The sequence below is a fragment of the Zeugodacus cucurbitae genome, chromosome 2 (assembly GCF_028554725.1).
Source record: "Zeugodacus cucurbitae isolate PBARC_wt_2022May chromosome 2, idZeuCucr1.2, whole genome shotgun sequence".
NCBI classification, from domain to species: domain Eukaryota; kingdom Metazoa; phylum Arthropoda; class Insecta; order Diptera; family Tephritidae; genus Zeugodacus; species Zeugodacus cucurbitae.
The window spans coordinates 80506551-80737141 of record NC_071667.1 but is presented as its reverse complement, the minus strand read 5'-3'; the positions used below and the strand labels follow the sequence as shown (position 1 = coordinate 80737141).

General features: G+C 35.3%; 11 protein-coding genes across 37 annotated transcripts; 2 read left to right on the top strand and 9 right to left on the bottom strand.

Annotated features, from left to right (window-relative positions):
- Positions 1–38782: 38782 nt before the first annotated feature.
- Positions 38783–163503, bottom strand: LOC105220499 (protein lap4). 26 transcript variants are annotated; one of them, XM_054225329.1, is made up of 35 exons: positions 162908–163482; positions 161607–162064; positions 151417–151534; positions 129930–130098; positions 129268–129513; positions 129016–129183; positions 128259–128625; positions 127676–127727; positions 126402–126476; positions 118436–118653; positions 118006–118311; positions 117791–117873; positions 117373–117638; positions 99464–99819; positions 98870–99184; positions 98185–98385; positions 97736–97922; positions 97072–97574; positions 93763–94050; positions 88019–88129; positions 86664–86843; positions 86327–86353; positions 83886–84044; positions 83340–83538; positions 83081–83169; positions 82527–82811; positions 82127–82420; positions 72675–74417; positions 72042–72482; positions 66415–66526; positions 62682–63033; positions 52092–53156; positions 50606–50738; positions 49375–49560; positions 38783–43619 (listed from the first exon to the last, which is right to left on the bottom strand). In XM_054225329.1, exons 2-35 carry the CDS (start codon positions 161766–161768, stop codon positions 41451–41453), a joined length of 11625 nt encoding a protein of 3874 aa, XP_054081304.1. In that variant the 5' UTR covers positions 161769–162064; positions 162908–163482; the 3' UTR covers positions 38783–41450. The 26 variants fall into 26 exon arrangements, with proteins under 26 accessions (XP_054081304.1, XP_054081294.1, XP_054081286.1 ...); XM_054225319.1 differs by having other exon boundaries at positions 72042–74417; positions 163399–163503; XM_054225311.1 differs by having other exon boundaries at positions 72042–74417.
- Positions 163504–163849: 346 nt separating this feature from the next.
- Positions 163850–164889, top strand: LOC105220569 (synaptosomal-associated protein 25). Its single transcript, XM_011197018.3, has 2 exons — positions 163850–164069; positions 164131–164889. The coding sequence occupies exon 2, from the start codon at positions 164184–164186 to the stop codon at positions 164811–164813; it is 630 nt and encodes a 209-aa protein (XP_011195320.1). The 5' UTR covers positions 163850–164069; positions 164131–164183; the 3' UTR covers positions 164814–164889.
- A 1090-nt stretch (positions 164890–165979) lies between these two features.
- LOC105220579 (mannose-6-phosphate isomerase) lies at positions 165980–167525 on the bottom strand. The gene is made up of 3 exons (XM_011197028.3): positions 167178–167525; positions 166796–167102; positions 165980–166735 (listed from the first exon to the last, which is right to left on the bottom strand). Exons 1-3 carry the CDS (start codon positions 167436–167438, stop codon positions 166119–166121), a joined length of 1185 nt encoding a protein of 394 aa, XP_011195330.2. The 5' UTR covers positions 167439–167525; the 3' UTR covers positions 165980–166118.
- A 2962-nt stretch (positions 167526–170487) lies between these two features.
- On the bottom strand, positions 170488–199936 carry LOC105220590 (homeotic protein labial). The gene is made up of 3 exons (XM_011197038.3): positions 198050–199936; positions 173759–174078; positions 170488–173671 (listed from the first exon to the last, which is right to left on the bottom strand). Exons 1-3 carry the CDS (start codon positions 199323–199325, stop codon positions 173258–173260), a joined length of 2010 nt encoding a protein of 669 aa, XP_011195340.2. The 5' UTR covers positions 199326–199936; the 3' UTR covers positions 170488–173257.
- An 11774-nt stretch (positions 199937–211710) lies between these two features.
- On the top strand, positions 211711–212718 carry LOC105220740 (pupal cuticle protein Edg-84A-like). Its single transcript, XM_011197204.2, has one exon. It carries the CDS (start codon positions 211939–211941, stop codon positions 212662–212664), a length of 726 nt encoding a protein of 241 aa, XP_011195506.2. The 5' UTR covers positions 211711–211938; the 3' UTR covers positions 212665–212718.
- A 258-nt stretch (positions 212719–212976) lies between these two features.
- LOC128922469 (larval cuticle protein A2B-like) lies at positions 212977–213808 on the bottom strand. Its single transcript, XM_054233013.1, has 2 exons — positions 213648–213808; positions 212977–213582 (listed from the first exon to the last, which is right to left on the bottom strand). The coding sequence occupies exons 1-2, from the start codon at positions 213657–213659 to the stop codon at positions 213052–213054; spliced, it is 543 nt and encodes a 180-aa protein (XP_054088988.1). The 5' UTR covers positions 213660–213808; the 3' UTR covers positions 212977–213051.
- Positions 213809–215932: 2124 nt separating this feature from the next.
- LOC128919748 (larval cuticle protein A2B-like) lies at positions 215933–216728 on the bottom strand. The gene is made up of 2 exons (XM_011197082.3): positions 216605–216728; positions 215933–216536 (listed from the first exon to the last, which is right to left on the bottom strand). The coding sequence occupies exons 1-2, from the start codon at positions 216614–216616 to the stop codon at positions 216006–216008; spliced, it is 543 nt and encodes a 180-aa protein (XP_011195384.1). The 5' UTR covers positions 216617–216728; the 3' UTR covers positions 215933–216005.
- Positions 216729–219800: 3072 nt separating this feature from the next.
- On the bottom strand, positions 219801–220732 carry LOC105220627 (larval cuticle protein A2B-like). Its single transcript, XM_011197068.2, has 2 exons — positions 220590–220732; positions 219801–220448 (listed from the first exon to the last, which is right to left on the bottom strand). The coding sequence occupies exons 1-2, from the start codon at positions 220599–220601 to the stop codon at positions 219888–219890; spliced, it is 573 nt and encodes a 190-aa protein (XP_011195370.1). The 5' UTR covers positions 220602–220732; the 3' UTR covers positions 219801–219887.
- A 2087-nt stretch (positions 220733–222819) lies between these two features.
- On the bottom strand, positions 222820–223704 carry LOC105220641 (larval cuticle protein A2B). Its single transcript, XM_011197057.3, has 2 exons — positions 223544–223704; positions 222820–223477 (listed from the first exon to the last, which is right to left on the bottom strand). The coding sequence occupies exons 1-2, from the start codon at positions 223553–223555 to the stop codon at positions 222896–222898; spliced, it is 594 nt and encodes a 197-aa protein (XP_011195359.2). The 5' UTR covers positions 223556–223704; the 3' UTR covers positions 222820–222895.
- Positions 223705–225355: 1651 nt separating this feature from the next.
- Positions 225356–226319, bottom strand: LOC114804916 (larval cuticle protein A2B-like). Of its 2 annotated transcripts, XM_054235977.1 has the most exons (3): positions 226167–226319; positions 225651–226025; positions 225356–225599 (listed from the first exon to the last, which is right to left on the bottom strand). In XM_054235977.1, the coding sequence occupies exons 1-3, from the start codon at positions 226176–226178 to the stop codon at positions 225441–225443; spliced, it is 546 nt and encodes a 181-aa protein (XP_054091952.1). In that variant the 5' UTR covers positions 226179–226319; the 3' UTR covers positions 225356–225440. The 2 variants fall into 2 exon arrangements, with proteins under 2 accessions (XP_054091952.1, XP_028900884.2); XM_029045051.2 differs by having other exon boundaries at positions 225356–226025.
- A 3108-nt stretch (positions 226320–229427) lies between these two features.
- LOC105220601 (larval cuticle protein A2B) lies at positions 229428–230338 on the bottom strand. Its single transcript, XM_011197048.3, has 2 exons — positions 230178–230338; positions 229428–230000 (listed from the first exon to the last, which is right to left on the bottom strand). Exons 1-2 carry the CDS (start codon positions 230187–230189, stop codon positions 229503–229505), a joined length of 510 nt encoding a protein of 169 aa, XP_011195350.1. The 5' UTR covers positions 230190–230338; the 3' UTR covers positions 229428–229502.
- Positions 230339–230591: the final 253 nt, after the last annotated feature.

Sequence of the window (230591 nt, the reverse complement as noted above, 5' to 3'; positions counted from 1 at the left end):
CTCTCTCGTAGCGAGTAGTTGCAAATATATTTTGCCGACATTGAGTTCTCGAGCATACTAATTTTTATTTTTCAGTCACGTAGCAAACGTGTTTGACAAAATATCATCTATTTAACATTGCAATGTGTCAAGACAGATGGCGCTGCCGTTGCCATTTAAAACGTGCACTTACCGCCGCCATTGAACACGAATACCAAGTGTTTGTTGGGGGAGGCGGGGATGTCGTGGGGGAATGAATGCATGTTACTAAACGCCAGCATTAACCAACGAAAGTACCGTAATTACACAAAGCAAATGTTAAATAGAAAATATGTTGTTGCTTCACTCGAAAAAGCATGCTGCATGGCAAGGGCTTTTAAATATTACAAGGATGTGTGTATCTATTGTAGTAATTGCTGCAAAGCTGTATGTGTTCTTAAAGCTCTGGAGTGCATATAAAACATTCGTAGAACAATATGTAAGACCTGTAATTGAATACAATAGTTTAATCAATTTTTATTTATTGATGTAAATATTTTTCTAAATTAGAAACTATAATCAGTGATGTCTAGCATGTAGGGTGATGTTTGGAACTTTTCATATCTAAAAAGCTTATATGTACGACATAACTCATCAATGTAAGTGTTGTTTCGGAATTTATTTATTTAATATCAATAAATCTATGGAATATTTACTTGAACTCTGATAATTCAAGCTGTGTGTCTACATATAAATTTTATAAATATTTCTACAGTATAAATGTTTTTCTACATACAAGGACAGGATAGAAATTGCATGATCTTGAAATCTGACGATGAACAATGCATTCAATAAGACACCGATTAAAAAAATTGGAATCGGAGTAGAACTGTGTAATATAATATCCAACACGACGAAGAACCGATTCCCCAAATAGCCATAACGACCAACGATCTCATATTCCTTTACTTGAACTGTTGTCTGAGTTGAAAATTCAATTGAGCTGAAAGAGTATAAAACATTAAAGTAAATTCTATATATTTTCAATCACCAACTATTCTAAATCAACTCACAAGAATCTTACAAAAATTATATTTTTTGCTTAATTCTGTATATGAAGAGTCGGCGGAGATTCTTCGGGATTCATTACATCCAGAAAACTTACTGTGTAGTCTAGTGTAGTCCGATTAAGCTGACAGTGTTACCCTCGAAAGCAAAAATGTAAAACAAGACGGTTAGGCCCTAGAATTATCACTTTATTATGACAAAGGTTTGTGTAGTATTGAATTCTAACGTTAAGTCAATATTTCTCTACTCTCTTCCATCAACGTCTCTAACACAAACTTATGGTCACGCACAAACCTTACACTCCTGTGGGACGAAATTCTCAAAAGATAATAAGGCTGGCTCGTGCATGTTCTGAGACGAGATCCAGATACAGTCACCCGGAACGCTAACGACTCAAATCCACTAAGTAGTCGACAGAAAGTCTGGCCCACTCTGATTTGAAAAAAAAAAAAAAATTTAGACATCAAATTATTTAAGGTCCAAACAAGTTGGAGTCAAATCAATAAGCTAGCACAAGTGTGAAATAAATAGAGGAATCTCATTGTGGCCCTTTACTCCCCCGCGGAGCCACAGGATCGATTTTAATATTTTAAAAGAAAAGGAAACGTCAAATGTATATATATTAGTCTCCTACCTACTCAGCCTAAGACTGAGATTTTGATCTCATCTAAACATAAACTAATAAACTAAGGAATTCAAAATATTACCAATTTCCCAAGTTATACATTTCTAAAAAAACATTATTTAGTCTCGTAAATATTGTTATTCATACGCATCCATCTTCAGATTATCACTAACACTTTTGGAAGAACAATGAACTGAAAATACACATGAATACACAGACCCCTTTAAAGACTACAGTTATAACTCAAATAACTGAATACAATTGAACCTCCGTAACTCAAATCACCATAATCCACAAAAAAACTTCGTGGTAGAGAGACTTCGAGTTATGGAAGGTAATTCGTATGAAACTTGACTTCTATTGCCAATTCAGGAGTTCTAATTATAGAGAACTTCGAGTTATATGAGTTGGTGCTATGGAAGTTCAACTATATATAAATTCGAAATTCAAGCGAGTAAATTGCGTTGTATTGTACTATTTTCTGCCAACCCATCAACACTGACCAACACATAAATATACATACGGACCATTTTTTTCATTTGCTTATGCTTCCTTCCAAACTATCTGTCTGTAATGGGTATTTGTTGTTGTTTTTTCTTTAACTGTCACTTAACTGCAAGTGTTGCGGGCGTTATGTGAGTGCTTTATTGCGCGATGCGCCGTTATGGCCGAGTTATAAATTCGGCATTATTGTTGTTTTTGTTATTGTTGCTGTAGCCCGTTATCTACTACGGCGCTACTCAACAACAAACGGCGAACGACAAACGACAAAAATGGCCTAGGACAAGTGCAAAACACATTAAAATGTGCCAGTGAACTAGCCTAGAGAGAGATCAGTAACCAGCCATAATGGAGGCAGACGTGGTGCGAAAGATATGTAGATATATAGATGTTGCAAGAGATACATACAAACACATAACAACATTAAAACTGTTATACGCCGAAAATATTTAAAATTCTGGAATTGTGGAACTATAGCGACTTTAATGTGGTACAGCAAAAACCGTTTTTTATTTACATTCCAATATTATTATATACATATGTGATGTGTTATCGAAAAATAACGGGAATTTTAATTTTTTGAACAAAAAAATATTTTTTTATTTGACTGCAGTAATGTTGTCGCCTTTAAAATAGTCCCCATTCGTTATTATGCACTTCTGTTAACGATTCTTCCAATCGTCGAAACACTTCTCAAACTCGATTTTTGGGATAGCCTTGGCTCTTTCACTGATTTCTCGTATACTTGACAATACGAACGACTCCCCATTAAGGTTCTCTATATGTTTGGAAAAAGAAAAAGTCACACGGAGCCATGTCTAGCGAATGTGGAGGCAAGTCCATGAAAACAGAACTTTTTGAATTCCCATTATTTTTTGAACACACCACGTATTGTCTCTGACAACAGTCATGCGTAAAAGTTTATTTGAAAGAAAAGTGGGTTTTAATTCAGCTTTCAAGATTTCTTAATAGGTTCCTTGTTAGGGTTCAGAAATCCATACTGAAGACATGTTTTTATTTTTTTAATTTTACTCTATCCGATTTTTTTTTTTTTTTGCTAAAAATATCAAACTTCCACGAAAACTCAGCTCACGCACCGAAGGTGTGCTATCAATGTAGTTGCTCTGCTTAAAGACTTAAGCCATTACAGATTTCTAATTATTAATTACCTTTGGAACAGCAATATTGGAGCTTGAGACTATGGATTTAAGTTTAAAATACTTCGTTTTAACCCGCGCTGTGACCTTCTGTATCCAAATATATATCTAATAACAACACAACCACAGTGGAGGCACCAACAAAACAGCAAAATTAATTAAATTCTTTCCTTAAAGCAAAAATTGGCGCTGCGGAATCCTTTAAACCCACTTCTTCCGTTGTGCTCATTACTTGCGTTTGCTGCGCTCCAATGCCGCCGACGCTTATCAAGTTACACAGCGAAGTGGTCGTGCCATGAATTATTATTTAAAGCCTAAATAAAGTTGAAGCTATAAAGAAAAACTCATAATAACCGTAAAAACGGCATATCTTACTGCTGCAAAGTTTTTATTTGCACTCGCACTCGCAAGCGGGAGCAGACAACAGCTGTGTGGCAGGACAAAGCGCGCAACAGCATAATGCTTGCATGCTTTTAGGATGAGTTATAAGTGAAGTATGAGTTATATATTTATATATATATGTATGTGAGTGTGTGTGTGGCAGAGCTTTGTGCTCGGTTATGGCACTAAACACAGTTATGACAATAATCAACAACATGACACCGTTTCGCTAGCGCGCACTGCCTTCCATGCAAGTGTCTGTGTGTTTGTTGTTGTTGATTGTTGCTGTGTGTCCTTTAAAAATCATAATCATGTTGTAAAATAATTTGGCCGTTATGAGCGCGTATTTTCCTTTCTTTTATTTTTTTTCGTATCAAAAGTCAACTTTACGAAAAGATATTAAAGCGCAATAACAGCCAGCACGAATACGCGAAACTATATAATAACACATTGTTGTTGTTGTTGTACGCAAAGGACACAGTAGGCGACAGACAGAGAGACACATTGCCATTTACAGTAGCATTGAAAGCCCATCAGAGCGCGTACACACTCATCATATATTAAATATTATGTATAGACATACATACATATATCCTCTATTATATATATATTTTATATATTAAATGTATCTATATGTAAATGTATGCGAACGCCTTTAATAAATGCAGCCGAATACAATGGCATAACGCTGCATTACTTTCTATTCGCACACAAATATTATTTTTAACCCTTGAGTGCTCACTTGTAGTGTGGTACGAGTTACCCTTGCTGTACTGTTTATAAGAGAAGACTTATTTTGAAGGTAAAAATCTAGTCAGACTCAAGATTGCTTTCCAAAAATGTCGAACAATCTTCTTTAGAAAATTAAAAGTTTGAAAAAATTATTTAAAAATATTTTAAATTGTTTGCGGTGCTTGTCGTAACTTAATAAATATTTTTTGATTGAATATACTAAATCAAATCAATTCAAAGATTACTGTCTGCTAGAATTATCTATTGTTGTTGTTGTTGTCGAAGAAAACCATCTACAACTAATTTTGAGGAACGCTGCCGAGATGACAGTTCTTCACCGTATAAATAACTAGGTTCGTGCGGCTACTTGATCCGTCTGACATAGTAACGGATAAGTATAGGTCGGTGTGTACTAAACCTTTATTTCTCTCTCCTCTTATTCAAAATACATTCAAAAAACAATTTGATGTCTTCCAAAGCCCCCACACAGTCACAAGGATTAAGACGTGACTCTAGTTGTCATTCTTTATAAGCCATAGCAATTTTCTAAATAATTTTTCTTTATTTTATATGTATAAATTTCTGATTAAAATGTTACCAAAAATGTTTTCTCCCAGCTCTCACAAGGGTAAGGTTAGGTTAGATAGGCCAGGTAGGCCAATACGCCACACATAGACCATTTTGGTCCTTTGCGATACCAGATGGAGTGCCGTCGCGTTGTCCACGAGGAGTAGTCATCCTTTAGGATGCCTGCGCTTGACGCGAATTTTAAAAGTTTTTGTGTCTTCACTTTCGATACCTCTTCCAGATTCTCATATTGTGAGGCCTCCAAGAAGCGAAATCGTTGCCTTGACAATGCTGGGCAGATGCACAGGAGATGCTTCGCCGTTTCTATTGCACCTTGCTCCTGACATTTTCTGCAGTCATATCGATCCGTAAGTCCCATTTTGTAGGCATGTGCCGCCACCAGACAATGGCCTGTGAGTATTCCCACCAAACTCCTACAGTCCCTTCTATCGAGTGACAGTAGGAGTTTGGTGTACTTCTGGTCTACCGCTTTACACATGGCTTTAGCGGTTTTACACCCCGGTATATTTGTCCAACGTCTTAGGATGTTTCTTGCCATGCCCCTGTCCAGACCTGCTGTATTGAGGGTTAGCTCTGCGGCTTTCCCAATAGCAAACACCTCCGCTTGAAAAATACTGCAGCGGTTCGGAAGTTTAAAAGGCTGCCTTACACCTTACTCCGGACGGTATATTCCCGCACCTGTCCCATCCTCCATTTTCAAACCATCCGTACAGATATTCAGTCAATGTGCTGCGTGAGGTTATCAATCCCTTACGCCAGCCGTCTTTTTCCAGGTTCACAAGTGTTAAGACATGACCATAATTATCCTTCGATTTCTAAATATGTTTTTATAGTTATGTAAAACCTTAATCAAAATACTGCCAAAAAGCCATTCGTATCTTCCACACCCTGCTTGCACTCACAAGGGTTAAGATGTGCCCACAGTAATTGAACACAACACTAATTTTGAACATTATTTTCTATAGCACAAAAAAAAATATTGAGCAATATATCTCCAATCCCATTGTCTACCAAAACCCCCACCTGCACTCACAAGGGTTAACACATCGCACGCTGTCACAACAGTTCGAGCCGCAAAAGAACAACGCAACTTGCGGCCACAGCCTTGCCGCGGCGTGTCAGCAGTTGTGACAATGAGTTTTTGATTACATTGCAATTTCTTATTTAGTTTCTCTTTTTTCAACAGCGTCATTGTGTCTTCCTTCGCACATGTAACACACACACACCCATTTCGATGGCATAATACTGACAGCGCTATATGTAAACTATATGTATGTACGCACTTGTATATATTTTTTGCATTTAAATTTTTGCTCTTTGTTGTTGTTCTTAGTTATAAGAAGCTTCATTGGTTTGTCGAAATGAAAATATTTGCCTTAAAATGACAGCAATCTCAACGCAAAAAAAGAAGCGATAAGCAACTGCTGAAATATTGATAAGCAGCAATTTGTGTGTGTGTGTGAGTGGTGGAAGTAGAAGTGAAGGTGGAAGTGTCAGTGAAAGTGCAAACGCTGCCTGTGATGCTGGTGAGGCGGTGTTTGACACGCGTGGCAGTCAACTAGAGGTTAAAAGAATACATTGTCGCCGCTGTTAAGGCACTCCGCTCGTCGTTTGACGTCTGTCATTCGACTAACAGCAGCAGTCGTGCCGCAGTCAGCCTCATTTCTTTTGATGAGTATGTAATTTTTGGCAAAGCGCAATTTTTACTCAAAAGCCTCTTTGACACATATGTATAAGCGGATATATTTATGTGTGTTGTGTGCGGGAATCACTCTGACCTCAGATGTGTGTGCGTGTGTGTGGAAGTTTGCTGAGTAAACAGACACGTGTCGGTTTGCCGTAAAGAACATGTGCGTGAGTTCTAGAAGGACTAGTTTAGAAATGTTGTTTGCACATATCAAGATCTTGTTCAGAGCTTTAAACCCTTATTAAACCCCTTTCTCAGTACAGTAGAACCTGTCGTCTGTTTTTTATCTTTCATAGTTAGTCTTAAATAGAGTCTAATAAGTATTCACTTCAAGTCCTAGGCCTAAGGTGGATCTATAGGAGTCCTACATGCCGTGAGGCTAAATGTCCGGCTACATGCCGTGAGGCTAAATGTCCTGACGGATGCAAATTGCTAAAGTTGCAGGGAAGAAGAGGAGATTGAGACATCGAGAAACTTTCTTCTTCATGGTCGAGCTTTCGCTATACTGCGGCTGGCAGAACGAGCTTTGCAGAACCAATTGAACTGTACCGTTTATAAATTAGTAGACTGTACAAATTCCTAAAATGCTCAAAGCGCTATGTCATCACTTGAGTGTTTCGGGCATCCATTTTGAGTAGTTGGCGGCCCTTTAACCTAACCTAAGTCTTAGGCAATAATTAGAGCAAAATAACCTTTCAAAATTTCATCAAATCCTGACAGCTGGAGAGTTGTGTAATAATATCGAAACTAAAATACTTCTGAAAGCATATTCACGGTACTTTATTTGGTTCTATATAAGAATTAAAGACTAGTTCTCAACTAGTTTGTTTAAAGAAAGTCCCATTTACTGCAAGGAATATGTGTATCCACCTACTCATACATACACCTTTTATGAAGTGTGTGTGAGTGATTACTTACACATTCAGTGTATCACATACTCACACCTCCAAGTGTATCCTTTTTTGTTAAAAACCTCGCACTAAAGAAAATTTCATTTTACATTTAGTTACAAACGTCACTCTTGTTCATAAAGCTGTTTCTTCACTCTTTTGCAACTTGCTTACACAATGTTCACTCTTTTTATTTACACTTCCGCTTTTCGTTTTTGCTTCCCGGAATTGTGAACAAATTAAATATTCACTTAGAAATTTTTCCGTAAACCAATTGCTCTTGAATTGTTGCTGCTGCTTATATTTTGCATATACAAAAATATATTTTTTTTTATAAATATATTTTTGCGCTTGGTAACTCTGACCTCCATCGAATATTTTTGTTAAGTGAGTAAAATCCAGCATTTTACCCCTTTTTTAGATTATGATTTAATAAAATGTGAATTATGCATAAGAATTTTGTTATCTTAATGTTGTTGTTGTTGTAAAATGAATTTTTTTTATTTGTTTGCAGAATTTTATTTTTCTGGGAATTTAATTTTTTCTACTTAAGGAAACTTGACAATTTAATGGTTTATTCAGAATTTGGCTTCAACCTTCCTTGCTTTTTATTTTCTTATTTTCAATTTACACAGGATATTTAACACTTTGGTCTGAGTTACTGAAGAGATCTTCATCATAAGATTTGGCTACATTTCTCTAGTGGTGATCTTTGACCATAAAGCATATATTACGAATTTATGTCGAGGTTTACATGAGAAAATATAAACTTGTCCTTTGGAAGTCACATATAATAGAACCAGCCCAATACTTGTTATTCAGTATATATGCATTTTTCATTAATTGTATAAAAATCCTAACCTTATGAGTCTTAAAAGATTTAAAGAAACATAAGCTTTATTTATCAAATAATTATTTGATAAGCATTAATCGAGCTTGTGGTTCCAAGAAAAATATAAAAGTTTCCAATTTTTGAAATATATTTTTATACTCTCGCGACATGTTGCAAAGAGAGTACAATAGTTTTGTTCAAATAAGTCATAAAATAAACGAGTGAGATATAGTTTTATATATATCGAAATGTTCAGGATGACATGAGGATGGATGAGACGATTTGAAATCCGGATGTGAAACTTGATACGCATTTTCCCTGGAAATGTGGGAGAGTTGCTATTAAAAATGGGCGAAATCGGACTATTACCCCGCCCACAATTTCAATGAAATTCGGTACATAATATTTTTTGACATTGTGATATTACCGATAGAAAATAGGCGAAATCGATTGACAACCACGACTACTTTCCACATAACTAAATTTGGAACTCCAACTGATTACTTCACTTTACATCATGAACCAAAGAAGATAGCGGAATAAAAATTAACACAAACGCTGTGTTTGAGGTGTGGCTTACGGGAAAATTGTTGAAACCGGACTATAACTGTTCGAGACACCATATATCGAATATGAAGAATTCAGTGCCTAAGTGTAATTTTAACCGAAAATATCGGCAAATCGCTCAGATATTTTAGTGTAATTCATAAGATGTTGTTTCTTCTAATAGTGTTTGTCTGTTCCAAAAATTATTAAAATCGGGTCATAGCTTCTCCTAGCTCCCATATACCTAATTACAGATTTTTCGTACAATGGGTTTCATACCTTATAGATCGGTTAATATGTGAAATATCTTATATCCAAATTAAGTGAACGTATAGTCTTGGATATAATGTCACATGGTGGCGAAAATGGCTAATACTATAACCCATATACTATATAAGATGATTTTCGTTATTCTTGTGCATTTTATGCCGAATATATGGCTCAAATTGTGTATTATTTTAATAAAATTACATAAATAAGTTGCAAGAGTATAGAATTTTCACCTAAATCCTAACTTAGCCCTTCCTTACTTGTTTCTTTATAATTCTTTTATTTTTATATCAAAGTAATTTCGAACAAACTGTCGAAATCGAAATTGTAGTAGTTTCTCAAAGTCAGAAAAAGAGGTGTACCTAATAGCTCACCAATTCAGCAGAATCACCTTCATAATGACAGATTTCCGTTACAATTACAGTCATAGACGCAAGCATTTCTTTACACAGCTTCACACTATGTACGTATGTATGTGTTTTTCCGGCTAATGGAGATGAATAGGGCTTATGCCAACTTTTGCTTTGCTTGCTCCCTTTTATGTATGCTAACATTTGCTGCCGAGTGTATCCACATAAATGTCAAAAACATGGCATAGGCATACAGAGCAGAAACAACAACAAAAAGAGAAACAGAAATGGCAATGGAAGTACAAAGCTAAGAAAAAACAAAAAAACAGCAAAGAATTACAAAATAATCTATTTAACGTGTCACAGTCACCAAATCGTTTTAAGCCATTTTGCACATGACATTTATCTTGCATTGCTGCCGCTTTGCCGCCGCCACACACATACAAGCGAAAACATGTGAGCGCAGAGAGTGCTCAATGTGTTGACAAATAATTACATAAACGAGTACATAGACACAAACAAATAATGGAGAAAGTAATCAAGTGGCCGCCTAACCACTTCGCTGGCAACCGCAGTGCTGCGCGGCTTTATGGAACATTACCAAACCGTATAATGGATACATAGATACACATATGTATGCTTGAAACATTTAATATGAACTCACGCATGTAAATCGGTATATATGTATGTATATGTAGAAGTGAAGCGCTGTAATTGTTTAGCGCCGCCCAGTTACACTTTATTGTTGCATTATATTGTCGAATTGTGGCGCTGCCGGTTTGACACAGTGGTGCACATTAATGCTGTAGCACACAAGGACTTAATTTTTACCACAATGAAATCAGCACAAAATAACGACTGCCATACGGAAAATGAAGCCACAAGCACAGTCGTTAAACAGTTTCGGCAAGCGGCGAGTGGCGAGCGGACGATGCGGCAGGCAGTCGCACTGTTAAGCTGAATAGAGGCGTTTCGACGCCTGAAAGTGTGCTACTTAGTATTTATTTGTTGAGTATTTTATGTGTGTATGTGTGTTTGTCGGGAATTAATACGGATTAAAACACAAACACACAAACACAAATACATATAAATGAAATAATTAACTACATAGTACTCAATACAAATACACAAGCGTAGCATATAACAAAGCAAGCGTTTGTTTCTGTTGTGTGTGCCGCCAAATCTTTAAGGCTTCCCCACTTTTTACGAGCCTTCATTGAAATTATTTATTTAATCAATTAGTCTCAATTTCCCAACAATCAGCGCTAGTAATTGGTGGTAAAGCGGGAAATTGGAGATTAAATACACACACATTTTAAATCCTAATGGCATCGAGCACGAGGCCACTTACTGTGGTTTGACTTGATGGTCTAAAGGAGCTTATTATATGTAGTACTCTAAAGTATACCAACAAATGTATATGGCATGTAAGAGCCGTAGAGTTGAGACGGGAAAGGGTTTAATCTTTAAGTTCAAAGTAGAGAATAGACTTTTTAAATATATAGCTTGATTATTTTATAGATTTTTTTTATAAAAATTAAAAATATTATTTAATTATCATTTAAGAAGGTATTCTGGTATTGAGGTATGAATTTCCAGTAATTTTGTCGCAAAAAAGCAATCCATATTTTTACTACCAATTTTTTTATAACATATTTAATAGCCAATAAAATAACACAGAAAAAAAGTTTATATTAATTAAAAATTATTAAAAAATAGCAGCTGAATTGGGGGGATTCAAAAATTATAACGCGACCATACCCACTATTTCAAGCCTCTTAGCAAACTGAAAAAAATAAATATGTCTAGAGTAATGGCTGAAATTACGTAAAAGTTTCATTTTTTTTTCAACAAAGTTGTCAAAGGGGCATTTTTGGATGTAATTTTTTTGGGGAAGTGGGCGTAGCCCCACCCCCTATTAAGTTTTTTGTACATATCTCGTAAACTATTAAGGCTATATCAAGGAAACTTTCTAGAGTCGTTTCTTTTAGGTAATAGATAGAAAAGCTGCGCTCAAATTGGTGTACAAAATTTTATATGAACGTGGCTCCGCCCATTAATGGGCCAAAAACCATATCTCCGAAACTACTCGACAAATTTTAATAAAATTCGATTCGTAGTATTTTCCTAGCATCCCAATGATATGTTAAGAAAATAGGCCAAATCGGTTCACAACCTACTTTTTATATACCAGAACTGTGAAACCGAACTGAATCGTTTACTTTACATAGTAAATAAGTAAGTAAGCACTAGTGAAGATATCGAAACAGAACTTTGCACAAAATCTGCATTTATACTGTGACATCGCCCTTCTAAAAATCGCCGAAATCTAAACTTAAGTATTCAAGGCCCCATATATCGAACATGAGGACCTCAGCTGAGCTTAAAATTAATTTCTTACTGAAAATATAAGTAAGTCCCTCAGATAGTTTGAAGAAATTCAGAGTGAATATTTTTCTTCTAATAATATGTATCCCTGCCTAAAATACGTGAAATCGGGTCATAACTTCCTCTAGCTCCCATATACCTAATATTAGAGTTTTCAAACTATCAATGGGCTTTACACCATTTACATATATGACGAATATTTGTTTGGTGTATTAATAAAATTAAATAAATAAATTGCGCGAGTATAAAATGTTTGGTTAACCCGAACTTAGCCCTTCCCTACTTGTTATTTTTCGAATTAAAAATCGTAAAAATCAATATATAATAGAGACTAGTTCCAGCGAGAGAAACGTCTATAAAAAGTCTCTCAGATAAATCGGTCGGGTAAAACTTGACAAATTGTGGGTATCATTTTGAAGTGGGAGGTTTCGAGAAAAACGGGTTTGACTGCCGCGACTGCCGTTGCCGTTAAATACCTGTATCTGCCCAAAATTATTTGAATTTTGCAAAATCCTCTTGTAGACATATTCTAAAATAAATTGTATGAATAAATATTAAACTTTGAAAATATAAAAAAAAAACCCGTTACCCGTTAAAGAAAGAACTAAACAAATTAAATAATCTTAAAGCTGAGACAATAAACTATTATTTACTCATAAATCAATTTCTCAATAATAAATTGAGCACTTCAGCCTATAAAACCCATCTTATTAAATCAAAGAACGAAAATTAATAATAAATGGGACAATAAAGGCAAGGAAATATATAAAAGCTTCAAGGAAGTAATGAAATTAGAAAAAAAAATAATTATTTGTTTTTTTTTTTTCAATTAATGTTGATGTGAGACTGACTTTTATCTCAGTTAAAACAATATTTTTTTGGTCTTTTTGGTTTTTAAACGATTTTGGTAGAGAGGTCATTTTGCAATAATATTTTTTTAGTACCAAGCTATAATAGAAAGAAATTCAAACAATTTTAAACTAACCGGCAAGTCCAAACCAATTTTTGATAATTCCCACAATTCCAATTTAATTATTTTTGATAACTAGAACAGCTGGCACACCACACTTAAACCATTTTCGAGCGCCAAGCTGAAAATTTATTTTTTATTTAAACTAAATGTAAGAGCGCGCAAAAAACTTCAATATTTATGTGTTTCACTTTTTAAGCCGCAATGACAACTGTGAACGACAACGGTTTGGAGTGCGCCTGTTTGCAATAAACACACAGCCACGTGGATTTACTACAACAACAGCAACAACATTTAGTTGTTGGTAATAAATGAAAAAACTTTTCGCTTCTGTTTATGAGCTTTTAAAAGTTCAACTGAAAACGTATAGCTTTTTGCAGGCGCTGCCGTTATTAATATAAAGCATGCGGTAAGCCAAACACCGTTACATGGAGCGCAATGAGCGTATGTGTGTTTTGAATAAAACTCTTTGCATTTGAGATGCGCCGACCTGCTGTTGCTGTTGTTTGCATAAAAATTAACCTTTGGCAAAGCAAAAAATTCAGCCAAGCGAAAATTGAATGCACATGTAAAAACATATATACAAACATAGATACATATCTATGTAGATATTTTATACATATTTATGAACATTTGAATGCATGTTGCGGGTTGCTTGCACCTGTAATGCCACGCCAGCGCTCCAAATGTGGCATCACAAACAGTTCGGCTGTCGGCGGTGAATAATAATTGTAATAATAAAAACAAACTAAAAATGTTGTTGTTGTTGTAAAAAATCAAAGTAGCAATAATGCATGCGATTGCAGCGCAATAAACACACACACACACAAATGCAACTTCAATGCAAAATGCAAAAATATTGCGTATACGCACCGGTGCCCACCGCGCGACCGACCAACCGCGCTTTCTGGTTGACTTGCGACGCCGCGCGTCACTCTGTTGCATGCTGCATGCGCTATGTAATGTCTCACAGCTGCATATTTAAAAAATGCGCCTGCATAAATAACACGCCGCTCCCCACCAACGCGTGCCTAGCTGCGCCACGGGCAACACCTGGAGCTGGCTATATGCAAATTATTGCGCATGCCGCAGCCGTGCAGGACGGAGTATGAGCAACGCTTGTGAAACATAAACAAGTTAACAGTTGTGTGCAGCCGAAATTGTTGACGGTTCGATGTCGCGCGTAGAGAGCGTTGCAAAGAGTTGAAGGGTATCTCTCACCCATCCTCGCGCACAATATACAAATGAATTTTATGAATTTTACAGTCATTAATTGCACTTTGACCGCATTCACGGCAATGTGATTGAGTTAATTAACTGTTATAAAGGGCCGGAAAATAAAAAACGCGAAATGTGCTGCATATAACGAGAGAATGGAATGTCTATGTAGCAAGAAAGAGTGACAGCGGAAAATGCTTGAAATAAAGGAAAAAATATTGACTTTAATTATACTTCTAATGATGTGATATAAAATGTGAGCAAATGAGCTCGGACTTATTATTTGATATTTAAAAAAATCTTTATAAAGCTGCACTTTGAAGAGCCTGAACAATTTTTTCTGAGATTAAATTATTTCTATGAACAATAACTCACACCAAATTTCGTGAAGATATGTAGTAAAATGCGGAAGTTTTCCATACAAGCCCTTGATTCCGATCGTTCAGTTTGTATGGCAGCTATATGATATAGTGGTCAAAACGATATCTTCAAAACTGAAGGACTAGTTCGTATATATACAGATAGACGGACAGACAGACGGACATGGCTAAATCGACTCAGTTCAACATACTGATCATTTATATATATACTTTATAGGGCCTCCGACGCTTCCTTCTGGGTGTTACAAACTTCGTGACAAACTTAATATACCCTGTTCAGGGTATAAAAATCATAATTCATTTTTTTTTTCAAAATTCACAACAATATTTTTTAAATATATTTAATAAAAAAATAAAATAATTCAAAAATTTAAAATTTTTTATTTTATTTTCCAGAAAGTTAACTTTTCTATGCAACACACTCACTAAAATATTTCGGTATACTTTTGATTAAAATAAATATTTTTTCTTATGATTAGTTTTATTTCTTAACTTTCATTGCTAAAAAAATAGCAAAAACCCTTGTACATCTCAAAAGTTAAAGCAATTAATTTATATCTGACCGTAAGCCATTCTGCGGAGTTCAATAAACTTTGTGCGGTCCATACACTTGACTCCTACGGAAAATTTCGTCAATAATATAAAGTTGCTAAAAAATAATTAAATAGAAGAGGAAAAGCAGCTGTTTCTGTAAATAAAATAACAGGGTAAAGAATTATGCAAACCAGTAAAGTGAAATTGAAAACCAGATTACAAATACATACAAACATATACGGGCAGTAAATGCTGGGATTTTATATAAGCAAGCATACATATACACATACATACAAAAAACTCACCAGGCAGCTTGATTTACCCACAAGCAACACAGCATGAGCCTGAATATTACAACTAAACCTCTACAGATCACACACACATAAAAAACGGTAATCTAATTATATACAAACGCACAAACACACACACATATACACACATGCCTGTGCTTACATATGCCTATATTAAGCTGCCTGTATTTAAAATACATTCAACTTTTCCTTAATATCCTACAACAAATTTCAAATTTCCCTCCAGCAGCCTACAAAGGGTAATGGCGGCGGTGTAAATGTAGCATACTTTTGGGAGCGCACAGCTTCTTAATGGCAAGTCAATGATAGCAAAAGGTTAAGTTTAATGAGGCGTACAAAACGCAGAATGCAAATAGCAAAGCAAAAAAGAAAACAATTATTTTTAATAACCGGCTCATTCAAGTTGCTGGCAAACCTTGAAATCTGACACAAAAGTATTTTTTTAATGGATAAAAGAGGAAAGATTTTTTAGGATGAGCTGAAATGAAGCTCACAAAGTATTTGTGAACATGACAGTACAATGGTGCAATATGACTTTGAGAAAATGAAAGTTACTACAGTACGATTATCGGCGCATGCAGAGGGAGAGGGAGATTGAAAAACGTAATTAACTACACGGAAGTGGTTGTAATTTCCAGACTTACCCTTGAAGTCCAAACGGTTCAGTGTTGATAAAAAAGGTAATTTATCTTATCCTCAATCAATCTTATTGATATAGATCAATCAAGTTTATATATAAAATCTATGATTATCGAAAACACCTTCAAAAAGTGTTTACATTCAAAGTGTAAGTACATTTTCATACTCACCTACCATATATAAGTACACCCACTGTACTCTGAGACCAATAATGAACCGCCGCATTCACTTTCAGCTGCCATATTTTCAAACGAGATTTACTTTTTTTCTTACATATTAAAGCCACAATTTTGTCAGTTTTTTTAATTTATTCTTTTGTTTAAAGATAATCGCAATCTCAATGCGTTTCATCGCCCAGACATGTGGCTGACAATTACCAACACCAAAGAACAATGAAAAATCCGTTACATTTTCACTTTACTCAACGATAACATTTTATCATTATATATAGATAAAGCACTATGGTCGAAAATGGAATTTACTTTGGATAAAAAAATATTATTCCGAGAGGCACTCTATATGTAGTTAGTTGACATGAGCGCTCTCAAAGATTTATATTTCGAATCCGAGGTCTTTGAGACACTGACTTTATATAAGTTCTTCTCCTTTACTTCTTTCGTGGATCCACATAGGATTCTATTAGTTTTGAGCCAACTGTTTTTAATGGGATTCCAAATTTCGGTAGGTTATTTCACTTTCGTCTTCTCTGTTATAGTCTTCTGATGCTGAACCCAGACTAAGAAGTTTCCATATCAAGATAACACCTAGTTTAGCTGTTTGTTGAATCTCTTAACATTTTTTAATGGGTCTCTTGTAGAGTATAGATATATAATATTATTATTATTGGGTTTTTGGTGCTCAAAGTTCGTTTAAAAACTCTCCTCTTTTACTTCTTGAAACTGAGAGAAAAGGGTTTACCTATATCTTGCTGACTTCCTCAACACATTCTTTCAAACTGAATGAGGAATCATAAGCCTAGATATCTTGAATCATCCTTATATTCACGGAAACCTCATCAAAATATATTTCATATGAAATCTTTTGAAATTTTTAACCAGTTGAACCAATTTGACCATGACTTTGACACAATTTGCATTGAATTAGCACTTAACCAAAGAATTTAACCGATAGGCCACAGTGCATTTGGAGCGACAGGCCACACGTCAGTATTCCTCTGCACAACCGCGACTTGACGCTCGTCAGGCCACAACCACCGCACAGTGCACTTCATTGAGCGCTACGGCATCATCGTGCTGCCATCATTTTCTTTAAATATTAAAATAAAAGGAACAATGCACGCTGTTCGCTTCCTCGTTTCCAATGGCAATGATTTATTCGGGCGTTGCAATCATGTTGCAAATTGCGGGATTTCCAGCCCGACCCGCGCAACCCGCCGCCGCAGCCATCGGTGCGCCAAGCATCAAGCATTGGCATCGTCAGTGACGCTCTTGAGCTTAAGAACACACTTAAGGATCTGCGTTTGACTGCCGTTGCCGTTGCCAATGTCGCTGCTGCCTGCCACTGTTACAGCGCCGTCCGGATAGACGTGGATGCAACGGTGCGCGTGCGAGTGCAAGACGGTGGTGCAATGATGCGGGCCCAGGCAAGCACTGGCAGCAATCTTGCTAAATCAAGTGGGCGTCGAGTAAATGACGCACGAAAAGCATAAAAAAGAATGCAAACGCAGTGTTGGTGAATGCGGAAAGAGAGCGCAGAAGAAAAGGTGGCAGGCAAATCGTAGGAATTTCAATAAATGTTTTTCACACCCACACACAGAGCCATGAGCTGTTGCGGGCTCATGCCTAGTGAAAGGAAATGAGAAACGCTGACGCGTAATGCAAAACTACGCAATGCAACCAAATGAAAAGTAAACTGGCGAATTTTAATATCAAAGATTGTTGAAATTTCTTTCACTCGCCTCCATTTTTTTCTTTGCGCTCTCGAATTTTAAATGCGCATTATACATACGCGCGCTGTCTTTGCAGCTGTGTGTGCTCGAATTCTTTTTACTCTTTGCTCTTGCTTTTGATATTTAAGTAGCTCACAAGTGTGAAGAAATTGCATTCGGGGAAGCGTTAACCACCGTTAATTCTGCTTAAAATGCCATATGCTTTCAAGCTCGTCAATTCAACTCCTTTAAATTCTTCGACAGATTGAAAATCAATCACTCTCTTACCTGGGTTTTATTTCAACTTTACTATGAGTAGTGGGTTAGGCAAGCTTGACCTCTAGACTGTCACACCTTACCAGCTCCTGACAAAGAAATCCCAGCTGCTTTCTATATGCCACGTATCTGTTAAGGTAGCTTCAGTTATCTAACCTGGATAGATGAAGATATAAGACCCACACGTTCCTGTAAAGACGAGAAGCAAAGAGTTTTGAAAAGACCAACTACCATTCGATATAAATTTTATCCTTCACGCCTGGATACCGATTGGTCAATAACCGGTTAAAACTTCTACAACTATGGGTATGCGAACATAGCTGAGGATGAATAGCGCATTAATCGTTTTCGGTTTTACTTCGTGGCAACAAGTCTATGTATTTCTACAAGCGCTGTAGAACTGCCAGATATCCAGTAGTAAACAGAAAGGAGATTGCAAAACACAGACTTGCGCTAATTTTTCTTATATTGAAAGAATTGTTGTTTTGTCTTGTCTTGTTTTGTCATGTCTTTCATTGGAAGTTCAGCAGTTTTCGAATATCCTCTGACACCGCTATGGCTAGGCATCCTTACTACTGCTGTCATGAAATACCGCGACATCATGGGCAATAATGTTAGAACTTACTTCAATGTCTCGAGTACAGAGCCCGCGAGCTCTAAGGCAGAGACTGGAGATACTTTAAAGCAAGTCTTCAAATTATAGAGCTCTAAGTCAAATCAGTGCCTTTCTATTGTGGTCGTTAAGCTGCCTTAAAGGAGTTGACGGAATGATTACGACAATTTGGATAACTTTGTTACACCTCCAAACTGAGACTATTGAAGTTTAGCTGTTCACTGACAATTGCATTCAATTTCTCGGCGACATTCGAAGATTTTGCCAAACATACAAATGGGATGAAGAAATGATTTCGAATGTTGCGCTTGTCAAATCGTCTAGAGTCTAGACCAGCAAATGGACCATGCCGTCACGCCGCTGGCTGCCTTTGTCAGTGCTTTGATGGCGAATTTCTGTGGTTTTGTTGAAGTTTTTCTAGCTGACGCTTTTCCCTTTTCCATTATTCCTACAAAACTATAATGATGTCACATTGTGTTGGGGTGAGCCACCGCACAAGCAAATCCCTGCCGCGGTTTACACAAATACCACCAGACCATTGCTTGCCTTACATTGCTGCTAACGGTTCGTTAGCTTTGTATGGGTTCAACTTAAACCGCAGTGCCAAAGTGTCACAAAGTTGTCAACATTGCAAGTGAATTGTTGGAATTGTTGGAATTGTTGTAATTGTTGCATCGCACATTGCAATTGTACAAATTCGCCGCAGTTCCGAGACTCTCCGGCACTCTCCAGCACTCATTTCTTGCAATTTGTTTGCCAAACTTCAACTTTTCGTAATTCTTTCCGTTCCTTTTGTGCATATTTAAAAGCCATCAATTAAATTACACTTGTTGCACTTGTTGCATCACAGCGGTGAATATGTGCCAACGCCAACTGCCAACTTGCTCACAAGCATATTAACAGCGAAATATGCGCTGGTGTTGGAATAATTCATTTACCACAGCAACAGGCCAAACTGTCACTTTTTGACTGCCAACCGCACGGCGTGCCGAGCGCCGCTCGATGGCAGTTGAAAATGGGCGAGTGGCCAAGCTAACTGTTGATTCTTTGCAATTTCTGATACTGTTGCATGCCCGGAAATGACACACACATAAATATTTATATTATTACTTGTATTTCTGGCAGAATGCCAAGGTGTTGCAAACAGTACGAACGCCAATCACATACATACATTGCCAACGCCACCAACAACAACAACAACAACAACTTGCACAATTTTTTATTTTGTTTGGTTCGCACCAAATCCCTGTTGTAACAAACGAACTCTAATGACACTTTAAACGGCGCACAGTGAATAAGCTATAAAACTATATTAGTTAAGTGAATTCGAGGGTAAACTTACATGACCATTGCTTGTGGCATTCCAAAGTTTTTATTTGATCAACAAAGCATGGCAGGATAATGCGATTAAAATTTGACTGCATGAATGTCACTTTAATGCAAGTTTCGTTGCTCAATTTTGTCAAATACTTTTACGTAAGTATAAGCATGGCGATTTTGGTCTCTGTTCCATCAATGATAGAACATTTAATGAGTTTTCGGGGTATAAGGCATTGATTAGTGAATTTTTGTCCAAAAGTTTTGATCCAGAAGGAATTTGACTATCAGTTGCTTTTCTTAAGTCAGCTCATTGTATTCTCTAAATATATAAAAACAGCTTTGAATACCCTCGACTGAACACTTGGCTCAAACAAAAGTAGTACAATATGTAAAACTCTATTTATCTGTCCTCTATCGGTAGAAGTCCACTTGGCGCTCTCTTCAGTGGTAGCAAATAATTGCTTTCATGAAAATTGATGGAAGAACTGACTTGAAGTAAATATCTTTTTATTTGGTCTCGTAGCTATTCCAGTCAGAATCTGCTATCAAACCAAATAATGTATTCAGACCGTTATTAATTCTTGACCCAACAGTTAGGGTTTTAATATGAAGATGAGATATCGAGAAACCCTTCTAGTTACTACATAGGAAAAAAAGACACTTTTAGAAGACAAATAATATTTTTCAACATATTCTTTAACATCAATTTAATTGACTCGACGATGCTTCAACTGCTTCGAAAAATAGGTTTTTTGAATGTCTACGATTCGGTATCGACCAAATAATTGACATACCGAAATTTGACACCATGCCTTTCTCTTAATAGTCGATTTGGAGCACATTTGAGAAAGTTGTGTTTCAATTTACCAGCCGATTGTATTGGCCTTCCTCAGAGTAGTTTAGTCGGTAAGCTGTTTGGACTGTTTCTTGTGCTCTGGTGTATACCAGTATATCAATGTTTCGTCGAAGGTCACAATTCGATACAGAAATGTCTTCAGATTGTGCTTAAACAGCATAAAACATCGCAGTTAAATCATTTCACGACTACACTTACTGTCTAGAATGAGCAATCACTACGTCAATAGCTTTCTCATACCCAGTATTTCATGAAGGATATGATCTACACGGTCATTTGAGATGCCTACTGGAATTGTTACGGCACCGTCAATCTGTGGTTTGTCAATACGACATATGCAGCCATCGGTAGCTGTTCTCGAACACTTAGGCATCCTGAGACTCCGTTTAAAATCACTAAAAAAAAAAACTAAACTCGAAATCTTGTGGTGTTCAAAAAATAAGGGGAATTGTTTGGCGGCTTTGGAGAGTTTAAAAATGTTGACTTTTTATTTTTTTTTTTGTTGATATACATGCCCCTGAAATAGGAAAAAATGTCAGGTGCTTTCATTGCCTGTAAGACTAGACGTATTTTTATGATCTTAGCGATTTGCGTTTGTTATACGTTTGATTGTTCGGGAATTCTTGGCCAAAAACATTGAGCGGAAGCCTTACTTCTTAACATTAGTAATATTAGGTCTTCAACTTTGCTTCCGCCGTTTTCCAATAGATGTCTCTGGCGTCAAGCACTGTTCGATTAAATCTATTTATATCGCTCGTGGACATTCGTGCCAACATCAAACCAACAAAATTTTTGTAGAGATCTGTTTGCATCCCAAACTCATTCTCAACTGTCAAAATGTCACTTTTTGAGCCGAATTCTCGACATTTGCACGGAAAACGCATGCTGCCAGAAAGATGGTCAAAAGTAGTAGATAGCAACGGCCTATATTTTGAATAACATTTTTGTAACCGTTTTAATACAAAAAAAAGCCTTAAATTTACAAAAAAAAAAAACGGCGGAAGCAAAGTTGTTGACCTAATCCTATATATCCAACGGACGTAAATTCAAAATATTTTTTGAAGACTTTTTTCAGAACAAAAGTGCTATTAAAAAGCTAAATAAAATCAAAATAACTGCGTAGCCTTTTGTAATCCCGTAACTCTATTTGACACAGCTAATAAGTATGTCAGCCAAAACAGAGTCACTCATGTAATTGTATCAAACCTGCTACTCTTCAATTATACCAACTGGCGTTCATTGCTGCTACTCTTCTTTTGATGGGTACACTCTTTTTTCGTTGGAGCCTTTTCATCAAGACTTCATATTTGAAAATCCATAAAAGCTACTACTAACTGGAAAAAAAGCTTAGCTGCAGCCGAAAATGTAGCAAAAAACTAAGCTGAAAAATATGGAAAGAGCACACGTTATCAAACCATTTTTTGTTATGAACATATGTAGCCACATATGTATGTAAATTTGTAACTGAATAAACAGAGATGCTTGAAAGTTGATCACCAGCGTCAAGAAACATTCCATTGTGAGTAGAAATGGCATATTTTCAGTTCTGAAATGTATATTTTGACATTTTTATGATGAAAAATAATTTTAAAAATATTTTAAAAAATTAATTAAACCAGAAATTAGGAACCATCCATTTTATGAGTCTCACTTAACATGTTTTTAATAATAATCATGATACTTATGGATATTAATAAGTTCCTTACTGACCTAATTAACTCCATTAAAATTCGATTTCATGAACTCATCTAATATAAAACAATAACCAAATTGATATTCTCTCAAATTACGCATTTTCAAAAAAGTAACGCTTTTAAAGCATCCATTAACCATGGAATGTACCCCCAATATACGCATATACGAGTACCCCTTAGAGTAGCGCAGCTACACAAAGTGATTGCAGCAACGATTTGTTTGCTTTTCGGCACTTCCATGCACTCACATTTCACTCATTCAAGTTAACAACATCAACTACGACAACAACGCCAACAACACATGCGGCATGTTTGGCAGTAACTGCAATTCCTTGAAAGTTGAAGTTGTCAACATTGCAACACACTTTATTGCAGCGCCATGCTATCTGGAGCAGTCTAAGCCACGACACGACCATAATAAGCAATTGCCATGCAACAACAGCAATGCTGCAAAGCAACAATAATGTTGAAAGCAACAAATATGCGTAAGTATATAGCGGTGTGTGGCAAGAAGGTTTGTGCAACCAGTGGATGTTGCAACTAAAATACACTTGCATATAAGCAAATGTGTGGCGAGTCGATACAAAGAAACACGCAGCGAATGGCAAGAGGCAAATCGCCCACCCTCCGACATGCTACATACTACATGCTGCTGCTGCGTGCAACATGCGTTGCAATACTTGAAATATGCGAAAATGTCGGTTGCGAGTATACATTTTGTACGTACTTAATGCCAGTGAATATGCAACTGCAACGCAGCGCTGCCACTTGTGCGTAACGGTGCTGTGGGCGGGCGTGCAACACTCTCGGTAACCCATAGTCAAGTCAACAACAGCAAGACTACACACTGGACTCGCTGGCACCATTGGCATGCCACATGGCGTCTGCCACGTGTTGCACGCCTCATTGCCGCACGCTGCATGCCACACGCCACACTGACCTCAACTCGACTGTCCGGACATGCGATAGCAGCAGTAGAGGCGACTGGCAAACTCGTCCGAACTCAAACGGTCAGTCGTTGCATTGTTGCAACTGCACTACGTTGTTGGTTTGTTGCCGTTGCTGCACATAAAATCCATCAATGCAGTGAAGTTGCTACCGATTTCTCGGCCGTCGCTCCGTCTCCTTCTCCACCGCAGCTGCTGCTGCTGCTTTCAATTTTGCCATCTGTCATCGCTTCTATTTATTGACGCTGTTAGTGTTGCAAGTTGGAGTTGTTGTTGCTGTTGTTGTTTGACTTGCCACACAGTGGCTTGTTGCTGTTGTATTGGCAAGCGTGTGTTGCATTGAATGGCGTTGTGACTGCTGTATATTGCCGAAATGAACCGCAGCAAGTACACAGAGAGGAATGTCTATTGTTGTTGCCATGATTTACGGCTAGCCCCGACATCGCTCAAGCAACCGAATTTGTCACAAAATTTAAATAACTAGATTTCATTCAATCTCCTTGTGGAATGCGCACGCACACAGCCAACCCACACAAGTGCAACGACAAGAGATCATTCAGCAGAAGAGCTCAAATTGAATTTTTTCCCTCAGCCACAGGCATGCCAAACCCTGATAAGCCAGTGGAGAGTACGCAAGCTCTTCAGGTGCTTTTGCTTTCAAAGTGGATATGTCACATACATACATACATTCATACATATATACGAGTACGTATGTACCTTAGAATTGTTAAATTAATTTTTCTTTGAAATGACTCAAATGAATCTTGTTTGCACTTACAACAAAGCGTCGTATTTCAATGTTTATTGTGCATGTCAACTACTACTCCTCTGCATTTAAGCAATTCATATGTGGCATCTGCTTGTCAAAATTGGCATGCTGCAACTGAAATATTGCACTGCACTTTACCGCAGTACTCGTCTCGAGTACACACACACATACATACATACAAGCACACTTAGTTAAATGCAAAATTGCTGTGCAACAACAAGTAAACAACTTCTTTGTTGCCACAGAATGACCATAAAGACAAGGAATTTTAGCACGTAATTCAGCATTGGCAGCAAAGTCACTCAGTTACGTAGATACATACTTACATACTCGCATGCGATAAAAAGGAAATAATTTTAACTAACTGAAAAAGTCGGTTTTGTAATCTGGAAAATTCTGTGGAAATGAGAAAGTATAGATGTCTCTTTGGTTTTTATTATTTTTTAGCCCAATTCAAGTTGATGTGAATATCAAGTTGATTCATTTCTTTAAGGGTTTAGTGCTAGAAATCACACTTCTTCTGCCGTAAATATATTTTATCATTAATTTCAAATTATCTCTCCGGTTGTTGTTGTTGTTTCCATAATTTTAGGTTTAGCCACCATCAGTCTTGAATCGAAATCAGAAGTCATATAAACGAAACTTCTGTTTCAAAGTAAACAAAATTTCATAGAGAATAATTTTGACCCAGAATAAAGAATGATTATACTTACTATAAGAGCCCTGGGTAATTCATGGACCGAATTCTCAGAACCTCTAACTTGGTCTCAAGGAACCCTTAACTAGATCCCCATTGACTTTTGCCACTCAGCTTTCGAGGTTACCTACTCTACTACTCAAATTTGACCTATCGTACCCCACCAAATATAAAAACTTCTACTTTGACCGGGAGCAATCAATTAACTTTGGTCGAAATAAATGAACTCAGACTCAGTTTTTTCGAACTTCCACTTCAGATATACTTCCTTTCTTCCCAGATGAAGGATAAACATAGCCTCATTCATATACCTGGATTAAAACAAAATTTAATCTAAAGGGTTTTTGTGACATGTGGATTTCAAGAAGAAATAAGAATGCATTTAATTTAATGATATGGCCAAGAATTTAACTCGATTAATGATTTGCCCTAACAACATTGAGGGCGGAATGGGAGCGGGTCCATTATGGTTCATAAGTTAGTTTACCTGCGCAAGAGCGCTGGACATGCAGACTACGCATAAGCTCGCCAAGCGCAGATCAAGCGTAAAAGGTCATTTGAACTGCTTTCTCTGGGTAAGGTTCATCTCAGCGCGATCATTGGTGGACTTACTGGACATTGTCCAATGGGTACCCATGCGTTGATCGTGGTAGGTGCAAGTTGTCAAAGCTGTATGGAGGAAGGCGAGGTGGAATCATCTAAGCATTGGCTAGAATCGACATTAGCCGACTAAAGAAATTCGTAACAGATTCCAAGCGTTTTGCTGAATCTTAAGAGTCTTTGACCCCCCGGGAGTTTACTGTTATCACAATGGACAGCGCTCTAAGCTGTCTATGTGAGATCTTCTGTATTTGCAGAGATCTGCCTACAAACCTAATGGTTTGCCATTATGTTTCAAAAATTATTTCGAATAAATTCCAGCCGAGAGGACCAAATTTCGACCACTTATTGTAGTAGTATAAACGGCCCAGCAACAAACGTTGACCCCTAGCTAGTCTCTCAGTCCTTCAGCTTCTCCACACTTGACCCTATGCAAACAAATTTTACCTATCGTGTCCCCTCAAAATGTAAACAAACTTTATCTTTGGTCATGATAAATTAACTTAGGCCGGTTGATGAACTTTCGCGGCAATTATTACGGCTACAAAGTCCCTCAGAAATATTTTAAATTCTTTGACAGTTCTGAGAGTTTCCACTTTAGAAACCTAGATATAAATTAATAGATACCTCTACCACGTTTGCTGTGACAAATAAGGTCGGTGCCACAATAGCTGCCTTTGTTTTGCCATCATACTGCTCAATATTCACAGCTGAAACAGCTGCCATATTAGAAGCTGTACTCTTTGCTTTGAATAGTGGAAATAAAACCATTATCTGCAGTGATAGTAAATCTGCCATAGATGCCATTTTCAACCAATTAAACGATTGCCCTATGGTCACTAAAATTCGAAACCTCATAAATAAATGTAATAACAAAATCAAAATTATGTGGGTTCCTGGACACGTTGGAATCAAAGGAAATGAAATGGCCGACATATGTGCAAAAGCAGCTAGCAAAGAACCACTACATACGTCACCTTATTTTACCATGAAAGATATTAAGCAGTATGTCAAACAACACATCAACGACTGTTTTCAAAACGATTGGATAAGCTACAACCATCATTACAAACTTGCAAATCCATTAGGGAAAACACCACATTATTCAAATAACAACACGTGCAAGAATATAAAAACATTCATTCGCATCAGGATTGGACATACACTTGCCACACATGGACACCTTTTGAATGGTACAAACAAACCTAATTGCCCTTTATGTGGCTTTGGAGATTTCACAATAAACCATATCCTCGACAGATGCTCACCTCTACAACAGCACAGAGTTCTGATTTTTGGCAACATGAAACCCTCGGACTTACTTAATCGTACAGACGACAATAACGTTAACCTTTTTGTAAAATTCTTAAAGTCTAGCAAGTTAAACATTTAAATTTTAAGTAATCGTATATATAATTCTTAACACACTATTAACTATTTGAATTGTAATCGTATTAATTTTATACCTTAGATTTATGGTTATTCAAGCCGAAGGCCTTGGCAGCCAGTGCTTTGTATATATAAGTGGAGTAATTATTTATAATTATTTCTCTTCTAAATAAATAAAAATAAATAAATAAATTAATAGATAATTAGTGTATTTTTTTAATATTGCATTTCCCTGTATTTTCAACAAGGCTTTATCAATGAAATTCCAACAAACACCCAAACTACCCAATCCATATTTATTCATGTATATTGAACCAAGGAAAGTGTCTAATAACGTCACTAAATTAGCATACACCACGGCGTACATACATATATGTCTAACATGAAATACATTTGCCTGCTATTGATGCAGTGACATCTGGTGGTGGCACTAAATCTTCTTGCATCCTTTATTTAGCGCTGTTTCGAATTGTTTTTGTTATTTTTTTGTTTTACATAAATTGCATTCCAACCAGCTACTGCTGCTGTGTTGTACTCGTACTCGTATTGCATAGTGCGACGCGAAACTCGCGACTAGTGTCTTCAATTACAATGGGGAATACGCAAAAAGAATATAGGGGAGTTGTAGACTTGCAACAGTAACGCCGAGCGGGCTGAAATGTAAAGTAAACGTCAAATCCATGGATATGTGCAATATATATGCAGAAACTCAGGAGTATGGAAAAATTATATTGCATAGTTGTATATCAGGGATGCATGTTTGAATGCCCTGTAGGGAAGCACTAGATGGTGGAAGGACTTCGAAATCCATGATATTATTCCTGCAGGCACACCCTCAGTTTATTACAGATTCTCAGAGGGGTATTGACCACTCTGACTGTTCTTTAAGATCGACAGATCCATGTTTCGTACACAGTTCTGTAATAATGGAGATCTGTACCTTCTACACTGAATGATCCATCAAAACTCCAGTCAAAAGAGCTTGATGTATTTTCATTGGAAGAACAAATTTTCTTACAAAAATTTTATATTGATCAGAAAGTGTTACCTGATTTGAAGATTTCTTGCTTAAACTATACAAACTTCTTTCCAACATTTATGTAAAGCTTCAAGTATTTCAAACTTCCTTTTTCCATCAGGGAGCGAGGCTACTACTTTGCGTATGCAAAACTATATGGATATTTACGCAAACTTATATGAATATTTGTTCAGAGCTGCTATATGGCCGTAAGGAGGGAACACCACGCGCATCAGGGTGCAAAGCCCAACATATGCGAATGCACGTCTGCAACGTTTTTCATAGAAATTTTATTACAAAGATGTGAAATTACAATAGCAAACTAGCAGAAGAAGAAGAATGATGAAAGAAGTGCAAACAAAAAGAAAAGAGAGGGAACGCATAAAAAATGCGAGCTAAAATGCAAGGGACAGGCAGCCGTACAGGCAGTGAGTGGTCCCACGTTGGCAAGCGGCGGTTGCAGCAGCAGCAGCTGGCAGCCCGTAGCTCATGTATCCAATTCATATTAGCCCATTGTTCGCTAAGCAATTGCATGACATGATGCTGTAGCTGTCACTGGCCTCTCACTCGCTTTATACGCATTTGGAGCGCTTAGCTGGCTTTAGACCCCCGCCCGCACTCGGTACTTTCCACGCAACAGCGGTTTCATTACTGCACTTGTCAGCGCCAGGCTGTGTGCCCTCATAACCTAGCGAATGTAAAGTGCATGTTCGCCCAAAATTAAGTTGACTGCATTTGGGCAAATGCAAATATGAGTGCAACTGAATAAAGACTGTCATTTGTCTGCCGGATATGCTCATTCACCATTCGCTGAAGGACTTCCATGTGGCGTCACATCATCATGTACTCTCGTACTGCTCTGACCAACTTAAGTCAAGTGAATTTGTTGCAACTCAAGTTGTCGCCTCAGCAGAGGGCTGAGTTGTCAGCACAAACACACGACTGTTCTAGAAGTTAATGTTGAGCTTATTAAGGCGCTTAGTTAAGGCGCTGAAATAAAAATGAGGGTCTGAAGAAATGAAGAAGGAATTAAAAATTAACAAGAAGTCATGGGTTCAGAAAAGCTAGAAGAGATTGTTCGATTCGGTACTGTCCAACGCTTGGCGAACTGAAGAGATCAGTTATGAGCTTCATTAAATTTACTTTCCACAAATTTTATGAAATCAAAATTCATTATTGGCATTTAATAAGATTTGAAAAGCTTCGATAAGCTTTCACTCCCTCGTCGCTTTTTATTCGATTATATTTGTCTACTCTATAACTATTTTGAAAACACTTGACTCACTTTGCAACCCATTCGCCTGCGATTTCCATACAATCGCACCATAGTAGCTTTCGAATATAATTGCAGCTTTGTGCAAGCTCACAATCGTTTATAATTGCAAAAGTTCCAAAATATATGAAATTCAAATGTCTACATGAGCACACTTTCCCAAGTGGAGTAAATTTCGCCTAGTCCCATTTGACAAATTCAACTTCCGCACAAACTCCACTTTCTCATTCGGGTATTAATAAAAGGCTTATTGCCACAAATAACGTACTTGTTGGAAACTTTCAAAGTCGCACAAATATTTCAGCGTTTCCACCTGTGGGTGTGCGTGTGCTTGTGTTTATCGATTTCGGAGTTTCATTTGAATTTACGCAAAGGTCAAGCCATAAATTCCGGCCCTCACACGTGCTGGCATCTGAATGCCGTTCAAAATAAAAAATGTCATTTGCGCAAAACTTTACATTGAAAATTTAGGCAAATGGTGGATGACGGCCCATTCTCACAAAGGTGGCGTGGCACATTGATTAATGACGCTAGAAATTCGTACCTGCAGCAGGATGATTATTAGTTTTCCAGCATGTTTATTGCGGCATGGCAAAGTTGAGTAAGGTTCTGCATATTGAATTACTCGTGTGCATGGTTTCATCTACATATATATACATACATGAGTGTCTGTATAGAATAGAAAATATAACTATATTCATATTAAAATTCGGTTTAGAAATACACTTTAAATTATAAACGAAAAAGAAGACAAACCCAATATAAGGCACTACAAGAGTCTTGTAAATATATTTTATTTGAAGTATTTAAAATGAAACGCTTGATATACGAAAATTTAACTTTAGCACGGTCTACTTGTGATTTGGATCATGGTCGTTAACGACCTGCTAGAGAAACTTGCAGAGACGGGCTGCCTGGTGGTAGCCTAAGCTGACGACGTAGCTGTCATGGTCGAGGGGAAATTCCTAGGTACTGTGTATGAACTTACACAAAGTTATTTTGGCAAAGCAAAACTGAAATGGTTCTGTTCACAAGACGGTACAAAATACCGGAAGCGCCATTGTCATTGATGGGCGGAACTTCCCTTCGTCCAACGGATAGAGTCAAGTATCAGAGAGAGCCTAACCTAAAGTCTTCGATTTGACATTTTTTCAGTCGATATCTTTGCATTCAAACTAGCCCTGTATAGAACCGTAGTACGACCAGTTTTATGCTTTGATGCTGAAACATGGACCATAAGCGAAGAATACAAAAATAAAGTTGATGACCGACTGGAAAATTGGAGAGAGACCGCAAAAGATAGAGAGAGAGTAGCTTGAAGGCGTATTGTTCAGCAGGCCAAAGCTCACAAAGAGCTGTAGAGCGAAATGAGGATGCTGATCTTTGCGCGCTGTTACCTTGTAAAAAGTTTACTAGTAAGAACAACAACAAACTTATAGAGTTGAATTCATACAAGAGAGTATGCCAAATTTTGTTTTAAATATTTTAGACCAGTTTTACAGCTGTTAGTGGCTCAAATGACTCATTACATCTGGTATAGCTTCTTCGATTCGATATTACTCGCTGCAACGCATAGCGAATAAAAGACCACTACTCTTAATTTAACACCTTTGATGGTCGTTTCATTTTTTGAAAATAAATTTTGATCCATTTTGAGCAAATTAGGTTCATCATTAACACTACCACTTAGGTGCACGTTTCATACCGAAACAGCTATAAAATTTGTTTAACACTAACTGGTTGATACTAGTTGAGATACTTACAAAGGACATCAGTTATTTCTCCAGCGATGGTTCGACGTTTCCTTTATCATATAGTGCCTTGATCTTTCTATGTATTTAATAAACATTTATCAACCCTCTAGATGCCAAATTTACCGATTAAATATTTTAAAAACACTCTTTCGAACCCCCAATTAAAATAAATTAATACATTTATGGATTTCTAAATAAACACTCTGGTTTTGATTTAAAATTAAAATTTCATATATTTGTATATCTTCCAAAACGTGAGAATTTACTAAGGTATAAGACCATTTATAAAATTATATTATTCAAAATACTTACCTTTGAACTTGACTTAAGAATACGGCTCTTGCATGTGGCTATCTGTCTTCAAGAAACCCGTTTTCCAAAACTCAGACCCATATTCAACCAACATCACACATATCAAGCAGACCAAATGAAATTTCGAAATCATTTAACAGAATCGTGAAGAAATGATTTAATTCGTCAATTTTATATTCATGTCTACGAAAATGTACTTTACGAAATTGCAGTGCTTCTTTAAAATATTAATGAATTTAAATGCAATCAAGTGCGCTGATAACAGTACTATATATTCGCATACCGTTGACCAATAGCCAAATGCTGCGTTCAATAACTGTATGGAGGTATGTATGTCTCTATGTGTATGCTCGAATGCCGTGTTATTCAATTGAAATGCCATTCACGTACTTTGCTTCGTATAAATCTGCTTAAAGCATATCCTTGAAAACTGCATTAGGTACTAATAAAAATGCGCCTCAATCCCCGAATATATGATGGAGCGTCTTAAAGAACCAGCGGCGCACCACGAAGCAGCAACCAGCGAATGTGTCCCAAAAAGCTCACAACAGCCCCAGCCAAAATGGCAATGCATAGTACCAACAAGCAAACGCCGGTTGGCACTGTTAGCAGACAAGCAAGCAAGCAAGAACAACAACAGTGTGAGATTGTTGTCCCAAAACCAATACAAATACCGTTACACAAAAAGCAAAGCAAAGTTTCTTAGCTGCACAGCTGATGTTGCACAATGCGTAGTTTAAGAGCAAGCGAGGTCCCAGTTTGGTTTTCCAGTAAGAGCGCGGCGGCACAGAGAATTCAGTGTGATTTTGGCGCCTGCGCATTCACTTGCATTGGTTTTTCATTAAAAATCTCCTGTCAACTTCCAGCTGAAACAAAAACAAAGTGCACGCGTTTGTGCCGCATTCTTGGCAGGGCGCAGCAACAGGCTATTGGAGGATTAAAGTATCAAGCTGCAGTCCAACGGATAGCAGAGCTGGGATATGCGTGGCGTTATTAGGGCTGTGCAGCAGGCAATAAAGTAGTTGTCATTTCGAAAAAATATTTTTTCAGCGCGTTGACCCAATTTTAATACGGTGAATGGGGTCTGGTTCCTCACACATACACACACACACCTTCACATATAGTAGGGAGAAAAGCGCGGCCATAAAACCGTCCGTTTGCCAATATAATGAAGCATTTACAGTGCAATTCCTTAACAATTTCTGCATTGCCATTTAAATACACAGTTTATTGGTCACATTTTGAGATTTTTTATGCGCGTGTTTATTGTTGTTGTTTTTCGTTTACTTGCATTACTGCCGATTTGCATTTGCTTTTGCACTGGCACTGCACTGTGAGCACTTCGATTTGCAAATTTCATTGTGAAGGCAGAGCAAAGCAAAGCGTAAAGTTTTGCAAGCATAACAAGCGCCCATTACAAGTTCAATGCTTGCTAATGCAGCATTTGGCATTATCCCTTCGGCCCACGCACGCTCCACCCTCCACCAACCAACGCTCAGTTCCTGGTCAACCTGCCCGGCCGCGTCACGTGCTGCTGCTGCTGCCTCTACTGCCGTCTGCCTCACATTGCTATACAAAGTTATTTACGATTTACGTTTGAGCGCACTAATGTCCAGAAATTCACTTCAAAATGTAAAGTTTTTCTCTTCGCATTCGCTTTGCAAGTCTTTTGAAGAAGAAAATTGCATTTCGAATAAATTTGATTTCAACAGATAAATCCTGAAAGTAGGAACGACTGACTGCAGCATGCCCGTTGGCAGTGTAGCGTGCTAGAGAGGATGGGGGGCGGTAATTTTCCATTTTTTACTTTACATTTCTACTGGCGACTGCCAGGAGTTTATGTTGACAAGTGCATGCAGTTCCGAAATCTCTTCAAATCTTGCCGCAAATTTGTTACATCAATTTGTGTATCAAAGTCAATAGAAAGTTTTTTTGCAACTTTCTTGAAAGGGAGTCTGTATGTATATGTAATTGTTTTTAGTTCTTCGTTTAAAACGTTTGTCATTAAATTCTTCATTATAAATGATTATATGGACGCATTTGTTAACCGCTGCTTAAGAAGTATAATGAATATCTGTTGGCCAAGACAAATATCCAACGAGCACTTATGGGAAACAGGTCAGCGCAGCATTGAAAAGAAAAAGAGAAAAGAAGAACGTGCATGTATCGGTGACTAGATCACAAGTTGAGGAACAACATCAGCGATATTACTGACTTTGTATTAGAATCGACCGAAATCGAGGAAGACAGGCAAATCATTTAATGATTTAATGCCAACAGACAAAATTTGAAAAATTTTGTGGTCAGACTAAGTTCCCAATTCATATTTTCTGTTTTTTTAAGAATATGTCTTCATAATATTAGATTGGCAAATATCTCCTTTCCGCCTTTTTGTCTTTTGAATTTCGCGGCTATGCATAAAGCGCTACTGAGCTCGTATCTGGCAATACTATACATCTTTAAAAGGTCTTGAAAGGCATGGTATTCCATCACTTTGAACTGCGCAGGAATGGTTTCGACGATTCAGAGCGGGTCAAAGCGGATAAGCCAACATGTGGCAACTCGTGACTTCGCCCAGGAGATAGCTGTTAGTCACCAAACCATTTTAAACCATCTGCAGAAGGTTGCATACACAAAAAAGCTTGATGATTCGGTGCCGCATGATTTGAATGATTTGAAGCAAAAACAACCACCTTCTAGACCGAATCAACGCCTGCGATATGCTGCTGAAACGGAACGAACTCTACCCATATTTGAAGCGGATGGTGACTGGCGACGAAAAATATCACATACGACAATATCAAGCGAAAACGGTCGTGGTTGCAGGCCGGTGAATTGATGATCCCAAATAGTGCCCAAGCCGGGATTGACGGCCAGGAAGGTTTTGCTGGGTGTTTGGTGGGATTGGAAGGGATTGGAAGAGAATCATCCATTATGAGCTGCTCCCATATGGCCAGACGCTTAATTCTACCATCTAGATCGACCAGAAGCGTCCAGAATTGGCCAACAGGAAGAGTGTGGTGTTCCACCAGGAATGCCCTTGGTGGTGTAAAGTTGAACTCAAAAGAAGCTTGTGAAAAGTGGCTGTCCGAGTTCTTCGCAAATAAGGAGAGGAGCTTCAAAGGGGATCAAAATGTTGATAAATCATTAAAATCGGTTGAACACTGCACATGATAACTATATTCACTAATAAGAATTAATAATTCAGAGTTAGGAGGAGGCTATTAAACACCGTTACAATAATTTTTAAACACCAAAATACCATTTCGCACAGCTATTACCGGGAAATGGGGTGTTTCTGAACAATTTCTTAATTAAATTAATTTAAACTCAATTACACTACCAATTTAATGCCCTCCTGTGTGCCCAGAGCTCTGAATAATACACCCTGAGTATGCGAATTTACATAAGTATTTACGCAAGCCAAAAATGTGCGAAACAGTTGTTGCTATGGTACAAAAACTAAACGAGCCATACTTAGCAAACTCAGCAAACAGCAACAAAATACAAAAAGTAGCAAACTCATACACTGCAGCAACAACAAAGCGTTCTCGGTACTTATGAAAGTATGAAGGTAGCCAGCCAGCCATCAGCAAGCTGGTAACTGATGACCTCTCTGCTGGCATACTTACCATGTATAAGAGAATGTTAATGTATACATTTTGCTGCAAATCATTTACGTAATCAAGTTAAAGCCAACATTTTGGGCGAGTTGATAAGGTCATTGGTGGCGCTTTGTAGGTTAGCAGCTGCTGGTGCCTGTGATGATGCTGCTGGTGCATTATGCTCATTTACAAAGCTTACATTGCAATGCCGTCAGTGCCAGCGCAATCATAAGCATTATAACGGCTATTGCTGCTGCAGCAGCACTGCACCGCTGTCATCGGAAGACAAATAGCAACCGAATTTCCTGCAACACTTAGTGTATTTATTTGCATTTGTTCCGGGATTGTTGCTCCCTTCAGTTGCAGCTATTATGCAGCAGCATTGCGGTTAATATTTGCGCATACATACGCTTGTACCGTTAACACCGTGATCGCCGCCATCACCGACAAAGCCAACACCAGCAAAACATTGTCATCCGCGTGTCGGCCCCAAACCGCGCACCACAGCTCACCGCAGCGCATTACGCTCTTCCGGCACATTAATCAAAAACTCATTTTTGGTATTGCCAAAACAGTTGTGATGAAAGCCGACTCGCACGTCCTCCACCCAGACCCATCCCCGACTTCAACAGCCACTGCCGGTGCGCATCATCGTCGAATCGTTGCGACATTCCACAAACAACATTCTCCGCGCTTCTAATGGGAATGACATGGCTTAAACCTGCTGGCGCCGTCCCGCATCTTGTTTGCACCACAATTGCTGTTGTTGTTGCGCGTCACATTGTTAGCTTCCATGTTAGTGATGCGCCCGTGAGCGTTTCGCGTTCATTGTGATTACTCACTCACCCCTGCGCGAGGAGCTGCATACTCCTGTCTGCCCGCCTGCTTATTTGGTGCCCCGGCGGCTGTCGCTGGGGTACGTTTAAGTGGCCTGACATTGAGTCATATTTGTCATTCGCGGTTATCATTTTGTATGTTTTGCTCGTTTATTTTGCTCATTTTTGTTTCGACGCAGTCAAGCGGAAATTCGTCCCCCTCAACACAAAACATATGCAAATACACCTACACACCATACACGCGGGTCCATGGTACATACGAGTATAAAGTAACATATTTGCAGCGAGGCGTATGATTTTCGGCGCACACAATGAAATTTTCGAATCGCCAAAATTAAAAACGAAATCTACAATTTCGCCGGCAGCGACTGACTGACTGCCTATTTAAATTGTTTTGCAACGCACAATGAAGTGTGGATGGCTTTGGTGAATGCGTGTTCATTATCATACATACATTTGTATAGCAGAACACCGCTGGGATGGCGCAAACAAATTTTCAGCGCGTATTGAAGTGGCTAATTTTGGTTGGAAATTCGATAAGGTTCTTACTCTTAGGTCAGTGGGTGAATGGAATGCAGCGCAGTGCAAAAAAGGTTGGCAATTTTTTTTTTAAAGAAAGACAGATTGAAATGTTGTTTTTTTTTTGTGGTTTTCTAACCCGGTAAGTATCAAAATCTTCCACCAGTTTAGTTAGGCTAAATGTATATAATATTGGTGGAACAATCGTTTGTCTCGGTGGTTAGTTTAAATTGTCAAAAGAGCCCTTTCACAACCTAATTTATCCCATAATTCGGTGTAAACGTATCCTCCTTAAGATTTCTCATCCTGAACGCTTTAATATTTATATAAATATAACTCCATCACAAGTTAGAATTATACCAACTCAGTTTACTGGGATGATTCTTTGCGATACATATCCTTATATGTATGTATACGAGTATATTTGTGTTACCGACTCCTGGCGAAGTAAATACATACCTTCATATGTCTATCACGGAAATAAATGATTCATGTCCATACAATGTTCCACTTTCATTGTTCATTCCACTGCAGAGACCTTGAAAAACTTCAACTCACTAGTAACTGACGTCTGTGAGTTTGCACTGTCAGCCGTGGAATGCTTTGCAACAATTCCCGTTAACCATGAAAATTTCATATTTGTACATTCTCAGGAATTATTTATATATGATACATGTAAATATGAAAACATGAATAATAGCAAACTAAATATGAGGAAAAGTTTTCTTTTTTCACATCCAAGTTTTCTTTCAAGACATGGAATGGAGAAATTTATACATAAACAAATAAATAATTTCCAATATGTACATATATTTACTTTAGGAAATTTGAAGTACAGATGTTTTTTTCCAAAAGAGATTTTAAATTTAATTTATGGAAGCTGCGGTTTTTACAATCCAATCATTTATTCCACGAGATTACGTTTAAAGACCTTCTTATTAAGTAGCCGCAAACAAAAATATGATATTTCTTTTTAAATCATTTATATATTCCACCAGCACTCTATATTCAAGTCCATTCAAGCATTATTCTAGAATTAGGTTAGACAGATCTCTACATATGCAGAAGATCTCACTTGGATAGTTATGAACATTGTCCTTTACGGTGCCAAAAAACTTCTTATGAATCAGAAAGACCCTCAAGATTCGACAAAGCGCTTGGAATCTATTATAAATTTATTGAGTCGGCTAATGAAAATTCCACCTAATTCGATAGGTTCTCCGCAGTTGTGCCTACCAAAGGGCAAATGCTTGGTAAAGGAAATGCTTAGATGATTCCATCTCGCCTTCTTCCACACAACTTTGGCAGCTTGCATCTGCCAGGTACCCCATTCTTACCACATTTGCACCTATGGGACAGTGTCCAGTAAGAACACCTATAATAGCGTCGAGATAGATCTTGCTAAGAGAAAGTAGTTTGAAGGACCTTTTACGTTCCACATTGGCTCAAAAAGGTCCTCGCAACTGCAAAGGTGTTGTTTGTTGTCTATTTTATAGTCGAGCGCTTGGCGAGCTTATGCGATATCTGTAAGTTCATGGACTGCTAACTCGCTCCCATTCCGCTGTTAATGTTGCAAGGGCACCTTCTTTTACAAGCCTATCCACTTGGCAGCTTTCAACGAATTCTGCAGTGACCGGTTCCCACACAAGTCAGATAGCAAAGAAGCTAGAAGCTATTGATAAGGAAGCACACTGTCATCGATTTCAAAGCTAGCATTGCAGCTCTGCCGTCGGAGTGAATACATACCTCTCTGAATGAGGCCACAGTACGGAGCAGCATGTCCACTGCTATCTTGCAGCCACTTCTGCCTGGAAGACACAGCAATATTCAAGAGTAAAAAGAGTAGAATTGAATGCTTCAGCTTAGAATTCGTGTTATAGGCATTGATAGATATTGGTGTTCTGACCACATTCAGAGTTAGGTGCTTAAGGACAGACTATTTTTCTATACATTTTCGACAAATATTGAGGGATTTTGTTCTTATTTGAGCAGAGAATATTCCTGAAATATTTTCAAAACTGCGGCTTAGTCTTTATACGGGGTCATTCCAGTTATATAAAATCGTAGTAAACCTCGAATTCATAGTACTCACATATGATTATTCTGTTACTATTCCACTATTCCGCCATAAGTGGACTTTTTGCCACTCTGTAAGGTTTATCACTTTAATAATCATTATATGGCCTTCATATATTTGATGTGGATATCTCTGAACGTAATTGTTTCAGAAAAGCTATAGAAATGAAACTGTAATTTTATTAAAAATGTAATGAAGACATACAAAACCACAAAAACCTCTCCATATAGTATATATGTAAATAAAATATTTTACCTTGCAATTGTGTAATATTACAGCTGACTTACCGTTTTTCCAATAAAAATAAATAACAATTTCATTTAATAAAAGTAATTCAAATTTTATTACATTTAAATTCAGTTATCTACTATAAAATATATGCAATAATTTGTTTTCAATATTTTCAACTTTTTTCTTTTGCACAAAGTTCTTATAAAATTGTCACTTTACAAATATGCATATTTCACATATGCGGGTTTAATATGCTTAGTACAAGGTATACGCACACATACAAACACAATAATGTGAAGATGTGTGTTCCACATTTCTGTTATAGTTTCATATGTATACCTTCATGTTTGTTTGTATTTTAACTGCAGCGTCACATACACTACTTAATTTATTACTTGTGCATTGCATTTACACCTGTATGAATATTTGTGTGTCTGCATGTACGAGTACATATGTATGTATGTATTTATGTATATTTGCATACATCTAATATTATAATACCGTAAAATTGAATTACAATTTGCATTACAAATAAGTTTAACTGTAGATTAACACACACATTTCTATAGAGACGTTCATCATTTGTGTGTGTGTATAAATGTAACTTAAATCTATTGCAAAATACATTCAGTTTGCTATTTTATTATTAAATTAGTGTAAAGAAATCAAATTACATACGGAATGATGAAAAAAAAAGAAATACATAAAATAACTTACGATAAAATACTCATAAATTTTTAAAGTTGTTTTAAACGAAATCATCAAATTGAGAATCTTTTATATTTTTGTAAGATTTTTCTTTTGAATTTTCAAAATTTTTTGTTAAAATAATATTTTTTTCTTTCATAAAAATTTTTAGAATAATTTTTTTTAATAAAAATATTTTTTTTTTAATGTTTTTCTTATAATAAAATTTGTTTCACATTCGTTAATTAAAATTTTTTGGACACATCGTTTTACATACTAAAAGGACGAATTTTTTTTGTCTGATTTCATTTCGTTAATATTTTCGTTTATTTTTCTGCTTTAAAATATTTTCAAATTTATTATTTTAATTTTAATTTTTTTTTTTTAATTTTTCGCGAGCACATTCTCGCTCAAATCTACGCACATCATATTGGAAGCAAACAAGCTTATGCTTAGCTATAAGGTCATTTCAGCTGTCACTTTTTCGCCTAAAAGCAAAACAAACCACATAAACGTTTGGGGAAGCATAAAAAATAAAGTAAAAATACAGCAAAAATAAATGTAAAAATTAGTGCGTTAGCAATAAGCAAACAAAAATTTTATTTAAATCAATTAAATGAAATCTTTCGCTTAGAAAATTATATAAAAAAAAATAAAGAAAATTATGGATCTTAGCATCATCTTGAGAATTGGTGTGGGATTACTAAAACTAATGTCGTTTGGGTATCGTCATTGTAAATGCATATAAACACAAAAAAGATTACATTATGAACTTTGTAATTAGTTACAAATGATAAATGCAAAATGGTGGTTAATTAAAAATAAAGTACAATAATTCATAATTATTATTAATTAAATAATATATGCTGTTGTAAATGTATAAAATTATAATTAACATAAATTGTTTTATGATAAAAATTATATAGAGTAAGGATTCATATGCTGGGGCTCAGGGGGGCGTAAAATAACATTCAGCATGCAAATCAAGAAAAATAACGGTACATTTTTTGATATTTCGAAATAATTACTTTTCATTCCATTTTCATATGATTTGATCATTATTAAAAAATTTTAAATTAAAATATTCAAAAAAATGTATTCAAAAAAAGTTTTTAAAAATTTTATTCAAAAAAATTCAAATTTTATTAAAAAAATGTAATGAACTTAAATTGAATTTAAAAAAAAAAAATATTAAAAAAATTATTTTATTAAAAGAAAAATGTTCAAATTAATTTTACTCTTCTCCTTTTTTCATTTCCATTGATTAATATTAAAAAAGTTAAAAAATAATTCCAAAAAATTTTTATAAAAAAAATGTAATGAAATTATTTTTAAAAAATTTTATTAAAAACAAATTAAAAAATTAAAAAAAAAATTATTTTATTAAAAAAAATATTCTAATTAATTTTACACTTCTCCTTTTCTCATTTCCATTTATTAATAATAAAAAATTCACAAAATTTTTATTTTAATTTAAAATATTCAAAAAAGTATTCATAAAAAGTTTTTAAAAATTTTATTACAAAAAAAAATTTTTATTTAAAAAAATATTTTATTTAAAAAAAATTTCAAATTAATTTTACACTTCTCCTTCCATCCTTCATTTCCATTGATTATTCATCATTTTCCAGTATCTTTTACTGTACATACTTCACACATCTATACAGATACTCGTGTGTATGTATGCTGCCGCTTGTTTATTTTACGACCCCGAGCAATTGCTGATCCCATCCTTAACTCTCCGCTATTGGACACTTATACTCGTATACATTTCTAGTATTTTCTAGTATATAGTACTTTATACCCCGTTTTCTGTTGCATAATCCTACACAATATATTTATGCATATTGTTATATATACACACCCACTTCTCTTCTCTTAACAAAATGCAACTGGTTGCAGAAACGGTAAATATGTTTCTCGCATATTTATCATTCTTGGCCCCACACTTTCCCCCAACACATAGCCACATATATACGCCTCTGTATACACATGCAACGTGCAGTGCTGCCGGGCTGTTGTTAGATTTAGTGCAATATCTTGCCATTTATTTTGTGTCATATTTTACTTCTTGCCATTCTTCCCTTTTCGTTTTTGTTTGCTGTGTTGCTTGTCTTGTTTCGTTGGCGCACTCTGGCTGCCGCTGCTGCTGCCTGCTGCGTTGTTGGCTTCTGATTTCAACACAACCGCTCTGGGGATGCCACTTTTAATCACATTCGATATTGTTGTTGTTGTAGTGGTGACAGTGCCATCAGCATCGGTGGTGGTGGTTGTAATTACACTCTCGCCCGTCTGCTGATCGAATATCTGCTTGAGATCGCCACCGGCATGTAGTAGTTTATTGAAAAGTGCCTCGCCGGACTCGGCACTTTGTTGTTCGTGGTGCGTTTGTTTGCTCTCGGGTTTGCGTATCGTCTCGGTGATAATGGTTTTCTTGCCACCATCATCGCCGATGACAGTCTTCGTTTCGACGGTGTGGTAGACATTTTGTTTCGGTTTTTTAATTACTACATCGTCGTCTATAACTGTTTGGCTAATTGCGGTGGCGATTTCATCGTCGTCGGCTAGCAAGTTTTCAACCGATTTGCGCAGTTGTTTCGTGATCTCTTCGAGCTTGCGTTGTTCGGCTTGCAGTTTTTCGACAGTATGTTCGATGTCTTTATCTACGTCCTCTACCTGTACAACGCCACTTTGCTTGTCTTCGGTCTGATCCGCCTCTTTCATGGAAGTAAACGTTTGTGATTTTTGTAGTTTTAGCGTTGACTCCGCATTGGGGTTCTCAATCACCTGACAACCATCCTCAAATGTTAAATTTACAGCCTCATCATCATCTTCTGCCTCGCCATCTTCTTCCTCTGAATCACTAGAGTCCAAAGATTCTTCCTCTTCCTCTTCATCTTCATCCTCTTCATCATCCTCATCGCTTTCGTCATCGTCGTAACCAACTGCTAGCTTTTTGATTGTATTCCTATTACTGTCTCTTATTAGTTCTTGCAGCAGACGCTCATTACCATTATCATCACTAACAGCTCTGGCTGCCGAACGACTAATCCCACTGAGGTGCGCACCATGTAATACCGCATAGTCAACCATGTCATCGTCATCGTCAGGATCCCCGTAGGCGAGTTCGTGCTGTACCTTCTCATCATCCTCTTCCAGACTCTTCTGTAAATTCAATTTAACACGTTCGTTCTCCAATAGCTCCATCAACACATTCTTCATTTTTGCATTCAATGATAGCTCCTCTTGTGGTCGCTGCTGCTGTTGCTGTTGTTGTTGGCCCACTGTTGGCATGACAAACGTGTCGCTACGTAGCACGCCTGTCGGCGCAGCTGAAAATTTATCAGCCTCATCGTCATCGTCATCAACGTTGTACTCCTCTGCTACTACATCGTCATAGCCCGTTTTCCGCCTGGCAATATCGTCTATATCGTCATCATATGGCTTCGACCGCAATCTCTTCTCGGTTTCATTGTCGAAAATTGGATATTCCATTATTCCCTTACATTCAGCTGTGCCACCCACCGCAAGACTTTTAACCTGCCCCTCACCGGTTATCAGTGGATTAACCACCTCCACAATAGTACTGGCTGCGGTTATACTGTGGGCGGGATATTCGAGCTTCGTTATTGTGCGTACTCCAGCTGGCACTACAGGCGCTGTAACAACGACTTCCTTAGCCAATGTCTGGTGTATTGTTATCGGTACGGGTTGTATACGCAACTTGGATATGGATGACACGCTATCAATGGACGAAGGACCAAACATACCAATACTGTCGAAATCATCAGATGGACCGGAATCGTCATCGGTGCGCAGGAAGAGTTTTTCATTATTTGCATGAACAGTTACTATGGAGGCGGCATCCTCTTCATCTTCGTCATCCTCATCCTCTTCTTCGTCGCTGTCGTCATCGTCGTCCTCATCATCATCATCATCCTCTTCATCGTCCTCCTCATCGTCATCCTCGTCGACAGTGTCCAGCAGCGCAGTTTCACGCAACAACTCCGGTGGTTCCTCATCCTCCAATGTCTCATCCGCAAGCGTTGTGATTGCTTGTGTTGCTGTCGCTGTCAGCACTGTAGCCGTACCTTGTTTTGCACTTGCTGCATGTTGCAATGATGCAAATGGATTGCTAATTTTGTCCTTTCCGCCGTCGTCCCATCTGTCGTTATCATCGTTTTCTGGATCTTGCAACTCTAATGAGATTATCTTCTCCTGGCAAGTTTCCACCTGAATGGCGTGGTAAGTAGATGGAAATATTCAGATTCGCTTTAAGTAATTTTTCATTTCAGATTGCATTTCTTGTTTTTTTTTTTTCGTTTACACCCGTTAAAATTTTGCAAAGTACGGGCATACTAGTAGTAGGTAGTTAGTTCGGTAAATTAATAATGTAACAGTAGTTTTGAGCAATATGGAGTGTACATAGTAATAAACGTGGTGAAAAGCAGCTCAGGTATATGCTACCCTTATATACAAGTATTGATAAAAGACAGCAATAAATGAAGCGTAAATTGTTCTTTAACTAAATATAAGCATTTAGGTGAAATTGTTAATATATTAAAGCATAACATAGGGTTACTTTTACTTCCATAATTAGAGGTTAGTACATAAATATGCTCCGAAAAACACAAAATTATAAATTACATGCATTTGAAATAGATTTTAAATTACATATACATATATTAAGGCCACACTCAGAACACAAAAAAGTATTATATCTAGTATAAAAATGGTATAGATGGTATGAGTTATATGTGTGGTGGTAATAAAAATCTGATCCAAAACCAACTAACAATATTTAGTTTCAACGGAACTTCAATTTTTTCGTACAACAACCAAAACTACCTCCTTAACGCTCAAAATATCATTATTATCTCGCTTAGATGAGAAGAGAAAATTGTCACAAACCCCTTTAATTAAAAAGACCTACACATTTTTTTCTTACCAGCCTTCGAAACTCCAAGTTCGAGAACCCACAATTCATTTGCATTAACTTTTTTCCTCGACACACTCTAAAACATTAATAATAGAACGCCACATGCTTACTAAAGATTCTCACTGTATAATCAACAGAGATACCTCCTATTTCTCTATAAGCTAATCTTCACCTTAATCTCTTTCGGTTTCTTTGATTGTAGGCTAAGTTAGGTTAAGTTAATGAGCTGATCATATGGATACCACTCGCTAGTCCTTTGAGATGCCGTGAACTCCTATATATGGACACCATAGGTCTTCATTCGTCGGCAAAGCGCTTTGTGCCTTGTTACAAATTTGTTAAGGCAGTTAATATCTAAACGTGCTAGTTCCTCTGGTTCGCTGAAACTGCTGCTGTCTTTCAGCTGATGTTTCAGCCGCAGTCTTACTAAAGTCGTCTTCCTCTATGCAACATCGGCAACTAGCTTCCTGAAGAATGTTTAGTCTCACAGCATGTGAACCAGTAGGCCAGTAAGGACCTTGCCATGCTTAAAGCAAGTAGTTCATTGGAACTCCTACGATGCATTCTGGGCCAAAAGGAACTCGCGGAACCGCAGGTGCTGCTCCTCAGCCACCGCCTATCGAATTTGTGCGAAGTCTACGGATCCAGGGACAGAACGTAGGAGGACAATGGAGCATCAGCTCGTTCGCAAACTGAGCTGAGATTTCGGCTGAAGTGCCGATATTGACATTCTTCTGTATTTTCTTCTTCTCATAACCTCAAAATCTTGAAAAACTTATATTGAAAACGAAAAACCTTACAACATAACCTCAAAATCTTGCAATTTTTACCAGAAATTTAAGAATCCATTACAAACGACGCCTAAGATTTAAAGATTTCTCATCTCTTCTAAACTCACCATAGAAAATTCGCTTGAATTTGCTTTTAATTAAAAATCCATGCCTTACTAATCAGTTTTAATTTCATTATCAGCAACAACAAGACACATTTTGAACTTTCTGATTTTGGCATTTTTATTTTTTTTTTTTTTTTTCATTTTTTACATTATAACACGTTCTGCAAACTTTGTATTATTCCGTTTTGTGGCGCCGTACTTAATTAGTTGCTTTTTCACAGTAATTGCTGCTTAGTAGCAAAACTGCTGCTGAGCTAATCTAAAACATAAGATTTGCACTTTAAAAGGCACAAATTCTGGGAACTACAATTTCAACGCGCTGCCGAGCAACAAACACGCTTCTGCACACTCCACCAGTTGTTGTTGTATGCCCTTGAAAGAGTTGAAGCGAAGATGTGCACTTTGTACGCATTACGCCCGAGTGCATTCGGCGAAAATTTTCTTCACATCGCGCACTCACTTCACTCAGCGGGTAAAGAAAGCAAAGTATGCGAAGGCAAACTATGGTAAAAAATCTAAAATCACCACCTGCCATAAGCATGCATGGCGCTCGGGCGCAGAGTGCGAGTAAAAAAGCGAATTAAATAAATTTCGTTCACTTGTCTCCGGTCTATTTAATGTGCTTACATAACGTTGGAGCCACATATAAAATGTAAAAGTTCATGTGTTTGTAGAATTCTAAGGTACATTTTTGTCATTCTCATTATTCGGAAGCATAAACGTTCAAGCTGTTGACGGAGTATTTGCAATGTTGCGTGGTTCCCGGGATGCATGCGGCGACCTGCAAACGTTGGTGTGAGCCATTGAAATTGTAAGACGTCTTCAACCATATACGCACGCACCTGTCGCCCAGCACAGGGAGATTGCAGTAAAAATATAATGACACGTGCGTATATATGTTAGGTGAGCGTCAGTGTACTCGATCGGATTGCTTAAAATTTTATATGGATTTTTAATGGGAGTATAAATGCCAGTGCAGTTAAGAACCTAGTTGTATAACTCCGATAACTCTTATGATTTTTATCGAATCAAAATTAACCTTTAGATAGGTACAAAAGTAGAACAACCGCCAATAAGAACAGGTCATTTCGAAAATAATTCGGTTTTTCTTATAGGCTATGACATTTTTCTTCTCTCATCGAGAACTGCCAAAAATTAACTGAAATCTTTGAAAAACTCCGCTGTAACAATCATTTCATTTTGACAGCTATTTGCCGATTTTTGACATTTCTTTTCTACGTTTTCTCATGGCAAATCTGACAGCTGTCAAATCACCGGTTGTGACATAAAAAATTCAAAGAAAAACAAAGCAAAATAAGGAAAGCAAGGACAGCTTTCATCGGTATAGCACCTTTATTAATTAATTTGGCAGATGGTGAGAATCGAATATGATCAATTACGTACCTAGCCTTACTGTCATTTTAAACTTCAAAATATAGGAATAACTTTATCAAATGTAAGACAACATCCAATATTTTCAATCTGTCTTGTGCACATTTAGATTGGAACTTAATATCTTAAAGTTTCGATATCTATTTTTAGTAACATTGAAAGTGTTTGACTCAAGGTTTTCGAGTTTTTTTCCAACTTTTGTCTTACAACATTTTTGTTGTACACATTTGCAGACATTTTGTATCTAGGTATAGCTGCTGTGTGCCACAGATTGCTAGCTACGCATTGTGGTATTCTTTGACCGGATAACGGAAGTGTACGACTTTTCCGTACCGTTATTTCCGTTTGCAACTTTCTAGAACGCAGCTGCGAATCTGCTTCTTCGCCTACACTGTGCTCCAACTATTTCGTTTTTCTTTTATCATCTTTGCTGATTACATTTCCGCTTTGCTTGTCTCGAAATATGTGAGCTTATTTGTTAGTACAGAAGAACGCAGAAGAAAGGCCTATGAGGAACTTGATTTTAAAGAATCTTAAGTAAAAGTATGTGTAAGGTGCGGCATACGTTTCCAAAAATACTGTTGACTTGACATTTAACATGTCTTTTCAAAATCGCCTCAGAAATTCACAATGAACAAAATATAAAAATGCGTCGCAATAAGTCCGCCTGGGTCATTTAGTTGTGCGTTAGTTAGTCTGTGACTTTCTTTATAATTTGTGGCGTGTGCGTGCTTGCGAAGACATTCTTCCATGTTTTACATTTTTTTATTTTCACTTCCGCAATTTCTGTGTTTACTTTACATTGCCATTTGCTTGGGTTTTGTCCCGATTTAGCTAAGTTTATTCAATTTTCATGCAGCTGTGAAATTCCATTAAGAAATTTAAAATTATGCCAAGGACAGGGAAAAGGACGCATGTTTGTGTAGGTGGAAGTATATGTTTGTGCTATACTAGCCATTCAAGTGATATTCTTTCAAGGTGAACAAAGAGACTTTAGTGAGCAAACAAAGTAATAGTCGTCAAATGTGGTGACAAAATGTTGAAACAGTTTTGTCACAAGCTAATGGTGATTTTACTCGTTAGTGCTACACTAATAACAACGGAAAAGGAAAAACCTTCGAAAACGGTTCTGTAATGTCTTGACTAGCCTAATGTTCGTATGCAATAGTAAAACCGTCTAAGTCCAACCAATATACTATTCACAATATAATTAAGACTCTAAGAGTGTAGTTTTCTGGAACCACCTAACTGAGAATACTAATATTCAAGACTTGTTTAATAATCACTGAACGGCGTTGCCACCTTAATAAAAATAAGATCTGATCTATCGATCGGTTGGTTTCTTGGAAACTTTTTAAGCATTTTAAGCCAAAACATTTATTTTCTTAAGCATTTCCAGATTAAGGTCTCCTTTAGAGAGGTGTGTATTCACTCCGACAGCAGCACAGCAATACCGGCCTTGAATACGATGACAGTACCCTCTAAGCTAGTTAGGGAGTGTCTAACACCTTTATTAGTAGATTCGAACTGACGTCGGAGTGGAAGTGGTTGGGTAGTGCGTGGTCAACTTGCTCTAGAGCGCTGGATGCACTGACTTCGAGTGAGCTCGTCAAACGTTGGACAACAACCTGCTCATGTGCAGTAGCGAGGTCTTTCTAGTCCGCGATGGACCGAAAACGATCCTTCCAACTGCAGTCGCTTAGAAAGGCTCATCGAGCCGCAATCATTGGTGTGCTTACTGGTCACTAGGCACACATGCGGTGAGATTAGGGATCAAGCCAGTCGCTAGTTGACAAAGCTGTTTGGAGGAAGGCGAAGATGAATCATCCCAGCACTTCGTCCTTTAATGTCCCAGCGAAGTGACTGGAATCGACATTAGCCAACTTAAGTACTTTATAACAGAGTCCAAGCGCTTTGTCGCATTATAAGGGTCTTGGCGATCCGTCAGGAGTATTTGAGTGTCACAAAGCGCAGTCGATGCTATCTAACTGATATTCTCAGTAGATACAGAGATCTAGCTCTTGACCTAACCTAACCTAAGCATTTCAGGAGAAAAATCGATAGTCAAGTTCCTCTCAGCAGGACTGTCGTACAAATTTCTTTGGTATTAAACCGTTTATGAGAGTTCGTTTAAATCTTTTATATATATTATATGTCTATGAAACCTTTAAATGAATAAACCGAAGGAATAAATCTTCAATAATTTAAGTATTATCTAAAAGGTGTAACTATATAAAATTATGGTGTGAATATTTTAAGAAAGTGCTGGTGCATAAGCTAATCCTTTTACTACAGCAATTTTTTATATTATCACGCCCTGTAGCTCAAATTGTTTCTACAAAAATACAGTTAGTACAAAATGTGTACAAATACAAACAAAATGTGTATGAATTTACAAATAAATTGTGCAGAAATGCAATTCAATATACGAGTACTGTATTAAGACTAAGCCAACAAAATATTATACAAACAATACTACAAATGCGCCTTCCCTCTGAGTATACGAGTACGAGTTATATATGAAAATGGCAACTGTTTATTTGCGCTATTACAACAAAACACGCGAAAATAACGGTTACAAATGTCAATTAACGTAGAAGTGTCAAAATAAAAAAGCTAACGTATCTAACGTGTGAATATATTATAAGAAGTAAGAACGTGATGCGTGTTTTCTTCACTAAATACTATCGTTTAAGTAAAATCGCCACCAATTTTATTTCAATTTATACAAATCCAATAGACTGGATATTTGCTAGGCTAACCTCGGTTTCGATGGTTTTCTCAATGTACTCAACAGTACGCAATTGCGGACGCCCCGTTAGCGGACACGGCACCTCTTCGGTACGCCGCACAATTTTTTCATCGAGTATCTTTTCACGTTCACGTACTATAACCGGACCATCGCTCGATTTAATTGCGATTTTTGGAAAAACAATCTTTTTAGTCTGCTACAAGTAGATATTTGAGAGAAAAAATAATGATAATGGAAATTTTGATTAGCAAATGAATTTCACCGTATGTGTGCCAAAATGTATGGGTTTAAGTTGGCGAAGAAATGAAGTGGTTAAATGTGATATATATTTTATGGAGACGTCTTTGCGTCGCCACTTAAAGGCATACACTAAATTATTCAGTTAAATTCAGTATAAGACTGGGGATAATCGCTAGTTATTCTATCTCCACTTGATTATTATAGTCAGTTTGAGTAATATAAGTTGTTTGTTCGATTCGCTAGTCTCCTAAGCTTATCTACTAAAATTTAAGAACTGAAGAACATATGCATATACGAGTATAAATTTGAAACGATCTCCTATACCTAATCCATTTCGTCTTTATGGAGCTTTTCCAAGTAATCTATAGATTTAGGTTTTACCTGAAATATTGAAAGGACGTTACAAAAAGCACTTATTGAGTAGATGAGATTATATTTAATGCAAGAAATCTACTGACCAGCTATATATTAAGCATTCCAATGAAGCTCAAAAGGGTGTAAATGTTTCTTCAGGCAATCATTAGGCCATAGAACAATACCATAGACCTATTTTAGAAGTATTTATAACTTCACTGTTGATTACAACAATTATTTCTATATATTGATTTAGTGAAATTTCAAAACATATTCGAATTTAGGTTTGAATTAGTCTTCAGTTTGAGAGAGAGAGAGAGTTAGTCATTAAACAATTAAAGTATATATATTTAATATGCAGTTATATTAGGCAAGTAGTAATGCAAAAAACACAAGCACCGTAATTTTAAGTCACTTGGCGTATATGTATGTATGTATTTTATGCATTTTAGGTTACGACAATTGGTAACAAACCGTTATGTAATTAGTTCAAGCAAAACTGTTACGAGATGTATATTAGCTTTCCATTAGACTGCGGGTGGTGGGGAACTTTTAAGTAGCTTTTATTCAATTCAGTAATGATTATTATGCGGTAATTCTGGATTATAATGTTTAAAATTTAACAAATCGAAACTGTGCATACAAACCTCTGTGGTCGCGGGTGTCGTCAGCAGATCATCCGCTATTTTATTCATATTCTTGATGACGCTTTGAGCCTCCTGAGCGCCCTGTTCCAAGGAGCGCAAGCGAGCAGCACGCCAAGACGCGCGTTTCTCAGCACTAGAGAGGGAAAAATTTATAACAAATTAATATTTTCAAAAAAAGAGGATGTGAAAGTAAAAGGTTTTGAAAAATACTTGTCGAGGAAATAAAAAAGGGAAGCGGTGGAAAAAACCAAACCTTGCTACACAAAAGGAAGGGAAAAGTAAGATCCCTAAATACGAAGGAGTTACGTAAAGAAATTAACCTAAATTTGTAAAAATATAAAAATAATTAAGGCTATTTAGCTTATAAATACAAAACACCGCAACCAAATATTTACTTACAAGTGGATAAAGTATTTAAAATTACTAAAATAATATTTGCGTTCAGGGTATATTTAACAAAAGTATAGGGAACGCTTTACAACAGAGCTTGATATTGGTGTTTGTCGGTGAGACGCGTGCGTTATTTAAGAACTGATAAAACATATAATTATGTATGTAGTTGTATTTACCTGCGCTGAAGTTGTACAATATGTGAAAAATGTGTGGTTTGAATCATTATGATCTATGGCAACGGCTTAAACTCTAAGTGTTGACTCGTAAAATTATATACATATACAACAAAAAATATCGTGCATGAAATGATATTGCTCTCGAGAGATTCACACAATTTTGATACATATTTACATACTTCACCGTATAGATATCTTAATTTTTTCAACAACACCTTAATTAAGTCAATTAACAAATTGCCTATAAATGTAATTTTATAATATAAAATTTAAACCAACTTTTATAAGTTCTATATTTTTGAAACCATATATTAAGATTCATCTAGCGAATGTTTTTCGGGCCGTTGAATCTGAATCCGAAGTCCTTGCAACCCCATAAGATCAGGGATTTAACAAAACCCTAAAAACCTATACGACGAATATCGGATTCGCTTGAAACTCTTTACTTGGTTACTGGTTTTCGGAATCGCTGACTACTAATTCGACTTTACTTTTCAAAAACCCAAAATGGCGAACCAATATGGTGGAGACATTTTCAAAATATATTCATATTGGTCCGCCATTTTGAATTTTCTCTTCTACTTAGGAGTCTTCGTTACGATAAATACTCAGAAGACTTTTAGCATTACAATGGACCGACTCCTTTAGCACTCCAAGTGGGATTCATCGCGACATATTTGAACCTAACCACACTTAACGATTATCAGCTACAAGAATGATAAAATATCTACTTCACTAAGAGGAACAATCAGACTTCTCATAAACCCGTCATTAACTCACATAATTCACTTTGGTGTTCGGCCAAAGTGTCGTATTACTTCACAAAAAAACCTATCCTCGATCAATAATATCGTTATTCACAAAAACACCTTCCTTTGCATACCTGATTTGTACCCACAAATCGGACCCAAACTTACTTAATCATTGCTTTGCTCATCGGCACATTAGACGGCGGTGACTGCTCGCGTTGAACCACATCAGATGACAGCGCCTCAACCACAACGGAAGTAGCAGTTTCAGCCAACTGAGCGCCACCAAGAGCAGCGGCAGCCGCTTTCAAAGCGCGCCGCTCCGCATTTGCCGTGCGTATGGGTATGCGACTGGATGGTGTGGTCGGTGATGTGTCGTGGTGAGACTCTTCTTCATCTTGTTGTTGCTGTTGTTGTAATAACAATGCAGGTGGCAACACAACTTTCACTTTAGGTTTCGGCAACAGTGACGGCTTCTGTTGGTTGGCTGTGCGACTCGGCGTCGTGCTCGTCGATAAAGTGGCTAATGGTGGCGCAGCAATAACACTCTCAATGCTACTCGCCGTATCTTCGGCTTCATTGTAATCGCTTGGGACATCAGCGTGCTGGCGTTCGATATCCACAAATTGCGCTACAGTGCTACTTAGTTGTTGCTGTTGTTGTGATGTGACGCGTGGTGCGGGGGCGGGTGCTATTGTTGTTGTTGCTACAGACAGTGCAAGTGCGGTATCTACTTGAGGTTTAAACGACTGCGCTATTGTTACTGTTGGTGTTACTATTTTTGTTGTTTTTGTTGCTTTTGTAGTTGTTATAACACTAGGTGCCGACTCTGTCAAGGACTTAACTAGTGCCGGCGATTTGAATGCGGCCAACTGCGTCGTTTGTGTGCTCCCCCACTCGGCGGCTAACTGTGTGGGCGGCTGTGCGTTGGCTGGTGTCGGTGTCGTCGGCGGTGGTGGCGCTTTTCGGTGTGCGACAAGCCCAGTAGCTACATCTTCATCTGTAGGCGTTGTGCTCACACTTCGTGCTGCCGCCTTCGATTTCGATTTTGCATTTGTCTTTTTCGATTTCTTCGGTTTTTCGAACTTGATTCGTAGTGCTTGCGGTGCTGTCGCTTCGTCGAGCTCCGCTAATGCCTCCGCTTGTGACTGTGGTGCCGTTGATGGTGTTGTTGGTGTTGGTGTCGATGATTCTATCCTTGTTGTCGTTGTTATTGTGGTGCAATCGGCATTACTTTTTAATTTGGAATTTTATTGAATTCGTGTGAGAATGTTTGCAAGAAATTAGAACAAATTTTACGAAATTTACGTACAGTTACATACAGACATACAGAGATATTGTATTATTTGCATTTGCTTGCGTTTGCGTTTGCAGTGCACATTAATTTGGCATGGATGAATGGAATGCAAGTAATTGATGGGAACACTGTGTTATTTTTTGATTGCATTTCTTAGTTTAAATTATTACAAATGCAGTCAGCTAAAGCATATGCTATTAATGCTAGTTGTTTTTGTTATTTTTATTTTTTTTTTTTTTTTTAGTTTTAATTTTCAGCTAAGTGTATGAATTCATGTTGTTAGTCACAATCAATGATGGTTGGGTGAGTTTTTCGATGAGTGTGAGTTTGTTGTTTTTATTATTATATTTTTATGCAATCGCGTGTATTTTGGGGATTTTAGGGTCGCATTCCTTACATTTAATCATACACTAACACAATTTAGTTACATAATTACAACAAAAAAATAAAACACTATTTTTCTTAAGCTTAACACGCTTAATTGCTTCAACTCACTTCACTTCCAGCAATATGACACCATATTTATTAAACGCATATGCTGCTCAACTCTTAATATTACTAACCCTTTGAGCAGAGACAAGTTTTCTAATTTTGTCGCTGACACGGCAAGCGCTTACTATACACCCTCTGCTCATACAATTTTATTGCACAGCATTTGCTTTTGTTAACATAGCTCCCTGTGACACCCACACTTGGCGCTACTGTACTACAACAACTCTACAAAATATATCGCTAATATACTTCATACGCGCTTTCCGACATTTCTACTTGGTACAAGTACACTAAAGTGTGAAATTTTATTTAAAAAGCGCCTTTGGCGTTTTTCGTTTTTCCTCCCATTGCAACTCTGTTATGTGTCGTTTTTCTTCAGCATACGCACATTTCACGTCTATGTAAAATTAATTTTTAATGCTCTGCATAAACTTTTGACTAACTTTTGCCACTTTCGCGCTTACTCGCTTTCTCACTCGCTCTCGTTCACTCTCTCGTGGGTGCACAGCAGTCAGAAGTCAATTGCAAATGCACTGCGTTGCTGTGTTTCGAAGTTTATTACGAATAGTAGCATGAAATGGGAGCACTGTAGTAAAAATTCTTGTAATTGCTGTCATGTCATGTGTCATGGAAAATTTGTAAGTTTAATTTGTGCGCGCGTGGAATGCAGTAAATATGTGCATACAGTATATGTATAGTATATATGTATTTCAATAAATATTAAATGTCATAACAGTGTGGAGCAAAAATAGAAAGAATTTAACTCAAATAAATTGTTAACTAATGTCGCGAAAAGTTTTTTAAAGAAAGTATTAAATTCTTAATTTGGCTTAAGAAAACGAAACGTATTATATAGAGCACTTGAGTAAAATGCTCCAAAACTAGTATAGGATGAAAACAATGAAAGACGAATCGACAATATGTCGTGAGAACCAGCTTTAAGGGTAGATTACTTTCTGGTATATCTTTTTTTTTGTAAAATTTGTTATGCAATTTTTTCGAAAACTGTCCCAATTACTTTTCTGTGATTTTAATGGCAATTTTTGGTTAACAAATATAAAGCCTTTTCTGTGAACTTTACTTATAAATTGTTCTCTAGTTTCCTTGACGTTTGTCCGTAATTTGAAAGACATAACATTTAATCGAATAGCCTTTTCGCACAGCCAAATTAATTTAATACATTAATATTGTAATTGAGAAACCAGTTTTTGCCTTTCGCACAGCCGGTCACTCGATTAATCAACAGCTGTTAAATATTTTTGTTTTTGTTGTTCATAAGGAGTTAGGAAATTTCATCTGCTGGTTGCTATTAAATCAATAACATTAAAAAAGTATATAAAATTTCCTCCTGTGCGAAAATACTACTCGTATAAGATTGAAAGCTATTTATTTACATATAAAAAATTTGGTCACGATTAAAAATGTTGCGCAAATGCTTTCTAGGGGTCTAACTTACAGATAGCACAAATATTTAAATACTAGGCATTCATTGAGAATATTGAAATTGTGAAACAGACTTTATGTCGCTCCCTCTTATGGACGTAAACGTGAATTTGCACGTAAAGGTCGGAGAAGAGAACGGAAATTGATATTTGTTCCAAGTGTCTAAAAGTAAGGGATAGTCACCTAACTGTTTTATTTTCTTAATTGTCCGATAATGTCCGAAGAGACCACAACAGAAAATTTGCTGAAGGAACTAAAGCACCTTGACCGAGGACTATAACATTTTTATAGATAATCTGAAAGAATGATTTTATTTACATAAAGGGACCTCCCCCATTCTCGGTTTCAAAATGTTTTATTTTATTTAACTTTTTTTGGTTTTTAATTTTTTTTTTTTTAATTTAATTCGAAACTATTCAAGAATGTCTCTTTCAAATTTCAAGTGAAAATTTCAAAAACTCTTGACGAAATAGCCGATTTATGGTGGAAACGTCAGGCGAAGGCGAGAGCGCGCACGTATGGCCACCACGCATGTACCTAGCTCTCATTAGTACCTGTCCCTTCATGGGTTCCCCTTCGGCAATTTTGTGACGAGACCAACGAGCCGAAAAAATTCAAGCCTATGAAGAAACAGAAGGAATTTTATATGGATATGGCATAGCTGTTTGAACGTAGGTCGATTTTATACCAAAGAATTTGCTTCTCAAAACTTTAAACGTTTTAAAGACTGGCGCATGAGGTTACTCAAAACCTATTAATCCAATCGGTTCCAAATTTTAATACGTTATTCTATACATATATAGCTATGGTTTGAACTAGGTTAAATCAAATCGGTGAAGATCTTCTTTACTTTTCAACTTGATTTGTGGCTGAAAAAAGGCGATTTTCAAACAAAAAATTTCAAAGGTCCGTCATTTTGTTAATTTTTGTGCGAAATTAATAATCCTAGTTCAAACCACGGCCAAACATGTACTATTTCTAATCCCATTCGACGAATTCCCATTCGAATTTTTTTTTGTATGTTCCAGTAATCACATAGCCCGCGAAAAAGAAGGGCTTTTGTTTGATCACAAAAAAACAACAACAAAAATTAAAATTTTTTCTTCTTTTTTAAGTCTTCAAATAAATGTATGGAAAGTTACAAACCTAAAAAAAAAAGTTATGTTAATTTATCAGCCCATTGAAAATCGTCAGACTTTGAAATCGAGAATGGGGGGTCCTCTTAAAATAATCTTAATTGTGAGCAGGTAATGAAACAAGTTAATCTTTCCAATGGTAGATAAATAAATTAAATTTTCTTTTAATTCATTTCCATGGAATTTCTAATTTGACAGTGTCAGCAGTCAAAACTTTAATATATAAAGACTCAATACTTTTAATAAGTGCAAAAATTGTTTTTTCACGAGTGAACCTAACCTAATTTTACTTATGCTGCGCTATTTTTTTTCAAATAATTACTATTTACATAGAAACAGACCAAAAAAATCCCATTTTCAATTTACATAACGCCTACATAAATGATTCAACATAACCTTCACCAAATCCATAAAAAAATATTTGTTATTAAATTATTTAAAGAATCCTTCACCAAAAAAAATACGAAATACCCTAAAATGAACTAAAGCGCATGAAATAGTTTGTAATCATTTATTTATTCCTTTTTTTCCAACAAATTAGTTACGTTTTATAATATAATAATAATAATAAGCTTAATGTGTAGGACAATGCATAATTTTAGATGTGTAATATAATGAAATAAATTAACTTAAAGCTAAACAATTTATGATGTATGGACTGTGTGTTGTTAACATTTCGCACGCGTTTTAAAATTATTAACTGTGCAAGTGCATTTAAACTTATCAAACAATTGGCGGATTTGCAAAAAAACACGCGGAGCGTAAGTGAATGCAAGGCGAAATGCAAAAACTCAAATGCGAATTTGACAATCAATCAAACAGTTAATCAATCAAATGAGCGGCGATCAATCAACAGCGTGGAACTCTCAGCAGCCATAAATATATCCGTATATATAAATAAGTATATATATGTATAATGTATGTATAACTGTGAATTTAGTACGCTGCTCACCTCCTCCGCGCTACAAATAACTAGTGTCGCGTGCTTAAAATCTAATTTAACAGTTACATATAAATAAAATGAATCGAAACGTACAAATACATATACATATGTGTATGGGTACGTGTGTCAGTACAATACAATACAATATTATTATTATTATTATTATTAATATTTTTTTTTTTTTTTGTAATTATTATTAAAGTGTGATAACAGTAAATTTAACATTCCTTAACCATTCCATTTGCGTACATTTAAATACAATACATGTGTGTGTGTGTGCTGTGATTATTAGCTGCATTTTAGAATACTCTCAAGTAGTCGCTAAGTATTTTTTTTTATAAGTTAGTAATTATAATATCTTCACAAGTGTATATAAAAATAGATAAAGGTCTAAAAAAGATAAAATTTTCGAATTAATAATATTCGAATTTAGTTTCATATTTTATAAATAAATTTAGATATTTTTTTTTGTTTTTGTTTTTTTTTTTTTGTATAAAAAAGTTTTACATCTCCTCCTCCCGCCACATCTTCGTCTTAGTCGTATTAGCATTAGTGACTTTAGTTATTATAAAACATTATAGTTGTATGTGTGTGTGTGTGTGTTGGTGTCTATTAGTTATAAAACAAGTGTTTGTAATAATAATAATATAAACGTAATATAGGATTAGCTTTTAAATACTGCTTCAATTTCTTCAAGTGGATTCCTGGAAAACGGGAAGGAAATAAAGTGTGGTAAGAGTTAAAATGCCGTGGGAATAAGGTGTGCAAATAAGTGTTTGTAAAACAGAAAGAGTTTATACCAGTAAAGTGTAAGTAAGTGTAAACAAGAGTGGAGTTATACAACAAAAATAAAAAAAAAATACAAAAAAAGAAAAAGAAAGGAAAAAGAAAATACAAAATGCAAAGAAATTGATTTTCTTCCAAATTTCAATTTAACTCGAATTTAATTGTGCCTTTGGGAAAGGAAACGTGGCTTCAGTTTTCTATAGAGTGTATTAAATTGCAAACATTTAGCTTCCGCGTGCTTTTACGGCGGCGAAGATTAATTCACTGCCGTGTAGTAAATAAGAAAAGTAGCGTTGGCGCTTTCATCATATCTGTAGAAGTAGAATTTCAAAGTATTAAGTGTAGCGCAAGGTAACTGAGCAGCTTAGGTTGAATGACCGTCGTTGTTTAAATCCATAGAATTTATAAGGATACATTTGCATTAGGAAAGCAATTATGCTGACATCCAAAATGCAAAATTAAAGTGTTTGTAAATTGTGGGTTTATCGGAAGTTTACCCTTGAGCTTACCCTTGACTTAATCGTGGTTGAGTATTCGATGAATTATGAATAACAGCCATACTTTCTCGAAATCATCTTCCTTACAATTGTGTATACTATAGAACCTCCAACTCCTCTTAAAAAAATATTGATATATTTATAAGATCCCAGAAGCAGGGTAATTTTATTTTGATAGGAAAAATTTAATAAAGGTGTGGTTCATTTCATTGTCAAAGGGTTTTTCGGCTTTTGAAATATTGATTTTTCCATTGGTTCAATACCTTTGTCAAAAAGTGACTCATACGCCATGCCGTCTAGTTTCAATTTGAAGGGAGCCTCAATACTAATATTATTGTGGTATACAATATACCAATTTTTCGCAAAATTATAGTGATTTAGGTACCCTATTCTGTTTTTAGTGTTTTTTTATAAATGAAACAAAAAAACAGTTTTCCATAGGTACTTCGCCTCTAAAAAGTATACTACTTTTGTTAGAAGATTACCAGAAAAGTGATTGTAATTTCATAAGCAGCATAACAAAATGAGAATTCATTGGGAAAATAAATTAAGAAACTTTAAATTTTAGTACAACAGGATATTGGAAGATTTTTAGGGTTTTTGAATATGATTTTGAAACCAAATTTGAGATTTGAAAATTTTATTTTATTTTATTAAATTTTTTTCAGAAATTATGAGTAAATGTGTCTTATAAAAGTATCGTATTGAATTTTTTTGGAAATATTTATTTTATTATTTTTGCGTTTATCAAAGGAATTCAACTGTTACTCATACGCCATGTCACAAATTATTAAATTACTATATGGAGCTATGGTACCAATATTCTTGAATACAAGTGATTTACTATTTAGCATGGTAGCAAAATACCAATAATTTGAGAACTGTTTTGTGGTCTTTAGTGAGTTATCCTAAATACAAATATCGGTTTTCCATATATACCTGTCTGAAAAAGTAGTATATTGGCTGAAGATTACAAGAGAAGCGATTGGAATTTCAAAAGCAGCATAAAAAATATAAAAATTCAATAATGCGAAAGTAAACTAAGGAATTTTAGTAGAAAAGGATATTCTTAGGGAAATTTTATTACGATTATTTTCCGAAATTATATATAAATGTGTCTCATTCAATTATGTCATCAAGAATTTCAGCTGTTAAAATATTGATTTTATCTAATTTTTTGCGTTGGTTTTATATCTTTATCAAAAAATATAAAAAAGTTACTCATACGCCATGTGGCACAGTTTTAACTTTAGCGAGTTAGCTATTGTACATGCATATTGCATACTAAATTCCAATGTTTCGAAAAAACAAAGTAATTTCGAAACTCTATTTTAGTTTTTAATAAATTATAAAAATTTTAATTTATTAAATTAAAAAAGAGTTTTCTAAAAAGTAGTATATTGACACAGAAGTGATTGGATTTTCAAAAGCAGCATAACAAAATGAGAATGCAATAATGCGTAAATAATCAAAGAAACTTTAAATTTAATTATAAAAGGATATTGAAGGACTTTTAGGGTTGTTGAATATGATTTTGAAACCAAATTTGGGAACTTGAAATGTCATTACGACTTTTTCAGAAATAATGTTCAGAATTATGTTTAAAAGCCGCAATATCAAATCAACTCACAATATAGTTTAATATTTAAATTAGCACTTCAAGAGACCACGCGTTACATTCCGCCAGTAATTTTTCATATCCACTGTTAGGAGAATATCTTACATTCAACAATTTATTGTTAGCAGTATTCGAACGCATGTATGTGAGTTCAAGCCAGCTCTTTACTCAAGTATTGCGTAACCCACGCCACCTCTGAGCGACGTACCATAATATAAATGCGCACCAGCTAAGGATAAGACAGCATAATGAAATTCTTGTTTATGCTGATTGTTGAGGGCGAGCGATGCTTGGTAGTGGTGGTGGTGTATGCTACGTGTGCGCTGCGAGTGCGAGTGCGTTTGGCCAACGGCAAAATATTAAATTACTTTGTCTCTTATGGCATAAAGTTACCTTTGTAAACAACAACAGCAGCAGCAGCAACCGGCGGTGTTAGCAACGGTGAAAACATGCGAGAGCTGCAGCGTGTGCACAACAAGCTCAAAACAAAAGCGCGCATTGAGTACATTTAGCGAAAAAAAATGACTTGTTTACAACGATGCTATAGTCAGCTTTCTTCGTATTTGTTGCTTACTTTTCTTTTTGTTTTTTTTTTTTTGCGAGCAACAATTGAAAGGATGGTCATGCAGCTGACTGCTGCTATTTGATGCGAGTATGCAGTGGTCAAGCTGTAGCCAAAAGCAGTTTACGGTAAATAGTCGTAATTTGTATACTTGAAGTACTCGTTGTTACACATGTTTATTTGGATTTTACAATTGATTTTTGTTTTTCGATAAATCGTCAAATATTCGTCGTCTCTCAGTCTACCAAAATGTATAATTTTTTTATTGGATTGTCTATATTAATGCTGTTGCTTTTAAAATAGTTTCCACTTCCATACTCTTCTTAAACACGATTTTGGGGATAGCCTTTAGCTTTTTCAGCGATTTCTCGTTTGCTTGTAAAACGACGACCCTTTAAGGTTTTTGGAAATAGGAAAGAGTTACATGGAGTCTTGTTTGACGAATATGGCGGCTTGGAGTATCGTTACAGTATTCTTTTTGGCCAAGAATTCATGAACAAGCAACGAAATGTGAGCTTTTAAAAAACGAAAATCCCCAAGCTCATAAAAACAGTTGAAACAACAGCTGCTTAGTGAAATTTTAAATTTTACAATTCCCGTTATTTTTTGAACACACCGTGTATTACAAAAAATGCATGATTTTGCCAATAGATGGCTTTACTATAAAGATCTACCGCGCTCTAGAAGACCAGTTGTCGAAAATATCGATAAAATAATGAATTTCTTTTTACTAGTCCTTATATAAACAATATTCGGGAACTACATATATAGGTTTTCGTAACGACCTTCTAGGATATTCTAATCGCCATACGTAGTCGAAAAAACCTGGTTTTATATTATATCAAGCAGTGCCTTTACAACCTCTTCTTCGAAATTTTTTCATGAACCGTTTTAGAAGAGATTTCAAGCTTAGATTTTAAGCAAACAAAAAATTTTAATATAAAAAAATTTAAAATTTAAAGTAGATGATAGATAGATAGTTAAAATTTAAAATTTTTTTCAATATTTTTTGGGACTTATTACGGAGTACTAATAAATTTGTAATAAAATCTACTTTATAACTTCATTATATATATGTAATTATTTAGTTAATTGCTATAAGTTCAGACTTTTCATTTAATGTTTATATATGTAATACAAACAAAATTTCAAAAACTTGAAGTCTTACATTTCTAAAATTATATAAAGTTCGTCCATACTGCTTTCAATTTATTTTAAATATGTTTATATATGTAATATATATTTATATGTGATGATTTGTGTAGTAGTAGTAGGTAGCATGAACCAAAAGAAATGAGGGTAAAAGAGAACAATCCACAGTTAATTAATATCGAAGCAAAATTGAATTGAGAAAATATGTGAATAGTGATAGAGGTAAGTATATATTATATATTGAAGAGCCAATACCCAATCAAAAAGCACAATTAAATTCGAGTTGATAGCAAATCATAATAATTGACCTTAGTAACCGCAAAGACATACCGTTATCAGTAAATAGTAAATAGAATACTAGTACATAACATAAATGACATCACATAAAACTTGAAGATGTTGGCACTGCTGGTGTGCGTGAAATGCATTTAAATTACAACAATCTATTGAATTATTTATAATTAGATTGCATTTAATTCTATTGTAATTATGTGCATTTATATTTATGATACAAGTATTGTATGCATGTGTGTGTGTATGTTGATGTTGATGTCTTTGTGTGTACACAAACGAAGCGTTAAAGCTAAACACTTTCACCAAAAAAGCATTAATAACAATTGAATAAAACAAAAGATGTACAAAACGATAAATATGCAAATGAGCACATAACTCATGAGGCACCACACAGACACACACACACATACAACTTACATAAGACATACTTAATTGTAAGTGTGTGTGTGTGTGGGCAATCCATGAGCTATGTACTCAATTCACTAGACGCTATTTGAACTGATTTGGTATTGCATATGGCATATGCTCGTGCACTCACCTCATGTCATCCGCATCACAATTATCCCGCTCGACAATGGTATCGCGCAGTACGTGACGATGGTCAACTACAACAAGTCGTCGTTGTCTATCGTCGTCCTCATAATCATAATTATCCTCGTCATTCGCTTGTAGTTTTCGATTTGGTTCGCCAGCAAGGCACGATATGGTGGCGGCAGCGCTGTTAGCCGTGGCAGCAGCAGCATTATCATACTCATCATTGCCATTTGCTGCAGCGGCGGGTCCATCCAATAATCCAGATTTCTTATCACGACGTAGTGTTGCGATTTTCCTTTCTTCTTCTTGCTTCAACTTCTCAACTTCATCCTTTGACAGGAATGAAAAAACTTTTTCTATTTATTTGCGCAGCAGCAGACATGAAATGAAAAGAAATAAACGAAAATCATAAGTAAACTTAAATAAATGAACAATACGCTCGGAATCTTAAGCGCATATAGAAAAGCCATGAAAATAGCTCAAGGAAAAAAACAAAAAAAAAACTGCAGAAACTGCTAAACAAATGCCCCGGCAAAAGGCGAAAGTCAAGTTGCTTGGCTTCAGTCACAGCAAGATTAATGCCTTTTATCAAATTTACTATGAGTGCTGCGAAATCGAAATTGTAAGCCTGAGAAGGAAAATAAAGGGTGACTTTGCTGTTTTCAATCAAATGATGTGAAGTAAGTGTCAAGCACCAATATCTCTGGTTTTAAAATATTAATGAAGGTTTTCCTCAAGCTTTGACAATTCCATTTAAATATATGGGTCCGTAGAAATTTGTATCAAACGGCCTGGGATTCTCTGACCGCCGCTAGATTTAATACATATGTTTTGTGGTCAGACCTAACCTACAATGCTGTTTCAAGGAAGGCGAAGAAGAATCATCCAAACGCTTCCTTGCTTCCTCCTTCAATATCCAGCATTCGCCATACTTTGGTTAAAACACCGCGGTAGGTACACCTTCGTCGAATTTTTCGAATTGACATAAACCGACTTAAGAACCATGTAATAAAGACCAAGCTCTTGGTCGAATCGTAAGGGTCTTTGGAACCGTTAGGCGTATTTAAGTGCCACAAAGGACAGTTGAAGCTCTTTAAGTGAGATTCTTTGCGAACCCCCTCACCAAACCTAACCTAACCTCTGAATGGCATGTTTACAACTTTCAGTGCTGGACAATTGGCTCGTAAGATAACGACGGTGCGGGCGAAAACCTTACAAAATGATTATGGATGCTCATAAAATGAGGGTACAGGATATCTCACACTCTAAAAATATCAATGGAATATGTTGGTAATATTGGCCTTGAAAATTGATACGCGAATGCTCTGCGAGAGGTTTCTGAGATACCTTATGATCTCACAATCGAGATAAGGAAGGAAATTATGTCGTATGTTCAGGATTTGACCTTCAATGAGCTTTTTCTGTTCACAAATCTTAAAAAAATGGTCGAAAGAAAGAAATCTGAATGTGGCCTATTTTGAAACAAGTTTGAATTTTATCACAAAAAAGCATCATTGTTCACAGCTGTCCAAGTGAGATCCCCTACATTAACGCGCGAAAATATCTGTCTTCTAACCGAACCTAACCTAACTTTTACCACAAATATCATAAATATTCTCCCATAGCTTCAAACTTCTTCAATGCTATATTAATAATATGACTTATATGGCATTAAAGTGGAATATCCTAAATAAAGTTCAGTCAACTCTCGCATATATATTATGTATATCTATTCATATTGAAATCAGTATATGGTAATTTTAGAATTTTAGCTCCCCTTCGGAATAAAACAAATACCATAACAATAGTTTCACTATTAATTTTCATGATGGGTATAAGCAGCTGCAGCGCTCTGCAGCCAATTTGCGCACTCACTCAGTCACTCAACGGGTTGTTAAGACGTACGCTCATCTCATCTGTCGGCTGCCACAGTTTGAAAACTTTATGCCAGACTGTTGAACAAATAGTTGTTATGCGTGGTGGAATAAGCAGCAACAAATCAGCGCACCACTTCCATAATATAAACATTAAATAACAACAACAAACATTTCAGACTGACAGACAAACATTGGCGTTATGAAGCTGTAAGGGGTCCCGGGACACGTCCAACCATCTTCCTTGTGCACCACATTCTAATACTGCATGCATAAATAACTGTATAACATATGTATTTACATACATGCCTCCCACACACACACCCACACATAGACAAGCGTAAATATACATATTAGAAAGAAATAACTGTTGGTTAGCCATCTCCACGGTGGTGTCCTTAACCCACACAATTCTCGTTGCTGCTGTATGGTTGGTCATAAATCAAGATAGCAGGGAAATTATTTCGTTATCCACAGTTACAGCATACTGCTGCTGCTGTGTTGCATATAACAACAACAACAACTAAGATTGTATATCTTCACTTTGAACTTATTTTGCTCTTTTGACTTGTTGGTTGTTCTGGGTGTGCGCGATTTATTTTCTTTTGATCGTTTGTTTTAGCACAATAAAGTATTGTTGTGTTGAAAACATTGCAGAAATAATAAGAAAAAATAATAATGGAAACTTGTGCAGCAACGGAAGGACACACAACTTTCTTTCATCTGAGCGGGGAAGATTTGATAAGTAGCATTGCTTTTGTGTTATTGTGTGTTGCTGAGGGCGGACTTCTGTTTTCTGATGCTCTTGATGATACTCGATAAAGGTAGTCTAGACTATAATTACTATTTGGGTGGCATCGAATGTCTGACTGGTGGTCTATTATAAGTTGATTTTTGAAATTAGGAGCACAAATTTAGATCTGAATTTAACTACTGTGGGTTGACCAATTTTGGCATTTAACGAACCCCTTTGTTCACTTTTGCAAAAGAAATGAAGAAAGAAAAAGAATGTGGAAGAGAATTGTTTTATGGAATTATCGAGGAACAATTTCTTTATGAATGGACCATTTCGAAATGATAAAAATTTTTCAAAAAAAACTCTCAAAAATTAAAAGCCAACTTGGTTTTTATTTTGTTAGGAAAAACTAACCTAACGCTTAGAATCTGTTAATCATGATATCGATGTTATTTTCAAGTAACTATTTTTTTTTTATTTATTTAATACCTTTTTCAAATAAATTAAAAAAGTTACTCATACGCCATGGCGTATAGTGTTATTTTTTGAAGATTCTACGTTTGATACTAATATTATTTATAAAAAAACGTTATAATTTATGCATAAACTCTTCTAAATTATATTCTTTCAAGTCATTAAAAAAAAAAAAAATTAATCTAATGTCTCTATAGTTGAAACTATGGAAATGTTGAAAAAAAATTTTAAAAATTGTGACAGATTAAAAAAATTGTACTTTCTTGATTTTTTGAATAAAAATTAAATGTTGGAGATGAGGTTAGTTCCAGCGATAGAAACATCTATAAAAAAGATTATCAAAAATTTCAGGTAAATCGAACTTGAGAAATCGTGGGTATCGCTTTGGAAAATACAGTTTCGGGAAAATGATTTTAAAGTTCCACGGCAAGTCGAGCGAGTTATGCATGCCGTGTATTTTCGAAAATAATCTGAATTTTTGTTTAAATCTCCTGTAAACGTATTCTTAAATAGTTAAATTAAAAAAAAAAAAATATTTTTATTTCCACACCAGAAAGTCCGTTTAGGGCAACTACATGTGTGTTTTTCTATCTTTAGTAAATCTCTTTGAATTCTAGTACCACGTACTATATGTATATTTTATCTTATCTCACCTGTTTTTTGTGATGGTTTATGTTGATCTTCCATGGCTGACTCAAAGAAACGTTTCTTATCAGAAACCGATTTAGGCACTTTTGTTGTTGTAATGGGTTCCGATGTTGGTGACTGTTAGAAAAAATTTAAATGCAATTAATTAAAATAGTTTTAAAAATGTATTATTTTTATATATTTTTAAAAAGAGGAAAGCAAATATGGTTTAAAAAATTTCATAATTACAAATTTACAATTTTACAAATAACTCGCTCTTCTAATAAAAGACTGTCATAAATCAATGAACTCTGAAAATAGTAAAATCTCTTGAATCAAATGACTGATTGCAGAATATCCAGGGCTTTATAGTTAAAAACCAGTATAATTTTAAAATTTTTGTGTTGATAAATCAATCAATTAATATCATCAATTTAAACATTATTTTTTCCAGAATCTGACAGTCTTTCATTAAATAAGCCATATATGTACATACATATAGTGTGGTATATTCAAGATTTAATACTTTGGTATTTTTCGACAATGTGAAGAGTAGTGCAGGGTAGTGCAGTTATTTGTATGTCTTGTTTACAACCCGTTGTGGAAACTCTTCAAGGCTAAGTAAAGCAGAAATTTCTTTTCAAATAACACACAGCTAATAAAACAAATCCCTGAAAGACTTTCAAGCGCTTCAAATAGCAACAAGCAATCCACGCTGCAGCTCAACCTTGCTTCTTTTACAAATTACTCTTCAAATTTTTGCATTTCCGACAAATTTCTGTACAACACACACCCATGTACTCTTCCGAACACACACTCATACCCAAACAACCTCTAAAAGCCCGAGTGAATATGTTTTATCAGTCAAGCGAACTGCTGTCTGTTTAATGGATCGAATGCATTTTTTCATACTCATAGTACTCGAAGAAGCATCAGCACTCATTTCCTTTTTTTTACAGGTAATGAATTTACTGCAAACAACAAAAATAACAACAACAATAATTGAAACTGAAAAAGTGCACGCTTTCTTTCCCTCGGCAGAGCTTCATTTTTATTGTAGCTCATCACAAATGTACACGGATATGGGGAGAGCATCGACAATTTTTTGGTTTGTGCAGCTCTAGGTGGTGGCGCGGATGATGCGCTCGGTTCGGTTGTACTATACGAGTACATTTATGTATTGTGTACGAGCAGCAGCATGACATCATTAATTCTAAATCTAGTAGAATAACGGTGTAATGCCGCAACTGCAACAACACACTACACATGCTAACCCGAAGTAAAAGTAGTCGGTTGAAAGTAAAGAAATATAGGTAACGGTACATGATAGTAGTATTATAGCGGTGGTTGGCAACTTCGTGTCTTCGCTGTGTGCTTTTGTTTGTGTGGCTGTGCTGGGGGTATTGTGTAATTAATATTACGTCAAATTCTTCATTACCAATTAAAGTCGAGTCAAAGTACTGCTTTATGCTTCAAACAAGCGAGTTAATTAAAATTTATTGAGTTTCAATGTGTAAAGAGGAGATGCACATGTAATGAGGATAGTAGTGGATAAGATAAAGAAATAAAATGAAATGTAATTAAAAGACTACAACAAAATAATTCGCACACGCGAAAAAAACTTAGGTAAACATTTGTAGATATATATAAAAGTGTATGTCAGTATGTATGACTATTAGCAAATATTTTTTTTTTCACTTGCGAGCGCGCTGTATTAACTGTTTAAACAGCCGCTAAGAACAATGCTGGTTATTCTCACAGCATTTTTAAACGCAACGCCGCTAAACAAACAACAAAAAAATATTTAAAAAAAAATATAAAAAGTATTCAAAAATACATTAACAAATTTTCCTACCGAGCAGCAAGCACTCGAAAAGCTTTTCAACTATAATCGTATAGATGGCGCTGACAATATACTTTTTACAACTAAAATCTATTACAATTTGTTAAAAAAAAAAATAAACAAAAAACACAAAACTAGACACATAAATATATGCGTAATAATTAAGCGGGCGGAAGTAGACAAAAAAATCAGTGCCATATCAGCAGAGCGATAAGATAGCTGAAACAATAACGCCTGCCTTAATTAGCCAGTTCAGATAAGAGCAGCACAAAAGATAACGAATTCATACATGCATAAAATAACTGACTGATAACTGGAATAATTAAGTTTTGTTGCCCTAAATGCACTATGGACGCTAATGAGTCAAGTGTAGTCTCGCAGTCGGTTAAAGCTCACTACTTGGCTATTTAGTTATACTCAGAGCGTTTTGAAATTATAAAGAATGAAATTGTGAATAATTTTAAGCAGCACAAGAGGTCAATAAAGGCGCTGAAAGATATACATTTTTTTTTCGAAAAAAAATAATAACAATTTCTGCGAGCTGAACGAAAATATTTTTTTCCCAACACTCGTTCCAGTACTTTTTTTTAATTACGTTTGACAGCTAAATGTATAGCTTTGTGATGTCATCAACGAGTGACTGGAAAGACTTCAATTACAATTACTGTCAAAGTTGACAGTTCGTGTCGTTGATGACGTAGCGTTGTCGCAATTTTGTTTCTATTATTTTTGTTTTATGTCATATGTATATCTTTCTGAATCGAACTTTAGTTAAAATTTCAGAATACGCACTAATGCTAAATTGAAGTTAGCAAAATTTGAGGTTAATACTTGAGATGAATGGTTTAAATTTTGACTTTTGAGCTTAAGAAGAAGTTAATTATTGCTAAACTTGGCTTAATCGATGGAGAACATGCTGTCACAGTGAGCATAAAAGATCGAATCCAAGCTTAGCGACTACGATCTAGAAAATCTAGAAATTTTTATTTTCATTTTATATTAGTAAACTGGGATCTAGCTCAAGCAATTCACAACTTCAAAGCGACAAAATATTTTTCAGCCACAATTGTTATTATAATTATAGCTTTGCTTTTAGTACTATACAATTTCCTAGCGATCAACGAAGCATGAAATGAAAAAATATATTACACAAAAATAAAATTTGAGACAACACAAAATAAAACAAATCCGAATAACGATTATAATTATTGATTTTTATTACAATATAATTATTAATTAAATGTGTATTGGTTTTCGAAACTTACGGCTACTTTTTGTGATGTCGATAGAATTAAATAGAAAAGTTTTGTCAACAACTAATAGTAGAGGTTAGTATTAGTACGTACTAAAGTAATGCCGACCACTATGCTAAAAATGTTATGTATGTTTATACAGACACTCACTGTAGTTAGAAGACAAAAAATATTATTTTATTGAAAAGAAAAGTTCACCATTTGCTTTTTTAATTTTATTTTAAGAAATTTATGCTTTTAAGTTTTCAAGATTTTAGAGAATTTTTAAGAGCAACTATCTGCATACTGTGGTGAGTGACTGTATGTCGATATATGCTTATGTATTTACTTTTATAAAGATCTAGTGTCTTGGAAATGTGCTACTATTGTTATTGTTGTATGAAAAGTTAAATATTATAATTCGATTTCATGACTATTTTGGCCAACTTGTAGAGATGACAGCAATATTTTTCGGCTATGGTAAGGGGTGTTGCAAAAGAAAGCGATTATCCTTAATTTTTGTTCAAATTTTCGTTTAATATTCAATCATTATTTTTTGAAAAATAGCATTATAAGAAAAAAAAATAAATAAAAAATTAAAATTAGTTTTGCGCGCTTATTGAAACACCCTTTATATTGAATTAATTGCGTGCTTTTAGAACCAACTATTTTTAAATGCCAGCAAATGACAAGGAATCAACTAATTTGTTGTAATTTAAGCAGTAATAGCTAAATATTTTAAAGTGTCTTAGACGATTCCTTTCGAAGCAGTAAACCTTAAAGACTTGCCAACATCGCCATGCATTGTTTTTTTAATCAATTTAAGCATACAGCATATACAGTATAATAAGGAAAGGGTCGACGACGAAATCGGCATGGTTTGTTATTGCGGTTATTGCGTTGGTATGAGAATGAATCGAATGGAAAGTGTTAGTTTTCAATTTAAATGCAAATATTTTTATTTTATGCCACACAATTTAGTATGCAACCTTCATGCGACGAATAGATGTCCAATTTATTGTTCGAATTGAGAGCGAAAGTGTGTGTGCGTCCATCCCTAAGGGACGATTTTGATTAGATAGACAGACAGCAGGGAGCCAAGTTCGAAATTTGCATACATACAGCCGAATAGTATTTGAAATGATTTATTTCCAAAAGAATGCATTCGAAACTCAAAGCAAATTGAAAGCATAAACACAAAATAACCCACGAACTCGCTGCTTTGCGCCAACTAGTAGCGAGCGCAACGAACTATAGCTAAACAATTTTGGTTTGACGGAATATTACACGACCTACAAATAAGCACAACAACAATGTAAGAACGCAGTTTCGATTTGTAGCAGGCAAGGAGAGTTCAAGCGTCACTGTAGACGTGAAGGCAAGCGCTGTTGAAGCGGCTGTGGCAAATGAACGAACGACAAACAGCAAGCAGGACTTCCTTTCATTTAAGCAATTAAAATGCCCGACACCTTCGCGCCGTCACCGCACGAAGCACCCACACGCACACACACAAGAAGGAAAGGAAAATAAAAACTTTTGGATGACTTGCAAATCGGGAACACAACACAACTAATGGAGAATACGCCTCGACGTCGTCGCCTTACAACACTGCCATGCCCCCACCTCAACGAGCGAACAAGCGAACAAGCGACGTCTGTAATCACACTGTGGTTTCTTTCCCTGTGGGCGGCGACATCGCACCCGAGAGCACAACACCTGCAAACTTTGGCCGCGACAGGGGCGATGTTGTCAAGTCCAATTGCGGTTGGGATTGTGAACGCAACTTGAGGGGACGCGCACTTGTCGGCGGCGGTGGCGGGGCGGTGCGCAATATTAAATGTGTTGGCTTAAGCGGACGCTTGGGAGGCAACGGCGGCGGTGGTGGGGACGTTGATGACCGACAATTCAGTGAGGTATCGCTACTGCGTCGCGAATCAAAGAACGATGTGTTGCTGTAGATGACCTCTTCCTCGATGGTGGAGTAGATTTCTTCCGCCGTCTCGTAATAGGAGGCCGCATTCATGGTGCGCTGTAAGGATGATGTCGACTCGGACTCAACCGACGCTAGGGTGGAGGTGGAAAGGTCTAATGAGTGAACTGTGTTTTGATAATCGCCGGCGCTGATGTGTACGGGACGGCCGGCAGAGGATATGGGCACAGTTGAGTTCTGTGCGACTATTTCGGATATTGTGGGAAATTGCATTGATGTGTACGACGGTGTGGGGGAGGCAAGATTAGCAACTGGTGGTGTTTCTGTTGTTGACCCGGCTGCTTTTGTTGCGGTACCGTTGCCGGTGGTTTTAATAGTGTACGCCGCTGTGCTGCTTGTGCTGTTGGTGGAATGGGTTAGAGAGGAAAATGTGGCCGTCGTTGATGAAGTGGTATACGAGTTGGTAGCTGTGGTGATGGATGTTGTAGTTGATGTTGGTTTCGTACTAGTATAACTGTTGGTGGCGCTATTTGTGGCAGTGGCTTTAGCCGCTGTTGTAGCAGTGTTAGGTGTGTTTCTGTTGCTGCTTGTGGTGGTGTGCGCAGCAACATTTGGTACTTGTGTTGGTTGGGTTGTCGATTCACTCACCAAAACGGTACGCTGATGCAGATGAAGTTGTGGCGGCCGCTGTTGTAGTGCTTGTGGTTTCATGTATACACCAGTGGTGACCGGCGTCGTACCACCACTGGCGGCCAAGAAAATGGGAGTCGTAACCAATGGTGATGACGCCGATGACGATGACACCTGCGACGTTGCTGCAGTGAATTGAGCTTGTGGCAGCAGTACGAGACCACCTACTGTGAATAGCGACTGGTTCTGTGGGGAATTAGAGAAGTGGTGGCTCGCGCTAGTTGGGACCAATTGGCCGGTTAGGATGTGAGTGGTATTTGGCTGCTGGGGTTGTGGTAGGTTGCTATATTGAACGGGTAATATTTGCGCTGTGGGGAAAATTTGTGTGGGCGAGAGTGGGTTATTGGATGGAATGCCTGCCTGTAATGTTGCTGCTGATGTTAAGAATTCCAACCTCGGCTGCATGTTTGCATTGGAAGAAGTAATAGAAGAAATAGGTGAAGCAATGTTAATAGTTGAAGATTCACTATCGCAATGGGAGCTACTATCACAACTGGGATTCAGAGCCGCAGAGGAAATCAGGTGTTCGGGCGGTGGTGGGAGGGGTAACGAATCAAAATTGTCATCTGAACTATCTATAAATGGATTTACCGAGTGTTTGATGCTTGCGTAATGTGGAACTGGTGGCGCTTCTTCGTGTGGTGCGCCAAGTTCTGGTATTTGTGACTTTCTGCTCACACCACGCAGCTGGTTCCGCACTTCATTTTCATGCAGCATAATTGTGCGGTGCTCTTCTTCGGTAACCAGTATGTGATCCGGTGAATTTTCGTGTATAAACTCACCGGGACGACGTTGTGAAGGCGGTATTTCGTCATCGGAGAGCGGAGGCGGTGGTGGTGGGAGCACCTCTAAGTAGAAGGTCTCTTCGCTTTTTCTCACATTTGCAGCTGCCGCAGACGGCTTTGGCATCGTTGAGTAGTTGATGGGTGGAGGAGGTGGACTTTCACGCGGCCGAGATGGACTACGTGGCGCCTTAACGCGCACTGGAAGCTTTGCACTACTACCGGCAGGCGGTGGTGTTAGTGGTACGGTTGGTGTTGTGGGCGGTGGCGGCGAACGGATTTCGTGTATAGTATTCGTGGTAGGATCATGTTCGAAGACTGTGAAATCACCATAACCTACGTCGGCTTTTTGGAAGGCATCAAGCGCAATATTGTGCACCAGCTCAGCTTTCTTCGTTTTCGGTTTCGGCAATATGGGTGGTGGTATGCGCTTCGGTTTGGCACCAGTTGAGCTTGAAAACAGATCTTCTGTTGATTTGGACTGTGCACTAACCACTGTACTAGGTGTGCTACGACCACTTGACGCTGAACGCTCTGTCGTTAACAAATTCTCCGTCGACTTCGAGCCAAAGAAAAATTGCTCACGCGGTGATTTGAGCGCCGAAGGTGATTTCGACATAGCCTTCGCCAGCTCAGTGTACTCATCGCTTTTGGTTTTATCTAGGAAAGCTTCGCGGAATGGATTCTCTCTTTCGATTTCGGTAGACACCGTCACCTTTTCGGGTTGCGGTGGTGGACTGCGATAGCCACTACTACTACCACCTCTACTGGACATGGGTGAAGCTGAGCGCACATGTTGCAGTGTAGGTGAATCAATTTCCTTGATGCGCGCTACTGTAGGCACAATTGGAGGGAGTTTTTCGGGGCGTTTACAACGCTCCAGTGTCGAGTTATTCGACGACGAAGGACTGGCCGAACGCAGTATACCTTTACGTGGTAAACGCGGACGTGCGCAACCATACTCTTGCTCAGAATCGTAATAACGCGAATAACCCTCAGGAGTACGTGAACGTTCGTAGTCAGATTTTGATCTTTCATCGCCGCTGAGATCGAAACTAACCGATTTGCGGTGACCACCATATGCGGAACCTGAAAGATCTGGCGTGCTGCGACCAGAAATATTTCCCAATCTTTCGTGTTGCGGCCGATGTGGGCGATAGTCATTCTCCGAATCGCTGGTGTAACGCGGCGAAGGACGTGGACGGTCAAAGTAGTCCGAATCGGTATCACCTTGATCTGCAGAGACATTTGGTGAATAGGTATCATCGAAGGCATCGTCATCAGCATCAGCTTTGGCATCGTCTTCACAGTGCGCATCCACCTGCTCGTCGTCTTCTTCTTCTTCCTCCTCCTCCTCATCGTCAATTATATAAATTGGTTCGGCTTTCTTGACTTTATTTGTCGTTGGTGGTGTAGTATCCTCCTGCCGTGTAATCGACTGATTTTTCACCATTTCTTTATACTCATAACGGGTGTCTGTAGGCTGTGCTACGGTTTCAGCCCTCGTTTTATGTACTGTTGTTGGAGTTGGTGTGCGCCGCTGCTGAATGTTCTTTTGACCAAAAATGTTTGTTCATTGTTAGAAAAATATGTATGTATTGTTTTTAGTTTAAGTTTCCAACAATTAGTTTAAGCGATAAAACATTTACACTGAAGCGCGTTTGAAAAGTGGTGATATGAGTACTAAGTGCTAATTGTGGTTTTTGGTGCTTGGTGGTGCTGGTGGAACTTGGTGGAGTGAGCGAGTATGTTGGAAATAAGACTGAGTAGTGCGCCAGATAAATACAAAACAATTTGAGAGAGTCTCTTTTTTTGTTTTTTGAGTGTGTGCGTGAAATTGAGTGAGTGAATTACTTACAAATGTATTAAACTCTGAGTGAATTTGAGTTTGATTTTTTTTTTTTTGTAATTATTGACAAATACTTTCGATTAGCACATTTGAGACCAAATAGTAAACAATTTGATGGGTTTTTGACTGAACTGCGTATGATATCGAACACTTGTTGATGTATGGACAAATTCCGAAAAACGAATAAATGATTTTTCCAAAGTGTATATGGTAAAAAGAAGCAGTTGGTTCAGCGTTAAATGTGGGACAAAACAAATGCTGATAAAACGCGTACACAAATACAGAGAAAAATTTAAGCGGAAACAAAGCTAAGCGTACAAAGCATAAACACTACTTCCTGAGTCATATATATATATATATAATATACACCCCCTAATACTCGTACACCTGCCGTCATAGAAATAAAACCAATTTCATTTTGGTTTACAGAATTTTTACAAAATTTTTTTTGTTCATTTAATTTTTCAATTTTTTGTATTCGAGAAGACATTGAGTTTTTATTTGTTATATTATTTTGTTTTTTACTTTTCTGATTTACATAAAAAATTTCACGGTTTTTTATTTTTGTTTTTTATAAAGTTGTTAATCAATATGCATTCATGCTTCAATGGCATAATTCGACTTATATTTGTATATTTTCATTATTTTTTGTATGTATAGTGCATATAGTATACGTGTTTTAGAGGAAAAGTCACCTTTATACACATATTCAAAACATTTAATTTAATTTAATATATATATTTGTTTAATTTAATTTAATTTTGCTATAAACTACACATTGGACAATCGATATAAGTTTATAGTTCACTTGTTTGTTTTGTTAGTTGTATTATCATTGGATTAGGTACACAAATCTTCAGGAATTCAATACGTTCAACAACAGTTTGTAATTATTGCATCAAAGGAGGGATTTCAGCGAATTTTCTTCAATACATAACCTCAAAACATACATTTCTGTAAATTTTTATTTAAATTCGAATTTGAACTGCTGGAACTCCCAGATGTGGTATTAAAGAAAAAAAAATATTGTCGTGAAATTAAATAAAAAATATAAGGTACTTTCTCGGTTAATTTTCTTCCTCATAGGAACCTAGAAGCTAACTGCTTAGCAGTTGAAGAATTTGTAATGTTAAACATGTCTATGGAAGTTCTTTCAAAATTATCCAAGGATTTTAATAGTAAATTCAACATAATTAATTTAAAAGGAAGTAGAAAAGCAACGGTAAAATAAGAATGGTCGGTATCATAACGTTAGATGTCTTGAATTGAGTTGCAAATAAGAAAGTACCGCGGTGACGATACCGAGTACTATCGCGTGATCCAAGTAGAGGTACCATTTTCAATAGCATTTTTTTTGACAGATCACGCGTGAGTCGTATCAAGCTGTCATGTTATTCTTGTTCAATATTGTTTGGCATTTCATTATGGAAATACTTACGCCTGAGCAACGTTTACAAATTGTTCAATTTTATTACGAAAATTCACGTTCTGTAACGAATCTGTTTCGCGCGCTTCGCTAAACTTATGGTCAACGTAATCGGCATACTATTCGCAACACCATCACCATCTTGAGGCCTAGCATTAGATCATTATTGGATAACATTCGATTGTGGTAAATTCGGTCGAGCACGCATTAAGAAAATATAGCAGCCGTAGCAGAGAGTGTACACGAAGACCGTCGAGAGTCGATTCGGCGGCGTTCACGGCAACTCGGAATGACGTATGGAATGACTTAGCGCATTTTACGTCGAGATCTTATATTGATCTAAATATATCATGTGCAAGAACTGATACCGCTCGACCTTCTCAAGCGACATCAGTTCGTTCTATGAGCTCTTGAAAACAAAGCCAATTTCTTCTGAAATTGAAGCTTGTGATCTCGACGATATTTGGTTTGAACAAGACGGCTCCACTTCCCACACATCGCATCAATCAATGGATTTATTGAGAGAACACTTTGGTGAGCAGATAATTTCACGTTTTGGGCCGGTCGATAGGCCACCAAGATCGTGTGATCACACCGTTAGACTTTTTCCAGTAGGGATATGTAAAGTCTAAAGTCAATGCAGACAATCCCGCTTCGATTCAGGCCTTGGAGCAAAACATGACGCGTGTCATTCGCCAGTTACCAGTCGAAATGCTCGAACGAGTGACCGAAAATTGGACTCAACGAATGAACCAACTGAGACGTAGCCGCGACCAACATTTAAAAGATAAGAAGGGATCACCCTTTAGTATCACGATTACCGGTTACTACTAGGAGTCATATTAGAATCGTTATTATGGCTGAATGAGTAGATCGTAACAATAAACATAAGAGAAGCTTGTCTATGGGAGGAAGTTTCTATAATGCTGTGATGGGTTAGAAGAAGCCCAATTTCTCACCAAATATGGCAATAAAATAGTTCCACGATGCCGATTACAAATAAAAGATGAAATTTTTAAAACAAAAAAAAACGGGATATTTAGTACAAAATTATTGCGGTATTTTTTCCCAATAAACCCTGATCCCAAATTTTAATTAACATGAATTTTTTCAGAATTTTCAACTGTAACATTTTTTAACACCAATTTCATCGGTAATTTTTTCCTACTCAAACTTAACGCTACATTTTCAACACAATAATTAAGAATATGTCACAAGCAGTATGTAGTAAAATGGTATTCCTTCACTATAGTATATAACAAATCTGTGAAACTAGCTGTTGTGGTTAAATTTGGAATTTAAATAAAGTTAGTTACACACATTGTTAATAGAAAATGTCTAAGCATATAACGTATGTGAACAAGACATTTGTTGGTTTTACCAGCAGCAAATTGCATTGGAAGCTACTCGGGACTTTGAGTATAACATATGGCTGACAATATATTGGACATGTTAAATTGCGGTAAATATTTATACTTTTTATAGTACATATGTATGTTGTAAGTTTTTGTTTATGGAAACCATTGTTGAGACTGACTGTACGGTCACATTAAAAGTAGAAAAATATGTATCGTTATACAAATAGAGTGTTAGTGCAGTAGAAGTTGGAAAATCACTCACTACACTTATTTTTGTTTTTGTTATTTTTTGTTATTATTTGCATGTATTGGGACACATTAAATGTGGCTGCAGCAGTATCTGTTTTCAATATATTTAACTACAACTGTATGTAATAATCCTCTCTGTATATATATATATATTATTTATAAATGCATTTGCATAGTAACACTGTTATCATTTGATAAACATTCATTTTGTTTTAGTTTACATTTTCCAAAAACAAAAACGAAAAACATTAATAATAATAATACAAACAACAATTTACGCTACATATAACAAAATTTCAATCTTAACATTGACATACATACATACAAACATAGAGTTTGATAAATTTGTCCAAAAACAAATGCGCTTCAATTCAACGCTAAATTCATGAAAACGCATGGTTGCATTTTTTTGCGTGTTTGTTTGTTGTTTTTTCTTATTTTGTTTGCTTTGTTTTATGCAAATTTATAATAATTATTAGTTTTTGTTTTTGTTTTTACAATAACACGTTGATTTACGCAATAATCTTCCAAATAACGTTAGCTGCACATGATCTGGCAACGCTTCAACTCATTATTGACGCTTCCAGCAGCCAATGGAAGCTACGAGTGCATACATACATACATATAATTATGTACATATTTTTACATAATTTTTATTATTATTTTTTAAATTATTTTTTTATAATTTTTTTATAATTTTTTTATAATATTTTTTTTAAATCTTTTTTTTTCAATTTTATTGCAACTAATTATTTTTTTTTTTTTAATTTCCTGCTGTTGCGCACGCGCTTTATGTACTGTTTCCTGTGCGGCCTTTACGCGACCGTTAAACTAAATATTCAGTCTTATAGTTATAATCATCCACTTGTTAAGCATTACTATGCTCTGTGCTCTGCAATGAGAAACCAAATTCGGAAAAACGAAACAGAAAAGAGATTTTTTTTGTTTAATTTCAAGTCGAATTAGAGTAAGTAGTTGGTTTTATTGTTAAGAGAGTTTTATTTTTTTTTTTTGAGATTTTACAACAAATAACCACAGTTTGATGCAGTGTCAATAGAGCGGAATACACCAATAGTTGTTGGAATCGAAAAAAAAAAAATTATAATAATAATAAGTAAACTGTTTTAGGTTGATAGGGTTAGAATGAGATTAACACCAATATTGTACATATGTATTTAATAGTCGAGCAGCATTGCAAAAGTAGGTACATAAGTACATAAGTGTGTAACGGCATCTAAATTTATATAAATTTCTGCCTTATATTTTGGTAATATTTTAAGAAAATTAAGTAATCAATTAAATATTTATTTTTTATATTTTTTTTTTTTCATTTCAAATACACATATGTATGTATGTCTGTTTGTGTGTTTTCACAAAAACCAAATTAAAACCAATTCATAAGAAATATATATACAAAGCGGAGGGTTACAACTGCTTCAGCATGCACATAACTAGTTTTCATTCGTTACTTAAACTAATTGATTGAGTATTTGAAAAGAAAAATTATACAAAATTAAGAATTCACATTTCATTAAATTTTATACAATTCGAAGTTTCAATTAAAAGAAATTTAAACAGTTCGAAATTTCACTTTGTTCGAAATTTCACTTTAAAAACATTTTAACAGTTCGAAGTTTCATTTTCGAAAAAAAAAAATATTTTTCGAAGTTTCATTTTCGAAAAAAAAAATATTTTTCGAAATTTCATTTTAAAAACATTTTAACAGTTCGAAGTTTCATTTTCGAAAAAAAGAAAGAAAAAATATTTTAGTATAGAAATCACCTCATCCTCCGTAGCAGCTTCGTACTGCATATTTTACACAAATTTCTTATTGTACCATTACTCAATTCCACATTTTTCTTTACAGTTACAAATAGTATTCACTATTATTTAACTTAAAATTACTTAAATAATTCCTTAAAATTACCTGCCGTAAGTATTTTATATTAATTACAACCGTGTATATGCCCCAATATTAGTCCGGAAAGCAAGAGATATAACCAAAAGTACTGAAAATTGTTTAGTACCAATATTCGAAAACGATTTATTATTTCGAAAATAGTAGCGTTATCTACTGTACTAACGCTGATGCAATTGGAATTATTTACTTGATTCTTTCCTAAATGAGCTAATGGTAGCGAAATATGATATTGAAGAAAAAAGCTCGAAAATCGTGTTTCGAAAATGTTTTTTAAATTTTTTTCAAATTCAAATCTAATTATTTTTTTGAATGAGTAAGATGCTATGTGACAAAGATACATGTTAAGGAACATGTTTTCATTTTATTTTTGTCTTATCTGATTAGATTCAAATTCTTTTGAAATTAAAAAATTGAAGAAAAAGTTCAAAATTGTGTTTCGAAAATGTTTTTGAATTTTTTTCAAATCTGGTTGTTTTATTAAATGAATATATCATATTACGAAAATATGTTTTAATTCGAAACTATTCAGATTTTTTTGACTTGTCTTATTAGATTCGAATTCTTTCAAAATTGATTTCATTGATTAAGGGGTTAGGGGTAGTCAGGATTTTCAAAAAATCCAATCAGAGTAAAATCTTAAAAATATTCTCTGAAAATTCGAAGTTGATCCGATAATTACTTTTCGAGTTATTCGACAAATAACAAAGAGCGCTCAGGCACTCCAACACACTAGTGTCAAACTTTAAATGCGTTTATCTCAAAATTATGTTTTTTTGAACTGGTGACAACTGTAACTCGATAACCGCTCAGTAGATTTTAATGAAATTCATACAGCTTTTAGAATACATAATAAACTCAGGCCTGATCAATTTCAATTTTTTAAGACCAATTAACTGTTGAGTTTTTCCTGAAAATCTAAACAAAAATTTCCTGAGGCCGCCATTAAAACAATACACCAAAGCGTCTTTTTGAATACTCCTGTTAAAGAAATTGTTTTCATGTCTTGTCTTATTAGATCCGAATTTTATCGAAATTAAAGAATTGAAAGCTGGAAATTGTGTTTCGAAAATATTTTTTTTTTAATCTATTTGTGTTTCGAAAATGTTTTTAAAACTTTTTTTCAAATGTAATTATTTGATTATTTATGTCTTATTACGAAAATAAGTTTTAGTTAAAAGTTCTTCATATTTACTTTTGTCTTGTCTTATTTGATTCGAATCATTTCGAAATTGATTTAAGCATTTTGAAATGAATTAGAAATATAAACCAAGAAGTGTTTTTGATTAAAAAGGTATTCTAGACGGTACTTTTAACATAATTATTGCATTTAAAGCCCTTAAGAGAGTGGTGTACAAAATATATAGTATTTTAGAACAAACATCTAAATCAAAAATCTTCAATATATTCCAAAAATTTAGTTGAGAATATATTGTTCATTAACTTTATAACGAAATTTTAATTTCTGACGCGCACTTGAGACATTATTCTTTCTTATTATCACTATATGAAGCTCAAGAAAAACGAAACGCTTCTTCCATTTTATAGCCCAAACAACCTTACTTCCACTTATTTAAACCAAGTTCTTTTAAGGCAGAAATCAACATTAAGTCTAACAGTAATCACAAGAAGTCCCCAGTGAAGTGAAAAAACACAAATTTTGCAATGAGAATGAAGTGATAACATCATGAAATGGCAAGTAACCTAAAACACAAAAAGTATGAGTGAACCCTCGGTTTAAAAACGGCACGAGCGTGGCTCATAGTATCAGAAACTAAATATTTTTTGTTAAATTTATTTTTAGACGAGTCTTTTATGCAAACAACAGTTGCATAGTTTGATAAAAATATGCGAAACGTATGCACTTTGTATACAAAACTTAAAATTATACATACGCATGCGTGTACATACATGCGCACATACATATGTAAGTATGCAATATTTTCCCACAACTAGGCACTATTTATAGTTTCCACTTATTTTATTTACACATTTATATTAACATATTTGCAACTGGGCAACTTTTCCGCTGCACAAAAAAACAACAACAATCCTCACTGCCAAACAAAAAATTAGCAACGCAAACAACGGGTAAATAACATACCAATGCAACGAAAGAGAAATTATGAAAATTCTTTGGAGAACATGTGAAAAATATATTCGTTTTAACACAATTTAACGGTTGTTAGCAATGTTTCAGTATGAGTACATATATGTTTGTATGTCTATGTGTGTGGTGTTGGTGATTTAAATTTTTTTTATTTTTTGAGTTTTTTTCAACATTGGTAGTGGGGGGTACATGAACACAACACAAAGAACAAAGAAACTGAGAGCAAATGTTATTTTGTTCGACACGCACATGACAACAACACAAGGATAACAATGGTACAGGGATGCATGTTAAGCCTAATAACAAACACAAAATGCAAAATGTCGCTATAAAATGATCATCAAAACATACCTGTTGCTGAGTTGGTGGCGTTGTCACGGCTTTGCCTCTAGCTGGCGCTGCAGCATCTCTGTTGCTGGACGCCGGTGACACAGGTGGTGATGTTGTGGTGGTGCTTGTGGTAGTTGTTGTCGGTGTGGCGGAGGAGGGGGCCGCCGCCAACGCAGGCGACGGATTCGTGTCGAGTGTGTGTTTCGAAATGACAACTGTTGTGGTCTTTTGGATTTTATCCTGATCGTGATGTTCGGCTGGTGATTTAGGTGGTACTGTGGTGAATGCATCGGCAGCACGCACGATTTCAAGCACCTGTGGGAAAAAATTGAAAAAAAAAAATTCAAAATGAGAAAAGAAAATAAAGAAAATTAAGCGTGAGTCAACATAGGCTCTCAGGGAATTAAACGCTTGTGTTTACCTTCTCTGGTGTACTCTTTTCCTTGGACTGCACCAGCGCTTTGTCCGACAGTGTGGCGAGTGCATCTTGAGGAGTTGGTGTTGTTGCTGTTGCTGCTGCTGCTGCTGGTTGTGCTTGTGGAGCAGCTGTGGTGTGTGTCTTGGATGTTTCGCTTTCAGCTGCATGCTGTTGTGGCAAAACGCCAACGCTCGGCGGTGTGATGGGCGAGTGGGCCAATGCCGCCACAGATGCCAATACTGATGGTTCGTTATTCGATTCGGTTTTTGGGGTAAAAACTTCAAAATCCTTGGGAGAGGGAGAAATGATTTAAAAATATTATTTTATAAAATAAACAATTAAATAAAAATTAAATATAGCAGTGTTGCCATACTATTTTTTTATTATTTATTATTATTTTATTAAATTTATAAAAAAAAATTAATTAATTAAAACGTTCGGAACTCTAAATTTTCTTAATTATGAAATAACACATTTTATATTCAGTGTAGCCATATTATTTTATTTATTATTATTATATTAAATTTATTGAAATTAAAACATTAGTTCACACTTACTTGTCGTATGCGCTCATCTTCGTCGCGATCTAAACTCGACATGCTCTGACTTTGGCTCAATTCCGAACCAGTTTCGGAAGCACGCGAACCTAACACAAATACAAATCAAATAAAATTAAATTTTGACATTTTGGAGTAAAAATTCGAGGTATGTGTGGTAACGGTGCAGCCGAATTCAATTTAATGCAACTCAAACTAGGCTCGATATGCGCGCAATACCACACATAAAATGCATATTGCATAGTATAACTGTACATACCGTGTCGGCTGCCAGTTGTGTTGAAGCCTGTGCTCATGCCGCCAGCAGCCCCAATGGAATGAATTAAATTGGATTTGTCGTATCCCTTACACGCGATCAAATGTATTTCATTGCCAGCATTGCGCAGCACATTCACAGCATCCTGATGTGAGATGCCCAACAGCGAGTGGCCATTGACCTCCAGCAGGCGCATGCCAACCTGAAAATATACATAGAAAAAATTAATAAATTCAAGAATTTACAAAATTTTAAAATAGAAAAAATTAACTTTCGAAAATATTAAATTAATTTTGGAGAAAATTTTAAAATTTTGGAAAATAAATATAGAAATACAAAAAAAAAACAAAAACATTTTGAAAATATAAAAATTAATTTTTGAAAATTTTGGAGAAAAATTTTAAAATTTTGAAAAATAAATATAAAATAAATATAAAATAAAAAAAAATTCTTCAAAAATTTATTTAAATTTAAATTTAAACACATTTTACTTACTTCTATAGTAAATACAGTTATTATTTATATACATATATGTGTATATGAGCATACCTTAAGTCTTCCATCGCGTCTGGCCGCGCCAACGGAATTAATTTTCGACACAAACACACCCTCATCGGTGGCATCGCATGGATTGCCGCGTTGACCATTAAGTCCGCCCTTAATGTGCATACCCAGACGTTCGCCCTCCGCCTTACTAATGGTGATTTCCTGTGTGATTTACAATAAGAAGCACAGGTATAAATATGAAAGTGCAAAACCATAACTTAAAAGAGGCACTGCCACTTGCAACAGCACAAACACTATGTGGTATGTATTTACTTATAGAGTATAAAATAAAAACTTAATTACGCATATTTTCATTTATGACATACACATACATATACATATGTAGCTATGTAACACATGTAAGGATGCATATTGGTAACAGTAGAAGAATAATAATAATAATAAAAATAAAATAACAAGTGAAATAAGTGAACAAAATAAACAAACAGACATAAATATGTTGTTGTAAAAGTGAAAAGCGTAAATATATTTTATATAAAATAACCCTGAGTTCTATTTTTTTAATTTTTGGCGTGAATCCCAGTTTCATACGCGACAGTGAATATATGCATTATATATAGTATACATGTGGGTCAAATGTAAAAATAGTAATAATAATAAAACTATATAAGTATTGTATATAAAACTGAAGTGCGTGATAAAATTGTGCACTGACTGCTGCGCGACCATTAAGGGAGTGATTTAAAAATGCGCTGGAAATATGTGCCAAAATAAGTGTTTTTTTGCTGAGTAACGCTTTGAGAAATTTTTTAATTTTTTTTTTTTAAATATTCTGTGCGGCCTTTGTAGTTACCCAAATACTTAATATAAATATATACGCCCAATAATAAAAACATGCTACTATATCAATGAAAATGTTCATCGAGTCAAGGAAGGAATTTCGAAAAAATGAAAAATTAAAAAAAAAATTTTGTTGTTGTGAAATTTATATAAACAATCTTTTAAAATACTTTACATGCAGCTGTGAGCTATATACACCGAAAATATGTAATATATTTTATCGTAAGGAAGTGAAAACTATATATGAGTTGTGTTCCAAAAATAACGGGAATTTTCGTTTTTGGGAAAAAAAATTCATTCATTTATGTGTGATACTTTAAAAAACGATTTTTTTTTACTTTCTAGTTTATACTTTCGAAAATTGCTCAAATTGAAACTGAGTATTTTTGAATATATTTACTATACAATGACCCCCGATCTTTTGACTGGTTAAAAATTGTCAATTTGGCATTAAAAAAGACCATTCGTTCCAGAACTACGCCATTTTGTTAATATTTGATATGTGTTAATGATATATGACAAAAATCGTAGGTCATTGTATAGGAAATACATTCAACTTTAATAACCATTTTGAATTTTTTTGTTTCAACTACTCATACGGCCGGAATAATGTGAGCAGTTAGGGAACTTTTTTTATATAAAAAATTCTAAAATATAGCTGAAAATATATCTTATTTTGTCCAAAAAGCTTCGAAACATTCGATCGAGTACTTTCTTTAAAAAAAAAAAACACGAAAATCGCCTAATTTTTCATGGGCAACACTGGTATAGTCCCCTAATGTTGTCGCCTTTAAAATAATCTCCATGCGATATTATTCACTTATGCCAGCGCTTCTTCCAATCGTCGAAAATTTCTCAAATTCGATTTTTGGGATAGCATTTGGCTCTTTCCGCGATATCTCGGATGCTTGTAAAACGACGGACGTTTAAGGATTACGTTACACGAAGCCATATCTGCCAGATATGGAGGCTAGTGCATCTTTTTTTTTACAATTGGACACTCCAAACCCGCGAAATTCCCGTTATTTTTTGAACACACCTTGTAGCTGTGACAATATATGAAAGCAGGCTAAGTTGGAGCGCTTAATTTGAAGCTAATTTTATTAATAATCCACTCAAGCTAATTTTACAAATCTTCACAAATATATACATAATTATAAAATACCACCTTCGTGCAAAATTTCGCCTACACCCGAAATGCCAAAGAGAGCTTTTGCTATATAATGATTTCCCATAATGAGTTTCTTGTTTTCTTTTACTTATTGATCTTTGCATATAACTAATAAAATTAAATCAACCAAATGACTTAAGTACTACTAAACGAAACTTAACTGTTTATGTGAACGAAAACGCATTAAAATCAAACTTAATATTTAAAACTAATTTAGGTTAGGTCTTTGATTAAGTTTAGTCCGCGAAATGAACAATGCAATTTAGAAAAAAAACCCTTTGAATATGTTAAAGAAAAAGCAGTTGTATTAAATGTTTGTGTATTAAAAAGAAATTTCGAACTGCGAAAGCGAAAGCTTCTCGCACTTAAACTGAACTCATTCATAAACTCAACGAGAAAAAAAATCAATAAGAATTTTTAGAAACATTTAGAAGAAACACTTAGTGAATAATCCAAACAAAAAGCGGCTTACCTCAGTTTGTAAAATTTCTACCTCAATCTTGGATATATTGCAATTAAAAAAGGAAAAAGGTGTAAATATATTTTGCAATAGTGAGAGAGAAAAAACAACAAGCTATGTATAAGCTAATATTTTTTGCAGTTTTAGCGAAATTGCTTACATAAATAATACTTTGGCTTAATGAGATGATATTTGCTACTACTTGTTATGTATTATTATAACTGTACGTATGTATTGATTTATTTATTTATTTATACTACAAGCACAAAATGAAGCTTAAACTAAGCAATTTTCGAAAAACATCGAAAAATATTTGTGTTTTCTTTTTGCGACGACATTAGAAGCTTACCTGGAAGCCGGGTGGCAACGGATCATGCTGTATGGTCAGCTTGATGTCATCGCCGGGTTTCAGTAATTCCATAACAGCATCCTGATGCGTGGCACGCGATATATCCACATCGTTCACTTTCAGTATACGGTCGCCCATACGCAGTTTGCCGCATTTGTGTGCGATGCCATCGGGCACGACCTGCAATTTGCATTTGAGAAGCGTTTAAAAATAACAGTTAATGTAGGAAAATTTAATAAACGAAAATTCCATTAGCTATAATTATGATAAAATTGGGGGCTTTCTGTGTAAGTTCAACTGCAAGACGCTTAGCGCAACATTAGCAGCCTGCTTCGTCCTGCATTTGCGTCCGAAGCCATAAGCCGAAGAAAGACGCAGGCAACAAATGCAAACTTTAGTAAACACTTGTGTAATTTATGTAAAAGTTCTGCTCAAAACACTGCGGCAGTGGGAGCTACTCTCCATTTGGCTCATTCGGCGATTATTTATGCCATGACAATGAAAAATTACCGCTTATTAAAACAAAAAAAAAAACATAAAATTTGTGAAAAATACAGCCTTTCAACACATATTTTTCACTGGCAAATGTAAATGAAGTGAAAAATTTTAGAAAGAAGGTGTAAGTATTAACACTGTTCAAGGTGGAAGATTTGTAGATATTCGAATTGTGTTCAAAAAGTAACGGGAATTTTCGTTTTTTTAAAAAATATTTTTTCATTAATCTACATTAATGTTGTCGCCTTCAAAATAGTCCCCATTCGATATTATGTTTTTGTGCCAGCGCTTTTTCCAATCGTCGAAACACTTATCAAACACGATTTTTGGGATAGCGACAGCCATTTATGGTAATTTTTATGTTTTGAAATCGGTAAAGGTCTCACGGTTACATGTCTGGTGAATATGGAAGCTGTTGCATCATTACAGTATTGTTTTTGGCCAAGAATTCACGAAGAAGCAACGAAGTGTGAGCTTTTAAGAAACGAAAATCCCGAAGCTCTTAAAAACTCATCTCACATTAGCGGCTGCCACAGCAATGAATACAGCTGAAAATTGTATCGTATCTTCAGGGGCGGACTTCTGATAATTGGACTATCCAAACACGTAAAATATTAATTTTAGAATTCCCGTTATTTTTTGAACACACTCGGTATAATTTAAAGCAAAAAAGTGGCATAAAATTGTAAAAATTTTCAACTAGAAAACTTAAATGTTTATTCGAACAAGTTTTCCATAAATGTTTACTATCTATTTAGTCCTCAAGTAGAGGTCTTTGTATGAAAAAAAACAATATTGATGTCAACTTTCTATATAAAATTATGAAAAAAATTATTTAATAAATATTCCCATATACTTACATGCGATATAAATATGCCCGGCTCATGTGAACCGAACGGCACACACGAATGATCTGTACCGCCAATGATGCTGAAGCCCAGCGATCCCTGATTCTTCGGCAAGATAACTTCCTATAATTTGAATAAAAACGAAAAATATTGAACTAATGTGCTGTCTACAAATAGTTACCAATGTGAAATAATATTTACAATAAATTTGTATTTTTTATTTTAAGAAAACGTTTGCAATTTACAGAAATTTGAAATTTTGATAGATTGACCCTCAAAAAGCGCAATGAGTGTTGTTGATGATGTGTGCGATAATTGTTGGTGATATTTACAGATAATAGACAAAATGTACGAGTATAAACTTATTGAATAGAAAATGGTTTTTAAACGCCATGTTAATGAAAGCATAAATGAGGCATATATACAGATAAACATAACTGTGGGCTCTTGACAAAAGAACTTATTGGACATTAAAGAACAAGTAAGATATTTTAAACTGATTTAAAGAGGTTTTCTATAATTTAAAGGTCGCAAATTCTATAGTACCAAGTACAGTTTGAGCGAATAAATAAGTCGAGTTAAGTTTTTTGTCAAATTTCCACAGTTATGTATAAAACAATGTTCTTTCAATGGATTATTTCCTAAGCGATTTCGTGCTCTTGGCGATTTTATTTATATATTTTTTAATTTTTATTTTCATTATGTGCATGATATTATTATTATTATTATATATGAGTGTTTTAGATGGCATGCAATTAGTTAGTAATGTTTACATAAATAATGACAGCGTTGATTAAATTTAACTGAAGCGATAAGAAAACTTTAGGAAATACCTGTGCGGAGTGATTTTCGATACCAAGACACAAAACAGAACAAAACGTATGAGATAACACAACAAGTGCGAATTCTTTATGTTATCGTTATTTTTTTTTTTGTTGCTTACTTATTAGATTTGTTGTATAAATATGAATTAAATTAGAAATATAATTTATTTATATTATTATTACGTAATATCTACACTTAATTTTTTCTACTTCAAAATTTTTATTGGGCATGAATATGAGAAATTTCTTCATACGATTTGCTATTCATCTCAATTAATATGCGACATAACAAATGAAGACATATTTTAGAGAAAAACATTATTTTTATTTCGAAATAACACTATTAGTTCTATCTCAAAAAAATGTCAAGCCTTTTACGTATACACACGTCAAATGTCTTAGCTAAAGTTAACCTAAAATACCATGGAGTTCTTCGGCCTTCTGGCAGTTAATATATCATCTGAATCTTCAGTTAATTTAACGTACGAATATTTCGTTTTTGCTCTGAATTTCTTCAGGAAAATACGAGTAGTTTTTTGCTTAAAGGTAGAGAATATAGCCTAAGAGAACCTAAAGGTCGAGAAGTACTATACTGACGGGTAGTGTTAGGAGTTACCCAAACTTCAACCAAAGTTTTTCTATAAAGAAGAATGCAAGAAATTCCGCTTTCATTTATATATATATTTCAACATTTTGTAATACAAAATTTTGATTCTTTTTCGAAGATCTAACATTGAACCCTTATAGCTGTATCGAAACATGGTATACATAATTGAAATAAAAGGAAAACGTGGATGAATCCCATAATTTTACTTTATTTGTAGGTGACATTTTATATTTCGAAATTCCAAAGCAAACAGTAACTTCGAAAAAGGAAGAAACTACTTTTTTACCTATCACTCAATCCCTCGAAAATATGTCTATGGTCTAATACCCAAAAAAGTCGATTTACTAATTGGATCATTGTTGCTCTTTAAATGATACTTTTCGTGTCTTTTGAGGTTAAGATTTGGAGCTATTCGCTTTCATGAAGAACCTTGAAATTTTTACTTCAGAGTTAAAGGATTGAATATTTCACAATTAAATCCTTTTTTAAAATGATGCAAAGAAATGCACCAACTCAGTTTGGAAACCCACTATTTGAAAACTTATAATAAAGATTCCAGTGGCACCAGCAAAGCAACTGCAAAGCTACCAGAGCACCTAACTTACTTTCTCGACACCTGCAATTTCTCTCCGTTAAAAATATACATATACATATGTATATGGAGAGGAAAAACAAACAAGACGCTCTTGTTAGTTTAGAATTTGCATATGAAATGCAAAAATATGATATAATTTCCTTGGCTGATGAAATTCGCTCGTCTGCTCCCCATATGACGCATATATCGCGTTTGTAATATCAACAGCTGTGCGCCAAGATGCGTCACTTTAGTCATAAGACAGGGTAAATATTAAATATTAATAAAACGAGCATTGCTCTGAATAATTCTTTGCAAAGAGAGCAGCGCAACTAGCAAAACAGCAACCACAAAGCAAGTAGCGAGGAGTTTGGTTAAACTTTTTTCTTAAGAAATAATATTAACAAAGTGCAAATCCTAAAATAAGCAAAGGCGCAACGGAAACTGCTCCAAACGCAACCGAAGACAAGCGTGCAGTTGTGTTAGTAAGCTAGTACAAGCCGCGACAAGTCGTTTGCACTTTGCTTGAGAGAAGGGAATTATGTTGGTATAACACTTGGAAGCTGCGGAGCTCACAAATACAAACCACAATTTTAAGAAAGTTTTTGTTTTACTTTCACTAACTTTGGAGATAATAATTCTTAAAAGCCACCCAGCCAATATGATATCATCCCGTGTGGTAAGTGAAGCAGGAAAAATATTTACAAATGAAATTAATTCCAAGAGTTTAGTGACTTTGTCGAAAATTGTAAGAATGCGCTTACTGCTTGCCAATTTAGGAAGTCAACCTCGATGCGAAGCATGTGCTTGTAAATGATGTTAATAGAAATGTCGGAAGTTTTATGAGCATCTTTAGCTGAATCTTACGAATTATTCTAACGATATCTTGAGAACTATTTTAATAAAAATTTATGTTATAGGGTTGTCATAATCTCGAACTAACTTCCCTCTTTATTTAGTGACGTGTTTCGAACGTTTATAATAAAAAAGTACTCCCATGAAAAATTAGTAACAGTGTTTAAATAAATCGTGAAATCAAATACTTCACGATACAGTCAACATATGTTTTTTTTAATTATACTTTCGTGACTGTGGTGGATCCTATATACTAAACAATGGCCCTCGAACATATATTTTTTAGCCAATACCTCTTTGTTCTTAAGCGATATTTCGTAATATACAATAGATCTGTCTCACTTCGTCTAATTCTTATTTCAATATATTATTTTTTTAGAGCATTATTCTAGACTAGTGTGCTTTATATATTGACCAACCAAATTAGACTGGTAAGAATAAAAAATCTAAGCAACACAACGAGAATTTCCTTTTCAGTTACATATGGACTTTAAAAAGGCATATTTAAGAATATTCAGTAATTCGATTTTAATTAAATGTCCATCCTCCAAATAATTTACTAATTTATTTGAATACTTATACATAAATTATTTTTGTCAATTGGATAAATAAAAAAAAAATAATTATATGAATCGTTTTTTGTACTAAAACTTAAAAATTTAAAATTTTTCCAATAATCTTCTAAACTCTCCTAATATGAGGGTATTTTTTAGGAAAAAGTGCAAAGTTATCATAACATGTATAACACACATACCTATAAGTTTATAAGAAAATTATTTACTTCGGTTTATGTCTTACTGGTGTAAACGATCATTCAGATCAAATTGAAGATGAATATATATAGAAGTTCGAATAAAGTTCGGCTTGAATTGCATGTCTCTTATAGTTTTTATGAGAGCAAGTCCTATTTGTTATACCATCGGATTAAAATAGTATCTAAATTCTTTATTAGAAATATATATTAAAACTTAAAATTATTTATTCGGGTCTGAATCGAATTTTTTTAATAGCAATAATTTTTTAATAGCATAGCTAAAACCGCACCCGATTAAAGGATGATATTAAGAGATGAGATAAGGAATGAGATAAGGAATGAGCTCCGCCCTGCCACTTTTCTGACTTTTAACTAGGTTTGGAATTGAAAACGTACTCGGAAAACACTAAAGTTTCAAACCGATATCTCAAATAGTTTTTGAGTTATAGCAATTTAAAGAGCAGCCGCTCTGTAACAGTGAAAACGATCATTTTATCTTGAAACGCGTTTTTCTCGAAACAGCATTTTCCGAATTTGCTGCAGTAATTACTCAAAAACAAATGATCCGATCACTATCGAATTTTTTTACATGTTCTATATATAGTTCTCCGTACAATGACCTATCGATTTTTGATCTGATCAAAAAATCGAATTTTGGCAGGCCAAAAACGACCAAAATTTTGCGTGAAATTCGACTATTTTTTTTAAAACGCCGCCATATTGTCAATTTTTGATTTTTTTTTTTATCGTAGGTCATTGTACAGACATCTAGTTTAACGAGAATTTTTTTTTTAGATTTCATCCACCGGCCGGAATCACTGCAGCAGTGAAGGACCTTTTTTTTCGCGCCGTTGGAGATCGACTATAACTTAAAAAATATTTAATTTTTTTCTTCAAAAATTTCGCTGTATATTCTTGCAACATGTATATATTATATATTCTTAAAATTTTGAAATAATTGATAAAGTATTTTTTTTAATAAAAATTCCCAAAAATCACCTTTTTTTTAGGCCATTACACTAGGTGTGCCCCTTAAGTCGGTTTCTTTCACATATGTATATTTTAACTAAAAAATTGACATTCAGGATATTTTATAAATAAATCAAAATCCATTAAAACCTAGTAGTGCATCTTAAATTTAGTTTAAAACTTTGATGACCCACCACAGTCTGACAGCTTGATAACACTCCATTGGTGTATATATTGTATGTATACTTGCAGTTACTTACAAAGACATTTCAATGTAGATAACAAACGTCATTCATTGTCAAATTGAAGAATTCTTTGCATACATACTACTACTACATGCATACAGTTATCTATCAATAACAATTTCAAGCGTTCAAAGCATGAAAACAGACTTCGCTTACTAAATTAATAATTTTATAATGCTTTTAGTGATTTTAAATGAAATTTTTCACACCGGAAAGTTCGGAAAATAATAAAATTGTCATTGAGTTTTTCCATACAATACAAATGACAAATACTACTCCAAACATATTTATAATAAATTTCATATATAAAGATTTCATCTGTTTTTACACTTTTACGCTTCATTCATACCGGCTTTTAACGTAGATAATCATAAGCGCCCATTTCAATAACCTTTACAACTACCGTTAAAGTGAAACTGTGAAAATTTTAGTTGCACTAACTACTCGAAAAGTAATTGATAACCATTGACCATTAAGAGTTTGTTTGTGTGTATACATATGAGTTAGTTATACTATATGGGTGCGCCTAAAGCATCCGGTAAGCATTCGCCGTTGAAACTTCTTAATTATTTACAAAAAAAAATAAACTATATATATGTATATATGAAGATTATGTAATTAATTTGAAGAAAACCATGAATAATGCCAGTAGTCAATCATAAGTCATAATAGCGAAGGCATGGATGCATGGATAAGTGTGCAATCAATAACTATTGTAAATGTTCAAAACAGCTTCCCGCAACTGGCGAATATACCGTGTGATTTTAAAGTGTAGCGCTGCAACTGTTTTTTATTACTTTTACTTTTACTGTTGTAATTTTGTAATTGTTTTTGTTTTTGCATTTGTGGTGCACACTTGTGAAAAGAAGTTTATTTTGTGTGTTTTTTTTACTTCATTTGTCTATATTTTTGTTTGTTTGATAGTCACCTCACTGATCAGTGGCTCCGCTAACTGGTTATCGGTGACACGCGTCATAACGGTTTCCGTAAATGTGGATTTCGTTATTGTTTCGGTAACGCGACCCAGCTCCGTGGGTGCTGCCGGGAACATGGGCAAATCGGGTACAGCTTTATTCACCGTTACGGTGACCGAGGGTCCAACGCCCACCTCATTGCCACGCGCCACATTCACCTGATGTTGACTGCCACCGCTGAGAAAGTGCGCCGGTATCATTGCTTGGAAATCCTCACTGGTCAGCGGTCGAAGTGGCGGCATCTGCATTGAGCGCATTGCAGGGTTGCATTTTTTACACAAGATTTTCACATAATTTTTGTTGTTGTTGTTTTTTGAGATAACAATTGTCATTTTATCGGTGATTTTTTTCATTGACAATGCATTCGTGCGTTTGTTTGATTGTTTGGTCGGATTGCGTTTTGGTTAAATAGTTTCAAAAATTTGTATTAAATCAAAAGAAAGAAAAGAGAAAATAATGCTTGTTTAGGTTTTTTGGGTTATAAATTCTGCTTAAATAACTAGATTTTAGTGTCGGATGTGTGAAAGCAATTTTGCGCTCATATACATACTATTTATATAAGGATGTTTATAATTAGCCAAAGTGATGCCTAGTATACTAATTTCAAATATGCACTAAGTAAATAAAAATAATAACTAAAAATTAAAAAAAAAATATGACTAACAACGGTTCTATGTCCTAGTTAATTAAAATGCATAAACTAAAAAATAATTTAAAAAAATACCTACGTATATAATCTAGTACAAAACCCGATAATACATGAAGTATAATTTTGCAGTGAATTGTTACAAATATATATATAACGAGTATCAATATATGTCTATATGTTTATGCAGGTGTAATAAAGGATGTTTATATATAAGTATATATTTATTAATATTTATACCATATGGGGTGCAGTAGTTTACACTGGGCTCTGCAAAATTGTACATACAAAATAGTAAATTCATCCAAATACACATTTAAACTCTATGTATTCATGCAATATACGTACAAACACAAACACAATATTGCGGTTAATTGGAAATAAATTGATTATTTATTTATTTTAGATTAGCACACAATAAACTAGTAAATAATCATTAAAAATATAAACTTCCGCATGAAAGGCGGAAATTATTATACAAAAAAAATATCATCAACAATTGTTTATTAACCGGTGAAAGAGTTAAAATATTAAGCATGTGTCGGCGTGCCACACGCAAATCCAATGTGAAATACATAATTTACCGCAAAAATTTTGCAAACCACTCATAAATGTGTACTCACCTTTGAGGAGAAATTCTATAACATAAATTGATTTAAAAAATAATAATGAAAGATATAATAATTATTTGATTTTCTAAATCTAATTCAATTATAAAAACTTATTTTAATTGGGATCCTGAAATTTTTTTATATACTTGTAAGTCTACTTAATAATATTCCGTCAATTTCCTATACAAAATATTATGAAAATGTTATAATGACTTATGATCTTAATTTCAAGAGAATTCAAAATTAATTTTTACAGTAAAAAAAAAATTACTCCGCACAGCTGCTAATCTAGCCTATTCTAACTAAAAGATCTTAATTTCAAGGGATTACTAAATTATTTTTTAGAAACAAAACAATTTCTTACGTTTTCTAACCTAAAAATTCCAAGCAAGGCACAGCTGTTATATTCATTTAAACTTAATACTAAATTATTCAATTTATTTATTATATAGTCAAAACAAGTCTTTTTTCTAACCTAAAAATTCTCAAATTGACCCAGCACAAATGTCACTCTAGTCTAAATGATCTCAACTCCACGTGAATACTTAATTACAGTTCAGAATAAAAAAATTTCGAATTTTATCTAACCTAAAATTTCTAAATTTTACCCAGCACGGCTACTAATCTACCTTTTCTAACCTTGACGATCTTCATTTTATGTGAAAACTAAATTATTTTTCAAAATCAACACTATTACATATTTTTTCTAACCTAAACATTCGAAATTTGACCAGAAGAGATGCCTATCAAATATTCTAACCTAATCTTCATTTCAAGTGAATACTGAAATATTTGTAGTATCAAAACAATTTTGAATTTTTTCTAACCTAAAAGTTGTAAATTGAACCAAATTTTCTGACAGTCTAGCCTATTCTAACCTAAATAATCTTCATTTCAAGTGATTATTATTTTATTTTTTAGAATCAAAACAATTTTATAGATTTTCTAACTTAAAAGTTCTCAAGTTTATCCTACACAGCTGCTAATCTAGCCTATTTTAACCTAAATAATCTCCATTTCAAGTGAATATTAAATTATTTTTTTGAATCAAAACTACGTATTTTTTCTAACCTAAATTATCTAAATCATTTCAAGTGATTACTAATTATTTTTCAGAAACCAAAAAATTTCTCTAACTAAAATGCTCTTAATTTCAAGTAAAATCTATCCAAACTATTTCATATTTTTTCTAACCTAAAAGAAATAAATTTGACTCAGCGAAGACCAGATTGGTGGCTTATTCTAACCTAAATTATCTTCATTTCAAGTCAACACTAAATTATTTTATAGCATCAAAATAATTTCGTATTTTTTAACCGAAAAGTTTCAATTTGACCAAGCACGGATATGAATCTAACCTTACTATAAAGAATTATTACTTTTTTTTAGATTTAAATTTTTTATCCTTATAGTACTTGAAAATGATGTTATAGTCCTTAAAAATACCCTGTTATACTTACCTTATGGAGTAATTTGTAATTTTACGAGTAAATTATGATTTCACATTGACAATTATTTCTCGAAAACCTTTAACTCAAAATTAGTGTTTGGTACAAATACAATGGCACTTAAACGACTCGTAAGCATGTGTGTGAATACAAAGGTGCAAGGTGCTCTGAATAATGCACGCGTCTGTATGAATGGCAGCAAAAGTACACAAATTACTTTAAAACGATTATTAAAGGATTTAAATGCAAGCAATTTAGCGCGTGAAATATGTATAATTTGAAAGCGATCAACAACTGTCAGCGACAAGAGGTAAGGAATATTGGACCTTTTTTTCAAATTTTTTTGCGCGCTGAAAATGAGTAGATACATTGAATGGCGGTGGGTGGGTATGTGTGTGTATTGATGACTGACAAAACAATAATTATGTTTAACTAAAGACCAATGCGTATTATATGCGCTAACGTATTGAATACAAATCAGTTACAGACACACACAATTAATATAGTTTAATGTGGAGTTTACGAAAAAGAAAAAGTCAAACCTTCGCTACTACATACCTGTGATTCAGCAGAAGCATCTGTGGCTATGTTCGGTGTCGCTGTTGGCTTATTCGACGCATCTGGCGGCTGTGTGGCATTACCGTTGGCTGGTGTGGCTTCCGCTGGCGCATCTCCCAAAGGTATGGAATTTGCGCGCCTGGGCGCTGGCACAGGTTGACCTGTGACCTTATCGATTTGTTGCTGCTGCTGCTGCTGTGGCTGTTGGTATGCCGCAGTTGTTGCTGGCGCAGTCGTAAAACCATTTGTTTTCGGGGCGTTGTTAGCACCTACAGTGGCGTTTGTTAATGTTGCTGCTGCTGCTGCCGCTGTAGTGTTGGGTAACGTAACAGTTTTGTTTATTTCATAAGCTGCCGGCTGTGTCGTATAGTTAAATTGTTGTTGTGCCGGGTATTGCTGTTGCTGCTGCTGCTGCGCCAAGAGTGGTGCCGCTGTGGGCGCCTGTTGCAGATTAGTTTGTGCTTGTTCGGATATCATGTCGCCGATGGAGCGATTGAAGTTCGCTGTTGGAATAAAGAAAGTGCGAAGAAAAAAAAAGGTGTAAATATGCAAGAAACGATATTAAATTTGAATAAAAAAAATTTTAACAGAATTTGAAAAAAATGTTAAGAGGATTTTAAAGAATTTAAGAGAATTTTTAGAGAATTTTAAATTTTTTACATACCTGGCCGATTGGCAAGATAACCGGAAGGACTAAGCGAATTCAAAACAGCTGGACTGCGTGGACTCAGTGGTGCCTCCAAGGGACCACGGTACTCACGCTGCAACACCAGACGCACAAAACGTTGCGGCTCTGTGAGACATTGCACCGCAGCGTCATGACAAGCGTTCGTCATGTCATTGCCATTAATCTGTAAATACAAATCACACAATGCTGGATTAAGCAGAGTACACAAACAACGCAGCACAACAACACAAACAGTTTGATATTGCAATGACAACCGCGACAAATTGCAAATGTTAATGTATAATTGCAGAACTGGCTTTGTGAATGTATATAAATGCGATACAAATATATATTTATATGCACATATATAACTGTCATTATAGCATATCCAACTGCTGCATATTGTTGTTTTTGTTGTTGTTGCCGTATAGGTTTAATGCACTTACAGCCATGACGCGGTCGCCAACCATTATTTTGCCGTCACGATGCGCTAAACCGCCTTCAGTTATGCGTGAAATGAAAATTCCATCGCAGCCATCCTTAAATGGTGGCGAGCCTTTGCCCCCAGCAATGCTGAAGCCCAAGCCCTGTCCGATTTGATCACGAATTAAAGTCGTGTGCAACTGTAAATAGCTCAAGGGGGCATCCTGCAATGAGTGAGATGAATGTACATATGTGAAAAGGCGAAAGGCAAATTGAAATTGTGTAAATATGGGTATATAGTTTACAGCGGATAACCTCACTTTTTCAACTACAATTGAAAAAAGAGAGAACTGCTCATGTGTTAAGTACTCATATCAATATAATATGAAGACAGTAGCATATTGGCTAACAGCAATGCTTGCAAATAACACTAATTTGATTAAAAAAGAGCAGTTCAATATTCATTAAAACATTTCACACGTGGAACTGCATGCTTCATGCTATTATTTGTTATTATTTACCGAATATCTACCATTTTGCAAATTACATTTTTCTACAAAGCTTTCTGCAACAGTTTTTTCTGCATGAGAGCAAAATTTTGAAAACTACTTTCATTTAATTTACGTTTGCAAAACCATTTTTCATGAATTTTACACTGGAAATTCAACAGCATTGCTGACCGAGACACAAGCTACAACCAAAACCAACCTTGCCATTTTCCAAAACGCCATTTGTTGCACCCACACCAACATGTTGCGGTTGCAGCTGTTGTTGTTGTTGCTGTTGTGATAAATTTGCTGCATTTGTTGATACGGCTGCTGCTGTTGTTGGTGTTGTAAATACATTCGCTTGATAGCTGTTGAAGTTGGCAGGCGCTTGTTGCACTAGTTGTTGTTGTTGGAGTGGCTGTTGTTGTAGTAGTTGTAGCGGCTGCTGTTCTGGTATAATTTCAATCGGTGCCGGAATGAATTTTTCATGCTGCTGCTGCGCTGCGGCGGCCAATGGACGCGTTTCCACCGATATCTGCAAGTGAAGAAAATTTAATTTGCAAATATTGTATTTGTTGTATTTGTTGTATGTGGCATTTCATTGCAGTAAATAAAAATCAATTTGCCAACATGTATTTAAGCGACAATTCGCACTTACGCAACGCTAATTGCATGTTTAACGACACAATTTACCGCAGCAAGCATTTAATTAAGCGACATATCAACAAATGGCTCGACTTGTTCATACATATACATATATTATATATACATACATACATATATACAAAAATATCCACAAGTAAATTGCACCCACCTGTGAGACGGAGCCATCTTCGCTAAACACCGGATGACCTATTAGACGCGTGACTTCGCGTTCCACCACCAACACCAACACCGCACCGCAGGCCTTCAACACCTGCACAGCTTGATAGTGATCGGCATCGACCACATTAATGCCATTCACTTTTAGTACTTTATCGCCAACTTTCAAGCCGGCCAAATCGGCGGGGCCACCTTCGGTAACGCGTGATATGAAAATGCCTTCGTCATCGCCTTTGAACGGTGTGGAACCTCTGCCGCCCGCTATACTCAAGCCCAGACCGGCAGTGGTGCGCTCAATGTGGATTTCGTACTGTTCGAGTCGGAGTTCGGTGAGACCGTCCACGGCATCTGGAAGAGAGGAAGATAAAAGAGAGTGCACATGAAATAATGTTATAGGTTATGGCGAAGGAGTATGGGTACAGCAGTAAATACGAGTTGAAAGTAACATTTATATAAAAATTTATGACATTTTCGCTTTCATCATCACATGCTCCGAGAAGTTTTCAGTGCAGCCAAGTTTCATTGGTCTAGACTGTGTTATTTTACTTTTACATTCACAAAGTCCTCGAAGCCAAAAGGTTTGTTTGCTATGCCCGTCACGTTTTGTTATTACCATGTAGCAAGTCGCTGCGGCCACAAAAATGTAGGGCACTTAAATTCCTCGAGCTCCGTAGCTCTACTTGAAATATACATGTGAGTCCAGTTGTGGGTGCGTATTCTTCTTGCTTTTTACTGGTATTTAGTTATGATTTCACCTGCCGACACTTCAGCCGCTGCACAGCAACATCATTACCGTTACCATTTACTGTTACCACAAATATAAGTTCTTACCATATTGTCTGTTGCGCTCCAAATCCCCAGTGTACGTCGTTACGATGCGCACACGTTTGTCCTTGCGTTTCAGCGAATTGTTGGGGCTGCGATTCGAGGAGGCGAGCGAACTGCGTAAGCTCATATTGGCCGGACTGCTGCGACCGCTGGTGTTGGCCAGCGAACCGGCACGCCTTGAGCGTGGAAATGTGTTATCGCCCTCTTTAATTTTTAGCTTAATGTTGAACATATTAGTGTTTTATGGGTGTTTTCTTCGTTTTCTACACACTCGCCTATTCAATAATGCATTCGCATGAATGTTTTTTCTACTCGTATGATTGTATATATGTCGGTTGTATAAATCAAAAATCGGCTTATACGCTTCACGTATTCGTTATAAACAATAATAATATTGCTGCTTTCTTTATATTTATATATTTATGTATTCTATATGCGTAAGTGTAACAGATTTTGTGTAAACGGATCACATATCCGCCTCGCCGTCTTTGTACTTTTGTAAGCACACATACACATACACATATATATGTACTCTATACATGTACAACTAATGCATCCTCATTCTGTAAAGAGCTTTTATCAATTTTATTATTTTTGTGCAATTTCATCGAATCGTCCTCTCGGCAGCAGTTGCAGCGGAGGTAGCTGAACGGGTAGCTGAAGCAAAGTAGCTTGGCATCTATGCGTACGTAATTTTATACAAAAAAATCGCAAGAGAAATATTTCAGCAGCAGCTGCAGTGCAGTGGAAGCGCTGAGGCAGTCAGCGAAGAGCCAATAAAAGTAATATAAGTAACTAAAGTAAAAAGCATATGCATATATGCATGAGCCTTTATGTGAGTGTGCAACATGCAGCAAGCAGTAAAGAAATCGCAGGCACTTTACAAAATATATATTTGCTTATTGGATTTTAATGCGTTGAACTGCATCGATAATAGCTTTGGAAAGTGACTAGTGACTACACAATTCATCGCTTAAATCGTGCGACTAAGCGGAGTGCAATAATAGTATATCGCTTTTTGGTGCTTTGTAGATTTATTGCAAGTATTCTTAGATGTTTCTTTTGAACTTAAATTCAAATTGCATTTAACTGATTTTCGGTAGTAAAATTAAAGATAAACGGGGATTATGGAAATTCTTTAGTCTTCTAAGGCGACTTTTCTTCATTTTGCTGAGTATAGTTGGACTCTATACCAAATTATTTGATTTAATAAAACTATTATATATAGAGACCATTCTCTATAGAAATCCTAATCATTGTACAGGGACTGAGCCTCAAAACGGATCCGAACGGAATACAATCCTAACAACCACATCCTTAGTCCTTGCCGTGACTTAAGGGGGAGGTATGTACAAAATTTGAACAAAATCGCTTCATATCTTTACGAGTATTCGTGTCCACCGACTTCAAAAATAGAGTTTAGAGATAAACGCGTTAAATTTTTTTAATTGAAACTAACTTGGCCATATGGACGGAACTCCCAAAGAGTCTATCACTTAGAATTGTAGTCGGATCTAAACATATTATACTATTTAAAAAAAAAAAAAACAAAAAAAATATTTTCTAATTGAGTTGAAAGTTTGAAATCCACCTAACCCCTTAAAATATGGACGTGGTGGACCAATCGAGAAACTCTTCATATTAACAATTAGGGAAACGCCAACTACTATTTTATGATTCTATAGAGGTGTGGATACCGGTACTTTAGTGAAAATGAGCGTTAAAATTCATTTAATGGGCCGAAATACCGCTACATGAGGAACATGACATGGACAACGGGAAATCGAGAAGCCAGAAGCCAGAAGAGGCTAATAATTAACTCAGATGACAAGCAATACTGCAGTAAGTCGATTCGCAATTGGAACCAGCAAATTATCAATAAATTAATTTATATATTTCTATAAGTTATGATTTAACGTAAAAAATAATTTAAAAAAGAAGCAGAAGGGCTTTTAAGATAATTTATTAAAATAAATTATGTACAAAAATACTAGTTCTAAGAAATTAAAAAAAGTTTCCTATTTACCCGACCACCACCGTATGCAATTATTTAACATTATAGCAAAATCTGGCAAATTTTTTTATTTTAGCTTGCTTTCCTCTCCTCTAAGTCTCTTAGACGATAACATTTAATATTCGCAATAAAAAAAATCGATCCTATTTATATGACCATCACTGTACATAGACAAATATTAAACATCAATGCAAAATCCACGAGATTTTATGTATATTTCTTCTGCTCTTTATAAAAATATAAGCAAGTAACAAATTTTACGATTTCTAACATTTGATTGTACAACAAAGGAAATCAATAAAAATTTACAACAAAAATATACAAGTAGCAACAAATATGCGCGAACAACAACAAAGTGCAGACATTGAGATGCAGATTAGACGTCGAATCCATATAAAAGACATAAAATTGTGACTCTTCAAGGAATAAATGAAATGGTTTATAACTTTGGCTGAAGGGAAATTCAGCGCTGCCACAACTTTCGCAACAACAAACAGCAACAACAAATGTTTGCCAAACAAACAAACCAAACCGCATTGAACACAATAAATCCCAAACAATTTTTTACGCCAGCCATGTCACTCATTCTGCAATTGTGCAGAGTGAATGGCATTGAAGCGTGAACGAAGAAGATGATCATAAATTTCAAATCGAACGACTAAACAAAGCAGCAGGAGCAGCAGCATATTGGCACGAAAATCCGATTGACTTTTACAGCAACCAAGCGCACAGTACACAACACAATAGTATGCACAACAGGCCGCAGCAGCCCAACGCCACCCAACAGCCAGGCAACCGATGCGCCAAATAAACGACACAGAGCTGGAGGGAGATACCACGGAGCTCACTGGCAGCGCAACAATCAAGAGCATCGTAATAAGTAATGGCAGCAAATATGATGAGGAGCAAATTGGTATGCTTTATTTATACGGCATTACTGCCCAGTCAAGCATTGAATGGGTCGAACAGCCAGCCGGTCAGCATCTTGAGATGCTGAGATGCTGACGCACCAAAGACACCGACCGAGACCATTCGACCATGGCCAGAGTTCCAGAGTTCAATGCTTGGTAAAGTACTACGGTGGAGAAAAACAGCTGGCCAGCTGTTCAATTAATCGGCGTGGTAATAGTCGCACTGAATGAATTTGTATGGTAGTAATGGCATGGGAATATTACATATGGAATTACAATATTCTTTTATTTAATTTAACAAATGCAAGCGCGAAGAATATTAATTTATAATGCAGCTTTCGTTATTACAAGAAAATCAATGAAAAATAGCTAATTATTGGAAATGCAAATTCAATTAGTGGCATTGCTCCTGCTTTCTTAACATCATTGCCCTTGAGTTTACGCTTAGCGCTAGAGAGTAGAAATTCCTAAAAGGTTAATTACCTGCTACTTATGAACTAAACGATAACTAATTGTACTCTAGCTTAATTAAATGCAAAAAAATTATTATCAGCCAGCAATTGAACTTCAATTAGTCACATACCAATGGCAATAAAATCGATAAAAGAAAGTAGAGGGGAAATAAAGATCAAAACAGCTAATTTGAAAGTCATTAATGTCGTATAACAGTTTCTTGTAATAATAACCGATTTAATGTTGAACATATAATCTTTGAATAACGATTAGAAAAAATTATGGTATTTTACAAAAAATAACCCAAAAATAATAAATACTCCATTTATGGTCACACAATTATAAAAATAACAATTAAGAAATCTAAATTTTGAGCAAGTACTTTCATTGGAAGAATTTCATACAATACCGTATGTTTAAAAAATAACGAGAGTTGTACAGTTTCACGAGTTGATTGTCTTCGCCAAAAAAAAAAAAAACAATTTTGTAACGATGCCCCAGACTCCATATTCGTCAGCCACTTTTCCCTATTTCCAGAGAACTATAACCATAACGAGAACCGTAAAGGGCCATCGTTTTACAGGCATACGAGAAATCGCTGAAAGACCCAGAGGCTAACCCAAAAATCGAGTTTGAGAAGTGTTTCGACGACTGGAAAAAGCGCTTAATATAGAATTGAGACTATTTTGAAGGCGACAACATTAATGTAGACGAATGATTAAATATTTTTCAAAAAAAGGAAAAATCCCGGAAATTATTTTTGGAACAGATCTCATATATGAATTATCGGACCTCGGAAATTTTGATTGATATATTAAATAGGTTAGGCTAAAATATTACACTAAGTTTTGATATCAAGAATTCAAAGATTTCCCTTATTTTTGGAACACACTTCGTTAATATAACATTTCTGTTTAAATTAAAATAGTAATAACAATAAACAATAAAAGTTTCCAATTGTAATAATTATTCTTAAGGGGGTATTCTGGTCTAGGATTTTGAAAACATCGATTTTTTTTTGCATATTTTGAAAGTTTATACTTAGGATTTTTCAAAATTCTACTTATTTTCGGAGATACAGCCGATTTTGTGACGTGGCGTCCGAGCCAGCCGAGCGGTCTCCTAAACTTTAAACGCGTTTTTCTCGAAACTTTTTTTAAGGTGGTTGACATAATATCTTTCTACTGAACCGATTCCTTTGAAATTTGGTATATATCTTCTTTATACAATGCTCTATCGTGTCTGCCTTGGATTTCCAAAAATTTTGATTTGAAGTATTTCTAAAAAACTCGAAAACGTCGAAAATCGGGTCAAAAAAAAATTTTTTTTTTTCAAGTCGACGCCATTTTGTTATTAATTATTAGTTATTATGAAAACCAATACGACATCCTTACTAATGAAGAACCTTCTTGTTTTTTATGTTTTAGGGTTGAAATCACGTCAACCAGGACGCACCGTTTTTTTTGAAGCCCCCACTCCACCGGCCCGTATCTCGACGAATTTTGTTTTTTTCTTGCAATTTTTTTATATCATTAAAATGTCAATAAAAAAATGGATAGTAAAAATTTCATTTTTTTATCTTAGTTTAAAAAATGCCTAAAATTCATGCGTCTAGACCAGTATACCCCCGTTAAATATTCACTATTTATGTGGTAACTGCTGTTTAAAGAGCCTCGTTGATAGGCGAGCTGGGGCAAAAGAACACTCGCTAAGATAAAAAATCACTTTTAAAGGAACAACAAAAACATAGAAATATTTTCGGAAATTAATTTTGATGAAATGAAAAAAAAAATTTAAATAATTACATTCCCACAAGCTAAACACCTGTAAATCTGTCATAATTTAATTGCTACATCCAGCGCACACTTTCAATTTCTCTAAATTAACTAAAATGCGCTCGATTTTGTTTTAAGTCAAACCAAATTAGTACAAATTAGGTCAAGAGTAAGTAGCTATGACTATGAAATGCATTAAAGATAAATGCAAATGACAGGCCTGTAGGATTAGCAAAAATAATAAAACTTTCAAAATGAACATGACAGTAGAACACAAGTGAACTACTAAATGAATTTCAGTTAACATAATTAATGGCAGATATTTAAGAGGAAATTTGAACATGACCTTGCTTGTTGTAGGCAGCATATTTTGATAAAACTTTAATGGGAAATGTTTACGCAAATGAAGTGTGACTAGCACAATTAAATGAGAAAGTTAAAATGAATATTAAATGCAAGAGAATAGCTTCTGTGAGTAGATTTTATGACACATGCCAATTTTATGAAATCAAAATTTCAAATTTATTTTTAATATTTTGCTGAAATTTGTTTTAAAAAATAGTAAATTTGAATTTAATTTTTAATTTATAAAAAAAATAAATTTTAATTAAAAAAATGTATTTTTTATTTACAAATTTCCAACACATTTTCACTCTCATGCTCCGAATGTTCAAAGGTTCCATGCAACGCCGCGCATAAAATGATTAATCGTCACAAATCTTCGCGCATTTTATTTGACAAATTACACAATAAACCGTTGAAAAGTGTCAAACAAATAAAAACACACTTTCAGACATACAAACTGCTGAAGTAGTGCCGTTAAAAATTAATGAAGAAAGTTTTACTATAGAAAACAAAGAAACAACAAAATAAAGAATCACAAAAAAAAGTGAAAAAGAAAATTGCAAAAGAGTGAGCAAAACAGACAGTAGCTGCAAGGTGGCAAAGCATGAAACGAGTTGATGAAATTCGAACAGCCGAAAATGATAGTGTATCAGTGATGAAAACAGTTAAAAGTCAAAATACGAATGGCGCGGAGACAAAACCAAAAACAAGACAAAACAACAGAAAGTGTTACACTTAATAAATTGAAATAGCCAAACAGCGAAGCGAAAACTTGTGTAGCTGAGTCAGTGCATCAAAAGTTGGAAGTAAAACAACAAAAGCAAACAAACATCAGTCAACGGAAATGTTTCGTCATCAGAGTTCGCTGTGCTGTGCCCTGCTCTGACTGGGTCGCGCAGCCAATTGGGCTGGTTGGCACACCAAGGAAAAGCATAACAAATAAATAACTTTTTCTGTTATCTTGCAACTACAAAAATTCCATAGATAGCATAGAACAAAAACAACAACAAAGAAGTCATATATAACTAGGCACCTGTACGTAATTATGTAGATGACAAATTAGTATTGAGTAAAACACACTATCGAATCCAAAATTAGAGCGCTTTTACTGTTACATTTATAGCAGCGAAATCAATGAGTTGGCTTAATGGCTGAGAGTGTGGAAAAAAAAGAATATTCTGCAAAAGAATATAAGCACAAACACACAAGCATATGCCATAATCAAAGGCAGATAAGCAAAACGCTTCGCTGAATGATAAACATACTTTGTATGTATGCATGTGTGTGTGTGTATCTATAAAATGGTGTAATAAACTTCCAACAGGTATAAGGTATATTAAGCGCTAATCACAAAGTGTAAACAAAAGATTGCGATAAATGAATGAGCGAATATAATAAAGGGGAGAGAGCAGGTGTAGCTTGCAGCAGAAAAAAATGCGGCGACATGAAATAAGTTTGAGTGTGTGTGGACTTGAAAAGAATGGCATTAGGGTGGCATAAAAATAATTTAGGAAAAAGAAAAAAATAAAATAAAGTAAAATAAAATAAAATAAAATAAAATAAAATAAAATAAAATAAAAAAATAAAAATTAAATTAAATTAAATTAATTAAATAAAATAGAATACAAAAATAAAATTCAAAAATAAAATAAAATAAAATAAAAAAATAAAAATTAAATTAAATTAAATTAATTAAATTAAATAAACTAAAACAAAATAAAATAAAATAAAATAAAATAAAATAAAATAAAATAAAATAAAATAAAATAAAAAAAAATAAAATAATATAAAAAAATTAAATTAAATTAAATTAAATAAAAATTAATTAATTAAATAAAATGAAATAAAATGGAATAAAATTAAATTAAAATAAAAAAAATAAATATTCTAAAAATTTAATTAAAATTTGTAATAAAAGCAAAATGTGCTAATAATAAAAATTTGGAATACTAAAAATTTAACAGATTTTGCACCAAACAATTACTTAAATTTTTTTCTTAAATTTAGAAATTTTCTCACATGTATTATATGTATATTTTCAAAACCAAAAAAAAATTAAGTATTCAAACACATGCATTACTCACACACAAACACTTCTCTTTATGCAAGTCTACAGCGAACCCACGATTGCCAAACCTGATAACGCGATAAAAAAATCAGTAATACAATGCAATAACATTAAATAGAGCACATTTGATTCGAATATGACTAAGCCTACAAATGAATGACAGGTGTATTACAAAACTTCGCTGTTTGATAACAAAGCACACTTCAATTGGGTTGCATCACAATTTAGTATTGACCTTGTTAGTTCAACTGTCCACAACGAAAATGTAAAAATATTTGGACTTATGCCACTGGTATACTTTTGGAAGAGTGTGTATGCAAGGTTTCCATGTATGTATGTAAGTAGAACTCCATATCAATTTTGACTTATCAGAAAACAAAAACAAAAAAATAATAATATTAATCACTTAATCTGCAGCGGTAAATTGATATTGAAAATGTGGTAAACTTGACGATATGATTTTGTTTATTATACATACAAAATTAATATTTGTTTAGCAAAGTGACATCATTACCTTGAAAAGTGAGTAGTGAAGTAAATGAGGGTTTGAAAAGTGTTGATAAATTTTATTTTCATGAAATTTACTAACAAATTGTGGTAGCTCAACATTTATATGTATGTATAAGTTTAAGTTACATATATACATGAATATGTATGTATTCGCTTATAGTATATCTACGTGCCTGTAACCACGTGAAGAACTTTCTATTTTAGCGCGTATGTTTGCATTCCTGCTAATTAAATTATATATTTTCTCCGACAAAAACAAAGGAAATTGTTAATTAAAAAGTGATGTGTTAAAAAGTTTGTTGGCAAAACATAATCATGTTTCTGCACGCTAATGGCGTATGTTGCAGTAATTTCTATTTTATTTTATTTTTATTATTTGCAAACAATGTCAGCACTAGAGTATAAAAAAAATATAAACAACTAACTGCTTAGAACTGAAAAACTAGGCCTGCAGCCGCATAATCCTACAACAAAACACTGTAAAAAAAATAAATAAAAACTTGCCATTTGGTGTCAATAAAACGGCATATAAATGCTAAAGCATTTTTCTACGCTTAAACCGAGGCAAAAAAGTGCTCTAAAAAAGACCCTCAAATAAGCACAAGCCTGAAGCCTTTTTATGCCAACATTTTTACGTGTGTGTGTATATGTATATAAAAAAGCCGACAAACAGCAGTCACGTTTAATTTATTTAACGCACTTTTACAGCATATTTCCACAAAACACACACACACTCACACACAAATGTGCGTCCCACAAGCTTCCGCACATTTACAGCCGTTTAAGGCAAATCAATAATTCAGCAAAGAGGAAAATTGCTGAGAGCATAAAAAAAGAATATCATTTCCCATGCATGCAGGCATAAATAGATATTTTTCATTGGAAATGCATTAAAATTAAGTGAATGAAAGTTGAAAAAAAAAAAATTTCAAAAATAAAAAAAATATTTTAAGAATTAAAAAAATATAAAAAAAAAATATTTTTCAAATAAAAATTAAAAAAAAAATAAATTTATAAAAAAATTCAAAAAAATTTAAAAAAAAATTTTTTTAATATTTTTTTAATAAAAAAAAATGTCTAATAAAAAAAATTAAAAAAAAATTGTTTTAATTTGGAAAAAAAATTGCAAAATTATATTAACAGCACTTCGAGTGTTATTTTAAAGCTTTTACGCGCGCTATCAATTTTAGCTGCCGCCTTTCAACGCTTGTAATATGAGTGCTGAAAAAATACTAGTGTAACGGTACTTTGTAAAAGTGTTGCGCACAAAGTGAAGAGGAGTACAGACCAACAAATTGGCTGACAAAAGCAGAGAAGTAAATATTTTAGCGAGCGGAAAATAAAGGTCATCGATTGGGTTAAAAATATGACACCACTACACAGACACACACACACACACACACACACATATACAAGCATATACACATTTCTATATATATATATATGTGTGGGTGTAAATATCTTTGTGCGAGACATGCCAAGCAATTGCTGTTTAAATAAGTTCAGCGCAAATATGCTTTATGTGCTTTTTAACAACACTACACTCTCTGCTCTTCTTCTTTTCGATTTTTTTTTCGGATTTTTGTTGAAGGATGCAATCTACTTGTATTGTGCGTTTCCTTCAGCAATAACTCTGCTATTTCCTTCCGCTTAAAACCCAAAGCTATAGCAATAAAATCAGAAGCACATATCCCACTCCTCCGCCTTTCAATTTCAGCTTTCCTGTGCGTGTGTGCGTATGTGTTGGCATAAAAATCTACAGCAAGACGTTGCCGAAATAGCGAAAACCTTGAGGTTATCAAAAATTGTTAAATCCACAAGATCAACAAAAATGAGCTTGATATGTACTGTAGACACACACACACACATATACATGTGTGTTGCAATCAAGTGTGTAATGCAACAGCCAGCATCGATATGCGGGCGGAAGATGCTAGTTCTCACATATCTATGCATGAAAGTAGTATAAATAGAGAAAATATTTGATACGAAATAAACACAAATCCTAACCTAAATCAACGTCTCCAGTAGCCTAAAGGGTTTTGCCACAAAAATACAAGGGTGTATGTGTGTGATGTATTAACTCTTCAGTCACAGCTGCTAGTTAGTAGAGGGGAAATATTTTTAATTGCAACTAGTGCTGTTGTCAGTTAGGTGATTCTAGTGAATTAAGTGCATTTTTTAAATTTTTTTTAAACAGAAATCGATAATTTTTCGATTTGGACAGAAAAAAATTAGAGGTATCCAGACTCAATTCTGTTGTCAGTTAGGTGATCTTGATTATTTTCGTAATTTTTCTTTTTTTTTTAATTAAAAAATTATTTCAATATTCTTTCCAAATTTTTTTAAACAAAAATCGATAATTTTCCAATTCCGATTTTGACAAAAAAAAATTTGATATTTTCGGACTTAGTTCTGATGTCATTTAGGTGATTTTGGAGAGATTTTTGCAATCAAACTATGAGGAACAAAAACCGATAACTTTTCGATGTCGTTTTAGACAGAAGAAAATTTGAGGTTTTTGGGCTCAGCGCACATAGTTCTGTTGCCAATTAGGTGATTTTGGTGAGGTGAAAAATTTTTGCATTCAAAAATTTCTTAAATAAAAAAATGATAAATATATCGATTTCGATTATATTCGAAGATAATTGGAGATTTTATAACTCAGCGCACTTAATTCTGATGTCAGTTACATGATTTTGAAGATGCGAAAGATTTATAAGATCAAAGTGTTTCGAATAAAGAATCGATAAATATATCGATTTCGATTTCGAAGAGAAAAAAGTTGAAATTTTCGAACTCAGCGCACTTATTTTTAATAACAATTAGTTGATTTCATCAATATTATTTCTCAATAGAGATATGAGAAGTTTTTGCAATCCAAAAATTTTAATCAAGAACCGATATATATCGATTTCGATATATGTATATTTCAAAAATTTGAGATTTTCAAAAAATTTTGAAAAATTGTGACGTAATATAAGATCGTCTCATTATATTCCACATCTGATATTAAATACATAACTATTGCTTTCTAAATCTCTCCAGCTTCACAATATACTCTGATTAGCACAATTCTACACATCACCACCCACTAGTTTGAGCTACTAAATGCAAATACACTATGCACTAGAACACTCTCACACATTTTCTTTTGATTTTTTTGGATTTATTACAACAGGGGCAAGCGCGTATGGGAACATATCGAAATGCAATAGCAAACGCATATTGTTTGCTTTTCCAGTGCAACCAACCAATAAGGCAGCGCACGTATGCACTATGCATGCAAATAAAATTTGCGAATAAGAAAATAATCCAAAGCAAAAAATAAGCAAGAAAAAAGCGAAAAAACGCGGGAGTTGAAAAACGTAAGGGCACTTGCGGAGCAACAGTCGTCGCCCTCGCAGAAAGCATGAAAAACTCCAAAAAATGTAAAAAAAAATCAAAAATGAGGAAAATAAATAAATAAGCAGGAAGTACTGCTCAACAAGATGGAAACGGAGAATAAAATACAAATCGCTATTGGCTCCTTGCCACAAATGCGTGGAATAACGAAGTGAGTTCCGAGTTCGCATTGTTGTTGCTTATTGTTGTATTTTGTTAAAGTTAAACAAGTGAATCCACTTTTGTGCTAAGAATTCGGATTTTTACACCGACGCGCCAATGCCAGCGTCAGCGCCAGCGCCGTTTCGCCCCCGGTGCTTTTGTAAGTAACTAAATGCTTACTTGCTGTATGCTGCTGCTTGCCGGTTTGCTTTCTTTCTTTGCTATAAATTGCAAATGCAAATAAAATGCAACAAATTACGGCAAACGAACGAAAAAAAGCAGCAAAGCCAACAACAGCAGCAGCAGGGAAGTCAGTGCAGGCAGCGGCCGCGGGACGTAGCGCGCAAATGGAATACAAATTGACGTGAAGGAACTGCAAGTGAAGAATGCGAACTGCTTAAAATTTGCACAATAAACTGTAATGCAGTCGATGGATAAGAGATAATACAAACACTCAAACACACACACATGCAGGAGCAAATATTGCAATATGCTGCGAAAGTTGGACGCAAGGGGCGCGCAGTGTGTGAGATGTGTTGTTGTTGTTGTTGGAAAAATAAAAAGAAAAAATGCTCAAATTAGCACCAGCAAATGAACGCGTAATTCAACTGCAGCGCGTGCTAAGTGTTCTTCATGCGAAAAACCCCGGATGCGCGCGCGGTGCTACAGGGAGTATGAGTAATGCGCGCTGTTGCTTGTTGTTGTTGTATTTCTTGCTTTATTTTTTTTGTATTCCTGCCTAAGCTTAATGTGGGCGCTACTTCTTTAGCCACGACTTTAAGTAGCGTAAATTTGTTTTCATTTCAACACAACACAACAACAACACTGCCAAAACAAATGTCTGCTACCAACAACTTCAGCTTCAGCTTCAACCGTCAGCTCTCCGGCTTTTTGTTTGTGTATTAAATTCGTACTTGTTTCAGTTCAATTTTTGTTGTTTGTTTTGTTTTATTTTTTATTCTTGTTTTTGTTCTCAACTCGCTTTATGGCTTTCTTCTACTTTTAACCGAATTATTTTTGTGTAGGACTGTCACACGTAGTCAAAGGTGTCACAACGAAATTATTAAGTCTGCGACGTAAATGACTGTCGTCGTTGAATTGCCGTTACAGCGTGTGCAGCACCTCTTTGTACCGACAAGTGAAAATACTGAATAACTGAGCAATGAGCCAGCGTATGTAGCTAGAGCACTTGCACCTCAAATCGCCTCAAAGCACACACCGCCGGCGCCGCCGACCCTACAAGCGCACAAGTGCCAATCGGTTGCTATTGCTCTTTTAGCGGCGCGCTCAGCGCACTCAGTTATAAATATAGGTGTATGAGTGTCTTCACCCGCGCTGCTGACCCCACCGCTATCGATATATTTTCATACACAAACACACATATATGCATATGGTCCTAGGCCTACGATAAATTCTGCATATGGATCGAAATAACGGGCCTCTCAACAACACCGTGTTACCAATCCGCGCCTACCGCGCCGTTATAAGCCTATATATGTGTATGTGTGTTTGCACTTGTTATTGTTGGCAGCGGCCGCAGTGCGCTGGAGAGTAAATAATTTTTACTGCTCCACTTGTGCAGCGCAAAAGTCCAAAAATAGCAACAACACACACAGAGTATGCTCAAAACAAAAACGCTCATAGACAGTGGGCGGACGGCGGCCTGCGGCGGGTGCTAGGCAAAAATAAGATTGCCTCAAACAGGTGTAGTGTACAATTATACAAATTGATGTTGAAGCTCGTGAGCGTAAGTACGAGGTGTGTTCAAAAAATAACGGGACTTTTTGGATTTTGAAAATAAAATTATTTATTTATTCTTCTACATCAATGTAGTCCTCCTTCAATATTATGCACTTTAGCCAAAGCTTTTTTCAAACGTCCAAAAACTTCTCATACTCGATTTTTGGGAGTGCCAGCATTTTCTCTTTCAGTTATTTCTCTTGTAGTTCTTGTTGAAGGGGGACATGCATGTATGTACACAAAAAAATAATTTAAAAAAAATATTAAAAAAACTATTTAAAAAAAAAAATAAAAATAAAATTATTTAAATAAAAAAATAATAAAAAATTATTAATTAAAAATATAAAAAAAATTAATTATAAATATAAAAAATTAATTAAAAAAATATAAAAAATTAATTAAAAGAAATATAAAAAAAAATAATTAAAAAAAAAATAAAAATATTAATTAAAAAATAAAAAAAAAAATTAATTAAAGGAAAAAAAAATTAAAAAGTAAAAATAAATAAAAAATTTAAAAAATAAAAATTTGAAAATTGTAAATTTCAAAATTCAAAATTCCCGTTATTTTTTGAACACACCTACTCAAATTAAAACTGTTGCTAATATTAAAAATATATGAATTGGCATGCACGTAGATAAATATATTATAACCAAACAGATATGAGGAGCAACAAGCCTTATCACTACATCTTATGTGCGAATACTTGTGCGAGTATGTAGTGTGTATTTATGTGCTCATTTGCTCATTTAACGTAATAACAGTTTCGAGAATATTTTCCAAACTAGGTGAGAGTTAAAGTGCTGTCGCTATTTCGAGTGTGTCTACCTCGCCTCTCCACCTCCCCCTGCAACGTTCTATTCTGCCAATGTGTGTGTGCTGTGTACGACAAACTCTACGTGATATCCATATTTTCGTGGCACAGCTAATGAAATCGAAAGCGCCGACTATATCAAGCTGCCACTGCACGTTTTCCAAATAAAAATTACTTCATTCTTCTAGTTTTTGTTTGATTTTCCTTTACTGTTTTCTGTTTTCGTTTCGTTTTTTCTGTGTCAAACAGCGCGCGATTTCAATGTCACAAAAAATACCGTAAATGTAATCAAAAGTCGGTAGGCTTTTTATTTTGCCTGGCTTATCATTATGCGATTACGAGAGCCAGTAGCTCGCTAGCTAGCTGCATATAGTTGTCCAGGGCATCGTTTCATTGTGTCGGGAGTAAAGTAAAATTCGCTTTATAATGCATTGTCAACATTATTTCGGCTCGTACGTGAGAAGATTAATTTTCTCAATAGTTGGCAAATCCAACAAACAGAGAGCTCGCTCGAGCTCAAGCACACCACCTCGTACTCGTAATTATGGCTTTTGTTTGTTTTACCAATTAGACGAAAGTTGTGAAGTAACATACATACATACACACATCTATTGACACACACTAAATAAATGAGCAACAACAAAAACATATCAACAAAATATATTAATGTCATTTCGTTGTTGTTTTGGTATGCTTGCATGCATTGCATCAATATGACGCAATAAATTTAGACTCCGAAAAAATTTATAATTTAAATAACTGCAAAGAGTGACGCAGTGAAAAAATTATTATATTCACTTGCGGAAAAAGTTCACTTTCAGTTCACCTACACACAAACTGTTTGGCAAATATTTTTCGCATTTAACGAATCAATAAAAGTTGCAGGCAAATGATTGACTTTGTAATGCTGCTCTTGTGCGGTTAAGCTTCATATTATTTATGCAAATGCGTTGCTGAAAAATCGGTTTTCTGTTTTGAGAATAATTTTACAATATTTTTTGTGTTTTTGGTATTGTAATGTTATTTAAGGTCAAGGTCAAATTAATTTCATTTAAAATATTAAGTAATCAGTACCGTAGTAGCACACATTTTAGTTGTAAATAATGTTAAGTAAGTAAAATTTTCAGAACTGTAACCCAAAATTTTATAATGGAAGTAGAATTATTATAACTTTACAAATTGCATAATTTATGCATTTTTATGTATTACATAATGTATTGTATAATCTAGAAATCATTAGCTCAAAGATATTTTCAAATAACTATCACGTTTGTGGAGAAGTTAGGAAGAACATAATTTATTATTCAGACAATAATGGGCCTAATCATTGAATCTGTTTCGATCAAAAAATGGTTCGATTCGATCGAAAAAATTTTCGTCGGAATCATTGAAACCGTATCGAAAATAAAATTTACGATCACATTGAACTTACTTACCGACTCGAGAAAATACATTCCGCGACTAATAGATGTCGCTAATTACGAAATCATTGAATTCGTAAAAACGAAAATTTTGGTCGAAATCTATTCGTTAGTGAATGATTTGCATAAATTTAAAAGAAAACCATTTGGAAGTTTTGATGTAAATAATTACTGATGACGGACTAAATTATTTTTTAAATGGGTATTTTAGAGATAAGAGACAAAAACAGACTAAAAAAATAAATTAAAAATGTTTAAAAGCGATATAAAGCCCCGCGAAATAGCGAAAGATTTTTTTTTTAATATTTTTTTGTAAGAAATCTCAGAATAGTTAAAGGTACACTTTGTCAAATTTGTAGATAAAAGTCCATAAAACAGCTCTACGTTCTCACTTTCTGTTAAAGCAGTTTATCGTATCGAAATCGAATTCAATATTTATTTGCGGCGAAAACACTAATAATCTAATATTTCAAAAATATTCTTTCTATAAATCTCAGTTATTGTAACGTCTTTTGGTTCATACAGCGGTAAATTTCTCAATATGTATTCGATCCGAGTTAAACTTACATTTATCAGAGAATTTAATATACATTTGAGCGATCAGAAAAATTTAGATGGAAGTTGTAAGCACCTTTGACCACTGTAAGATTTATAACGATGTTTCGTAGTAAAGTTATTTGCAGTAGGAAGAATGAGCTGTTCGAAACCTTGAGTTGGCAGCTGGAAACTTTGAATGATTTTTTTTCTCAAAACTGTGTTTTACAAACTTTCGTCCATCGTATCTCAAAAACGGCTTTACCGGATGACTTGAAATTTGTAGGGTACACTCAGATCTTCTCGATCTATTTACTGATCGTAGAAAAAAATTCTAAAACATCCATAACAAACAGGCCATCACATGGGATGACCAAAGGGGTCAATGGAATAAATTAAAGAAATTTTTAGGAAATGTTATTTTAACTACAGTACAATTTATTTGATATCTATATTTTTTCCTGGATTTTTTTATCTCGAAAGCAGTTTTAACTAATTTGAATTAAAATTTTAATATTTTTAACAATTATCATAGACTGGCTTTAAACTAGTCAACATTATATGAAATGGGAGAACTAATATGTATATAATATATGAGAATAATCTCTACAAATATTCTGAAGAATACATTCCTATTGAAAGGCACTTGCAGCTTTAGAATTTACCCAATGACTTAACGTGTAACAAACGTCATAAGTACATTTCGCAACCTAAGCTATTGATTTATCGATTGTTTTGCGCTGAGGAATGTGCCGATTCGTCACTAATTAGCGGCAGAAGCTTAAGTACAGACTCGCATATAACTATAAAATGTGTACAATATATTGCAGAACTGATTAAGGTTTATGGAGGGGCTTCAAAGGTCAAGTTGAAAAAAATGCTTAATTTTAAATTTTAGCGATGGAAAAGTGTTAAAAAAAAGTGTTTGAAAAAAAGACTCACCATCAAGTAATTGTCCTGCTGGCAGTGAACCAGGCACCGTTGGCGGTGGTATAGGTGAAATTGGTGCAGTAAATGGTTGTTGCTGCTGCAATTGTAGTAGTTGTTCACTCTGCTCGGCAGCCTCATTCTCTTGTATGGGCGATTGTACAGGAGCCAGTGTTGCCGATTTCTTTTCTTGATTCAAAGCGTTGGCGAGAATTTCATTAGATTTTTTATCGGTGAGATTATGTTGTACACGTTTGTTTTTCAAGTGGTGCGGGGTGTCACTGCGGTAAATATAAAAAAAGAAAATATAATATTAAGAAGTTTATATTAAGTTATAATTGTACTATAATGAGCACTTCAACTAATTACAGCAATTAATTACAACAAAAGTGTCATTGGAAACACATATTATAAAAACAAGGCACCCCCTTACCGTCTGTGCAATTTCATTGGCCGCTTGTAGAAGTCATCATCTTCGCCTTCAACTTGAAAGCCTACACGCCTTTCCGCATCATCCTGTAAATTAACAGCAGAAATGTTAAAATATAAAATGTTATTGGTATGCGATTTCGAAATGTTATTTTATCAGCATGAAACGGTTAACAGTTAATAAAAAAATAAATTCGAATGGTTTATGTCCACACTTACAAAGTCTTCCTCTTCTTCATCGCCGGTAACGCTGCCCGCTGCTGCAGCCACCCCTACAGCGGCATTGCCATGTTCGGGCGCAACACTCGCAATCGGTTCATGTACTGTTACGGCATTAACAGCGGACTGTTGTTGCTGTCCGCCCGCTGTCTGTGGAGCGAATGAAATCGCTGTTGTTGGCGTTTTCGGCGAAACCGGCTGTTGTTGATGATTCTCATAGATGGGTTTTGTCTCGGCTATATTCTCAACTATGGTGGAATTAGCGCCGATTCTGGCTGTGCCGCTAACAGCGAACTTTGCTGAAGCCTGTAAATACAAATGGTGAATGTTCAAAAGTTTAGCTGTGTTGAAAGTTTAGCGATTGAGTTGAAAACCAAAAGCACAAAGCACAAAACTTAACTTAATCTGGTAGTAAAAACAGTTAACTCACTTCTTCAGAGACTGTATCCAAATTGCCTTCATCCGGTCGACTGCGATCTTTGGCAAATAGTTTGTGCGCCTTTGCCTTCAACTCCTTGGGATGTGGTGTATTTTGTCGGACAAACGGTGTGTCCTTCTCCTGTGTGGATTCTTCGGAGAATTTAACGGAATGTGTACGTGAAGCTTCACGCTCCTCCCAGCCATCGGAGTCGGTTTCAAGTTCGCGTGCTAGGATTATAAGAGAGAATGTTAGTAAACGAGATATTTCAATAGGAACTTCTATATATGCAGATAATAACGGGTGATTTTTTTGAGGTTAGGATTTTCATGCATTAGTATTTGACAGATCACGTGGGATTTCAGACATGGTGTCAAAGAGAAAGATGCTCAGTATGCTTTGACATTTCATCATGAATAGACTTACTAACGAGCAACGCTTGCAAATCATTGAATTTTATTACCAAAATCAGTGTTCGGTTCGAAATGTGAAATCCGCTTTTTTATCGACAAATTTTGTTCAGCGATGAGGCTCATTTCTGGTTGAATGGCTACGTAAATAAGCAAAATTGCCGCATTTGGGGTGAAGAGCAACCAGAAGCCGTTCAAGAACTGCCCATGCATCCCGAAAAATGCACTGTTTGGTGTGGTTTGTACGCTGGTGGAATCATTGGACCGTATTTTTTCAAAGATGCTGTTGGACGCAACGTTACGGTGAATGGCGATCGCTATCGTTCGATGCTAACAAACTTTTTGTTGCCAAAAATGGAAGAACTGAACTTGGTTGACATGTGGTTTCAACAAGATGGCGCTACATGCCACACAGCTCGCGATTCTATGGCCATTTTGAGGGAAAACTTCGGAGAACAATTCATCTCAAGAAATGGACCCGTAAGTTGGCCACCAAGATCATGCGATTTAACGCCTTTAGACTATTTTTTGTGGGGCTACGTCAAGTCTAAAGTCTACAGAAATAAGCCAGCAACTATTCCAGCTTTGGAAGACAACATTTCCGAAGAAATTCGGGCTATTCCGGCCGAAATGCTCGAAAAAGTTGCCCAAAATTGGACTTTCCGAATGGACCACCTAAGACGCAGCCGCGGTCAACATTTAAATGAAATTATCTTCAAAAAGTAAATGTCATGAACCAATCTAACGTTTCAAATAAAGAACCGATGAGATTTTGCAAATTTTATGCGTTTTTTTTTTTTTTTTAAAGTTATCAAGCTCTTAAAAAATCACCCTTTAGTTATGGGAATTCGAATTTATCTTTTCTTGGTTAAATACAATAATAATATTAATTTTTTTTTATATGCAGAGCATGCGTAAGCTGCGCTATTGTACAGCTTAAACACTCTATATGTTATATATATTTATGTGAAATCTATTTTAAGCGGAGTATATACTACTTTGTTAGCATTAATTCTTAGTCTTGCAATACATGTAGCAACTTTCGTTAACGGCATTCTATTTGAATATGTGATTGGTTATTGTTATGGGTCATATAGTGTTATAAAATAGTTATTCTATATAATATATATTTGTTATTTAATAAATTCCGTTATTCGCATATTTTCACAAGCATTGCTAATTATGGATATTATAGGTTATGTATATAATATATGTATATAACTATTTAATATATGACATTATTAAATTGTGAATAATCAAAGGCTACACTATCAGCGCTTTCAGCACGTTCCAAAAACTTTTAAGCTATTTTTAATAGTGGAAAAACGGAAACTTAATTAATGAAAAAAATATAAAAAATAACTACAGTTAAAGTAAAAAATTAAGCAGTTGATTAAATTACTGGGAGAAGCCGTCAAACAAAAACTTCGAAATCAAAGCCGAATCATTCTTAATTCAATACACTAAGAATATAGCCAGATTTAATAAAATCTTAATATATTTACTGCTATTTTTGCGATTAAATGAGCGAAATGCCGAAGATTATACTTCGTGCAAGTATTTGTCAGGACAACGAACAGAAACGAAAATTTAACGTTCTCGAACAAAACGTTGTACTAACCGGAACCTCTTTTTCAATAGCCTTTTTTGACATATCACGCGTTCATTCACGTTCTGGAAAGAATGTGTTTCGCGCGCTTCGCTCAAGTTATGGTCAACATAATCGGCCTACTGGGCGTACTATTCGCAACACCATCACCCGGCTTGAGACCCAGTATTCATTATTGGATAATATTCGACCGAAAAGACCACGCCCAATCCGCAGTGAAGAAAATATAGCAACCGCAGCGTAATCGGTCCATGTTTCTTCAAAAATGATGCCGGTGAGAACATATCCGTCGATGGCTGCCGTTATCGCGCCATAATAACCGACTTTTTGATGCCTGAAATTGAAGCTCGTGATCTCGACGACTTTTGGTTTCAACAAGACGACGCCACTTCCCACACATAGCATCAATCAACGGATTTATTGAGCTAACACTTCGGTGAGCAGATAATTTTAAGTTTTGGGCCACCAAGATCATGTGATATCACACCGTTAGACACCAGGCCTTGAAGCAAAACATCACGCGTGTCATTCGCCAATTACCAGTCGAAATGCTCGAACGAGTCATCGAAAAATGGACTCAACAGTTGGACCATCTGCGACTTAGGCGCAGCCAAAATTTTAAAGAGATAATCTTTAAAAAATAAATTCTAAATAATGTTATTTCGAATGATAATAAACATTTCCTACTAAATTTGAATTTTCTGTGTTTTTATTTTTCTTTAAAAAAGTAGGGAACCTCGAAATGGATCACCCTTTAATATGTTCGTATTAAAAATTAAAAATTCATAATAATTTGTTTGTTGCCTTATTGACATCCACGAAGCAACTTCGCCATTGCAACATACAAAATTCTTCAAAAATAGTAACTTCAAACCAGCATTTGCATAAATTAATACAATTTTGATAAACACTGCGAGATAAACACACATTCTTTCGAAAAAACCGTAACACTTGTACGAGTAAATTCCAAAGTAACACTTGTGCTAACTAAAGAAAATCGCGTTCGGCTATATAATAGATATACTAGATGGATGTATGAAAATTGTTGTGACCTATTGTTCTACTTCTAAATTTTTTTTTTATTATTCAATTAAATTATGCGTTACTCACGGCACTCTCTTGGTGCTTGAATGAAGATTTATGTAAATATTATTATTATGCATAGCGTGAATAAACTGTTACCACCGCCCATATAATATGTATTAATATGAACGCACATACCTAAGCAATGACAACAAAAATTAACACACACATACATACATACATATGTATATAGGTGTACACGTATGTAGATCGAAGGTTGACGGTGTTTCGGTTAAGACAGCGCATATGTATTTAGTTGGTATATAAGTGCCTAAGTATGCATGTGTAAGTACATAGACTAAATAGCTACTATGTAATAACAACAATTGTAATAGCATACGAGACCTAACTTAACGTAGATAATTTGAGCTTAAAAAAATATTATTACTTATATATTATATATGTACATATGTATCTATAAGATATGACCGCTTGTCATTTGCACAATAGCACCAAGTCTAGACTCTAAATACGAATAGCTGTGCAAAGTAAAACCGTCTAAACAAAAATTCATAATTTACACAGTAAGAAGAGTGTAAGGGATAATCGTGATAATTGAAAAATTAAATAGTAGGCAAATGTATGCTAAAAATCTTAGCACGACTAGGTTACAATGTATTCAGAAAATACAGAAAATTCTTGAAATTGCACCCCTCTTAAGTGCACGCCACTGCTTGAACTAGAACTAGACGTGTAGAAAATAATAGAAAGAAGAGCGCACGTAAAATGTCGCTGTATATAATTTATTATCAATTAACAACTGGGGAAAATGTTTTGGATAAATATTTATTAGGTGAAGCCAGAGTCTATACTATATGCACTGCCTTTGGCATGACACTGCTTGGTGTGCCACTAAGTCGTTGCAACTAACTACCTTCTTAATTCATGTATAAGCGCATTTAATAACAGTTGCGAAGCGCTGAATACATATATATATTTGTTTAAATATCACTAAAAATTGTTTTTGCTGCTGTTAATTTGCTTCAGATAGATACACAAACGAGAACAAGTTTAAACTACGTTTTGTAAAATGTATTTTATATAATTAAATATATTAGAACTGAATTAAATACATTAGATTGCTCCGGAAATCCCACCTTAAAATTTAAACTTGAAATATAGAACTGAATATGCATGTAGCCCGATCTACAATGAGATTTGCTCCTTAAAACCTAACTTGATATTTTTACAAAACGGTGGGTTGTACCAAGAACGAAGGCAATTACTTCATACTAGTACTTATACTAAGTCGTACTCGATCCGAACTGTGAAAAACAATGCAAATGCAGTCGATTTAAACCTTTTTAGAGTAAGATCCCTAAAACCTATGCAAAATGGAATCAAAAATGTCGAAAGGAGATGGTAGCACATTTTAGAAAATGATTCGATGATAATGAAGTAGATTCCATACTCAGTAAAGATATAGTTTTCAACTTTTATATGAAGCTAATTTACTAAAATAGAGAATGATTTTCAAGTCAGTCACTCCTCATTTACTTATTTTTAACCCAAACATTGGTTCGTTCACTAGATTATTTCGTTTGATGCCAACAGCTGATCTTTTTGAATTTTTTCGCAGCCAACTTCACACATAACCGCTTTACCGTTATATATTAGAACAGCTGATATAGTAAGAAAGAATTTTTTGTAAAGTTTTGGAATATATTTTGTTCGGTACGCTATCTATAGAAGCTTTTATTTTAATAATTTTAATTTTAATAAAAACTGTTATAAAAAATATCCGAGAGCACAAAATTCATAGCAACATAAATCTAACCTCAAAATTGCTGTGGAATGCACCGTCATGCAGGTTCATTTAATCTATGTACATATGTACAAAGTAGAATTCATGTGAGCAGTGAGTAAATTTTCGAAGCTTATCGCTCTTCCATCATTTTTGGTAATCCCTCGAGTGTTACGACTCACTACAATTCAATGGTAAAGATAAGAAATGTTCAACTAGACCTTCAGCCATCGATGATAACCTATTTTGGTGACCAATATTTTGAATGATTAATTTCATATCTAATAATTTTTACTATGAAATTCCATTCAGAAAATAAATGTCCATACCATATTCATTATCATTTATATAAGTACTACATACATATATACATACATGGTATTTCAGTAGTGATATTTTTAAAGCAAGTGACCACCACCTAACAGGTGCTAACTGAATCTAAAAAACTGATTAGCCTGCAAAAACGTGCTTAGTTGAAGATTATTTACTTTTCATAAATTTAAATTATAGATTTCTAAGAAAGAAAGTTTTCAAACAAAATATAATACAAATTACACGCTTCAAAAACTGAACGGAAGTACTAAACAAGGTCGGTGACAGAGCAACGAAGAAAATGAAAAAAGGTTTTTGCCTTGACAAAAGCTACAAAAGAACAAGTTTCCAGCTTAAGACAACACATTCATGATGGTTAAGTTTCTTCTGTTGTTTTCTTTTTTTGCTTTGATTTACATAAAAACATAATTAACGTCATTAATCTGTGTTACATGATGTTTCCGCTTTTGAGTTGATTTTGCGTCGTCTCTATTCTGATATTCTTTTTGAACACCGTCTAACGAACAACCTCAAACTATTTTATGATCTGAAAATTTTTAATGAAATCACACAATTTGCGCTAGGCAACGCCCTTTTTTTCCAACAAAACTTACGTCACTCACGCAAAACGAGTTCGGTTGTCTAAAACACCGCTCTGTAGTCTAAGCACCGCTCGCAACGATCAGCTGTTGGTTCTAAATATCTAGAGTCGCTGGCGAATTTATGGTCACTAATTCTACACAGCAAAAGACTGAAGCAGCAAATCATAACGCAGCCGCTTAATTGGCACGACATTATCATAAATAACTGTGGTAGCCGAGTTCATAACATAAATGTACGCTTTCAGACATATTTGTTATAAATTATCGTTATAAGCGTCTTTATATGGCACAAAACCGAGTGAGAATTCAAATTAGCTTATGGCGCGCGTATGCAAAGTCATTTACTCGTATAAGACCAGTAGGAACCCATTTCCGGTAAATTGTCTATACATACATAGCACATACACTGCTGGATATGTAGGTCAAATAGGTGAATTAATTGTATAAAAGAATAATAAATTGATGTACTGGCATGATTCAAGCATATACTCGATAAATATGAGTAAATTTGAGACCTAAATACCCCGAGATAATATGTGTGTAGTGAACGTGGAGAGACCGTCTACAACTATCACTTCTCAATGATACAATTACCAAGCTGTTAATTTGATGGCCAAGCGTATAGTTAAACATACTCGTATGTGTACCATATGCATATGTGTATATATAAATATGTAAAAATATTATTAATTACTTTATTATGTATGCATATCGAAATTGCCTGAAACTGTTAATTTTTATAACTGAAAATTAAACTAATGTGTCTGACTTAATTGTACACCTATAAAAAAGTATATAAACTATACGTGTGGCTATTAGTTGCGGTAAATTTATATAAATATATTACAAAAAATATTTCTTATTAGTAGTAGTAAGCATTTCAGACAGCCTATTAATTTAGACAATTAGCTAATTGTCTCAAAATGTTTATGCAATTAGCTAATTTAAAAAAAATGTATAGTAAAAATTTTAATTATTCGTTTCAGACAGCCTATTAATTTAGTCAATTAGCTAATGTTCACTAAATTAGTATGCAATTAGCTAATTAAAAAAAAATATATAGTAAAAATTGTTATTATTCGATTTAGACTTAATATGCTGTCTATTAATTGCGGTAAATTTATATAAATATATTACAAAAAATTTTTCTTATTAGTAGTAGTAAGCATTTCAGACAGCCTATTAATTTAGACAATTAGCTAATTGTCTCAAAATGTTTATGCAATTAGCTAATTTAAAAAATATGTATAGTAAAAATTTTAATTATTCGTTTCAGACAGCCTATTAATTTAGTCAATTAGCTAATTTTCACTAAATTAGTATGCAATTAGCTAATTAAAAAATATATAGTAAAAATTGTTATTATTCGTTTCAGACAGTCTATTAATTGAGTCTATTAGCTAATGTTCACTAAATTAGTATGCAATCAGCTAATTTAAAAAAATATATAGTAAAAATTGTTATTATTCGCTTCAGACAGCCTATTAATTGAGTCAATTAGCTAATTTTCACTAAATTAGTATGCAATTAGCTAATTGAAAAAAAATAAAAGTTTTTATTATTATTCATTTCAATTGAATGATTGATTATCATCTTTTTTATAATTTTTATATCTCCAATTAATAAAACGAAGTGATTTATGTGCGAAAATAAATCTTATATAAGCAAAAATAATACAAAATCTATAAAATAATAAATTAGATTATAAAAAAGATTAAAATAATGCAAAATAAAAGCACAAGCGGTAAAAATATATATTTTTTAATTACTTCATTAGCATTTAATTGTTATTAGTTGCTATTCAATCAGAGAAAAATATTTTTCAATCATGAAATTATGGTTTAGTCTCTCTACTATTCAAGCTATTTATTTTTTATAAAATTCGATTTGGTATTCAACTAGCTTTGTTAAGGGTTCGGCTATGCATTAATACTACTTTTATTAATTTTATTGTTTATTATACGCATACAATAAATATATGTTTGTAAAGTTATTGGAAAGCGTTACTCAAACATTAAATGATTTATCTGCATATAGTATATGTATACAATATATATTGTAAGTTCAATTTTATAATGCAAATGCGGTTAATTGATATACAACTTCACAACTTTTAATTTTTTTTTAATTTTAATTGATATTATGGCTATGTGGTTCGAGCAACAAAGATCAACAAATAATAAAAATAAACAAATTACGCAATCACATGGCGGCAAACCTTTTTGTTGGTAAATGTGGAACTCCGACGAATCGAATTTTTCGCTCGATCTATACAGTAGACCCGGTGGGTAGTCTTTAAACACACAAATGAATATTATTAACAAAGGTGCGTGTGTGAATACTTAAGAGGTTTAAATGTTTATATTGTTTAGTTTAATAAATTAATATTTTTTTAATATGTATTGAAAATAATGTTTTATTTGCGATTTTCTTTAAGTGTTCGGCACGCTGAACCTTTCCATTAAAATTTAAATTTTTTTTTTTTTGAGTTTTATAAAGAAATTTTTAATAATTGTTTTAAACTTTTTGAAAAAAAAACTTAAAAATTTCAAAAACAATAATTTTGAAAATATTGCATTTACTACTAAATAACCAAAAATTGCTCGAATCAACTTTTTATAAGAATTTAACTACAAAAACAACTTTATTAAGTTATGTTTGTAAGCTGTGGCATGGCCGCGTGCATATACTTTTCATTTAAGGCCGCCAAAATACAAAAGAAAAACCCAAAACCAACCAACTACACGACCGCCAATTTATAAAACCTTACATAATGACTCTAGTTAAAAGCGCTGCATGTTTGTTTGTGTAAATTTACAAATTATATTATTAACTTATTTTAATAAGCATTCCAATGTTTGTACATAAATTCCGTGCGTTTGTGCTTATACGAAAATTTTTCGCTTATTTCATATCTTTAGTGAGGCGCAAATAATTAGATTTCTTAACTTTACTTTATGTTATCGTTAGAGATATGGTGGATACGATCGATGTGTTGTTATCTTGGGTGCCTGTGTATATATTTTAAGGTGGGTGTGTGTGTCCACGTGTACAAAAACAAAACCTGGTATGCGCTTTGTGCCTATTCTTGGCAACGCAACGCAATAAAACAGGTTAAAAATGTGGTAAACAAAAGCCTTAAAGCATAGATAACGGAGAGCGAGCGCGCACGACGGACGGCTAACGCTAACGCCGCGAAAACCTGTACGATTCAATCATTTCTGACAATAGAATACGAACAACAAAATGCTAAGGCAATAGCATTGCTAATTTGCCACTACACCACTCACGTCATCGCACACAACAACAACAACAACGAGACTGCCTTAACCTTACAAAAATATATATTTATATAAAGAAGAGGAAGAAAATTTTCGCGCACTTAAACAAAAATTTTCCACCAATAATCATAATTTCGTAAATGTATTGCATATATAGTATGTACTATAAGCTTTTGTAAACAAACCGCATAAAATACGTATTGAAACTCACCTGGTGTAATCGGTTGATATTCTTGTTGTGGCAGTAGGAAGCATGTCAGTACCTAAGCAGCAATTAACGGAAAGTAAAAACAAACAGAACAAACAATTATATTAGTTAATCATTTACAAATGCAACAACAACAACAAAACGGGTTATATTTGAACCGAACCAAACCGAAATACACAAGCGAAATTCGAAATGAAAACAAAAAGCGGAAAATATGTAAAATGTAAATATTAAGAAATAACTGTGTGTTTGTATGTAAGTTAGCCGATGCTTTGGGTAATGAGGCTGCAACAAAAGCGCCAAGTGGGCAGCGACAAGGCGTAACTACTTCACGTAATTACGTTTGGCACGCGCATGCAGCAACACAAACCAATGTAAACGGCAGAAAGAAACTAACTCACGACACATCTTTGAGCTCTTCAAGTATACATATGTATGTATATACATACACACACAAATATATATATACAAATACAAATATCTGTGTGTAATCACCACTTATCCATCATTCGCCGCTATGTGTGCGCTTGTGTATTTTGGCTTAAAACGTCGGCACATCGCATAAAATACTCGTCAGTACACTCACCTGTTCACCTGTTGCCTCATCGGTGTCCGGCTGGAACGTTAGCAGCGGTTGTGCCTGATTTTCCGATAACCAAACCGCTTTCAGCTGCAAATTCACCAAAGTGTATGGCAAGTACTGCAACTGATTGCCGGACACGTCCAGCACATGCAACACCGTACAGTTGCCCAACTCTGGCGGCAGTCGCTTCAATTTGTTATCGCGCAAACTTAAAACGCCCAAATTTGCACAATTCCCTATCTCGGCAGGTAAGTGTTCCAGCGCATTGCGATCCACGTTCAGGTTGCTCAATTTGGTCATTTGCCCGATCGATACGGGTAATTCTGATAAGAAGTTTTCGGTCAATATCAGCTCTTGCATGCTTTCGCAACTGGAAAGAGATAAGCACAAAACGCCAATGGGTTTATAAATAGTTCAATAATAGTGTAATACAATAAATGTGTGTATACTAGGTAAATATGTATGCACGAGTACGTGTGTTTGCATAGCGGAAAATAGATAACAATTGCGGTTAGTCAACCACGAAACCCCGTAGTAGACTGAACAAATCAAGCAAGGTGACGTCAGCGCCACTGACGTACTTGTACTTGTGTATATTCAGAATGCAGCACCTAACCAGAACTAGAGTGCAATAGCAAAACCGAATATTTATGGCTGCGCAGTATAATTGCATACACACAAATACTGTATAATGCCAATATCATTAACGGTGATTTTAGTTTCTAAAAAATATATGTATGTATTTCGAAAATGTACTCACCATCCCATAGTCGGATTCAGTTTCTGCAAACGATTCTGATCGAGTTTGAGTATAGTCAGTCTGCTCAATTTGGCAATCCCATCGGGCAGAGACTCAAGCAGATTCTGCGCCAGATCCAAATCAGTTAAGTTGACGAGGCCACCGATTTCATTTGGTAATTTCTCCAGCCTAAAATATAGAAAATATTGACATAAATATATACTCAGTTAGTGGTTCGAACAATCTAGCGAGAAATAGTTATTCGAAACATACCGATTTTCGGAAACGTCAAGATATGTCAAATTGGTTAGTAGTCCAATTTCAGGTGGCAGTCTTTCTAACTGATTATGATCGAGCCAGAGCTCGTGCAGACCGGGCAAGTAGCCCAAATATGGTGGCAGTTCTTCAATTTCATTGTCGCCCAAATCTAAACGTTTAAGCTTCGTCAATTGTCGTATCGATTCGGGTAAATGTTTCAAGAGATTTTCGCGCAACTCCAATGATTCCAATTGTGTTAAGCTGGAATTGAAATGGTAATATTATTAAGATCTGTAGTGTTTGAGCTTTCATTTCAAAATAAATAAAAATATTTAAAGTTCAAAACGCTGAGCTGAACGTTGAGCGCACGAAATGAATATAAACATTTTAGATTCAAGCATTTTGAAGATAAATCTTATCTAATAATTTATAACAACATTGACAATTTTTTCATGTTCAAAATACATTTTACTAAACTAAACAGTTATTGTTATCAAAAATAAAAGTGTCAATGTCATATCTACAAATTGAAGAAGTCACTTTTCGACTATGACAATGTCATATAGGTGTCAATATCCTTCAAAAATTATCGATAACAATCAACTTTGCGTTTAATAAATATATTGTTTGGTGAAAAACAACAACAAAATTTAAAGTGAATATTTAAAAAAGCTTACCATCCAAAATCAACTGGTAATGTAGTAAGTGACATATCGTTTAAACCTAAAACTGTTAAATTTTTGAGTTGAGAAAATCCTGCTGGTAGTTTTGGAATCGGATTTGAGCTGAAATCAGCAACCTGAAGGTTTTGCAGGTGTTTGATGTCATCAGGAATGTCTGGAATATCTGTAAAAGAGAAGATAATTATACAAATTAGTAACAGTAAATTAACGGTAAATTTGAAAAAATTAAATAAAATCGATCTATATAAATTTAATAATATTTCGAAGTATTTTTTAAGCTACCAGTTTGAATAAAAGAATTACAATCTTTAAATAGCAGTGCTTCCACTTATTTCCATAATCTTTAAACTACAGATTGACTCTTTAATTTAGTCTTCATATCCAACCTTTAAATATTTAAGCTCGTAGCACACAAAGGACACATGTACGCGGAAAGTAAACCATTTAGTTCACCTCACTGAATAATTTTGCTAAATTCGGTAGCTATGCCGAAATTTTCTATTTTTATACAAAGGGATTTAAGCGTGAGTTTGTGTGTGAAAAGCCCATGATAATATTGTGACCAAACACTACCTCCTATGTACATTTATATATATTAATAAATATATATAGACGCGCTTAAGTAGATAGTTTAACCGCGGAAATCAATAAATTATCGATATTTTGTGTTAAATACTCATAGATTTTTAAGTAAATTTCGAGGGAACTAGTGATTCTGATAATTAAATTTCTCACACATTGAATATAGAGGATTAACTGTGAGAAATCTTAATGACTTCTTGAAAAAATATCGATTAAATTGCTGATAAATCGATAATACGAAACCATCTCAACTTATTAAAGTAATATTAAATACTAAGAAATTTCATATATCGTAAATTAAAATGGCTAATAAATGACATCCAACAATCAGTTCGCTCAAAACTCTCCATAAATTGTCGAGAAATACATCGAACAATCCTATAATAATCTATAGTTATATGGCGTTTATTTTGAACCTTTTTAGTAACAAGAAATTGGAAGTTTTCATCGATACATTCTAACGGTATTCGATGGTGCAGAAGCGTGGACCATGTCAACCTCCGATGAGACGGCACAAGGAGTTTTCGAGAGAAAGGTTTTGCGGAAGATTTGTGTGTGAATGATGAGCTGTAGGTGTTATTCGACGACATAGACATAGTCCAGCGAATACAAAGACAGCGGCTACGCTGGCTAGGTCATGTTGTTCGAATGGACGAAAGTACTCCAGTTCTGAAAGTGTTCGATGCAGTACCCGCTGGTGGCAGCCGAGGAAGAAGGAAGCCTATAACCGCGTAAGTGGTGTCTACGCCAGTCAAGAAGAAGAAAAAGATTCTAACGGTAGGTCCAAGAAGAAAATGGTGTTACATGAGAGGTGTTTGAAAACATGAAAATAATTTCTTCATTCATACGCAACTCTCACCTAAAACAGTCTTAAAACAATCGCTTCCATGAGTCAAAACACGTCAAAAAACGAATAATAATTGTTCAATAAACAAAAAATATAACAACAATCTCGTTGTTGTACCTTCCAAAACAAGACAAACAAGCAGCCGATACAAATTTTATCGCAATAAGTACTTGTTGATCTGGACAATCCAACTCACGAATTAGTTGCCACGAAGCAATTTCAAAGGAAACGATGAAATATTGAGATATCAGCACACTTTCGAGAGCCAAACAAGAGCTTGTAGTTGACAAAATCTTTGATAAAACGACGGAGATGGTACAACGAACTGACGGAACGACCAAATGGACGCATATCAGATGATAAAAGAAAACAGTTGAAGCGAAAAACATGCAGTAGTTTCTGTCAAATGAAAGAAACAAAAACCACAACAAGCAACAACAACAACAAAGGCAATAATGTACGAAGCACAAATATTTGCGCCGAATCGATTTCCACGCGTAGCGTCAACCGCGACAAGGTTAGGTTGCCAACGTTAGTTAGCCACCCACAATTCACAACTGCCGGGCAATATGCTATATATTGAGCAGTACATACTGCGGTGGTAAGTATATAAATGCAAACAAGTTGATATAAACGCGAAAGTAATAAAAACAAAAGCGCACCACCATTCCAACAGACAAACACATGTTCATAGGTAGTACGTATAATGAGGCAGAGTACAACAAACCAAACAACGGTTCAAAGGGTGAGAAAACAAGCGCACAACACAAGTGAGTGTATTTAGCCGACAGAGCAACACCACCACAACGCGCACACTATGATTGCAGCAGCGGTGAGAGAGAGTGCACAAAATGTGGTAGCATAGAAAATCCTTTAACACGCTTTTTTTACTTTTTGTTGACCTAGTTTCGATACTTCCGACATGTCAGTCGCGCACCCACCGTGCCGTTCGGCGCCCGTTACCCTGCGTTCACTCGTTCATTCGCGCTGCTTGGCTCGTTTATCGTGACATTGCGAGCTGACAACAGTTTTGGTGTTGGTCATGGCGATTGGAACGATAACGTAGAGGTCGGTCGGTAATAATGTACACCGTAATGATGGGGAGGTTCATGATGATTAAGAGACCATGGTAGGCACTCTACAAGAGTCAGACAGCCATGGTGTTCTAACAAATACACCGTGTAACAAATGTACGAGCAAATCACTCGAAGATAACCAAGAGACAGTGTTAAATGAATGTGAAGAAATGCGGCTTTTGCGTGAGTGGATTAATGGTTTTGCATTTCTAGTTGGTTTAGATCAATTTTGTTTAAGTATTAATGAATGATTGTTAGTTCTACTAAATGTTTGGTAATAATGTCTCGAGAATATATTTAAATATAGCTTTTTTTGAGGGTTTAATTCAGTATAGTGTTCTAGAAAATATATTTTTTGGAGTTTCTTGTTTACAGTTTGGATTCTGTTTCAAAGTCATGGTAGGCCTTCTTAAAATAGATCCAATTCAAATCATTAATGACATTTCATAAACAATATTTTTTACTATCCATCTGTCATTTTCGACTACTACCTACTTTACCGAATTGGAACGAATTAGCTTCGCATATCTGCATTTGATTGCTCACAAACTATTGTGAGAATCACGTATGGATGTATTTCATGCTGTGTTCCATATTTAAATGCCGTCTTCCTTCACGCTGTTCAAATCATTTAAATGATGTTGCACTCGCTCGGCGTATTGCTCAGTGAACTGAACTGACAGCAAGTCTAACTGACTTCGATATGGCTTGGCGCGCAAACAAATTGCTGATTTCCATATGCATGTATGTAGGTAATGAGTCTTCATGTCATTGCTAGCTGAAAAATAGTACTATTCGAAAAAACATTCGTAGCAGTTCGTATTATGACTAGTTATTAACTAGTGCTAATGTGACTAGTAATGTTCAAATGTTCATTTAGCCAACAGTCTTAAGGCCATAATTAATTAACAAGAACATACTTTACTCTCAAATTAACCTCTATAGACGTGAAAAAAAAATTGGAAACAATCGAAAATAGAAAAAATGTAATAATTAGAACGGTGCTATGAGCGTGAGAACCGGGTCAGAGCGGAAATTGTGATTTTTCCTGCAGGGTTTTTACACAGACATTCATATGCGAGTAAAACAGAAATGAACAGAAAAACTTCAATAAAGCTTAATAGCGAAAAAATATGAACGAATGAATGGAATCATTAAGTTCCTTTACGAGGAGCAAGCAACAGATCTGCATATTTATCTTGCATTTTAGCTCATTAGACAGTTCTATTTTGCAGGCTCCTCAATCGTTTGGCAATTTTACAGTGCCATCCCTTGTTGAATAAAGTATTGCAGTAAAGAAAATTGCAGTTGTACATATGTATATCTATGTATGCCAGAGTGGATGTATACATTAACGTTTTGTTTTTGTTAGATGTTTTGTGATTATTGAAATGTTTAACCTACATATGTCATATGTAATGCATAGAGTAACACAAAAGAACGAACAGACACAACTGAACAGTTTTGACAGTATAAAACAGAGATGCATTTTACACGATGAAAGACACAGGCGCAACAAAGAAATAGAGAGACAGCATAGACAAGTCAAAAATTCGAACATTCTGAGAGATGAGGGTGAGAGAAGGCCTTTGGAATAATTTTAAGGAATATTTAATATCAAAAACTAGAAAGTGTGTTCAAAAAATAACGCGAAATTTGCGATTTTTGAAAAATATTTGTTCCTTCGTCTAGACTAATCTTGCCGCCTTCAAAATATTCCCCACTCGATATTATGAACTTATGCCACCGCTTCTTCAAATAGTCGAAACACTTCCCAAACACGATTTTTGGGATAGCCTTTGGCTCTTTCAATGTTCTTTCTCGAATGCTTGTCAAGCGACGACTCTTTAAGGTTCTGTTTATTTAAAAAAATAGGAAAAAGTCATAAGGAGCCATTTCTGGAAAATATGGAGGCATCCTTACGGTATTATTTTTGGCAAAAATTCTAAAATTGGACTCTCCAAAACCGCGAAATTTTAAAATTCCCGTTATTTTTTGAACACATCAGATGAGTATAAACAATAGAATGTCAAATTAACAACAGAGTTGGATCTCATGTTTTTTTGTCCAATAATACCTTTTAAATAACTGTTCTTAGTGGTCTCGGATGTATTATAACGGATAGTGAATAAGTCCAACACCTATGTATATAATTTAGAAGAATTTAAAGATTATGTAAATAAAGCAAGCTTTTATAGTCTACATTCAAATACCCACATATCTACATACTATGTATCGGTGCGCATAGAATGCAACAATTCATTAAATATAATTCGTCAGCAGACAATTCTAGCCCTAAACACATTAATACATATACATATGTATGTCCATATATGTGTAACGACGGAAACAGTTGGTGGTCATTAAGTTGGCATTCCAAAGCAACGGACCGAAGCAACGAACCACACACTTCAAAACTGCCCAGAGCATAACATGGAAGATGGAATGTTGCATCTACATACATAAACACATAAATGAGAAAGGCAGAAACTAAACAAGTACAACCGACTGAACAATAACAATAGGAAAACCAAGAGCCAGAGCAAAAGCGACAGACAAAAAAATATGAAATGAGAAAATGTGGGGAGGGGAAACATTGAAAAAAAAAAAACAAAATAGAAAGAAAAGTTATAATTCGTTGACCTCTCTACTTTCATGCATTAAATACAAACAGACATACAGGCATATTATATATTCATCTCTGTTGTTGTAGCGTAACGGCTTAGAAGCTCATCAGTGTTCTACATAAATCCGAGCAACTTCAAAGATTTGAAAGCACCATGCAACACCAACCTAAACAGCATGCAACATTATGAACTTTTATGTATGTGTATGTGTATGTGTGTGCTGCACAAACGGCATGCACAAGCAGCCGCAGCCAATATGCAAAATTTCATTACTCGACCGGAAGTCATTAGGAACACATACATATGTACATATATATGTGTGCATTCTACATGGCATGCCATCTGGAGTCTGTACACTACCGTTCAGCGAGCGTGATGCCATCAACGAAATAGAAATATTAATTTCCTTTACATTTATTTGCGGTCTCGGCGATGTACACTTGACCTGCGACTTTCAGCAGTCAAATTATACTGAATGGTTGGCTATGGCAATAATTGAGTAAGTAGCCAGCAATTTATTACTCATTTCAATGCTTAAAGCTTCAGGGTGAATTATGGCAAAAATAAATTTATTTATTTAATATTAATTTTGTTTAATGGAGAATTAAATATAAATTATAATCTAGCCATAGCTCTAAAAGATATACATATATCTCTACTTTTTTATTTTACAGCATCTTCTTCAATGACCAGTAGCGCCATCTATGCGTTCACACACGTATTTGGAACGTCTAAACACTAATCTAGGAATCAAAAATACACCAGGATCTTAATTATTGTCTAATTATAACTGTTTATTTACCAAATTTGAATGAATTTTGCATACGAGCACCTCAATTAATAACTTCAAAGAGAAGTAAACACCTATTTCTGAATTTTATGTTAAAAAAACGAAGCTTTATTGCATACCTTCACGTATTAGCGCTTCCGTGACCGGCTGGCGAAACCGAAAACCAATCAGAAATTCACAATTGAGTGACAGTAAAGAAAATGGGAGTATACAATTATTCATTTTTAACATTTTATTCAAATAAAAAAGGACTAAAGTGAACATAAAATGCTTCTTTTAAAAATATGCTTTATTTTTGGTTCAAAATGAGACATTCACAACAGTGGGACCATAAACAAGGTGAGTTCACAATCGTTAATTTTTAAGAATTCATTTTAGTAAAATATTATACAAATGAATATTTTGCTAATTAATATTATTGTTATCATAGGGAGTGGAACCCTTTCTTTAATTTTTGTTCCAAATCAGACATTCATATCAGTGGGACAGTCAACAAGGTGAGTTCACAATTGTTAATTTTAAACATTTTATTTAAAAAAAGAGATACTCAAAGGTTCATTAATATTATTTTTGTCATAGGTAGTGGAATTCTTAAGAAGTGGAATTCTTCCTTTAAAAATATGCCTTATTTTAATATTTTGGTTCGATGGGCCTGCTTTAAAAGGGTTTCTAATGCGTAAGCCGACGAATTTTTGGTCTATAAGACCTAAACTATTTGTTTCTTTGAGGTATACCAATACAATGAGAGATTAGTCAAAGCAAAGTGGTCAAGAATTACAGAGAAAGAACTCTCTATATGCCTCTCCACATTGGATCAGTGGTCGTTGAATGAACACAGTATGCGTTGGACACAATATGCGTGAAACAACGAGATCATTCTGACCTAAGTTGGATCGCAGGAGATCCACTGAGCTATTTGCTCTTAGAAAGGCTCAACTGCTCGTGATGATAGGAGTCATTACTGGCCACTGCCCGATGGCGTTACATGCCGTGTGGCTAAATATCCTGACGGACGCAAATTGCGAAACATCGAGATACTTTCTCCTTCAGCACCTGTAAAGCTTTCGATAGACTATGGGGGAAATATCTTGGTCCTGCCAATCGAAGAACCAGCTACTTGAGTGTCTTGGGCATCAATTTTGAGGAGTTTTCGGCATCACAAAAGACTGACTTTACCTGTCCAAGTGAGATCTATTGTGGCACAGGAGATCAGCCGCTCTAACATAACTTAATTTAACCTTCACATGTCATACACTCAAAGGCACGACAATGTTTAACGAGAAATAGCTACAGTAAATCAAAAACCAAAGCAATTGGAAATCAAGTCGTGTTCCGCTAAGTGAAAATCACGACTAAAAATAAGATGATCACCGTTGCCTTTCCCAAAAATAATTAATGTTTGGAGGAAAATTTTGCGCAAATTAAAATACAACTGCAAATTGGTTGCCCCAATTAACGGTGGCACGAGTCCTTTCATGCTTACGAACAAATAATTATTCAAATATGTTTATGCCACTGTGTTTAAAATTTGTTTTTTTTTTTTTCTTGCGAATAATTCGCCGTCGTTTTGCTTTCAAAACCGAAATGGAAAATTTCTTTTGTTTTCTGCGGGCGTTTCGTGCCAACTTTGTTCACACTTCGCAAACACTTTTTTACATACGAGCGAGTACGACTTTTTTTCCGTGGCGTATTTTCGCATATGCATATTTTCAATTTTATACATTTTTGATTCAATGCCATTTTTGCCGAGATTTTCAGCTTTTCATTTGTGTACATACAAACATATATTTATTGTGCAGTCAGATTTTGTTTTTGGCGAATATCTATTGTATATTTTATAATATATAAACTTTGGGCCTGCATATATACATACAAGGGTACAGGGGTACAGATGTACACCCAATTGCGAAAATTCAGCGAAGTCGGCACATCATCATCATGCCAACAAAAAGATACGCTTTTAGAGGTCATTAGCTTTCTCAGTATGCAAAAACCAAAAAAAGAAGATTGCTTTCCTCCGAAATCCCACTCTTTTGATGCTTTACGAATGCACAGTATATGCTGTATGTATTTATGTATAATGTGCGACGGTGCAAAGGCTGTTGCACATGGGCACCCACATCACATACCGACAGATGTACCACATTTCAACACACACAGATACATATAGGTACATAGATATGTAAATATGTTTGGCTGCACTTGTGTGCACTCGAGTATGTGGCGGCAAAAGTACTTATGTGTGACTGCAAACAACAACAATAACAAGAAGAAGAAGAAGCAGCAGCCATGCTGCACGTAACACATTGGAGTTACTCGCCGCTGGCGGCATGATGCACGTTCGCCTCGTCGGTGGGGCGCTTGCTTGCTTGCCGCGATGAACCAGGCGCTTTGTTCCCCAACATTAGTGGCACTTTTCAATTTCAATGAAAGTGCTTAATGAAACTTGGTTTGAACGCCTGCACTAATACGCAATATGCGACGAATACTCGAAAGCTTTTTCTGCTTCTTTTTGGTGTTGTTATTGTTATTGTTTCGCTTGTGGGAGCACATTATCCCGTGCGAATACGTGTCGAGTGGACGTAATATAAATTAATATGCAAGCATACAAACATACATACAAATGTATGTAAATTAACATAGGAGTGCATGCATTTCTGAGTTTCCATTATGCTTACTGGTAGCAATCTGCAACAACAGTCATTAAATTCATTAGAAATATAAAAAGTGAAAAATATTAGCAGAAATTGCATTTTCTTTTGCAATTTTTTGTTTAATTAGATTGGGGTTAGCAGAAAATTGCACAACAGCGATTGACATCCCAGAAGTTGAATGTAGATAGTGGAGTATTTAAACTGAAAATAGGTTAAATCTGCTGGAAACTGGATATGAATTAAATCTTATAGAACCAGTACAAACATCTATCCTTAATTTTATTGAGAATTAGTACATCAGCAGCAATTCAGAATCACTAAATCAGTTCAAAAGGACTATGTCCAATACAGGTCGCCCTATTAAAGTTAGAGATAAGTCTAAAATAATGTACAGACTGAAAATCGATCCAAAATTCAATTGATCTTCAAGACAGTATATGAGACGAAGTAAAAAATAACGGTAATCTTCATTTAAAAAAAAATTAGATATTTACTCATTCGTCTACATTAAAGATGTCGCCTTCAAAGTAGTCTTCATTCGATATTAAGCACTTAGGCCAGATCTTCCCTCAGTCGTTGTAACAGCTCTCAAACTCAATTTTTGGGATAATCTTTAACTATTTCGGCGATTTTTCGTATACTTGTAAAACGACGAGCCTTTAAGTTTCGCTTTATTTTTGGAAATAGAAATAAGACATGCAGAGTATGGTGAATATGAAGGCAAAGCTCTCAAAAACACGTCTAACCTTAACGCAGGCTACAGACAAAGCAATAAATACCTGCGAAATATTAAAATTCCTGTTATTTTTTGAACACAGCTCGTACCAAAAATCGATTGAAAATTCAATAAATGTTCTAGAGAATATATATGAATATGATCTTTTCCAAAATTCCGCGTTTGAATCAACTTTCTTTGATTTGACCACTTATCATTGTTTCACAAGGAACCAGCCTCAAAGTTGTCACTTATAAAACGGGCGGTCTTCGAAAAATTGAATCTCCACATAGTTGTCTCAAAATGTTCTATCGTGAAATACATATCTAAAAGCAAAGGTATCTTCGAGAATTGAGCAAGTTCTTCTCTTCTTATTTTTCGAGAATTCTTCTGAATTGTCAATTTTGTTAAAAACGAAAATAGAAAGTAAACCTCATTGCAGATAATCAACATTAATTTACTCAAATATATTATAAAAATATTACATAAATTACTTGCTAGGTATCATCATAATAAATATAATTTTGAACATATCAAAATTCATTTTACAAACTACAGCATCAAGAATTCACATAAATATAAGTTACTATTTATCTACACAAACTAATATAATAATTAAAAATCTACCATTTATTGCCAAACTACTCAACAATTGTTTCCAATCAAATTGAAAAGTTGCTAACTTTAAGTTAGAAAGTGAATTAAATCAAACCGCAACTAAACCAATTCAGCGCGAAATAAAAGTCATTGAAAATTGTATTTACCTTTCACTAGGATCAAGATAGATGGCTGGCTAGAGCACTTGTGAGTGCAACAAGCACTACGAGATAAATTCTTGCATGTCCCATGAACGGCAACCACTTTGTGCGCCGTGTCTTTCAAGTGAAAGTTCGCCAGGCAATGCACTAGATGGGAAACCAATCGTATATGCTCTCAAGGGTCTACGGATATGTACTCGTATGTATGTAGCCGCTGACGTACTTTTCCTTTTGAGCGGCACACTTTTCATTGTCTTTTATTTTATTTTATTGTATTTTTGTATTTTTCATTATTTCTATTGTTTTTTTTTTTGTTGTGTTTCAATGATTGTGCTTCATCAATGAGAACACTTGTCAGGGACAACAATACAGATATATACACTTTTTCAGATCTCTCTATGTGTACAAATAAAAAACAGACATATATGCTTACAAGTTTTTAAGGTTTGTCGCTGCAAGCAACAAATATATATCAAACACCAATACTAGCGCAGCGTAACCGGCGCTATTCACCTGCAATTGAGGGCTTGGCTTGCCAACGGAAATGCACTTTCCAGCTGAAATTGTGTCACCCTACAATCGGTTTTTAATTCGAACGTTTTATGTGAGCGATTGAGACGTGTGTATACATGTATATGTAAAAATATATTTATATGGGTATACATGATTTGATACTCAAACGTGTCACCGTATGACAGGAAACGATATTAAGCGGGCGTTATAATGAGTGCTTCACAACAGCTCACTAAAAGGTGAGATTTATTCGAGTAGTTGAATATTTTGTAAATACATACATATAAGCTTTGGAAATATATATAACGGTAATTGGTAGGAAACTGTTAAAAGACTTTAGTTCATGTTCTTTTAAAAACCCATTATTAATGTCTTTCTTGAAAAATCTTTCAATTCATTAAAAGCATACAAATTTACAATTTTGCATAAAATGAAATTCTGAACAAAGAGTAAGGTTATCGAAACAAGCTGAACAATATCAAAGCACTTCACACCACTGACTTCAGCGCAGTTTTCCAGTCGTGCAACAGAGTTCGCTTCTCGTCTTATGATGCCGGTGCTAGTAATCTCACGAACCGACGAATGAAAAAAAATCAAAATATAAATAATACATACATAAGGCTTTGGCCGCTATTTTTAGAATATGATTCAAATATTGGAAACTTTGCTAATTCTTAGGATTATAATACAGAGCACAGCTGTACTAAATGTTGCTAAAAGATATTTCCAAGAAGTTTAATTGAGATTATGTTCTTTGATCATTGTAAACATTGTGGACGAACGAGTCCAACGAGAATTTTGATATGAATCAAATCGTTGAATAATGTGGAAAAAAATACTACTGTAGAAACATAGGCTAGAAAGAAAGTGGATACTGAAGTCAAATCACTTATTGGGATTGACGTCAACTTCGCCGCTGATAAGCGCTCCAGCAGATATTAATTGGTTTACAACAATACTGTGACTCAGCTTGGTACGGGGGACTACTTTGATTCATTCGAAACGAAAATCATGAAGATTCTATATAATTTGTATGAAATATTTATATATATGGCGATTCCACTGTCGAATAAATGAAATTTTCAATTTTGTCAGATTGTTACGACTTCAAGTTGGCTTTTGGAAACTGGAATGAAATAATGAATTGGAACCCGAAGATGACATAGAACATTTAAAATTTCAAATTGAACCACTAGTCGAATAAATTAAAAGCCATCACTTAGAAATATTACAGTCTAAATGGAGCTTCTACTGCCTCCCTAAGAAGCTCTTTAACATTTAAATATATTTCAGTTAATTCCCCACAATTTTTATGAAACATATATCTATGCTCATGCTAAACTCAAGCCTTTGGAAAACTTAATGGCATCACAACTGTGGAAAAGAGGTCGCCAGCCAACTCAAACTCGACAATTTGAAACTATTACGAAAAATTATTAATTGGCTGAAATATACAGCATTCATGTTAAGTAAGCGAGTCGCGATGATGGTGTTGACATTCTCAAATGGGCTTTTAGACAACTATTATATGCGCACATAACTGCCCGGCAGCCAAGTGGCCAGTCAGTCAACTGACAATTGGCGTGAACTGAATTTAAATGTGCGCGAAATGCCGCAATTGACACAAACACAGAGACACAGTAGCGACGCTTCGACGTTGGAATTTCTGTATAGATCATGTATGCATTTTATTGCTGGGTGTATAATTACAAATGACCCGCTTCACAACCGGCTTGACGCGATCCGATGCGCTACAGCTACAGAATGCAGTCGTAATACAGCGCGGGTAATCGTCACTATCCAAAATGCTAAAATAACAATAATTTGAACACACTCACATATACGAGGTGTGTTCAAAAAATTCCGGGAATTTTTGTTTTTTTGGAAAAAGTATTTATTCACTGCTGCGGCTGCTGCAGACAAAGTAAGCAGTGAATATATAGAATAAAAAATAAATAAAAATTTTACATTTGGGCTTTCCAAACCCGAAAAATTTTGAAATTCCCGTTATTTTTTGAACACACCTCGTACATGTACGTACGTAAACAGTGGCAAAGCTGTTGGCGTAATGCTAATTGTTGATTTATACATGCAAATGTATAAGCATTTATTATGAAAAAATCTGCAACGTGTACGGCATATTAAAATTGCATTGATATTTCCAGCCGATTTCGCAATAGAATACGAAATGAATGAGAGACATAGAGAGACGGAGAATTGTAGAAACGAAAAACAGCCTAACAATGATTTATTGACGGAATAATTGCACTTAGATTCAGGTCTAATCTAAGAGGATAGGCGTATATCTTATAATTTAACATTTCTTGCTAGCTTTAGAACTAGCTCTACAATAAGGGCTGTACTAGTTAGTTACTGCTGCTCCCAAAACAAAAAATATTTAGGCCAATTCCAGCAACTTCACACGCATTTAACACTCCCTAAATAGGCACATCAACACGAATCGATAAACAAAGCTAAGCTATTTCTAAATATGGACGGACAGACAAACAAAATTCAGCAGGTAAATAAAGATAATGATGAAGAGCACGCGAATTGTGCCAAGACACACTCACATAATCAACTATCTAGCGCTAAATACAAAAAGTAGAAAACAAAAAACGAAAAGTTTTTCAGCAAACGACTACATTAACAGATACATATCGACGGGATATCAGTTATGCGTGCCAACTCTCAGCGTATTGCGTACAAGACGCACGGTAGCCAAGTCATAAAGCTCTCTAGCTTATTTTCCATTTTTCAAGCATATTAAATGCACAATCTAAAATAAACTGATATGAAAACACGAGTTAATGGCAAAACTAGTTCTACGCACATTATGGCACTCCACACACACCTATTCATATACATATATATGCAGTTATGAGTATGTGCGCTAAATGCTTTTGTTTGTGTAGAACAAAAAGTGCATAGAAACTTAACTTTTAGACACGTAACAAATTACCCGTCAGCAAATTTAGACAGTCTCATAACTGACAACAGAGGATATCACAATTTTTGTAAGCTTTTTGGAGCTTTTTTCTTGGAAACAAGCAAATTTCAAGGTATAAAAGTGAGCTTGCTACAGTTGACAATCACTGAAACATAGCAAGGGTATCTCTTTTGGAATTTTATGAACAAATTTTCACAATTTCGATGGATAGTTGAAATTTCCCTCCAAATTGTGTATTCTCTGAATTTTTATCATCAAATTCCAATTTTTTTTTGCTCTGATTCTTCGATTTTATCTAATAAAGAATAAGTGTTTATAAAAAGTAGGTGATTGACCTAAAAGCGATTTAATTCAAAAATGATCACCAGAATTAGAACCAGATTTCACTTCGGTCCGATTCTTCAATTTTAAGGTTTGACAACTTTTTTTTCATTTTTTTTTTATTTTTTTTTTCTGAACCATCAACATCTCAAGAATATTGTGTGAAAGTTTTAGGTCATTCGGAGAAAAACTAACGAAGTTACAGCAGGTTGAATAACGGTACCTGCGCTGCGCTGAGTGTACAAAACTTTGAATCGATTTTCCCAAATATGTCATTTTTAAAGTCGGTGACCAGCCTACAGCAAAACCTACTTCATCGATCGTTTTGAAATTTTGAACAAACATTCTACATATTTATAGCTCTCGAATGACGTCGAGTTTTTCCAATTAACTAACTTAATTACTAACAATTTTACAATAACAAATAGGTCGATTTTTTCGTCTAAAATCGTCATTTTGGCTTGAAAATGGTACCAAATTTGAAAAAATTGAAAAATTAAAAAAAAAACTCGACTCAATTGAAAGATAAACTAACGAAACAAAAGAAAGCATTTTGATTTTTTGGTTTCGGATGATCCAGTGATTCTGTATGGTGGTCACCGCACAACAACTTTTTTCGAGGTGCCTACAGAGATCGACAATAAATCCGTTATTTCTCGCTATTTTTCGATAAAACTTTTTTTAAGTATCCTTAAAATGTTGTACTTCCATATAATAATAAGTAAAATAAACCTACAGCAATAATTTTTTCTAAAAAAATTCATGAAAAAAGGTCTTTTTTCGACGAATCAAACCTTAACGCCCCCTTAAAACAGACGAAAATTTTTGAAAAAATATCTAAATAATCACTTTTACTTTTATGATTGATTTTCGACAAAGAATTAATAGATTTTTATGCTACGTTTCTCAGATAGTCACTACTGTAATTGACTCCTAAACTGACTAAAACAGAACTACCAGTATGTCAAAATGGACCAGATAGTCGGTACAGTTGATAGTAGTTGGTACAGTTTCATTTACTGCAGGTTATGAAGGGAAGTGAAACTAGGCCAAAAGAACATCACTCCCAACTGTTAAAAACGCACATACTCGCAGCAATTTAAATTACAATCTCTTGGGTGATATCATAATGCTTTAATTTTGAAGCTTCTATATATCTTCTACGTATACAACAGTGCAACTCTAATTTGTGTAATCCCTTTCTTCTTCTTATTAATGAAAAGATCAGCAATTAAATTTTTCACAACGTGGGAAATTACTGAAGCTTTATTTTTTCAATTCAAACCGATTATCTATGTACCTAACGTAATGGTCGAACTGTGTTTATGATAGAAAGTAAAATGTGTTAAGTTTTTGAGTTCTTCTTTGCTTTCTAACGAAGAAAATACAATTTCGCTAGTCACTTAATTTAATTGTATCATTAAAAGCCACAATATTTTTTCTGTGTGAGTACTTTGAAAGAAAACTTGTCTTCATACAGTAGAAACTTGAGCTGACAAAGAAAATACTATTGATGCAAATAAAGCATAGATTTTTCGATGAATGATGATGAGAGATGCCCATCTCTTAACAGAATTAATGAAATATAAAAAATTAAAAGAATAAAGAGTTTTTGAGTTTTCAACGCACCATTTTCTTATAACCGCAGAGAGGCATCCCAGTGATCTGAAACTGTGATAATTATGTCAGCGTCATTGTTGGTCTCATTATTAGGTACGACTCAAAGAGTTTTTCTCACAAAAGGGAATTGGTCAAACTTAATTGGAAAAAGTGTTAATAATTCTTAATACTAAATAGTGGAAAAGCATGGGAACAATATGAGTGTTGAAAGTGTAGCGAATTAGATAGAATACAATAAATATGAAATATATAGGGTGATTCATTTCGAAGTTCCCTACCTTTTTCAAGAAAAAAAAAACACGGAAAATTCAAATTTAATTCGAAAGAACATCCTTTGGCGTTTAATTTTTAAAGCTTGTCACTTTCAAATGTTGGCCGCGGATACTTCTTAGATGGTCCATCCGTTGAGTCCAATTTTCGATAACTCGCTCAAGCATTTCGACTTGGTAACTGGCGAATGATATGTGGGATGTTTTACTCCAAGACCTGCATCGAAGCGGGATTGGCTGCATAGATTTTAGACTTTACATATCCTCTCAGAAAAAAGTCTAACACGACAAAACGTGAAATTATCTGCTCACCGAAGTGTTTTCGTTCGTTTCAAAGGACGGTGAAAATAATTAGTAAAATGTTTTCTTTTTTTACTCACATTTTCTTACCGTCTTTAGATTTACTTAAACACATAGTTACTAAAAGAAATGCACCTCTGAAAGGTATATTAGCTTCGGTACAGCCGAAGTTAACGTTTTTTCTTGTTATCACTAAGGATAATTATTTTTCACTCTCCCTTTATCTCAAAGTTAATGTTTAGACATCCAAGTACCTTCGCAGAAACACAATCGGTTAACCTTAGCTCACTGTGTCTGTTCAACCATATTTGAAAATCTCGAAACCCCTGAAAAGTGGTAAAAATGCCCGACCATTATCGGCCAAATCCATCTATTTTGACATTATATAAACAACAGACAAAATTTAGGGAGCTACACTCCTTGTACAAAGTTTCCAAGATGTTAAATAGATGCCCCATATAATCATTTTGGTTTAGAACCTCCGAAATAATTTTGCGAATCTCATGAGATAACGCCATAGTTTCATGATATTGCACACAAATGAATACTCCCACATTCTAGAAGTATGTATTTATCTTAAGATTGCACCGAAATCTATCAGAAGAACTAACAAAAACTTGTTTTAGCAACATCTTTTCTTTTTTTTACTTTCGGCCGTGAAACATAAAAATGCCATGGCAAATTGTGCGAAAATCATTTTTAGCGAATTTCTGTTGGTCCCCCACATATGGATTGTACTATGCGCACATGCGGTCTTCTTTACCTTTGACGTCACACAAACATATTTGTAAGCGCGATGAAAACAATTAAAACTACCCGCACACACAAATCAAATCACCAGCGAATGGAAAAAACTAAAAATGAAAAATGAAAAAAAAGGAATTAAAGAAATATAAAATAAAAATGCTCACTGCCATTCGCGCCAACCACCGACAATGGGCCGCACAACAGCCCACACAAGTGAGCGAGGAGTGCAGCGCAGTGAAAGCCGTTGTTAGTGAACGTGTGGTTTTGTTTAGTTTCAAGTTGTTGTTGTTGTTGTGCGCACGCTAAGTAACATTGCGAATGCGAATTGGCAAAATACATATGTTTGCAACTGTTCAGTCAGAACATAGCTAAAATAGTGGCTGGCTGGCTCTCACACCACACCACCAACATTCCAATCGCATCGCACTCAACCAACGCCAACAACAATAGCAACACCAGCAACAGTAGACCCACACGCGAAGCAACGCCGCAACAGGTACGAGTTCACAGCTTATTGATTGGCTTTCACACCCGCGCAGCACAATGCTTTCCAAAGTGGCAGGTACTCATTTTCAATCAAAATATTACCTCTACTAAAGCACGAATTATTCGCCACTTACATAGATATGTGCTTATATACTTGTATGTATGTATTGTATACATTATGTTGTTACATTCTTGCGCATTACAAGTGCATATGAAGGCGTATGAATGTGTCTGTGTGTGTTTGCATTTGTTTTAATAACAATAATAATAATAAATAAAATATGTTTTAAAAACAGACGAAATCCACATGTGAAGCTACACGATTGGACTTGCAAGTGAAAATCAATGCCGCGAACATAATGCTTATTAATACTCGTGCAGTCAGGGCAGAGAGTATGGGAGTATGGCAACACACACAGTGGCAAGTGGCAAGTGGGAAATGTATGTATAAATCGTAAATTCCTTCAATCAGCAGAATGTTTAATTAGCGTGGAAATGTTTATTTTCTTAATATGCCTTCCAAACAGATGTTATGGTGTTAGTTTTTACAAGTGTAGATGTATATGTATGTGTGGGTGTATGGAGGCAATAAGTAACTCAGAACGGCGTCAACATTTTAACTTTTCTAAAAATATATACAAATATATGTTTAAAAGTATAAATATACACACATATATGTATTATACATATCTACATTAGTATACAAAGAAAAAAGAAAAAAAAAATCCCGTGATCATCGGCTAAACAATAAAATACGATCCGGCATAGCAACAGTGTTTATGCTCGTGCCCATCAGCGTGTGCGGCAAACGTGATTCAGTGCCCTATAATTCTAGATACTATAATATTTAGAGCAACAAATCAGCAAACCACCTAAGCAACACACAACTATTGGCAAAAGGTCTAGAGCAGCAATCCAGCAGCCCACCTTCTTCACTTCCTTGCGGTCGTAGGCGGTTTACACCGAAACATTAATGGCCAAACCAAAGTGTTTTGATTTAAGTTGGCCAAAAAAACGTGATCAAATTGATTGTTTATTACTCCGCCAATACAACAACTAGTATTACATACAAAATAAACAAATTTAATACATATCTACAGCCAAGCACATACACTTGCTGGATTTGTAGCAAGAGTCAGTCAGTCGTGTGCTTTTCCATTGAAGTGAAAAACTATACGCTCACCATGTGGACGACTCTTGAGCGACACTCGACACATTTAATGTATTCGATATTGTTTGGAAAATTTGTATAGGTGTGTATATGCATATACATATTGTTGTTATATGAGCACTATGTTTGTATATTTTATTAGGAACGTTTAAATGTTACCATTTTCGTGTGGAAATGGCGGAGAAGTCAACAAACACAATAACTATCGAACTCACGCTGTAAATATATACAATCAATAACCAGTGAGTTAGTAAATTTGGGTTCACCTTGTAACCAAAATCATTTAGTCAAGCTTGCCCCAGCGGCTAGACACATAGATCATATGAGATTGAGTCGGTATAGGTTTCAAGTGAAGATGAAAATATCTGTAGGTACAGTTATTTGACGACCAGGATTCAAACTCAGATCCAATTTGTACATGACATGACAATAAATATAGAGGAAAAAGTTGGACCTCTCATAGGTAGCAATATCGTTTGTAGTTATTGATATAATATGAAGTGATGTTACATAAAACAGTATTTCACGGAGGAAACAATAAAAAAAAAGAAAAATGTCTCTGAAAAGTCGGCCAATTATTCATACCGCGTTCGCTACTGGTAAGTTAACAAACACCTCTCCCTACAGCTACTTTAAAAGTACGTGACAGTCGAAAGAAAAAAATCAAGTCCCGAAAACAACTAATAATATACTATGGTAGAAGTGAGCGCCGGCACTGATCCCAGAGATTTTATATTCATAGACTACGAAAGATTAAAAAGAGTAAAGAACAAAAGAGTATTCACCAGGTGTCATAGTGTGTCATATCGTCACATTGTCATATTTTTTTATGACTGTCATACCTACTGTTGTTGTTGTTTCACATGCAAAATTCAAATATGACTGATACAACACTGCGTGGTATGTTTCTTGAGTTCGCTATTCTATACCCCTACCCACTTGCTGCCGAATTTTTTCGGTTTTTTGCGGCATATGCCTAGCATTGCTGTAACCGGCTACTTTTTTGAACCGGTCCCAAAGGACACACTCGTGGCAGTGTGGACGGTCGGTGGGTGGGACTTTGGGGCGTTTTGGGGCAAAACTTCGACGAGTGGGTAGTCGGTTTTCTATGAAGAACCGGTTGTTTTGGGTCGGTCAGTGGTCGGTTTTGCTCGTGCCCTTCTGCCCGAACACTTCTCAACCGATTTATAACGCAAATTGTATATATATATATCTGGTTTTGGCCTCAGCAAAAATCGCTAAGTGTAGAAATATGACAAAATATGACATACAACAGTTAAGTGTGCTCACAAGTGTCGTCTTTTTAAGAATATTAAAATATGACATATGACATACAACAAAGCTTGTGAATTGCCTAAATATTTAAAGGCATTTACCACGAATTTCTTGAATATAAACGATTTAGCTATTTCCTCAAGTCTGTATGAACAGTTGTACAACATATTAAAAATATTATCCAAAAATATCAAATCCGATTTTAAGAAGTACCGTAAGTTTTAAGAAGGACACGTCTTAATATCAAATTTTGAATGCGTTTATCCAAAACTCAATTTTGTAGGTCGGTGGACACGATTTCTAGAAAAGTTACGAAGCGAAATTTTGCACATATTTTTAAAATAATATGATCCAGTTTTTTTCGAGCCAATTCGATATGACCAAAAAAGTGAGTTTTTTTTTGACACGTCATGAGAGATGAGTTATCAAAGGCTGGGTTTCGGAATTTTAAAATAAAAATGTCATAAAATACTGTTTAAATATGTATCTTGGATATGCTGAATTCTTTAAATGATATAGGTAAATATATACATTTGAAAAATAAAAGAAAAATAATGTTTTTAGCCTCTGAAACCCATCAAGCTAATATTCGAATATGTCACCTTCAATGCCATTGGAACTTAAAAATCCAAACATGTCTTATTTCGAGTGAATTTCCGTAGAAAGAACTTCAATTCAGAAGCCAGCATGTAATTCTTATATTCAGAAGCCACTCGTTCTGGGCTCCCATAAGTACTTTATAGATAAAGTACTATTGATCTAGTTGAAATCTAGAGAGTACTAATGAATGAGGTTACATAATGAACTTCCATTGGTTCAATTGTGGAAGTGAACCCTCGAAGGACTTTCCATTAAGGAGTTTTCATAACTGAAGACTTATGCAATGAGAAGAGACACATTGCTTATATACCACAATATTGTTTAAAAAAAACAAGAGATCGATACACCATTTACTCAACAATTCCGATAAATTTCGACCCTGAATCTACTTGTTTTTGCATTTCTTGCCGCACATAATTAATTCGCAAATTGTTGCCATATTTAGCGCAATTGTGTGCAATGATGAGAAGCATATCGATGCGGCGATAATCCAAGCCAAACCAATCCAATGCGGATGCAATGTTTCCGTGCACACGCGACTACATGCATTGGCTTTTAGCGGCAAAAATAATATGCAATTAAGATGTGTTCAAGAGCAAAATGTATATACATACATATAACTCACGCCAAATACAAAACACATAAGCGCATTGACGTCATTTACAGTGGCGTTGGTGATGCCACCACTATGCGCAATCATAATTCTTTAAATAATAGCAAAAGCGATTGCATTCGAAGAGGTTCAATGGTAAGCGCAATATGGATTGAATGTAGTGTGATGAGCATGTTGATTAGATTTCTATGTTTTCTGTATTTTATTATTGCTATTGCAAATCTATTGCAATTCAATGACAGCAGAGATCAACAGTAGAACAAGTGCCAATAATAAATTTAATTGAGTGCAACCAATTTGAATGGAGTGTAAGGGGCGGCCAAAGGCAGTGGAGGAGCGCTTTGTGGTACGATTAACACTGGAGAAGTGTGTTTTTAATTAAAAAATAAATAAGTAAAAACTATTTTGAAAGCAGATAATGGAATTTTAATGAAAGTGAGTTGAGTCCTTTTGATAGTTTTCCAACTCACATCATAAAAAATATATATTTTTTTTGTTTTTACATCACACTTAAACTAATTAAATATTTAATAAATTAAAAATAATGTAATAATAATTGTCACTCACCATTTCGCGATACATCGAGTTCTACCAAATTCTCGAAATTCTGAATATCTGGCGGCAATCGGGCTATCTCATTATCACTTAAGCCCAATTTTCGCAGACGATGTAGTCGGAAGAAGTTCTGCAAATAAATGAAATTTTATTATTAGCAAGAGAAACAAAAAACAATATTTTTTTTAAATTTACATATGTAGGCTGTCAATACAAAATCAATGGCGGCTGCTCTGCTCACACACTGATAAATCAGATGCTGTTAAAATAATTTTAATAAACGTGAATTCCCATTAACTAGCACAAAATAAATTGCATGCAAGATGATGGCATGATTTTCCGCAACATTTCTACTTTCACCATAGAAACGTACCAATGCCAGCCCGAGTCATCCTTTGCTTGTTTCTTCATTTACTTTATCATTGATATTTTTCCAATCATAAATTTGCAATTCGTTGTCATTCCCGTTGAACTGCATGCAAAATAAAAGGAAAAAGTCAACAACAAAAAATTGCACGGAAAAGCAATACTTCAGCAAAAGTAAAAAAATTAACATTTGAAAGCCACCATGAAGTTGCGATCAATGTTGCTTGCTTGCCTTTCTTTACAACTTGTTGCTATTGCTGTTGTTGTTGTGTGCAACACAATTTTCATATGCCCAATGCCTGTCTAATCTGACCTACCTAAGACGCTCTGCTCCAGCTTAGAGCACGACAATTTGACTTTTGCGGCTTCTTTCTTCGCCTTTTGGAGTTGAGTTCGAGTTCGACTGTTTGCTGTGATCAATTTGTTATGAAAATCACGTTTTTCATTTGCCGCAATAAATTCATTTTTTGGCGGCGGCACATAAATTGTAGCAAATATCACACAAGTCACAATTCCCCGCCATTATTCACAAGTAAGTACTTTCCAAAGTGAATGGTTGATTACCTTTTCTGGTGCATCAAAAATCCATTCTAAACAATTTAGTTAAAATAAAAAGCGCAGTGATGTACAAAAAGGTAAAAAGCAATTAAAGTATTTGACATTTGCACGCGCCTTAAAAACTGGGTTTTTTGTTTGTAACGCTCTTCGTGGCTTTGTAATATGCAGTTCGGTCATGACTTGTGATCTATAACCTACAATGAAGTAGATGTCTATAATATGGAATCTAACCACCGAAACTCATTTATTCTATGTATGCATCACTATTTAGTAGACAGCGTTGTATTTATGCAAGGAAAATGTAATCTTAACCTAAAAAGTTATACGACTTCAACAAGTGATCTTGAGTCAGGCAGAGCCCTTCTGCGGAAGTTGTAGGAAAGGAAAGAAAGACCCAATTGCTTACTTTCAGAATGTTTAAACCCTTTAAATAGGTTAGGTTAAGTTAGGTTACATCAAGGGATAGATCTCCGCAACTGCAGAGAGTCTCAGTTAGACAGCTTCGGCTGTCTTTGTTACACCCAAATACTCCTGACGGCTGGCTAGATCCCTAACGTCACCGCATGTGTGCCTATTGGACAATGACCAGCGCTTACATCAATAATTGCGACGAGATGAGACTTCCTAGGCGACAGCAGCTGGAAGGACCGTTATCGCTCCACCTTGGTGAACTCACTCGAAGTCAGTGTGTCCAGCGCTTTAGAGAAAATTTACCTTAAAGATGCTGCAAAGGTCTGTCAGACGTCAGTTAATTGAGAGCTTCCGACAGAAGACTCTCTTCCCACCTTCCACCCGAGCTTCGATCCATCCGTGAAAACGCTCACTGCGCCTCCTCTCCATTGGCTTCTACCCTCTCACATAGCTCCTGAAGGTATGTGCGCAGTTAGGAAACCACTGGGAGACAATTCTGTGGTGCAGTGTTCTAGATCAGAGATGCACGCTAAGTGACGGAGGATTTCAGAGTGTCCCTATTTCGGACCCTTCATGTATCCAGCTTCTCTGAGACTAATGTCGCCGCAATGCACCGGCCTGCTACATCCACGTTAAAATTACATTTAGAGTCATGGTTGCTTTGACGCAGATTGCAATGAGAGCCCCTCAAAATTTGAAAATTCCTAAACTTAGCTACTTGCAGTGAGGCCATAAGAGGCAGTCACTCCAAAAAACTTCATATAAGAGCGTTTGATGAAATTGTGTGAATTAGTCAACTTTTGGAACGCCTAGATCCTATTATTCACGAGTTTTTACAAATTAAAAATATTTTTCAAAGCCTCGAAGCTTCACACTATTGAATCCAATTGCCGAAGAACTGTTCCGACCAATGTCGGAGAATAAAGCGATTTTTTTACAAAAAACGTTCTCACATTGTTAAGCCAAATATGTTCAGCTCATAGAAAACATATCAATTATGATTTCGCAACAGAACATAACTAAAAAGCTGAAATATTTGCGGAGTACAACTATATGACATAACATATCATAGCATAACAATACTTTTGCGCATGAATTCCTATGAGTTCACCGGCCGGCTTATGACGCCACATATTGCAATCCTATTTCTGCTATTAAATGCAACTGTATGTAGCTCCACAATAGCGTGAAAATCTAGAAAGGAGAGTGGGTTAAACGGCAAGCAAGCACCCATACAGACGAACTTTGAGATTGGATAGCGAAGTGTGAAGTCGAACACACACTCAAGCACATGCAGTGCAAAGTTTCGTAGCCTCACGAGCCAGTCGCTATGCACACCAACCAACACATTCAAACCGAATGAGGCGTCGTCGGCAGTCAGTCAGCCATTGCAGGCAGCTAGAGCCAGCCAAGCCAACCCAACATTTAACCATTTTTGCTATTGTATCTATTTTTAACCGGCGAACAGAAACTCACAGCAGCAAGTTGCCTGCTGAATATCGCCCAGCCTCGCCGGGCAGGCAGACAGGTAGTCAATTGACTGTGGGGCATACATATTTACAATGGTAATAACGGTGGTGTGAGGGGCAATGTTAAGCTAATAGAGCAAGCAGCGGCGGTGTATTGATGATACGAAAGGCCATAAATGATTTCAGCCAAGAATTTACTGATTGTTTACGGCAGCCGCAGCAGAGGGGAGACCTACATACATACATATGTAGGTATGACTGTCAGTATGTAGTACGTTAACTCCTCTCACGGCTCGCGCTGGCCATAACTGCACTCGCAACTCTGTCAATAATAAAAATATTTTCTGTGGCCACAATTGCGGTTGTAGTCGTTAATGTGACCGCAGTTGGATTGCAGTGCGACAACATTCAAAAGCAAGCAAAGCCGGGCTAAGTTGTTGGCGCGCATGGGGTTCGGTCTATTCGACTCGTATGCCCACTAGAGTTGTGCAGTTCAACTACAGACTGCTGCTTATAGTTCTAAAGAGCGACTAAAGTGACGTTAAATTGTTGGAAATTGTGCGCGCGAACTTCAAGCAGCATGACCAACTGGGTAGGTCCAGCTGAAGTACTTAGTTAAGTAGCGGATTATAATTATATATAGAACCCTATCAAACAGGTGTCTCTACATTATTTTAAAATTTTATAATATTTTACAGGCATTTTTAATCTCGTATATTGTTTTCCCAAGCTCGTAGTTCAGATTTACAACGATAAAATAACTCGAAACAATCAACATGACCCTCCACAAGGCACATTTCGCAACACAACGTGTAAACAAAGCTTAAAAGTGAATCACAGAGAAGACAACCGACAACCCCAGTCGTCCTCAATGCATGGCATGCCTAGTGCAACAGGCGACGCGCTACAACAAACACATGTTACAGAATTACAAAAACAACCACGAGTAGTCGTTGCCGAATAACATCAACAACATTATTGCATGCAATGCAATGCAACCAACAACAACAATAACAACAGTCACAATCGCTTTCAACAGCAGCAACCCGGCCATGACGACGAGATGACGACGACGACGACGTTGCACGCAAATGGGCGAACATGAAAAGCAGTGCAACGGCAGCACAGTAGTGCAATATTTGCAGCGAAAGGGTAATATGAGCGACCAGTGATAATACAAGAGCATAGATAAATACTCGTATGCACAAGTAGCCATATATGTATGTTCATAGTACTATATACATATGTACATATCTAGATATACATATATATATAAGAGCTATGTGTGCTTGCATGCTTACTTACATGCCCATGCATTCTCGTACCTGATTTACTCACTCGCACATCACTAATTCACTCAGTAAGCGTTTAATACCAAAAGCATTCACATGTGTTTGTTTGTATGTATGTATTTGAGTAAATCCTTAAAAGGAAAACTTGCACCAGTGAGACAAATTGCTACTTCAAAAGCAATATTGAAGCTTACTAAGTGGTTTAATAAATATAGTTATTTTTCTATAAATTTAACAGCAATTTTAATTAAAAATCAATAAATATTACAATAACAAAAATACATATTTATATATAATGAATTATGCTTAGTTCTTAGTCCAATTTGAGTAGATAACAAACCATTAGCTTTTCACGAGGCATAAATAAATTCAATGGAAGCTCTAGAGAATAAACAGATTATAGTTAGAAGTCGAATATAACGGGAATAATAGTGAGATAATGGTATAATACTAACCTGATCTATATATTATCCTCTCGATATGTGCTTTTATTCATTTATGAAATCATCAAAACAAATCCAGTCTATTCGGTTATGATTTTACCGTTGAGAATAACGTGAGTTAGAAAACTCCATTTCACACTAAACTTTACGTTTAACATTACAAGTATTGTAAGAAAAATCTGAAGATCAATATTCAACTTAAAAGGTTACATGGGTCTCACGAAAAAATCTCGTGTTTTTAGGGGTGCTTTATATTTTTCCAGAATTTTTTATCTTATACTGTGTTTGTGGAGGGAACACTTCTCCAGCCTGCTGAATGGCAGTGAAAGTACAACACCAGGAGATGGCGAACCCGATTCCCCAATCGACGACGATGGAACAGATGTTCCATTGCCCGACCGTGAAGAAATTAGAATAGCAATTACCCGCTTGAAGAACAACAAGGCGGCGGGGGCCGATGGATTGCCGGCCGAGCTATTCAAATACGGCGGCGAAGAGCTGATAAGGTGCATGCATCAGCTTCTTTGCGAAATATGGTCGGAAGAAAGCATGCCCGACGATTGGAATCTCAGTGTACTCTGCCCAATCCACAAAAAGGGAGACCCCACAATCTGCGCCAACTATCGTGGGATAAGCCTCCTTAACATCGCTTATAAGGTTCTATCGAGCGTACTATGTGAAAGACTAAAGCCCACCGTCAACAAACTGATTGGACCTTATCAGTGTGGCTTTAGACCTGGAAAATCAACAACTGACCAGATATTCACCATGCGCCAAATCTTGGAGAAGACCCGTGAAAAAAGGATCGACACACACCATCTATTTGTCGACTTTAAAGCTGCTTTCGACAGCACGAAAAGGAGCTGCCTTTATGCCGCGATGTCTGAATTTGGTATCCCCGCAAAACTAATACGGCTGTGTAAGTTGACGTTGAGCAACACCAAAAGCTCCGTCAGGATCGGGAAGGACCTCTCCGAGCCGTTCGATACCAAAGGAGGTTTCAGACAAGGTGACTCGCTATCGTGCGACTTCTTTAACTTGATGCTGGAGAAAATTATAAGAGCTGCAGAGCTAAATAGAGAAGGTACAATCTTCTACAAGAGTGTACAGCTCCTGGCGTACGCCGATGATATTGATATCATCGGAAACAACACCCGCGCCGTTAGTTCTGCTTTTTCCCGCCTGGATAAGGAAGCGAAGCGAATGGGTCTGGTGGTGAACGAGGACAAGACGAAATATCTCCTGTCATCAAACAAACAGTCAGCGCATTCGCGTCTTGGCTCCCACGTCACTGTTGACAGTCATAACTTTGAAGTTGTAGATAATTTCGTATACCTAGGAACCAACATTAACACCGATAATAATGTCAGCCTTGAAATCCAACGCAGAATCACTCTTGCCAACAGGTGCTACTATGGACTGAGTAGGCAATTGAAAAGTAAAGTCCTCTCTCGACGAACAAAAACTAAACTCTACAAGTCCCTCATCATTCCCGTCCTACTTTATGGTGCAGAAGCGTGGACGGTGTCAACATCCGATGAGACGGCACTAGGAGTTTTCGAGAGAAAGGTTTTGCGGAAGATTTACGGTCCCTTAAACATTGGCAACGGCGAATACCGCAGAAGATGGAATGATGAGCTGTATGTGTTGTTCGACGACATAGACATAGTCCAGCGAATAAAAAGACAGCGGCTACGCTGGCTGGGTCATGTTGTTCGAATGGATGAAAGTGCCCCAGCTCTGAAAGTTTTCGATGCAGTACCCGCTGGTGGAAGCCGAGGAAGAGGGAGACCTCCACTCCGATGGAAGGACCAGGTGGAGAAGGACCTGTCTTCACTTGGTATTACCAATTGGCGCCAAACCGCCAAAAGGAGAGATGCGTGGCGCACTGTTGTGGACTCGGCTATAACCGCGTAAGCGGTTTCTACGCCAGTTAAGAAGAAGAAGTTGTTGAAAGAGCTTTAAGTTTATTATCATATATTAACATATATTTCTTCAGTGTAAATATAAATTTTAAGCCAAAAATATTGTGTAGAACATGAGTTACAGCGTTCTGAACACAACCGTTTCGAAAAAATGGGCTCGCACTTCCTCCACGATTCCGGCTGATTGGCTTATAGCCTATAGTAAGCCTAAATATGCCACAGATTGGACTTTTGGAAGACATTTGAGAAACAATTGCGAATTTAGTTTTTTGCTCTAAAAATATCGAAACTTTGGAAATTTCTGATTGATAATTGTCCATTCCAAGCTTTTACATGTGCTTTGTGTTTGAAAAACACAATTTTGAGAAAAACAGGTTCAAAGTTTCCAGCTGATACCTCAGCGCTTCGAACAGCTCCATCTTCTAACTGATGTATCCATAACACGACTTCGACTTTTTTAATATCACTTCACTGCCGTATTCAAGACATGTTAAGAAAGCAATTTAAAAAGTATATTTTTGAACCTATCACAGGGTTTCTAGAATATTGTCCTAAAATCGAGTTAATCCTAGTAATATTCTTGGAGATACAAACTGTAGAAGTTTCGCGCTCCAGCGCAGTTCAAAAGTTCACTTCAAAATTTAAACCGGGTTTTCTCAAAACTTTGTTTTAAAAATCGGTTGTCTAGATTTCTCAAGCGATATTCATGAATTTTTAGACTGTTCTTCGAGAATCAATTTAATAAGGGCTTGAACGAACGATTTTTTATTCATTTTTTTATATATTAAAATTTTATTGAAATTTTAGGCACTTTTCAAAAAAATTAAACTAAAAAAAATAAATTAAAAACCCTTAACTTTTATCGCTTTTTGTCGTGTAATGTATATTTTCTGTTGATGATGCTTGAAATTGTTTGAAAATAGAAAATAGATGAACAAAACACGTTTCAGATTTCCAAAAATGGACACAAAGAATGAATCTTAGCATTTGTATCAAAACAAACATCAATTAAATCATCAGTATAGCAAACTCTAAAAATGAAATATACTCGGAAGTTTGAGTTTAGAGTCTAAAGAGAAGGGGGCGACAAAAGAATATCTTAGAAATGACAACAACAAGTTTCTTTATTTATATTCTATATTACTTGAGGGCTAACTATAATTTATTATTCCACAACCGGTTTTAATTTAATTTTGTTTTCTTGTCTTTTACGAAAAAGCTTAAAATAGATGGGAGAGATAGAAAGTATTCACACAAGCAACTGAGAAGGCAACGGTGTTACACTAATGTATACAATTAAGCAACTTATACATATATAGACAAAGAAATGGCTTAAAACATAAAAGCAGAAATTAATTAAAACATATAAAAAAATATTTAAAATTAAAAAAAATATAAATAAAGATATATAAATATTTAATTTTTGTTTTCAATTTATTTTTAGTTTGGTATTTTTAATAAAATAACGTCTTTTCGAAGTTCGCTTTTGACACCAAATTTATCGTAATTTCTATACGCCAACTTTTGTGACTCACTGTGTACACATATAAATTGCGCGACTATTTCTCGTTCAAAACTAGTTTTGAAAACAAACCGAAGATCATTGGAAAAGATTAATAAAATATGTACACCTATTCGAATATGAATAGCTCTCACGCTACAGTCTTACAGCAACAACAACAATGCGCACTTGTTCGCCTATATCTAGGCGCTCAACTGCTATTAATTTTTTACACACCACACGAAGCTCTGGTGCTTAACGTTTGTGAATCGTTAGCAAAATATTTATTAAGTAACGCCACACAATGATGTCACTACTCGATTAGGAAACCATAAACGCGTACATACATACATAAATGTTAGAGCCGGCTAAGAGGCTGGAGAAATTCATAAATGAACGCTCACGCTATTAACTCCAAAAAAAAATATATATTCTCGTGTGCAATTAATGAAATTTCGTAGGGTATTTTTCATGTTGATTAACTAGTATGAATGTAATAAAAGCTTTATAAAACCCTGAAACACACATAAAACGCACAGTAGTCGGCTAGCGTTCTTAATTAAATGCGCCCATTTTCGCGTGTCTCCAAGCATTTTCTTAAGTAGACACTCGAGCTTGTAGTGATGATATGTGTGAGAATAATTCATGTTTATTTCTAACTACAGATAATGAAATTATTTCGCAAATTGATGAATGCATGTGAAAGGGCAGAGGAGCATGAGGCCAGCCAAGCATGAAAATAAGCGAGAAACTTAGTTATACTTGTATCGTTATTTAGTATGTGCGAATTTTAAATGTTTAATTCAAGATTATAAAAAAATTAGTTTAGAGTTTTTGCAAATACTAAAGTACTAAAGTATTATTTTAAAGGCCACTATCTTCCTTTAAGCATCACTTCACAAGGGGCAGAATATATGTAAATTAAATATTTTAATTTTTTAAATATTTATTTGATTTTGACTTATTTTTGCAAATTTCTGTGTATTAAAATTGCATGAGTAAATGGAACTTTATTAATTTTAAGTGCCTATGATTGTTTTTCTAATATTTTTAAATAAAAATAAATTTGCATACACATCAGGAATACATGTAAATGGCCGTACACAATAACATGCATGTACATGTTCACTTTTGACATACAAACAAAATGACTTTTGTGCATCATATTTCTTTTTTAAAAACGTGTCTGTTTATGCATATGGCGTTTTTATACTGCCAACATGACATTATTACAAAAGAACAAAAAAAATGTACAAGCACACAAGTGCATACGAAACTGTGTTTAAAAATATGCCCCTCGGGCAACAAATGCACCGGTTCACTTGCTGACATTTTGCATTAGAAAACAAAAATATATAACCTTAGTTGTTTGTGTTGTTGTGGCGGCATAATTTAAATGAACGCCAACGCTGGTTTAATATGTAAAGGCACATAAGCAAATGCTTAGCAAAAATGTGTCATTGGTATGGGAAATCAAGTTTTTGCAAAAGTGTAAACAAGTAAACATTACAACAACAACAACGACAATCGCCACGGCACTAACGAGTGTCAACCTGTGGAAAATTGGTATTTAAATGTCAGTACAGCGGAAAACGTCGAAGAATGACACTATTAACACAATTTTTTACGGAGTTGAATGCAAGTCAAACATTTACGAGGAAACCACTGTTGTACGAGAAAGCAGAATGGCTGAGTTGTACAACTACAGGAAGAAAATAATCAAAATAAATTATAGAAAAAACAGTGGCGATCAATAGAGAACGTCTGAAGAAAGAAGCTCAAAAATATACATCAATTGTTTCTGAAAATTAACCAAGAAATATATTGTTGACTGAAGTATATATTCGTGTTTATAATCGGCGTACTCTTTGTTTTCATTCTCTACTTTTTAGCTATCAAATTATACTTCCACGAAAATTCAGCTTTAAAATTAAATAAAAGCAACATAAGACGCTGGAATGTCGTGCTTTCAGATTTTGAACACAGAAATCAAATTTAATTGGTAACTTCCGGCAAAGTATGTGATGTGAGGAACTATAAGGGGCTTACGGTCGAGTAAGACAAATTCTTCAATGAATTAATACGAATTCGCTACAACGGATACTTCAATTAAAAGTCTGGCCTAACAAATATTTGATCCTATGGCCTCAACGGATTGATAGTTCTAAAAAATAGCGTAACATTTAATATATATAATATATTTTTACAAAAAATACAGATGTGTCTTATCTGCTTACCTTTGGCAAATCTCGGATATGATTGGCATCTAAGAACAACTCCTCCAATGTACGTGAGTAACGTAGAATTTCCTCTGGCACACTGGGCAGCGAACAATGACGTTTGTCAACGAATTCAACTTGGCGATTACAGCCTTTGAATATTGGAATGCACTTAAACATGGCGTCGATTTACGGCATAAGTTGCGACAATTCGATTCAGAGTTGAATAATTAGCATACGTTACGTTAAATCACAAACCCGACTCGCGCACTTTCCAAGCCCGCACACTTTCTATACGTAATCACGTAATTATGTTATTATTTTTAAACACACTCTTCACTCTTTTTTGAATGCGTTCGTATGTTATTCGAAAGATTTGTGGAGAAAAACAGAACTAAAGACAGCAAACAATTTTAAACAATCAAAGATTTTGTTTTGAAATCCCTGTTTTTATAAAATCACTATATTTTTCGTTGCTGAAAAAAGAAGCAATGTTAATAAAAATAATACAATACAAGATTGAATATGTGCAACAGAATAGGTTTAAAAAAAAATTATTATTTATATTAATTTATGTATACGTTGCTAAGAAACATTCCTCTTATTGGAAATTAGGAGTATACGCAAATTTATAAAAAACACACAACATAACTGTTCGGACCGGAATTTGCATTATTTACTGCAAAAGAGCTGTTACCTCAGATTTATTTTAATACAATAACAAAAAAAAAAAAAACATCTATTTAAATAAAAAAAAAACTAAACTTGACAGTTTCAATGTAACTTATTTATACGTGGCTTTTTGTACAATGTTCTGCCCGCAACCCACCGAGTTGTTGTCCCAGGCTCATGGCGTGAGCAGGTGTCAGAATCATAGCAGATTAAAGGAAAACTATTTTGCGGGTATAAACAAATGTTCAATATGTATATCCAATTTGTAAAAGTATCTTTACTTTATGCACATATAAAAGTATTACAGCATTATAAAGGAATAGACACAAATTAATTTTATTAATTTTCACAAAATCAAGTGAGGTATTTAAAACGTTGTATGTGAACAAACAAATATGTATTTTACATTAAAGGCGTAGCAAGTTAACAATACATTTCTCAGTTGTATTTATTATCCATATTTATAGCGACACACCCAAATTGTTCTGAACATGACGCATTAATTCATCCGCATATCATTATATTTTTTAGATTTTTATCACATCTTATCTTATTGTAGTCACTTAATGCACTTTTGCTTTTAGCATACAACTTTGCACAAGGTTGAAGTAGGTATATGTATGTGGGTAAACTTTACGCGTACTCACCGTATCGCGTCGCGTAAAACAAGTATTCGATTCCAACACGTCCGTTTCTTTCCACGTTACTACGAGTCGACGGAAGCAGAAGACACAAACTCGCCAAGTGCTACTCCAAGGCAGCAGACCAGCAACAATTCGTTTGCACTTGACCAGCTTTGCTTTTCTCCTTTCGTTACGGATTTCTACGATTCTTGTTCTACGTTATTTTTATATTATCTTTTTAACTGTTTCGGGTTTCGCTGTTGCTACTACGTTTACTGCCGTCACGTCACCACGGCCACCACCTAATTCGATTTTCAGTAGCGTAGGTATGCACTTATTCCAAACTTTTCAACAATAATTGGAAAATAAAATTACTTTACACTACCGCAATATTTTCCAACAAGAAAGGAGTAGATAAAACTTGCAAAAATGCCGTACAAACATAAATTAGAAGCGCGCCGCTAGAATTTCCAATTTTAATGTGTCACTAAAAAATTACAACAAAAACGACCCACCCGAATAACGTACAACGAATAACATGCGAATGCGAATGCGAACAACATTTGAACAACATGCGAAACAGAACTCAACTAACTCCACCAAATTGACATCCAATCCGATTCCGCTTTCAACCACTGCTTTCGTCAAAACCAACACAGGGTTGTAATTGCCGCTGATTGCGAAACTTTAATTAAAATGAAAATAGTTGTTGAAATACACGGCTGATAAAGAATGAATTACAAATGGTAAGTAATATATTAATTTATTTTCAAAAAAATTAAATTTGATTATAATTAGGAGCACTAAATTCGAGAAGAACAATATTTTTACAAAGTACACCCTGTGTTATGCTGTTTATTGTATTTTAAAAGCAATTCTCTGAAATTCCTCAATTCCACAACGAAAATGGAGCTGAAAACAAAATGACAATAAGACGGTACGAACTTTGCAACCGTGTGTAGATATACAAAGAAAATTGTTGAAAGAAGAGTTAGAGAGTAGGTGGTTTTTTCGTGACGAAAGTTTTGCGAGTTTTACCAATTGATTTGCATTATATTTCAAGGGTAGAGGTTAAGGAAGTGATTTTGGATAAATTTTTAATGCTCTAAGTACATCAAGCTAAAAATAAACATACAGTTCGTCTATGAGTCACGAAAATATTGACTTCATTGCAAACTAAGAGAAGGTGAGCTCAGCAATTCACAAGTATTCGCTAAATTTCTAACTTTGTGTATGATTAATTGCAGTGAAATTAATACTTAGATAACTAGTTAACTGAGATCATCACATAGATATCAAGATGGCAGCTCCCGAAGTACCTCGCACAGAATTGCAGGAATTGCAAATAAAATCTGGTCAGGTGGCAGATGAATCACTAGAAAGTACAAGACGCATGCTTAACCTTATGGAAGAAAGTAAAGAGGCTGGAATACGAACACTGGTAGCTTTAGATGATCAGGGAGAACAACTTGATCGCATTGAAGAGGGTATGGATCGCATTAACGCCGATATGAGAGAAGCAGAAAAGAATCTAAGCGGTATGGAAAAATGCTGTGGCCTGTGTGTTGTGCCATGGAAGAAGGTTGCAATGAAAGATGACGGCGAAAATGCTTGGAAAGCAAATGAAGATGGTAAAATCGTGAATAGTCAACCAACAAGAGTGGTAGATGAACGTGAACGAATGGGTGGCGTGCCACCGCAAAGCGGTTACATACCTCGCATTACAAATGACGCGCGAGAAGATGAAATGGATGAGAATATTGGACAAGTAAACTCAATGTTGGGAAATCTACGAAATATGGCGTTAGATATGGGATCCGAATTGGAAAATCAAAACAAACAGATTGACCGTATTAACGCCAAAGGAGACGCTAATAACGTACGCATGGATGGTGTTAACAAGCGTGCCAATAATTTGCTCAAAAGCTAAACATGTTAAAATTATACAATATAATGCAAAGTTATATAAGTTAGATGGATATGCACAAATGGTATCACAACAAAAACGCAAAACCCCAATTCGGTTTGATACGGTCAACAAAATCCTGATACACACATTAAACTGCACAATACCGAAAAGACGTACCAACTGCTGCGCATTTTTACAATTTACACGTGAAAATTTAACTATATACAACTTTATACATATACAATATATACACTAAAATGCTGAAATTGCGAATGACTAATATACAAATGCTGAACTAACTACCCACCACTTAAGTAACTACTTACATTATACACTTATACAAAACGTTTCGCATATTTATAAGCGGATATTGATGTGCTTCGAAGCATCTTAACTATTTGCGTGAATACCGTACACTTGCGCACATATACATAGTATACATACATATATTTATCGTAATTGTACTTTATTGTATGAATTTTTGAGAGCGGTCGATTAGCGCATTTTTAGTATATTAAAAGGCATTATATCCCTATTGCATTACGTATTAAAATTAGAAGGAAAATTGTTTGAGATTATACACTTCGTAGTAAAGTAGATTTTTTAAATCACTGCATGTACACACTTATACAAACAAACATACATTTACAATCTTACAGCCACAAGTGATTGCAACGGATTTTATAAACGTACATGCATAGATGTTTTGAATAAAATGAATTCTACAACTGCTCTACATTTCACCACTTTATGTACCGCGTTATATTGGCAAATAATATATCTAGTTAAACAACAAAAACTCAGTTCATTCTATATTAAGTAGTAAGCTGTCTTCTGCGTATATTTATTAAATGTATTGAAATTGTATTGTATAAAAACTCTTAAGAAAATACTGTTCTTGTTAATTTATATATATAAATAAATATCGTGTAGTTTACCATATACTCGTAATGTATTATTTAATTTCAATAATAGATAAATGTTAATATAAACGAAAATTATTGTTGTTGTTTTTCTATGTTGCAGCTAAGGTATTGTGTTAAATACAATATTATAAATATTATTATTTTGAAAAAGTTCCAAGCGCTTATAAAGTCAGTATTCTTCAATGTTGCCAAATGCACTTTGGTGTAATCCGTTATGACCGAAAATGAATTTAACTTATTAAAATCCAATAAAACCATAGATTATTTTCCACAACAACATTATACTAGTAGTTGCCTTTTTATTGTTTAAAACTAATAACTTACATGTACACATTATATAAATATAATTAAAATTGCAATAAATGAGAAATCATAACTTCAGTAGGGTCTTAAGTTTCAACTATACATTAGACTTGCAGGATGACGCAGCATTTGGTGTACTGATGTAAGCCAAGAATTCATGTTCACCCTCTCCAGCAGGCAAAAATCGTAGTTCTGTGTCACTCTCAAAAGGCAGATATACAATGGAACCACGTTTTAATTTCAACTTATCTAAACCGTAACTTTCCAAGTAGCGTTCGCCACTTATCACAAGTAAAATACCAGGCGATTGTTCAACTTTTAAAACATATTCCAAGTCAGACGGTTTCAATGTTAATTGTATCAATGAAAAGTCTTCAACGGGTGGCTTGAATATCAAGCGGTGGGCGTCAACACGCACTGGCGTAAATATTTTGCATTCAGCTGGTGCACCTGTATATTCTAGTGAACTAAGCAATTGCTTGATATCTTTATATTTCGGCGTCAATCCAGCGCGTATCACATTATCTGAACAAGCCATGCACTCGACACAGTCACCGGAAAGGTAAGCATGTATTTGGTTTGCTCCGAGAAACATTGCTTGACCAGGTTGCAATCGTACAACATTCAAAAAGAATAAAGATAAGACGCCGACATCATTTGGGAAATCGCTTTTCAATGTGTTAAAGATTTCATGTATATTGTGTTTATATAATTCTGTGAAAATAAATAAATATAGAATTAAGCGAATCGCAAAAATTTAATAACATAACTTACCTTTTGTATAGTCTTTTGAAATCGCATCAATACATTCACCAATTGCATTCTTCTCCGCATTCATCAATTTGCGATAACAATTGCGCAATCCCGACTCATCATTAGCAGCCAATAGTTTGAGATCATTTGGGTCCTCCACTGCCAAAGCTTTAAGTGGCTCAATATTCTGCAAAATATCGCGTATTTCAGGCAGCGGACGAAAACCGCATAAACCTGTAAAAGGGGTTAATGCGATCGCCATTTCGGGCTTATGATTGGGGTCCTTGTATATATTCGGTAATTTCGAATGCAATTTTTCTGCTTCCGACTGAAAGAAAAAAAAAAAAAACAAAACAAAATATAACGCTTGCAAGCTATGTATGTACTCATAATATAGACTCACTTTGTTTGGGTGTACTTGTATGCTCAATGCCTTGTTTATACTTAAAACTTTTAATAGAAATGGCAGTTCATCTTGTAAATTAATGCCACTTGATTTGTACTTTGAAGGTCCGCTAGGATGGGAGCCCATCCACAGCTCAGCGTAAGGCGTTTTCTCATCCACATTAAATGCCGGATCATTGAGCGTGGCAAGTTGTGCCACGGCAGAGTCTTTGCCGACTTTTCCCCATTCGTATTTGTGCACAAAACCAACTAGTTCCATTATTTAATTAAATTTCAAATATTATTTACAAGTTCGCCGTTCTCAGGTCAAAATGAAGGTGACGAATAAGCAAAAACTGTTCTCCTATGGTGAATAACTTTTCTTATCAGTGACTGTGTTGCCGGACTACACCAAGACAATTTGTTGACAGCAAAAGTCAACATAGGGATGTTGTAAAGTTATCGATAAATAAATTCGATAAAAAGGACGTATGTGATAGAATAACCCTAATTGTAGAGAGAAAAGAAATTTATTTAAACCGCGAATAAAAAATAATATAATGGAAAATATGAAAGAAAATAAATATTTAATGATAAATATTTAACAAGAAATATATACGAAACTCTTGTTTCCATGAGTCTTATCGAAATTAGTAAATATATAATATAAACACCTTCTCGATTTTAATAATAACTCAGATAATTTTTAAAATTATACGATTTATTTTGGAAAAGAGTTTGTAAGAAAAGAATGAAAGTTTTTTTACTTCCTCTTCTTTCTTCTTAACAGTAGAGTCAGCTACTGCAACTAACAGTAGCTGTTAAAAATATGAAACAAGTAAAGTCAGAAAGTGGAAGTCATGATCTCTTAGAATTTGCTAATTTTATAGTACCTCAAGTACATTTTTTGTCCTAATTAATAATTTTTGATATAATGAAACCTACAAACATAGCTCTCTTTAAGCTTTTTGCATTAAAAAGGTATCGATCAATTAATCAAGTGATGTTACCTTTGAAATAACGCCGTCTACAAAAGAACTGATGGATTGTTATAAAAATATCAAAGTAATTTCCTTATATACAAGGTATGTTTTCACCTGAGTGACGGATTAGTCATATGCACATACAAACTATTTATTCCACCCATGTCGGATCTATAAAAACAAAAATACGCTAAAGACCTTTTGATGAATTGCATTTGACATGTGATATTTAATACACTTGTTTTTACAAAAAGTCCAATGAGAGACAAAGGATTACGTACACTGGAAGTTGGCGCTTTGGACTTAATTTTAAGCTCCTGGCTCTGTTGAAACACAAAACGTAACGCCAACCCATTTACTTGTGGTAATCTTCTAATTATTTCGAAAGATTGAAAGCCTTCAAACTATTTGTGGCAACATTCTTTATTACCTGCGCAACCGTTAGATATTTGGTGGGAATTTTTAATATATATTTCCCAAAACAATGACCGACATGTTTATAATTTGCCTTAATTTTAAAATAATTTAAAAATTTTCGATTTTGTCGGTTCTTTATTCCGATTCGATTTTCTACAATTTTAATTCTTAAACTCTTGAATCCTTCGAAAATATTTAATATTGGCATTTGATATTGTCAGAAATTTTTTTTTATTTTCATGCATATTAAAAACGTCTACAAAGATCTTGATATTCATATGGTAAAGAAGGGAGTAGGGGACAGCAGAAAGAAATTTGTATCTAAATTCCGTGATCATACAAACCCATTAGCCATACTGTCTTTGGTACATTTCTGTAATCCCGCTTAAAAATGTGATATATGCCAGCCTATTAAAGAGCATCGTACTACCAAAACAGCTCCACCTCATCTTTGACCTTGCCTAGTTTTTAATAGCATAACGATTTTAACTCTTATGTTAGGCTTTAAACGAACAAATCCAATAAATAGAGAAATTTAAGAAAAAATGTCCGACCAGTTTTCTCTGGACATCTAAGAGATATCAGGAAAGACGAGTCAAAGAGTCGTAGAAGGATAGACCCGTAGAATATGCGAAAGCAAACCGAAGCCTTATTTATATCATTTTGGGGAATTTTCCATGACTTTGTAATACATATGGTAAAGCGGTCGGGTGTTAGCTCTTACTTGCCCAAATTTTCCTAAACGATATCCAACACATCCCATTGACATTATTAGAGGATCAGCTTCATCAACAGAAAATAGCAACTGTTTTCTTATATCTTCGTCTATACTATCATATTTTGGACATTGTCTGTTCATATGGACTATAGCTATTTATTAAATCTCTTGTCACTCCCATTTTTGATGTCCCTTAAAATGATTTAGTTCTCGTACCAATTCTTTGACTACTGTATCTTTTTAATTTTAGATTTAACAACAAAATATATGGTTTCTATTCAGCCTCGAAATCCAGCGCAGAATCACTTTTGCCAACAGGTGCTACTTTGGACTGAGTAGACAATTGAAAAGTAAAGTCCTCTCTCGACGAACCAAAATCAAATTCTACAAGTCGCTTATCATTCCCGTCCTGCTTTATGGTGCAGAAGCTTGGACGATGTCAACATCAGATGAGACGACTCTTGGGGTTTTCGAGAGAAAGGTTTTGCGCAAAATTTATGGTCCTCTAAACATTGGCAACGGCGAATACCGCAGACTATGGAACGATGAGCTGTACGAGTTATACGACGTCATTGACATAGTTCAGTGAATAAAAAGACAGCGGCTACGCTGGCTAGGTCATGTTGCCAGAATGGATGAAAACACTCCAGCTCTGAAAGTGTTCGATGCAGTACCCGTCGGAGGAAGCCGAGGAAGGGGAAGGCCTCCACTCCGTTGGAGGGACCAGGTGGAGAGCGACCTGGTTACACTTGGAATCTCCAACTGGCGCCGAACAGCGAAGGAAAGAGAGGAGTGGCGCGCTCTCATCGATTAGGCTATAACCGGCTAAACGGTTCAACGCCAACTACATACATACATACATACATTCTATAAAGTTTACCAACACTGTCGTATACCTTATCCAATATATATCCAATTTAAGAGACTTGATCAATTCGTTACCTAAGAATCGTTGAGCGTACAATGCTATATATATTGACATTGTAGAATCCTTATTTTCACATTTTTTTTTTTGTTTTTTCTTTGTGAATTGATTGAAAACCAAAAGTTGGTACCTTTAAAAACGGTTATGACTTGACTTCCATCTTAGACCAAAAACGCAAAACCTCCATTTTAATTGAAATATGATTTGTCAACAATTGAAATTATTTATTTTTTATTTTGCAATAATTTATAATTAATTATACATTTGTATATTATCATTAGGACTAGTTTGTTCTAATATGTTAAGTTAAAACTAAGAGCTACGGTAAAATATACAACAAAAATTAGTGCTAATATAAGTAATGAATAATAAACACAAGCGTTCACGCACAGAGCTTGAAAGCATTTTCAATTAATTTTTGTACAATAATTATAGACGAATTATGTTTGCGACAGTCAAAAGAAAGAGAAATAATAGTATATATAATTTAGCACAATGTAACAACTAGCGTGTATTTCGTAACATATGAATTATATTAGTTACAGTTAAGAAAGCTATTAGCTTGTGGCAAATTGAATATACATTTGTTGTTGCTTAAAGTAAATAAATATGTTTTAATAGATTTTGATTATTTCAATGAATTACTAATTATATTCACTAACTTTGCGAAAAACTCAATATTTTCGCTTTTTTTCTTATTAATCTTATTCATAATATTTTGCAGAAAATAACAACCTTCTGCAGAACCCTGAGTTTGTATTTTGTATCAATAATATTATATTAAATTTCGGAATTTATATACAGACATATTTTTTATTTTTTTATACTTATTTTATTAGCTTTTAATGGCAATTAGCTATGTGTGTACATACTTGTATATGTACAGTTGTGTATAATTTAGGGAACTCTTATTATGTAATGCTGTTTTGTAAATATTTACCAGTGCTTTCTACAACGTCCTTAGGTCTGAATATTTTTTAAACTGCACGAAAATATATTTCACTCTCGTCAATTATAAACCAGTTTCTCTCCATTTAAGCTTATGTCAAAAGACCAGGGGCTTACAGAAAATAATGTAACCTTTCGGAGTACTATAAATTGACTATCATTTCAGACAATCTAGTAATGGATCAGAACATTAGTTTCTTAAAAAACTTCATATATTAAGTGAGTTATCAAGTACAAAGTCAGCTGTCAAGATTTCTTGAAAACTGTTCAACTGATCCTGATAAAATTTTATAAGGATCATACAATTTACAAGGACTTGAACAAAGTATTTTTACAGCTAACGAAAAAAATATCGTAAAAATCTCACTAAAATTTTTATTTTCATATTTTTCCATCGCTCGAGTTTTATTTTAAAGTTTTAACCGTGTTAAGTTATAGAAATTATATAAAAGCAAATTATTTAAGGGGGTTATCCCATGTAAAGGCCTGTATTTTAGTGATTTTTTAGAATTTTTGTCTACGATCAGTAAATAGATGGAGCTTTAAGATTATTATCATTTATTAACACATATTTCGATGATATAAATATAAATATAAATTTTGAAAAAAAATTGCAAATTTTGCGTTTTTTTTTTAATTTGTGTGCTATAAAAGACGAATCGAAATTTTGGAAATTTTTAGTTGATAATAGAGCACTGCATGCGTTAACATGTGCTGAGTGTACACTATAAATTTCAAGTCATTCGGTCAAGCCGTTTTCGAGATACGATGGAGAAACAGAGAAAGTTTGGGAAACACAATTTTGAGAAAAACGCGTTCAAAGTTTCCGGCTGCCAACTCAGCGCTTCGAATAACTCCCGCTTCTAATTGCTTCGTCTTCGAAATGTTATAAATCATTTTACCTCCGTATTCTAGATATGTTAAGAAAACAATTTATGATAAAAATATACAAATTTTGAGCCTATCATATATGAAGAAATAGGCATTTTTTTCAGAAAATTTATCTAAAAAAAATATTTTTGTAATCATTAACTCTCTTGTTATGTGCGATAACAATTCCGTATGTGACAAGTTTCCTACTGGAACCACATGATGATCAGTTCAACACTGTTCCAAATACATATTTTTATTACTGGTGTCCCTCCACTTGGTCAAAATTATTTGGTATTTCAAAGGATTAATGGCTCGAGTGAATGGATTAGTCGAGAAAAAACTCATCCGAATATTCGGAACGCGCTATCTATTTTTTCTTGCTCAATTTAAAGAGTCTTCGGTAAACATTTAAAGATTTGGAGAGCTCTTTTATTTCGAATTAATGTTCGTGTTGCATCAATATTCAGACTTACTTACGTTGCATACATTAAGTAAAAATGTTTGATTTGATTGCAAATCTTATACTATTTAGCGAATATGGCACATTTTACGACACTCCACGAGTACACGAACCGAATTACTGCACTCACGAACCACACCTCCAATGGTGGTTGGTGTGTGAAGCCTACCGCAGATATCATGTATTGATGAGTTCATGGGTGTTGTAATTGGGTAACATACTTTTCTATTCGACTGTGCTATGTACTGTGACTGTACCTGTTGTGTGTGTGTGGAAATTTTTGATTATTGCACGGCGTGTGTACACTTAAGCAAACACTCACAAGCTCACACAAGCTACCGACATGTATTTAGCTAGATAAAACTATACATACATATATATATATGTATATACAATACATTTGTATGTATGTATGTTTGTATGTATGTGTTGATGTATTAATTAAATATTTTGTTAGTTTGTATTGACTTTATAATAGTTTAAACAGTTATCACAGCCAAATGAGCAAAATGCTAAATGTTGCTTCGCATTTCTAACCCTACTCAATTTGTTTTTGTTATAATTGTAGTTGTTGTAGTGGGTGAATGTGTCCGTCATTTGGCAAAAAAACAAAAAAAAAACGAAAAACTAACCACAATTGACACGCGCTCGAGTTAACTAAGCAGTAGCCATCGCATAACGGGTAACCATCCATGGAAGGTATGGTTGTGTGCCTCCACCTGTCCAGCGGATGGAGTCATCAATGGGCACAAGTATCAAGTGTTGGTGGTCAGCATTAATTCGATTCGCGGCTATTATCGCTATGCGCTGTCAGATTACAATCTCCGTTACTCATTGTCGCGGTGCTGTTATGCTGACTGCCATTGTTATTGTTGTTGTTGTTGTTGTTGTGCGAGACAGCTTCTCTGCTATTGCCAATGGCCGTTGAGCCCAAGCGAGCTGCGTTGCCACCGACGGCAGGACCGTTGTGCATTTGCGCGCTGCTGTTGTTGTTGTTGCCGTTATTTTGGCAATTGTTGCCCGCATTTAGATTGCCAGTTGGATTCTGTGTAGGACCCGTCGATGGCGCATTCGTTGTTGTTGACGAAGTAGTAGAGACGCTTTGCTGTGTCAGTATATCCGCCGGTATGAGACCCTCTTTGACGCGCTTCTTCTGCTTCATGCGACGGTTTTGGAACCAGATCTTCACCTGCGGAATAAATGGTGTATTCGGTTAGTAAAACCTCATATATGCATAGGAAGTCTAAACTAAAGCTTTTCAAGCTTTATGACTCACCTGCGTCTCGTTGAGCTGCAGCGTATTGGCGATCTCAATACGTCTGGCGCGCGTCAAATACCGATTGAAATGGAACTCCTTCTCCAGTTCGGTCAGCTGTTTGTTGGTGAAATTGGTGCGTCCCGAATTGTTGGTCGCACTCAGACTGCAACTGCTCATACTGGGCGCACAAATGCCCAGGCTCGACGTGTTGCCATTGCCACCCGCTAAGAGTAGGCCCGTCTGCGTCGGTTGGCCGGCGGGTAGGCCGCCGCCGCGGCAAATGTCTAGCTGATGCCCGTTCAGCTGATAATCGTGTATGGTGGCAGGTAGTTTGGGTGCTGCAAAGACAGAGGAGAAAGAAACAATAATCAGTTTGACGTTTCAATGCTGGTTTTGTGGTTTTTGAGTGATTTTCAGTGATGATCGCTGTCAAAGTTAATCAGTGAATTTGACTTCTCTCATTTCCTCTATCTCTAAAGCGTACCTTCTCAGTTGTTGCCAGTTTTTCTGCATTCTAATGGCATTACGAGAAGGCCACTTTTGTGTGTTTGTTGTGGTTAACAAAATGTTTTTGTTTTCTTTTTTTGTTGTTGTTGTTTTGTCGAAGGTATTTGTGTATATGCAGCGATGATTTTGCATTTCTGTTCATAATTTGACATGCGCCCCGTGGACTTTAAGCTGACGATGATGAAAACAATATTTTGGTTTTTCACAGAAAGATTTAATAGGATTTATTACGATGTTTGGAAACATTGCGGTATTAATTTTTGGTTTTCAGAATGAATAAGTGAAAAACTGAAAACTGTTTGGTGGGTGTTCGTTGTTGAGATTTATTTTTTTTCCTTCTTCTAAATTGTTAAATATAATGAAAACAATGCGTGTTAAGGTGTTATGCAATTCTTATGCGTTTTGAATATTTATTTATTTTAAAAATAGTTTCCGGAAATTAGAGTCGTCTATGAAGGACTGAGAAATTTGCATACGAAAATCTGTCTTAGTAGAAATGCAGTCTGCGGGTTGATCGCAATTGTAAAAGCTTTTCAATAAGTTTTGGAATATATATCTTGAGCTCATCTGGAGATCCCATAAGTTATGTAATCCACTCTCTAAGGCTATAATAGATAAATATGCAAGTAGTAGTACTTTGGAACTTCCTCTCATGGAATCAAAAATCATGTTTTTTGTTTCTGCTTTATATTAAAAGCATCCCCACATGTCAAAACACTACTCATACACTCACTCCTACTACACTCTTACTCACATTATTTTCAACTTTTAAATTATGGCAAATATATGTATGTAAGTGTGTGTTGTAAATTATTGTAAATTTACAGAGCACTTGAAATAATTTAATTTTAATTGATGTCAACTTCGGTATATTTACACTAGAATTAAGAGAAGGCAGCAAGCGCTTGAATTTGTATGAAGACAATTTGTGAACTCTGAATAATTGAGAGCATTCAACAGTGAGATTATTATACATGATTGTATGTTATATGTAAATCATTCCTTTCATACATACATATGTAGTAAAATGTCTTTTTCCAGTTTACACCATTTTTCCGTCGTTTTGATTTGGATGCCTTTTATCGAGCTTATGCAAGGCATTAGAAGGGTAATTTAAAATGAAAATGGCGCCAATATAATCAAAATGCAAATATTGATAAGCAAACACATTAGCGCTGTCAATTAATGGACATACATAGAAAATATGTAGCTTCTATAAAATGAGAATTGATATTAATTTTTTTTATAAATACATGAGTACATATATACATATATAATATATATACACAAGTAAATGATTTATTAGTTGTATTTGTTACATGTTAACCAATACATGTACATCTTTTAAGGGGTACTGGAGTTTTTTTTTTACTATTCAAAATTTCTTCTTTTTTAATTCTTAGAACTAAATTAAATATCAAACATTTCGTCTAAGCTGTGTCTTAAAATTTTAATTTATGACGACAGGTTTACTCTTTAATTAAAAATACAATTTTTGTGATAAATGTCTCAAATCACAAAAATTTTGTGAAATTGTTCGACGATAACATGCTTACTAAGGAAAAGTTCTGAGAGAAAATTTTCAATAAATAATTCACCCCATGTTGCGTGTAGTCTGGATATTAGTGGAACAAAGTTTTTCGAAATAGTTTGTTTCGGATGAATACGAAGCGTATTAAGATCGAGGAACAATCGATAAATTTATGAAATCCAAAATTGTAGAGGACGATAAGTGACACTTTTATAATAATGTCTATATAAAGAGAAGTTGATCCAAATCCAATAATTTATATAAATTTGGAGTAGGCATCGCTTACGCGATTATATCCGAATCAATAAGAACGCGCCATTTAGTTCTTTTTCTTGCACCAATGGTCTTTCCAGCGGAGTGGAGGTCTTCTTCAACATGACCTAGCCAGCATAGCCGCTGTCTTTTTATTCGCTGAACTATGTCAATGTCGTTGTATAACTCATACAGCTCATAGTACCATCATCTGTAGTATTCGCCGTTGCCAACAATAAATCTTCCGTAAAGTTTCCTTCACAGGAAGAACTCTTTGCTTAACTACTGGAATTAAGCGATTAGGTCTACTAGAAATTGACCATTTCTATGAGATCGGGTCAATGAAATCGGAAGGGACCCGTATTTTCATTCAGCCAAGGTCTGTCAACTCGGTAGATTTCCTAACATTATTTGGTGAACGTTTTTTGCCGCTACAACAACAACCAAAAAGGGGCTGAGCCTGTAAATTTGTTTGGATAGTATTCCTTCATTAGCACTTAGATTCATCGAACATTCGAATGCTTCATAAACAATCATTAGGTCCATCAATTAATTATTTTTATTGAAAAAAAAATCGAATAAAGTTTAATAAAAACAGATTACCAGTGGTATTCCAAATTAAAATGTGTGTTCAAAAAATTATGGGAATTTAATTTTTTCGTATGTTCGAAAGTTCCGTTATCAAACATACCAATCCCTGTTGTTTAATTAATATTAGAGAATGTGTAGATTTATAGCCTTATCGAAAAAGCCGTCTTGTCACTATAACAATCTTTACGTATTTGCCCTTATCAAGGCCGAATTTCTAAGAAACCCTATTATTCGGCATCATAACCTATATCTTTAACTTACTAACGATAACACACTGCTTAGACCGCATTTCCCTAAAAATAACAAATTTTGTTCAGCTATTGAAAGCATATATTTTGCACATGTAAACAATAAATAAAGTAAACAATAAAAATAGTTTATTCACATTGCAGAATTTCATTAAGTAATAGCAAATCTCCGGCTACGAAACAGGTGCGGAACGCGTGTTGCGTTGTAATCAAGATTTTATATAAATTTATGGAATTATAGCGGGAACTTAATCTAAATACAGATAAGCTTAAGGCGATAATCGCGCTGAGATTAGCAAGTATTGGTTACAAATAGTGGCATTGTTGACACTTTATGCGGTAATAAATAATACCAGCAAAGCGCTATTACGCCCAAATTTAGTATTTCATCAAATCGTAGTGAGTATATATGTACATACATATGCACACCAACAATCAAGCGTTTGTTTGTATGTAAATGAACTGATTATGCGCTCATAAATAGTAAAAGTGTCAAACGGTTTAAACACCAAATCAATGATGAATTTATGATCCCTTCTTGAAGAAATACCAATATTAAGCCTTAACAACAACAATCACTTGAGTTGTACAAACAAACTGGAACGGTCTCTAAATATATCAATAATACATATTTACACTTTTACTAACTCCAACCCCCCAACCGCCAGTGCCCACAAAAGCGCTTGAGTGAAACAGTAGCTGTCATTAAAATTGTGACAATATACACCGGCGTTAATGTAAATAACCGTTAGTTAGTGTAATCACTAGAGAGCCCAGCCGATCTCACATAAATACCGATGCATTATATTCGCATTACACCGAAGTGCAGACAAATCCAAATAGCGCCAGAGCAGCGTTGTAGCGCCACATAAAAGCTGCCACCATTCCACACCCGTGGGCCGTTTGTTCAGGTGCCCGCGGCGTTGTGTGGAATGGAAGACATTCAGCGGCTTACTAATCTGTTTGCGCTTCCAGTTGCAGCGCACTCGCCTTACTTTACTGGCATACAGACATACATACGCGTGTGTTTGTTTGTGGTTATCAGCTCCATTGGCGCATTGACACAGCTACTCGCGTACACGCAATCGCTTCTTGTCAAAAGCGACGCGGCCAGTTGGCGGCAATGGAGTTGGCGTCCGGCGCCAACGCTATCTCCAGCGTATGCGCTTGTAATGTGTACCGGAGTTTTAGAGAATTATCAGGGATCGTTTCCACTTCATCGGAGCGGCGGACAAACTGACAGAAGCGCCTTGCATGCGCATGAAAGGTGTGTGTTGTTGTGTTGGTGAACGGGCTGAGGCGATGCGGGCGGAGTAAAAATGCATACAAACAAACGCTTTTCCGAACATATGGTTGGCTGGGCTACTGTAGTTACTAGTGTACTCAGCGCCACCACTAGCGCCACTGCAGTCGCTGCCGCCTTTGAGCTGTTATGGCGCTTGGCGTTTGGGTGGGAGTGGTGTGAAAAGTGACAAGGGAAGTGTGACATCTAAGCGCCATGGCACCACAATAAACTGACACTGACAGTCGGAAAGCAAATATTGATTACGCGTTGGAGTGCACCCGTTGTTAATGCCCCACCCCACCGCAGCCAGCTGTCCGGCGCGTTTGTTGTAACCCGATAACATCGAAACTCTTGTTAATTACACTTACAGGCTCAATGTAATTGTTGTTGATTTAACTATAAATTTTATAATATTTACTAGAGAAATTGATAAATGTGTGGAGCGTAATTCGTAGGCAAATATAGACAAATCTGCATAAACATATGTATGCATGTATGTACATAAATACTTATGTGATGAAAGTTATTTGGCGTTGGGGTTATGGTATTTGAAAGAATCTCCCACGAAACTTGACATTATGTAGAATGTTTGTTGTATGAATTAAATGATTTAAAGTTGTCTGCTTTCAGTTTTAGAGACATACATACATATTAGAAAGTAAAGGGAGCGTTATAATAGTGCTTTCTACAAGAAACCTTCTTTGTTGTTGCTTATAACCCGTTTACTCTAACTCAAAGGCTTTCTTTGTCTAAGTTTTGAAGTCAGATATTGCCGCGTAGTAATAAAATTTAATTCTAGAGTTTCACTAAAACTGGTACAAAGTATTTTTTAATGAGATTCTCCTCTGAGTCGTCTAAAACTTTTTTTAATATCTTAAGATTAGATATTTTCTTATATGTACATACTAATATAATCCCGATGTAAAAATTTTTAAGATATAAAAGTTGGTTATTGAGCAATCAGTTCAGAGTATTCATGATACATGACCGTTCCCGTTAGCTTTTCGCTATATTGACGTCTGATTGATTCTTTATAAAATCAAAAGAGCTAATGTAATTAAACACAGTATTATAACGGAATGGGATATTGTTGAGGGGCGTTGGCATACGTCGACAACGAGCTCGAGTTTCATCGCAAATCGCTAATGAATCTCGCGTAACGTCGTTCTGTATACTGTAACAGGTTAGAAACATACTTATGCAAAACAGACCTCTTCATACTAAGCGCATGTTTATTGTAATGAACCTCTTCATGATACTAACCACCTCTTTGCATTCCCAATCAAACCGACTCATCAAATACAACTCTCTCTAAGTTCCGATTCCGTCGAAACAGCGTTCTTCTGGGGCCTGCGTTTGGATGACCTCGATGGCCACAAATTTTTCACTTTCTTTTCAAGTACAGTCTAGGTAATCGTTACTACAATAACAAATAGTTGTAGACACGATATCAATTGGCTCAGAGTTTGTGTGACATAAATACCATAGTTGAGTGCTGACACACCCACTTAAAAAGAAGTTACAATGCCATTTTGGTTGGCTAAACTTGCTTCATGTGCTACTCATTTATTTTAAATTTACAATCTATGAACGCAACTTAAGGATAAATAAAGGACAAAAGTGATATTGGAGCCAAGCTGATGAGATCACCACTGATTCATACTTGATGAAGTGGGTGCCAGTCCAATCGGAGTATGTATGTTGGCGCGTGAAATATTGTGTTACTAACAACAACGAGTTAAATTGCGCCCTGTAAATTGTCAGACTCTCTCGAGGTTCAAACAATTTCAGATGGCCCTTTTGATATTAAAGAAGAAGTTTCATGTCTTTTTTTACTAGATTTTTGGCTTGTGGAAACAGAAAATTTGGAAGATGAATTGCCACACTATCTTAACAGCAAGAGTGAAATAAAAGCCTTTCTGAGGGGAAAATAATAGGTGTAAATAAAATGTCTTGGATGCTTGCTGTTGCATCGGTAAAAAACACTCCAAAAATAATTTTAAGAATTAGTGCTGAGTTGACAGTTCTTGACCGAGTCATAGATCGCATCCGTTCCGTTTACTAATACCCAACTGGCGAGGGTTATACATGTGGAATTATGCATAAAAAAATATATTAAATTTTAATATTATTTAATACTACAATCTCCATTTTTTACAGACACCATGAAACATATGTTTTATGAACGTCAGCAATACACACACACACACACACATTCACAATGATACTTAAATGCCAGCTTTACAAGCGTTTATATGTTCTACTGTGGTTTATATGTGTACATACATCCTTTTTCACATGTTTACCACAAACTACAAATAAGATGTTTCGATAATCCCATCGACGTTTCATTGTATAAACATGTCAACACCTACGCAAGCATCCGGTCGATATAAAACAGTAGCTAAAAAGGGGTTTTTCTGATAACGCTTTTCACTTAAGTAACGGACAATATTTACTAAAACTCCACAAACACATACACATGCATTTATCTACACATTAGCACACGAATATGTGTGTGTAAATGTTTGTCGCGGAGAGTGAAAGAGTGTGTGTGTGTGTTTAACTTAAGAAAGTCAAACACAAGTTGTTTGCTTTTCACGCCAATATATGCTACCGAATTTTATTAATGTAAATATTAGCAAATAAACACATTTTTTTATTTATGTGTTTATATATGTATGTTTGTTTGTTTGTATTTGTGTAATACATATATTTTAGCTATACCTGTTGCAGCTGAAAAAAATGTGGTGGCGTCTTTTTTGTTTTTGTTATTTCAGGTTTTTTTCACAATCAATTTGTAGCATACATTAGGGATTTATATACATACATACACATGTACATATACATATATGTATGTATATATGTATAATATTTGTATGTAAGCATGTAATTTTGGAGCCTTTTTTCGTTTAAGTGTCCAATTCCAAGTGGAATTCGGTGTACGAATCTTGTCACAATTTGTTAAATATAACGGACATTGGCTTACTACCGTAATAAATGTGGCATTCTTATAGCGTTTCGACTTTGAGTAGCGCTCAAGATTGGGCTCCACACACGTGTCTGTATGTATGTATGTATGTATGTATATATGATGATAATATGTGGCAACGGCGTGGCATGAAGTTAATTTGATTTTTTTACTGAACACACACTCTATCTATATATAATATACACATATATGCGCACACACCTATCAGGAGTAAATTTTGTAACAAAACGTGACTAATAAGCCAGCAGGCGGTCCCGCAGCCTCCACGAAATTCCGTTGCAAGAACGCGACCGAAACGCGAAGCTGTGTTGCATTTCATGCATTTTTGATTGTTGTTGTATTTGTTACGGCTTTTTGTTTTTTCCACACAAAGCTTTGTAGCAATCACTTGCCTGCATATATTTCTTCCAAATGTTTGTAGCTTTATAAGACTTACATGCATGCATTTTATGAAGTCAAGATGACAAGTAGAAAGTTCAAATAACTGACAATAGCAACAATAAAAGACACAGTAACAAGCGAGTAGAAGCGCAGGGAGGCAACTACGAAATGACAAAGTAAACAGATTAGTGAATTTCGTCAAGTCATTATATTGCATATTCAGCGGAGAACTCACATATGACTGCCAAGCAGCTTGTTAGACTCCCTGCAACAGCTAATATTGCTTGCTTTTTGTTGTTGTTACATTTTTGTATGCACACACACACACAGAAATAATGTGGGTTTGACTTCGCTTGATGAGCCAAATGGCTAAGAAGCTAATTTAATTAAATTACTCTTCCCGTCGCTGCCTCCGTGCTTATTGACTAAAAGGGTTAATTTCGTTGTTGACAAATACTTATTTGGTGTTGAAAGTGAAAAGCGAGGGAGAAATGCATTTTCAAATGTTTATTGAATTTAGGGGCTATTTGTGCTCGTATTCTATTGCGCTGGGAACCCTTTACGAGTTTACAATATTGCATTGTCCAGTGAGTAAACTGACCCACCATATGTTCAGTTCAATATACGAATATTGTAACATATTGAGTAATATTGGCAAAATGTTAGAATGGTCAGTCAGAAACAGCTGCCTTTACACACAGATATTAGTTTCCAGTTTTCAAATGAAGGCTTATTAATTAAAAGGCTTTTGTTGCCTGAAGCTTCATGTTTCATATTAGATTTAGTTTAAATTGTATTTGTATTTCATTATTGTGGCTACCTTTCCAATTTTATTAAAATCTAGTTTTGAGATTGAGGGGCTATAGACATGATCTTGGTGTTTAGCTAAGTCCTTTTGCACCTACTAAACAGTAAAATACTGATATAATATCTTCAACATGCTACTTCGTGTGGACTAATTGACATTGTCAAGATTGATGTTAACAAATATTCCACATAGAAGTTCGATTTAAGAGTCCATATACTTCTGAAATTGGAGAGTGTTTTAAACACAAAAACATATTTGTCCTGCTGATCCAATCCACATCAAACTGCCATTCTACGAAGTTTTGTGTATGGTTATGTAGTTTTTTGGAAAAGATTGCCTTGGAAGTGTTTATTAAACATGTACCCTCAATTGTTGAGCCTATAGGATTTTTTAGACGAATAGCTTGAGGCCATTGAGATATTGTCCATCTCGATGGAAATTCATTATTTCGGGCTTGAGTAGTAGAGAGAAGGAAAGGCAAGTTAAAATTAAGTTGGGTTAGGTTAAAGAGCTGATCTAATGGATCTCACATAGACAGCTTAAATCGCCAGGCCTTTGCGATGCCACAAACTCCGAAGTATAGAAGCTACAGTCATTCAAGAGTCGAAAAATAGCTTGCAAAATTTGTTAAAGCGGTTAATAGCTAAATGCGAAAATTCATCAGGTTCGCAGAAACTAGCGCTATCGGTATTTTTCAGTCTCAGTCTGACGAAACCTGGACAGTGAATGCGAAAGTGTCTAGATTGTTTCAATCTCGTCTTCATCCATGCAACACCAGCAACTAGTTTCCTGAAGAATGTTTAGCCTCATGGCATGTAGACACTGTCCAGTAAGAACTCCTATCAGTGCGGTGAGTTGAACGAAGCCCTTCTGTGGATCTCCTACGATCCACACTAGACGAAAAAAATGTCGCAGTCATTAAGGTGATACTCTTAATCACCGCCAGCTAAGCTTGTGCGAGGTACCCAGATCCAATGACGCAAAAGCAAGCTAAGATGCGGAATTTTTTACATAAACTTATTCTGGATGGCAAAATCGGAAGATTTTAAATAAACATACTCTTCGAAAACAAACTTCCAATTGATTCAACAGACTGTAGCCGCTACTAAATTATTTTTGGTTCCAGTTCCAAATCCAATAATTTAAGCAATAAAATCTCCAAAGGTCTTTTTTTTTGCTTCGGAAAAAGAGTTCGGAGTTTTTGAGAACTATCATTCGTTCAATTCCTCATTATTATTTTATGATTATATTTATATTATAAGGTACCTGTTACTAAGTTCAGTTACAAATATAATGTTTTGGGTCCAGCCGCTTTGCAATTTATTTGCGAATATTTCATACGGTCATTTATGTAATAAATATACATATGTATCTAAAAGTTGAATATATATATAAATATATATATAGGTATTTGTATAGAAGCCAAGCATTTTACTAAATATGGAGTCTCTACTGCATTAGTTTGTTGTTTATTTGATTAGGTATGATTAGATATGTTTGTGTTAATACATTTGTATATATGTATTAAAGGAATGTCCAGATGACTCGTTAATTAATTATACGATGACAGAAACATTTTCTTCACATGGAATGCCAAGATAGATATGGTGGGCATACATATATATGTACATATAAGTTTATATAATTAAATTTGTAAATGCATATATGTATGAGTATTGTAAGCATTTATATGCATATACATAAGTATACTAACACAATTATAAAGTTGCTTTTGAATTTTGTTTTATTTGATTATCAAACAAGTTTAAATTTGCATAAATGAATGAGCACAGGTTGTTTTATCGTATATTATTTGGGAGTATAATACTAGTATAATAAACAATATATATAATACATACATATATAAATATGTATGTGTCTATATGATTATGTATAAGTAAAATTTAATAAGCGTACCTTTAACTTTTATTTGTTTGTATTTAATATTAGTTTTATGAAGCAAATATGGACGCTGAAACTAACGGCTCGCTATGCACGCCATTTTGTTTTGTTTGCGAAGTTTACACATACTCACTGCGAACACTATGTTCTTATGCATGCATGTGAGTACATACACTCATATACACCTAAGTAAAATACATTTGTATGTATGGATGTATCTAGTTGTGAATTTTTTGGGCCAGCATGTGCAGCCGTCATATGTGCGTAAAGTGGTGGCCTGCGTGTGAGTACATCTGCGCTTTATACTCTACTATGTATTAATTCAATGCCAGAAAAAGTAAAAATCTTAATTCGAATAATACATTCTGACAACATGACGGATCACCAACGAAAATACGGAGGCAAAGGCATTCAAGCTCTCTTCCGACTATGCATTGTTGTAGTTGCCAAATGCGCCGTGGCTGTTTTTTTTTCTCCCTTAATTTTTAGATGTGTATATTATTTCTGAAGTATTTTTTCTTTTTTTTTTTGATTTTTTTTGGAACTATGTACTACTATGCATTACATACTTGAGTATGTATATAATTGCATATATCTAATTTGAGATTTTTATGAATCTATTTGCAGGCAACTACCATATACATACATACGTAAGTGTGTGAGATACTTTAGTCACGATGTTTCTTTATTTCTTCACTTTTCAAAGAACCGTGTGAAATACATAAGTGTGAATATTAGAAAATCAAAGAGGCGCCATATACGAGTATTTTGAATGAGATCAATTTAAGTTCCTTAGCTAATAATTTTATACGTGTGCTCACTCATATGTGGAAGGCTTATTCAGACAACCTACTAAAAGACAAGCCTATTAAAATAAAAATGGCTAAAAATCCGCTACTAGTTATTATTAGTAGTCGTTGTTATTACAGAGTTTACTTATTTTTCTGAAACTTCAAACTTCATTAAATTCACCAACCCATATGTGTTCCAAAACAGCTTATTCGCCAAATTAAAATGTCAAGGTAACAAATTTCCAACAACATCTTTATTTCAATAATTTTTATTTCTGCAAAACAATTTGCAAGAAGACACCTTCCTCAATACCCCGAACCACTTAACAGCTTATCATATATACTTTGCATTTGAGTTTGAATTTTTTGCTGCTAAATTCTTGACAATGATGCTAATGTCATCATCAATCTTAGACGAAAATTTTCACGAAAGGCCTCAGAGCTGAAGGATATGCATAGAAGTACACATACACACATATGTACAACAACATCAAATATTTTTAGCAAAGAAAAGGCGAGGCCACTACTCGACTGCTTTCCTGCCAAACTGCCTGCCTAAATCTGTCACCGCATATAGCAACAACAACACAAAAAGGATGGCTGACAGCAGCACGGCATGGCGTTGTGTCACCAGGCCGTTTTTCGAAGACGTCGCCTGATTGGCATGTTGGTTTATTGGCTGTGCGTTATCTGCGCGTTTTCTTCTCTTCTTCTGTTGACAACGCAGAATTTTCATTAGGCAAATTAACAAATTATTTCGCTTTCAAACGTAGCACTTGTTACGAAGGTGGTTTAGCGCATTGTAAGCTTCTACGATTAGAGGGTGACATGCGTTGGAGGCAGTTATTGGTGTAGTAGCTGGTTAGCACTTGTGCTGACAAGTCTCCACGAGGCTTTAATGTGTAATTTAACTTTTCACCAAACTTGACTTGTTTACATGAGATAATTCGCTGGCTAATAAATCATTTTCAGTTTTTACTAATTCAATTAAACTGATATTAACGCTTGAGTTGGGTATTAAAATGTCAACAAGTGACGTACTCATACATAAGTACTAGTGTTTATACACTCATATACACTCATATTTATACTACTTATAGAGTAGATTTCTTTTATACTTTTTAACTGTCTTATGTATGTATTTTTGTAGTGTATGTTATTGTTGTATTTGGTATGATATTTTCAAGTATTACTCCTAGAAATATTAGCATAAAACTTAAGCTAGAAATCAATGTTTGCTTACGTTTATCCAACCACTTGACTGACACAAGTATTGACGACGCACGTCAGTGGGCCACTTGAGAGCTAAAGTTGAAAAAAAAGCTTACTAAACGCTTACTATTCGCAAGCAGATGTTTACTTAGAAGACACTTATGCGGAATATAAGTATACGTGGTGTGTTAAAAAAATAACGGGAATTTAAAATTTTTTTAATATTAGTATCAAATTTTTACAAATTTCCCACGTATTTTTGAATTTGATAATATCATATTAAAGAATTTTTTCATTTGAATTCTAAAATCATAAATCTAAATTTCGTACTCCTCCAAGGTAATTCTTAAATCGTTCATTTTTAAAACAAGAAAGTTATGGACATTACGTTTTTATGAGTGTATGTGTACTTTTAGATCTCTTTGTTGCTATACATATTATATACTCAATCTCCTTTTAACCGCATTTTCATGTTAAGATTTACCGCTATATCGCTGCACTACAAATACTTACAACAAAACACACTTAAGTGTGACCAATTTTTCACACAATAACTCAAAATTGCTGAAATCACTGCTCGCTGGAACAAAACTGCAGCTCGGACAGCCGCAAGTAACCAAAAACCGTTACAAGCGCACTCGCTTATCCACCATGATAAGGTAACACAAAAAAGTCGTGCGGTTGTCTTTTGGAGGCTTCAAGAAATGCCCTGCCGTTGGTCATATAATAAAACAATAACAAACATGCATATAAATCCATATGAACGCTTAAATGCCCCGTAGATATGTGAGTACATATCAATAGTTAGATATATATTGTCACCTGCGCTATAATAGCACCCGTTCATACTGCCGGCGGCATACGGTGAACAAGCCAATTGTATATACCCGTATTGTATGATAACTGTGTGACTGACTGACTGGCTAAGTGTCGTGGTGAAGACGTGCGGCGGTGCGGGTTGAGGGTGTGGCAAAGTGTGGTAAGGTGACACCGCGTCCAATAAGTGGTGTGCCGAAACGCAAAAGAATGTGTCATTGGAAAGACGCGGCTTCTTTGATTCAGCCATCACTATTTAATGCCAACGATTTATAAAAAGTCAAATTCAAAGCGTTTGAAAAAATATAGAAATGCCGCCCTTGTCATAAATTCATATCGGCGGCTTGGTTGTCCACATAAGTAGTATGTGATGGTTGATTAATGTCTGTATGTTTTCGCGTTAAATGTATGTATACTTATACAGTATACCCTTCTAGGATGTAAATGGGCTCAGAGTTGAAGCTCTGTTAAAAGCTGGGTCTTTTGTTTCGAAAACAATAACTTTGTACTGATTGTTGAAAGCTATTTTTTAACTGGTTATTTATTGAAAAATAAGTAGTTATGACCTTGATAACTTATTTCTAAATATTAAATACACTAACCGTAGTTCGAAATCGTTTGCTGTACCAACTTTTTACGCGAAATTTTAATACAACAGCCGATCTACCAACAATATACTACTCCGAGTGAATATCTGGTCCTTTCGGTTTCAACTAGCCATATTAAACCTTCTTGGCAGCTTTTTAGAGAATTGAGACAAAAAGTCATTACCATAGACCCTAGACCTTGGAGAGCACAGTTTTTTCAAATCGAAGCTTATCAAAACCCCTGACCTACTAGGTATGAAGAATGATTAACTTCTTTGGCAATCTATCGAAAGCGAAATTGCTAATCAACTCGGCCAATAGAATTCGCTCAATCCAAAGCATGCAAAGTAAGTTTCATCTAATTGATTTTTTAAAATTGGATTACAATAACCCGCTAAAAACCCAGTAAGTTTCACTAATTTTGCATTAAATTAACCATGACAAAAGAAAAAACATTACCGACTCGCCGCAAAGGGCGCCACAATTCAGTTACATGCCGGTCGCTATTGCAACTAAAGCCGACACTGATTTTTGTACCCATTTTAGATTGTTTATTTGCGCCGTAATATAATATAATCTAAATACTAAGTGCTATAATATCATAATTTAGAATAATCTCACTTTTTTGCATACCTCATAAACGAATGCATTTAGTTAGCACTTCCATTTATTTGTTATTATTTGCTATTAAACCACCTGCTGTTTCATTTGTTTCTGCCATTTTACATACTATACATATACACACATACATAAATATGTATATGTCAATATGTTATATGTAAAGACAATCTTTCATTGCGATATAAGCACATGTGATCGTGCTGTGCTTCCTTGTGGAAGCGCCTCTAATTCTATAAGATGATGGATTACCCGGCGCCAGCGTTATTTGAACGCTTTTTATCAGTAAAATTTGTATGAAATAAAATTGAAACGAAGCAAAAAGCTAATTAACTATTTACATAAATGCATATGTTTGTAGATATTTATATAAATAAATATATAAAAAAATATAAAGGTGCAACTGAAATACGATTTTGTTTGACAATTTTTCTTAAGTGAATGGTTTTTGCTAAGTTATGACAAATTATATTTCAAACATGCATACATATGTACATATGTACTTCTATGTACAAACATATGTTTTACTTTCCTTCAATAAAATATAATTTACTCATATATTGGCCTGCCTTCAATTATATGTATATATACTTCTATTTTTGAATGTATATACATATGTAATTTTGTTTATATGTATATAATAGTCTATATATATACATATATTTGTATGTACTCCTACGAATATTACCGTGCAGATATCTGTAATCTGATATGTGCGAGCATTTCGTCAAAATTTTTTTTGCGTCAACTCAGCGGCCAAGCAATCAACTAAACGCAACTATGCCCGATTCTATCATGCCGCTGAAGGAATTAAATGCGTTTTTATTAACGCAAATAAAAGATAAGATATCCTCGTTTACTTAGTGAAGAACGTGCAACCAAGAACGGGATGTCACTGGATCGACGAGTACTTTCGCATAAACTAAGTTGACATACAGCCAAGTAAATAACGAAAATTTTCACAAGTGCCTACAAAAATATATATCTATCTATTACGCATATATTACATAATACGCACAAATCAAATGGCTAAAACAACCCCATAAGACACTTGTGGCACCCATACCGCGTGGCCACCAAAGGTCAATTCCATAATATTGGTTAAGCTAATATTACTCAATTTCGGTTAGTTGCTTTGTTTTGACTTCGCAAAGCGAATAATGAAATAATATCCTTATACAAAGTAAATAAAACCATTGTAGGATAGTGAAAAAGACGGTCAAAAGAGTGTGGCGCAGAAATGGCAAACGGCGCGTGTTTTGACCGCACGCTAATGCGGTTTTCTTGTAGCGTCGTCCAGCCAATGCACAACCCTCAACTCAGCCAGACCGAATTTGATGAGAAGTGACATTTTAGGTGTGCAAATATGACAGAACTTCATGTCAACTCAACTCAGTGCTGGTTGTATACTAGTGAGAGCCGCGCTCGCAAAGATAAGATACACTGCCATAAATATACATATATATTTATGCTATATAGCAATGTTATACTAACGTCATTGCGAGTCAAAATTTTCCAATATTAGATTTTCAGACAGATAGTCCCCGGTAGTTGCAGTATGACCTAGTGAAATCATCAAGTGACGAGCATTTAGTCCCCACCGAAAAGGTGAATAAGCAAATAAAGCTATACTCACATACATATATACACTCGTAGTACATATATTTCGACTCGTAAAATATGTTTAATATTCGAAGTGAAGTGTTTATTAATTTAAGTTCCTTTATCACGCCATAAATCGTAGATTGCGATAGAAATCTTACAATAATAATATTTAATAATTGCAAACGAATATTTATTAAGTCTATCAAAGTGGAATACTGTTCAATGGTCATAAAGCAACGTATACCAGTGTACACTGAAAGCAAAAACGTATAAGGAAAATGTTTTTGGTGGAGATGACTTTGTTTATACAGTGACTCTCACGAATGAACTGGTATATGTATGTATGTATAGAAATTAATTTAGAATGAACGTCATATCATGATATATTTAAATATTTGGGAAGCTATGAAGAAGGAATTTAGCTTTTTTGAAGCAGAATTGAGGTTAGGGTTGCCATAATTAAAAAAGACACATATTAAGATTTTATACACATTTTTTGAAAGATTAAAATAAAAAAATAGAGTTGCCACTTTTTATGAAAAAAATAATTATTACCAATCCCTTCAAAAATTTTTATAAAAGCATTTAATGTTATAAATTGACTCTGAAGATGTTGTTAAAAATTGTTTAAAAATATAAATATATAATAATTGACATTCGCTGACTAGTTTTTTTGAACATTATTAATAATACAAATATATTTACTCAAAAAAGTTATACAAGTGTCTAATTTTTTTTAATTAATAGAAAAATACGTTAGGGTTGCCACAGTTTATAAAAAAATTAATTCAATCAATCAATCAATGCATTTTTCTTATGAGAATTCATGTTATATATTATTTACCATAAAATATTTTACATAAAATTGTTAGGATTGCCACAAGTAATAAAAAATTCAGAATTATTGATTTTTATAGATTTACATATTCTAAAATATTTAATGCTAATGTCTAAAATGTTTAAAGATTAAAATTAAAAAAATTAAGTTTAGGGTTGGCACAATTTTTGAAAAAAAAAATCATTGACAATCACTGGTAAGTTTTTATGAATATTATTAAATTTTACTCTAAAAAATTGTATGTTAAATTGTTTTAAGAATAAAAAATATAACTAATAATAAAGATATTCTCTACGACATTAGCCTTATATATTTTACTTAAATATGTTGGGAATAAAATAAATAACAATTAGAATGTACAAGAATATCATTCATGTTTAGCACTGGGAGGCACTGTACGACTTGTTTGCATGACAGCTATTAACAGTTGGCGCTTAAAAACCCAAAAAGAAACGAGACTTGGCAGGAATTTAATAATACGTTTTCAAAACTGTTAGCTTGGCGCACACAGCGACTTTGTCACGATATTACAGAAAACAGAAAAAAATGAAAAAAAAACGAAAAACAAAACTGAAGTCTGACAAACTGAACTGTTCGCTCTACCATAGACTCGATTCGATACGATACTCGAGTCAAGTTAACCCTAAACACATTTATAACAACACACACACACACGAATGTAGAAACAAATTCATACACACGGGTGATTTGGTTGTGGCCAGTGATGTTATCTGGCATTCCTGGTGGTCACTTTTCAATCTACAATGAATATCATTTTATTTCATTTCGTTCAACTCAATTCAACTACTTTTCAAAAATGTTGGTAATTAATTCATTTCACTGCCTGTGGCTCGGTGGCTCGGTGGCTCTGACTCGTATAAATTCATGTATAGAACTATGACGCTCGTGCTAGTCAAGAATGCTTTTGCTTGTGTTGTTGTTGTTGTTGCGTTTTAGCGTTTAGGAGAATACCCACATGCATAACTGGAAAAAAAAGTTTGTGAAGTAACGTCGCGTGATAGTGTCAAGAAATATCAAAACATCACATCAAATAAATGTTAACTACTCGAGCTGTTCGTGGACATTTGGCGGGCGGGAGGTTGAGCGACGACTGGTGAGACCGTCAAAACTATATGTACTCGCATTAGATATTTTTTTTTACACTTTGCCTTACATTTTAACTCACTTTGAATATGCATTTAGACGTTCGTTTTTTGGTCGTTTTTTTGGGGAAATGCCTGACAGACACAACGTCTGCCTAGATATATGATATGCAGTTAGTCCACAGACACACACACACACACACACTCACATATCATTTCATAATTTGGCTCTTTTGTTTCAATAATTTTTATCCTAAAATGATATTTGTTGTTGTTGTATGGCGCTATGTGGTATATGCAAATGATATATGTAAATATATTTCACTTTCCACTTTACACTTCATAATTCACTTAGTCAGTTAGGGGACAATGACGGGTGTCTAACATAGTAACATTGCGTGATTGCTCATTTCAAATGGGTATAGAATAAAAACAAAAAATATAAAAAAATGAAAAAAAAATAAAAATTAGAAATAAAAAAAATAGTAATAATAAAAAAATTAAAATAAAAAAGAATAAAAAGAAAATTAATAAAAAAATAAAAAAATTTCAATTACCAATTAATTTAGTAGAGACATTTAGTGAAGGCCGCTCAATACCAATAAAGTGTGTGAAATAAAATAATTATTTTTTAAAACTCCAACAAAAGCTGTTCCCTATTTATTTGCTTATTTCCTCAATAACAAGCATTTAAATATCTCCTATCAAATAGTAGTTATTTTTAAAACATACTTGTTTACCTCTTGCAGATAGTGCACAGTTATATTTGATATTTGATAAACTGAAACTTCCGGTCATTTTATACGCTGTAGTTAACAGTTATCAATTGATTGTACGCTTCTAATTAGCGACTTGCTCAACGGCAGTCAACAGCTATGGGGTTGATTTATAAAATTTTTCTTCATTTCTTCCAAGATTGCACCTGATAAACTTATCAAAGTGTTTTTGTAAGTGTTGTTGGTGAAGGTGTGTCAGTGTGTTTGCGTTTGGCGAAATATTTCGTTTTATGCACTTTAAATTCACATTTAATTTGTTGTGATGTTTGATAACTAATTTAATTAGGAGAGCTCGAAAAATGTTTAGTCACGCATTCTTTGCTATAAATATAAGTCTGATAGCCGATTTGAGTTGTATTTGTTGTTAGTAGAGACTAGTTTGCATTTCGTCATATGTCGTTAGCGTTAGATGTGAATGTTTTATAGTAATGCAGTTGCAAAAATAGTAAGAATGATGGAAGGAGTATATACATATATGTACAACCACCTATATATTTGAAACTCTTACTAACAGATAGTTGTCGAAGAAATCGCTGAAGTATATGATAAAAATATACTTCAGCGAAAAACATATGATATTTCAAAGAATTTGAAGTTTATAAGAACAAAATGAGATGGTATTGGAACCAAATAAATCAAGAATTGGAATCATTTTCTTAAATTTATATGAAAAATGAATCCAAAAATACCCAACTTGAACTGGTATGAAGTATATTGATCTTCACTTGAAAACGAATTGAGGGTCCATGAGTCCAGTTTTATAGTGACAATTCAGTGTAAAAAAAATATTATTTTTTAAACCTTTGATTACTATTGAACGTTGTACGAGTAATACCAGTGTGTCTTTTATTGCAATTTACGCTTTAAGACGAGTATATAAGCTATCTACTACCGGCTTGAATGTTTTCGAACATAACATTGGCTACCACTTTCAATTATTGTGCTGATTATGCTATTCCTTAACTGAGCCACGGCTGGAATGACATGACAGATGGATGAGCCATATTTGCAAACCGATAGCTTTATGTCAAGGCACAGTGTTCATGGGTTGATCAAAAGAATGAAACTCTAAAAGCTTAATTTTAATTTTAGTTTTAGTTTTTAGTTTTTAGTTTTTAGTTTTTAGTATTTAATATTTAGTATTTAGTATTTAGTATTTAGTATTTAGTATTTAGTATTTAGTATTTAGTATTTAGTATTTAGTATTTAGTATTTAGTATTTAGTATTTAGTATTTAGTATTTAGTATTTAGTATTTAGTATTTAGTATTTAGTATTTAGTATTTAGTATTTAGTATTTAGTATTTAGTATTTAGTATTTAGTATTTAGTATTTAGTATTTAGTATTTAGTATTTAGTATTTAGTATTTAGTATTTAGTATTTAGTATTTAGTATTTAGTATTTAGTATTTAGTATTTAGTATTTAGTATTTAGTATTTAGTATTTAGTATTTAGTATTTAGTATTTAGTATTTAGTATTTAGTATTTAGTATTTAGTATTTAGTATTTAGTATTTAGTATTTAGTATTTAGTATTTAGTATTTAGTATTTAGTATTTAGTATTTAGTATTTAGTATTTAGTATTTAGTATTTAGTATTTAGTATTTAGTATTTAGTATTTAGTATTTAGTATTTAGTATTTAGAATTTAGTATTTAGTATTTAGTATTTAGTATTTAGTATTTAGTATTTAGTATTTAGTATTTAGTATTTAGTATTTAGTATTTAGTATTTAGTATTTAGTATTTAGTATTTAGTATTTAGTATTTAGTATTTAGTATTTAGTTTTTAGTTTTTAGTTTTGAATTTTGAGTTTTTAGTTTTTAGTTTTTAGTTTTTAGTTTTTAGTTTTTAGTTTTAATTTTAATTTTAATTTCAATTTTAATTTTAATTTTAATTTTAATTTTTTAACTTCTTTATTTTACACACAATATTATCCACCTCGTACCACTGTTCATCAATTGCAGTCGTTGTCAGAGTCAGCGTTGCAACGACAGTTCGGCTGCCTGTTGCAGCACATTTCAATAATCATTTATTTGACAAGCAACTTGACTTCCAGATCAGTACAAAAAAAAATATATGTGCCTTTTCGAGTTCTCCTTTTTATCTGATTTTCATGTATTATTGGCTCGCTTTAATACGAGCTGCAGAACTAAATAGAGAGGGTACAATCTTCTACAAGAGTGTACAGCTCCTGGCGTATGCCGATGATATTGATATCATCGGAAGCAACAACCGCGCCGTTTGTTCTGCGTTTTCCAGACTAGATAAAGAAGCGAAGCGTATGGGTCTGGTGGTGAATGAGGACAAGACGAAATATCTCCTGTCATCAAACAAACAGTCGGCGCACTCGCGTCTTGGCTCCCACGTCACTGTTGACAGTCATAACTTTGAAGTTGTAGATAATTTCGTTTATCTGGGAACCAGCATTAACAACACCAACAATGTCAGCCTTGAAATCCAACGCAGAATCACTCTTGCCAACAGGTGCTACTTTGGACTGAGTAGGCAATTGAAAAGTAAAGTCCTCTCTCGACGAACCAAAATCAAACTCTATAAGTCGCTCATTATTCCCGTCCTGATGTATGGCGCTGAAGCGTGGACGATGACAACATCCGATGAGACGACTCTTGGGGTTTTCGAGAGAAAGGTTTTGCGCAAGATTTTTGGTCCTCTAAACATTGGCAACGGCGAATACCGCAGGCGATGGAACGATGAGCTGTACGATTTATACGACGACATTGACATAGTTCAGCGAATAAAAAGACAGCGGCTACGCTGGCTAGGTCATGTTGTACGGATGGAAGAAAACACTCCAGCTCTGAAAGTATTCGATGCAGTACCCGCTGGAGGAAGCCGCGGAAGAGGACGACCTCCACTCCGGTGGAAAGACCAAGTGCAAAGTGACCTGGCTTCACTTGGTGTTTCCAATTGGCGCCAAAAAGCAAAAAGGAGGAATGAGTGGCGCGCTCTGGTGGATTCGGCTATAATCGCTTAAAGCGGTTCCTACGCCAAATATATATATATATATATATATATATATATATATATATATATATATATATATATATATATATTGGCTCGCTTTTACTGCGCGCATACATATGTACAAACACACACACGCACAAGTGACCACAATGCGGCAATTACTTATTGGCGTCACCATCTTCCCTGACGGAGCTGACTGGTTGAGTGTGGCGTTCTCATTAATTACACATTACGATTCATGTAAATGATACTTTTTAGCACCCATAAACAGTTCACACAGGTTTTTTGGGCTTTTACATTTTTCGCTTACGAAATTAGTGCGGATTATAATTGTAATGTTATTGTCAAACTGAAATAGCTAATAAATGAAATTATTTTCGAATTTCCTCTTTTATAGCGTGAAATGTCTTTCTTTCTTCAACCACATTCCTCCCACCCAACAATCACACATTTCTCGTAACGTCTTGATGAGTTAGACATTCCGAGTCAACGAGCTAATTTTGACTTATTCGCACGAATTCCTGACAAGTGACAACCTGACTGCACAGAATTGACAAAATTATCTGAAATATGCAAAATTCACGAAAACGTTCAGTCATTCTAAAACGGCGCGGTGGTGTGACAAAGTCTAAGATGCAAACGCAAAGGCCAAAGCGGTGCAGAGGCGCGGTTCTCTTCCACATTGCGGGAAATATGATTTTGCATTTATGCGCATATACTATAACTGTATGTAGGTGTATATGTGTGTGTTTGGCATTCGCGTATGAGATTTTTATTTTTAGGTGACATACCCTCGGTTGGACGTCCGCTGGTTAGCGAAATATCTTGCCTGTCAATCAATTGCCAGCGTCATCTTTTGCTTGTTTTCTTAATTGTTGTGTTGATTGTTGTTGGCATTGTGTTTTTGTTTCGAAGTTGTCTTACATGTGCATATGTGTTCTTGTACTCAAATCTGATTTGTTGGGGCTAGAGATAAAACTTATACCATATTGAGTAATATTAAGCCAGTTCCTAAAGCAGTTTTTAGTATATAACCAATTTGAACCTGTTAAGTTTTTCAAAATTTTAATTGAAGCTTAATTATTGATTTTTATTTAATTATTACCTAAAAGCTTTACTTTATTCAAGTTAAATTCTACAAATATTTAAAAAATTCCCAACTAGAATTAGAGCGTAGAAATTATGCGACATTGGACACTTGGTGTTATATCGAATTTGAAAGGTAGAGGATTATAATGAGGTCATGACTGAATTAACAAAAAGCAATTGGACAAATCGGGAAGTTTTTATAAAATTATGTGTAAAAAAAATTTGTTTTAAGCTTTGTCCAACAAACAGAACTCTTGAGGAGAAGATCCTAAAGACTTCAAGAACTTTCAAAACTTATCTACAATAAAATTTTACTGGTGATCGTCAGCCAATCTCTAATCTCAACGGCTCTACAGATTATATAGATGAAAATTATATGCTATATACTAGGGAAACTGGAAGTAGAGGATAAGTTGGAATAACGAATTTGACTAGCTAATTAATGGTTGAATAAGATGGCTAGCTTATGTTTCAAGAACGGATGGAACGATATGGAAAGAGGAAGAAGAGGAAGGCCAAGGTCAAGATGAATTGGTGCATTAATTGAAGAACTGAAGAAACTTTAACTGAAAAATTGGAGGAATATGGCAAAAACAGAGTTAGATGAAGGTGTATGGTTCAGCAGGTCGAAGCTTACAAAGAATCAAAGAATAAAATAATAATTATATTACTAGGGAAACTTAAAATTTAATTGTTGACAAGGTCATTTTGAAGAACTTTCATATCAAGATACAAATTTTTTGCTGGAATGTAGATACTAAAATACTTTCTTCTTTTGCCGAGTCACTACAAATGGTGTTTAGTGAGGGTGTAGAAGAAATCAAAAAGCAAATATGTGTGTCTTCAAAAGTCTTCAAAATTACTTTGTTGTTGTTTTCATAAGTACCCAAGTACCTAAGTAGTTGTATGTCGAGGAACTACGTTTAAAACGAGTAAAGATTTGTGAATTATTTCATAATAATATTCATAATATCACCTCCAGCTTAAGTATCTCTTATCGCTTTGGCTGCAAAAGCTACCACGTGTGCATTACATTCTATTATATTAATTATAACTTGATTTTCGATAATACGATAACGACTATCTCAAGAGCAAGGCAAGCAGATTGCGGCCTTAGCGGTGACCAAACTAAATCGCCGTTATATTTGTTTGTACGAGTGTGGGTATAAGGTTAATGAAAATAGTAAACAAACTTGTTTAATAATATTTTTTATGTTTTTGAATGAAAGGTTTTAGAATCTGATGCAATATAGAAAAAAATTATTCTTTGAATTGTTCCGATTATGCTTTCAGTCTTTCTGGATAACTTTTGGTTCTTCTTAGTTTTGAAGCATAACTGAATTCTCTCCCACATCTTCACAAAAATCGAATTCCAAGAACTCTCACTCACCTTGTGGTTTGGGTACGTTTCGCTTCAACTGCATCCATTTATACGTGGGCAGATTGCTGGCTTGATTCGGCGATTTGTTGTGTGAGCCACCCGCTTGACTGGATGCGGAGCCCGGCGATGAGGGCAATCCCGTGCAGTCGGGCGAGACAACTTGCTGACTGCGCGCGCTTATGCACGGCCCATTTGGCGAACCGTGTTGTTGCAATTGCGCTTGATGTTGCTGCATGTGTTGTTGTTGTGCTTGTGTTTGATGCTGATGCGGATGTTGGGGTGGCGCCACCGTTTGCATGTGCGCCATATTCAAGGGATGCATGCCCAACGATTCCATAGGAATGCCGGCATCCATGGAGTAACCGCCACCCATATGCTGATGATGCCACATCTGAGGTGGTGACTGCTGTTGACTTGCTGACATGGCTTGCTGCATTAGGGGTTCGTCGAAGGGTAAACCAGAGGCGCCGTATGTGGAGTGCAAGACGGCAGCGTATTTTTCCTCTACATTAGCGCCGCCACCAACAATATTGTTTGAGGGCAAAGCAGCATAGCCGTGTTGCATTTGTTGTTGCTGTGGCGCATTTTGATTGTATAGGCAATCCAAATTGGTGTAGCTTAAACCATTTTCGGAGCTTATGATTGGCGCATCAATGGGCGCTGTTGGATTGATTTGCACCGCGTTGGACGCGGATGTTGGCGAGTTAGTCGCAGGTGGTATTGCTGCCACGGCAGCCGTCGCATAATAGGAATGTACCGAATCACTTTCATAGTAGGAATCTGTTGGCGAATGACTTGACGGATGTAGCGGTGTGCCCGAAGCAGCGCCCGCGCCAGCGCTTGAAGATGTTGTAATACCGTATTCCGCGGCACTTGGACTGAAAAGATGTGCGTGTGCAGGGTAGATGGATTGTTGTTGCTGCGCTTGCGATTGTTGTTGTTGTTGCTGTTGGAGTTGGGAGCTAGCTGAAGCATTTTGATTTAGACCAGCAGAAGCATGTTGCAATTGTGCTGGTGGCGGCGTTAATTGTTGTTGTTGCTGCGTGTAATAGTTCGGTGACGAACCGTCCGTCACGTAACCAGCATAACCCAATGGGTGTTGATGGTGGGGCTGATGGTGATGCGTTGGCATTGCCGCAGCGGCTGCAGCGGGAAAATAAGCGTTCGGGTAACCCGTTGAGGAGACTACCGCTGCCATATCGGCGGCGCTGGCAGCGCTATTGGCATGATAGCTATTCTGATGATGTGGATGGTGATTGCCGTACATGCTGCTAATGTCCATCATATTGAAAATCAGCCAAGTTGGAGTGAGTTACTAAATATACAACACAGGTGCAAGGGTTTAACGGTAATTAATATAATTTATTTTAATTTTATTTAGTTTTCTAAAGTCCTTAAATGCTAGAAACTAGCTTATGTTTACACTTTTCACTTTCAACACTTTGATTTTGCATAAGACAGGCTTATTGGTTTATGCAAAAACTTACGTTTCACACAAATTGAAACACAATTTATTTTTCTAACTAAACGTTTGATTATTTGCTAACAGTACAAAAACACAAAACACTTGTGACAGCTCATCGCGTTTAGCTGATTTTTTTAAGTACTTTTATTTACTTAAATTAAGCAATTTTTTAATTTGTTTACACACTTTTTTGTAGTGCTTGCGAGCACATACTATAGAAATAAACGAGTTCGTTACTACCAAGTCACACGTTACACGCACTTTGCGTATGAGTTCTTCGTTAAATTCGTCGAACGACACGCGCTCACAGAACACTCTATATTTATTATTACCGCACAACCAAATCGTAACTGAATCAGAGCACGATTGCTGGCGAACTACACGGCCGGCCACTGCAACCACCAACGCCAACACCAATGCGAGCACAACAAACATCACTGTCCCACCACCGCCAGCTGATAAGCCGCCGAAAACCCGGTTGGACGAGCTCCGCCTCTTTGCGACAAACGAACGGAGCTGCGACCATCTCTCTCTAATAGCACACGAGTTGCTGGCGAAACAGCCTGCGTGTGAGTGGAATGGCATATTTGTCGCAACAAGCATTTGTCATATGTTGGTAGTGAGTCAAATGGCTCTTGTGATAAAGTCTGAAACCAGCAGCAAGCAAAACATTTTTTTTTTTGAATCCACAAATGTCAGCGTATTTGCTTTTCCAATAAGTATATATGTACACACCAACCATTGTATGGTGTTGTTGTTTTTATTTTTGCTATTAGCTAGTACGTGCGTAGTTGCTGTTCAGTAGTTTTTCTGGCTAGGAATTAGTCACTAAAGCCGAACCGGTTGTTTTGTTGTTATTTTGGGATTTGCTTGCAACGCCCCTGAACACTGCATACTTTTTTGTTTTTGTTGGCTTACCTTTGACAAAAAATATTTCTATGACAGTTACGCCAACGTAAAAAGGGATACAAACAAAAAAATGCGCAGTGAAAAAAAATAATTTGTTTAAATATTCATATCCTAGTGTAGGAATTGTGGTCACGAAATTTCAAGGTGCAGTAATTGGCAGTGCGGCGATCACGCAGTTGGTGTCCCCCTTTGGAAGCAGATGCTGGTCACAACGTCACACATTTACATATGTATATACTAAGGCACTTACAAACTAACTCGCCTAAATGCTAAGCTTATGATATCGAACCTTTGGGGCAGCGGCAGCAGGAAAACCTCTTTCGCTAAATTGTTGTTGTTGTTGCTGCTGCTGTTTAACATGTCATGTGCAATTTACGCGTCCGACAGCTATGCCCCATGGATTGGCATTCAGAGAAATCGTTTTTTTTTTGCACAGCACAGTGGGAATCTTTAGCATATGTGTGCACCTACATATGGATATGCTTGTGGCTGGAATGCAGTTCAACTCCAGCTCCAGCTTAAGGATCTGCGCACTCAGTTATTTGGCTGCTGTGGGCGCACCGCTTGCCACTTCGTCATAACGGCGCGATACTTTATCTCACTTATTGCTCCGACAGTTGCTGCTGTTGTTGCTATTGTTTTATTGGTACCTACTGTTCACTGCGCGTCGATATCTCAATTTTGTTTCCTCCTGTTTTGCGCACACCTTTCAAATATCATCCTCATACCATGGACAACTATTTCCTTTTGTGCACGGTGTACGAGTATGTTTGTCTTGTGTCCTCTGTCTTGTGGCTTGGTGTCTTTATCTAAAGACGTATATGATTGACATTTTGAAAACTTCTGTCAGTAATTCATACGGCGATGTGGTATGGTAATTTCTGGTTGGGCTCCATTGGGCTGGATTAACATGTTTCGAAAGAAGTAAGGATAAAGTCATACAGTTTTGTATGTACATACATATATATATATATATACATATACATATATATATACATTGGCATGTGCAGTACGAGTTAGTAAACCAATAATTTTGTTTGCTTACATATTTACACTATATAGAATTGCAATTAGTGGAAATGTGAGGAAAACACCTTCTTTGTAAATTTTATAACCGTTATGTAAAAATTATTGTATGTATGTATGTATGTGATTGGCGTTCAACCGTTTAGCCGTTTATAGCCGAATCGATGAGAGCGCGCCACTCCTCTCTTTCCCTCGCTGTTCGGCGCCAGTTGGATATCCCAAGGGTAACCAGGTCGCTCTCCACCTGGTCCCTCTAACGGAGTGGAGGCCTTCCCCTTCCTCGGCTTCCTCCGGCGGGTACTGCATCGAACACTTTCAGGGCTGGAGTGTTTTCGTCCATTCGGACAACATGACTTAGCTAGCGTAGCCGCTGTGTTTTTATTCGCTGAACTATGTCAATGCCGTCGTATAACTCGTACAGCTCATCATTCCATCCTCTGTGGTAATCGCCGTTGCCAATGTTCTGAGGACCATAAATCCAAGCTTCTGCACCGTAAAGCAGGACGGGAATGATAAGCGACTTGTAGAGCTTGATTTTGGTTCGTCGAGAGAGGACTTTACTGTTCAATTGCCTACTCAGTCCAAAGAAGCACCTGTTGGCAAAAGTTATTCTGCGCTGGATTTCGAGGCTGACATTGTTGGTGTTGTTGATACTGGTTCCCAGGTATACGAAATTATCTACAACTTCGAAGTTATGACTGTCAACAGTGACGTTCTTGTTATATAATTACAAGTTTACGTAATTCAGTATTATCACTGATTTTATGTACAGGATCTTTCAATAAGAGCGCTGCAACAGCTTTTTTTATTAAAACAAAATTAAAATTAAATGATGTAAATTAAACAACAGTTTAGGATATCAATGAAATTTTTTATTCATGTGAAAGTGCCATTATATATGGGACTCGATTTCTTTTGCATGGCCACCGGGGACGCTTGCAGAAGTGCGGACATTGAACCCAATTTTCGTGAGATAACACGTTCACTAAACTTGGTTTTCGATAAATCGATTATGACATCCGCTGTGTGGCTTGTGGCGTTTATTGGAACCACATATTGTCCAAGTCCATATCATTCAATTCGGACCAAAAATATTGGGTTATCGTTGAGCGGTCAGACAGGACGATTATGATGACCATAAATTGGATGTAGAGGCCACTGACTCCGAATTTCGATAATAAATCTTAACATTTTCGACTAGTTGTAGGATCGTATATCTTTCAATAAACAAATGGCTAATCTTACTGAAGAGAAATGCCAAAAGAGCGGGAAAAACATGGCGTCGTTTACTGTCCCTATCCGTTTACTTTTGTAGCGTCCCTTTTGAGAAGCCCTTTATGTATTCAATACATATTCGTTCGGTTTTTTTCTTAAAATTTTAAGCATGTAAGATTGTATTACTAAACTACTACAAAGTATTGTCCATCTGAAGCTATAATATTTTCCAGTTTTTCTGGCAATTTGTGGATTCCATCTTAAAAGAACTGAGCCGACTTAACGACGAAGAATGCATCAAGATATCAAGATTCTTGTTACCTTGTTCTGATGTGAATGGTCTTACAAGGTTTGGACTATAGAGACAAGGCTTCCCAGCCACTGTCTTTTAGGCTTCATATATAAATATTTGCGTTTATAGTTGTCTTAATGGATATATTTTTCATTGCCAGTAACTACCCGTTGCAAAAATTCCTTTTTTTTCAACGAGTAATGCTTCCAGTTCCTCATATTTTTTTTGGCGTTATACGTCTTCCAATGCTGCTAAATTGTAAGGTCCAAAGCATGCTTGTAATATAAATCCTGGAATCTCACGTAATGGCGATATGAGTACTAGTACACCGTAGTGATTGCTGAAGTTGTTAGTTGTAACACTCATCACTGAGAGTTGAAAGGATTTCCTAAAACCTAATCCAAGATAAATGGACTCTAAATCGGCTCAGGGGATAATAGTTTGAAGATATTAATCTAATGAAGTACAAATTGTGGAGGCTATTGCGGATTATTATTGATCGCTGCCAAATCAGATTTAATCCTACGTCGATCGCTTATAAAAGAGTACTCTCGAGCAAGAACACAAGTACCGTAAGCAATTAAAATTAAATTAGAACTCTCAACATACATATTTACATATAATAAACAATTTCAATTGTTTTATACTGTTGACAGTGGATTTTTAGTTATGCATTCCCACAGTCTTTTAATGCTTTAAACACCTGTTGGTGCCAGTCTAACCGACGAGTACGTAAATAACGCTAATCGATAACTTCAGTTTGGAGTACCATTGATAGACATTATTACGGGAGGCTTTACGCAATGTAATAGAGTGCAGCGCCAGCCGCCACACTTTGTGTACTTTGGGCTTAGTCGCGTAAATGTGAGCTCAGTGTCAGCGATAGAATCAATCAATATGGTCAAATCATGCATGGTGGCCCTATTGTTGCGGTAGCTGGGCCAACGGTTTTATAGCTGTGGCGCGACAATGTCGCTCAAATCCAATGCACATGCATTTACACACTGGAGTTGGTGTGTCGCCAACTTGGCACAGAAATCTCATTAAGCCAACCTGCAGCTGTATTACTAGCGCCACGCACGAGTTCCAGTTATGTATGTATATATGTAGTCCAGTGGTAAGAGATGCCGACCACATTCGAAATCAGTTGAATGTCGTCTCATTAATGACAGTTGACAATTCGTCAGACTTTGTTACCAAAAACGTGTAACTGCGCTTGGAGACGCTTAGCGGTTGGCGGCTGGTGGATGGCGGTCAGTGATACACGAAATGTCGATCAATTTGTCGTCGGTTTGATAAGTTCCCCACAACTTTGCTATGCGACACAATACGGTATGGGGCTACCACTGTGAGGTTGGCGCTTGGCATGTTGCTGTTGTTGTATTGGTTGACTGCTTGGCCTTTTACTTACTTACGCTACGTTACTGTAGCTGCGTCGCCCCTTTTCGGGCCGTGCGCTGGTAGTGACGACTTACAATGGTAATTTGTGTAAAAATAATTGATGGATTAAAGTTTTTGGCGCCGAATGTCAAAGGCGGCGACGCTGGTAGCTGCATACTCGTACGTAGTGGCAGTGACAACAGTTCCACCGCCACCATTTGTTCTGCTTTGAATTATTTTCTCTTTTCATAAAATTTTGTTCCATTTTTTGTTTTTGTTTTTGCTTTTTTATATCTTGTCACTTATACAAATTGAACATGGAACAAAGTTTTCTGTTCATTTGCGGCATTTATGATGTTAGAAATAAATTTGACAACCATTCCATTGTTATTGTATTTACGTATATATGTACATACATACATATAGTCTCCATTTTCTTAGCAAAGATGTATTTGAATTTCTTGAACATACTTCCAATGTACCACACTCGTAAAAAGTAAAATATTAAAATATTATCTGTTTGTATAATTTTCAACGGATGTATGCATACTAGAGCTCTTGGTATTCGACTAATCGACTAACCGAATTAACCGAATAGGGCATTATTCGAATAATAATATTCGGTTTGCACTATTCGGATAGTCGTCAGTCATCGACTATTCCTTTAACCGCTCATTTTCGACTATTCGGTTAACCGTTCGTTGTTGACTATTCGAATAGTGCAAGTTCATTAATTTTTTTTTTATTGAAAAAAGTGAAACACGAAAACTAACAAAAAACTCTCTTTCAAATACGAAAAATAACAATGATTTCACGGAAACCATTAAGTAATGACAAACTACTTTTTAACCATTTCAACTGGGCGAATGTATTTAATCACTATTTCTCATAAAACGTCTATTTAAATATAAGAATGTTAAAAGGTTAACATTTCTTGCTTGCAAGCAGCTTCTACGTGGTGTCACAATGATTCCAGCAATGGAGTACATCCTGTCTGATTCTGATAAAGTGGCTGGAATACGCAAAATCAAAGGCTTTTAGATTGCAAACAATTTTCATTTATTCGAATAGTGACTGTATAACTATTCGAATAACCGCAGTAGAACGACTATACAAATAGTCGGAACATTGCGACTAACCGAATAGTGCTAACCGGTTAATATTCGTACGAACGGTTACAAACCGGATATTCGAATAATTGGTTTTCAGGTTAATCGAATAATTTTAAGAGCCCTAATGCATACACAAAAATATGTATTTCTAATATTTATGTTCGAAATTAATTATCATTATTATATAGATGTTAATGTTCGTTTTCATTTGCAATATTAAATTTTATACAAAAACAAACTAGGGGAATATAGTAATCTAGCCTTAGCCATAAATCGAACGCAATTATTTACCATTTAAGAATATTTAGCTCCAGTTTAATACCAAATTTGATATTTATATCCAGATTGCTACATGTTTGGCCAGGCATTTATTTTGAACTTATATAATCAAATAATATATAACAAATACTTCTTATTCAACAATTTTTTCATATAAATATAATATATAAAATTATTACAATTTGAGTGTGAGTCCCACATGAGGTATAAATACGAACACTTCAGGGTGCTTAGAGGTGTTGGAACATATGGCGGTTTAGAAAGGATATCTGTAGCTTTATGTTATTACACTATGTTATGTTATGGGATTTTCGATTTTTTACTGGGTGATTCCTTTTTAAGTGGTGGGGCATAAACCCTACGCACAACCGCAGTTTTCAGTTTTCAATATAGGATCAAAAAGAAACGAACAAAACACAACTTGTCATTCGGGTTTCGTCACATTTATTCGAGATATTAACAAATCGTCAATCTAATGTTCCAAAGAGTCGTACTCGCTCTTTTTAACAATTTATATTAGAACCATACTGTCGTGCATAATTTTATGCAAATAAAAGGGCTATGTTGGAAAATTTTTAGAATGTGCAATATTACCTGAAATGAAAATTACGGTAAGCTTGAATAGTCACGCACTGAAAGCCTACATTAAGTATTGACCAAGCTGTAACGTCTTCAAATACTGATACAATATTATGTTCAACGATTTTTGTAAACTTGCAGTCATAACTACTATCTGAAGTATTAATTTTATTAACTTCATTGGACTATTCAGATGCGGTGCTTTCATTATCATACTCAAGTTTTTCTAAATTATAAATTCTTAAAAATGCATAGATTCATGAAAACTACAAATTATTTAGAAATAATTAACTTACTTCAGAGGAGAACTGAATGGTTTTTGTATAGAAACTTGTATTTGAATCTCAAAATACCACACGGGACGCGCTTCAATCACGTGTATAGGTACGCTTGCCGTGTATAGGTTCTTTTTTAATTAGGCATAACTTCGATCCGGACATAAGCGTTCCAATGGGAACGTCTTTCTTCATAAATATTTTTCAGTAATGGACGAAGTTTGTATGTTTTCTCTCATAAAAAATCAAACATCAAAGAAGCTTTGTTATACTATCGCTTAGTATTATTGTTTTATTCAATCCTCATACGAGATAAAGTACCGTTTGGTCAGAGAATGTATTGACAGACCAACAATGAATAACAGAGTCCACATAATATGGGCGCGGGAGCTCAAAGGTATAGCAGGAAATTAATTGGCCGATGAACTATGTAGTTGGTGAACTATCCACGAGATGTTACGGATGGAGGAGTGACAATTCACAGGAGCAGGATCAGTATATTGGGCCTCACATATTCAAGGAGCGCATTCACTCTCTTCTTCAGAGTGCTGAGACTAATGGAGTCGTTGTAGGTACGGGGCTGGGCTTAATAATAATCGAGATACATATTAGCTGTACTTTTCTCTGTCCTTATGAATGAGATATGTTTATGAAACTATGTAAATATGTCGCTCGGTATTTTTTTGGGGTTTAGTAGTTTTCTTGCGCATAATTTTGTTTAATGCCAAAAATAGAATAAGTCGGTATATACATACCTTTCTCTGGTACTCATAATGACGAGTCTTAATGAAATGAAATATACATTTTGATTGAGTATAGATTTATTTGGTGCAAAATTTGGTTAATATGGGCTATAACCCGTATGGAAGTTACATCCATATCCTAGTCTCCTCCTCCTCTATCGGTCAGTGAAAGAGATATATCCATAAAATGCATGGATAATATTTTCTTTAGTATAAAAGCATTTGATACTAAAAATTAGCTTTGTCCCCATATATTTTTTATCAATGATCTCAAATAATTTATCCACTCTATGGTCTTAAAATTTCTATTATATCAATTAAACCTCTTTCTAATGCTGTCAAATTTACCAGAAACACAGCAATTTAAATAAATATATGTATATTATATTCTATATTTTTCATATTATCCATGGATGTTGTTGATTGATTCTATGGATGATATCTCTTACGTACTCAGAACAAATAATGTAGTGGTAATTCCAATGAAGTCAAATTCGATGAATTTATCTTCTTCAGTACTTATTTTCCTTAAGTCCCTAAATCTCGCAAAAGAAGAATTCTGACTTTAAAATATAAGGATAAAGGCATATATATTTTGAAGAATATATCCCGCTGAGTAAGGCATTGATTTTACCTTTTTATTGGAGAGTATGTCGGGGTGTTTCTATCCATAGATTAGGCAATTATTTAGTTCAGTTATCTGGAAATAAGATATCTTATGATCCTCTCATATATACTGGAGATAGTTATCTAATTAGATAGTTATTATATTTAAATTTAGGCATTAAAATCATAGGAAATGGTAAACAGTGCAATCTTTAATTATTGTATATTTTCAGGGTAAAGATCAGGGAGAAATCGAAATATTAATTAGAAAAAACCAACAGAGTGAATTAATCTAGTATATACACTTACATAAGTATCTGTATAGACATTATGGCCATACATACTTACATACATATATATGTGCAATAGTACATACATATATACATTTCTAAATAACCACATACACAGATACATTTCTGACTAATGTAAACCATTATGTTCGAAAAAGAAAAACTATTATATGAAACAAATTGGAAATGTACTTTTGGGTATTTTGATAGTGTTAACAATTAATACCTTCACACTCATACATATGTACGCGTATGTTTGTGCTGTTGTAAGCGCTCATGTGATTACAGGTAAAGAAATGGTCGACGACTGGTATTTCACACTCATACACATGTTAGAGCAAGCACACTATATTAGCGCCGTGCACGCTGTAACCAATGAGAAGCGTTCGAAATGACTCTGCGGCCATTGGCGAAATTATGACATGTGGAATGTGTGCGTGCAAGATGGAACTCCGGCTTGTCTACAACCGTACTGATGCTGTATATCCGTGTTAAGGACTCACTCGTGTGCGAATGAAGTGATGCTAAATGCTGCGAGTGTTTAATTCGATAAAATTATTTTTTTTTAATTTTTCCGCCGTCAAATAAATTCAAAAGGAACAGTGATAAAAATTAGCAGATAAAATTATGTATTGCTTTTTTATATTTTTTGTGCTTGTCAAATAAACAGATTCGTGGAAATAATTTTAGACACGAGTTAAAAAAGTGAGTGTAACAAAGCTGAATGCTGGATGTATACATATTAATACTATATAAATATGAAATGAAGGAACGTGTGATTATATTTAAGAGCTTTTTGATATAAATTAAATTATGGAAATTTTGATACTATTTTGCTCAAAACTGAAATGTGTTTCAATAAAACAAAAAATACTGGAAACTTTAGTGTTTATATGGTGATGCGAGAAAATGGAGCTGCCTGCGAATTTACCGAAACTCTTCTTTATGCGATGATCTCGATTTGATCTCATAAAATTTGCTTCTTGGAACCAGTGTTATGCTTCTTAGAAGCAGCTTCAACGCAAATAGACTTTTCAAGCATATTTATTCTTGCCGTCGGAGGCCATTTCTAAAAAAGTATTTCATTATTTTAAGGTTAGACTGCTAAATAACAAACAAAAAATATGGAAATTATAGAAAAATAAAACATTACAATATATTTTATATATTTTTTTATTCGAAATCTTATTTGTGTAAAACATTATAATAACTGTGTATTTATGCGCTTGTGTAATGAATATGGTCTAATCGGGGGTTTAGTGAAAATGGCTGCACTTAGTGCAACTGTTTTGATATGTAGCATACTTTTAGGCTTGAGCTAATTGCGTAATCAGTATTTTTAGTGTATACAGATATTTGTTAACATACTTTTAGGAAAAGAAGTTAGATTATTTTTTATTATATTTATGGCTTAAAATATTTTGTGTGTGTTTGTGTATGTACAAATTATATTATTAACTGAAAGTTGAGGAATTCTCAGCTTTGCTGGAATTGACTGATGATATTGATAAATTGGAATCAAATAACACTTTAGCACATACGGATTTTAAACCTGCTAGAAACTTTGAGTGCGACGGATACAAAAAATATTATTTTTTCAAAAGTTTATTATACGAAAACCTTTATACTAACAAGTAAGGAAGGGCTAAGTTCGGGTGTAACATTTTATACTCTCGCAATTATAATTTTATTAGTATAACACACAATTTGGATCACATATTCAGCTATTATATGTATATAGTATAAAATCCATTGAAAGTTTCAAACCCCTAACATTACGTATATGAGAGCTATGGTTTTGACTCGATTTCACTCATTTGTGGCAAGGAGACATATTGTTAGATGAAAAATATTCCCTTTGAATTTCTTCAAAATATCTGAGATACTTACCTATATTTTCGGTAAAATAATTTATTCGAAGCGCGTCATGTTCTATATTTGTGGCCTTGAATATTTATGTTCCTATTTCGACTTCAAAGTTCTTTAATATGGGAAGTAGGCGTGGTTGTGAACCGATTTGGACTATTTTCATAACATATTATTGGGATGCCAGGGGAATGTTATGTACCGAATTTCATTGAAATTGGTCGAGTAGTTTCGAAGATATGGTTTTTGACCCATAAGTGGGGTTTCCTTAGTGAATTAAAGTATTTTTAGTAGTTTTCAGCATAACCTTTGTATGGGAGGTGGGCGTGGTTATAATCCGATTTCTTCCATTTTTGAACTATATAAGAAAGGTGCTAAAAGAAATGACTCTAAACAGTTTGGTTGATATACCTTTAGTAGTTTACGAGATATGTACAAAAATCATAATAAGAGCGGGTTCACGTCCACTTTATCAAAAAAATTACATCCAAATATGCCCCTTCCTAGTGCTTTCCTTAGTACCAAATTACTTGTATAACTTTATTTATTGTTTAGTTATGGCACTTAATATGTTTTCGGTTTCTCACGTTTTCACTACCAAAGTTCTCATAAGTTATCACTTGCAGACGGACGGACAGACATCCGGATTTCAACTCCACTCGTCATCCTGATCATTTATATATATTCTTTTATTTCTGGGTGAGATAAACAACCGTTATGTGAACAAAACATTAATACTATTTTTAGCAACTTTATTGCGAGAGTATAAAAAATGGAAGAACTTTAAAAGGGGACTATTTTGAAAGAGACAACATTAATATAGACGAATGAATAAATATTTTTTTCAAAATCGAAACTTCTCTTTATTTTTTGAACACTCCTCGTTAAAGATGTTGCTGTAGCTGTAAGAGACCAATGCTCTGACATTCTAAAATTGTTCTTTGGCTATTATTACTGTTTCATGCTTCAAGCGAAACAATTAACAACACAATTACATATATGTATATATATGTAGGTGTATAAACTTATAAACTTATATATATAATAATAATTATTTATAAATTAAGTGCAGTTATAATTAATATCTAATATTAACATATATGCATGTTTGTACATTTGAATATAAGTTCCTTGCGAATTGGTAAAGTATCTTCTTAGATAAATATTTTTTGTTTGCTTATTTTATTTAAATTTATTTAGACTTTATTAATTATACGCACATTACACGGTTGTTAACATTAAATTTAATAAAATGAATTATTGACCGAGCGGCTTTTAATTGTGGCAGCAGGCGTTGCATGCTCTTAATTTTGTTTTTGCATACAGCTATGCACAAGTCATTCGTGTGCTTTGGCACAGTTCTGCCGACAACCGATACCTTTTCGACTGCGAAGCAGCAATGACAGTGACGTAGGTAAAGGGAACAGGTTGCGTGTTGCGACGACACTGAAGACGCAATGACAACGCTGATATTGGCGCAGAGATGCGCAGATGCAGATGGTGTTGATGAGTGCATGTGCAAATGGGACGTGATAAGCACAATCTTAAGTGCGCACAACACCAATGAGCAGAATACACACCAACACACACATACATAGGAACATGAACACTCAATGTCGCGTTGCATCTCGGAATCTCTTTGCATGCGTTGACCTTGCCACATGTGCTCGCAGCCTGGTAATTGTTCCTTTGATTGCTGCGGCATTGGGTCAAGCGTGAAAATAGGCTGATCAGTGCGTTGTGGAAATTACTATAAAATGGTTGCTACAATTTGTAAGTTCATCAGTTCAGCTTCAACTGTGCTTGAATTACAAAGTTGCATAATTTAACAAGAAAATCCAATATTCTTAACATCAACGAAATGGCATTCAAAGTAAACTACTGTTGCTTCATCGCCCTCACTATTGTGGCAGTCTTCGCAAATGCGGCCGAGGAAAAGGGCGATGGCTATGACGCCTACCCCAGCTATAGCTTTAATTATAATGTGCAAGACGCCGTTACTGGTGACGTTAAGTCACAATCGGAGCAACGCGATGGTGATGTGGTCAGGGGACAATACTCGCTGCAAGAGGCTGATGGCTATCAACGCATTGTTGAATACACCGCCGATGCTGTGAATGGTTTCAAGGCTACTGTGCGCCGCGAACTGTTGAGCGAGCCTCTCAAACTCTTGACTCCTGCCACTGCAGCACCACAGATTTTGCAACAGCCGAAAATAGTTGATGCTCAGGAGCAACCCGAAACTCCTGCTAGCCCAGTCAGCCTACCAGCACCAATTGCACCAAAGTACGAACAGTTGACACAGAAGTCTTATGTGACACCGGTTGTCGCACCCACATATTATCGCGCATATGCTGCTCCCACTTTGCTTCATCACGCTCCAGCCACCCATGCAGTCATCCACCATGCCCCGGCTGCCGCTGTTCATTTGTCGCCAGCCACTCATTACGTTCATGCCGCGCCCGCAGCCACCACATTACTGAAGACATCGCCAGCTGTCATTACTCATCACGCCATTCATACGGAGGCCCATCCAGCAGTGGTCAAGACTTCTTTTACAGCTCCACATGTTTCATATGTTTACTAAAAAATTGTATTTGATTGGATATAATGAACTCAAATAAACGAAAATTATTAAAAAGGTTAATTCCATGTTTTAAATCTTATTGTGAGATCATTTCTTTAATGTCCTCTATTTGAACTATTAAGAAATATGGGACTCGACGTGTCTTGAACAGAATCGCTATATCTGTGGTGGTCTAAATGCATCTTGGAATTATTCAATGAATTGTCTAATAAGTGCGCTAAAATTATCACTTTTCAGGCGAAGACACTACTTTCTTCGAATCGCTAATGCTACCATCATGCATAACGTAAAAAAATAGTGAGAAACGGTAAATGTTTTTATGTTTAAATTTATTCACAGTTCGTATTCATGATTAACAACTAATGGCAAATGTTCAGACCAACTTCTCTAATAAGCGTAAGAGATGAGGGGAGAAGCGAATTGGGTTCTCACTACAGCTGGACCGGCAACGAGGGGAGCAGGAGCGGCGAAGGCAGCGGCTCTGACAACGGGAGCTGGGGCAGCAGCGACGATTGGTGCGGGTGCGGCGAGAGCAGCGGCTCTGACAACTGGAGCAGGGGCAGCAACGACTGGAGCAGCAGCTACGACGGGGGCAACCAAAGGTTCACGACGGACAACTGCGTTGAAACCGTTGATTGGGTCGGCAGTGTAGTCCACAATACGACGGTAACCATCAGCGTCATTCAGAGAGTATTGACCTTGGACGATACCACCATCACGGGTCTCCACAGCGGTCTTCGAGTCACCGGAGAGAGCATCTTGCACATCATAACCGTAGGTGTACTGAGGATGTGGGTCGTATTCCTCAACGCGAGCAGCAACAGCCAATGGAGCGGCGGCAACAGTGGCCAATGGGGCAGCTGGGGCGATGACACCAGCGCTAGCGGCGGCTACGCAGAGAGCGAAGAAGGCGATGAACTACGAAGAAGAGAAATAAATTAATTTTTAGTTGTATCCTAATATTTGGTATCATAAATCCTTACTTTGAATGCCATTGTTGTTTAATTAGTTTGATTTGATTGCTACAAATACCGAAAACGGAATTGAACTGATTTGTAGACTAACCGAATGGGTCTTTTATACAAATCAATTCGATGAGTGGAAGACAAAGAGGAAATCAAAAACGCAAACGCGCTATGAAACCGAAAAGCTATTAACTTACGCCATTTAAGCGACAATTTGCTCATACAAATGCAACGCGGATAGCTTCTTTAAGCTAAGCTTAACATGTGAATGCATGCTTGTTGAAGAGGGAGGTTGGTTCAAAAGCAAATGAAGGCTACCCACATATTTTCGTGCTGAGTATTTATGTTAATTGTAATTATGGTGACATTGTTGTCTGACTCCCTCGGTTAGCAACGCATTGATTTTGATCTAATTACTGATTTGGAAGTATGTGACCTATGTGAATAATATCATTATGTATGCGGTTGCTTGGCTTCTTGATGTAAATCAAAAGCTTTTGTCATAATACCAACATGTTTAATAAATTTACCTTATAATTTAGTATTACATTCGTAAGTGTGAGTTGTCCACAACAAAAGCAAGTGTAAATGTACATATACTTGTATATGGAATTATGAGTTCGTTAATATTCCAAGAAATTTTTAATTTCGGCCTATTTCTTAGAGATATTGTAGTAGTCGAAGAAGTATAGAAAACGGGTACTTACAATTACGTTAATTCAAGTAACAACTTTGTAATTCTGGGCGAGTCATTTGACTGTGAATAACGAGACGAATTGAAACTATGAAAATTTAAAACAAATAATAAATATATTTATCAAATAGATGGTTTTTGAGAAAAAAATTAAGCACAATTATATCAAAAGAAGCTTGAACCATATATACCGTCTTCATGTCATTGGAGTGAGACTATAATATCAAACGTCCTGCTCGACTTTGACAGTTGATTGGATTGAGGATGATTTGACGTTTGCTAAGAAAATATTACAACACTTAATTATGTTCGTAAAGAAAAGGGAACAGTAACACATTTTTAAATATTTTAGATAGATAGGATAGAAGATTGATTGGTCTATATGAATCTGTGTTAAGTCTTTCCTATGTTTATCTATCATGATGATCTGCAAAACATTTTCCATAAAATTGGATAGTATCCGAAACTGAGAATAACCTTAAAAAGCGAAGAGAATACTGTTATTGAAATATGTATGTGGTAAGTCAATTAGGATTTTTGGGGAAATATTATCGTGTCCAGGCGACTTTTTTGGATCAAGCTTTATGATACTAATAATTTCAGAAGATGAAGTCTTAATAGACCCGTCTTATTTTTAAATTAATATTTATGGGGCTACTGCCATATTTTTAGTATGTTAACCAGTTTGTTTTGGGAGATTTTAGACCCACTTGTGGCTCAACGATATTTATATATTTATATTTTTGATTACAGCGAAATCGATTAATTCTGGTATTTTGTTACGATCACTGGGTCTGTATGTCACTTTGCCAGGAGATGTTATATCAAGGTTGTTGAACTCATTCATAATGGTATGGTACAGCTTTCGTCCTTTCGGATTAATAAGATGTGAGTCAAAGTACATACATGTGTTTTGCATTGTAATATTCACCAGCTAGAAATCAATACCCTAGTCAGTCTTTAAATTCGTTATCTGTAATTTTAGAACGAGGTGGACGGTATATATTTATCAACCTGAAAATGAGCCAAATCGGTTTACAACCACTTCATATAGAATACAATTTATAACTCAATATGACTTACTTGACCTTACACTCTACAATATTTGTACATATCAAGCACCAATGAAGATATCGTGGCGTGTGGCACCGAAATAGGACTATTATTTTTCAAGGCCTCAGATACCCATCATGAGAACCTCAGTGCCTATAGATAATTGCTTCCGAAAATAGCGATAAATTATGGAGATACCTTAACCAAGTTTTGGGGATGGTTTTCCTGATAATACTGGCTACTGTCTGGCCCGAGACACCATATACCTAAATTATGATTTTACACATACAATAAGTCATGCAAGTTCCTTACTTGTTACGAAAACAACGTTATGGAAACCCAAAGATTGTTCTGTAAAGTTTAATATCGAAAGGTGACCAATATTATGGTAAACAAATTTATTAAACTCTAATTTGTTTTATATCCAAAATAGAAGGAAACTTCTTTTGATTAATTCTTTTTTGTCTTTTCCGCTGGCGGATGCGTCGAATATTTCCAATACTGTCTAATAGTCGATATAAGCCAATAAATTAAAGACCATATTTAGATTATATGTTTTTATGTTTAAAATTTAGTCACAGTTCGTATTCATGATTAACAACTAATGGCAAATGTTCAGACCGACTTCTCTAATAAGCGTAAGAGATGAGGGGAGAAGCGAATTGGGTTCTCACTACTGCTGGTCCGGCGACGAGGGGAGCTGGAGCGGCGAAGGCAGCGGCTCTGACAACGGGAGCTGGGGCAGCAGCGACGATTGGTGCGGGTGCGGCGAGAGCAGCGGCTCTGACAACTGGAGCTGGGGCAGCAACGACTGGAGCAGCAGCAACAACGGGGGCAACCAAAGGTTCACGGCGGACAACAGCGTTGAAACCGTTGATTGGGTCGGCAGTGTAGTCCACAATACGACGGTAACCATCAGCGTCATTCAGAGAGTATTGACCTTGGACGATACCACCATCACGGGTCTCCACAGCGGTCTTCGAGTCACCGGAGAGAGCATCTTGTACATCATAACCGTAGGTGTATTGTGGATGAGGGTCGTATTCCTCAACGCGAGCGGCAACAGCCAATGGAGCTGCGGCTACAGCGGCCAAAGGAGCAGCTGGGGCGATGACACCTGCGCTGGCGGCGGCGACGCAGAGAGCGAAGAAGGCGATGAACTACGAAGAAGAGAAAAAAATTAATTTTTAGTTGTATCCTAATGTTTGGTATCTTCATAAATCCTTACTTTGAATGCCATTGTTGTTTGATTAGTTTGATTTGATTGCTACAAATACCGAAAACGGAATTGAACTGATATGTAGACTAACCGAATGTGTCTTTTATACAATTCAAATCGATGGGTGGAAGACAAAGAGGAAATCAAAAACGCAAACGCGCAATGCCATCGAAAAGCTATTAACATACGCCGTTTAAGCGACAATTTTCTCATTCAAATGCATTGCAGAGAGCTTCTTTAAGCTAAGCTTAATGTGTGAATGAATGCTTGTTAAGGGCGGTTAGTTTATGTTGTTTGAAGGTCATCCAACTAGTTTGCAAGAAGTGAATCCAATCGAAAATGCTTAGAACAATCACGTGCTCACCATGGTACATGCGCAATGATAATATCCATAAAGATATTGGTATCCCCATGGTAAAGAAAGAAGTAGAGGACAGCAGATTGAAATATATATCTAAATTCCGTGATCACCCAAACCCATTGGGGAATGCTTTAGTACAATCCTGTAATCAATCACGTCTAAAAAGAAGAGATATGCCTGACTAATAGTAAAGAGCAACGTTTCACCAAAACAACTCAATCACCTGGTTGAGCTTGTCTAGTTATACTCTCGCAACAAAGTTGCTAGCAACAAAGTCGCTACGAGAGTATTATAGTTTTGTCCACATAACGGATGTCCGTCTGTCCGTCCGTCCGTCCGTGCAAGCTGTCACTTGAGTAAAAATTAAGATATCTTAATGAAACTTGGAACACGTATTTCTTGGCACCATAAGAAGGTTAAGTTCGAAAATGGGCGTAATCGGACCACTACCACGCCCACAAAATGGCGAAAACCGAAAACACATAAAGTGTCATAACTAAGCCATAAATAAAGCTATTGAAATAAAATTTGGAACATGGGATCGCACTATGAAGGGGCATATTTGGATGTAACTTTTTTGGGGAAGTGGGCGTGTCCCCGCCCCCAAATCGATTATTTGTATATATATCGCAAACCAAATAAGATATATAAGCCAATCTTTCTGCAGTCGGTTCTCTTACGTACGTCACCATACATCATGAAAATAATTGAAATCGGATAATAACCACGCCCCCCTCCCATACAAAGGTTAGGTTGAAAATTACTAAAAGTGGGTTATCTCACTAATGAAAACCGTCAAAAACACTAAATTTAACATAAGAAATGGCAGATGGAAGCTGCACTGAGATTTTTTTACAAAATTGAAAATGGGCGTGGCGTCGCCCACTTATGGGTCAAAAACCATATGTCAGGAACTACTCGACCGATTTCAATGAAACTTGGTTTGTAATAGTTTCCTTACTTCCCAATGATATGTTGTGAAAATAGGCCAAATCGCTTCACAACCACGCCTACTTCCTACATACCAGAACTTTGAAGACGATCTGAATCGTTTACTTTACAATATATAAAGTAAGCACTAGTGAAGATATCGGTGCAGAACTTTGCATAAATACTATGTTAATAGTGTGGCAGCCCCATTCTAAAAATCGCCGAAATCGGACCATAGGTTTTTAAGGCCCCATATATCGAACACAAGGACCTCGGTGCTTCTAACCTAATATTATGGTTTCCAACTTTCAATGGACTTTAAGTAAATAAATGTATATTGAAAAAAAAAACTATTTTTTAAAATCTCACAAAACTGTGCTTATAGGTATGATGGAGTTTTAATTTCTTTCATTACCATAAATTTAATCCTCAATATCTGACTGCTCACTTCAAAAATTAAAAGAAAGTCGTGTTAGTTACCCTACTTATAGCTTAAGAACAGCTGAACAGTTTAGGCTGAAATTTGGTTGGGAGGTAGCTTCGGACCAGGCGACGGACATATCTCGTTCCGTTTAGTCGTGTATATAAGTAAAAATTGCACGTCAGGTTGTTTGCCCTGGATTTGTTCCTAACTATTCAGTCGTTCACTTGAAAACTAGATACCTTAAAAATAACTTGCTACACTTAACTCTTGACAGTATGAAAAGCATGGTATTGTAGATAGTTAAAATCGGACAACTGCAACCACTTAAAAAAGTATTTAAACAAAAAGGGAATATAACAAATCAACAAATTAAACTATAAAATTTGGAACAGAGGACCACAGTACGGAAGGACATTTGGACATTTTATGTTACAATTCCGAATTCGTACCACAGCTTCCAATACAACATAACATTTTATTTTGTTAAAACCAATAAATACATATATCGGAATAAAACTGTGCAAATTCAATGCAATATATTTGATTTCCGACAGACTTTGTCGTTGATTCCTAACATTACATTCACCGATTATTACTTGCATCATAACAGATTCAGTAATCGGGTTTACCTCAAGATACAACGGTAGTTACTTAGAGGTTTAACGTTGTTGATGAAATTGAAGAAATTTTCCAATTGATTTTTTAAACTCCCGCTACATGAATAGCGGGAATGTCCCACATAGTTTTCGGTTAAAGATTGGATCCCCATTATTATTAAAAAGATCACCGGAAATATTATTGAAGCAACAATTTTGACTAGAAATAGTTTGAGTTTAGATTTGTTTTCCTATTAGCAACTAAATATATATTGCATGCTCTCGTGTGGGGAATCCTAGCTGCATTTAGGCTTCTTTACCTGATTATGATCAGTTCTGGAAGTTATCACTATTATGTAAATACTTATAATATTTAATATTCTTCGACTCCATAACTTAGATCTAATCAGAAACTCCACTTTAAAAAGTGCAGGGCCACCGAGATTCACGGTCCCGGGATATATGCTTGTCCGTATTTTTTTAAGTTTTTTATAAAATAGTTATTAGCCAGAATTATTCTCCGCATTTTTGATCGAATATACATATGTATACAAACATTACTCATTTATGAATATTTCAACGTCCCTTGAGCAAAAATATTCATATCTATGTTTACATTTTCGAACAATTAAAAAGTTCTTAACGTCTTTGAGAAGGTGAATAATGAGTCTGCACAAAACGGTCTGCGGAGAGGTGTTGCGAGCTGTAAATACTGATGGGCCTTAATGACATGGTTCAACAATTTCCTTGAGAGATTATATAATATTGCAGGCAGCCCTTGTACTATCGTCTACTCTCTTGTATAGAACCGCTTTTCCATACGATTCAGGGATACAAACAAAAATATATATATATGTCTTCATAATTGATGACAATAGCATTTTTTTAGATTATTTGTATGTATATGGTTTTTTTTATTTTATTCACAGTTCGGTTCTTTAATCTTTAACAACTAATAGCACACGCTTAGCCCAAACTTCTCTAATAAGCGTAAGAGATGAGTGGGGAAGCAAATTGGGTTCTCACTATAGTTGGTCCGGCGACAAGGGGAGCTGGAGCGGCAAAGGCAGCTGCTCTGACAACGGGAGCTGGGGCAGAAGCGACGATTGGTGCGGGAGCAGCGTAGGCAGCGGCTCTGAGAACTGGAGCTGGCGCAGCAACGACTGGTGCGGCGAGAGCAGCGGCTCTGACAACTGGAGCAGCAGCTACGACGGGGGCAACCAAAGGTTCACGACGGACAACTGCGTTGAAACCGTTGATTGGGTCGGCGGTGTAGTCCACAATACGACGGTAACCATCAGCGTCATTCAGAGAGTATTGACCTTGGACGATACCACCATCACGGGTTTCCACAGCGGTCTTGGAGTCACCGGAGAGAGCATCTTGCACATCATAACCGTAGGTGTACTGGGGATGTGGGTCGTATTCCTCAACGCGAGCGGCAACAGCCAATGGAGCTGCGGCTACAGCGGCCAAAGGAGCAGCTGGGGCGATGACTCCCGCGCTGGCGGCGGAGACGCAGAGAGCGAAGAAGGCGATGAACTACGAAGAAATGAAATACTAGATTAAAAAAATGTTCACTGTAATCCAGTTTAAAGTTTTTATTGCACAATTTGTACGTATCCGTATCTTTTATTTCACTTTAAAACGTATCCTAATATTGGTATCCTTGTTAATCCTTACTTTGAATGCCATTGTTGTTTGTTTAGTTTGATTTGATTGCTACAAATACCGAAAACGGAATTGAACTGATTTGTAGACTATTCGAATGGGTCTTTTATACAAATCAAATTGATGGGTGAAAGACAAAGAGGAAATCAAAAACGCAAACGCGCAAAGAAAACGAAAAGCTATTAACTTACGCCATTTAAGCGACAATTTGCTCATACAAATGCACTGCGGAGAGCTTCTTTAAGCTAAGCTTAATGTGTGAATGAATGCTTGTTGAAGAGGGAGGTTGGGTTAAAGTGGTGTGAAGGTCGTCTAACTAGTTTGCAAGAAGTGACGTTTTTATTATATATTAAATATTTATGTATGAAGAACAGTTGAATTTTCTTTGTAATTTTGAGATGTTTAAACCTTAAATCTTTTAAAACTTTTTCTAATGTACTATTTTTTCAATATCTCACAACCTGTTTCTTAGAGGTATGATGAATTTTCCTCAATAATGATGCAAATGATAACTTTAACAAAAAGCCAGATATCTTTAATATTAGACAATGAACGTGGCACATCTAACCTTTTGATAATAACTTCGAAAATCGAAGAATACACATTTTTTACTTATTACTCAATCTCTCGGAGTGGAACTTCTCTAAGTCGTATCACCATAATCCACAAAAAACTCCGAGCTAGAGAGACTTCGATTTATAGAATTTGCATTAAAACATAACATTTTTCAAAAAGCTGTAAAATATAGATTTCCACACACTTTTATTTATTTACTTCGCATAAAGTTTTATGTAAATACATTATAACATGTTTTCTGTATTTGTTGTAGTTCGATATTGTTTGGCTCTTGACGTCTGTATCCCATGCCTTTGTTACATGATTTTTGCAATCCATAAGTTTTTTTTTATTTATGGAAGGAAATTTGTATGAAATTTGACTTCTATTGCCAATTCAAGCGTTCGAGTTGTGGAGATCTTAGAGTTATCTTCTATAACTCGAGTTATGGACTGTATATACTTCGGCAAACTTAGAATTCACCTCAATCGATCGGTACATGTATGGTCATCAAAGAATTCACCGAAAATATTATTGATGCAACAATTTTGACTGGAAGATTTAAAGAAATACCCTTTACAAAGCTATAGTTTCCAATTGATTTAACATTCGCCAATTCTATAAGTAAGGTTAATAACCTTTGATCATTGCAAATTGTGAAAGTATTAAATGTAAGTTCTTGAAAACATCACTAAATCTATATAAATCATTTGAATCTACATAACTAGTCTACCGGAAACATCACTAGGGAAAGAACAGTCGAGAGTAACACCGGGTCCTGGGTATACATTTCTCCGTTCTTATGGATTTTTATTAGACTTATCAAATATTTATTGCCCAGAATTATTCTCCAAATGTTTGAACGAATATATATCACGAACATAACCATTTTTCGAATATTTCAACGACCCTTGATCTTTATAATCTTAAATTATCTTAACGTCTATGGGAGGATAATGTATCTCCACAAAACAGGCTACGGAGAGGTGTTGCGAGCCTTAAAAACTGATGTGCCATAAGTTGCCACAAGTTGGTTTGTTCCCTAACGATGAAATAGTTTAATGAATTCAACCACCTCTTTAATTGATTCCATGTAATATCGCATGAAGGCCTTGTACTGCCGTGTACTCTCTATATCAAGTAACATCGTCTGGATCTGCTTTTCCATATAATTCGGGTTACAAAAAGAATATATGACTTTTTCGTTGGTTGTAATTCTTAACGCCTTCAACTTATATTTGTTATTTACTTCTGATTCTTATAGCAGGGAACGAAGTTGCCGTCGAATTAGCACGATCGGCAGCTTCAACAAAACTGCTAGGCCCAGAACCCTTTATAGCAGGGAGGCCCCACACAATCAGGGAGATGTTGTAGAATGAGGAAAGGACCTGGGGGGGAACATTGGCGGCAAACAGCGGGTCTACACGAAGCAAAACGCACTTTAGGAGGTTACAACACCAAAATATTTGAGTGTGTAATAAACCTTCCAAGAAGTAAATTAAGAATCCTGGTGGGACTTTGTACACTGTAAGCTCAGAAATCACATATACAATCTTCTCCTGGTCTCATCACAAAGGAGGCGCTTCTGCGAATAGGAGGCTGACAATTCTGGGACTCCTTTTTTATTATACTTGTATTTAAATAAATGAGAATGAATAACAATAACCGTTTCGGATTAATTGTATATGTTTTTTTTTTATTTAATTCACAGTTCGGTTCTTTAATGATTAACAACTAATGGCATACGCTTAGCCCAAACATCTCTAATAAGCGTAAGAGATGAGTGGTGAAGCGAATTGGGTTCTCACTACAGCTGGTCCGGCGACGAAAGGAGCTGGAGCGGCGAAAGCAGCGGCTCCGACAACTGGAGCTGGGGAAGCAGCGACAATTGGTGAGGGTGCGGCGAGGGCAGGGGCTCTGACAACGGGAGCTGGAGCAGCAACGACTGGGGCGGCGAGAGCAGCGGCTCTAACAACTGGAGCTGGGGCAGCCACAACTGGAGCAGCAGCTACGACGGGGGCAACCAAAGGTTCACGACGGACAACAGCGTTGAAACCGTTGATTGGGTCGGCGGTGTAGTCTACAATACGACGGTAACCATCAGCATCATTCAGAGAGTATTGACCTTGGACGATACCACCATCACGGGTCTCCACAGCGGTCTTCGAGTCACCGGAGAGAGCATCTTGCACATCGTAACCGTAGGTGTATTGTGGATGAGGGTCGTATTCCTCAACGCGAGCGGCAACAGCCAATGGAGCTGCGGCTACAACGGCCAAAGGAGCAGCTGGGGCGATGACACCTGCGCTGGTGGCGGCGACGCAGAGAGCGAAGAAGGTGATGAACTACGAAGAAGAGAAAAAAAATAATTTTTGTTGTATCCTAATATTGGTATCCTTGTAAATCCTTACCTTGAATGCCATTGTTGTTTGTTTAGTTTGATTTGATTGCTACAAATACCGAAAACGGAATTGAACTGATTTGAAGACTAACCAAATGTGTCTTTTATACAAATCAAATCGATGGGTGGAAGACAAAGAGGAAATCAAAAACGCAAACGCGCAATGCAAACGAAAAGCTATTAACTTACGCCATTTAGGCGACAATTTGCTCATACAAATGCACTGCGGAGAGCTTCTTTAAGCTAAGCTTAACATATGAATGAATGCTTGTTGAGGGAGGGTGGCTTGTTTGAAGGTCGTCCAACTGGTTTGCAAGAAGTGACGTTTTTGATTTAAATATTTGAGAATGAATGACTTTATTTCTTTTACAGTTAAGCAGCCGTTCCCTATTAAAACATATCTCAATCAAACATTGCTTTATAATCTCTATAGGACGACTTAAAATCACGATATCAGTCTGTCCATCAGACTGTGTGTCAAATCATGTGACAACTTTAGTATAAGACATACAGTCATGTGAAAAATAATAGGGACACTTGCTTGAAAATAGGTAAAATATAAATTATAATAAAATTTAAAAAAATTATCAAAAATGTAACATACAATTGTTTGCTGGGATGTCAGTGAAGTAAAGAACCGTTATCAAAGAAAAAATGTTGATTATTTTGTGAGGTAAGATCGTTTTTGAGTGTGCGAAATAATAGGGACATGTGTCATGTGTCCATATACTCATATACTCTCCGTCATGCACATGTTAATAACGAGATATGGCTTAAATAAAACACAATAACAAATTGGAATCGAATTGGTGTGGCATAATGTTTTGTTATAGAATCAATTCAGAATGCAGCAATGCCCTTTCTGTAAATAATGATAAAACTGAATAAGTTATATTCGCTGGAAAGTACAAAAGTCCGGAGGAGCTCCAGAAGGAACTGGTTGTCTCTTCTATGATATTATACCTTCGGAGAGATGTGGTGATATTGAAGATTCGAGGAGAAGGAGTACACTATCAAAAACATCTCATCATCTTCAGGTGTCAGGTGTAACTATTGCTCCGCAAAGCAGTGTCCTTCAATGAGAGTATCCATTCTCAATATTGTCATTGAACTCGCTGACAGTGTTCTTGAGACGTTTGGAACTAAACGAAGTTGGACAATAGAGTAGTTGAGGAAGATACTTCTGACTCAAAGTAAATCGCAAAAGGAAAACTTCGTCATAATCTTCATTATTGCTTGGAAGAAGACAAGAAGAAATCATTTCAAGACTTCCTTCTGCTATACCCCCACTTGCGATATCTAGACTAAAAATTCTTGGATATAATTCTTTAACACCCTCACTTGTCGATTTTCATATCTAATTAAGAAAGAATAAAACCCAGATAAAAACATTGCCGGAGATGAAAAGCTACAAAGCTACACATGAGTTAGATAAAAATATTTCTATGAATACCGCTCTCTTTTGTATTAAAAAAGAATATCTCATAAACTTATGATATGTAAATGAGGGCATCGATCCATAACCGCATCCATTTCCTATATTTCGAAATTTTGCACACCATGAACATATTATAAACACGAATAAAGATAATCCTTGGCACTTATGACCTTTATATGTGAATGATATAACTATTTTCCATGACAGGCGCAGTGATCTATAATTTTATAAGACCCTCAAGGGACATATTTGTTAGCGAACCATTTAAACGTCATTCACGTTAAGTTAATTGTAAGTTTAAGCATAACCCCTGATATTTGGTTACGTTTAATGTTTCATTTATGATTAAATTGGAATGACCACTACTATAAACAAAAATATGACTTTTAGATATATGTATATATTTTCAGACTTTATTCCGTTTAGTAAATGTTCAACAACTAATGGCACACGCTTAGTCCAAACTTCTCTAATAAGCGTAAGATATGAGTGGGGAAGCGAATTGGGTTCTCACTACTGCTGGTCCGGCGACAAGGGGAGCTGGAGCGGCGTAGGCAGCGGCTCTGACAACGGGAGCTGGAGCAGCAGCGACGATTGGTGCGGGTGCGGCGTAGGCAGCGGCTCTAACGACGGGAGCTGGGGCAGCAACGACTGGGGCGGCGAGAGCAGCGGCTCTAACTACTGGAGCTGGGGCAGCGACGACTGGAGCAGCAGCAGCTACGACGGGGGCAACCAAAGGTTCACGACGGACAACAGCGTTGAAACCGTTGATTGGGTCGGCGGTGTAGTCCACAATACGACGGTAACCATCAGCGTCATTCAGGGAGTATTGACCTTGTACGATACCACCATCACGGGTTTCCACAGCGGTCTTCGAGTCACCGGAGAGAGCATCTTGCACATCATAACCGTAGGTGTACTGGGGATGTGGGTCGTATTCCTCAACACGAGCGGCAACAGCCAATGGAGCGGCGGCTACAGCGGCCAAAGGAGCAGCTGGGGCGATGACACCCGCGCTGGCGGCGGCGACGCAGAGAGCGAAGAAGGCGATGAACTACGAAGAAATGAAATACTAGATTAAAAAAATGTTCACTGTAATCCAGTTTAAAGTTTTTATTGCACAATTTGTACGTATCCGTATCTTTTATTTGACTTTAAAACGTATCCTAATATTGGTATCCTTGTTAATCCTTACTTTGAATGCCATTGTTGTTTTGTTAGTTTGATTTGATTGCTACAAATACCGAAAACGGAATTGAACTGATTTGCAGACTAACCGAACGAGTCTTTTATACAAATCAAATCGATGGGTGGAAGACAAAGAGGAAATCGAAAACGCGCAATGAAAACGAAAAGCTATTAACATACGCCGTTTAAGCGACAATTTGCTCATACAAATGCACTGCGGAGAGCTTCTTTAAGCTAAGCTTAATATGTGAATGAATGGTTGTTGAGGGCGGTTGGCTTAAAGTGGTGTGAAGGTCGTCTAACTAGTTTGCAAGAAGTGACGTTTTAAATATAAATATTTGAGCGTAAATAAGGTATTACTTTATTTCTTACCAATTTGCATTGTAATATTTGTAATTTTAATTGATGTGACTCAGACGTTGTATGCAAAAATCAAAGTAGGCGTCTGAGCACAAGCGACTGCAGTTTAGTCGAATAGGCTTAAGCTGGAATTATTTACTTGGATTGATTTCAGATGTATAATATTTTAGTTTGGGTGCAAGACTCCTAGTTGAATGTATATTATGGAGCTGGTTGTTGGTTTGTGAATTTCATTTGGTAACAATAGTAGCGAATTATTGGCATTAGTATCATATATCAGACGGGTTTTGTACTTTACTTGTAAGTTAGGCAAAACATATATTATATATCAAGTTATATTCCATAATTAGCTAAACACCACAGAAACATAAACTGCTGACGTGACGACGTCCACTTTTTGATAAAAAAACCATACCTGAAGAACTACTCGACTAATTTCAACCAGATGTTGTAAAGGGTGATTTTTTAAGAGCTTGATAACTTTTTTAAAAAAAAAAACGCATAAAATTTGCAAAATCTCATCGGTTCTTTATTTGAAACGTTAGATTGGTTCATGACATTTACTTTTTGAAGATAATTTCATTTAAATGTTGACCGCGGCTGCGTCTTAGGTGGTCCATTCGGAAAGTCCAATTTTGGGCAACTTTTTCGAGCATTTCGGCCGGAATAGCCCGAATTTCTTCGGAAATGTTGTCTTCCAAAGCTGGAATAGTTGCTGGCTTATTTCTGTAGACTTTAGACTTGACGTAGCCCCACAAAAAATAGTCTAAAGGCGTTAAATCGCATGATCTTGGTGGCCAACTTACGGGTCCATTTCTTGAGATGAATTGTTCTCCGAAGTTTTCCCTCAAAATGGCCATAGAATCGCGAGCTGTGTGGCATGTAGCGCCATCTTGTTGAAACCACATGTCAACCAAGTTCAGTTCTTCCATTTTTGGCAACAAAAAGTTTGTTAGCATCGAACGATAGCGATCGCCATTCACCGTAACGTTGCGTCCAACAGCATCTTTGAAAAAATACGGTCCAATGATTCCACCAGCGTACAAACCACACCAAACAGTGCATTTTTCGGGATGCATGGGCAATTCTTGAACGGCTTCTGGTTGCTCTTCACCCCAAATGCGGCAATTTTGCTTATTTACGTAGCCATTCAACCAGAAATGAGCCTCATCGCTGAACAAAATTTGTCGATAAAAAAGCGGAACACCGAACACTGATTTTGGTAATAAAATTCAATGATTTGCAAGCGTTGCTCGTTAGTAAGTCTATTCATGATGAAATGTCAAAGCATACTGAGCATCTTTCTCTTTGACACCATGTCTGAAATCCCACGTGATCTGTCAAATACTAATGCATGAAAATCCTAACCTCAAAAAAATCACCCGTTACATAATATTCTTTACATCCTGATATATTGTAAATGGCTGAAACCGGTTTACAACACTTTGTACTTCTAATATAACACATTTTTTAATTACACATTACAATGTATAAATCAAGCACCTGTGGAGATATTGGAATAAAACTTTGCACAAATACACGAGGAGCTCATTATGAAAATCAGACAATAACTGTTCAAGGCCCCAGATATCGAACATGTGGTCTTCAGTGTTTACTTCTGACGGAAAATATAGGCAAATCTCACAAATATTCGAAAGAAATTCAGAGGGAATCTTCTCCTTGTAATACGAGTAATGTATCTCTGAGCCAATAATGCCTAAAATCGGTCAAAACTTCTCCTAGCTTCTGTATCATCGAAATATAAGAGGAAACCCTCGTATAATGATTTGCAAACTTTCGGTAGACTTTATATCGTAAATATTGGTTAATATATTAGATATTTTTGCAAAATTATTTTAATAAAAATTAAATTCGAAAATTATTATATTGGGTGCATTGAGACTAGGAGAAATTCAGGGCTAATATCACTTAATTTAGGCATTAAAATAAAGTGTACTTGAGCAAATATTTACACCTAATTTGTTTATATTCATCATTGTTAACATACATAATAGAATACTGATAATCAATATAACATCTTTAAGGAGGCTGGTATACATAATTCATGGATCGATTTCACCCATTTTCGTCATTAAATTATATAATGTCCAGAATTACACTATCTTCTTTCCATTTGTGGAAAGTTATCTCACATCTTTCTTTTCTTTCTTTCTTATATGCACATATAATCAAAATCATATTGACTATATGAGAAATAGGAGAGCTATTGAAACTACATAGTTATCAGGAAAAAATGTCCACACAATTAAGATATCTCGCAAATTGTCCGATATTTTCAGTATAATGGCTGTGTAAATAAATATATATTCGAATTATCCCTCATTCGGTGTCTGGGATTTGAGACTGTAGAGATACGAATATTAATTTAAAAGTGGATGGTACCGCGCACATTCGAATTCACATGTGCGAAAATTTTGCGAATTCAATAGTTAAAGGAGGTACATGCCTATCCACATATGCACACCTCTCTACTCATCGGTATGTATGTATGCATGTGGCTATGCCTTTGAATTGACATTTGACTTAGTGACTACCTCAGTCTACCTTGCTGGTATCTGATTTACAAATGCCTGTCCTTTGCTTAGTCACAATGTAACATCTTTCATCCCACGGTGGCATTTAATTGCAAGTCATGTCACAAAAATGCTGTTGGTGGACATAATCCGCATGGGTGTGGCACGAGCATTTGACATACTGCGCTGTTGCAGTGCGAGAAGACGAAAATACTTTTCTGGTGATGCAATGTAATGCAACCCTTCTCCTTTACTTAAATATCTGTACATTTCCAATTGTCAATGGAATTTAAAAATAATATAATTGATGGGTGAAGTTACACTACGCGACCATAACACTCCTGCTTACAATTGAGAGAATAAAAGGACAACTATTTTTTTGTTTATATATTCACAGTTCGGCTTTATTCATGATTAACAACTAATGGCAAAGGTTCAGTCCAACTTCTCTAATAGGCATAAGAGATGAGTGGTGAAGCGAATTGGGTCTTTACTACAGCTGGTCCGACGGCGAGGGGAGCTGGGGCAGCAGCGACGATTGGTGCGGGTGCGGCGTAGGCAGCGGCTCTGACAATTGGGGCTGGGGCAGCGACAACTGGAGCAGCAGCAGCAACGACGGGGGCAACCAAAGGTTCACGACGGACAACAGCGTTGAAACCGTTGATTGGGTCGGAGGTGTAGTCAACAATACGACGGTAACCATCAGCGTCATTCAGAGAGTATTGACCTTGTACGATATCACCATCACGGGTCTCCACAGCGGTCTTCGAGTCACCGGAAAGAGCATCTTTCACATCATAACCATAGGTATATTGGGGATGTGGGTCGTATTCCTCAACGCGAGCGGCAACAGCCAATGGAGCTGCGGCTACAGCGGCCAATGGAGCGGCTGGTGCAATAATGCCTGCGCTGGCGGCGGCGATACAGAGTGCGAAGAAGGCGATGAACTGCAATGGAGAATAGAAATGTGGAGTTAAGTTAAGTTGGAAACACTTTCAAACACTTTTTCTAGGCACTGTTGTACTGTAAGGATTCATATCCTTTATTGTTCTGAATTAGGGCTAAGCCTTTTTTAATGCTTTTGTTTCTGAATTTGTATCCTTATTGCTGTTTTTGCTGCTTACTTTGAATGCCATTTTTGTTGGGTGTGGTTGAATTAGTTGCTCTAAATACCGAAAATGGTTTTGAACTGATTGGAACTGGGGCCAACTGTGCCTTTTATACAAATCAAAGTGTTCGCTCGAGCAATAAACTCAAATTGAAATCGAACGCATAATGAAAACGAAAACCTACTTACGTGCGCCATTTGAACGACGACAATTTGTGCACATAAACATACATACACACATAACTAAACATACATATGTGTACGCAGACGCAGTGAGCTTCTTTAATTTAAAATTTGATTGCATTGCTTGTGAGCTGAGAATGCATGATAAGCACGTCAAGGCTGCACACCCGCACTCACAGTCGCAACGCAGCCAACGCTAACGCTAACGTCAACGCCAACGCCAGAGCCAACTATTTGTTAGCCGGCT

What these genes read in the sequence shown, in the direction of transcription:
- LOC105220499 (XM_054225319.1), bottom strand. Translation starts at nt 161,768, where the DNA reads ATGTTTAAGTGCATTCCAATATTCAAAGGCTGTAATCGCCAAGTTGAA. An exon ending in ATATCAACCGATTACACCAG is followed by an intron (nt 126,477 to 127,675) that starts GTGAGTTTCAAT and finishes GTGTGTTTAAAG; the next exon opens with ACTACCCACCGGGTCTACTG. An exon ending in AAGATGGCTCCGTCTCACAG is followed by an intron (nt 99,185 to 99,463) that starts GTGGGTGCAATT and finishes CTTCACTTGCAG; the next exon opens with ATATCGGTGGAAACGCGTCC.
- LOC105220569 (XM_011197018.3), top strand. Translation starts at nt 164,184, where the DNA reads ATGGCAGCTCCCGAAGTACCTCGCACAGAATTGCAGGAATTGCAAATA.
- LOC105220579 (XM_011197028.3), bottom strand. Translation starts at nt 167,438, where the DNA reads ATGGAACTAGTTGGTTTTGTGCACAAATACGAATGGGGAAAAGTCGGC. An exon ending in TACAAGTACACCCAAACAAA is followed by an intron (nt 167,103 to 167,177) that starts GTGAGTCTATAT and finishes TTTTTCTTTCAG; the next exon opens with TCGGAAGCAGAAAAATTGCA. An exon ending in TTCAAAAGACTATACAAAAG is followed by an intron (nt 166,736 to 166,795) that starts GTAAGTTATGTT and finishes TTATTTTCACAG; the next exon opens with AATTATATAAACACAATATA.
- LOC105220590 (XM_011197038.3), bottom strand. Translation starts at nt 199,325, where the DNA reads ATGATGGACATTAGCAGCATGTACGGCAATCACCATCCACATCATCAG. An exon ending in AAACGTACCCAAACCACAAG is followed by an intron (nt 174,079 to 198,049) that starts GTGAGTGAGAGT and finishes CTGTCTTTGCAG; the next exon opens with CACCCAAACTACCTGCCACC. An exon ending in TGCAGCTCAACGAGACGCAG is followed by an intron (nt 173,672 to 173,758) that starts GTGAGTCATAAA and finishes TTTATTCCGCAG; the next exon opens with GTGAAGATCTGGTTCCAAAA.
- LOC105220740 (XM_011197204.2), top strand. Translation starts at nt 211,939, where the DNA reads ATGGCATTCAAAGTAAACTACTGTTGCTTCATCGCCCTCACTATTGTG.